Consider the following 227,459-nt stretch of genomic DNA (forward strand, 5'->3'; position numbering starts at 1 on the left):
TCCTGAAGGAGTAACCCCCTTTGGGGTTAGGAGTCAATAAATAGGTGTCTACAAAACACCCTGCCATTTTGACTAAGTATATGCCTTGTTCTCAAGGAGGAGAAAGAAAGGTGCATTAGGAGCCAGAAAGACCACAAATGAGAAAGTGATTATGGCTATGGGAAAGGTCTGTGATTAGGGGAAAGGACATAGGACAGTTGGGAGAGGAGTGGGGAAAGGCCCCTCTCTCCAAGGGATTGTACTGCCTCTTGCAGGCGTTTATCCAGTACTTGATATTCACTATGAGGAATATGGAAGCCCTGCGTTTGAGAAGCTTACATTCAGACTGGGGAGATAGCTTTGTACACCAAGGCCAGTCAGTATAAGGCATAATTGGATAAATGCACTCCCAAGAGAAATAGAAGATTTTCTCATTAGTGGTGCTTATTTGGGGGGGGGGGGGGAATGCTGGGAATGCTGGGAATAATGCCAGGGGAAACTAAAGGTGCACTGATTATCTTTTTAAAAACGTATCTGAATTCCAGGGCACTAGGTTCCAACCATTATCTGTGGAACCACACTGAGGATGGCCCTATTGAAGGGAGGCCTCAGTGTTTGAAATCCTTCATAGGTTCCATGGGATGCATTAAATACAAATTTCAAAAGATTTTAATGACAATCCAAAAAAAAAGTATGGTACAATGTTGCCTATTGACAACAAGCTTGGGGCCCAGGGAAGCCTCTCTACCCAAGGGAAACGTCTGTTGTTTATTAAAGGTGACTCTAGCCCAGGGCTCAAGAGGTACAAATCCATTTGAGCAAATCTGGTGGAAAGCCTAAGACCCCATTCTCCTGGAAAGTCATGATATAAACAATGACTTTTGGCCAGTGCCTTTATTTAGTTACTTTTAATTTTGGCCATTGCTTTTAAACCATGTGCATGTAAGGGCTCCACTCCAAGAAAAGAGGCCACAGAGCTGCCCAGTGCACAAGATCTCTTCACATCTGCAACTTGAAAACATCATTTTGATATCTCCTGTGCCTGCTTTTTTGATATGTATATATTTAAATAATAAACAGGAGAAACCCATTCCTTTGTCCCAAATAAGGCAAAATAAGTTAAGATTGGCTATGGCTATGGAGCACCATTTCTGGCACTAGACTGATCAAAGAGGTCAGAGCACAACCCCACCATCACCCCCATTCCACTTTGCTGAAACCATTTATTTACCTGACTGCTTCTGTAGAGGCTGTGGACTGCTGGCAAATCCTCAGGAGTGTTTGCTCTGCTAAGTAATCTACCTTTAGAAAGCAGTAGAGTATTATTTGAATGTTTACTGACTGCTTTTGGTGAGGATAAAGGGGTAAAGGGAACACTAACCAGTTTCCATCTCTTGGTGTCTTGCAGTTTTCATCTTATTAAAGAACCAAACTATGGTGTAACTCAGAAAAACTATCTCTGATTTTGGCTGATCTGCTGTACTACTTCTGCTCATTCACAGTGAAAAACACCATATTTTTAACAAAATATGAAATGAAGTGAAAACTTTTAATGCAAATAATTTTAAATAAGGTGGAATACTCATTGTAAATGATTTTAATTTTATGAATATTATGTTCCAACTCAAAGAATATTGCACAATGCATTTATACCACAATTGTTATTTTTCTCACTCTCTGGTGAGATTTTGATAAACAAAGATGACTTTGGAAATAACACAGAGAATGTCTTAATTGGTTAAATAATTTCAGTAACCTGTGATGAACTGAAAGCAGGATATCACATTCATGTAAAAATCAAGTACATATTCATAAGTTCACCTGGCTGTAGTGAAACATAAACTTCTCATGTACTTATTAAAACTTAAAGAAGAGAAAGTTGAGAATGCTGTGAAAAAATAATGTAACTCCAGAATTTTTCAATGCGTTCTTTTGCTTTTGAAAATCCATTAAACCTGCAAGACTTCTAAGAATATCTGATCACATTGTAAGCATCTTTTATTGGAGAAGCTAACATCTGATATTTTTTAAACAAAATCTAGATTAAATAAATACAAGTCTGCACTGTTAACAAAATCTGTGAATGGTAAAGTAAAATTAATCCAATAACAAACCAAAAAGAAAAAAACCACCACCAGAAAATGAATGTATCGTGGCATGGCACCTATAAACATTTCTGTTTAAATGTGTGAATCTACAGTATTTCCCTAGGTAGCAAACACAGTTGTCAACATATAGTACGGAGGAAATGCTGAAAGTTTAAGAACATGAAATACTGTCCCAGCTGGGTGGTTCAGTTGGTTGAAGCATTGTCTCATGCACTGAAAATGTCTCCGGTTGGGTTCCCGGTCAGGGCACATACCTAGGTTTCAGGTTTGATCCCCAGTCAGGGCTCGTACGGGAGACAACTAATTGATGTTCCTCTCTCATATCGATGTTTCTCTCTCTCCCCCTTCCTCTCTCTCTAAAGTCAATAAACATATCCTTGGTGAAGATTAAAATAATAATAAAATAAATAAAATATTAGTGGCCACTAAGCAATGTTAATTGCATGAAACTCCCAATTTCATGAATTTATTATAACAATTTTTATTGTTTTTCCTCTTTGCCTTCTAATTAGCATTTTTAGCAGAGGCATAGCACTGGAGGTCTAGAGAGGGATATATGCCTCAGGTGCCATTATACGTTCTTGTTACTTTTAGAATTGTTGCTCATCAAATTCATGAACACACTCTACCTTTGCTCTATTTTTTATTTTTTTCCAGGAAAATTCAACCACAGCATAAAGAGAAAAGACAAAAACATATTACACTGTCTGACACACCATTCACTCTTGCTCTGCCTCTGATTTTTAGAAGCTTCAAATTATTTCAGCTAATACTTAAGCTACATATTCCACACCATGATTTTTTTTTTTTTATAGTTGTCCTAAGATACAATTAATTCTTCACATTTTGTGAAGAATTTCAGGCATCTAACATCTGGAATATTTCCTCTATCCAGTATTTTCATTAAACCCTAACATTTTATTAGATACTTGAAAAAAATATTTGTAGAAGATGCCCTCAAAAAACACTCTTATCACAAAAGAAAAGGAGCCCGGCAGGGCGGGGCTCAATGGTTGAGCATCGACCTAGGATCCAGGAGATCGAGGTTCGATTCCCGGTCAGGGCACATGCCCGGGTTGCGGGCTCGATCCCCAATGACTCTCTCATCATTGATGTTTCTGTCTGTCTGTCTGTCTCTCTCCTTTCCTCTCCCTGAATCAATAAAGATATATTTTTTAAAATAACAGGATAAGATAATGGATTAGTTTGTTGTGCCTTAAACTGAAAACACTGACTATGATCATACTTCAGAAAACATAATTATTCCATTGAAAACTGATTTTCATTCATATTGATGATTGGAGGTTTACTTACAATACAAGATATAGAAATTATGTGAGCCTAGGATGGCGCCAGGCTTGCACGTGGGGAAAATTTTTTCAACTGGATGTGGATATTGGGATATGACTATTTATGATCTTGTTTGCTTATTCATTAGATAAGCATATGACTATTTGTTATTTTCTTTTTGCTGTTAATTTTTAATATTTTGTTCTGCTTTAAAACAGTTTTTAAATTTTTAAATTAATTTTAGCCATCTGTCACTCTGATTCCATTTGGGTTTAAACAGAGGACTTATTCATAGCATTGGCAGAGAAAAGCTCAGCTTCCATCCAAATGACTGCACCATCATCCTCACTCTGCATTGCAAGTGCCAAACTTCATTATAAACTCAGGAGAAATAAAAGCTTGAGACCCAAATATACATAAATTACTTGTAAGATTTTAAATTAAAGTCAGGAAGTATTTAAAGTCTTATCTTCTAGCCTTTTCACAATTAATGTAATAAAATTCCCACAAATTAAGAAAAAGTTATTTGCTTCAAACACTAATCTGTGATATATCAGAATATTTTTGCCATCAGAAGTATAAACATTGGCAAAATGGGAACTTAATCATGAGTGAAAAAAAATGTAACAATACAAAATAAAACCCTTTCTTAATTGAAAACACCATTAAGTTCAGAAACATTTGCAGAACACAAAATCTATAACAATTTTTTAAATCTTCACACAAACACACTTTAGTTTTCTTAATCACTAATCAAAGCCCTGTAGGTTACATGACGCATACACAATCATTCAAGATAGGACAAGCCTGTAGCATTTCTTTTACTTACAAAGATTAAAACTAATTTTACATAAAATAGAGTTATCTCATTTATAATACCTACTAACTATGATTTGCTAATTCCACAAGGTATACCTTAATACCTTACAAAGTTACATAGGGGAGGACATCCAACATTAATTTTTCTATTCCAGAGACTCAGTGTGGACTCCCCTCCATGGGCATATAAACCTGGGTACAACCTGTGGACTGGAGAAATGGGCCAACAGTATTATTTGTGTGGTTTTTAGTTATCCTTGTGACACCCAGAAGCATAGTTCCTTTACTCTCAGTAAAGTTACATGATAGATGATTTCTGCCTTCAGAAACTGATGTTCCAAATCTATATTTATCTTTACAGTTACCTTTTAAAGACCTTATTGACAACATGTCCACATTAACAAGGTCTTTTTAAAAAACAAAAACCTATATTAAGGCTTTTAAGTAGACTTTAGATGCACATTCTCACATAAACCTCAATTCAACGGCAGCTCTGACATTGAAATTTGAGTAATTCATGTGCTTTTTATCTTTAAAGACTATATTCTCCAACCTATATTTGATTCCGAAAACCTGTCCAACTCCTATCTACAAGAAAAAAGTTACCTTGGGATTTCTGTTACCATTTTTTTTTTTTTAAATATGCTGATACTATCTAGGTCAGTTTTTATTTTCAGGCTTTCATTTAAGTAGATTGTGAGAAATGCCTTGATATCCTTATTGTAAGTCCTGTACATATAAATAAATAAGACAAACAGAAATATAATCGAACTGTCTGTTGAAGGTGTTCCTATAATCCTTACGTGTTAAACTCATACATCTCCTTTTATTAATTTGTTCCATATGAAAATCAATTCATGCAAGGGTTTTGGCATTGAATACTAAAAACAGCAACTTTAAAAGCTGTCTTTAAGTATTTAAAATTAAACTTTAAATCAGAGTGTTATCTGTTAGTGTTGAACCATGATGAGAACCACAGCATTGTACAAGCAATAACAAAAACTCTTCCAGAAGCTCCTGCTTCTGTTTTACCACTGAATTTACCCCAGGAAATATAGAGTGTTGTCTTTTCTCCAGAAATAACAAATTGATCAAAGAAAATAATTATAGGTTATGGTTGTTAATGCACCAATACCCATGCTTTGAAGAATGACAGTGTATTGTACAGATATATGTGCCATAGACTGTGAAAAAAGGAAAAACACTTTAGGAAAAACAATCACATTACAAAGTGTATTATAAAAATAAATTACATAGCATGTGCCCATAGACCTGAAAGCTTTGCAAAAAGAGGAGAAATTGCTTTTGACACAAAGATTGAACTGCTTTTGCAACCTATTTTTATATTATCAGCAATGCCATTTTCAGCTTTTACATTATATCCTCAAAAAATTCACTGGAAGTAGAAAATTATTTTCAGTAGCGATCAGTAGCATGGAGGACCTTAGTGATGAAGGAGAGCTGCAGGAATACTATCCATTCAACAAGGATTCAGAGGAAGTACACACACCCAGGATGTGTTTGATTTACCATTTCATCGGGAGTTCATACGTAACTGGTGAATGATGATGCTTTCTATAAAGAGAAGAAAGATATGGCATTTTCAATTACACTGAAACTCAAATCAACAGTTTATGTGAGAATCAATATGACATCATTTCATTAAAAGACCATAGATGTTAAACAACAAAACAAACAAAAACAGGTACATGAGCCCAATAGCTTCTCCTGCAGTTTTTACTACTCTTGGGTAACATCTTTGCATTGGCATAGGTGCTTTACCTCCAAAATCCATAAAGCTTTTCAGAAACTGTATCTAATACTCTAGCAATATTAGATCAATTTTACTCAAGCAAAGAACTATACACGAAGACTGTGATTACTATATACAAGCCCCATATATACAAGTCCCAGACTATTTCCTAGAAGTAACTCTCCCAGCTGTACTCTCTGTTCTGAACAATATTCATTTACTTTTAATTTCTTTTTTAATGTGTGTATTTGAGTTTTAATAAGGAAATATTCATTATCTACTCTTAAGTTAATAAACACAGATCTTACTTTTGTCTCTGACTGCTTCTTTTTGCATAATTCCATATATACTTTTAAATCTAAATTCATTCTTATAAAAGTAAATACAAAATAGATTGAGATATCAATTGGAACAGTACCAGTCATGTTATGGGTGTGTAATATTTATATTTGATTTTATTTGTTTATTTGTTTACTTGTTTATTTATTTATTTTTAAATATGTTTTTATTGATTTCAGAGAGAGGGAGAGAGAGATAGAAACATCACTGATGAGAGAGGGCCATTGATCTGCTGCCTCCTGCATGCCCCCTACTGGGGATCGAGCCTCCAACCCAGCAAGTGCCCTGACCAGAAATCAAACTCAATCTCCTGGGTCATAGGTCAATGCTCAACCACTGAGCCACACAGGCTGGGCGATTGATTTTATTTTATCTTAATATATATGCTTTCATGAACATGTATCTTTTTTTGTTGTTGTTCTGTCATTCAAGGATTGTTTATTGAGGTTCAACAAGGTGCCCATCACTGTGTTAGGCATGGAACTACATTGGTGAACAACGTAGAGCAATTAGAGGGCTTTGTCATTGCTGAGATTATAAAGAGCATAAGAAAGAAATAACTAAGCTTCAAATGGTTTCTCTGCCTGAAAAATGTATTACTTCCTGTCATATGAAATGTTGTAAGTGTAGAAAATAACATCAGGATTTATCAATAGGGTGAGGTAATTTCCACCTATTATTTTCACTTTAATTCTAAATACTAGTTTCATTTTATTTTTACTTAGGTAATTAATATCTGAGTAAGCATTAAAGAAACTACATTATGTCATAGACCTATAGGTTCATGCTAATTATGTTCTGTGGGTCAAAACCAAAATGTTTCTTAATTTGTTTTCATTAATTGACCACTAGGGGGAGATATTTCCATTCCTTCCCTGAAACTTTCAAATTAAATTTGGGATAAAACAGGTAAGAAAGCAAAATAAAATTAAATGTATAAATGTTTTTTATATTTAACAATATTAAATATGAAGTGTTTGTAAGCTTTTAAGACATACTTATTATTTTTTCACTATACCAGAAACCTTTAAAAAATCATTCTTATGTGTGCTTTTTCCATTGGAAAATTGTTCTAGCTTTATAATTTTTCAATGCCTAAAAAGACATCAGAACCTTCAGGCAAAAACTAAAAACACTAATTAAAATGTTATGTAGTTAAAAATCGCTATCTAAAATTCAAATGCTATTTTCCGCTCAACACTCTTTTCAAAAATTTCTCTAGTAATTTTCAGAGTGAAAATACATAGTTCTCAGATCTCCCTAATAGAATTAATAAATCTTCTCCATTTTCCTCTTTTAAAAAAAGCATAGAAAACATACATTTAAAACAGTGAAATCCAGAATTGTTCTTATTGTAGATGTAATTCAAAATGCTTGTGCTTTTGTTTCCTCACTATAAAATGAGGGTATTGTAGATAATCTCAATATTTTGTGCTACCATATATGCCATCTTCTCTCACCTTGAGTGTACAAACCTCTAAATTCCTAGAAGTTGCCTTCTCTTAATCCTAGCATTTTGTAATCTGCATAATAATAATAGCTTTTCAGAATTATCACTTGGTAAAAATACATATGGCAAAAGGGTCCGTCCATACACAGAAGAATGTCTTTGTGAGACCATTACATTTTATTATTATATTTAAATTAGCAAATTGGTCATATGCACGGAATATATACTGATGCTATTAATCAAATTGTGTTATTAAAAAGACTATCTCAGAAATCCTTCACAATGATGTTTAACATTTATGTTTATAAACTTTATTTAAAGGAATACAGTTAAGCTCCAGTTATTTTGTTTTGTATACCTGGAGATACCTTGTTTCTAGATAGTGAGACAATACCTATATGATAGTGGCCCTATTCATTGAAAATCATTAAACATATTTATTAAATCTATGTTTGCTTATCATATATGCTTTCCCCAAATCTATAAACTAAAATAAGAATAGTCCAGCCTCTATACAAAATTGTGAGAAATTTTTTTAAATGTTGTTTTAAACCATTAAATTTTGAGGTAACTCATTACACAGCAAAACTATCTGGTGGAGCCCTGGCTGGTGTGGCTCAGTGCGTTGGGCATGGTCCAGGGCACCAAAACATTGCTGGCTTAATTCCCAGTCAGGGCACATGCCCAGGTTTCGGGCTTGACCACCAGTAGGGGGCGTGCAGGAGGCAGGCAGTAGATGTTTCACTCTCACATAGATGTTCCTCTCTCTCCCCCTCCCTTCCTCTCTCTCTCAAAATCTATAAAAATGTTTTTTTAAATGCTTTGGGGATTAATACCATTATTTGTGTGTGTTTTTAAAAAAACAGAATTCCCAAGTCCTTTCCGTTTTTTATGATTCAGTATAATAAAATAATGTCATAAATGTTACTGAAGTTACAAAATCAATAAGCAAATCTTATTCCGTCTCCTACTCCGTCTTCACTTAATCTCAGACTAAGACCCAATTATAGGTCATTTGGCTCCTCTAAAGTGACCTAAGTAATAAGCATAATTCTGTAATAATTTTTTTTTACAGATACAATTTTTCTAACACTCATAATTTGTAGAGGCAGATTGAGACCAAAGACCATAGTTAATTACCACCTCTATCAACAAACTCAAAATAGCAAAGCGCTTAAATGTGGGGCCTTCTGATGTGCACCACATCATTTCCTTTTTTCTAATTGGAAGAAGGAAAAAACTTTAAACCTTAGTTAACATATACGCATGGAGAGATTGCATTTTTATATATTTTTGACATTAGCAGTTGACCGAAAGCATTTAACGACATTTTCTTCTATGTGTTTTTCTCAAGTATTATCTTGATTTTTTTTTCCCTTAAGGAACTTTGGGTAACACATTAAATACATTCTCTGTTACCACAATATATTGTGAAATTATGTAATGGATGAATTCCTTATCTTATTATACTAGCTAAGATAAACTTCCATGGAAAGGAAGTCTAACATATTATCGATTCCTAATTACAGTTGACTTCTGAGCTCACTATTCATTCTCCTTGGGTGGTATCTCAACACTACCGGTCAGCTGGATGACGAGACCCAAGGTGGGATTTGGAGAGAAATTTGGGGGAGGCTGTCTCTTGAGCATTAGAGTGGGGCAACCTGGCAACAGATTAGAATTCTGATTCCTCCCAGGAGAGCTCCTTGGCTGTGCAGTAGGAAGGAGGTACTCCTTGACTGTCTTCCTCCCAGGCAGTGCATATGTTTATGCTCGGCCAGACTCTCTGCAACGGAACACATGAGCTCTGAATTTCAAAAATCTACTGTAGTAAGTGAGGCCAGATCACTTTAATAGATAGCCTCTAAATTCAGACACCAAAGACAGAACGTAGCAGAAGTTCCATTTACTGCAGGACCTTGTACCAGAACGGGAGGGCTGCTTCATCCACAAGAAACTGCAAACCAAGTTACAGAAGACATTTGCTCTTGAATTTTGCATCAGTTTGTCTGGCTCATGGCCTGCTCCCCATGTCCCGTAGCTCCCTATTCCCCAAGGGCTCTGCCTGGAGAGAGCTGTGCTGTTCTTCCTGTCCACCGGCTACCAAATCCCAGCTTTAAACTTGCTGCCCGCTAGGTATTTCATCCACCTGCAAAAACGCCCCACATCCTGTTCCTTTTAGAAATAGGAATGCCTAGATATTGTTCACTTTTAGGGTGCTCATTTTAATAAACTGCTTCACATTCAGTCCTGTTATGATCACATTCGGAAATTAATCAGAGTTCTGATAAAACATCTGTTTTAAATAGGAAGTCCAATAAACTTCCTCTGTTGACTTGGACTTGTTCCTTCTTTTGGATTCGGCTCAGCTAATTAAAAATACTTCCGTTAATCAGTTCTGTCATTTTCTTCAGGAAACTTTTCAGCCAGATGATACAAATTCTCTTGGGGTTTCTCAGCCACCTAATAGTTTATTTGCTTCATTCCAAAACATCTCCCACTCTATCATCAGCCCAAATCATCCCCTTACCTCCCCAGGTCATACAAGTTAGCAATAGCAGTTATGACCGGTAACTTCCTTTTAAGGCAAGCTAATCCTTATTTCTCACATAGATTACTGTTTCCTATATACAATCCAATTGCAACTAGTTCTACTACATACAACATTAATTATAAAAAACTAAACTAAATGGTAGAAAAATAGGTAAATATTTGAGCCAAGCATGCTCAGGTTCTACCTTTTTGGAAACAGATGCTAAGTACCTAGTTGGAGCTAAGCCTGTGGCTGGTCACAGAATATCATGGAAAATAACATTATGTGTGAAATTTGAAAAGAACATTGTACTTTTTACATAAGAACAACAATATCCATCAAAGTAAGTGCTGTTATGAACTTTGACACAGTTTCTATGTAGATATCTCCATATCTCAAAATCCTTTGACAATAGTATTTTGGCCCAAAAGTGTGGGTTTTAGTCTGTGTATGAATATATACTTTACTCACTTGAAGAAGTTCCATATAAAATAATGAATATTGTATTGGGAGAAACTAAAGACCTGGCTTCATCATTAATAAGACAGTTAGGCATCTTTAATCGTTGGATTTTTTCTTGTTTTGCTTTTGTTTTCATCTTTAATAATAGAGATAATGATCTTCTCGACCTCTAAAGTCTGGGTCAGCTCTAACCAGCCCTCGACTTTGGAATTCTGCCCATCACACCTTAGTAGGAGTAGAGAAGCCAAAACTACTTTTACTAGATAAGCAATTAACCATTAGTTCTTAGGGGAAAAGCGTTGTGGCAGAGTCCTTTAAGTTGCTTGCTAAACAATAGTGAAGCATATCATGTTATAAGGAGGAATGCCAGAATCATAAAAGATTATAGCTAAATGCTAAGCCAAACCAAGGTGAGGTGATTTGCCAAAGGTTAGACAGCCTTACTTCAGTCTCTGGTTTTCAGTCCTATCTCAGGTATCTAGTCCATTGTTCAGCAATCACTTCTTCTGGAGGTTCACCTTGATAGCTGTTCTAAAGCTACACCTTGCTTATTGGTGGTGGTCTTTGGTCCTCTAAAATGAGAGCCTCTCTGATGTAATTTAGAGGGTCCTTTAGGAATCTAAAGAGCATGACAAATCACCCGAAACTTTCTTTCCTGAAGTGTCCTCTGTGCTCCTCATTCAAGTATGTTTATACTTCACAGTAAGCTCTCAGGCCCCCTTAGTTCTCACACTTGTGATGGCTTCAGAGGCAAGAACTCCCCCATTCCAGACCCTTGGCTGTCTTGTTTTCATTACTTGCCATGGTGCTCTGGAGGGAATAGAAGTAACTTACACTATTCAGAGTGGCAGTACCTGCATTTGCTCTAATTCCACTCTCTCTGTTACCTTCGTGTTCTCACACACGGGTTGTCAGCGCCATTCTCCATCATCCTCGCGGGCTGGCATGGCAAAGGGAAGAGGCGGGAACACCTCTTTCTTCCTCAACTTTCAGCCATCCTTCAACGGCTGCTTTTCTTTTTCTACAGGAAGTGCCAAGTTTTTACAGCAATGGACAGGCTTTAAACCCCAGGATAGATTCTGAAATTATGGTTTGTTTTCCTACCAGAGGCAATGTTTTTAAAAGAGATTTTGAACATAGAAGGACACAGCCACCAGAAGGAAAGGTAGGAAAAAGGGCAATCCAGGGAGAAGGAGTGAGTTGATCAAATCAAGGAAAGGTGCCTGGCCTGCTATGCAAGCCAGTCTGTGGGTCTGGGTGGCAGGAGTCCAGACAAGGGGAAAAGAAGGATGCTCAGAAGACTGGGGAAGTAGAGAGCCAGATCACAGAGAGCCTCGAGTGCCATACCAAGGAGTTGGCATTGTATTCTACAGGTAATGATGGACCTTTGCAGGGTTTTCAAATAGAACCATGATATGATCAACTTTAATGGAAAATGAATCAGAGAGTTTTCAGTCTAGAGACTATGAAACCAGTTAGGAGAATATCAGAAAAATTCAGATGAGAAGTAATTAAAACCACAACTCAGTCAGTGGTGAGAGAAATGGAAATGTGGGTTCAGCTGCTTGAGGCGTTAGGGGGTTGGAATATGAGAGACCTGCGGAATGAGTCTACTTGATGAGTGAGGAAGAAGAGGGAGCCTAAAATAGCTACCAGGTTGCTAGCCTGGGTGATTGGGTGGCTCAGGACACCCCTGCTGAGGTGGAGAATAGTAAGAGGAGAAGGCTTGGAAGAGGGATGGAGAAAGGGGTGAGCATGCTTTGAGACAAGCAGTTTGGTAGTTTTTAGCATATAGGTGATAAATGAAGCCATGGGAGTGCAAAAAATAACAAGAACTAGCATATAGTGTAGGAAAATGGCTCTTGATAGAGACGAGGGGAACAACAGTCCTTAAGACGTATGCATGAAATGAGGAGCCATCAAGGGGGACTGAGGCAGAGCAGTCAGAGGGGTCAAAGGAAAACCAGAGGTGATTAGATGTCTTGGTCACAGTGGGAAAACGCATAACCTCACTCTGTTTTCATCCTTATCGGAGACTAAAAGTTTATTTTCTGAAAAACCAACCTAAGAATTTCTGGACCTAGGTAAAGAATCAGTAGCACAGACTAAATACAGAAGAATGGAAAAGTCGATACTCTGAACTATGAGATTCCCCATCTCCCCTCCCCTGATTTATTCCCAGAATGCAGGTAGTCTGCCCCAGGGAGGTCACTGAAGGATTTTTCTCTGTAGAAACTACTGGAACATATACTTAAATAATAGGTAGACAGATAGATAGATGATAGATGATAGATTGATGATAGATCGATGATAGATATAGATAGATAGATGATAGATAGATGATGATAGATAGATGATAGATAGATGATAGATAGATAGATAGATAGATAGATAGATAGATAGATAGATAGATAGATAGATAGATAGATAGATAGATGATAGATAGATAGATGATAGATAGATAGATAGATAGATAGATAGATAGATAGATAGATAGATAGATAGATAGAAGATAGATAGATAGATGATAGATAGATAGATAGATGATAGATAGATAGATAGATAGATAGATAGATAGATAGATAGATAGATGATAGATAGATAGATAGATAGATAGATAGATAGATAGATAGATGATAGATTATAGATAGATAGATAGATAGATAGATAGATAGATAGATAGATAGATAGATAGATAGATGATAGATAGATAGATGGTAGATAGATAGATAGATAGATAGATAGATAGATAGATAGATAGATGATAGATTAGATAGATGATAGATAGATAGATAGATAGATAGATAGATAGATAGATAGATGATAGATAGATAGATGATAGATAGATAGATAGATAGATAGATAGATAGATAGATAGATAGATAGATAGATGATAATAGATAGATAGACAGATAGAGACAGTTAAGCTAAGGAAGTAGAGATGCGGAATCCAGGAAACAGAGGATTTAACAGGCAAAAGGAGAGCAGGACAGCTGTGCAGCAGGAGGCCTAGAGGACAAGCAGTCCAGACTAAGTGGAGGACTGAACTAGGAAGGCCTCCAGGGAAAAATATGAAACTGATGGGTTTGGGTTTGGGAGGGGGTTGGCAGATCTACTGGAGCATTTGGAAAAAGTAAAGATAGGTACATAGAAAACCAAGCAGATGAAAAATTAAAGCAATTATTTGTATGAAAGGGAAAAGTGGTAAGAAGGAAACAGTCACAGTATACGTCTTGACTCAGCAGAAAAAAATATTTAAATTTATACCAGAAACATATTAATATATACGCATACAAATGCTGACTGCTGATTTATTTTTTAAAAGTGTGTAGCCCTGGCCAGGTGCCTCAGTCAGTTGTAGCGTTGTTCCCGTACACCAAAACAGGTTGCGGGTTTGATCCCCGGTCAGGGCACATACCTAGGTTGTGGGTTTGATCCTCAGGTCGGGGCATGTACAGGAAGCAATCAATTGATGTTTCTGTCACATTGATGTTTCTCTCTCTCCCTCTCCCTTCCTCTCTCTCTAAAAGTCAATGAAAACATATCCTTGGGTGAGGATTTTCTTTTAAAAAGTGTGTGATATAATCACATTGGGAGGATGGGAAAAGGGGAGAGATGGGACATGTGAGGGGACTAAACACTCAACCATCAAACAATAATGGGAAGACCAAAAATAATATATAAAATTGATTAATAAAAAGTCAGAGGACAAGTATATTATTTAGAAATATTGGAGATACATAGCAGAAGAAACAGCTAAGGGTTAGAAATGACTTTCTCCACGGAGCAAAACTTAGGCGAAAGGAGAGTGAGGTAAGGGACCGGTTTTCACTGTCTTTTAACCCTGGCTGATATTTTAACTATGTACACAAATTACTTTAACAAGAATAAAAAGTAATTAAAGAATAAATGGAAAGTATGGAAGTGGAGGCGTAGAAGTTTGAGTGCCTGTCAGTGGATTAACTCGGGAGGAGGGAGACGGGCCAGTAGCTACAGAGGACTGCATAGCTGAAGAAAGAGTTGCTATAAAAGGGGAGAGGCCAGGGCATAGCTGTATCCTGCGTGGAGGTAACAGGCGGAAAGGAGGTAGAAGAGCAGAGGCTGAGGAGGTGACCAGGGCGGAGATGCTGGAAGAGGGGCAGGTGGTAAACACTAGCCTCTGTTTAGGTCGAGGAAATTTTGGACTCGTACGTTCTTGTTTAGTGGGAAACCCTCTCTGGCAGTCTTGTCATCTCTCCCGTTCTCTTTCTTCCCTCTGGCCTCCCACATAAATGTTGCTCTTCCTATCTGACAGCCCTGGGGGTTTCCAATCAGGAAAGTCTCACTCTTCCCCCAGTATTCTGAAGCTACGAGGGAATGAGAAATTCAAATCTCTATGCGTTTTACGTTATTGGACATGTTTTTATTTCCCTGAAATTGTACTCTTCCTACACAACACATCAAAGCTACCTCTTCACACTTTTCCTGAAGATACTCAAGTAGTGGATCTGGTAGCACTGTGCCCTTAATGAAGACACTAAAGTCTCTAGAGAGCTAATTGTCGCACATTAAGTTGCCCTCACTGAAAATCTGATGAAAATGCCAGTGGCAGCTGAATGACTCTGTGTAAGCAGGTGACTTAGACAGGAAGGTTGTTTTTCAAGCAATGATACCCTTAGGGCCATGCCCCATACAGAAACGTTTCTGGTATCATGTATGCTAAATCGTCAGCACATAAAAATTAGTCTCAGGAAGGGAATACCATGGCCTCTCTGTAGCTGTGCAGACGGTGCCCTGCACGTCCTCTGGGGACGCCATCACATTGAAATCTGTGGAAATGGCACCCCCCCTCCCCTCTGCTCCCCAGGATGGGACCTGAACAGCAGCTATACATGAAGCCTTGGTGAGACCCTTTTTATTTTCTACACAATGCTACATCCCAGGACAGGGAAAAGACTCTAATCTTTTCATCCCATTCACTCTTATAAAAGCACATTAAACTGCATCTTAAAAACATTATACTCACAAATGGGAGCTGGAGTTGGAGTGCTTTTAACCCTCCACCTCCTATCCCCTGTGGATTTCATTTCTAATATGTGGTTTAGAACAAGGCTATCCAATAAATGTAGAGCTGGTTCTAAAATTACAAAGAAAAACTGCCATGGCAGTTGCTCTTTATCATTTCTGAAAAGTGAATATGTGTTGTTCTGCCAAGTTTTCTTAGTAGCTGTACTTTGCAGGTGGCTCTGTTCCAAGGTCCAGATGTATAAAATAAACATCCTGTACATGCACCGTTAAGCCTTTCGGAGCACTCGCCCTGCAGATGGTGTGGACTTCCAGGCAGAAATGACGTAAGCATGGTGTGAGCAGGTAAAAGCAAAAACAGCAACAGTGACAATAAGATTATGATAAAAGTCACTGAAAAATGGCAGGTGAAGTCAAAAGGAATGCAGTGTTTCATACTTTTGACACCTCCAGTGGCCTAAATACCGTCTGTTACGGTACAGTAACACTGAATACCCTAAATGCCAGCGAACACCCTTGCTTTTGAAAAGGACTGTGTCCACTTTACAAAAGGAGGAAAATTCCCTTTTAAAGAAAATATAAGGCAGTACTCGAAATGGAAGGATCTCTTATTTAAACTTGTTTAAAGTCCTGTTTCATAAAGTCTTCATTCTTAGTCTCTTTGTTTTTCTACCTTGAAATCCCATTATTGTGGCACATCTGTCCTGGTTGCTCAACATTTTTAAATGCATATGCTGAGAACTGATGAGCCGTAGGCAACAGAGATCTGATTAAAGTGACTGGGAATACTGTGAGGCATCTACTACTGTTACATGTAATTCAAGTCCAGGTTCTGCAAGGGATAGGAAATCTGGTGTGAAAAGAACTTAGAGAAGAGTCTATTTATCTGAAGCATGATGAATCATGGGCTAAAAACTAATCATATATTTTTAAAAATCTTTTTCTCTCCAAATAATCAAGAGCAGGACCTATCCAGATACAGTCCTCAGAATTCAAAAGTGGAAAAATAACCTGTAACTTTGTAGTTATTGTATCTTTGTAAAATTCACCCATTGACTCAGAAATCTTGACGAAGGTGCTGCCTACATAAGACCTCATGTGCTATACTACAGGTTATTAGCCTTGAGCTCATTGGTGGTTATTTGACTATGAAGCAGTGTCCACTTTCACATGGTTAGTCTCCTCACAAAGACACCTGGCATTTTGCACTCACACACCGTTTCATGCTGATTAAAACATGCTTAGGATTAATGAAAATGATACAAATGCAAGTAAAAATGAAAGGAATAATAATCCAGTTCTCTACAAAACACACACACACACAATCATGAACTGGTTTTATATTTGCAAGTAAAGTTCACAGATAACTGAAGAAAATATTTCCATTCAATTAAGCTATGTATGATGTCATTTTTTTTTCTTGGCATTAACGTATCAGAATTTGCTTTCTGCTATTTCCTATCCATTACAACCTCTGTTGAGCTATAAGGGGCCATTTGGCAGCTCTATTCAAACCATTCCACGATTTAAGTCAATTGCGCACTTGAATAGAGCATGAGTCTGACATTAATGGTTCTCAAATTCTCAAATTATTGTCTATGAAACTCTGGGAATGTTCTGAGATGGCCAAATCTCTACAATACACACAGACACACACAAATAAGTAAAACTCTGTTTTAGGATTCCATATTCATTTCCATTTTATTTCACATTCAAATTATTTCCTTAAATCATCTCAGAGGCTTTGATTTTGCAAAACTTCAGAGGTCCAGGCCCTGTGATAACTAGATGTTTCTTCCAGCACATGAAGCAAATTTGGGATTTGATAGAGGTGAATGACAATTATTAAACTACTTCCTATTTCATAATAGAATTTTTGAAAAATCAATTATTGTGGGACAAGGCCTATTAAATTTGATTTACAATTAAGAACCATGGGAGCAGGCTTTGGAGAGGATGTTAGTCAGCTCCCGTATCTGACTAATAAAAAAAACTGAGTTTCCGATGGGTTAATTTTGATGGATCCATTTTCTAGAAGCAAAACTGGGAGTAGATGTCAGGCCCTGCCTCAGGCCCAACTTCCTCCACCGAGCAAACGGCAAACAGTAGTTTTGTTGGTTAGTTTTGTCCCCTAGCATGAAAACAAATTTACAAAATAGGAAAAACACATGGCTATTAGTAAATTATTTTATAAACAAGATATTTAAAACTTAAATTAGTACATGTGAAGAGTTGGCACGAACAGACGAAGGTTTGTTCACCGTAGCAGCGGCGTCTGCACAACATACCCCCTCAGCCAGTGCCCTCAGCCCTTCCCCCCTCCGAGAGAGGTAGCGCTGCCGGATGCAGATTTCTTCAGCTCTATTTTCATAGACTGAGTCTCAGCTCGAGGCTCGAATTTGGTCAGATTTCCTGCTCCTGGGGCTGCCACTACTGGCTTTCCTGCTTTCATACCTTTTGACATAGGAATGCGGGTGGGCGTAGGCCGCTGGGATGACCCGTCCTGTCCTGACTGTAAGAGAGAAAATACAGAAACACAGAGGAGATGGTGGTGAGTTTTGCCCTGGATATGCCGTCGCTCTGAACCTTAGCAGGACTCTAGCCACAGACAACCCCTCCCCAAGTTAAATTATCGTTAGAAACTTGGAGTCGTCATCTAATCCACTCTGATTGCCTCCTTTTCTCCTCTCCTGAAACATCTATGCCAAACTTCCTTCTCTTCCCAAGCCCCTATCCTACCTCCTCTGCCCTTGCTGAAGATGACCTTGCCTCCTATTCACAGAGAAAACACAGGCCACCTGGGATAAACTTAGGCAATTTTGTTCCTCATGTCCCCCCAAATTATCTCCATTTTCTTTAGATAGCCAGCTCTCCTTTCACCTCCTAAGGACTCAGAGTCTTCTCCCTTTTTCACTGTCACTGATGACCACGCCCTCTTTCTTGAAGCGCTTCTAAAACTCTCTCGCAGTCATTTCTTACTTGAGTCTTGCCCACCACATCCTGGCGGTGATGAATGCTTTTTCATCTTTTGCTGGCTTGGCTCCGTGTCCCAGCTTGCCTGCCTGCGAAATGTGGGCATCACCATATTCCATTCTCAGCCCTCTTTGAATTTTTTCACGCTGAGGATCACGCAGTTATCAGCCTATGTGTTGATGAGTTCCAGACCTCAAGCCCTCAATGCTCTCCTTAAATACAGATCCAGGTTTCCAACTACTTGTTAAACATTTCCAGTGTCCCTCAGACATCTCAAATATAACACGCCCCAAACGTTACTTATCTTCTCCTCCAGACAGTAGTCTTCCCATGTGTCTCATCCTACCCCCCCAGGCATCCAAGCCAGAAACCTCAGAGCCATCCTTTACACTCAATTTCTCATGAAATCTTCAATTCTGTCTTCAATATAGTTCTGTCCTCATTTTCACTGCCATTGTTCAGGCCTACACCATCTCTAGCCTAGAGAACTGCAGCAGTATCTCTGTCCTCAGCCTCTGTTCCCTCCAATTTATCCCTTAAACTGTTTTATACACATAATCTAAAACAAGTAATGTAATGTTTTTGTAATCAGCTTTACCCTTTCAATACCCTTTGTCTACTCTATGAGATTAAATGCCAGTTTCATAATAAGACATGTGCCTCTCTTCACTATCTGCCCCCAATTTGCATCTCCATTTTCTGCTCTTGCATTTTGTCTGCATGCCCCACAGCTGCTGCACAGGGGGACTGCTCACCTGTCCCCAGACATGCCAGGCTCCTCCACATTGCCATACCTTTGCACACCCTGTTCTCTCTACATACTCCTTCCCTTCCTGAAAATCACTGAGAAAACCTCCCCCTCTGTGAAGCCTTCTCTGGTGGTTCCTATGTATGTCCACTCACGAGGTAGGTTCCAATCCTGGCTCTCCCACTAAATTGAGAACTTCTATTCAAGGTCCTCTTTGCACTCAGCACCTAATCCAGTGGCTGAAATGTAGCTAATACTCAATAAATTCAATACTTCAGTGAATTAATGCACAAATAAACTAGCCTCACTATTTGATTTCTAAGAGGGGTGTCCCAAACTTTTTGTTGCCCTTAGTTTAATGGGATAGGATATACCTGAAGTAGGTGGGCTGTTATTTAGAACTTAGATATCTTACAGCTAAAATTTCCTATTTGTGTATGGGGTTTAATCGGTCGTCACAAATGTTGCTACAGGAGGCAAGGCCATCTTGATTTGACCCTTAAAATGGGAATAAGATGTTCCAGCAGAGAAACCTGCTCTCAATTACAACAACTGACACCTCCACTGTCTTTTGATGAAAATTCAAGCTATGTGTTGCCTAAAAAGCCATATTGAACCATTTGAGAAGGGTGAGCAATTCTGAATGCTATTCAGCTCCTGTAGAGCCAATAATGAAAAGCTTTCCTGGCAAAGCAATTACTAATTCACATTTCGAAGCCTGTCTTGAGTCTATGCACACAGAGAATTAAAAGTAAATTATATTGAAGATGCGGGAAACTAAGCCACAGTTTCTATACTTAAATAAATACGCTTTCTTAAGAGTTTCTAATATATTCTACAGAATTTGAGACTGTACAGAGTCTCAGAATCGTAATTTCTAGTCCATTTGTTTAAATTAACATCTAATTAGTAAATGATCTATAATTTCATTTACCAATTTGTCCTCAATAAATGAAGACAGTCACTGGAAGCATTTTGAGAAATAGAATTTATTTTTAAGTTCTGGATCTTATACTTTGGACACACTTTTTTATTATCATTCACTTAGCCCTCCAGCTGGTTATTAAATAATATTTATCAAGCACTTGTAAGATAGTATTAATAAGATATAGTGTTTGGACATATCAACAATTCTTTTTTATTTTGAAAAAAGTTTTTAATATTAAAATCTTTTAATCTCATTTTTTGTAATAAAGTATGACTACAGTCATACATAATCACATATTGAGTATTATAGCTTATAGAAATATAACCCAGGAACAGTTTTATTTTTCTTGCATAGTGATCATTTCCCCCTAGTCTCCATTTTAAAAAGGATTTTAAACATAAAAAATCAAATTTTTAACATTATCACTATATCCTGACATTACAAAGAGGCCGTCTTTGAAAGTATTTTGGGGGCGGGAAGGGTCTCCAAAATTTACATGAAAAAAAATTTTCCCTCAAACTTAGCTCATGCTGCCTGGCCAGCATGGCTCAGTGGCTGAGCATCGACCTATGGTCCAGGAGATCGTGGTCTGATTCCCGGTCAGGGCACATGCCCGGGTTTCAGGCTCGATCCCCAGTCGGGGGCGTGCAGGAGGCAGCCGATCAATGACTCTCTCTCATCATTGATGTTTCTGTCCCTCTCTCTCCCTCTCCCTTCCTCTCTCTGAAATCAATAAAGACATATTTTTTAAAAAATTAGTTCATGCCCCAACCCGGTAGCTCAGTTGGTTGGAGCATCGGCCCATACACCAGAAGGTCACGGGTTCCATTCCCTGTCAAGGCACATACCTAGGTTGCGGGTTTGATCCCTGGTCAGGGGGCATACAGGAGGCAACTGTTCGATGTTTCTCTCTCTGTCTCTCCCTCTGTCTCTCAAATCAATAAACATATCCTCGAGTGAAGATTTTCAAAAATTAACTCAATTTATTAAAATACTAGGCCACTTTTAATTTTCGTTTCCTGGTGTAGTTAGTCCTCTAGGAAACATCTGCTAGTGAGCTCAGGTGGGGCCAGAGGCACTTGCTTTCGCTTTGTTTCGGGCACTGGGGTATTCTCACTGCTCACTGCTTCCCTCCCTGGGCCTGCACTCTGGAACCTCTTCTACTCACCACTGACTGGGTTCCTCGAGTGGAGGACGTTGTGACTGGTGTTATGGTGATAGTGCTTGTCACTTTGTTAGCCCCAGGTCGTGAGGCGAGATGGTTCCTGGGAGAGCGAAGGACAGTGCCAGTGGAGACCTCCTTTTCGGCTGTCACGTTCATAGGCCGGACAGTAATAACTGGACTCGCGCCTTCTGCTGAAGTCCCAGGGGACCGCTTAAACTGAGAACCTAAGTGGATGTGAATTTTATTGTCTTCTGTGGTTATGATATTGGCATTGGAGTTGTATTTCCGTACTGGAGTTGGAACAGTCTGTTTTTCTGGGGTGACTTTGAGGACCGTCCTTCCCATGGGCATTTCCTGGGAGTCGGGAGAGACTGCAATCTCAGCTGGGGCAGCTGACGTAGACACTGTCATTATCTGAATGGGGGATGTGGGCCTGTCCGCAAAGGCACCTCTTCCACTGTCTGGGGTTTTCTCTCTGGAATATGTGGTAATTGTGACTGGGGACATGGCTCGCTCTGTGCCGAGAGTACTATCTCCACTTTTTGATTTTTGAGACATAACATTTGGTGATGGAATAATGGTAATCCTTGGTTTCTGATTCCCTAATGTAGGAATGACGGTGGTACTAGAAAAAAATTCTTCGGACGTCGGGCTTGTTATCTCCAAAGTCGCAGTACTGTTCTCATGGTCTGGTGTCACTCGAATATGCAGGGGCTGGCCCTGCTTTGGTGAGAGAACCAGCTCTCCCGGGTGCCCTGGACTGGAATTTGTCCGAGGCCCTTTCTCTGGGGTGACCGAGGGCCCGTTTTCCCTTTTTTTCATCCATGGAATCCAAGACTTTCTCATGGTGAGCTCATTTGCTGCTGGAGGGTACCTGTCTAGAACAGAGGATCGCTCCATGGGTTTTTTCAGTCCCACCTGTCGAAGATTGCTCATGATATGATTTTCCTCTTGAAAGGATTTCCGTATAAATACTGCTGGCGTTTCTTCCTCTGCTCCCTCACTGCTGACAGCATCAGTCTGTACTCCAGTTGAGGTCACAGGAATATCCACCATTCTTCGCCCATTCATACTGGGCCTCAGGGCTCGGCTGTAGCGCTTAGAAAGCTCCAGCTCTTTGGTCAGACTGAGGACCTCCTGTCCCATGTTTTTGTTCTTATTTTCTTCTTCCATAAATCTTTGTTGAAGGACCGAATAATCCACTTGGAGCTGAGAAAGCTGATCTTCTTTGTTCATTAATTCATGAATCTTCTCCTTAAGAGCTTGCACTTCGGCTTTCAAGTCTCGACTTCTGGCCTCTTCTAACCGAAACCTGTGTCTCAGCTCCGCTTCCTGACTCACAGCCTCCCCTTTCTCTATTGCTTTATTCTTGGCAATTTGGTGCTTTATCTCCTCCAGTTGCTGAGAGAGGAAATTAGCCTTATCTTGCTCAGTCCTAAATTTCTGCTCCAGCTGGTCATATTCATCCTCCGTCTTCATCAAATCCCCTTCCACCACCTCCAGTTGCTGGAGACGTTTCTTCAGTCTCTCGATTTCAAGTGTTAGTTCCTTAATCTTGTTATCTTCTGGGCAGGTGAGCTCGGGTCCTTTTCGAGTCCTTCCTCTTGTTATTTCTCTTTCCACTTCCTCTATCCCATCGAGTCTCTTCTTTAATAAGTCGACACTGCAGCTTAATTCAGAGGATTTTTCTTCTTCACTTCTCAGTTTGCCTATTAACTCATCCCTCTCTTTTGTCAAACTGTATACTTTTTCCTCCATTTCCGATTTCAGTTTTAAAAGCTTCTTACTCTCTTCGATTAGTTTTTCAGTGACATCCATAACCTTTCCTTGTTCCACCTTAAAATTTTTATTGAGTCCGTCTACTTTTCTCTCCTCTTGCTTTATTTTTTCCATCATATTTTTCCTTTCATCAACCAGCATCACAGTAAATGACTTCAGCTTTGTAAGATCATCTTTTAGGCTCAATTCAGCCTTTTCCAGTCTACTTTCGGAGCATTCCAGTTCTTTAACTCGACTCTTGACCACTTCCAATTCATTTAGCAGGTCTTTGGTTAGGTTCTTTTCTTTCTCCAGATTTAAATGGAGCTGGGTGCATTCGGATTTACTCTTGCTAAACGCTTCTTCCAATTTCTCCAGCTCAGACATTCTCTTCTGCAACTTCTCAACTTCGAGTTTGAGCTCCCTGCTATGATGCTCTTCCTCCTGCAGCTTCTTCCTCAACTCCCTGCACTGGGATTCCGTTTTCGTGATCTCTTCATCTTTACCCTCCATTTCGAGCACACGCTTCCGGAGATTTTCCACTTCTGCCATGAGGCTGGAGTTGCCACATTCCCCCTTGGCAATTTTATCTCTTAATTCCTGAAGTTCTTCCTCTGCCTTTTGAAGATTTTTGTTGGTCTCTTCTAGCTCCTCGATTCTCTGAGTTAAGCCGACCAGCTTGAGTCTCAGTTGCCTGTTATGAGACTCTTGATTAGCCAACTTAGCATTCATCTCTTCATGCTCTTGGGAAAACCTCGAAGCCTTGTGCTCAAAATCCACTTCTAACTTGAGCAATTTCTGCCTGTCTTCTTTGGATTTGGAAGTAATGGCTCTGAGCTTTTCTTCTTCCTCCCTCAGTTTCTGAGTAAGATCCTGTACTTTCTGGCTTTGCAGGCCAAGTTGCTCAATATGCATTTGTCTTTCATCCACCAGCATGAGTGCAAAGGACTTTAGTTTCACAAGCTCATCTCTTAGTTTATTGAGCCTCTTAGCATTTTCCTTTTCTTTACGGGCTTGGTAAGCCTTTTCTTGTTCAAGGAGCTTTTTCAACCTATAAAACAAAATACATTAAAATATTATATTTTATTATATATACTATATATATTCTATCTGTATGTATTATATTTATTATATAAATATTAAAAGATTAACCAGCAAATAGGTTTGTCTTAGATATTAAATAAAAAATAAAATGCTATTACAATAAGTCCCTTATTAATTGCTGCAATATCAAGGTTTAACATTAACAAAACAAATCAGAAATCAGGATATTAGTTACCCTTAGAGAGGGGCAGTAACTAGAAGTGGGTATGAAGAGGTACCAGTTTCTGTTTCATGATTCATGTGTTGGTTACATAAGATTGTTCAGCTTATAAAATTTCCATAGGCTTACCACTTATATTATACTTCAATAACATGACCATTGAATAACACTTAGGTTGTGCAATAATAATGGCTACTTATATAGTGCTTTCTGTATTCTAGGTACTAGAAATTATTTTATCCTACGAACCATGTACTGCTAGTATCATCCCCATGAGGAAAATGAGACACAGCACCTGCCACAGGTCACACAGTCAGTAAGTGGCAGAGTTTGGATTCAAACTCAGGCAGAAGGGTTCCAGAATCCTGGCTCCTCACCTCTGCATCATATGACTACAAAAAAGAAACTTACTTTATTTTTTTAACTTTATTTTTATCGTTGACACTATTAAGAAATTTACTTCAAATGAAACAGAAGGCCCAAAAAAGAACCTTCAGGTTTTCTTATTTCATATGCAACTATCACCTGACAAGGACAAAGCAAGATGAGCTTTCTAATAGAAGACTGATCTACATAAACCAATCTTAGTTAACACCAGAACTCGCACAGGATTTTGTCTCAGTTTGCTGATTTAAACAATTTTTTTAAATAGAGAACTAGGAAATCTGAATTACTATTAATACAAAAGTATGGCAGCCACAGGAGTTATTCTGTTTCACATGCATGCAGTGCATTTTCTCCATTGTGTTTATGTATAGCTTTAAAAACTAGAAATATAAATACACCAGAGTACCTATTTACCATCCTTGTGTTGGTCAGTTAACTTGTACCAATTTTTAATAGTTATTTTCAACTACTCATACAAAAAGTTCAAATAAATACCAGATTCATCGTGAGTATGAGAATGCATTGTAGTAATTTTTGTTTACAAGAGAGGCAAGTTATAAGCAACCACTAGCATGTACTTGTTTAAGCATATTTTTTTGGTTGTTTTTGTGAATTCTCACCCGGGGATATTTTTTCCATTGATTTAAAAAGAGTGGAAGGGATGGAGGGACGGGAGGAGAGAGAGAGAAAGAAAGAAAACATCTATATGAGAGAGACACATTGATTGGTTGTCTCCCACACGTGCCCTGACCAGGGCCAGGGATTGAACCTGCAACCCAGGTACATGCCCTTGACAGGGAATTGAACCCACAACCCTTCGGTGCCCAGGCTGATGCTCTAACCATTGAGCAACACCGGTCAAGGCTAAGTACATTTTAAAAATATATTTTGCACTTTATTCTGAATGATTTATTTGATATTTATGACTAATTTATTTCATATCAGCTGTTAGCCGAGTAAATAGAAGTTAATAGTCTCACATTGCATTGTGTAAGAAATGACTGGACATACACATAGAAGTTCTTTATAATCAAATCCTCTGTCAGATTATTACTATAGAAATAGTTCTGATGATGTCATTAAGATTTTTAAATGGAATTTATTTTTAGAAACCATATCCTGTGTCTAAGCATCTATTAACTAAATACATAACTTCCAAAACCCATTATGACTTTATTCCTAAAATTGAAGAAAAACACTGTTTTCAGATCCTATGGACTCGCATGAGCAATACAGTAATGGCTTCACTAACTGTAGTTCTTACATGTGTAAAAGGGCATTTTGTTGTCATCTTCTCTTCATTTGGAGCCAAAACAACTGAAATAATGTCACCGAACTATAGAGTAAGAGAGACTAAGGGGGACGTTTTCAAATTCCTTGACCTTAACCAGATTGTCAGAGAGGAATTCACTGAGAACATCAATGCTTTCAATTCTAAAATTAAATATTAAAAGTTGTCAAGATATTTGCTTAAGCACCCTATGCCTCTCTGCTGTTAGGAGCAGTAGGTTGGAGTGGAGTGGCTAACCACTGCTGAATCTCAGTTCTGGCCCTGCCATTTTCTAAGCGTGTAACGTCTGGCCAGTCACTGAAACTCTCTGACCCTGTTTTCTCAGATGTAAAGGAAGGAGCGAGGGATATTGATACCTCCCTCATGGGATTGTTCTGAAGACTGAGATAGTAGAAGTGCCTGACACATAGGCTCAGTGCAGAGATATAATAAAATGTCATTAAAACAAATATAAGAACTAGAGTATGCTCTTCCCTCCATCTGAAAAGTCTGTTGAATGCTTTCTGTGTTTAATCCAGAAGAATTTTTATGTCATTGTCCTGTCTTTGATAGTAAAACCTGGGGCCCCGGTGTTCCAGCCATAGAAAAGTAGACTTTCTGATCAGTAGGAAATCCTTTGAGCTAGACCATGACAGTGGAAGGAATTTGGCTTCCAGAAAACCACATTTTTCAGGTCCTCGCTGTGGTTATTTCTTTTTCTAACCCCATTAAGCTGTCTCACCTCCCCTCTTCTATCACATCTTAAACTGTTCCCATCTCTTAATTAGAGTGGGCCTAACTAACAACAATACATCGCCCATTCTCTGCATTCTCCACAAATCCATTTCCCTGTTGGTGTAACTGAGGGTTAGATCCAGGACCAAGGTAAATTGGGATGGCTCAGCTGGGACAGCCTGCCAGTAGTGTTCTATGTAAATAGATCTGCATTCAAATTTCTACACCCAGGACATTAAGGTTGGGAAGGATGGGATGAATTGTGAAAACTTTGCAAAAGGTAACTTGGCACGGGCTTTGTGATGCTTACTCACTAGGAGGAAGGGAGAGAGAGAGAAAAAAACTACTTCAATGCTTTGGGTCTGAATTATTGCAAATAATAATACCTCTAAAAGGAATATGAAAAACAGGTGAGAAAGAGTATTAGCATTAGTAGAAACCTGAGGTAAAAGCAAAACAGTCGAGTTGAAAAGTTTGCCAAGCAACAGTTAACAATACTGTATTGTACACTGAAATTTTTATTAAGAAGGTAGATCTCATGTTGTGTTATTACCATAATAAAATAAAAAATTAAAAAGTACACCAAGCAATTAGAAATGTAGTGCTTTGAAGATAAATCCTATGAATTTTACAGCCCACATATATCCTAACCTATTATCCTAATGCTTCCCCACTGCATTACTCCAGTTCAAACCCTGAGCATCTTTTACTGGTAATTGTACAACAGCCTCCTGAGTGCTCTGCTCACAGTGTCAGCATTGCCACTTATTGGCTGTATGATCTTGGACAAGTTATATAATCTCTCTATATACCTCAGTTTTCTCACTGCTAAATTGGGCACCCAAATAGTATCTGATTCATAGGGTTTGTGTGGGGTGCATATCAGTTAACATGTAAAAAACACTATCATGCCAACCTATAGTAAGTGTAGTTTTAGCTTTACTGTTATTATATCTCACCCAAATACAAATATGATCATGTCACTCCCTGGCTTTCCATGGCTTCCTACTGCTGTAACAATAGAGGCATGAAATTCATAACATGGCCCAGCATGATTTGATTCCTGACTACCTTGGCAGGTTCATTTCAAGTCAGTCTCTCCCATTATCTAATCTGCTAAGATTCCTTGCATATGCCATGCTCCCTGCTTAGTATTTCCTCCCTGTTCCTCCTTTCACTTTGACACACACACTAAACACACCTGGCTGAGTTTTTTATCCTTCAAGTCTCATTTAAATGTCCCTTCCCCCAGGAAGCCTTCCTTGACCAACTTGATTAAGTTACATCTTTTTATAGATTCCCATCCTGTCATTATTTTGCTTTGTGCTTTAAACAATTAATGTGCATTACTGAGAACCATTTCCATGTAATTATGCTATTTAAGGAACAAAACAAGAGCGTTTTGGTGTTGCTTGTATCTTACCATCTCCTGTCCACTCCCCTCTCTGCCCATCTTGCCATAATTCAACCACGAGCTAATTCTAAACATATTAGCACAAAAAGGAAACAAACCAGGAGACCAAGACTAAGAAGGTGAATTAGTACCCTGACTTTCATCAGCAATTACAAGCAGAGCCCTAAGTATCTTGAAATCAAATTTATTCTTTGCAAGTTCTTCATTTTCTGCAAGCATTTTATCTTATTTAGAGGACAAAAGGAAGAAAGTAAAGGATCTAACAGATTTTTCAGCATTCTCTTGTCTTCCTTAATAACTATTAAATGTATTCCTCATATCTCTTTCAATCTAAATAAAACTTTATTTTTTAACTTGTAAGTTTGTCATTTATAAGCATGTTAATAAATTCAATTGTTTTCAACTAGAAGACTTTAAAAGTGTAGGCACAAATGCTCTAATTATTTATGGTGTATACATTTACCAAGACTCATCAAATTGTATATTCAAAATTGGTGAATGTTATTAAATGTAAATTATATTTCAATAAAAAACATGGTAAGAAAAGTAATATAAAAAGCCCTAGAAAGTATTCCAAGATGTCAGATGAAGAGAGAAAAAGTTATAAAATAAGAGAGTGACTTAAAATATGATAAAAATATAAAATAGGTTATTAACCTTATGACGGAAAGAAGTGAAAGCAGAAGTCAGAAAGGTAAAGAGAAGAGGGCTAACACTTTCAGGTGGGATTGGAGAGATTCACAAGAAACTTTATTCTGGGGAAATAATGTGTCAGGTACTAGAAAACCTCTAGTCCTAATATTATTCAAGAGGCTCTTAAAAGCCCACCCCAAACTCCAATATTTGCTAATACCTAATTTTGTTTTTAAAAAGGCTAGAAAGAAAGGTCTTTGATAATAAAACATCTTATTTACCAAATACTTATTACTTACTAGGCAGTATGTTAAGTACTTTATTACTCATTTCATTTTCATAACAACTTTTTGAGCAAGGTATTTTACTGTGCCATTTTATAAATAAGGAAGTTATTTGACTTAATCAAGGGAACAGGACTGAAGAAGGGGAAGGCTGGGATTTCCGTTCAGATCTGTTTGACCACAAACAATACACCTTTAACAACAATGCTGTTCCTCGAATAGATATTGCTGGAACAGTTAAAATTTGTGAGACTGTGTTTATTTAGGTTAACTTTACCTTGCTTGACTCATTCTATCCTTATGGAATTGTCAAAGTCCTCCTTGGACTCTGTCTCGTCACCCAATATATCAGCTTATATCAAGCATTCAAGCATTGTGTCAATGGCAAAATGACCCCAGTCACTAATAAAAAGGCAGGTCAGTGCACAGAGCCCTTCAAACACTCAAGATCTCCGTCCCGCTGGCGTCAGCCCATTCAGGAGCATGGACATTGTCATTCAATTAGCTATGAACCCATCGGGCTGTTATTCCTTATGCTTCCCAGCTCCCAGTCCTGCCCAAGAACCCATTCCAGCTACATCTTCCTCATGTCAATCAGCCACAGCCAAATTCTTCCAGATACTGGGGCCTAAAATCTAGTCATACTTGAGTCCTCCTCTCACATCCCCACATTCAATCCTTCAGCAAATCTTGTGAACTCTACCTTCAGGTCAGAGAAAGACAAGTACCATATGATTTCACTCATGTGTGGAATCTAATGAACAAGTGAACTAACAAGTGAAAGAGAGACGGACTCATAGACAGAGAGCTGTCAGGGCTAGGGGCTGGGTGAGGCGGTGGGGAGGAGGGATTGAGCAAAAAAGAAAGAAAAGGGAAAGAACTCATGGACACAGACAACAGTGTGGTGAGGGGGGGGGCATGGAAGTGGAAGAGGGTATGGGGGGGATAAATGGTGATGAAAATAAAAGAAAAAAATTTTTTTAAATAAACTAAAATATACATATATCTCAAATCCAATTCCTCTCACCTCCTCTATTGCCGACACCCTGGGACAAACTACCGTCATCTCTTATCTGGATTATTTAAATAGCAATCTAATCTGATTCTTAGCTTCCACTCTTGCTCACACTCAATCTGTTCTCTGTTCAGAAGCCAGAATAATCCTTAAAAAAAAAAGGTAAATCAGATTATGTCAGCCTTCTGTCCAAGCCCTCCAACAACTTCCCATTTGAATCTGAGTGAAGCCAAATCACCACAAAGGCCTAAAAAGCCCTACATTCTCACTCCTTTCCCCTAACCTCCCTGATGTCATCTCTTACTATTATCTTTTAGCTATTCTAATAGGTCACTCCCTCAGTTCCTTCAGATCTTTGTACAAATACCACCTTCTCAGGGTAGGCTTCTTTGCTCACCCTATTATCTTGTGCATTTCATGGTAAAACATCCTATTTTCTTCTCTTGCTTACCTTTTTTTCGTAGCACTTATTATCATCTAATACACTCTATATTTTACTTATTATTTTTTTTTAATTGCCTCTCTTCTCTAAAATGAAGCACTTTGGAAGGATTTTTTTTTTTGTATTTTCTTCATTGCTGTGGCCCTAGCACCCAGCACATAGTCCATGGTGAGCTTTTTACATATTTGTCCAAGACTCTCTCAAAAGGCCTTCTCTAAAGCCTCGCTGAGCCCATCCGGTGTGGCTCAGTTGGGTGAGCATTGTCCCATGCACCAAGAGGTCACCGGTTCGATTCCTGGTCATGGCAGTAGGTCTGTGTTTCTCTCTCATCCGTGTTTCTGTCTCTCTCTCCCTTACCCTTCCTCTCTCTCTAAAATCAATTAAAAAAAAAAACCATATTTTTAAAAAAGGTCTTGCTGAAATTTCAGATGCACTTGGATAAATTCCTTAACTTCTTTGTGCCTCAGCTTTCTCATCTACAAAATGGAGGAAATAAAAGTGCTTCCTTGGAGGGCTGTTGTGAAGACCAAAGGAAATGATGCCTGTAAAGTGCTTAGCCAGTGACTAGCCCACAGAATGCATTCGGGAAATCCCAGCTGTCAATATTGTTGGTAATACCAAGGAGCACACCTCTTCCTGTTTAGTTATTTAACAGTCATTTACTGGACATGTGCTACGTGCTGGGCACACTGCAAGGCATATAAAGAAAAAGAAAAAAAAGACTCCATTCTTGTCCCTAAGGCATCTGCTCACTGAAGAAGACAATTATAGAGATAAAGCTATGCAGAGGGAGCAAATAAGAAGGGGAGCTAAATCCACCAGGGGAAGGCTTCCAGGAGGAGGTGACTCTTAACCTGAGTTACAAAAGCTAAGTAGGAGCTAAGTGAGTGGAGAAGGCAAAGAAAGGGCCGTGTAGACCAAGGGCTGTGGGCCAAATCTAGAGCAAGGCCAGTGTTTGTACAGCCCTCAAACTAAGACTGGTTCTTACGTTTTTAAAGGGTTATAAAACATGACAAAGAAGACTATTCAACAGATACTGTATGTGACCTGCAAAGCCTAAAATAGTAGTCTAAAAAACAGCAGGTAAAAGCACAGAATTGGGAAGTGAGACATTGCATTTTCAAGGCACGGTAGGCAGTTCAACTGAAATGAAGGGTACCTGTGGGGACAGCAGGGGGAAACAAGGCCTAGAAAGGAAGGACAAGCCCAGCAAAGGAACCCATGGGCTAATAAGATGAATCTGAACTTCGGATTCAGAATACAAGGAAATTTAACAGAAGTGTGGAGATGGAGGAATATATCCAGGGACCAGATACCAGTTAGGAAGCTACCAAAGCAGGAGTTGCATAACGTAATGAAGTCTGAACTAAAATCATGTCATTGAGCCCAGCTGGGCGTGGCTCAGCGGTTGAGCATCGACCTAGGATCCAGGCAATACGGGTTCGATTCCAGGGCACATGCTCCGGTTGCGGGCTCCTTCCCCAGTCAGGGGCGTGCAAGAGGCAGCTGATTAATGACTCTCTCATCATTGATGTCCTCTCTCTCTCTCCTTTCCTCTCTCTGTAACCAATAAAGATATAATTTTTTAAATAAATAAATAAATAAATAAATAAATAAAATTATGTCCTTGAAAAGGAGAGAAGGGGATGCACATGGTGATTTTTAGGAGACAGAAGTCATAGGGTTTGGTGATAGATTGAGGATGGAGAGGTTGAAATTTGGACAGACTTTTCAGCTTCTGGCCAGGGTAATTAATTTGATGTCAGTGCTTATCACATTTAGGGTAATATAAGAGAAACAAACTTGGGGGGGGGAAGATCATGTTCCAGAAAGGTACAGTGACCTGAGGTTCCTGAGATGCTACATGTGAAATTCTTATCGGTAGGTCTGGAGGTCAGGAAACACCCAGGGAAAGTCTCCAGGGACTGGTGCAATCTAAAGCCACAGGAAGTGAGGAGGTAAGTACCTTTGGAAACATAAGTGAGAAAAGGGAGTAAGAACAGAAGAAAAAGATACGAGATGAGAAAACAGAAAGAGCCGAGAGAGCATGCGCAGGGAGAGCCAGAGAGGCAGGCAAGAGTGCCTCGTTCCCGGACACCAAGGAGGCAGCGGGAAGCGTGGGGAGCACGGCCAGGGTGCAGACACTCTGGGGAGCTCAAGCGAGAGAACAGGAAGACGAACATTGTTTTCATTTAAATTCAGATTTTAAAAACTTTTTTTCTATTGGACTTGTCAGTATGGATATCATCAGTACTTCATATGAACAGTTTTAGTGGAGTTGAGGAACAACTATAGATGAGAGCTTTAGCTGACAAAAAAAAAAAAGAGACAAATATCTGAGACTAATTATTTGAGATCTTAATTGTAAAAGGGAGGAGAAACAGGAAAGTAGACACAGTAAAGCGGGAAGTCAGGATCAACATTTTAACCTTTTATATATGCTTGAAATAATATAGATTTATATGAGAATAGTATGTTCCCACTTAACTTTAAAGCTCTTTGTTTTTCTTGATAGAAATAGTCCAGTTTATAAATAATAAGAATGCCACTATTAATTAATAAAAATGTAAATATTGAATACTAGCATTGTATAGTCCCCAATGAAATAATGGGTATAGGCAATGCCTCCTCAAAGAGAAATAGCCAGACATTTATACATATTACATACCTCTACCCAAGAAATATTCTTATCAAAAAAGTTAAATCCAAATCTGATCAAGCATCCATAACTAATTACTATTTTATAAGAAAGACGGGGCCAAGAAACATACTAAATGACATTGTGATGATGCAATCAGAAAAAAAACAGACACAAAATGTAGGGAGCTATACAGGATAAAAAAGAAAACTAGTGGCAGTTTTTTGGTCAATAAAGAAACTGAAAGAAAAAAGAGTAGGGGAGGGAAAACTATAGATTAAAAGAAATTTAGAAGACATAGCAACCAACTATAGTCTATTTGGATTCTTAGTCAAATATTTTTTTAAATGAGACAGTTGGAAAAATTATGTTGCTAAAAATTATTTTTTTAAAATTATTATTAAATTGTAGGTGTGATAAAGGATTTTGATACTATATTTTTAAACCCTTATCTTTTAGAAATACATATTGAAATATTTATGAATAAAATGATAGGTATGGAATTTATACCACAATAATCCAGGGGAGTGGGGATAGGTGAAACCAGACTGGTCACGAATGGATTAATTATAAAAGCTAAGCGATGAGTTCATTATATGAGGGTTCATTATACTATTCTCTTTATTTTTGTAATGTTTGAAGATTTCCATCATGAAGTGTTTTAACCCTCTTTTGTAATCTTTAGCTTCTTCCCCCCCACCCTGCACCATACCCCCCAAGTCTCAGCAACTGGTGTCTGCTCATATTTTTACCTTCCTTACAGAGCCATGTGACTCTCATATTTGTCTGTGATTGTGGGTAATTCTTTCATTCCTCTCCATGTTTATAAAATTAAGTTTGTTAGACTTTTTCTTCCCCATTGGGATTCATTTGGTGTTTTGTCAAATTTATCCTAAAAAAGCATCCTCATGTTCTTCTGTTCCACAGATATTTGTTAATTTATCTTTCCTTTTAGAGTATGAGGACAATTTTTTTGTTGGGGAACAGGGGAAGTGAGGTTTTCTTTAACCTTACCCGGTTACCATCATTGAGATAAACACATTTTCTGGAACAGCTGTCAATCACTGCTCCTAAAGACCACACCAATATCCATTCTCATTTCACTTCCTTGAAAAGTAAACCATGTAAGATCCAGAGGTTCTTTACCCCAACTTTCTTGACACTCCCACTTCTTCAATCATTTCTCCAAACTTATCAGCATTAGCCCTACAGCAGCAATTTTCTCTTTGCTTCCTTTAGATGTTGTCACTTGTCACCATCTTCATCCATCTGATCTCATTTTAAAACACTCACTGATGTCATCTTAAAAGACTCATAGGTTTGTTTCTTAGCCAGGTCATGCTGATTTCCTTTCTCATTATTTCCCTTCCCTTTCACTATTTTTATTCTTTTTCAACTCTCCCTGTGTGTATGCCTCTCTGTCTTTCACGAGAAAAGGCAGGCAAAAACTAGCAAGGGCATGATAGTAATTAAAGATGAATGAACCTGAAAAGAGTCAAGCTTGCATGCAGTTAGAAGTCTTTAATCACAATGCATTTTTTCCCAACTAGAGCATAGGGCAGAGCTAAGCAGCTTGGTAACATGACAGGGCATGGTTATACCAAAGGATTCAGGAAGAAGTGTTACTTTTTCATAAATCACCTCAATTCCTCAAGATGGATACTATTATAATGTCCCCAATAAACTGCACAGGGCTGGGATTAGAATGCAGTAGGTAAGTCTGGGTCTTGCAGCTGCAAAGTCAGAATCTGTCCTCATTTGAAATTTTGATATTTTGTCCATTATGCGGGTTTTGCACTAATTTTTATTTTTAAAAATAATGCATTAAAATATTGTATATCTTGATTACTGAGTTTTTGGCATCCCCTTAAATTTTGTGCCCAAGGTGAGGGCCTCATTTGCCTCACCCTAGTCCCAGCCTGAGCACTGAAAGCTAGATAATCATTTTTTATATATATAAAGAAAGGGTGGATCCTTCATAATAGGACACAAACTTTTGAGCAGTATTACAGAGCATCTGATCTCAAACATTTTGACCCTGTCCCAGTGTAGTGGGACAGAGGCCTATCTCACCTATTCTCATAATAAAAAGAGTTTGGTGATTTAAAAAAATGAAAGAATAAAATAAAACCAGGAAACTTTTTGTCAATAGCTTTTTTGATCTGCTTTTACTTCATAAGAGAAGACCCCGAAGTTAAACGATTTTATGTTATAAAACTATAAATGATTTTATGTTATAAAACTATATCTTATAAGTTTTAAAATAATCTAGCAATCTTATTACATTTACTTTGATACTATAATCCAGGTAATTCAAATAGCACAAGCACACACACATCCCAGGCAAATTATCACAAATGAGATTTTACTCTTCATCAGATTTTGAGGGGATTATGTATAATTCTGTTCTAAAATAGGCACACTGATGATGTAACTTGAAGTCCAGTTGTTGAAAATTATAAACCAAGGACATTAATTATGAACCCTCTGTGGCTTAACCCAACAATCCACAACAAACAACTGATTATGATGTTTAAACAATACTAATTTATCTTTAAAAGTCACAGATGGCAGCAGCTGAAAACCATGAAAAGCTCATGGTGGATAACAAACTATTCTTAAAGATTATGGGATTTCCTACTGCCAGGTGAGCACATGCTCAGTAAGTGTTTGCCAACATTTCGTAGAAGCCAGATGCCACTGTAAAATATTGACTTAGTCTTTAAGAAAATCTAGTAACATGCTAATATAAAATTACAAATGCTATATTTAAAAAGAAATCACTTGGTATATCACTAATAAATAGCTCTTATTCATAGTAGAAATTGAAGTCTAGGGAGTTGTTTGTCATTTGCTCCTAAACCATAGAAACAACTTTTTTTTTTCTTTTTTCTGATAGCTTGTTGCCCATCAGGAGGCCCATATTTGAGAATCATTGTTTGAGAAGGAGTTCCGTGATCACACGCTCTAGTATGAAGCTCCCTGGCTCATACAGAAATAAAACCATGATACATTAAGTCACTCAATAATTCAACAAAAATAGGTCGAATGCCCCCCACCCACCATCGTTAGTGTATTAGGCTCTCAGAATAAAAAAATAAATTGCACAGTTATATAAAAAGTGTCATTTATGCCTTAAATATAGTCTTCCGAGGGACACCCACGCACGGGGATGTGATTGGAAGAAATAATTGTTCAAGGTTATTGCAATTTTTGTTCCCAATACTGTTTCCCTACTATAAGGAATGCAGCCCATATGGCCTCTTCGGGAAAAGCAGATGAGGGCCCCCCTTCTCTCTAGGGAACTAATCCCATGCTGGAATGCCTGGCTTGACGCGCTGAATGAGAAATGGATTTTAGGTCCTATTCTTTCATTGGACAAGTGCTCCTGCAAACTACAACCTGCACAACCGTACACAGTCCAATGGGCTCTCCTTTCTCATCCTTCAGGTTTCAGTTCACATGTCTCCTCCCCAGAGAGGCATTCTCTGGCCAGCTTATTGAAAATCGTTTCCCCAGCCACTCTCCATCATATCACTCTATTTCCTTCTTTCACTGCACTTTCATTACTTAAAATCATCAGGTTCATTTTTTTGTTTGTTTACTTAGATATTATCTGTCTCCCTATCTCTCCACAGTGCAAAAGTTCCAAAAGAGCAGGGCCCATGACTGAACACCAGCCCCCTAAACAAAGTGCCTAACAAATAGTAGGTGCTCAATATTTGTTCATGGATCAATAAGCAAAGGTTATACAAATAAAGATGAGTGGATAAAAAAGATGTGGTACATTTACATTATGGAATACTATGCAGCTGTAAAAAAAAAAAAAGGATCTCTTACCCTTTGACACAGCATGGAGGGACCTGGAGATTATTGTGCTAAGTGAAATAAGCCAGGCAGAGAAAGACAAGTACCACATGATCATACTCATTTGTGGAATCTAATGGACAAAATAAACTGATGAACAAAATGGATCCAGAGACATAGAAGCATGGAACAGACTGAGGGATCTCAGAGGGAAGGTGGGGGTGGGGGGTGAGGGTGGGGAGAGATTAACCAAAGAACTTATATGCATATATACATAATCCACAGACACAGACAATAGTGTGAAGAAGGCCTGGGGGGACATCTGTAATACTTTTAACAATAATTTTTTTTTTTTTAATTTAAAAAAAAAAAGAATGAGGAAATCCTGCACCATAGAAAGGAAAAAGAGCATGCAAACATAAGGAAGCAGGACCTGATTCAGAACAGCACAGTCAATGTCAGAACACAAAGTAGGAGGGAAAATGTCAAGTAATAAGATGCCAGTGGGATGTGGAGGTCAGATCGTCAAGAAGTTTGATGTCATCCTAAGGAGTTCAGCTCCATTGTGAGGGTTACGCAGTTCTTGACGGACTTTAAGAACAGTGGCAATATCAGATTCGGATATTAGAACTGTCTAATGACAATGTAATTGTATGATTTACAGAAGGGGAAGACCAGAGGCAGAGCGACCAGTGATGGAAGTATTGAAATTATCCAAGCAAAGCAAAGCAAACACTCAATGAAGATGGCAGTTGTAATACGAGAAAAGGAGATTACAGGTATAATTAAGATGTAGAATTGCCCAGTTTTGGTGACTGATTGAATGTGATGGTTAAAGTAGAAAGAATGACATAGGACTTTTCCCTGCATTTTGGCAAGGGTGACTATGTGAATGATAGTGCTTTGGCCATACTGGCCCCATTAGCATCACCATACACCCAACAGATGTAAGTGGTACCACGTGGAACCTCAGGGAGGTGGTTATCATGGGTGCAATATCATGCCAATGTTTCCTCAAGATTCCACTGACTTGATCAGAAGGCACAGCTACCTTTCTGAAAAACAACTCAGCTGAGTCAGCACAGGCAAGATAAATTTCTAGTTCTCAGATTTATGACTTTCTGAAATGTTCTCTTTTAATTTTCAATTTTATTCATCTTTGAAAAATAAGTATATTTTTCTACTATAACCTTGTGAGGGAAGCAAATCAGGACTCTGAACCTTTTGGTAGGAAGTGTCTTTGAATAGGGACATCAACCGCTTGATGAGATCAATGTTATATCCAGCCATAGGGACACAATTGTTATTGAAGTTGCTAAATTACCAGTATTAATTTGTAAACTGTATTATTTAATGACACAAAATTCTATACTTCTAACCAACATCCCTTGTGCTACTTAATTTCTATGTACCTCCAGTTCCTCTCTCCACCAATCTCAATTCTGCTCTCCACTCCAGGAGGCTGACCTCTAGGCATCATATTATACTCCTTTTAGCTTCCAGTTTGTTTTAGTCAATAGCAAGCACTGATAGGAGATTCGAGAATGAGGTATTAATCCCCTCCTGAGTCCTGGATATTTGGTTTCTTACTCTAAGGGGCGTAATCCCTGTTAGGCAACCCTCTCCAATAGGGGGCCACAGTTAGTCTTGAGAGTTCTGGTAACTACTCCCTCTCTCCAAGTTAATGGGTAGTAAGAAGCACACACACACCCACACTCCAGCCCTCTACCCCCTGCCCCCAACACCAACACCAATTCCTAGGGCTCTATGGAACTTTAGTGTCCCTTATTAGCTTCCTGACACTCCAACCACACATGTATAATGCTATCAAATTACCCCACTGGAGTCATCTGAGTTTTTGCTGTAACCCTGAACAGGTCATGCAGTATGTAAATTTCAAGGGTCAGGATCACTTCCCTTCTTTACGTCCAACACACAACTTTATAGGCATCATGATTTCTCCTAAGACAGAGTTGGAGCTTGGGATAATAGGACAGATCCAAGAAGAGAGGAAACACGACAGTAGTAGCAAGTCACTCAATGAAGAGTCGAGGAAAAGGAAGAATTGCTCTGGTAGGGAGCAGGCACGAGAACACATGTGACACTGAAGACAGAAGGAGGGGAGGCAGGGTGGTGTTCCTACTCTCCTTCAGATTAGACACGAAGGGGTCTCTCCTGTCCCCACTTTAAGGCTGGGCAGCAGGGAAGGGCCTTGCCTTGGATCCCACGACGACAATCCTGAAGCCTAGCTCTCTACCTTTTTCATTTTGCACTGTAGGTTCTTTAGAGCTAGAAAATTTCTGGCTGATAAAGGAAAAAGGTCACACATACTGAAAGCTGAATGGGAATGTTCAGGAGGAAAATAAATGGATGACTCCCAGTAGAGGACCAAATATTAAATCCCATCTAATAATTTTTGTAAAAAACTAACCTCCAGTAACTCAATCATGCCAATTATTTTCATGGGCAGAAAAAATATGTATATTTTTTGACACCTGTTATTTCAAAGCTATCCCTCAATGCTCAGCGTAGGAGTTCAGAGTAGGTGCTCTAGAGCCAGACTATCTGATTTGAGTCCAGTTCTGCCTCCTACTCACTTGGGAAAGTTTTTTAATTTCTTTCTTCCTCAGTTTTCTCCCCTGCAAAAGTGGGATAATAATAATAAAGCATCTATCCCCAGGGTCATTGTCAGAATCACATGAATTATCATATGTACGGGGTTAAGAACTCAATAAATGTTGGATGCTAGTATTAGTAATAATGCTAAATTGGAATTTACTGCCAATTTGTATCTTTTCCTAACAATGAGAATAAACTCTTCAGAAAATAGGGAAGGAAGTGCACCTGCTGGTGTAAAGGTAAATATCATTTATTCTTGAAACTTGAAAATGTTGTTTATCTTGTGGGCCTGGATGAGTAGTTTCTACACACAATAATAGGCCTTTCATTGTGTTTTCATATTTTCTAAGTTGTCCAAAGTACTTTGCAAACACTCTCAGATTGATCAGATGAAATATTTTTAAACGAGTAGAAAGAAAATATTCTGTCTTTTGTATGTTGTTTATAATCAGCCAGGGGAATAAATTTACTTAACAGTTTTCATGACGAACAGAAAAAGCCAGGAACCTGGAGAAATTTGTCCTTTAAGTGGGTAGCCTTGGGCATTTTCTTCCTTCACTCTAACCCAGAGACCTTTCCTATCCCACTCCCAAAGAATGTGTCACCCAGGTTCATCACACCTAATTATCGGATGCTCCATCTGGTTAACACCTGTGCATTATCACTGGCGACTCTCCCCCTCAGAAAATAAGCTGAATGGAGGGATTTCACTAGGGAAGCCAAAGAGTGGGGAAGATTTGAGGCAGGTGGGTTTTTAGGTCCCTGCAACCACAGTGTGAGGGTGTCCTCCTGTTGCCAGAGATTTAATGAGTGGGCCAAATGGATCACTCCCACATACTTATACAGAGAGGCCTCTCTTCTGTGGGCTGCACTTGTCACACAGAACATGAGGGGAGGAGCTGGGAGCAGGGAGCAGATTTCCTGAGACTATTCAAGCAAGTTGAAAACAATCCACAAAGGTATAAACACACCTAGCTTTACTCAGTAAACATGTATTTATAGAGTGCTAGGCAAAAGTCATATTTTAAACTACATTATGGGAGCTCTCAATATAAAAACATATCCTTTTATAATATCTTTTGTTAAGATACTATTAAGCTCATTTGTCTCTTGGGCAAATCTGTTTTCATAAATAATATTTGTTTAGAATAATATAGACATGAAATAAGTAGCAAATTAGTTTCAGTACATAGATCTCTGATATTAGTGCATTTACTTACTCAGAAAAATAACCCTCTCCCTCTTTAAAATGGCAATAGAATTTAGTGCCATTGTATCTAAAGGTCTTTAAAAAGCTTTTAAATATAAGCATACATATAAGCAAATTGTCGCTATATACTTTCAAAATTATGCTAACATTTATCTAATGATAATTTTATCCAGTTTTGGAATAACTTTAAAGCTAAGAAATAAAAAGTCAAGACAATAAACAAAACTCCAAAACTCGAGACTTAATTTTATATTGATCCTGACTATTGTTAATCTAGAGGGGGGGGGGAATGTGAGTGCGTTTCTGTTGTAGCGAGGATATTTAGTTTTACAAATAAACAGAAGTTCATCCAGTCACATGGAATTAAGAATCCAGTTAGATCAATGTAGTCATCCCAAGATTTTCATCACAGTTGAACTCCAGATTTTCATCACTTTAAACACAGAGACAAAACATTATTAACAATCAATGTTACAACAAAATTAAATCTACACAAATGAGAATCGCACCATCTGCCCTTTTGTTCAAATTTCTATAAAACGGGTCATGTGAATCTAAAATCACTCTATAAAAATTTGGTTTTGGCCAAGTGAAGTTCTTTTGTGAAAGACACTACCCTCCGGCCCTACTGAGCGCTAAACACAAGCTACTTATTTTGATACACCCTGCTGAATTCAGACAATGTTTTTATGGCATTTTGAAAAATTACTGAAGTTGAACTTTTTACACAGTTGTCTAACAGAATCCAAACTTGAAGCCCATTTTCACTTTGAAATCAGAGCTATTTGCTTTATCATTCGCGTCGTCACTGCCACACTGGCTGTCTCAGAACAAACAGGGCTTTCTTTGGATCTCTATGCATTCTAATTCTTTGCCAACTTTTACAAGCCTTCTCCACACATGCAGAGAGAGATCTGCAGAAAATCCAAGTAACAACAACAAAGAAAAACCTTAAAAATAGTATCTTTACTTCCAATTAGTCGTTGATCATCAAGTAATCATAAAGTAGAAGATATATTTACAGTCCATGGAAAGGCTGCTCTGTTAAAAGCCTTCAAAACACATTAGAACTGATAGCAGCAAGATAAGTCATTTTTCTGTTCTTATTTATACAAACTCCCCGAGTCTCTGTAGAATTAGATTACTTTTCACCTCCATAGAAGAACAGGAGCATGCCTCCTACCGCAAGATGCATCTTGGCCGGTTCCAATCAAGGATTCTGTGGTATCAAGGAAAGTCACAATAAGCTGATCACTTTCAAGGGCTGTCACCATCCACACTCAGTAAAACCTATAGCCGAAAGCTGAAAGATTGTCGAGTTCTCACAGCCCTTGTCAGATTAGTCAAGGCTCTACAAATGTCCAAACCCGGCTTGCAAGATGCTCTTTGCAGTAACACTTAGAAATGAGTTTACTGCCAAGTAAGCCTATTAACAAATAAAATGCGCATGGACTAGATAGAGTAACTAACAGTTGCTTAAATCAAAACAGATCTTGACTTCCTTACCTTCATACTAGGAAGCATGGTAGCTTTTGGTTTTGTTTTTGTTTTTTATAAGGGGGTACTGAAGTTTGTTCAACAGCAGCAGGCCCTGCTCAGCCCCCTACTCCACAGGGAATTAACCGTCACATTCCAGCCCTGTCATCAGAACAATGAAAGGTGAATGTTGTGCAAAACAGCTTGGGACCACTAACTGATGATGTCATTCCTCCCTTATATGGTTCATTATTGTGCAGATTTACTTTGGCCTGTGAAAAGGGGTGGAGCTGCCCAGGACTGGAAGGGGAGGCAGCCCTTGCGGAGCGGAGCAAGCGGACGGGAATTGTGCTCTACACTGAGGCACGAGCGCTGGGGAGAGGGAGGAAGTTGAGGAGGAAGAATAAGGTTAAAAAAAAAAAAAAAGATAGGCAGAAAATGTCAAGTGGGCCTCACTCCCGATTTTTCAAACCAGCTACACTCTACACAGTTGTATTCAGTACAGGCTGGAATTTCAATAAGGAGCCCACCAGAGCCTCATCTATGATTCAGCCAACAGGAAGGGATTCACGGTTCAACCAAAGTGCTGGTTAATTTATGTGTTATCTAAATGAAAACACTACTGTGGGCCACAGAATGCCAATTACCCTTTAGTTGGAGGATCAGTGTGTCTTTAAAAAACAAATTTTAACTTGAATTTCTTTCCTAAAAGTGTTTTTTTTAATTTCTAATAAAGTAAATATCAATCTTTAATATCCTTCATAAACAAAAAAGCTCTTTGGGGTCTTTATTTTTTAGATTTAAGGGGTCTTGAGACCAAAAAGTAAGGAAACCACTGTGGTTCATCCCCAGCGTGATGGGTACATTTCTTGCTCTGGCCTCATAAGGTACCAGTACAAATAGCTCCTGTGTAAGGCCCCGGCTGGGCAGAGGTTTTTGTCCTTTATAGCCTAGGAAGCTGATTTGTGACCTGTTGGATTTGGACTAGTTAACTTGTTTTCTCTTTTTTTCCATTTTATTTCTTTTTTCTTTACTCTTTTTTTTCTTGTTTATTGTTTTTGTTTTTTACTATTTTCCTTTTTCTTATTGTTCTCTTTTCTCATTTTTCTCACATTTAAAATTTTCTTTCTCAATTTTTCTTTTATTTGTTATCTTCTCCTTTTTAAATATTTTCTTTATTTTCCTTGTTCTTTTTCTCATTTTTTAAGACTTTGTTTTTTAGTATTGTTAGCATTGGCATAGTTAGCATTGTTTATCAGTATTATTAGTTACCATTGTTAATACAGTTAGTATAGTTGGTATTGGCATGGTTAGTATAGTTAGCATTGTTTATTAGTATTGTTTATTAGCATAGTTAGTATTAGTTACCATAGTATAATTAATATTGCTTGCTAGCATCGTTAGTAGGCATACTTAGCATTGATAGTTAGTATTGTGAGTTAGTGTAGTTAGCAAGTCACCATGTCTAATGACCTTGCGGCCATCCCTGACAAGGAGGAGCCCCATATTGGCCATGATGAATTCCTGAACACCAGTGGCCAGGGAACCTTTGCCAAGGTGAGGTTGACCCAGCTCATTCTGACCAGGACAGAGGTGGCTGTCAAAGTCATTAATTGGCGGGGCTCCTCTAGACTTTTTCAAGCAGTCCACTGTAAGAAGGGCTTGAATCACCCAAATATCATAATGTTATTCGAGGTGATTGCCACTGAGGAGACATTATTCCTCATTATGGAGACTGTGAGTGGGGGGAATATGTTTGATTATCTGTAGGACCATGGCAGCCTGACTGAGAAGGAGGCCCGAGCCATGTTCCAGCAGCCGGTATCAGTGTCACCTGAAGGGCATTGTCCACAGTTACATACTTTCAGATGATGAGCTGAATGTAAAACTTGCAGACTTTGGCCTCAGTGGTTAATTTATATCGGCCATAAGCTGAACACCTCTTATGCCATCCCAGAGCTCTTCCTGCATCAAGTCTATGATGACCCCAGGGTCAATGTATGGAGCCTGGGGGTAGTTCTGTATGGGATAGTGATGGGGACTCTGCTGTTTTTGTGGGAGAGGACTTTCAGGAACTGATGCAGTGGGTACTGAGTAGGTACTTTCACACCCCATATTTTATGTCTACAGAATGTCAAAAACTTAAAAAAGGAAATGATCCTTGACCCCAGCAAAAAAAGACTTCTGGAAGGTATAATGAAGGACCCATGGCTCAACATGGACCAGGAGGAGGAACTCAAGTGTTACCCCAGGTCACGGAGATAATGCCTGAAAAAAATAAAATAAAACTAAAAGGTGGTGTATACATACAAGGAATATTATTTGGCAAAGACGAATGTAGTACTAATACATTCTACACTGTTACTAGACCTTGAAAATATTATGCTAAGTCAAAGAAGGCAGTCAACTCCTCCACCCCCCACACACATATTACATAATTCCATTTATATGAAATACCCAGAATAAGCAAACTATATACAGAGATAGAAAGTAGATTAGCAATTAACTGAGGCTGGAGATTGTTGAGTAATGACCAGTAACTGCTAATGGGTACAGGGTTTCCTTTTGGAATTAGTGGTGAGGGTCGTACAATTGTGTCAGTATGGTAAAAGCCATTAAATTGTATACTTTAAATGAGTGAATTGTGTGGTATATGAATTGTATGTCAACAAAGCTGCCATATTAAAAAAAACAAACAGCAGAAAGTACAGCAGTGATTTTCCTGGGGCCCTTCTCCCCTCCCCTGCTCTTCTCTTCTCCCATGTTTGTGGGCATTCTTATTAAAATATTTTATTCTTCCAGATTTTGTAATAAACTTGATGCTCCAGAAAAGTAAAACAATAAAAAATCAGGAGAAATTACTTAATCCCCTGGATTCAGTTTTCTTATCTATAAAATTGGGATAACAATAGCAGTAATCTCATGGTTTACCATGAAGGTTAAATGAAGTAACTGAGTGTTTAGGCAAGTGCCTGAAACTTAGTATGTAAACAATAAACCACTATTTTTGAGAATCATTAAATGGTAAACTATTGTATAGGGCCATAAAAATTACCTAATTCAACTCTCTCTTTACATCATAGGAGAGAAGCCTACAGAATTAAGTCCCTTGACGCCTACCTATGTCACTGCTCTTTCCACTACACTATATAAATTCTCATAAATTATACTGCCTTGTTTAATGTTTGAAAAATTGCAGAATCTCTCAACAGTGCTAACCAGGGTCAGGAGGTAAACAAAAAGTCAACTCTTTTCATACCAGGAAACTTTAAAAAAGGAAATAGGTGGGTGACTGTGTAAATGAAAATTGAGATCCCTTGTATAAAGGCTATTTCTTTTGTATAGATCACCCCTCTCTCCCTGCCAAAGTTTTCTAATTCATCACTTTCCACTCTTCAAAGAGCCTGCTAATCAAGTATTCTCTTCACCTTAGAATTCTTGGTTCCAGAGGTGGCTAGAGAGGCCATCCTTCTTAAACAGGCTAAAAGTTTATATTTTATTATTTTCTATTTCTCCCCCAACTCCTGGCAACAACCACTTTTCTAATTTCTGTTTCTATGAGTTTGACTTTTTTTTTTTTTTAGATTCTACATATAAGTGATACCATGCAGTATTTTTCTTTCTCCATCTGGTTTATCTCACTTACCATAATGCCCTCAAGGTCCATCCATGTTGTTGCAAATGGCAACTTTCCTTCTTCCTCATGGCTGAACAATATTCCATTATATACATTTACAACGTCTTTATCTATTTATCCATTGATGGATGCTTAGACTATTTCCATATCTTGACTATTATGAATAATGCTGCAACAAATATCTCTTTGATATCTTCATTTTCTTTGGACATATTCCCAAAAATGGGATTGCTGATCATTTGGTGGTTCTCTTTTTAATTTCTGAGGAACCTCGATACTGTTTTCCATAGAGGCTGAGCCAATTTACATTTCCACTGTCAGTGCACAAGTGTTCCCTTTCTCCACATTCCCGCCAACAGTTGTTATTTCTCCTTTTTTATTATAGCCAATCTGGTAGGTAGGAGGTGATATCTCACTGTGGTATTGGTTTGCATTTCCCTGAAGATTATTGTATCTGCTCATTTTTAATTGGCTGTCCACCAAGGGCCAGGCATTTGTGTTAGGCACTGGGGCTATGGCGTGAACACGACCGGCAAGGTCTATGTCCTGGTGGAGTTCACAATCTAGTGATAGGTGCCCCAAGAAAAGGGAGCAAGAATGTTTTCAAAGGAGGTGTCCTTAGAGACTTTTCCTAAGGCAGGGACACTTGGATACAAAAGATCAAAGAAACCAACAGTGCAAAGAACAGAAGGGGCAGCAAGTACAAAGGTCCTGAAGTGGGAATGCTGCTTTGAAGGCCAGGCACAGAAAGAAGTCCAGTGTGACCAGAGCATGAAGAGCAAAGGAAGGAGGTACAAGGACCATTGGAATGACTGGTAGGGGTAGTTCATTAACATTTGAAGTATCCTTATCAGTAGCATATGCTCCAGAAGTAGCAAAATACAAGGACTAGAAGTTCTTCTAATTAGCTTGGGGATATTAGAAATCATATTTTTATTGGTAAAACGAGTGATTTAAAACATATAGCACCTCCATTCTTATATAAATGAGACATAGGAACCTGGCAGGCTCAGCAGCTTAATGTCCTTGGAGTATTGCTCTAGATGTAGGCCTTCATTTGGTTCTGTGTCCCCCAAACTTAGCAGCAAATTCTATCACCTGATTTAACCAGAAAATCAGCTGATCCTGCAGCTAGAATGTTGCTGCACCTGCCTAACTGAACCTTTCACACTGGGAACTTGTCAGCATGTCTAAAGGACAGGGGGTTGAAACTTCACCAAGCCTATAAGTACTGCTTACTCATAACTGTACATGTAGCGAAATTCAGAGAGACTTGTTTTCATCATGACATATCATTTTTCATGAGTTATCAATATCTTCCAATAAGACATGACAGGTGGAAAATAGCAAGTTGACTTGGCCGAATTTGCCACATTGTGGTAAGGAGCTGGATTTTATTCTGAAGGATCTGATTACATGACTTAATATGTAGAGAATGTACTTGGGGGCAGGGAGGACAAGGGTGGAAACAAGATGTCTAAAGAAAGCTATTGTAGCAGCCCAGACAAGCAGTGTGATGGTAACTTGGATTAGACTTTATCTTGGACTAAGGCAGTGGCAATGGTTCTAGAGAATAATGAACACGTTCGAAATCATTTAAAAGCAGAATCAATACACCTTACTGGTGGTTACATTTGGAAGGTTGAGAGAAAGAGGGTCAAGGATGATTGCTAGTCTTTTGTTTGAGTAATTAGATAGAAATACTGTTCTTTGAGATAGGCAAAACTGAGAGGAATAGATTTGCAGGAAGTAATCAAGAGTTCTGTTTTGGACACATTAGTTTGAGAAATCGATTAAACATCCCAATGGGCTGCTCAAATATGGAGACTCACTCAATTACTATTTACTCAATGAACTAAATATTTTTATTTAAAAAGTATCAGTAATATTCTTTTCTGTGAATGACATACAACCAAATGGATGCTCTTCTCTCAAACTTTTTAGCTTATATTAACTGAAATATGTACTCCAATGTAATATAATGCCCATGGGAAGTATTAGTGTGGTAACGAGCCACCAAGGCCTAAACCCACTGTTGGTGGGGTTCTTCTAAGACAATCATAACTTCTTAGAGTGCTGGACCCAGAGTGTCCAGATCCCATCATGTCTTCTCACAATTGCTCCTTATTCAAATGGATCAAGAAAAGAAGAGATAAAGAAGACATGTTTCCTGAACATTTCTGAGAAAGATCTAGTTCAGCATATGGCAAGTGGGATGTTTCTCAATGTGTGGGTGATTGCTGGTGTTGCCAATTCAATGTGCTTTCATTTCAGAAGACTTTTTTTTTTTTTTTTGCAGCGAAAGAGGTTATATTCCAGGACTGTGAGAAGTAGATGCATTGGGGTGGCCTGGAGTAGACAGGCAAGGAGAAGAAAGTCATAAGATATGCTGGAAGTGCTGTACTTGCATTCCTTCCTTGGGGCAAGAGAACATTCTTCCAGGATCTCTCTGTAGGTTTGGTAATGGTGCATTACGTCTGGGCAGTAGTTCTTCACATAGTTATGCCTCCTTCCTTGGGAGAAATATAATCCAGAACTTCTCAAATGTTACAAATTCCAGAAGTCAGACAAATCTGTGAGCATTGGAAAGCCGAGCAAATCAGAAAGTATTGGAAAGAGGATGGTGGGTGTAGTTTAGTGGGCAAAGTTAAAACACTCTGATGATTAGAATACAAGATTTGGTGACATTGTAATAAATGACAAAGCCTAGGTAGACTAAAGCATTCCCCCTTCTAACAGCACAAAGGATATAGAGCAGTCATAGCAGTCATTTCCAGCTTCCTTTACATTTCAGATCAGACATGTACGTCCTTAAGCATTTAAGAATAAAATAAATAAAAGTAATTTTCAGTAAACTCATAGGATATTAGGAGCTGTGCAAGAAAATCATTAAGGCACAACATTTCTGAACTTAAGAGGAATAAGTTAAGTAAAGTTGACCTCTAGTTTGTTTGCAGTTGAAGCTCACATTTCAACCCCTGAATATTATTTGAGTAGTTTCTTGGCTAAGAATTCGCATTCAAGAGCTGAATATGTTATGCATTGAGCATGAAAGACCCAAACTTTGATTAATCTTTTCTGTTCAAACTTTTCACCACCATGAAGTACTTTCCAAACACAAGCATTCTTGGAAAAGAGTGTACACTCTGTCAAGGAGCCAGAAAGGAGCAACCTCCAAACACTGAAAACACTACCTTCCCAAGTTCCAACTCCCTCCCTGGAGTCCAGGATTTGTAATGCTAATCTGAGTACCTTCTTCCATCCTGGAAAAAGGGAAAAATATCAGAGTAATGGAGTTATTCTCTGTGGTGCTAAGAGACAACACATTTTTCCAGCAGTTTCCTTTCTTAACTCGTGGTGTATGAATTTGTGCTAAGACAACATTTGCCTGGTATTTATTGTGATAACAAATGCTGCCAATTTAGGGCAGCATCCCCAAGCTTTTTCATTTCAGAAGAAGAATCTCACTTATTACTTTTCAATATCTGACTTTGTCCATGATGCTGAAATAAACCATTAGCTCAATTAAAAACTTGATTCAACTAGTTTGGAATTTAGGAACCAAAAACTCCCAATCAATTGCTGGAAATTTTCACTCTTAATCCAGTTGCTTTTGCAACCTGAATTTAGTTGTTTTCTCTGGAACTTATACATCTCACTAATGCTTTAATGAATTTTTAAAATTTTTACTGATATTAGAGAGAGAGGAAGGGAGAGGGAGAGAGAGAGAAGCGTCGACGAAAGAGAGAATCATAAATTGAGTATTATCAGTCGGCTGCCTCCTGGCCTCGTGCATGCTCCCTACTGGGGATCAAGCCTGCAATCCAGGCATGTGCCCTGATGAGGAATCGAACTGGTAACCACCTGGTGCATGGGACGACACTCAACCAACTGAGCCACACCAGCCAGAATAATTAATTTTTTAAAAAGCTATAGGAGACTTTGGTTTTGTATTTCTGACATACAGAATGCCTGTCAGAATTGATCAATTGTCTGGCATAACAGTTTCCTGGATCATGATTGACAGTGTATTGATAGACCAGAAAGAATGAAAAAAGTAATTTGTCACTACAAGGCACTAGTTATTCACTGTATTTCACTTGGGTAGACACTGAGGCTGTAACTACTGACTTAAAGTTTGCCTGTTAAAGTACCATGATAGCCCTGGCCAGCTTGTTATTTCCTAATGGTTTTTACTATGTGTTTCTTAAAACTTCTCATCTGCTCTAGTTCCTGGGGGCTCTCTGATTAACAATGAAAATAAGCATGAATTTTTATTGGCATACATATGCTGCATCAATAACAGTCAACATTTTATCTAAAAAATATACAGTAAATCTGCACTACACTTTTAAAATGAGTGAATTTGTACCTCTTCTCCATTTAATGGCCCACAATAACTTCTGTGAAAAATACATGCATTAAAATAACTCCTCAGTTTGGTACACTATCAGATACAATTCTTCAGACTAGCTTTTTCTTTCTTTCTTCCTTTTTTTTTTTTTTTTCATGTTTGAGCAGTTTGTTTTATGCAGCTTCTGGGAAAAGAGAATAATTATTCCTTAGGTTATTCTAATAAGTCAATCTAAGTTCAGTTTAAATTTATATTCTCTTTAAGATATAAAATGTGTTGTGTCACTTCTTTTTAATTAATTAATTTTTTTTGAATATATGAAGTTATAGAAATACAGCAGTATTTATGATCGCCACAAAGTTACCATAGTAGTTTTTCTTCCAAAGGATGCCTATAGTTATCATGTATTTTAATTCCCATAAAATTTTATGTGGCTAAAAATCATAATATTGCTTTTTTAATAGAAAGTCATCATTTTCCAGCTATATATTTTATAGTTATACTTTATTCTTCAAATATAATTTTTATTACATAGGACTTATCAGTCATTTGGAAACTTAAAAAGTCAATGTGAAATCTTCCCTTAACGTAAACCACAACTGTTATATTGGTGGTTCTCCTGAAATAGTAGAAACCAGATAAGGCCAGAGGGAAATGATGCTAACTAAAATATGGTCAGTTGTCCCCCATGTTTACAAATAAATTATCTGCACTCTACATAAAAATAACTATAATAATAACCATTATTGAGAGTCTCAACTTTTAAAATGAATATGGGGTGCAGCATCTACTTTAAATTTATGTATCTACCATAATCTATTTCCAGAATTGCTATCAGCTCTATTGATCTGTCAATCCATGTACCAACACCACAATATTTTACTTATTGTAACTTTAAAATGAGTTTTGTTTCTGGTAGAAAACATTTCTCCTACTTTTTGTTTTCAAAATTTGACTATTCTTGTATTTTCATATTTGACTATGAAAAATAGTCATATTTTTATAGTACCTTTAGAATCATTTCATTTAGTTCCCATACTTAAAAAAATATCCTGATGGTATTTTTATTAAGATCAAGCTCATAGATTAATAGCATGAGAGTTTATGTTTAATGTAGTTTATATTATTTTGTCATTTAAGAATATGAAAACTATTGATTTTTGAATATTGATTCTATATAGTTTGTACCTTGACAACTTACTTTATTGAATTCTCACTTTATTGAATCGTTTATAGTATGTTTATCAGTTTTCTTTTTTTTTCCTTAATTCTCACATGAGGGTATTTTTTCCATTGCTTTTCAGAGGGTGAAAGGGAGGGAGCAGGGGGGAAAAAGAGAGACACACCGACAGGTTGCCTCCTGCACATGCCCCAGGAGTGGGCGGGGAACAAACTTGCAACCTAGGTACATGCCCCTGACCAGGAATCAAACCCGAGACCCTTTGGTATGGAATCTAACCACTGAGAACACCAGCCAGGGCCATTTATCCGTTTTTTCTGAGTCTACCTACAATCTAAATACAATATCAACTATGCCCAAATAATAGAATTCATTTTTTCAATACTTTGCATTGTTTTCAAAATGTCATAGTTTGTTAAAATGTAAATTTTAATTTAGTGAAACTTGCATAGTTTTCTTGTTAGTGTTTAATAAATATACAGGTAAGCAGAGGAAATTATTACTTTTAGGTATTCTATGCTATGCCTGTAAAAGGGGATTTATATTAATTAACTCATGAACATAAACAACTCTACAAGATAGGTACTCAGTTATCCTCATACTATCGACAAAGAAACCAAGAATCAGAGGGATTCGATAACCTGTCCCAGGTTACAGACCCGAAAGTGGCAGAGACAATTTGAATTCAGAGCTATCTTGCTCCAAATGAAATGCAGGACACTGAGAAAACAACTGTCTCCAGGTTACAGATTTTGAGGGGGTTCAGCACCAAGTAGCTAGAGTAACCAAAGGAAGTAGTTAACTGCAGTTGAAGAGGTTAGACTTAGCTCTGAAGGTCACAAAATATTTTTAAGCACACCACCAGTACTCTGGAACAAACCACAAAACCACATTATTTGTCCTTAGCACATACATATGTAGATTGTTTTTACCAATGTGTGCAGGAAATACAATGATATTCGTTTTTCTGTATCTCTTATCATTTCTCTTATGGGCTCCCATTCCACTTTATCTTAGTTAATTCTGGGTAAGCTCAATCCAGTCAGGTTCCATTTAGTAAATTTAAAGAAACTTGAGTTAAGACAGAGTCTCTTGAGTTAACTCTAGGGCTTCAGAACCCCAGTTCTGGAGTTGGGGCTAAGTTCTGGGACCACCAGGAAGGTGGGTGGGAGGTCATCCAGTCGTCATCCTCCCACATTGGCATCCTCTGAGAGGCACACAGTGGTCTCTAGTCTCAGCTGTTAGTTTGCTCCGGTTGCTGATCTGAGTGGGTCACAGCTCTGTCCTCTTGTCCAGCCCTGTCTCATCTATTCCCATGGCTTTTTAGAGATATGGGGAAAGCCTAAATACTCTTTTAGTGTTGCAGGATACTGAAGCCATGTCAAACTCTTTCCATATCAGACACTAATTTTTACTCTATTTTTCCTGAATTATTAGAGGGAGAACCACAAGTTTTGCCATGGCCTTTGCTATGGACTAAACTGTGTCCTCTCAAATTCATATGTCAAAGCCCTAACCCCCTTCCCCCAAAATGTGACTGTATTTGGAGGTACAGCTTTTAGAAGGTAGTAAAGGTTAAATGAAGTCATAAGGGGAGGGCCCTAAGCTGATAGGAGTTGAGGTCTTATAAGAAGACGCCTTATAAAATCTCTCTCTCTCTCTCTCTCCATGTACATGTATGGAGGAAAAGGTACATGAGGACACAGCAAGAAGATGGCCATCTGCAAGTGAGGAAGAGAGGCAATTCCACTTCTGGGTTTATATCCAAAGAAACCCAAAACACTAATTCAAAAGAATATATGCCCCCCTATGTTCATGGCAGCATTATTTACAATAGCCAAGATATAGTAGCAACCCAAGTGCCCATCAACAGACAAGTGGATAAAAAAGCAGTGGCACATATATACAATAGAATATTACTTGGCCATAAAAAAGAATGAAATTTTACCATTTGCAAAGGCATAAATGAACCTAGAGGGTATTATGCTAAATGAAATAAGTCAGAGAGAGAAAAACAAATACCATATGATTTCACTTATATGTAGAATCTAAAGAACAAAGTAAATGAACAAACTAGATAAAGACTCATAGATACAGAGAACAGACTGATAGTTGCCAGAGGTGAGGAGTGTGGGGGGCTGGGTGAAAAAAGTGAAGGAATTAAGAGGTATAAATTGGGAGTTACAAAAGAGTCACAGGGATGTAAAGTACAGCATGGGGAATACTGTCAATAATATTGTAATAAATATGTATAGTGCCAGGTGGGTACTTGAACTATCAGGGGATCATTTAGACAGTGTATGACTGTCTAACCGCTATGCTGTAGACATGAAACTAATACAAAATGATATTGACTGTAAACTGTAATTGAAAAATAATTTTTTTTTTTAAATCAGAAAAAAATAAATAAAATGAGTTCAATCGGCCTGAGCTGAACTGTGACTTTTCTCCGTAGTCAGAGCTTGCTCTCTCCAGCCCAGCGGTCCCTGCCACTCGTGCGACGTGTGCTAAAAAGTTGCATCTGCTTCATTCAGTTAGGGCCTCGCCCTGGAAGCATTAGGATTGAGATCTTTGTAAGCTTTGTCTAGGACAGGTGTCAACTTCTGGTCTAACTGGTTGTGACCAGCATTTACAGAGTCATATGACTAAAAGAATGACAGTTATGTGAGTGAAGCTTCCTCTGTTTTTCTCAGAAGATGCCCCTTCAGTGAATCAGGTACTTTTTCTAAGGAACTGTCTGACAATTTCCTGAAATCTTTCTGAAAGAGAACAAACAACTCGATGATTGGTTCCGATAATAGAGAGACTGACAAACCTGACCACCTCTCTCTACTGGGTTCTCACTCTTACATGTTCAAATTCCAAATATCATCCTCCATGCTCACTTCTCCTAGGACTTTTCCAGAATTAGGGGGATCAAATAACAGGACCGAGGCTTTCTTATGTATTAAAATCTTAAACAGTAAAGTGTGTTTCTTGCCCAATCTCTCTTCAGCCCTCCTTTTCCATGTTTTTCCTTTTTGTGGCCAGTTTTCTTTGATTAGTATCCCACCCCTCTGTATAATATTAGAGCTCTTCCTGGGCCAGGTTATATTGTTCTCCTTCGGGTTCAAATACATTTCATCTAGTTAACCAAGACTCTCAACTAGGTTAAGCCTAAGATCTAGAAAACATCTTCGCCATCCTTTTGTACAATAAAAATGCAACCATCACTGACATTTAGATTTAAATATAATCTAATAGCCTCTGAGGTTGTTTAGGTAGCACGTAGCAGCACTACAAGATCCTGAATCATCAAATATGACTTAATTGGATTTTGTGGTATATTAAGAATTTTTAAGGAAAGTAAAACACATCTGAGAAATATTTTCCATAACAATAAAAGTAAATAAATTCATATAACCTTTGATTAATCAGAACATTTTGTTGATCAGATTACTTGTTTTCTTAGGCATACTTGTTAAAGTTATATTACTAAGACTCTGAAGAGCCTTAGATTAAAGGTTGCTAACTCAATGACCTTAAGAATGAGGCACTATGAAGTTTGGGGAAAAGGTCACATCTGCCTAAGGCCTAGCATTTTTGTACAGGTGGGATCTGGTGAAATGAACTCAAGCCATTTTTTAATGGGCTCACTCATATTTAATCCACAGAGTGCCTAGTTAAGGATGAGTGACATGCTCCTAGAGCTGCAGTGCTGATAGTAGATGTGTTAATATCCTAGATCTTTTAGAAGGATCAACTCCCCTTTAACTCCAAACTTCCAACCCTAGGAAGCTGTCTTTGAGTCACTGATTTCCTGGTCCCTTTAAGTAAGATGTAACATCACTTTTTTCACATTTTCCCTACCTATCCCATCCCCCAACACAAACAACCAAGCTGTGTGGTAATGCTAATGCCACCCACTCAGCCTCCTTCATTTCAGTCACATTATCCAGTAGGAAATGGAATTTGCATATTGCAAGGGTAAGAGATATTGAAAGGTGTAGTTTGAGCCTAGCATTCTTTCAGAAAATCAACTATAAAACAAGTTCCTTCTGTGACTGAGTCTCTGAATTCTAATCCCACTCGTTCCTTAAAAACTTGATTCCCAGCAATGTTCTTGATCAGTAGGATACTGATAGTAGGTAGCATATCTCATGACTAAGCCTGTGAATTTGAATCCAGAACAGAGTGGTTGTGCAGTCCGCGAAGTCATTGTTCAACTTTCCAAGTCGTTTCTTCCTCCATGCATTATGGAAATGAGGCATTTATGTTAATCAGAAAGTAAGAATTTAGAAGTAGAAAAAGTTATTATTATTTTTTTTTTACTGTGAGAAGCTCAGTTCAAACATTGATTCTTTCAATTATCTGTTGGCAGTGACCTTGGTGGAAGGAAGGTAATGTGTCTGCTTTCCCACCTACTAAATAGGGTTGGTAACTATACATGATACAGTTGTGTAAGGATTAAGCAAATATGTGTGCAGCACATTGGGGAAGTCAATAAAAGAGCTAACTCTGCTATTAAACAGCATCTAGCAGAGCCCTAACAGAGTGAGGGCTCAGTTGTTTTCTGCTGATAGGCTTCACCTATCGGTTAATTTCTGCCTGATAAGACTTGATCATTTACACATCAGCAGCAGTCTTTTTCTACAGAGAGCTTTATTATGATCCTCCAAGCTACCAGTGAGAAAAATCAATTTCATTGCCATATTTTAGAGATAAAGCATCTAAATCCAAGAAACTTCAGGAAATTATGCCCAGGAACCAGATGTGAATCTTTTTCTATAAAGTGAGCCAAGAATGTTTCCCAAAATCCCAGGCCACTAGAGCCAGTTTTCAAACTCATGCTCTGCTCACCAATCATTCCCCTATACAAGCAAGTGTAGCAGTGCAGCCTGTCCCATGGGCCACCGGGCCACCAAGCAGATGCCCAATGCCCTGCACGTGGATCTAAACAATACCAAAATGGGGCTTGAAAGCTTCCCCTCCATTCAAGCTCCTGCTCCTGCATTCTCTGCTTTACAAGTTCAGAAATTTCTCTTGAGATGATGATTTGTACTTAAAAACACACACACACAAAAACTTATACTTGGAAGGCTTGCTGCAAGTTTTATGATGATGTAATTATTTATGCAGTCCCAGCTGAGCTTATAGAATCCAAAATCTTTAAAAGTGTATCTACAGTTATAAATTTAGACAGCACTCCCCAATATCATTTACACATGCACACATACACTCCCTTCAAATAATTAAGTTCAAGATCATTTTTTAAATGTATCTGTGCTCTCTCTACACATTCTTGAAGCAGTCCTAGTGAGGTTTAAGATTAAAATCACAAGTCTTGCCCAGCCGGCGTGGCTCAGCAGTTGAGCATCAACCTATGATCCAGGAGATCCCGGTTCAATTCCCAGTCAGGGCACATGCCTGGGTTTCGGGCTCCATTCCCAACAGGGGGCATGCAGGAGGCAGCCGATCAATGACTCTCATCATTGATGTTTCTATCTCTCCCTCTCCCTTCCTTTCTCTCTGAAATCAATAAAAATATATTTTTAAAAAATTTTAAAAATAAATAAATAAATAAAATCACAAGTCTTGCAGTTCAGACAAGGAATAAAGTATAAACTCTAAAGGTAATCTCATGTGCCCAGAATTATGCCTTTAAAGATCAAGTTGGCTTAAAATATGGATTAAACAGAATATAGCATTTAGAAAAAGAACTTTCCTTTACCCAGTCTTAATTAATGCAATAAAGGGTATTTTCATCTTTATTAAAAATAATGCCAGTTAAGCCATTGCATTTTTTCATGCAGTTTCCTCTTTTTAATTTGAAAATATGACTATTTGTAAAAATAAATATGCAGCAAATGATGGTAATAAATTATGATCACAGTCTGTTGACTTAGAATAAAGGAAGCCCAGAAAAATATGTTATCCATTTTAGGCACTTAATTTGTGGGATTTTTATACAAAATGAATTAAACAACTCCTGAAAAGTGAAAAATAATTTCTGCTTCAATAGTGTTTATACTTGCGTGGTCCAGGCCAATGGCCATAATAAGGAGGTAGCTTGGAGGGGGGCTTTATGTATCCTTCCCATAACCACCACTAGCCTTGTATCAAAACTACCCCAAAAAGAATGCAACTGAAGTAGAACATTATGTATCCTAGTTAAACTTGGCTCCAAAACAAGTCCCCAGGCTGCTTCTCCAAGAGATGCTATCTCAAAGCTTCTCCTAACTGGACAGTCTAGAGACACCACTGGTCCTAATGCCGCTGTGTTTATATCCTCACAATATCCACCATTCTGCCTTTTAAAGGTGTTATGTCATAGTTTGGACATAAGAGCATGGAGGTGGGGAGCCCCCCCACACAAAGAAAACATAAAACAAGCCATGTTGCACAAAGGATTCATTTGCATAAAAGTGCTAGACCAGTGCCCTACTTTACACTCTTAATTGAGCTACATAATTTTTCTGGGCCTCAATTTCTCCCCTTGTAGAATGAGGGACTTGAAAGGGCTGATCTCTGAATTCCTTTGCAAAGCTCAGAGCCTCAGATTCCTGGTTTCATCAAATATCTGGATTGCTTATCAACACCTGCTACTGCTCCTGTATGCCTGGTCCCTTTTTGTCACCTTTAACCATTTTTCTGGAAGTGAGAGCCCCTTACAGAGCAGGATAGTTACAGAGAATGGTGCCTAGATGCTACCTTCTGCAGGGCCCTCTGGCTCTGCACCCCTCCCCGCACCATCCCACCAGCAGCAGATGAAAAGCTGCCTGGGGTGGAGACAGCCTGCAGAGCCACAGTCTCACCCAGCGGGGAAGCGGGCTGGGTTTAAGAAGGGAACCACTTGGGCTTATCTCCAGTCTCACTTCCTTCCTTCACTCATGCTCACAGAAGAAACAAAGGTAAATGTTTCCAAAGGAAAGTTCTTGGCTCTGGCACTGGCTGTCCCTCTCCTCTCTCTCCTCTCTCCCCTCCACCCCCCTTCTCTCTCTCTCTCTCTCTCTCTCTCTCTCACACACACACACACACACACACACACACACACTGGCCTGTCTGAGCCCCAGGAACGAGGGGCCAGGCCGCGGGTCCAAGGTCCTGGTGGGGAGAGCTCCCCTGCGGCGTGGCTCACGGGAAAGCAAGCCTTGGGGTCAGCAAACTGCCAGCCCCCATAAGTAGATCTAATTATGGCCGCTTACTTCAAAAGGAGGGTTTAACTCAAAGCAGATTTAGCAGGGCAGCTTCCAAAGGGCAGCAAGAGCCCCAAGCCTGACCTCTGCAAGAATCCCGCAGGCCCCCGTGCCCTGGAACGCAGCAGGCCAGTCACGGTGGACGCCTCAGCTCTCAGAGAAATTCAGAGATACCAACTTAAGTTACCAGAGTCCTAGTGGGTGTTTAATTTAACAAAACAAGTGTGTCAGGGTGTGCCCATAGTGACATACACAGTGGTGCAGTCAACTGATCCGGAAAAAAACATTGACAGTAAAAAATATACAACACTAAAGTATAACCTGTTGAGTCAAAAAATACTATTTCAAAACCTTAAAGTGGTTTGACATTTAAGTGAGAGGCAAAGGTCTTTAGTGGATTCTTATCTAAAACATGAAAATTTGGTGACATATCTTAGTTGTGCTGATCAAAGTATGAAAGGCATCTTAAGATAATTTTTTAAATTTTTACTTTGATTTAAAAAAACCTTCCGCATAGCACTTTGCTCAGACTATACGGTTGTTGTAGTTGTCTTAGTAGAATTAACTCCAAAAAAGGGATTGGAATTGTTCCTCTAGAGTTAGTTGATCAACATGAAGTTAGGAAATAAACACATCTGGGACAGACTCACTGTATAACTGATGTAAAAGTACTGTTTGAACTACAGCACTCTCCATCCTGTGTTATCATTTCAGTTACTCGCACAGAACACAAAAGTTAGGAAAACAAAAAAGGAAGAAAAAGAAACAGCCTGGATAAGTACCGTCTTGCCATCGACACACTTCATTGAAACCAACTCTGTAAGTGAACTGGTGCTACTTCAGGCATTGAACTTGGGGGTGACATCGTAGGAAAGACAGATATATCTGGTTCTGAATGAAATAATTTACAAAGTGGTCAGAAAATATTTAATTCACACAGGTGTTCTTTAAAATTATTTGATTTCAGAGCTTTTAAAAAAAAAGTCACTATCAGACAAGTTGCTACTCTTTTACCTGACTGCTTTCTTGCACGGGACATGTAACTGGGGGTCTGTTGTAGGTATACATAATTTATGCTGCCCTTAGAACTTTGTTTGCAATATCTGTGCTTTACATTGGAAAGTTCACAGAATTTGAGGAGCTGGAGTTTATTCTCACTGTTTTGTTACTGAAAATGTCAAAGTAGACCATCTATTTATTCAAACATGAAACTAATACACCTGAGTGTACGGAGACAGGCTCAAAGAAACTATCACCTGAGGCTATTGTACAGCCATTGTTCTCTTTTCCATTTTTGCCTCCCTAAGGGGTGTGCCAAGTCCAATAATAAGTAAACGTCACCAATAATTTTTTAAATATTTAATCTCTGCTGCTTCATGTTTTCATTTTCTCTCTTATGATGATAGCTTTTCCTGGTAAGTAAACCAATCTGGGAAAACCAGGTCCCTTTTTGGTAGATAGTAAGTAGATAATAAAGCTGGGGCTGGTGAAGCTGTTCCTGAGTGGTTCTGAATTTGTAAGTCCTATACACAGAGCAGACACGCTTGATCACTCAGAAGCATCAGGATTCACGTCACTGGTTTCAAGGGCTCTCAAATTCATATACTTAAGTATGGGAAAGAAAAGAGAATAAGCTAAAAAGAAGATGCTAAAAAAACCCAGGGTAGCATAGAGCTTGGCAATTTGGAGTCGGCTTCAAATGTGTCAATCCTGGCTGAGGAAAACCACCTACGAGGATAGATAAGCAAGGCTCATCACACTGAGGGGTTTGTTTTGTTTTGTTTCACATTGTTTTAAGAGTTTTCAACCCTTAGAAGGTTAAGCAGGTAGTTCTACTCATGAAGTAATCTATACATAACCAAATATTAAGATTTTCTATACTGGTATTAAGATAGGATTCATTTGTTAAGTTTAAAATGTTCCCTTCCTGATTAAGTGGATTTCAATCCCAAAGAGATCAAGTAGGTTATTTCAAATAGAACGCAATTAGTAGAGAGGATTTTCAAATGGAAGTGGTTCATTGATCAAGTTCAAATACAATCTTCCTGGGTTGGCTTCCAGCTTTACAGTGTATGGATTTCAACAACCTAGTGGGGACGTGGAATCCTGCTCACATGCACCCTCCCGCAGATTCACATGCGAGTTCCAGGTAACAGTCTGTCTCACTGTCTACGGTGAGAAACCATTCAGAAATGGAATTAGGCCGGGCACCTGTCTCGGTGTCTCTGGAACAGCCTGGTCCCTGGCAGGAGGGACGGAGCTGAGGGCTGCCGGCCCCCTGCTGTGCCTGGCGGCCTGCACATTACCTCTCCCGCTCCTGCTCCAGCAGGTTGGTGAAGTCGTCGCTCTTGTTCATGTAGTCGGTGTGTTTGTGCTTCTCGCTCTCCAGCTCGTACACCGTGCGCCTGTGGCACTTCTCGGCCAGCAGCAGTTGCTCTAGCATGCGCCGGTAGGTCTCCTTCTGTTTTTCCTCAAGTCTGTCCAGCTGCGTCAGCAAACATGGGAAAGAACTTACTATGTTACTTTATTTGTATTTGACTCTAAATAATTTGTTTACATTGGCCTAGTACCTTATTACCTGACGGGCGGAACATAGAGTCTGGTATTCCCTGCCGTTTCCCCCATTCCATCATTTTCTCTAGGCCACTCGGCTTTATAAACTAGTCAATAATAAGGCTGCAGGAACTTCTGGCCTTCTGGCCCTTTTACTGTGAACATATGTATGGCTCCTAAACTTTCAGGAGGACAAACACTTTCACTGTTTTCGTGAGATGGCACAAACCCTCTAATCAGAAAGAAAGAGGGTGACATCTCTGCTGATCGCAGAGAAAATAAGAGCTCAGCAGGTACATGTGCCAAACTTCTCCCCTGGGAGGTGATGATCGTCATCACAATCTTTTTTAAGGTTTGCATTTCTAGAAGGATACAAAGGACCTGCCATTGTCTTTTTTCAAGAGATGATAAATATAGGGAGGATTTTAGAACTTGTAGAAAGCACATATCTCAGACTAAAAGAGGCCTTACCAAATATTATTACAGGGCTTTGTGCCTATTTCTCTGGCCAGGCTATAAGATCTTAAGGGGTCATGCCTTAACCATCTTTTTAGTTCCTAGATCCCAGCACAGTGCCTGGAACAAAGTAAGTGTTCAGGAAATGTTTGTGAAATTGGATCAAATCTTACAATATTGATAGTTCCCTATCCTACTCTCCTCTTCAAACTCTATTACAGGGTTTCTCAACCTCAGCAATACTGACACTTTAGGCCAAATAATTCTTTATTTTGAGAGGTTATCCTGTGCATTGGAGAATATTTAGCAGCATTCCTGGCCTCTGCCCCCAAGAGGTCAGTGGTGTCACCACCAGTTGTGACAAAGCTATTCCCAGACATTGGCAAATGTACCTTACTGGGGAAAATTGCTGACCCTCCCCCAGTGGAGAACCACTGCTCTAAATATGTTGAAGCACACATATTTAAAATTCATTCTCAATCCCACAACCAACTCCTTAAAACCCAAGGGTGTAGCTCCACAGGGCATCAGCATCAGAGCTGTTTCTGCTGGGTTTTCCATGTTTGCCTTTCAGTCATAAGAAGGATCCAAGGTTCCCTCTTCAAATGCGTATTTTTTATTGTGAATGGACCATTTCTGGGGCCCAAAGTAAAAGAGATACTGCCCCCATAATACTCAGTGCCTTCTGCCTAGATCTCCTAAAGGCAAGTGGCCAGACAGGCTGGTGAAGAAGCCCAGGTTAAATGGTGACTGACAATATCTGAGATCAACAGGGATTGGCAAATTGTACCTTTGTGGGTTCTGGTAAATTTCTGTCATCTTAAAGGGACAGTCTATAGAAGAGATTTTCTCATAGCTTCATATTACAACCTGTTCTCCCCCTAGAACTCTCCCATTCTTCTACAAATGTGATTTTCACCATATTTTCTAGAATTTGTCAAGCATTGCTGAAACATCTTCCTCCTCCTCATCAGAAATGTGGAAGGAGCGACTCTGTCCCCTTTGTACCCTTATGATCATGTAGGACTCTCCATGCTTTTGAAAGAGCAGCTTCTGCCTAGTTCTTCACACCCTCCCCCACTCCTCACTAAGGAAAGAGAGTTTGAAGGTTGTATTGGGAATAGGGAACTGAAAATGAGCAGCTCAACCTTTTCATTTCTTGTTTTTTACTCTGGCTGCCACAAGATGCTGCATGATGTTCTATAGACCCAAACTCTCTCTCAAGTAGTTTCTCCAAAGTCTAGGAGGGAAAGTATAGAAAGCCTGGTGAGGTCATTTATTTACTTATACCAATCACAAAGCTAAATACTTGAAGTCATCTGCCAGACTTTTGTAGGAACTCTGGAGGAGGAGGTGGGAGCTTTATTAATTTGATAGTTGAATGAAATATCCAGATAGACAGACATATTAAGGGCATCTGGAGAAAAAACAGCACATATTGATATTAAGTGTTCTGGGGCAGCCTGGACAGGAGGTGGGCCTTAGCTTTAATATGTTCTATCCATGCAGGTCTCTGAAGCAGCTACAGTCCTGGGGCTAGGGCACTGGAGTAGTTGCTGGGGTTTCTGTGGGCAATCTTCTCCCCACCTACACTAGCTCAGCCTGTCCCCCAGCACTGGTGACATAACCAGTAAGATCTATTGAGTAGCCGAGCTGGGCCTAATTTAGTATGGATATTTGAGTGAGCAGCAATTTTTTGGCTTGAGGTGTAGTATGGCTTCTAGGAACACTTAAGAGCTAGACTACCTGCTCATGGTCCCAGGAGGCTAATGGAACAGGGATTTTTGCCTCATGAAGTTGCCCCTGGGTAATATGGACTTGATTGTTAAACCCAAAAGTTTTGGAGACCAAAAATCTGTAGATGGTGAGAGATAAATCTTTTCCCCTTCTAGCATTCTATTTCTCTCACAAAACAAGACTTCACCATTTTGTCAGTATTGGGAAAAGAAGCTCCTGTCCTTTTCTCTAGGACACTCCTCCCCAAGGGAAGAACAACTCTTCAGCTTGTTGAGTTGAGGAGACAAAGGAACCAAGAGTTATGCCCAGCTTAGCTAGTCCCAAAAAGACAACCCACAAGGTGGGTGTTTTCTGTTCTGCTCTTCTGTCCACAAGGCAGGAGCATTTGTGTGAGGTCTACCTTCTGATGATAGGTTAGAAACTCCTCTCTTTGTGTACTGTCTGTAAAACTCAGCGCACTGGAGGGAGTGGTTCTGGGTAAATGTGTGTACTCTGCAGACCTACCTCTCCTTTGAGGGTCATTCATTCCAAGCTCTAATTTGGGAGAAAAGAATTAGGAAGTTCAAATGATACCATTTATCTGAGCTGAGTTCTCCAATTCAGGTGATTATAATAATAACATAAAACTGATGTTTTGACCTCTATATGTCTTTTACTCCTCAAATCCCTCCAAGGGTGTGAGCAATTACCACCTTCAAATCCAAGTAAATACCAATGCTTATATTTGTTGAGTACCTGGCATGTATCAGACATGATGTGAAGAGCTTTACAGGCATTGCTTCATTTAATCCCCACAATTCTATTATAGGTACACTGTTGTTTCTCCCACCTGACAGATCAGGAAATTGAGGCTTAAAGAGTTGAAATGACATGACCAAGGCCACACACAGCCAGCAACCATGGATCTCAAAAATGAAAGTGGAGCCAGCCTGTTGACTGCATCATATCATGTAATCATCTCTTAGCATTTTAGGAAAAGATGAGAACAGAGCTTCAGTTTATCCTTGTTGCAGAAAATAGAAAATTATAAGACCATCAATCTGTTGTGAATACTGTCTAAAGCAGATCTTGTCTGAGATCTGTCAAACTGAGCTATGCAAAGACTTGACTAAGTTAAAAGTTAGATTATAATAAACTGCTTCAGACTTTAAATTTCTGTATTCTTTTTCACTTATGATACTAATTTCACATATATGGATTTTTTACATGAATCCTGAAGAGTCAATATGGCTAGATCCATCAGCTGGTTCCCTAATTCAGCACCAAACTTTTACTACAATGTGAGAGTATTTTTAACATGTAGCATCATGGGTAATTAATAAATTGTTATTAATTACCCAAAAAGTTGTTATTACTCAATAAATTATAATTACTCAACAAATTGTGATTACTGAGTCAATAGTCCCTATTAGATCTCATTTCATCTTAAAGAATTGCCTTGGGCATTTCATTGGGATTTTGCCTTCACCACTGTATTTTAGCTACTCACATGAGATCATTTTAATTATCACAGAATTACTAAGATGCAAGATAACAAAGTACAGTGGCTTTGTCACCATAAGTATCAATAATAAGATCAATTTGATTTTAGGTTACCAATTTGATAATAATCCTGACAGCTCAGTGCTGAAACCGATAAGCCCTTCAAATTTTACACACATAAACTCTTAGAGAAATGCAAGATAACAGACTGCAAGAGCATGTAACTATCATAATCACATGAGAAATATATCCCAGGCTTTAAGTATACGCAAGGAAATGCTTCTAAAATTCTTATCATTGAAATGTATCCACAATAATTCATGAGCTATTTAATTACAGCTTAATTCTATGTTAGTGTATCATAAAAATGTTGCCTTTGAAAAAAAATGTTAAAGCATGTAAAATGCAAGGATGTGAAGCAGTCACTCTGAGGTTCCCTTCGGAGGGGAGCGCTGGTGTCATGTCTTTACCTCTGAAATTGGTTTCTCATAGACATCCTCTCCTATGGATTTCTCCTGGGCTAGGATGGCGTCCCGGTGCAGGACCCGCAGCACTTTCTCCGGCTCCGCAGACCCGTAGTGAGCCTCTAGGACCTCGGGCTTGGTTTTCTCCGTCTTCAGCATGTGGATCACATCTTCCCTGGCCTGTGATAGAAAGTGCAGCAGAGTCAGATGGTTGGCAACATAAATCACAGGCTAGGCTCGCGAAATCAGCACGGAGCTTGCTGAATACATCCCCCACCTCTTCAGGGTGATTGGCAAATTCGCTGGGTCTTCTGTTCTTAATTTTTACCGAAAGCAGATTGGCAAGCAGATACTCTGCTTCAGGTTGCTAGGAAGCAGGCAGGCAGCAAAGGATTTGTGCTAATATTAACTACATAAAAATTGCTTTTTCTAAGTAGCAATGATTCTAAGAGGGGGTAGGACTGATCCTGGGACACTTACTCCCTTTCAGTGCAGATAAGGTCAGTGACAATTTAAAGTTTTCTAGTTTTCCATATATGCGCAGTGTAGCGTTCAAATCTGGTTTAAAATAAAACCCTGCTCTTCCCATTCTAGTTATAAATCCATGTGTAATTAACAGAAACAGCCTGTACTAGTGTTTCCCATCAAGTGATTTATTTCTCACAGAAACACATGGTTGGGAATTCACATGTTGCTAGACTGGGCTTTTCATGCTAATGTATTCACACTGAAGGTGAAATTTAACCCCTTTAACATGCAGACTGCAAATCAGATGAGTCAGGTTGGTGGCATCAGAGTTGTTCTTTTGCTTTCTTAGCAAAACTTTAGCATCTTGTTGAAGTTCTTGAGAAAACCACATAATTATAGGTTTTATATCATATTGACTATGGTCCCCATCACATAATGCAAATACATCTGGATGTACTTTCTACTGGTTAGTAGTGATTATCTCTCTAGTTATAATAAAGCTGACATTTGCTAAATGTACACCCATCTGGTCATACACTTGTTTTTCTAGTAATGGTGATAAGTATAAAGTATACTGACTTTGTTTTAACTTATACTAAAGAATAAACTGGTTGGCAACAGTGTTCAGTCTGTGACAAAGGAATAGAGTTTCTCCCTGTGCTGTTAACTATGGGTTTGAAATGATAAACCTGGCTTATTATTATGGTGTTCTAAACGTGGGAGCTAACTAGTTAGCCCTGAGATAGCACCATTATAAAGTTGGTCTTTCTTAAGGTTTCTCACTTTTATTGCTAATTCATAGTCTCCAAAATAATCTAATTCCAGATGGCTAAAGACTAATTTATTACAGAAACGTCAATGGACTGGAATTTGCAGATTTTCCCATGTTGTTTCTGCCACATATAATGCGCTCGTTTCAAGACAAAAATGGAAAATGTTAATTTTGAAGAACCTAGTGGTTTGGAATTAGTGAGAAAGTTAAAGTCAGAAATAGTTCAATGGAAAGGCAATGTGTCTCCACGTAGTGTGAAAGGACATAAACACAGATGCGGTGTCAGACGAGGCTGTGCAGTGTCTTTGTACAAGTAAGAAAAGGTGCCAGGAGATATAGCCCAGAGTCAGAGTGCAGCTGGCTCATGAGCAAAGGGTGGGCTGTATTCCATCCCCTATTTATCGCCTCTGCCAGGCTCCTTTGTGCAAGGCATAACCCCATATCTACATATGGTGGCCCTGTACTGAGGGAGCCTCAGGTATGTTTATTGTTATTGGTCTTCAGACAGGAAGTGCTCCTATGTTTATCGCACAGGTGAATCTATATAGCATCTTCTAAAATAATAGTTCTCAAACCTGACTGCAGTGGAATCACCTGGGGAACTTTAAAAAATTCCAATGCCTAGGCCATCCAATTACATTCAAATCTTTAAAAGAAGGAGCTAAGCATTGGTGCTTTTTAAAGCTCTTCAAGTGATTCCAGAGTTAAGAGTATTGTCCCACACTAATCAGTTTAGAGACCTACCAACCATACTGAGTACAAATTCTTGGTATTATCTAATCTAAACTTCCCATTTCAGTTCATTTCCCATCTTTGAGCATATTTCCTTTTACTTTCTTAGAAAGGTGTCACCACCTTACTCCTCACACCCAAGGCCAACCTTTGCTTTGGCCAAAGTCGAAGGAAAACAAGTTGTCTTAAAATAAAAAAAGAGGGAAGAAGGGAAGGGAAGGGAAGGGAAGGGAAGGGAAGGGAAGGGAAGGGAAGGGAAGGGAAGGGAAGGGAAGGGAAGGGAAGGGAAGGGAAGGGAAGGGAAGGGAAGGGAAGGGAAGGGAAGGGAACATAGGAACTGTGAATTTATGGAATGACAGAAAGGAAAATTTGGAATCTCATTTGGAAGTGTAAAAAATGGTGACATTGGAAGATGGGTGACCTAGAAGTCTCAATAACAAACGACTGTCTCTTTTCCATCTTCAAATCAGATGAAGTGGGTTACAGGGCTGAGTGAAAAAGGTGAAGGGATTAAGAAGTGCAAGTTGGCAGTTACAAAATAGTCAAGGGGATGTAAAGTACAGCACAGGAAATTTAGTCAATAATATTGTAGTAACTATGTATAGTGTCAGATGAGTACTAGACCTATTGGGGGATCATTTCATAAGTTATATAAATGTTTAACCAGTATGCTGTACACCCGAAACTAATATAAAATTGAATGTCAACTGTAATTGAAAATATTTTAAAAATATATTAATTAGATGAAGTAAAAGCTGTATTCTAAAGCTCACATTTTAATGTGTGAAATACAAAGACTTGTAGGGCAGACACAGAATGTACTGTCTTTTGCATAATAAAATGAGATTTGGATTCATCATGAAATGTAAATATTTCAAGTTTTCTGCTCTCCTGCTCTCTAAAACAGATTACAGTAGATGTCTAAGAAAGAAACAAAATAAAAACAGAATTCAAAATATTCAGGAAAAAAATTATTACTGAAGCTTAGAAAATAGACTCAATCATATATATACTTGGGTAATTTAGGGGGGGAGAAACAGAAAGACCAAAAGGCAATTGCTTAAAAGATGGACACTAAAATATTATATTGAGACTAGGGCTGCTCGCTCTCTCTCTCTTGCTTATATGTATTTTCTAAATTTTCTACAGTGAACATGAAATCAATTTTATAGAGAGAAACAAAGTTTTACTTTATAAAGAAAGGAGAAATGCTTCATCATTCCTATTTCATATAAATGAAACAGAGGTAAATAATGCAATAGAAAGTTCTCTCTTTTTGAGGTACCAAATGCTGAGAAAGCTGCCTTCACTCTAGTTATAACAAGCCTATGAGAGTGTCTCTGGGGTTTAGCACAAAGAAGAATGTAAAGCCAAACTTACCCAAATGATTATTCTATACTCTGTCTTTGACATTGTCTTGATTCCTTTTATAATTATTTCAAACACAGCAGTAATGCCTCAGATAAAACAGTCACTGACCTGGGTAAGTGTCCTGAAAACATTGCTGTGTAAAGATGATGGGTTTTCCCACCTAATATTGATTCTGATTAGTCATATCCTGACTAGACAGCTGGAGAAATCACAGCAGAACTATTTCCATATGGCATTTCCACAAATGACATCTCTGAAAAAATGTTTATCTCTAATTGTGCATTGAAGTAATTAGAGAATGACTCTCAAATGTAAATCAAATAATCTTGAGTGCATAAAGTATACTGCTAGTTAGCATAAACATACATGATCTGAGCATAGAGGAAATTAAATAAAGCTATCAGACAAATAAAAATTTGAATTAACATGGAAATAATATTTACAGCATGGAATAATAAAGTGAGCCCAGCTTTGAGGAAACTCAGAATTTGTTTCCAATCCCAGCTGTGCATGTGATTTGAACAAGTTGCTAACATTGCTTTGACCTAATTTTATTGTCTGTGAAATAGGATTATAATAACTTTCTTATTCAATTGTTGTTAGGATAAAATAAAATATCAATATATAAAATACCTAGTATAGAACTTGGCCCACAATAGGTGCCAAGTCAACAGTAACAATTTAGTTTCTATTAGGTCCCCATCATTAGAAGCCTTTTTGCTGCCTGGGGCAAAAAGAAATTTTATAAGATATATTTTTCCCTAACAAAATATAATGTTTAAGACTGATATAGTTTTAATAATGTAGACATTTCACAATTTGCCCTTAACATTTTTTCAAAAAGGAATTTTTAAGTCAGAACACCCTCTTTCCAAAAGCTATTTACTCTCCCTGACTCAGTTTCTTTGTCTATAATGTATGGACACCAACCCCTCTATATCACAGGGACAAAGCAAAGCTCTAACAAGATAATGTAAATAATGAGCTTTTAAAACTGTAAATAGGTAGTTATTTCAGTTTAAAAGTTTAAGCCATTTAGTTTAAAAATATGTAAATGTTGTTGGTATTTATCTTCTTGACCAAATCTTCCTATTCTATTTGAAGAAAACAGCTTCTTTCTTTTCAACTGATGTGAAACACCTATTTCTTCTCTCCCTAAAAATGTGCTTATGCTTGGTTTATGCTTGGACTGTATTGTGATATGCTACTGCTACATATACTTCATATTTCATTCTTAGTTTAACAACCGTAGACACTAATTACCAAAGAAAAAGATGCTATGGTGGTGTAACACTGTGCGTTATATTTAGAACCACATTATTCACCATGAACTTACTAAAGCTTTTTAATTGTGATAATAATAATAACAATGGAAGGAAAATAAGTGTTGCTATAAATTACTGCTAATTAAAATAGTTTAATATAGTAAATCAATCATTAATATTGTGGTACCTATTTAATCAATAGGCTAATAAAGATGACTGGACCTCCAGTCAAGATGGCAGCAAAGGTAAAAACAGTACTGGAGTCCTCCCACAACCACATCAAAATTACAACTAAACTACAGAACAACCATCATTCAGAACCGCCTGAAATCTGACTGAATGAAAGTCCTACAACTAGGGAATTAAAGAAGCAGCTACATCAAGACTGGTAGGAGGGGTGGAGACACAGAACAGGCTGGTCCCACACCCAGTGTGGCAGATAAAAATTGGGAGGGATATCTCTGCTGTGGAGATCCTCCAAGAAGTGAGGGATCCCAGCTCCCACACCAGGCCTCCCAGCACAAGATTCCAGTCCTTTCTGGCTATAAAAACCAGCAAGCAGCCCTGGCCATATAGCTCAGTTGGTTCGAGCATTGTCCCAATATGCAAAGGTTGTGAGGTTCAATCCCTGGTCAGGGCACATAAAAGAATCAATAAATTAATGCATCAATAAGTGGAACAACAAATCAATGTTTCTCTCTCTCTCTCTCTCAAAAATCAATAAAGTAAAATAAAATTTTTAAAAACCAGCAGGGATTATGGCTGAGGGAGATGGAGGGCTGCTGAAGTCCCAGGCAGTTCCTCCTAAAGGGCCCACACATGGACTTACTCTAACTCACTCTGCCTGAGATCCAATTTGGGGGCAGCAGCTTGACAGGAACCAAGGACATATGGGGAGGAACTGAATTGTCTGGCATCAGGGTGAGAGGTGGGGGGAGCAGCTTTCTGTCAGACAAAAGTGTTAGAAGAGGCCACTGCTTCTTTTCTGAGGCCCACCCTCATACATACAGAGTCAGCATGAAGCACCAAATCTGAGTCTCCATCAGCCTGGCTCTTATTGTTTGCCCCACCCTGGTGATACCATGAGACCGAATACCACCCAAGATGTGGGCCCACCCAAGCCATTTCCAGTAGCTTTTCCACACAAATGTCCTCTCTCACCTCATATTTCAGACTTTCCTAAAATATCGCAAACAAGCAGCAGCCGGCCCCTGTGCATCTCTTGCTAAGTGACCCCAGGCTTGGCACTAGTGGCATCTGGCCTTGGTTCACAGTATGACCTCTCCTGGGCACCTCCAAGCCCAGCACAAGTAGCAGCCATCTACAGAACTCTCTGTAGCTTGTGTCGGGTGGCCCTAGGCAGGGCACAGGTGGTGGGTGACCTTGCACCTCTTGCGAGGCCCCAGAGCTAGGGCACCTGGTGGACAGCTTCAGACCATGCCAGATTATAATCCTACCACCTCCACAAGTTATACGCTCAAGGAGTGGACTCTCTGAACACCAAAGTCTCACTGAAGCAAGTCCTGCTCTGTAGGGTTGGCTCTTGCACAGCAGCTCCTCCACTATTCCTTCCCAGTGATGCCAACAGCAATAAAGTCTCAACTACAACAGGACAGTGCACAGAACCCACACAAGGGTGAGGGCATGCACCTGGAGAACCCAGCTCCAGCGACTAGGGAGGCTGGGTCACTGGGCCCTACAGGACACCTATTGTGCAAGGCCACTCTACCAAGTCCAGGAGATATAGCAATACATTGAAACAAACATAGGGGAACAGCAAAAATGCAGAGACAAAAAAACAGGTACCAAATGAAAGAACAGGAGAAATTTCCAGGAAAAAAACTAAATGAAATGGAGGCAAGCAAACTAACAGATACAGAGTTCAAGACAATGGTTATAAGGATGCTCAAGAAACTCAGTGAGAAGTGCAACAGCATGAAAAATGACATGGAAGCCATAAAGAAGAACTAGTCAGAAATGAAGGTTACACTAAAATGAAGAATAATTCACAGGGAATCAACAGTACAGTGGATGAAGCCTAGAATCAAAACATCTGGAATACAAAGAAGCAAAACACCCAATCAAGACAGCAAAAAGAAAAAGAATCCAAAAAAATGAAGATAGTCTAAGGAGCCCCTGTTTACAACATTCTCATCATGGGGATACAGAAGGAGAAGAGAGGGAGCAAGAAATTGAAAACCTATTTGAAAAAATAGTGCCAGAAAACTTCCATTACCTGGTGAAGTAAATAGACACACAAGTCCAGGAAGGCCAGAGCCTCAAACAAGACAAACCCAAAGAGGCCCACACCAAGCCACATAGTAAATAAAATGCCAAAGGTTAAAGACAAAGAGAGAATCTTAAAAGTAGCAAGAGAAAAGCAGTTAGTTACTTATAAGGAAGCTTCCATAAGACTGTCGGCTGATTTCTCAGTAGAAACTTTGCAGACCAGAGGGATTGGCAAGAAATATTTAAAGTGATGAAAAATAAGGACCTACAACCAAGATTACTCTACCCAGCAAAGCTTCCACTTAGAATCAAAGGACATATAAAGAGCTTCCCAGACAAGGAAAAGCTAAAGGAGTTCATCACTATCAAACCAATATTACATGAAATGTTAAAGGGTCTTCTTTAAGAAGAGGAAAATATATATATAAAAAATATGAACAATAAAATGGCAATAAATACATATCTATCAACAAATGAATCTTAAAAAACAAACAACAGAAAACACACAAAAATAAACAAAGAAACAGTACAGAAACAGACTCATAGATACAGAGAGTATTTTGATGGTTGCTGGATGGAAGGGGTGTTGGGGGATGAGTGAAAAAGGTGAAGGGATTAAGAAGTACAAATTGGTTGTTACAGAATAGTCATGGAGATGTAAAGTACAGCATAGGGAATGTTGTCAGTGATGTTCTGGTAACTATGTGTGGTGTCAGATGGGTGCAGGGAGAGTTGTATGGTGTCTGGTCACTGGGATGTACACTTGGAACTAATATAATATTGTATGTCAACTGTAACTGAAAAATAAAAAATTATTTTAAAAAATGATGACTATCACGATCACAGCAAATTTTTACACCACTTTAAAGATGCATGATTCATTCTATGTAAATAAGAGCCTACATTTTGGGGACAAAACCACTTGACATCTCTATTTTGAAAACCTTGTTAATTTTTGTATAAAAGAATTAAAAATGTAAGAAAGTTCCTGTCTTTAAACATTACTATTTTTCACACAGAAGCTTTATCAGAAGCAAATGGTTAAAGTTCTAGGATCCTGGGGAGCTGCTAAGTAGACCACTATATTTAAATATTTGCGAAGAGACCCAAAGGGAAGAATACTTTAAGAGGACTCTAGAAAAGGGAGAGGAAAGGGGGTCAAAGGAGAAGAGACATAATAATAATGTTCAATTTATTTAGTCCTGATGATGGAGGGGAGTAAGTATGAGATAAGGGTAAGGGTATAGAAACAGACATAGAGGCATCACATCCTTCTCTTCTCTTCTCTTCTACATGGTTCCTCTTTGTGCCAAGGAAGGCATATGGAGGCCAAGAGCAAAGGTGTCCTGTAGAACTGAAACTGGACCAGGTGGAGCAAGGTGGTGTCTCAACTAACTGCATAAGGAGCTGATTCAAAACATGTGAGGGCAGCAAAGAGCTACTCTGCAAAGCCAGGGCCAAAGGTGAGTGTGCTTCATCTTATAAAGTCAGGGAAGGGTGACTGAGGTTTGCTGAGAGTTAGGGATGGAGGGACAGGATAAGACACAGAACAGGTGGAGCCCACACAGGTGGCATAGTTCAAAAGAGGGCTAAATCCAATCATTCATTCAATAAATATTTGTGGACCTTGACAATGTGCAATGCATTGTATTCAGTATTGGACATATAATTTCATCCTCAGAGATTCAAGTCTACAGGGATATCGGCAAACATTTGAAAGACATTTACAATATAACATGATAAACCTTAGGATGGAGGAGTTACAGGGAGCTAAGAACTTCATTAGAATAATACTTGACTTGAAATTGAGCTAACAAAGGAGGCTTTGTGGAGGAAGTGACCCAGAATCTCACAAGTACTTGAGCCAGAGAAATAGAGAAGTAGTTAGGATGAGAGTGTTCTTGGCCAAGAGAAGACTAGGCAAAGGCCAACATGAAGCTAAAGTGATACCAATGGGCAACACATGAAAAGCCATGCAAACCGGGCCGTGAGTCTGCATTTTATCATGGAACAGCAAGCAGCCTTAGCATTTTTAAGAAGCAGGGCACTGACATAATCAGATTTGGGTGGTATTAAAAATGTAGAAATTCTGAATCAGCAGGTCTGTTGGTGCAGCCCAGGAACTGAGATTTAAAATATCTCTGCAGGTGGTTGCAAAGCACAGTCACGCTTAGAAACCATTGCTATAGGACAGATAAACCAATTCACCACCATAAGCGCTTAGAACATTTGCTGCGCTAGCTCAAGGTTCCCGTCAGGGTTATGTGACTCCAGGAGACTTCCTTGCCCCAGAGCTGCTCGTGTTTTCACTGTTTTATCAGTTCCACTGATCCTTCTTCACCAAGGAATCACAGTCACTTTAGACCAGTCATTTAAACCAGAAGGGTCCCTGGAAACTGTTGGAAGTGTTTGCCAGTTCTGGGCAAACAATGGTGACCAACTGTCCCAGTTTGCCTGGGACTAAGAGCGGGGACCCATAAAATGGGGCTTTTGAAAATCAGAACAGTCCCAGGCAAACTGGGATGAATTGGTCATCTTAAGACAAACACCAAGTGGACAGAAGAGCAGGTATTCCAGAATGTCCTGGCATCTAGCAGGGCAGCCATAGTGGGCTTAGTGTGCTCAGGAACTGAGTTTCATTGACAGTGTTTCCAAAACAGCTTTCTTCAAAGGCAAAATGCCATTAATCATGATTATGCCTGGTGACAATTTTAACTGTTTTCCAAACTTGTGGGATTTTTTTTTTATTTGGGGGAAAAACCCAAAGTGAGTAGGAAAGAATGCTGAGTTCTTATACCCATGTGACATAGCTTTCCCCACATTTCTAAAATGAGTATGTGCATAATTCTGGGAGGACAGGGTGGAATCAAAATGAGCCTTGGAGCCTTGAGTTAAACATGGTGCATCCTCCTGAAGCATGAATATTACTTAAAGACTTGGGGTGGGTAGTAGTTTAAAACTCTTTCTAGCCCTGGCCAGTGTCGCTCAGTGGTTAGAGCATCAGTCACCACACTGAGGGGTCACGGGTTCAATTCCCGGTCAAGAGCACATACCTAGGCTGCAGGTTTGATCCCTGGCCCTAGTCGGGGTACATGCTGGAGGCAAACAATAGATGTGTCTCTCTCACATCAATGTTTCTCTCTTTCTCTCCTCTCTCTCTCTCTCCTTCTCCCTCTCTCTTTTCCACTCTCTCTAAAAAGCAATGGACAAAAATATCCTCAGGTGAGAGTTAACAACAACAACAAAAAAACCCTCTTTCTAAACATTAATACACTTTTAGTATTCACTTGAATGTTTAGGGGAAAACGCAAGATTTAAAAAACATTTGCTTGAGGCAGATAGCTTGGGACAAATTCTTAGATGATGCCACCGTGACCCGCAGTATGGTGGTCCAGTCACCTAGGCTGAGAGGGAGCACGTCTAGGTGGGAAGTTTGATAAGCCTGCCCCTACCTTCTGACACTGCACACCTCGAGCAAGATAATTCCCTGCAAACAGCTGCTGCCCTTAAATGGTAGAAGCATTTTTGAGGAAAGAATAAATCTCTTTCTATGCTTATGGAAGAACCAGAACGTCACAGCTCCTAAACACTATCACTCCTTTGTATCATTTAGTTAACTACCTAAATATGGTCTTATTGCTGCAGTGAGCCAAGGAATCCTAGAAAAGATAATCCTGGGAGACAAATGCATGCCCATTTTGCGAATGCTTTCCCATTCTGGGAACTCTACTCAATGTTCTGTATCTGTTTAAATAAAGTGATTTATTAGTTTACTTGTCTATTTCTTTATTAGGCTGTGAGCTGCTTTGAGGACAGGGAGGGCTGTGTCTACAGCGTTTACTAAGAGCGTCTGCCCACATGATAGGCACTCAGCAAATATTTGTTGAAATAAAGAGAAGTGAAATAAGTGATGTGAAGTCAAAGAGGCATAAACCAGCACTGAAAATTTAACAATCTTAACTGCTTAGCCTTGTTTAAAAGAGCTAAACAATTACATTTTGTTAACTTCTACTCTTTCATCTGACATTCTTGTCTACAATTTAGGAGTCACTTTGTTCTTCTTAAGTTTATTCCAAAAGTAAATATGTAAACTGAATAAGGAAAAGACAGCTCATTCCAGAATGCTGGAACAGAAAATAGAGTATCTTTAAATCTCAGACAAATTGAGTTATACTATTTATCCAAGTTAGGTAAATATGAAATTATAAATGTATCACAAGAAATAAAAGCTATGTAATTTATGATGGTAATAGCTATTACTATAGAAATGAAACCCATTTTTCCTCCAGAATTTTAGAAAACAGATTTAACATGATTAATAACACAACAACATACAAGGAGAAGATTTAGGCATAGTTAGTTTAAAGGACCATTGAAGCTAAAAATGTGTCTTTTGGTTTCTCTGGAGAAATTTCTCTCCACAACTATGTAGTCAATAGTAGCTTAATAGTCCCTATACAGCTTGTTCATTTCTAGCACTTCAGATTGAAAATCATCTAAAAGAAATCTTTTATTAAAATATCACGAACAAATGCTATTTCTCATGTTAAAACTTGCTTTTATTATCACTATGATGTTTGAATTTTTAAAAGTAAAATTCCTCAAAATCCCAATGGTGTGTTTTTTTTATAGAAATAGAAAAATCCATCCTAAAATGCACATGAAATTTCAAGGGACTCTAAAGAGCCAAAACAATCTCATAAAAGAACAAAGTTGGAGGCCTCACACTTCTCATTTCAAAACTTACCACAAAACTACAATAATTTAAACAGTGTGGTACTGGCATAGATACAGACATAGAGGCCAGTAGAATAGATTATTGAGCCCATAATTAAACTCTAGCATAGGTAGTCAAATGATTTTCGATAAGGATGCCAAGACTATTCAATGGGAAGAGGACAGTCTTTTCAACAAATGATATTGGGAAAATGGGATATCCACATGCAAAAAAATGAAACTGAATTCTTACCATATACCATATACAAATACTCAAAATGAATCAAAGGCCTAAATGTAAAAGCTAAAATGCTTAGAAGAAAACATAAGGGAAAAACTTCATGACACTGGATTTAGCAATGATTTCTTACATATGACACCAAAAGTACAGACAACAAAAGAAAAAATAGATAAACTGAACTACATTCAAATTTAAAACTTCTCTTTATCAAAGAACACAAACAATGGAGTGAAAAGCCAACCACAGAATGGGAGAAAATGTTTACAAATCATATATATATATATATATATATATATATATATATATATATATATATATATATATATATAGACTATATAAAGAATGCATACTACTCAGCAACAAAAACAACCTAATTAAAAAGTGGGCAAAGGCCTTAAATAGACATTTCTCCTAAGAAGATATATAAATGGCCAACAAGCACATGAAAAGATACTCCAGATCACTAATCATTAGGGAAATGCAAATATAAAGCACAGTAAGTTTTCACTTCACACTCACTAGCATGGCTATCATTCAAAAAACAGAAAATAAGTATTGGCAAGGTTGTAGAGAAACTGGAATGCTTGTGTACTGCTGGTGAAAATGTAAAATAGTTTAGCCAGTATGGAAAACAGTATGGTGGTTCCGCAAAGAGTTAAAAATAGGTTACCATATGGCTGAGCAATTCCACTTCTGGGTACCTACCCAAAAGAATTGAAAGCAGATACACTCATGTTCATAGCAGCATTCTTCAAACAGCCAAAAGGGGGAAACAACTCAAGTATCCATTGACAGATGAATGGATAAACAAAATATGGTACACACACAATGCAATGTTATTTTGCATTTAAAAAGGAAGGAAATGCTGACACGCTACCACATGGGTGAACCTGGAAAATAACGATGCTAAGGGAAATATGGTAGTCACAAAAGGACAGCTGCTACATGATTCCACTAATACAACATACTTAGAAGAGTTAAATTCATAGAGATAGGAAGTCAAATGGTGGTTTTCAGGGGTAGGGGAGAAAGACAGGTAGAATTGTTGTTTAATGGGTACAGAATTTCAGGTTTGCAGAATGAAAGATTCTGGAGCTGGATGGTGGTGATGTTGCACAACAAGGTGGATGCATTTAATGTAAGTGAACTGTACACTTAAAAATGGTTAAAATGTTAAATCTTAGGTATATTTTACCATATATATTTTTTAAGTTAAAAGTACTTTGTTCACACCCAAAAAAATTCCAATAAAGAAAGAAAATAAAAATCATCCTCAATCTTTTGCCTAGAGATTATCACTTAAAAAAACAAAAAGAATTCCATGTAATAAATTATAAAAGTGCAATCAGCCCTAGCTGGGTTTGCTCGGTGGTTAGAGCATCGGCCCGCATACTGAAGGGGCCTGGGTTCGATTTCAGCCAAGGGCATGTGCCTCAGTTGCAGACTCGATCCCTGCCCCAGTCAGGGCACGTGCAGGAGGCAACCAATCGATGTGTCTCTCTCACATCTCTCTCTTTCCCTTTTACTCTCTCTGGAAAGCAATGGAAAAAATATCCCTGGTGAGGATTAGAAAAAAAAAAGTGAAGTCATATTTTTCTTGTGGTTAGTTAGCTGAAAGACACAGTCAGTCATGGATTTAAACACATTTTCATTACTTATGTGCTTTTCTTCATTTTTCTTTTTTACACATATTGGGATATTAATAGTACGACAGCTGCTGTGTCCTGGATTAGAAATTAGATAAGGTCATAGGTTCCCCCATGCAGTGCTATGATTTTACATTGTATAATTTCTTAAATTCCAAAAGACTACAACCTTTTTGTTCTAGGCTAATAAAGACCTTGGGCAGAGCCCTTAAATTTCCCACCCCTATATGTAACCAGGTCCAGCAGTTAGAGTCTAGCTTTCTGTGAACCAGCTGAGAAGCTGAATTCCTTAAAACATGAGAGGAGCCCTTGCTAAGGCACAACTAGGTGATTACTTTCTCACTGCGGTTGTTTATCCAGGTCCATGAATTTAATCCCATCCACATAAACCAGCCAGACGAGATCCAGGACAGATAAAGCATCTGTAGCAGATCTGGTACCAGACATCTCTCCGGGCACAGACGTCTCTGGTATACACAACTCTGCTTATTAAGCTAAATGTTCTTCACATCCTTGCTTTTGCCTATGATTGTCTCCCTTTCAGATGGTTTCTAAAAGTTCCTTTTCAAGCTTGAGTGAAACCCTCCCGATGTAATCCTGTCCGGAGGAGTGACTGGCAGCCTGGCCCTGCCACAGGGCCATTTGCGCGAGGAATCAAGGCTCTTCCTGAGAAAGAGCTCATCGCAGAGGAGGAAGGGCACGGTGCTGGTGGGAGGACAACGGAGCAGGGCCAGAGGGGAAGGGCGAGGCTGAGTGCAGCACAGTGCCTGTCACTCAGACTCCCCTCCAGCCCAACCCCGAGGCCCGTGCCTGAGTCCCAGCGCAAGGGGCTGCCTGAAAGGACTCACCGAGTAACTAGAGGAATTGGTGAATCAGAATTCACGCCGTCGAGCCTCAGGAACGGGGGAAGGCAGGAAGGGGCAGCTGTCCCTGTGTCCTGTATCACACTCTCAGGGTAGACCCCAGTCCGAGCAGCCCTCGAGCAGACGTAACTGGCATAAACCGAAGAGCAAGCACAGTGCTGGCCGAGCTTCCAGCAGGCCCTTCCAGGGGCCGCCGCATGACCACCCTGGGCCGCAGTGGGAAAAAGGGCAAAATGCCAAATGCCAAGTGGTCGCCCAGTGAACATATGTGGGTCATCCTGTGAGGGCTTCTAGCCTATTCCCTCAGAGCAGGTGGGGCAGAGGCAGGAGAGAAAAAAGATAGCTTAGTTTCTTTGATTTTATTTTTAGCCTCTGACTGGTAAGGGCTGAAAAATATGAGTAATACTTTTTCAAAAGAGAAAATATTTCAATCAAACAAGATAAGACTACATTGTCTAGATAAAATTGTACATGAGGTTTATTTGACTCACATGACACTGAGTTCCTTTATTTGACTCACATGACATTGAGTTCCTTTGGATTTGTTGTGGGTTTTGGAGTGTTCAATTCAGCCCCTGACCTAAGTGAGTTCTATATTTATAACATGCATTTGGCCAACTTAGAACAAGTAGAGTTTAATGTTTTGAACAAAAATCCAAGAAAAGCTCAGCCATTATTAACTTACAGGGAATGTAATACTGGATATTTACTTCTGTAAGTAATCAAGGGTTAGCACTGTACACACTAAAGCTTTTTCATTGTAAAGGTTTGATAATAAGAACACCCTGAAATGAATTATAAAGTCCCTCCCCTCATACAAAATATAATGTACATAAGTTCATGTTTTTTTGAGAACTCATGGTGGTCATCTAAGTATCAATTATTCTGGTGTAGTGAAGATGCATATTGTTATGTGGTTCCTTAACCCACTGCTTTTTATCTTTCTCTTTAAACACGTTTCTGATGTAAACTTAGAGCTAGTTTTTTTGCTTATTTTCACTCCTACTCAAGAGAATGCAATGTGGTAGAAAGAGCACATGCTTGGGAATCTTGAGTTAGAAACATGCATCAGCGCTACTGCTAGTATGGCTTTGAACAAGTTAGCTTCTCTGAACTCAGTTTCTTTATCCGTGAAATGGGCACAGCAGTAGCTACCTTACAGGTTTTACATGAGCTAATGTCTAAAGTTACCTGGCAAATGTTAGTTACCCTGCCCTTTGAGAATCAAACAGACAAATTATGACTCTGCCCTTTTACTATAGCTATGTGATCTTCGGCCAGTTAGCTCTGAACTTCAGTTTCCCCACCCGCATGAGAATGAAATATATGTGACGCGACTAAAATAGCTCTTGGAATGCTGTAGATGCCCGATAAAGTCAATTTCCTCTTTTCTCATAAGAGTGAATTGGCTGATGTGGAATTGCTGGATCTACTGGACAACATAACCAAAAGCCTTCCCACAAACTGAACCAGCAAGCCAAAGGCTAAGGCTTTTCTCGTCACTCTCGCTCTCAGTATTCTGTGACTGCTCAAACCACTCCTAACGACATCTGAGATTCTTATGCCATAAACCTGACAGACAACTGGCAACCCGCGTTGGCTCGCCCTGTGCTTCTGAGCCTCCTGCACAATTTGTTGATGTGATTTGAAGGAGCAGCTCCCTCTCTAATTCGAGAATTTGTTTCCTCTAGAGTCTCTTGTTTCTTCATCACCACTGTCAAAAGATTATATTGCAACAGAAATGACTTACCTTTTTTTTTTCCTCTAAATTTTTCTGAGTATTCTATTTAAAACCTAGCATCAATAAGAACAACGTTAGATAGCACAGCTTGTGCTGGCACTCATGCGGAAAGCAGGCATTGCCTATCAATGAAGGTGCAATCAAAGTCAAGCCCTTTGATTTAGGAAAATAAAATAAAAATAAGTACAAAAAATAGATTTGATAATTTTTTAAAATTATGTCTTTGATGTTTAATAAAATCTCTATCAGTGCTTCAGTGTTTCTACTTGGAATATTTATTTATTTATTTATTTATTTATTTATTTATTTATTTATTTATTTATTTATTTAAAGAAAGGAGATCCCTGAAAAGCCATAAAACTTCTACACTATTTGTTATTTGCCAACTGCTTTTTATGAGCTGTATTTGGCCTTCTAGTGCCCCATCACAATTTGAAACGCCTAATCTACACTTTCAAAGAGAAAATGTAGTTGATTACATTCACTTCTACAGTTATTTTTCTTTTTCATTGCATTGGATCAGAGATTCGGCACATTCAAAAAATTTTTAGACAAGAAAATCTCATGGGCATTGGTACCTACATCCAGTGGTTAGGAGCTATTTGATGCTCTGCAATTTGAGAATGGGCATAACATTTATTCAACTGCCATTTCTGATGCTCGATGCTTCCCTAATTACTGTACTCACCGCTTTGTCATTACAATTGCCCATTTCCTCCCTGAGAGCTCAGTGAAGGCAGAGGCCTCTTGTTCTCTTCTGTGTCCCTAGACCCTACCATAGTGACCGACACAAGTAGGTACTTGATGAACATCTGTTAAATGTATGAATAAAGTGCATCTGTGCTGTGTGTATGTATTCTACTTAACCAATGTCAGTTTCCTGTGTTTCCCTTTCTCTAAGCACTTACAATTTCTCCTCTGAGGAGAACAGCTTTTTAAATATCTACTTCCTACCTTCCACTAGAGAAAGCTTAGATTCCAAAAGATATTGGCTTATTACTTTCATCAATGTTCATGAAATTCTTATCAAATCTCCCCATGATTCAGTTTCCTTATTGTATATTAGGAACAAATAGAAATGAAGTACAGTTGATTCTCATTATTTACAGTAGTTATTTCCTGTAAAGTTACCAAAAACACTGAATTAGAAAACACTGAATCATTGTTCATGAAATTATTGTCAAATCTCCCCATGATTCAGATTCTTCATTGTATATGAGGAACAAATAGAAATGAAATGCAGTTGATTCTCATTATCTGCAGTAGTTATTTTCTGTAAAGTTACCAAAAACACTGAATTCAAGGACAGTGAATCATTGCTCCTGGGAGAAATAAAGTTCCCTCAAGCCTCTCGTCATGACATTTTCACCAACAAATCAATACATAACCTCATTTTATGTGTTTTTCTGTTTAGAGACGAATGAATGAATGAATGAATGAATGAATGAATGAATGAATGAATGAATGAATACACATGGATGGATATCTGAATTCTGGATAAAGTAAACACTTTCTCTGGAATGACGAAAAAGATTAGAGCTTCTACAAGTAAAAATGCTATCATAGCCAATTAAATAGCAAAAAAAGTGGAAATATTTTTAACAACTATGACAGATATAGGGCAACTATCCTCAATTATGAAAGTTTATGTATATCAATAAGAAAAACTCTACCTGGCCGCATGGCTCAGTGGTTGAGCATCGACCTAGGATCCAGGAGATCATGGTTCGATTCCCGGTCAGGGCACATCCTCAAGTTTCGAGCTCGATCCCCAGTGGGGGCGTGCAGGAGGCAGCTGATCCATGACTCTCTCATCATTGATATTTCTATCTCTCTCTCTCCCTCTCCCTTCCTCTCTCTGAGATCAGTAAAGACATATTTAAAAACAAATAATAATAAGAAAAACACTAAGGCTCAATAAAAAAATGTATACAAAAGGTATAAATAAGACAATTCACTGATATATGACATGTTCATCAGGAAATAGTTCAACTTAATTAACAACTAAAGAAATGTAAATTAAAGCAATGATGAGGTACCACTGCTCATCCCTAAGTCAAGACATATTTTAGAACTATAACAATTACTACAAGTGAGAATTTGACTAATGAGAATTCTCATAATTTTGTTGGGAAGTCATATGAACTCTGGAAAACAATTTGGCAACAGATGCACATAAGAGACCTTTAAAATATTCATACCTTTTAGTTGAGAAGTTTAACAGGAAGAACAAAGATTGGTACACAAATATGTTCATTGCAATGTTGTTTATAACAGTAAAAAATTAGAAACAAACAAAATATTCAGCAGTAAGGAAATATTTTAGTAAAATATAATATTTCCATAGGATAAAATATTTTATAGGCTTTAAAAATTATATTTCAAAGGATGTTCAATGATGTGGGAAATGCTTATAATAAATACATATTGAAATCTGTATGTACACTGTGCTTGCAATTATGTTTCTTCAACTTTTTCAGTTTTATTTTCCTAAGGAGACTTTTTAGATATGTTTTTCCTAATGGCTCCCCTAGTGCAATTTTAATACCTCAGATATACTGTATATCTGTTTATGTGCTGTGGTCTTTTTGAGGGCCACAAACCATTGTAACATCTAAAATTTCTTTAACCCCATCTAAGAACTAGTTTTTACCCAGTTGAGAACAATAGCACTCTCATTGAGAATACATGTTCTAAATAATCTTTGCTGAACTGGTTTTGCTTTGAAAATCAGATAAAATAGTTTTAAAAAGAAAGTTCTAGGATGGGTAGTTTCAACTTAGAGTGATACATCTCTCATAGTAGAATTTCTGGTCCTCTGATAACCTGAAATTTTGAAGCACTGATCTTTCTTTCATGCCTAAAATTGCTTATATAGGTAAATATCTATTCCAACTACTACGTCTGATTCTATATATGTAATACATGAAGCTAACATATTTTCCGGGAAGGACAGGGTTGGATTTAGTAACAACCAATACTTACATTGCAACCTAGTGTGAACAAAATTCTTTTCTGAGGTATTATCTTTTATTTCTCTTAATTCCATTTTACAAATTAAAAAAAAAAAAAATGAAGGCTCAAAGAAATTAAATAGCTTGCCCAAGGTCACATGACTCATAAGAAACATAGTTATGTGACTTCAAAATATTTATTCTTTCCATTAGCAATTGCTGTGGGGGTCAGTAACAGTTTTCTGTGAAAATATGACATAAGCACAAAGCAAGGGAAGGTCCTGGAATGAAATTCGCTGGGTTATATTTCCTGTACTGACATTCATCCACAAATGGTACCGCCACCATCTGATCCAATTTCCCCGCACTAAATAGCTTGATCGGCTTGCCGGGATCTTGCCAACATTTTTTGAGCAGTGTCATCTCTTTAGTAACTTCCCTAAAAATGCTGCGCTTCTACCTTCAGGCCAGAGCATGTGAGGCGGTGAACCCAGTCCTGTAAACTTACTTCTCCGACTCTCCAAGACCCCTTGCCAAGCCACCGCTGCTGGAAGACAGCCCTAGAGCATGACTCCTTGCAATACACTTTGAAGTAGATAAAATATTCACTCATGGACATCTGTCTGTTATTTCCTGCACTCACAGCTTTGTTCTTCTTTATTGCCAGAGAATTCTATGGATGATGTCACTTTTCTCTGAAGAGAACAGGCCGTCGGAGCTTTTCACTGACATAATTAATTATCTGTAGCTTGATTCGGAGCCAGAAAATTCTCAAGGCACAGCCCCCAAAAGAATTAACTCTACTGTGCTTGCTATTCTTAAACTTTTAAAGAGACAGGGCACCATATCTTTTTTTCTCTCAGACACTGATAATGGTAGTGTTGTTCAGTGATATCAAGTAACAGAAAGTGAACTGGGGCACTATTCTATGATTTCACAAGGAAGACCTTCGCTTCAATGGGTAGCGAACTCTAAAGGTCGCTACAGATCAAGTACACAAAGCAGAGCTTTTAGGGCTTAGTCTTAAATGCTACAGGAATGCATCACAATTACTGAATAGACTCTTTGGGGGATCTTGTGAATCTGCAGCCAGAGAAATGAGATCTCAACCCAGGCTAACCATGTTAAACTATCTACAAGGTGAAAAGCTTCAGTCTACCAGTAACAAAAGTCTAAAACATGAATATATTTAAACTTCACAAAGATATAAGGAATTGCCGGAATAGAGGCTCTAGATTTTGAGAATTTTCACCTATGGCTCTATATAGGTCTAAAGCAAATTAGCCAATTCATCAGAAAGTGTCACTCTCCACTCTGCTGGATTTCAAGGTTATGTTAATGAGTTATTACTTGTCTCTTTAAAACTGGGGCTGGATGGGGAATGATCAACACTGCGGATGCCATAAAGTAGTGGAGGGGCTGTGATGGAATCAGCGCACTTGAGTTCTAGCCCTGCTCTTCACTAGGTGAGTGGTAAGGTATAATCCTGGAAATCTTCCAACCTTCTCAAGTCTGATGGAAATTGCAATATCTTATCTAACATAAAGGAGCAACTAGATTTGAATATGCATAAAAATATTGCCCACCTCCTCCAAAAGGAATTGCTATTTATGGCCTCTTCTGCTGCCTTGATTCTCCACAAACTTGTTTAAACTGCACTCTCTAGGATTAATTTTGTTGGGTAAATTATCTCTTTATATCTACTCTAGAAATTTAAAAAATTTTAAATTATAAATGTAATAAATGTTGAGTATTTAAAAAATCAATCTTATAAAATCAACATTAAAAAAAGGTGAAGGTGCAGTCACATCTCCCCCAAATTCCACTCCCCAGGGCTAATTCTATTAAAAATTTAAAGTGGATTTTTTCCTAATTGCTTTATGTATTTATTTTATACAGATGTCAACAAACACACACACATTCTTTGTGTGTGTGTGTGTCTTGTCTTAATATTTTGATCAGTTAATAGTAACTGGAAACGTGCAAAGTGCTTTGCAAACAGTTTTAAACGTCATAATAACCTTATCAGATAGATACCATTATTATCACCATTTTATAGATGAGAGATCTGAGGAAGGCACAAAGAAATTCAGTGAGTTGCCCAAAGTAGCGCAATTAATAAGTGATGGTGTCAGGATGCTAATCTAGGCAACCGACCCCCAGAACTGGGGTTATACTTTATAAAGTCTCCATATATATATGTATTATTATAGGATGTCTCAAATACATACCACTTTATTTTTTATTGAAATATAATGTAAAGCTCAAGAAGAATGAAATGCTATTGATGCTAATACTAATTTTACTAAAACTAAGAGTTATGTCTTGCTTATTTGTTTTTCAATAAATTGATCAGGTTGCCTCTATTTTTATATGTCCATCTCTCAACTTAGTCTTTTTCAGTTTTCTCAACGCTTCTTACTTGAATCTTCAACCCAAGTTTAGATCAAACTAAAGAGAAAAATCAAATAATTGTGTTGGACAAGACTTCCACAAGGCTGAATTTGTTTGAAATAAAGATCTCTACTATGATTGTGCCTGTAGTAATTAAATAAAATCTTTACCAAACATCTCTCTGATTTGTCCTGTTCCCTCCTTTAGATAAAAGTGGAAGGGAGTAGCTACTGCTTTGCTTTTCACTGGTACCAGCACATAACATACAGGGAACAGGTGTTTTCTCCTTCCTTTTTCCCTCCCTTTTTCCTTCCTTCCTCCTATTTATTAACTACTCATTTAGCAGCTCTATGTAAAATTGCTATTCTGCTGGTTATTGCGATGGATCCCAAACAACTAGGACACAATCCTGTGCTTGTATGACTTTATAATCCAATAGAAATGAGATTTGGGAAGATAATTCCTATAGCTATTTGTTCATCAAGCCACCTTTTGGAAGAAAAGATGAGAGAAAAGTCTCAGAGCATGGTGTAGGGAAGTCATGAGGAATGATTAACTTTAGTTAACAGTTTTTTGACCAACCTAAATCGCTCCAAGCCTTAGCAGAACATTTGATTCATAGAATCAGAGATATTTAGAGTAGGACAGAACTTTAACCACTTAATTTACTGCTAAGGAAACACAGTTTCAGGGAAGTCAGTGATTTTCCCAAGGAGTACAACTAACTGGTTGTTGATTACATGTTAGAACTCAGATCTCCTGATTCTCAGATGAGAGATCTCTCCATTATACTAAATCATTAGTAAATACATTGCAACAATCTCAAGCAGGAATCAATCCATATGCTAATTAATTCATTTTAAAAATGTGAAATGAGCAATATTTTAGGCCAGGTCAATTTTTTTAAATAAATATTTGATTGCCATTGGGCATAGTTGAAGGAATCCTGACATGCTCTAAAATCAATATCCTAAAAAAGTAATTGACATTTCACTGAAATTTGTGTATTCAAATACATTATTTGTCTATTCGCAATTGGAATGTGGTTGCTGAGCTCAAAATATGTGAGTCAATATTTTTACCTGAATTTTCAGATCGGTGCATATGTAAAGTATTATTTACAAGCAAGCTTTTTCCTCATATGCAGTTCCTACAGCCAACCAAATTTTTTTTTTACAAAGTCTTCTTGAGGAAAGATGTTGAACAAACTAGATTTTGTTATAAGCCTATCAGCAAACACTGCCAATAACCAGTCATCATTTAAAGTGGGATCACTCTGGTTAAGCAGATTATATATCATGGTCTCATTACTTTAGACGCTTAGGAATTTTTTTTATGACAGTCTAAGCTTGAGCTTTATCAGACAGCGTGATATTGGTTCTGATATTTAAAAATGTCTGTTTTACCAGCTTGTATAATGTTCCCAGCGCATCAGCTATTTCACAATAAATGACTAAGAACCACTGGCCAACATTCATATTAATAGCTGGGAACTTTCAGGAAAAGTGCTTTCTTGATTACGGTAGGGTCAATAAAATGGCTCATGATCCCCTTAGTTATTTCAAACTCCTGCTGCTTATTTGTAGTTATCAAGGTGCCAAATACTATTGTTTCAGACAATTGATATGCACTGACCTCTACTGAGTTTCTGTGTTAGGAACCTTAACTGAGCTGCCGTGATCTTGCTCCACCATCCACAAGCTAATGGTCAGATGAAAGCGTGGTGAAGATGACTCAATAGACGAGGCAGGTGGGTGAGATCAGACAATCAGTGCTGCCAGATTTCTCGATGCTGAACTCATCATTTTATGTTCAACGCTGGCCGATCTTAAATAATATTATAGGAATATCCCTAGATTTCCTTCCAATTTCTCCAGGACCTTCAAGGGAAATAAACACGAAACCTGAATGCCCTCTTTCTGCAGCCACTCTTCACACATGCTTAATTCCAAGAGCTAATTTTGCAAGGCACCGTGGAGCCACAGCAATACAGGCTCAGTCTTTCCAGCTGAAGTTCTGGGGGCCCTCTCACAGATGGTGTCATATTCGTGGGGATCATTTCTGAAGGCTTGCATCCCTAGATGACTTAACCACAGAAAAGCCATTTGAAGCATCTCTTGCTGACATGTCTGGCATTGCTTTTTCTAGCCACAGCGCCTAAGGACTCACCAAAGCCATAAATAAAGTAAACAATTATGTATTTCTGATATTGTAGCGGCTAGAACAAAGGCACTTGGTACATTAGGTACAAGTAAAAAACCCAGAGAAAACTCACCTCCCAAACTCAAACTGCATTGGGCTCTGCCATCATCTTTCCTAATCCTATATCTCACCCATCCCTTCCCTTGAAATTCTTTCACTGTGTTCTTTGAAACTCAAGTTCAACTACAAGCCACTTCTTCTACATTCACAAACTCTTCTGAGAATGTTCCCTTCACCTCCTTGCTCTAAGGCAGTGATTTTCAAATTTGACTGCACATTGGAATCATGTAAACATTTTTTTAAATACTGACTCCCACCTCCTACTTCCAGGGGTTGTTATTTGGTCTGGAATGTGGCCCCAGCATCTGCAGACAACTTTGAGAACCACTTCCCTAAGGAAACTCTGCCACGCCCCTGAGAACACTGCTCCCCCAAAAGCCCTCAGAGAAAGGAAATAGTTTCTTTCCCATTCTCTTTGTACCAATGGACCTGGAGGAGGAGCACATTTCCGCCTTGCTTTGCATCACTGTTTCCAGATCATTCTCTCTCCCTCTTCCCTAAAATGTCCTAGCCTTGAATCTCCTGACAATATCAGTTTGTATCCTTTCTTTTTGTAGTCAGGTGCCATTCACATCCCCACGGTCATTCACTCTTTCTTTCTCAAAGTTGTTAACTCCTGGATTGCTGATACTCTAACACCGCTTCTGTCCAATTTCTTGGTGATTTCAACATTACCTCCGATGATTATTCTGATATCATGACCTCCCAATTCATTGAACTTCTCTCTTCTAATAATTCTGCCCTTCACACTACTTCAGTCTCTCAACTTCTATGGTCATATTATACACTAGTGCTTGCCATTATTACCAAAAATTCAACCAACTATAATTTCAAGTCTCAGCTACCATCTCCTATATTAGCACCTCACTCCCTCTAGAACCCCAACTCTAACAGCCTCTGATGGCAGCATAATCTACAATCCATTGACTTTAGTATACTTTCACTGGCTCCACTCTCCCTCCTCCCATGTGCTCACTTTCCTTCTCATCCAGCTTCAGTTTTAATTGCATACGCCTTAGTTTCATGCCCCTTCTCTCTCTTGCTTGTACTCTCTTGGGTTAGTGTGCAAAATTTATAAAGAACTCATACAACTCAACACCAAAGTACATACAAGAAACCAACCAATAAAAGGGTAAATTGGTGGAACAACAGATAGATATCTCTCTCCCCTCTCTTCTTCCCCCTTCCTCACTCTCTCTAAAATCAATAAATAAAAATTAACAAAATTTTTTTAAAAGGTAGAGGACCTGAAGAGACAGTTTTCCAAAGAGGGCATACAGATGGCCAATAGGCGTATGAAAAGTTGCTCCGTGTCACTAATCATCAGAGAGATGCAAATTAAAACCACAATGACATATTACCTCACACCTGTCAGAGTGGCTGCCATCAATAAATCAACAAACAACAAGTGTTGGTGAAAATGTGGACAAAAGGGAATCCTCGTGCACTGCTGGTAGAAATGCAGACTGGTGCAGCCACTATGGAAAACAGTGTGGAGTTACATCAAAAAATTAAAAATGGAGCCGCCTTATGACCCAGCAATTCCACTTCTGGGGATTTATCAGAAGAAATTCAAAACACTAATTTGAAAGAATAAATGCACCCCTATGTTCACTGCAGTGTTATTTATAATCGCTAAGATCTGGAAACAGCCCAATTTGTCATTCTTTTTATTTGACAGTCTAAGAAAAAAGAGGTCAGTGCCCCTGACTAAATAGCCAGGCACTGCGTGTTTTAAAAATTCTTGGGGCACATGGGTTGAAAATCGCTGTATTATAGGCTTAAAGTGACATTTCAAAAAATAGAGAAAATGTGATTGTTTAAGAGTTATCTACTTAGTATCTCTTAGTTGTAAAACCATTTATCTGTATTCTGCCCTCTGATGCCGAGTCTGGAACTCTGCAAATTGCCTCTCCCGGACTCCTGTGCCTGCTGCTGCCTGGCGGGTTCTGCCAAGAGGGGTCTTCAGAGGGATGCTGAAAGGTGGGGTGGGGAGAAAGGGGCGCTCCTTTGTTTTGTCCTGTTTCTGCAGTGTTGCTCCAGCAGCAGCAGTTAGCTCCAGCTTCAGCTCCAGCTTCTTCAGCTCTTCTAGCAGCAGCCTGGTCCAGCTCCCTCGGAGGCACCAGCAGGAGCAGGGCAGGGAGCCCTCCTCGGGAGGATCCTCTTCTGAACGCCTGTGTTTAGGTAATTTTACTTCTTCCCTTTGTTCCCCCAGCTCTAGAGGTAGTAGCTGCTTCTTGCAGTTATTATCTCATTGCCTCAGCATTTTTAAAATTCTTTCAGCTTCCTAACATCTGTGTAACCAAATCCCTTTATTAACTTCTTTCTCTTTGAAACATCTAAAGCGGTTTCTGTCTTCCTGACTAGACCCTGACTGATACAACAGCCACCCACAGAAAAGTAAAGTGGCTCGCCTCAATCAAAGATGAATTCCAGATGGATAAAATGTTTAAATGGGGAAATGAGGGGGATACTACAAAAAAATCTGAAAGGAAATTTTCATGCTATAAGAGTAGAAAGGCCTTTCTAAGTCTGATTCAAATCAGAAGCCATATAAGAAAAGATGGATTTCTAGCTAATGATAATAATAATAGATTCTGCATAGCAAGAAATGCTAAAAGCAAAGGCAAAATAAAAATAATGACATGGGAACCCGGCCGGGCATGGCTCAGCGGTTGAGCGTCGACTTAGGATCCAGGAGATCGGGGTTCGATTCCTGGTCAGGGCACATGCCTGGGTTGCAGGCTAGACAGCTGATCAATGACTCTCATCATTGATGTTTCTATCTCTCCCTCTCCCTCTCCTTTCCTCTCTCTGAAATCAATAAAGATATATTTAGAAAATAATAATAATGACATGGGAAAAATATTTTATTTATAGCTCATGTCACAAACAAAGAGCTAATTTCTTTACTATATAAAGAACTTGGCCTGGCCGGGCATGGCTCAGCAGTTGAGTGTGGACCTAAGATCCAGATGATCGGGGTTCGATTCCTGTCAGGGCACATGCCCGGTTGCGGGCTCGATCCCCAGTCAGGGCATGCAAGAGGCATCCGATCAATGACTCTCTCATCATTGATGTTTCTATCTCTATCTCTCCCTCTCCTTTCCTCTCTCTGAAATCAATAAAGATATATTTAAAAAAAAAAAAAAGAACTTGTATTAATCAATAAAAGAACAACAATCCAATGGAAAAACAGATAAAGGATAGGAACAGACTAGTCACTAGAAGGAAACACAAATACCTCTAAAAACATTTGAAAAGATGCTCGATCTCACTCATAGGAAAATGTAAATTAAACTACAAGGAAATACCCATTTCACCTATCAGATTGACAAAGGAATCAAAACATCAGATTGGCAAAACAAGTGATACTTTACTGTGTTGGCAAGAGTGTGAGAAAACAAGTTTATGAAGGAAACTTCACAAAATCTACCACAGATTTGTATACCCTTTGACTCAGGAATTTTAATGCTGGGATTATGGCCAAGACAAACACTCTCACATGTGTGAGAAGATGTATGCATAATGTACTCATGCCACATTAACTGTGATCAACAAAGGCTGCATACAGCTTAGATGTCCATCAACAGGGGACTGCACTAAGGTACACCCAACTACCATATATTCTGCAGCGATCAAAAAGAATGTAAAATCTCCATATATTCTAATAGGGAAAGATTTCCAAGGCATATCTGAGATCTGAAAAAGGCCCATTGCAGAACAATGTATCTAATATGCTCCATTTATGTAAAATATATATATACATACTTGTATACATTATATCTTTTTCTAGCTTTTCAACCATATGTGTGAATTAACCAATAAAATGTTTAAGTAAAATATTTTTAAGGTAACTGGACATTGTGATAATCATTTCACAATACATACAATTATTGAATCATTACGTTGTACACCTGAAATTGATGTTATGTGTCAATTATATCTCAATAATAAAAACCATAAAAGATAATAAAACTGTTGTTTTAAATCACACAAAAAATATTTTTAACATTAAATTTTAAAATACATATATATAAATGTTACCCCTATAATTACATTTTCACATTTAGACTCAGGTTTACTACAGAATCAGAGCATGGCTCCATCCATACACTTCCCTTGTCTTATAATTTCATGATTTCTGAGCATATAATTACAATAAGACTCCACCTTGGAAGAAATACAGGAATGATACTCTATCAAAATATAAAAACACTTGGACAGGACGGAAGTCCTCTAACATGAGCTCCTTGAGCAAACACATGAACAAGTTATAGCAAGTAATGGAAAAAGCTTTTAAGCACTAGCCAAACAGTAGGTGTTTGTATGAAGAATTGCTTCCCTGCCTAATGACCTTCACTTGATGCAGAAACAACATTAGAAATAAAGTAGGACCGAAGTCAATGAATAGAATCAATCACTGCTCCCATCAGCCAACCTTGAACATGTGGAATATTAGGGCCTTTTCTTTCAAATCATTTGCATAATGCGCAGTGAAAGAGAATATTCCCCAGCAGGAAGAGGCTCTCAGCCATTTAAGACGGGAAGTGTTCAGGAGACTGCAGACAAGTCCGTAGGACAGGACACAGGCTGGGGAGTGAGATGAAAGGTGAGGCTGCAATGGTGACAGGTGCCAGTCCCTAATAGCCTCTCAGAGCAGCAGGGAGCCTCTGAGTGTTTTAAGCAGAGGGAAGATTGATCAATTTGTATTTTAAAAAACAAACTCTTGCTGTGATATGGAGAATTACTGGTAACAAGACTGCAGGAAGTCCAGCTGGTGTGGCTTAGCAGTTGAGCATCAACCTATGTATGACCCAGGAGATGGAGGTTCAATTCCTGGTCAGGGCATATGCCCAGGCTGAGGGCTCCATCCCCAGCAGGAAATTGCTGATCAATGACTCTGTCGTCATTGATGTTTCTCTCTCTGAAGTCCATAAAAATATGTTTTTAATAATAATAATAAAAGACTGTGGGAAGAGCATATCATTTGGGAGGCTGTTGCAATGAACCATGTGAAAGGTGGTAAGGATGCCCGAGGGAAGCAGTGACAGTGAAGATCAGGTCTCCTTAGTTATTTGAGGTCAGAGACTCTGGGGCTCGTTCCTCCCCTTCACATTCCCTCCACTAACTAGCTGGCATTGCATAATTGTCAGTTATTCCCTTGTCAATTAAATCCACTGTCATATGGTAGAAAATCAATAGGAACGACCAGGTTGTTGCTTCCCACTCTGCTGTGGTTAAACAAGAGTGTGATATCTGTGAAGTTCATTACAATGAGGCAGTGAGACTCCAGGGGAGGTGGGAACTTACAACCACCTGCATCTTGCCTCATAAGTAAAAAGGGGAAGCCTACATCCCCTCCGGCTTAAGCAATTACAGCTCAGGAGAGAAAGAAAGGAAGTGAAATGTTCAGAGCTTCCTGTGCTTAACTCTTCAGAGACCGTGGAGGTGTCTCCTGCTCAGAACATGTAAGTTTCTTTTCAGGGGAGGTCTTCGTCCAGGTATTTTGCAGTAAGCATACCTGGCTCTTCAGGCTGACATGTTCTGCCACAACCACCTATAAACAAGTCACGTCAAATATTGCAAAGATAACAAATACACAGGGCTCACGCTCTGTATGCAACTGTGATCTTATCTGCACTCAAACGATTGTCCTTTGTAAACTCAAAGCGAGGAACTTACATTCCATTAAAGAAAAAAACAAGGTGTGCACATTTTGATTGTTTCAGAACACAGTTCATCTTACGCACTATTTGTTTTTAGGTTTAAAAAAAAGTTTGCTAATTTAAAAAAGTATATGTATATAGTTATGTGTGTGTGTATATTTATGTAACATACATACATTCACACACACATACACACACACATATAGCATATATTAAAAAAATTTCACTACTGCAAGATGGCAAGGACTGTAATAGGTCAACTTAGGGCAGACCCATTTAGGGTTCAAAAACAGTAACACCACTATTCAAGGGACACTAATTTTCGTCGGTGCAAGTGTTGCTTTTCAGCCCTTGAGTCTGTTTCCTACATCTGCTTAGGAACATACAAACCCTTGGTTTATCGCTGATTTCCCTCATAAATTAGCTATTCCCCATAGAACCATGGACTTGCAAATGTGTTTTCATTATTACTACTTTTAAAAGGCAGAGGGAGAGCAGGGCCTGCTAAAATTTGTGCACATTGTTTCTGGTTTCCTTTCAGGCCCTTGATCAGGAAATGTTTAACGTGGGACTAAGTATCACTAGAGATTAATGGCTGCTGTTCAGAAAGGTCCATAGAAGTTCTTTCCTGCCAATACAAACATATACATTGTTGAAGAGCAAGACTGTGTGCCCAAATAGATTCGCATGTTAGCTAAACAGACCCAAGTGCCAATGATATTCTTGAATCAAAGTTTATATCCTTTCGATTATGTACTAATATCAAAGGAAAATGATTTCAACAATTTTCATCAGTGCCTTGCTTTCTCTTTTAAATATGGATGGTTTGGATAAAATATTTCTCTGTTGACAACCATGTAACATGAGTCTCTTTGAGCTCTTTTTTTAAATGTTTTAAAATTGATTTAGGGGGGAGGAGAGAAGGAAAGGAAGGGAGGGAGAGAGAGAGAGAGAGATTTTGTTGTTCTACTTATTTGTGCATTCATTGGCTGATTTTTGTATGTGCTCTGACCAAGAATCGAACCTACAACCTTGGCATATCGGTATGACATTCTAACCAACTGAGCCACCCAGCCAGCGCCTCTTTCAGCCCTTTATGTGTTTTGAGACTGGTCTATGACTGGTTGACAGGATGCTCATGAAGTCAGATTTCAAATACCACCTGGACCAGTTAGCTTTGCAAAGAAAAATATTCCACACCTTGTGTGTACTCGTAACCCCGTCTGCAAGCCTGAGGATGCCACAGGTCACACAAGGTTCAGAACAAACCCTCCATCATCACTGTACCAGGAAAGGCCTCCTGAGGGTCACTGGGGCCGAAGCAAGGGAAGATCATGAGGAAGGAAGCACTTAAAAAAAGGGCAATTCTTTATCTACTAAGCCTTTGGCCAGTGACTTTCAGGAGTGTCTCTGAACTCTTCAGAAGAGAGGAGGGAATAAAGAAGGGGTTAAAGGCTGGACCAGGAATCTGTAAACACTGTCAGGTGGCTAGCAGTTGCAAGTAGTGCTGCCACAGTGACAGCTCGCTAATTTAGACACAATCTATTTAAATTCACCATGGTCTAAATATGCAGTTCTGCACTTTACTCTAAAAAAACCCACCGTTTAATAATTACCAAAATGTTTCATATGAATAGTGTAAACCAGAACAATGCACCTAAGTTAGGTGAAGCCGAACCTCCCTCCTCTCTTCCTGCTCTTCCGTGACCTTTGTCACCAGCTTATCGGGGCCTGGAAACTTCCTACATACAAGGCTCAAGATTGAGCAAAACTCCTAGTGCTCTTTAGACATGGAGTGACTGTCTTCAAGGCCTCCGTTTACCAGGAAATCAGGACATTAAATATTTAGGATCTTTTTTCCTAATCTTCTCCTGACTACATGCCTACTCCCCCTCTCTCCCTCCATCCTAGTCAGGTACCTGTATCCTCGCATAGGTAAGTTTGTGTCCACCATTTTCTACATTGTTTAACTATTTTACACAAAATTTCTACCTGTCCATATCTTTCTTTTCAGAACTATTTTATTTTTAAATATATCTTTATTGATTTCAGAGAGAGGAAAGGAGAGAGAGAGAGCTGGAAACATCAATGATGAGAGAGTCATTGATCGGCCGCAGCCGGCAACCCGGGCATGTGCCCTGACCGGGAATCGAACCCTGATCGCCTGGATCCTAGGTCGATGCTTAACCACTGAGCCACGCCCGGCCAGGCTTCAGAACTATTTTAAATTGCAGACTCCTAGAGGATGGTGCAGATAGATGCTTTTTGAAAATTACTTTGGAATTCCATTTGGTTAATATAAAGTTTGTGTGTTTTGTTTTGTTTTTTTTAAAAAGCAAACAAACAAAAAGTGGATTACTGCTTAAATTTTTTCTAGAAGTATTGCATGTTGGATCCAGAAATTGGCATTGGCAGAACCTTCAGCCTAGTGACCAAGAGTGAGGATGTCCCAAGGAAACACCGGGTGAGGGTGAACATTCTGGCTTTGTTTCCTACCTGTTGCCTTACCCTTTGCACCGCTTCATGTATTTCCTCACTGGACGTGCTAGGCCAACGTTAGTGGCAGAGCTGTCTCAGCCAGGGCCTAGATGGTGCCTGCCCCAAAAACTGTCTTCATAATTTCCTTATTGCTGGGTGAAGTGGCAGGACGCCTGGAATTTCCTTTAAAGTGTCCTGGTGTCTCCTCTCCTACTATTCCTTCAGATCCCGCCCTGCCACCTTTCTCTACCTACAAACTTCTCAAAAGTGAAGTTTGGCCAAGCTTCCGGATGCCGGCCATCTGATATAAAGGTGAGTCCTTTGAAACGTCACCTTTTATGTCCGCTCAATAACTGACGGGTGCCCACTTCTGGAAGTGTCTCCTTCCTGAGATTGTCTCCTCCCTGCACCCGCAACACACCGCAGTTCTGATCCGTTTCCTTGCTCTTTGACCGCCTACTCTCTCCCTCTCTGGCCATTTCTTTTCTCTCTTCCCACCCTCGGTCATGGGCGTTCTCTAAGGTCTATGTTTGGACTTCACTTTTTCCTTTTATTCTCTATCTGGATCTTCCCTCTCCAAGTCCTTCTGGAATCACGAATTCATTATGCCTCAGTTCTACTCCATATAACAAACATTTCTCATAACAGTTATCTGCACAAACCCTAATTTTACGTAAAAATGGCTCCATGTAACAAGAGCAGATGCCCAAATAATTGGGAAATATTTATACACGTAAGTTGGATATTTAGATATAGTTTTGTTTACTAATAATAGAGATCAGTTTCACTAGAAAAATACAGGTTACATACATTTAGGGGGGGAAATCTCCATCTTTCACATAGTGCCTATATATAGTATTTTCCCATGTTCAGAGAGTCATAAAATAATAAATATATTTATTTTATGGAACATTTCTTTATTAATATATGTTTTTACATTTCTCAGTAAAATCAAGATCCTCCCCTATGGTGCCACCGAGAGCATTATTCTCACTGCCAGAAGCCAACTTTCTGGTTCTATTAGGAGCACTAAAAATATTCTGACTGAAGAATGACACCGAAGCTCTTTGCCAAAACACTGACAATACTACCAGACACTTGAGATTCTGAAGCATTGGATTCAACAACAAATCAGATCTGGTCCTGATTTTAATCAGAAAGCAACCTGTCTCTTTGCTGCCTCCTAAACTTAGCAAAGACATACCATTCTCGGCACGCCGACCATGTCGGTGGTGTGAGGTTTCACTGGGCAGCCTCGCGCAGGGTGACCTCAGCCCGAGACGCCAAGGATGGAGCCTATTAAGTGCAGGTGAGTCATCAGCTTTAAAAGCCACGCGGAGTAGCTAAAAGCCCCCTTCTTCAGAAGCAGAGATTCACGGAAAGCCTTACCATGTGACAAGTAGAACTCCCTTAGGGGAAAAAGAAAACAGCCATCTCCAAAGAAAAAAACAATAAATGGCACCCTTGCAGTATAAGCTCACTGTGCTTGGTTGCACCAGGTAATCCCATCTGAACTGTCACCATCCCCAAGGGAGTTACTTGGTTTTTTTCATTTTTTTACATTTACTTTATTGGGGTGACATTGGTTAATAAAATTATATGGGTTTCAGGCATGCAATTCTAGAATACATCACCTATTCATCTGTATTGTGTCTGCAACACCCGACACAAGTCAGGTTTCCTTCCCATCACCATTTATCCCCCCTTTCCTCTTTCCGGCCACCCCCCAACCCCCTTCCCTCCAGTCATTACCATATTGTTGTCTGTCTATGAGGTTTTGTTTTCTGTCTTGTGTCTGTTTGTTTTTTGTTGTTTCTTTGCTTAACCCTTTCACCTTTTCACCCAGCCCTCCCCTCTCCCCTCCCCTTAGACAGCAGTCAGCCTGTTCTCTGTATCTATGAGTCTGTTTCTATTTTGTTAGTTTATTTTGTTCATTAGATTCCACATGTCAGTGAAATCATTCGGTACATGTCTTTTTCTGACTGGCTTATTTCACTTAGCATAATACTCTCCAGGTCTATCCATGCTGTCCCAAAAGGTAAGAGTTCCTTCGTTTTTATGGCCGAGCAGTGTTCCACTGTGAAAATGTCCCACAGCTCTCTTTTCCACTCATCATGACATCTCTTGTTAAAAAGGGCAGAAAAGCAGAATCACAGTGTACTAGGACTACTGTAAATATTCGAGACCATTATTATTAATTTAATGCATTACGTATACTATACTATGACACTTTTACTTTATATAGTTCAAAGTCTTTTGCAGACGTTAAGAATGACATGGTAAAGAATTCTAAAGATGAGCTTTTATAGCTAAGGGGGTGCCAGTTAATAAATAGCTTTTTCAGACCAGTCTGAGCAATTTAAATTTCAGTCAGAGAGGGTCTAGAGACCTCTTTTAAATTCCTAAAAACAGAATGACATGATCAGAGAAACACTTCAGAAAAAGCCTGGGAGCAGTTATCTGCTGACCTTCTAGTCCCCAACCCTCATATTTATTTAATGAAACAGACTTGCTCTCCGCTCCAAATCCTACCATCATCCTATGAAGTTTCAACATTCATGTGGGCGATTTAGCCAATATCTTAACTTTACCATTCCTTGATCTCATTAATTCTAGTTGCCTCACTTCTACACCCAGAACCACACCCAAGACCTTGCTTTAATTAAAACTGCAGCACACAGAAAATGTAAGTACCAACAGCCCAAATTCAGGCCTCTCCAGCCCTCACATTCCCTTCCCCCCATGGCCCTGCTCTTTCCTCCCCACACCTCTTTCTTCCTGAGCATTGTCTCACCAACACACCCTACTTTCTTTCACTTCTGCCGCTTGGACAACTGCAACCTTAGATTCGGTACTATGTAATGTATCTCCCCTTTTACATTCAGGCTTCGAAACAGTCTGCTCCACTGCAAACACATGGTGTCTCTGCTGGTTGAATCACATGGTGTTTCCACACATCAATGCTCCTATTTGTCCATAATCACCTTCCTCTAACACCACCACCCCCAGCAGCAATACATCACATACATAATTATCCTTAAGATCACTACTTGGCCCAGGTCTCCTCATTTTTGCAGAATATAATTTCTTTTTTCGTTTTTTTAATATATTTTATTGATTTTAGAGAGAGGAAGGGAGAGAGAGAGAGACAGACAGAAACATCAATGATGAGAAAGTCTTTGATCGGCTGCCTGCTGCACACCCCCTGCTGAGGACCGAGCCTGAAACTCGGGCATTTGTCCTGACTGGAATAGAACCACAATCTCCTGGATCATAGGTCAGTGCTCAACTGCTGAGCCACACTGGCCTGGCAGAACATAATTTCTTTTCCTTGCTGAGAAAGCTGAAGCTTTAGGGAGATTTCCTTCAACAGCCCACTGCTCTGCTACAAACATTATCTTCATCCCCAAAAGATGTAGGGTCTCCCTTCTTTTCAAGGGCAAACCCAAGGTCATCCCCAAAACCATACCTTTGATTCCCTCCTGCCTTTTCCAAGATTCTGCTTGATCAAAAACTTTGTTCTTCCTTATATCCTTGACTCTGCTCCTTTCTGGTCCTATAACCCCTTAACCCATAAACACAGCAAAGTCTCTTTCATTTTTAAAAACTTTCCCTTAACCTGAGTTTCCTTCTAGCTGCTACTTATCTTTTTCCTCCTTTCTTATCCATGGCTCTCCAGACAACATCTTTATTGGCTAAAAATAATTATCACAACAACCTGTTAACATACAGACAGAACTAAATCAAGACTCAAAGTCAACACAATAAGGTCAACTACCAAACCGTTTGCGTTCTACACTTCCCCACAGGCCTTCGCAGTCAGGACACACTGTATTAGCCTTTTACTTTTTAGTAATCATATGTTTCACTTAAAATTCAAAAGTAGAGGAAAGCAACATGGTAATTTCAAGGAAGGAGGTCAACAAATGTACATTAAGGGCATACTCTGGGCCAAACAAATAATTTACTGCTATGCTAAAGAAAAGGGATATTTGGCTTCTTTGGCTATATTTAAAACCAAAAAACAAAGCAAACACACACACACAAATCTGAATAACTCTCACAAAAATTTTTTTCTAAATTCCTGGATTTTCAACAGAACATGTTATTCTATTTCTCTAACTTCCCTTCACTTCTCAAACAAATGAAAATAGGCTTAAACTCTCTGAAACCTCTCCAGCAAGTGTTCCCGGTGATCTTCAGATTCACAAACCCAATGAACACTCTTCAGTCAAATCCAACTGAAACTTTCTGCCGATATGCTCGATACACCCCTCTCTTCTTCTTGATAATCTTGACACCCTTGACTTCTGCATTACTCCACTCCCCTGGGATCCTTACCCTTCCTAACTATTGTTTTTCACATGTCTTATTTGTAGTCTCCAAATGGAGGTATAGTTTTACTTCCACCAAATACTACTCCACTGATTCAATACTGTTCACTGATGAACATACCTTCCCCCTCTGCTCAACTGGCCCTACACTAATCTCTACCAGTCCAAATCTATCAAGTTTTCAAGGATCAATTCTTCAATGAAGCTTTTACTCATCTCTTGAGATTTTCATAATCTTTCCTTCCTTTGTACTCCCATAATTTGCATTTCAATTACTCTACAGAATATTCATTGCTATATATTCTCATCTGTCCTATCAGGTCATAAACTCTTTTTTCATGACTGCTGTAATAACCAGTGCCTAAACCCATGCTTGACACATAATAAGAATTCATCAAATTTTAGCTACAAGTATTATTATTATTCATCTTTGCATTCCTCAGATCTCTAGCATAGCAATATTTCTTAAATATTGTGTGACTAATCAATCTAGAATTAATTAATTAATTAATTAATGCCCTAATAATGAATGAACTCTTGTTGAGAAAGAAGTACAGAGAGAGGGCTCACCGACAGTAGGTGGTGGAGTGGTAGAGAGTAACTAGTGAACAATAGTAAAGAAAATGGCTAGGGACCTCAGAAGGAGAGAAGAGAGGAAACTTTTAACTCTCCGCAGGCATACTATCTATTCCATAAATTATCTTTGAAATACAACACATTCTTCTGCCAGTCGCCCAGGATGAAGGTAGATTTCTCAATGTATGGATGACTCTGTCTCTGACTCAGGCTGGAAAATACAAAGCCAGGTGGAATGGTGGTGTGTTATCTAGCTATGGTATCCAGTTTTCTCTGAGCCTCCTTACACACAGGTAGGAGAGAACTAACTGTAAGGACAAAGGGAAAAATGATGAAACCCGTTTGAGGTTGGTTTTTCTAAAATGTTTTCAAGTGGAATACATCAAGGAAATTTACCACATAAAATAGCTAAATATTTTTTCACATCAAGAGAAAGACTGAATTAGGATCCTGTTGTTATTTTAATCCTCACCTGAGGGCATGCTTATTGATTTTAGAGAGAGGGAGGGAGAAGAGGGAGAGAGAAACATCGATCTGTTGCCTCTGACAGGGGATCAAATCTGCCAACCCAGGTATGTGCCCTGACGGGAAATCGAACCCACAACCTTTCAATGTACAGGACAACATTCCAACCATCTTAGCCACACTGGCCAAGGAACTTATTTTTTAATCATTTTATAAGAATATCCTTCTGCCAAGTTTTCTGTGTTATGGCTTTTTGATGTGAGTACCATTTCCTTTGAACCTTAGTCATTTTTAGTCCAGCCAAAATGAATGACTTCTTTAAAGTGCTATTTTTGGACAATTACACAGGGAAATTAATCATGGTGCCCAAATAATGGTCTAGGTGTTCTATTTCATTATTTTCAGTTTAGTCTGGGAAATATGTTACCAGTTCTTCACCCAGAGAGTAAAAAGGTTTCAATTTATTAAAAAGTACTTGTTATTAGAAGCAATCAATGGCACAAATGTAATAATGAAAACCATTCCTGCTACTTCTACGCCGGCGAAGCCAGCCAGTCACTGTGCTAAAACAAGCTCTCGTCTGCTAAGGTGTGACTTGAAAAGCCTGGAAGATGTTCCTCTCCAAGACAAGGGTCATGACATCACTAGTTCTAGCCCAATGTTCCTTAAAATGCTAAGATCCCTGGGAAGGACAACTCCATTTCTAATACATGTCCATTAAAGGTGCACTTCAAGAATTCACTGGCTGCCTGGACTAGCAAACAAAACAGCAAATTTGCAAATTTTTGCAAAGTGCCAGTGCTAACAATAAAGGCCATGCTGTTTACAGTGTTGGTTCAACAAGTCCCCATAGATCACACAACAGACTCCAAAGGAGTCAGACCACTCGAACCAGGAAATATACAGAACTATCTCTAATGTCCAAAACCCTGGATACAGAGCTGGAGAGAATGAAGAGACCAACAAGGAGTCTGTGAAAGAGAAATCAGCATAAAAAGCCTGTGTGAGCCTCCGGCTCCTTTTCCCCAAGTCACTTCCCAGCGTACAGGCAGACCTGATATTCTTATTTCCTCAATATTTTAAGCCCTCTTCTCTGTGTGTCACCCTACTTCTTTTCGTTAGCAGTTCCAGTCCCCACAAAGCCAAGCTGTTGCACAGCTTCAGGGCACAACCCACATAGAATAGTGAACATGAAGCCCCCCAGAGTGGTACAGTGCCCAGCCCAGGGCCACATGGCACTGCTGTCTTCCCAGTTTTTCTCACTACCCAGATCATGACCAAACTTCATGGCTCATATTCCACCTCCTTGATCTGAAAGATTTCTTGATTTTTCTTACCTAAAAACAGTTTTATCTTCACAAAATGGCTTTGGACTCAAAGTTCACAATGTAAATTTCCTTGAAAGAAATTCTGAAGGCAAAGGATTAGTATAAAGGAACCCACCCTTGAACATCCCTAGAGTATAAATGATATAGTGAGAGGGACATGGGACTGAGACACAGGGAATTTAGGTCTAGAGCAAATGGAACTAAATCGCTGAGCAAGCTTGGCAAGTCATATCAGTTGTCTGAGTATCAGTTTCACATATATAGTATAAAAGAGGTAAATAAGATACCTCAAACATGCCTGTCAGTCCCAATATTTTATAGGGCCTTGGAATAACACCTCCAGAGTAAGGGTATATGAGTCCCTTACCGCCACCCCATAAGGGAGAGTATTAGGTGGACTTTGAAAGTCTGGGAGACCACGCAGTAAATGCTCCTACACATGGGACCAAATGGCACATGGGCTTGAGCTGGGGTAACTTGCCTCACCAGGCTTATCCCTGCCTCTCCTCTCAATACCAAATCTTTAGATAGATTTTTTCTTATCTTTACTCTGGCAAACCTGGCACATTGCTGCCACATTTTTACCAGCCCACTCATGTTTGCTAATGCCAAGTGCCTCCCACTCTTAGCTACAGCACACACACTCCCATGTGACGATGCTACTAAAGTGCAGGTGTCTGCTGCAAGCACATATATCTGCAGCTCTAAATATAAGAACCTCCTCATTTTTAACAAGTCTAATATTGCAAAATCTGCATTTACAAGTACACATACTTACATATGTATGTGAAAGTATGTGGAGAATGAATTATTTGCTTTGCAAATTAATGTACCAAGGAATTCCTCAAAATACCAGGTCTTTCATGTTTCTTTTCCTTCACTACCTCCCCACAGATATCTTACATGTTTTATTTATCTATTGCTGCTCAGAAATGCATCTATTGTGTAAAATAAAGTGTGCTGTATTCCTAAAAATTAATGGAGAGCAAAATGTATTTCTTTGGAGTCTTCTGGAAAATTTCTTTGATGTCCTGGGTGTATGGGTTTATACAGGGGTGGGGCAAAAGTAGGTTTACACTTGTGAGTACATGAAACCCGAAGCTCATTCTCGTATTATTATTTATTAATTATTGTATTATTTTCCTTGTGAACAACTGTGAACCTATGCCTGCTTCACCCTGTATTTTGAAAGACTAGGCTATGGATTCATATCTGGCAACACCATGAACATAAAAGCTGCGTGAATCTTAACTGCCATTCAGAATCCACCATGATATATAGAACTTAGAAGAGCCACAGGCGTCACACAGGCCACCATGCCTGGAGAGAAATGAACTGATGACATTGCTTTGTGACAATATCCAAGGCCACCATTGTACCCTCACTCAGGTTAATAATGTCTACTGGGGGCAGCTTAAAAAGTTGAACTATTATATTCTGCTTCCTTACACAATAAATGTTAGTAGACAAAACATTAACCACATTTCTGAGAGCAGTGAAGCTATTTTTAGTAATGGTGGTGCTCTGGAAAATGTCATCATTCGTTGTGAAATGCAAATGTGATTTTTATCCAAAGGTAAATGGTAAGCTCAATCAGGTTTGTTTTTTTAAATTTGAGTTTTGTAATGTTTTCTATTTCTCTTTACCCCAGGGGTTTCCTTATCTAAGTGCACACACAGATGAGAACAGGAACAGATGAGGCTAGCTCACATACTTTAGTTTGAAAATAATACCTCTGATGCTAACAGCTCCAAACAAAGGTTTTATCTCACACAATCATTAATAATTCCCTAGAGCAGAGATGTTCAGCCTTTTCATCTCATGGCACACTATTCACTTAAATTCTGCTGCAAGCCAAAAAATATATTTTTGCCAATCTGACAAAAAAAAAAAAAGGTATAATTTTGATTCATTCACACTGGACAGCTATTGTGTTGGCCGTTGTAATTTATTAATTTGACAATCTAAGGGAAAAGAGGTGAGATACTAAATTGCCTGGTATTTGCATGTCTTAAAAATTCTTGCGGCACAGCAGCGAAAATAGCTGCCCTAGAGGCTCAAACAAGCTGAGAACCTAACTAAAGCAAAAAGGAAAGCAGTGGGGTCCGCTAATAAGTCATCTCCTCCTCCGCCCACCCCAGCCCCCAAGACACACCAAAAAAAAAGTTATGGTTTCCCTGCTTCCAGAAATATAATTGTCTAAAGCTCAGGAACTCAGAAGAATCCCAACTCCCTCTTGGATCCTTAAGAACATATACTGAATTGGGGACATGGCTCAGGTAGCTACAGAAGTTTAGTGAAAACACTCTGTGGAAAGAGCACTGGACCAATAAGCAGGAGGCTGAAGGTGACATCCGGACAAACCCTTAACCCTTCTGGGCCTCAGTGTTCTCATTATAAAATATAGCTAATGATGCCACATTGTTATTGAGATTGAATGAGATAATAAACTTGAAAATGCTTTGTGAAAGTATTGGGTCTTCACAGTACAGTGTTCTGTGAATTTGTGTGCATTTCAATGCCTATGACATTCTAGAACATTAAAGCTGAAAGTTACAAAAAATAAGAAAAGTGTAAAGCTATTTAAACAAAAAAGTGTTAAAACAAAGCCTTCTTTCTCTTCCCCTCCCTTTGTTTCTCCCTCTTTCTTTCCCTCTATCTCTTTTCCTCTACCTTCTGGAAAAAAATCAGAAGGGGCACTGGATCTTAACTCTGCCTTCTAATAATCATGACTTTTCTAGTTTTCAACCATAGTCAAAGGCTAAATTAGCTGAGCTCATTGATTTTCTACTACTAAGTAGAGGGACCTGTGTTAAATTATTACCAAAATAATAGCATGAAGAAATTTTCTGCTTCTAGAAAAGCTTGAAGTTGGAATCAGCTATTCATTTATTCATTCATTCAATAAATATATATTCGGTGCAAAGCACTAGGGATTTAGAAATAAGAAAAACATAGACCTTGTCCCCATGAAGTTCATAATCCAGTGAGAGGTTCATAGTCTCTTATAGTTTAGGAACTAGAAACATAATAGTTTAGAAAGTTTGACTCTACCTGCAACTCTCCTTCCATTATACTGAGTAGCTGGATGAGGTCTTCTTTGGATAACTCCAAGGATTTCTTATTCTTTTTTTCACTTTCTCCAGATGGTTTTAGGTGTCGTTTGACAGTTCCCGAGGCCACGACATCCTCCTCCTTTCTATTGGATTTGTTCTTCTTTTTTGCATCTTCTGAGAGACTTTTATCATCAACATTGCTTATGATGGAGGATTTGGGGCAGGAGATATGCCCGTTGGATGAACTTTCACCACCCTGGTTTCGGGATCTCATTCCCACCTAACACAAAAAAAGATTAGATGTTTTTAGCATCATTGAAATTATTATTTTCTAACTACTTAGAAACATATTGCAACTTTACAATACCACCAGTAAAGAAAAACCAAAAGGTCAGTCCCACTTAGCTTCCTTATAGCTTTAATATATCATTAAAATCTTCAGGAAAATGCTTTGATGGCCTTCAAGAAAGAGTGAAAATGCGATTCTAACCTGAAAAACATCTCAAGCCAAAAGATCAAGGTCAACATCAACAGGGCTAAGTCATGTGATGGTATGTATCTTGGGCAGGAAGTGATAAGAATGGCATTTTACCTTTGTGGTCTTCCTCCCTCAAACATTACCCAAGTCTAATAATGAGAAAAACAACAGAGATCCTAGCTGAGAGACACTCTACAAAATTCATGACCAATAATCTTTGAAACTAGCAAGGTCATCAAAAACAAGGAAAATCTGAAAAACTGTCACAGTCAAGAGGAGCTTAAAGATACATGACAACTAAACATGGCATCCTGGATGGGATCCTGGAACAGAAAGATGACATTAAGGGAAAATCAAGGAACGATTAATAAAGTATGGACTTTAGTCAATTATAATGTATCAATACTGGTTTATTAATTATGATGAATATATCATACTAAGGTAAGATGTTAAATGTAGAGGAAACTGGGTGTGGGGTATTTGGGAACCTCCAGTATTATCTTTGCAACAATTCTGTGGACCTAAAGTTGTTGTAAAATAAAAAGTTTATTTTTTCTGAAGTGATTCTAAGTCCATCAAAAAATTCAAGCCTCAAACCCTGCCAGGAACACAAATGGAAGTTACAATGTGCAGAGAAATCTACAAAGGGTGGAGGGGCTGAAATGGAGAGAGGAAAAGGGAAAAGCGAAGAAGGCAGTGTAGTTTTCAGTGATATGGAATTTTATTTTTCCATAGCCTTTTTTTTCAAAATCAAGTGGTTGTTTTCTTTAATGTCAGTCACTTACAGAAATAAGAGCACAGAAAATTGGAAGAAAACAGGTCAACTATAAAAACAAATTTTAAAAAAATGTATTTGAGTCCTAGCCAGTTTGGTTCAGTGGTTAGAGTGTCGGCCCGAGGGCTGAATGGTGCCAGGTTTGATTCCAGCCAAAGGCACGTACCTCGGTTTCAGGCTCCAGCCCCAGCCCCGGTAGGGGATAGAGCGGGAGGCAACCAGTAGATGTGTCTCTCACACATTGACGTTTCTCTCTCTCTCTCTTCCTTCCACTCTCTCTGAATGGCAATGGAAAAAATATGCTCAGCTGAGGATAAAGTAAATATATATATATGTGTGTATGTATGTATGTATGTAGGGGGGGAGTAAAATTAAGAAGAAAGACAAAGCAGCAGCTAACTTGTCCCGTGGGGAGCACCTTTAAGTCATTCCATGATGAATGTTTTACAGATTATCTGTCAGTCGCTAAGCAAAAGGACTTGACCAGCAGGTAAGTCACAAACACACTGAACTCAAAAGCTAGGATTCAACGTGCTGTGAAGAGGCTCTAATATCCCGGGGGCTGCACTACAAAATTTGCCTGCACCCTTAAATATATTAGGTCAGTGTATGGGTTTATTTAAAACTCATAGTATAAATAGTTTTTTCTTTGAACAGCTAAGCAGAAAGATTTTCATTGCTCATTCCAGATAAAATACGGAGATGTTGTTTTCTGAAAGTAAATATCCTTTATGAACCCAAGCATACATAAGAAGCTAAGGAAAGCTTTTCAAAACACTAGGTTTATAATAGAAAAATAAATACAGTGCGGTGTTTCCTTTCAGATAGCGACTGTTCAATTCTTTCAACAAATCTTGAAATCTACATTCACATTCCTTTTTTGAAGTGAATTCTTATATTGTGTGTGTGAACGTTCTGCAGCTCCCTAACTATGAACAGCACAGACGGAAGAGGCAGGCCCTGACACTCCCACGCTGCTTTCTGGTTAGCTCAGTGACCTGTTCTTGGAATTTTAGAGCATCTTTCGTGCTTCTCTGATGAAGAAAGAAGAGATGCTTCTTTGTGATGGAAACCAGAGCACTTCAGAGCGGATCTACTGTATTTCATCACAGCTTGTTTGTGGGCAGAGTGGGCTGCCTTCAACCCCAAGACAAAAAAAAGAAAAAAGAGGTGATGAATAGAAAGTTTCCAGTTTAACTCTTGACCTGTTACACATCACAACTAAGACACATGGGCTTCCCAAATTGAATTGTGACTCCCTACGACACCACATATGAATTCCTTTTATCTGAAATAAGTTTCTCCATAAGATCTTAAGGCTCTTAGAAACGGCACATCAAATATTGATCTGACAACTTCAACTTAGATCATGGGTTAATAGAAATTCCAGACAATAGTTCTCAAAGCACAGGAAGTGAGGGTGGATGTATTAAACTTAATTATACTTAGCCTTGATCATACACAGCACTTGTATTTTACTGTAGCATGGGTTTATGTCTTATTTCCCTGGATTTTCTGTATCTTTTATAGTCTCTACAGCACTAGAATATTCCTAAAATAGGAAAAGTGCATAATTATCTGTATGTTACATGCATTTATTTAATCAATTGTATTTGCAAACATGCAGAAAATCGTATTTTCTTATACCAATTCCATATTTAGTTCTTTCTAAAAATTTTAGTGTGATATTAATATTTAAAAATAATTTTTTGTAGCATTAATAGCTTTTACAGGATTATATTAATTAACAAATGAACATTACTTATTGAATTCATTAATTACAGAATTAATCCATTACAGAAAAAACACATTTTATAATTATCTAATTATATCAGGTCAAAAGCTTGAGTTCCCTATTCTCTCCCACCTTAATTTGCTTTAGCTGATGGAAAATCTCATGTGCTAGACCCATGATGTTAATGTCTTAGCAAATATTTTTCCTCTGTGACACTGAAATTTCACATTCATTGCGTTCCTCTGACATGTGCACACAGATGTTGGTCCTTTCTTGATAAGCCAAATGGAGTCTACTATCTTCATCTCCACAACAAAGTCAGCAATCAGCACCTGTTCTATCTCAGGAATGCAAAAGTATTCAGATAACTAGTCAAGTAATGTTTAGGAAGGAATTAGGCAACATGTAACAGGGAGAAAATCATAGTTTCTCAATAGTGTGACCAAGTCTATCATCAGTAATGTCCACCTTAAGTCACTTTATTCTATTTTGTAAGGAGAAAATGTCCAGACAATAATGAACTTCCATGCATCACATCTAGTGATATTATCATAGTCTTCCTTATTACAATAGCTCTCACTTATTGTTTCTTAAGTGTTACACAGTGTGCTAAGCATTTTACATACAGTGTCTCATTTAATATTCACATCGACCCTATGAAGTAGGTGCTATAAGTCTCAGTTTTAAACATGAAGTCACTACAGTTTGCAGAGATTCAATATATTTTTCTGGATTACACAGCTACTCCTAGTGAATAAAAGAACTAGGGTTTGAAACCCTGCCTGATTCCAAATATCTACGCACTACAGGGCTTTCCTCTAAGTTCTTAATCACATGCAACTTGGAAGGAGGAAAACACCCTGTAAATCAGATGATCCAGAAACATTTACAAATTCTTACTAAGACAATGTTTTTTCACTTCACACTAGAGTTGGAGAAATCCATATGACTTCTTCCATAAACACTCTGCAAAATTCATGCCACAATTGAAATTAGTTTGCTAAGTAAAAATACTTTTTCTAAAATTATTAAACTACTGCAGAACTTGTAAAATGATGAATCATTTAAAAATCTTCTTGAGAAGGAACCTGGTCAATTATTAAGGATGCAGGTTATAAAAACAGGATGCAAAGTCTGAACAGAGACCATCACAGACTAATTGTGTGAAAAGCCCCGGAGCCGAACAATAGTAAACATTTAATCAGAGTTGGCCAGATCCCGTCCATTGTGCTTAGAGGAGTAGCAGACAGGTAACAGGAAAGGCACCTGGCGCTCCGCAGGCTTCTCAATAGTTGATCGCATGGCTGCAAGTTTGGGACATGTAGATAATAAACTGAAAGAAGCCAAGAATGCCTTTGCTTCGTCTTAGTGCATATCCTTCAAAGAAAGTTCTCAAGAGAAAGGTTTCAATACACTGAAGATTCACATCAGATTTGTAATGTGTTTTTTGTTTGTTCGTTTTTTGCCTTTCGAATGCTTTATTAACTTTAACTAGTAGATGAATATAATTAAGCTAACAGTTTGCTCTCGTCGCTGGGCAAATGAGCCATTTGAGACCTCACAAAAGAGTGCAGTGTGGAAACTAGAATAGTTGAATCCTTTCTTCACAGACTAGTCACCTCAAGCAGCAGAGGGCAATCTAAGAGCTTTCGCTGCTGCTCCACGAACCATAAATGTGTTTGTTTGTTTTCAATCAATGTCATTTGGGACACAGATTCTTCTCTTTAATAAGCAAATTATCCTACCATAGTTCATGAAATACACTTACTTTTCCTTTCGTAGTAATTAGTCAGCAATACTTTGCCTGGAATTTGCTGACTAGAGTGTGAAGAAAAGAAAGACCAAACTGGGCCGTAACCAGACCATACTGTCAGATGAATGATATCCTAGGAATCAGAAAATGTTTATGAAGACTTTGGGTCATTTGTGATGAACTAATAAGTATTCCTAGAGCATGCAAACAAGTAAAAAGAAAAGGAAAAGAAAGAAGTCTACAGCAATGGCATGCATACCCACTCCAGTACCCATCCTTATTAGTTCCAGCAACCGTGACCTTGAATTTTCCCTAGAACTTTCCCTCCTGCTCTCAGCTCCTTTCAGATTTGTCTTTTCATGTTATGAGTCAACATAGGTCACAATACTCCCATTCCTACCTACCACCAACAGAAATTTCTTTTCTGCTTAAATTAGCTTTTGGCAGCTTTCCCATGCTTCCCAAGTATCCAACCCCTGTCTGTTCCTGGTTTTATTTTATCTATGTACTTTTGCAAGAACCTACCCAGAGCACAGGGTGAAATGTCACAATAATTTTATTTATATAAATTATATTTTTAAATTACTTTACAGAATTATAAGGAAAAATTATAGCACATAGTGTAAAGGAAAGCACACAACTACGGAAAGGCCTACTTTTGACAGTGTGGCCTGGCAAAAGACCCCTGCCGGTGAGCTTCCAGAACATTAGCATGGAACAGTCCTAATTCTTTCTTTTAAACAAGAATGATGATACCTAAAGCACCCAAAATGAAGGCAAAAGGAAACATCTGTTCTAGGTTTATGCGAGTTTTAAGGTGCTAAAGGCCAGTCAAATCAACTAGTTCATTCTCTATCAATGTCAGATTATTCCTTCATATCTTTTTTACTTGGGTCACTCTGGTTATAAATATCCCAGCTCATGAAATATTCGAACATTTTCTCATGAGATTTTACTCATTCTAATAGCAAAGACTGTCCATGAGTGTTACAAGGTTTGCCCTTAAATTTCCTTTATAATTTTTAAAATTTTCTTCATCCTACTTATGAAACAAGCCACGTTAAGAGATTTTTTTCGATTCTCATGAGCTATACTCATAAAATCCTCAAAAATAACCAAGGTTGTTGTTTATTTAAGGCATTTTCATTCTACCAGGACAGATCTATTCAGACCAACTGAAAGTTCTAAATAATTTTATGAATGTTAGAATTCAAGAGAGGATTGTCCTGAAGTTACTGCAGTGATGTTGTAATCAAAAAGTCAAGGTACTCCCTTTTCACTTTGCCAATTGGACTTATGTCTTTACTGGTCATTCCAGTGGGGCAAAGGAAATATCCTTTTAAAACACAAATAAAATGGATGTTTGACTTGTATCCTGTCAGACGTAATAAGTTTAAAAAAAAAGTTCAAGGAAAATATTGTAACTGTGGCAAGATAGAAAAGTATTATTGTGCCCTAGCTTAAAACCATGGTGAAATATTTTATGAAATTCTCTTCAATATTCTTCAGAAAGATAACAGCAGACCTGGAAAAGATTTCTAGAAAAAGAGAGACAGACAGACAGAGACAGACAGAGAGAGAGACAGAAAGAGAATAGATCAGGGATCTACCATCAAATAAAAAATCTTTTTAAATTAGAGATCTAAGTCTAAATGAATGTATCATTTGAGGGTTTGCCTCAGCAGTATATATTTGCTCAGTTATTCTTAAATATTACCTTGAGTCACAATTACAGTAGCTGACATTTACTAAAGAGCTTATGATGCTCCAAGTGCTGGGTTAAGTACACATATCTATAGTACCATCTCATGAAATCCTGGTAACAATCCATAAAGTAGATACTATAATTATTCTTCTTATAAAAGATAAGGCATCTTGGCCGGGCGTGGCTCAGCAGTTGAGCATCAACCTAGGATCCAGGAGATCGAGGTTCAATTCCTGGTCAGGGCACATGCCCAGGTTTCAGGCTCGATCCCCAGTCAGGGGCGTGCAGGGGGCAGCCGATCAATGATGGATGTCTCTCTCATCACTGATATTTCTAGCTCTCTCTCCCTCTCCCTTCCTCTCTCTGAAATTAATAAAGATATTAAAAAAAGAAAGAAGATAAGGCAAGTAAGGCTTAGAGAGATTTAGATATCTGTCCAAAACAATATGGCCAGTACCTGGAAAGCCTGAATAGAATGTTTGGATTTTCCATGTACATGAAGAAATCTGAATGGAAGCTTTTACCACCATATCAGAACTACTGCTACACAAATGAGTTCACAGCCACCATTTCATGGGGCTGAAATAAGTTGAGGCACAGAGTATAGTATCCACCAAATAGTTGCAAATAACAATAATTAATATAGAATCCTACTATTCCAGTAGATCCTTTCCTCTAATTTCTACTCATATAATACCTTATTCTTCTAAGACCGCATCCTCACTGCTGCCCTCACACTGTCTTCCTACTTCTCAGAGCTTGAAGTTTTCTTTGTTTTTGTTTTTAAATTTATCTTTATTGTTAAAAAATATTACAGATGCCTCCTTTTTTCCCCATTGACCTCCGTCACCCCACTCTTACCCCCTCTCCAGGCTTTCACCACACTATTGTCTGTGTCCATGGGTTATACATATATGCATATAAGTTCTTTAGTTAATCTCTTCCTGACCCCACCCCTTCCCTCTGAGATCCCTCAGTCTGTTCCATGCTTCAATGTCTCTGGGTCTCTTTTGTTCATCAGTTTATTTTGTTCATTAGATTCCACATGAGTGAGATCATGTGGTACTTGTCTTTCTCTGACTGGCTTATTTCACTTAGCATGATACTCTCCAGGTCCCTCCACCCTGTCTCACAGGATAAGAGATCCTTCTTTTTCACAGCTGCATAGTATTCCATGGTGTAAATGTACCACTTTTATTTTTATATCCACTCATCTACTGATGGGCACTTGGGCTGTTTCCAGATCTTAGCTATTGTAAATAACACTGCTATAAACATAGGGGCGCATATATTCTTTCTGATTGGTGTTTCAGGATTCTTAGGGTATATTCCTAGAAGTGGGATCACTGGATCAAATGGAAGTGCTTGAGGTTTTCAAAGGAACTGAAGAGTAACTTTGCCATTGCAGTTCTGACTTTTGACTTTTTTGGAAGTGGAAAAGTCACTAAGGCTCCAGAAACATAACAACTGCTATTAGACTGGGTACAAATTGAACTGATTTTTTAAGTTAGGAAAATTGAGGGAAAATCTAGTTTGCGCAGAAGCTGATCATTCCATTATGCCAACTGCATAAAATTTCCTGTTAAAAAATATGTTTGTCTTATGTAACAAATATTCTCAAATAATTTTATTGTGTTTTCAAGAAATGTGAGGCGAATCACAATTGCTGGTCACTGTTAACAAGATGGATTAATCTCCACGAGGAGAAAGACGAGCAGGCTGATATCACTGCTTCATGCTGACAGGAGAGAAAATGAAATACTGCACATATCTGTGTGCTGACGATGACTTCATGCATTCTAATTGCCTGCACATATGCCAACTGTAGTCAGGTGTCCTTTCAATGCCTTTTCTTTCAAACCTCTAGACCATTTCTTAACATAAAAGAACAACTTAAAATCAGCTGTAATGTATGGGGTCATGCGTTGTGTCTGTTTTGAACTCCTCCTGACTTCTGTCTTTTCTAACCGTCCCTGAGCATCCCTTGGATCAGATCAGTGTATGGGTAGCCTAAATTAAAAACAGACCCTAGCTACTTTATAATCGAGCAAGAAGAAAAGGAAAAATTATTCCTATTGAAACACATTCTATAAAAGCAACTGAAGCCACATGGTCATCAAAAAGGTTTACCTGATATTAAGATGCTGTGTGAAGAGGCTGTGAATTCTATGTCAATCAACCAATTTTCATGAACTTAGTTGCTATGCATGCAAAAGCTGGCGAGAACAGTAAAGAGAAGAACCTTGAGATTAGCTAATTAAGGTGCATTAGGAATTTAATTTATCTAAAATGTCATGCTACCACAATGCACAAGTTTCAGGCTCAGTGTGTGGGCAGGAAGTATGTAAGAGAATGAGGCACCAGCCTTTGGAATAATTTTTTTCTAACCTAATGATCCGTAGCCACCTTTCTTCTCCACCCTTTAGTCATTCTACCTCAGCGTGCCACCCAGCCCCACAATGGACCTTAAGGTGGCCCATGACCTCATACATCAAAATCCTTAGCATTTTTTTCCCTAATATGCTTAATCCTCCTGGGACTGTTGGCCATTAACTCCAAGGAATCAAGAGAGTTGCATCCCCACCCCTAACCCCATACCCTCTGCTTCTGTAATCCAGGACAAGTTACTGAACGTCTCCAGCCCATAGTTTTTCCATCTGTAAAATGAAATGAGAATAATAATGCCTGTTCTACCCACTGCATGTATGTGAAATCATAATGCCTGTTCTACTCTCTGTATGTGTGTAAAAGTATTTACTAGCAATAGTAATGCAGGAGGCATTAACCTGTGGCAGATTAACTATGGGGTCATCAAACCCCACTCAACACCCCAATATAGGTACCACCAGAGACAAAGACACTTTATTTTCAACTGTGATTATCTAACACAGGGATCCGCAAACAACTTCTGTGAGGGGGTAAATATTTAATTTTTGGACTTTGCAAGTCATGTGGCCTCTGTTCCATACACTCAACTCTGTTGTTGTGGCATGAATGCAGCTCTAGACAATACATAAACAGGTGGGTGTGCAGGATTTGAGCAACCCTGATTTAGACTGTAACAATATAGGATCCAGGGGTGCATTTAAAGTGAGAGAAATGGAAATGGGGCTTCTGCCACTGCCACTCCCTCGCCCATGCTGAAAATAAGAAAAAATAAGAAAAGAAATAATGTTGTAGTTATGTTATTTGCCCACCTATCCTATTCTCTTCCAGATAAGTTGAGGGAGGGCATATATATAAAGGGTTCCTTCACAAAGTGTGAGGGATCTAAGGTGGAAGAACCTGACATGCTAAAATTTCAGAGTAGGATTTCCACTGGCATTAGTCACGCCCTAGGAAATGCAGGCACACAACAGGTTTAGCAGCATGTGTCTCTGCAAAGGGGGTGATGGAGACTGATGTCCACTGAGTATTTGGAGGAGATACAGAAGTGGCCAAGGGCCCAGCGAGATGGAAGGTAGCTAGGAAAGGTGGCCGGCACGCTAGTAGAAGAGTCACTGAGGCAGAGGGCTTCCACGCAGACCATCCAAACTGGGGAGAAATGGAAGGCACAGCTACACTTCAGAAAACATGCAGCACCTGTGAGAGTAATGGCAGGGCCCCAAGACAGCAGGAGAGACAGGGCGCTTCCCCAGCAAGAGCCATGGCCATAACTTTCACCAGGAGCCGGGCTGGAAGATGACCACGGAGAACACAGGTAGGAGCGGTTTCATAGGCATGCGGCTTGTGCAGTTGCACTGGGCCCTTCGGTCGGTTTAATGCTCTGCTGTTGCTGTCTTGAAATTCTTAATTAGTTTGTAACTAGAGGCCCCACATTTCTCTTATGCATGGGCCCCCTAAATTACGTGGCCTGTCCTGGCAGCGGCACAGCAGTCAACCTGAAGGCGCTCCCACCTGGTTACTTCCACCAGGCTGGTCATGTCAGCAAACCCATGTCCCCAGAGATGAAGCACAGTTTGTGTGTGACACCCCTGAGATGAAGTGAATAGATTGGGAGGAGAGAAAGGAAACACTGAAATGGAATTCTGATTTGTTCTAAGACTGATCTATATATATTGAATTTATCTGGAAAAAAAAATTACCAGATAAAATTGAACTTACCAGAAAATATCCAAGTTAAGTTCTTTACCTCAGCTGGGGACTGGAGGGAAGGAGTATAGAAGAGGTAACTAAAGGGCAAAGTTGAATTCAGTCATAAAAAAATAAAGTATTAGAATTATGTCCTGGAGTTTTATGGGATGTCTTAACTGTGAAATATAATACTGGTTACAGTTTTATAAACCATAAAGCACTACAGGGCTTTCAAGCAATAGATGTAAAGCAGTTTTTCTTTAAATTGCACTGCTCTGGTTCCTGTTCTAGCTCTGAAAGAGAAAAGCAAGAAATAAGACTCCTACCTGGGGCCTGGTGGCAACCAGAGCTCAGGGACTTTCCAAGAATGAAATTATTACATGGGACCTGTGAGAGGAGGTTGATGAGGAGCTTTTAAAAGAAGAGAAAGAGCCTGGCCGGGTGTGGCTCAGCGGTTGAGCATCGACTTAGGATCCTGGCGACCGGGGTTCCATTCCCGGTCAGGGCACATGCCCGGGTTGCGGGCTCAATCCTTAGTCGGGGGCGTGCAGGAGGCAGCTGATCAATGACTCTCTCATCATTGATGTTTCTATCTCTCTCTCCCTCTCCTTTCCTCCCTCTGAAATCAGTAAAGATATATTTTTTAAAAAATAGAAAAAAGAAAAAAAGGGAAAGATACAAGTCTATCCATTGTCTTTCTCTGGCCCTCTTTACCTCTCTCTTTTAGGTACTTTTCTTGTTTTCCCACTCTTGTTCCTCACCTAGGCCATTCACTGAAATTATAAAAATGAGATCTCACGAGGGGCCTTCCCAGCCCAGGCTTGTCTGAAGTGTGCCCTGAGCCCACACATGACCCCTCACCGACCTACTAAACTCTCGCTCTCCCAGAATCTCAGAATGGTGTTGAGAAATCAACCTGGCTAAAGGTAAACTACATAGCAGCGTGACTACCCTAGCTCCGTGTTCCTTCATCTTTTTTAACTCTAGTGAGTGAAATTAAAACAGAAGTAGCCATTTGTAAGAGCTTGGGTTGAAGGTAGGGCGAAGACAAGATTTCTTTAATTCATACCACTAGGCTGTTCTTTTAATGTAAAATAAGCCATGGCAGTGGGAGCGCAAGAAATCTGGGAGCAGAGAGGGTGTCCCCAAAAATGAATACACACTTTGAATGATGATAAAAGTTAGTGTTTGTTATACCTAAAAAAGAGTGAAGTTTAAGTGAGTTACCAGCTGTTAAAGTGTGTATACATTTTGGGGGTCACCCTATATTTTTTTCTCCTCTCCCTCTCAATATGCTGAATTCCCAAGTCCCCTCTCCTCCGCTACTAAGGGCCAACATCCTATTTTGTGTCTTAGCCCAAAATTCCTTTTTTGGAGAGCCCAGTTGAACCCAGGGCTTACAGAGCAGACATATCTTGGCTCCTACAACCTGGTGTTGAGGGTAGGAGAGCAGGACGACCAGGGTTCCACCTGCCTGCCAGGGCTCTAGAAGGATATTGCAGACAGAGAAGCTCCTCTGAAGGCCTAGGGCAGTGGTTCTCAAACCTCAGAGTGCGTCAGAATCACCTGGAGGGCTTATAAACACACAGATTGTTGGACCCCACCCCCAGAATTTCAGATTCCGTGAGTCTGGGATGGGGCCGAAAAGTTTTCATTTCTAACAAGTTCCCGGGTGATGCTGATACTGTCAGTCCCAGGCCCCCATACTGAGAACCAACACTCTAGGGCAAGGTCGGACTAAGACAGATCCAGAAGAGCCTCAGCATGTCTACAGATTTCCACTAGAAACTCTCTACTCTTTCCATAAACTAGAAATGCTAGACTCAGCTGGAAAATAAAACAGACATTAACTGTAACTGTTTACATGACTGACCACATGCCTAATTATCACTCATCTTCCAGCAGGGGCCCTGTTTTGAGGGTATAGACTTGTAGGTTCCAGAATAATGCCCGACAGGCCAAAACCTCTTTGCAGATATGGGCTTTGTGTGTGTGTGTTTAGCAGACACTTTTTATCAGAAGATTTTATAGAATAATGTAGATTTTTCAGATTTTACTGAAAAAAAATCAGATCTGTCACTATTGAGTCTATCTTCCTATGTAACTACATATAGCTGGAGTTGAGTCATGGCTGACCCATTTAAATGGAGCATTTACTCGTTAGTTCACCACTCATCCTTACCACTCTCCATTACCTATGAACACTAAGATCCAAGAGTCAACTGACATTTATTTATTACTACATTTGCACTGTGTTTTTCTTCTAGTAGAGAAATTCCTCTCCGTATCTAAGGAGAGAAATAAAAGCTACATGAAAAGTTTTGTGTTTCAAGTAAAAAAGAAGAGAATATTTAGTAATGACTACCCCTATGGATTTAAATGCAAACACTCCACCAGCTTCACCTGTTTATTACCCACCTGTTTCCTGAAACCATGTGAGTTTAGGTCCAGTCTGGAGAAGCCTGGATGGCAGGCAGAAATGCTTTTTGGGGAGGGGGGGAGTAGAGGCAAGAGGCAGACTCTAAGTGCTGGGTGATCAAAGAAACCTCCTAGAAAGGAATTGTCCAAAAGAAAAAAGCTGCAGTCTATCACAAACTTGATCCACGGGCAATATCACACTGCAAGAGGAGAGGGAATATGCTGTTGAAGATGCCTCCATGGACGGACATGCAGCCAAAGCTGAAGCTACAATAAAGGCACAAGTGGAAACAAAGAGGCACCAGGAAAGGCTCTCTAAGGAGCTGGGACTTTTCTTTGAGAATTGGCCATGCAGGAGGCAGGGAGAGGGTTTGCAGAACTATGCCCGGTCACTGTTGGAATCAGCAGAGGTGACAGAGGCATCAAGAGATCTTCAAGCCAGGTCAAGGGCAAGGCAGTGTTTGGAGGGCCTAATAGACACCGCTGGGACCACCTCTTAAATTAACCTGAGGAAGGCGGAGAGAAGGTTCTGCAGTAGTTTAGGCAGAAACCACACTGACCTATTACTATTAACCCCCTGGCTTTCTGAGCTTGAGAACTATGGGTTTTATTCCATTCTACAAGCTGTTTTTGCATACCATTTTACCAAATAACAAGCACACAAGAACCATGCTGGTGCAAGCAATCAAAAATAAATAAATTAGAAAAACATGTTCTTCCCTCAAATATGTCACAGTCCAAGAGGAGGCAGGATCAAGATGATGGAGTTGATAAGACACTGAATATACCTCCTCTCACAAGCACATCAAATTTACAACTAAATATACAGAACAACCATCTTTGAGAACCACCTGAAGAGTAGCTGAGCAGAACTCCTATAACTAAGGATGTAAAGAAGCAGCCACATAGAGACAGGTGTTGGGGCAGGTACAAACTCTGGTTGGGACTCACACCCAGTGTGGTGACTCACAAATAGGAGCCATATCTGAACCACAGTGGCCTCTCCTGAGGAGCAAGGGGGTCTAAGCCTCACACCAGACTTCCCAGCCCAAGGCACCAATGCCCAGAAGAAGAGTCCCTATAATATCTGATTTTGTAAACCAGCTGGGATCACATCCAAGAGAGATAAAGGGCTATGGGAGATGATGTTCTTAAAGGGCTTATGCACAAATTCACTTGTTTCTGGTTCCATAGTGGAAGCAGCAGTTTGAGAAGCACCTGGGTCATATGGGGAAGAATTAAATTGACTTTAGGACAAGGGCCTAAACTCTTTCTGGAGATGGAAGCACCAGTGGGCATCACTGTTCCTTTGTTTCTTCTTTTGTGTTTCATCCTAGCTGGCCAGGCACAGCAGGAACCAATTAGTCACTCTCCATTAACCTAGCTAACACTGTACACCCCACCCCAATGTTCTCCTGAGATTCTGCCCCACCCACTCTGCTAGCTCCTGCTAGAGCCCCTTCTAAGCCACTCCAAGAGCCTGCATACAAGTGGGGGCCAGCCTTGGCTTGCATCATAGACTTTCCCAAACACCCTAGAGCCCAGCACAAGCAGCGGCTGGCCTCAGCTTGTAGCACAGCCTTTTCCAAGTGCTCCCAAGCTCAGCATAGGAGGCAGCTGGCCTCAGCTTGCATTACAGTCTTTTCAAAATGCTCCCAAGCTCAGCACAGGTGGCAGTCAGCCTTGGCTTGTATTGCAGACTTTCCCAAGAGTCCCCAAGCTCAGCACAAGTGGCAGCTGACCTTGGCTCACTTCATAATCTCTTCCAAGCACTCACAAACCTGACATAAGCGGTGACTACACCAGAGCTCCACCCAAGCTGCTCCCCAATCAACACACCCAATGAGCAGCCTCAGTTGGCACCAGAGCCCTGCCAAAGAGATTCCTCTCCAAGTGACAGGCCTCACACACCAGGTCATCCACAGTTGTTGTGATTGGTCCTCACAGCCAGTTAGCCTGAGGATCAAACTCACCTACCACTGCACCTGTAGCAATTACAACCCAACTACTACAGGAGGGCACACACAACCCACATAGGGGGCACCTGTGGAGCACCTGGCTCTGGTGATCAGGGAGGATTGGGCCACTAGATCCCACAGGACACCTTCTGTATAAGACCACTCTTTCAAGACCAGGAGATGGAGCAGAGCTGTCTAATACATACAAACAAACATAAATAAGAAGATGGAGAAGTATGTTCCAAACTAAAGAAAAGAACAAAACGACAGAAAAACAACTAAACAAAACAGGCAAGCAACATACCAAATAAAGAGTTTGAAACAATGGTTTTAAAGATGCACAATGAAATTGGGAGAGGAATAGATTAACTCAGCGAGAACTTCATCAGAGACACAGAAAATAAAAAGGAGCCTATCAGAACTGAAGAACACAATAACTGAAATGAAAAAAAAAAAACAAAAAAACACACTAGAGAGATTCAATAGCAGATTAGATGACGCAGAAGAATAAATCATCAATGAGGAAGAGAAGGTAGTGAAATCACCCAACTGGTACAGCAAAAAGAAAAAATTTTAAACATAAGGATAGCTTAAGGCACTTTTGGGAAAACTTTAAGCATACCAAAATTTGCATCATAGGGATCCCAGGAGAAAAGAGAGAGAAAGGGGCAGAAACCCTATTTGAAGAAATAAAGGCTGAAAACTTTCCTAACCTGGGGAAGTTAGAAAACACTAAGTCCAGGAAACACAGAAAGTCCAGGAAGCACAGAAAGTCTCAAGATGAATCCAAAAAGGCCTACACTAAGACAAATCATAATAAAAAGACACAAATTAAAAATAAAGACAGAATCTTCAAAGCAGTAAGAGAAAAGCAGCTAGTTACATACAAGGGTGCTTCCATAAGACTATCAGGCAATTTTCAGCAGAAACTTTTCAGGCCAGAAGGGAATGGCACAATATAGTCAAAGTGATGAAAGGAAAAAAAAAAGAAAAAAAAAGAATACTCCACGAAGCAAAATTATGGTACAGAATTAAAGGAGAAATAGTTTCCCAGACCAGCAAAAGCTAAAGGAGTTCATTACCACTAAGCAAGCACTACCAGACATTTTAAAGGAGCATTTTTAAATTGGGAAAAAAGGGCCAAAACTAAAAATAATAAAATATCAGAAAGAAAAAATGTCACTGATAAAGGTAAACATTTAGTAAAAGTAGTGGATCAGCCAATTATAAAGCTAGTAGGAAGGTTAAAAGGCAAAAGTAGTAAGATCATATGTAACCACAATGATAAATTAAGGGATACACAAATCTAAAATATGATATTGCTAACATAAATGTAGGGTTGTGAGTAAAGAATGAAGTGTTTTTAGACTGCATTTGAACTTAAACAACCATCAACTTAAATAGACTGCTATAAACAAAGCTTGTTATAGATGAATCTCATGGCAACCACAAACCAAAAACCTATAATAGATAACACAGGAAACAAAGAGAAAGGAATTCAAGCAAATCAGAAAAAATATGTCATTGATGTGCAAGAGAACAGGGCAGGAGAAGAAGAAAGAACAGAGAAGAACTACAAAAGCAAACAGAAACAATTAATAAAATGGAAATAACTGCATACCTATCAATAATTACTTCAATGTAAGTGGACCAAATGGCTCCAATCAAAAGACACAGGGTGGCTGAATGGATTGAAAATAACCAAGGCTTGTGCGTATGCTGTCTACAAGATACTCACTTCAGATAGAAAGACGCACAGAGATTGAAAATGAAGAGACGGAAGGAGATATTTCATACAAATGGAAACAAAAAGAAAACTGGGGTAAGTGATACTTATATCAAACAAAATAGACTATAAAACAAAGACTTTAACAAGAGACAACTAAGGGCATTACGTAATGATAAAACAATCAATCCAACAAAAGAATGTAACACTTGTAAACATCTACGCACCTAAATACATAAAGTAAATATTAATGGAAAGAGAGGGAGAGACTGACAACAATACAATAATAGTAGGAGACTTTAACATCCAATTTACATCAATGGATAGATCATCCAGACAGACAATCCACAAGAAAACAGTGGCCTTAAATAAAACATTAGGCGAAACAGACAATAGATATTTATGGAATATTCCACCCCAAAACAGCAGAATGCACATTCTTTCCAAGTGCACATAAAACATTTTCCAAGATAGACCACATGTTAGGTTACAAAAGAAGTCTCAATTAACTTAAGAACATTGAAAAAAATGTAATCACTTATCCCAACATTTGTATATGTATTTATAAATGTTATGCTAATTTCTTAATGTATTAGACATATTATAAATTATATCTCAAATAGAAAAAACTAAATATATAAATAATAATAAACATAATATATATAATGGGAGCTTATGCCCCAATGATTTCTCATGTGACAACTGTTCTATAAAACAGGCATTTAAACAGGTTTAGAAATTAGAAGGAAGCTTAGGAAATGCCTTAAAAGCAGTCTTGGATCTGAAGATTAACTAGGCCTGATCCTGAATAACTCCTGAGCTCATAAAAATTGGAAACATGCAAGGACAAATGGCTATAGATTAAACAGAGGAGCATGCTTTGAGGACTGAGTATTTCTCAGATCATGGCACTCTAACTAGGCCCTGGGGAATAAATAAGCTCTTTCCAGGATGAAGGAAGAATATAAACAAAAGTGCATAGCTGTTCAGTGGCCTGATGTAGACTTAGGAGAAGTTCAAAGTGGAGGACAAGTGCAGGAAAATACTAATTATGTGTATAACAAAACATAATGGATTAACTCAGGCGAGCTGCAACTTATAAGACTACACTCTGTGTTTGCATGTTCAGCTTTCAGTTTGTCCCTCACTGTTATCCTTTCACATCAGAAAGAAAATAAAAAGTGAACCTTGGTGGCCATTATGGTAGCTAAATAGTGGGAGCAAGGGGAGAGGAAGGTCAAGGAATGTTCTATAGTTACACATCAAGAAAGTACAAAATACAGGTTATTTTTAATTTTGGCTTTGTTCCCATAATTTTAATGTCTAAAATTTAAGATGTACATAAATAGTAAAGTCTGTTTCTCATGTATCCATGAGAAAAAATACTTTCCCAGTAATTCAATACTACCTTCTTATTTTGTTGACATTTCATTTTCATCAGTCGCCATTCAAGCCAACAAAAATGCCCAAAGTGAGTGTTTTCTAAATTTGTATCCAGGGAGGGTGTCCTTTACCCTCTCTCCCTGGTTTTCTGTCCCCCTCTGTTCTTAGGATACTAGCATGACTCACCATGCACAGAACACAAATTGAAGATGGCTTTTCTAGGAGTAGTGATGTGTTTGCTTTCAGTCATCCATATTCTCTCATCTAATGACATTTGTGGCCAAAGACAAAAATCTGCCAGACAGCTGACAAATCAGAGTAGGGAGGTGGCACAGCCTGTGAACTAAAGGTTGCCCCCACCACCATGTGAGCACAGCCAACTGTCCTAGGCAGAGAATGAGTCTGCATTATTGGACTCCTGGACCAAGTGAGGTAAAAGGCCTAAACTTCCCTCTGTCCTCTCTATAACTCTGCTCTAAGGAAATGTTCCCAATGACTAGTGGGAGTATACGAAAAAATATAAAACAGAAAACCTCCCAAAAAATCAAAACCTCAGGCAATCAGAGAACTACTTTTAAAAAATCTTTCACAATAAGCTATACAAAAGATGATGACATAGGAATTGTGTGAAAATAAAAGTTCTCCTCTAAGGATTATAAATAGCTAGATTTTGCTCAAACAAAAGCCCCGGTCAGAACCACAGAATTAGAGGTTTTCTATTTCTCTACAGATTTTACTTAGATTATAAATCAATCATATCCTACATTTGGTAGGCTGATAAGATTTTACCAAAACAGTTCCACTGTTTTCATCAAAGAGTTTTGTCACTTATATATTTATAATTAACATAACCTACATACATATTTATCACTGAAAAGGAAATTTTAGAATGAATTTTGTCACTTTAAAATTTCTTGCTCAAACTAAATTTAGAGATAGAATTCATGTTACTATTATCAGTAAAATTATTTCCAAGATCCACTTTATTATTTTTATTTAGTATATAGTATATACTTATTAAGTGATTTCAAAGTGCCAGGCACTGGGTAAAGAAAATAATTCTAGGTGCTTTGTGACATCATGGACCTCACAGTCTAGTACAATTTTTCCAATTGAATAGATAAGTCATGAAAGGAGCTAGAAAAGCTAGTGATATCATTTGCCTATGTCAGCTGATTAACTGAATGAGTTATTTCCAGGTAAAAATTTTAAAGTTTATTATAAAAAAATGAGCTGATATTAATATCTCAAAGCCAGTTCCACAAAAACACTACTAAGCACCTTCCCTATGCAAAGTGGTATAGGTTTTATCCACAGAGGCTCAGAGAGTGAATATTTAATGTGCTCTTTTAAAAAGTTGAAAAGTATTCTGTATTCTAGAAGGTTTTTTTCCCTGTCCTAAATTATATCATATGTACAATGGCAACTCAGAAGACCCTATAACTTTGTTCACTGTTCTTCAGTGAAGGATGTTAAGTCATTGGAATTTCTTTGCTTTTGTGTGTATGTGTCTTGAAATATGAATGAATGAATAATGATTGTTAGTGGTTTAACCAACAGTTAAGTTATATAGCTAAATTATATTGAATTCAGATTCCACATTTTTGTGCCTCGGCTGTTTCACGGATTGAGAACTTGAAATCAGGTCTCCTGGGATAACAGTAACCTGGAAGTAAGCGTATGGCCTCTCAAACTCTGCTCCCACCTGTTTCTGGGACCTGTAGGTTCTCCTCTACGACCCTTACTCAGCAATTTCTAGAAGCCCCCAAAGGGGAGGGGTAAATAACTATGTTCCTCAATGCTGTCCTGACAGCTACCTGGAGACTTGCTCACGCTTTCTGGCTCTTGCTGCCAGTGGCCTCTCCTGGCATCATTGAAACTGCTGAGATGTTATCAAAGGCAACAAAGAAACCTCAGGAAGAGCAGAAGCCTCCAGGGTTTAAACCCCAACACTCAGATACCACCCAAACTTCACACACACTAAAGGCAATGGTGGAGCCAGAATCCCCGATACTCATGAAGTCCTTAGGATCATAGAAGCCACAAGAGTTACAGAAATTGCTATTACAAAAACCCTCCACTATATCTGTGGACGTATCAAAGTTGGGAGCAGAAGTGGCTCCTGAGTTTGTACTGGGACAGGAGATCTAGAGGGAGTAGTCTGATTGAAAAAGGGAACAAGGGATCATAGATTATCTTGAAGCTGCATTTGCTTAGAAAGCACACTTCTGTCATATATTGACACTGACTTGATGGAGCTTTAAATGGTTGCTCATGGAGATTGTAGGACAGATAAAGCCTTGCCCCCAAGCTATCTTTTGATGATGGCACAAGTAAAGAATTCATCTTTCTTACTCATTTTGGGTTGTCATCTTGTGCTCACAATATGTCAGAGGTTTAGTGAAGTTTTCCTGGACACTGGCCAAAATCCTTTGGGTATACATTAAGAAGGCCTCTCCAGAAGAAAAAAAAAAAATCCCTGATTGGTAGCATTTGCAGATTTCCATGGGATAAATACCCCCGTCGTGGCCAATTTCAAGCTACCAGCATGACGTCACGGAATGCGGAGCTGAGAAGAGATGGGCAGTCGACTCCTGCAGGCCGGTGCCAGCTGGCTCCAGCACACCGAGCAAGGGCCAAATAGCTGCTGCAGCCTCAGCCCCTGCTCTTCCTTTTCCAGGCAGACAGAGTCATATTGCAGAAATTTCCCTGCATTCCTGAGCAAGATAATATGAAGGCAGAAAAGTGGGAAAGACAGATAGATCAAGTCAACCTAGCATCACTTGCTGCTTCCTGCATTTCTCCCTCTGCCTGACAAAGATAAAGCACATTCTGCCCAGCCACGCGTCGGTCCGTAGGATTGTGGTGTTCCTAAGCACAGAAAGAAAAAAGTCAGAAGGAAGGAATTCCTCTTCTTAAAAAGTCTATGACAATAAGCTAGGGAGAAAATATATGAGTTTGTATGGACCAACAAAGCGAATGGCCTCTGTAAAGAAAACAAGCTGGAGTTTGAACTGAACTCAATGTTTTGTTCTTGTTTTCTTTTCTTTTATTAGAAATAAAGCTTAGTTCATAAGGATGTTGGCTTTCTCATCTTCCTCTCACTCCTCGTTACAGCCGTCCTCTTGGCCAGAGATGCCTCCTGGGAGAGCCTGGGGCTGGGATATTTTGGTAACAGTCACTGATATGTTGATACAGTCAGGGATCTCTCTGTGCTCACTGTGAGGTAACTGCCTTGAGTACAGTCCAAAAAGATGATGTCAAAGATATATACAAACAAACAGTGACCTTGAACATTTCGAATACATCTCTAATGGAACAAGGAGGGCGATGCTAATTGTCATGAGCGTCATGATGTGCTGAGAACATATTTGAGCTGGGGAAGAACTGTTGTCAAGAACCAAGAATTAAACCAATGTCACCCCAATAAACTCAATTAAAAAGTAAAAAATAAAATTAAAATAAAAGAGAAGAAATGAATCTAAAAAATAAAATAAAATAAGGGGGGACTGGATAAAAGAAGATGAAGAGATGAGCCAAAGAATATATGTACATGGCCCATGGACACAGACAACAGGGTGGTGAAGGCCAAGAAGGGGGCAGATTGGGTGGAAATGGGCAAAGGTGGGGGAGAAGTGGGGGACATCTGTAATAGTGTCAACAATAAAAAATTAAAATAATTAAAATAAAAAAGAGCCAAGAATTCGTCATCAGTAATGTTGGTTAATTAATTTTATAAATTAATTTATTGAAAAGAAAGATTTGTGTCTCAGCCACGTTGCACTGTAACAATTCTTGCTTACCTCTGTTACATTCTATTATTGTGGCTCAGTGGTACAAAGACAACCAGTTTTAATGCCATGAACTCAAGAATATGTTACTTCCAGCTGTGCTTAGCTGTATGCCTGCTTCATCTTAAGTTATGTATAAATAGTGAAGCTATAAACGATATACTATTATGATTTTGTCATTCGCTGAACTATGGGATAAATCCAACATCTGGACTTCATCCTCTGGAGCAAGACTACTCAGAGCACATGATGAGGATATTCAGTTCCAGGGACTTTGCTTTTCTCTTCTTACTCTCCTTTATTCCACAGAGCTTTGATTAGAAAGCTTTAGATAAACTTAACCCAAGGAAGGAATAAAAATGGAAACAGAAATTATATTTATTTCTGTCTGCATATTACAGCTTTGGTGTACTTACCATTTCCTTCATCCCACGAGATCATAAACTGCTTGAGGGCAAAAACTGTCTAATTCACTTTTATAACCCCTGCAGCAATTAGCACAGGGCTTACACAAAATGTATGAGCAATACATCTTTGTGTAATTGGTTAAACTACAGGAACGTAAGTCAGGATGTGAGAAAATACAATGAACACCAGCATATTATACTTGATCTCCTGGAAAGGGTGGCCTGTTCTGGCTCAAATAAGTCAAAGGATGGAAAACAACATAGACTGATCTCTCCTCTCAGAAATCATAAAGGCCCTCTAGAATGTTGCTTCTTCTCATGGACTCTTTATTAAGAAGATGGAGAAGTTACATGATTTCCCAAATATTACAGAGGAATCAGGAAAGCCAAAAAGTGACTAAAAGAAACTAGATAAATTTTGAATGACTCCAATAGGAAAGCTCTGCCAAAGATGAGGGTTATAAACAGGCTGCTGACTAACTTGATAGGCAAGTATTACATTCTCCCCAAATAACCTCTTATGAAATGTCTCCAGATCTCTGAATTCTCACCCTCAGCATGTTAACATAAAAGTCCTACATCATAGCAATTCCCCCAGTTTGTTGAGAGAAGGAAATCTAAGCTACTAAATGCTCTGAGAAAAGTTTGAAGGGAGAGTAAGGAACTATAGTCATGACTGGAGTATGCAAACCATGCTTTCTGTCTCTTAAAATACAGAAAATAGCTGCTGTGCAAACACAGTAGAAGTCCTTAACATACGCAGGAGGGCAAGCACAGAGCAATGAAAAATATGTTATTCTTTTTTAAATTTTAAAAAATTTTTCTATTACAGTTGACATTCGAAGGTAAGCTATCCTTCATACTGCAGAACAAGTGGAATATATTCGCCCCTTGGGATTAGTCAAGCAGCTCAGATTTGAAAGGGATTTAAATAAGTAAGTGGATAATCAATTTATAGTAAGATACTGAAAAGAATTTAGAAATTTTTATGCACAACTCTACCTTTGAGTGTGAGCAACTGCCCTAGTCTTCCAAAAAGGTCGCTGGGGATCTGCTATGATCTGATTGTTTGTGATTCTCCCAAATTCTTATGCTGGCCCAAGAAATCAGCTCCCTTGTAGGTAACTGTCTTTCTCTCGCAGCTTTTAAGTCATTTTTATTTTTTTTATTTTTTTTACTTTTTAAATATATATCTTTATTGATTTCAGAGAGAGGAAGGGAGAGGGAGACAGAGATAGAAACATCAATGATGAGAGAGTCATTGGTCAGCCCGCAACCCGGGCATGTGCCCTGACCGGGAATCAAACCGCGATCACCTGGATCCCAGGTCCACGCTCAACCGCTGAGCCACGCCCGGCCGGGCTAAGAGTCATTTTTAAATTAAATGCGACTTGTACATAATGTTACTGTATGTGTACATTTGTAGAGAATCAAAATTTGTAAGTTCTAATCCAATAATATTTTAGGTTAAAAAAACTTAAGAAAAATAATATAATTTGTATGCTCCTCAGAGTTTGTTTTACTGGAATTTTGGTCTGCAATTGTGTTACAACTGGTGACTAACGAAAGAGAACCAGGCTAGCACAGAGGGCACTCCGCTGACTTGCGGTCCAGCATGAGGTCGAAGCTCAGAGACTGCAATGGGACCGCCGGGGAGAAACTGTAGTAGTCGTCGTGGCCTGACTTCGGCCCATACCTGAATCCTCGCGCCCGCCTCCCACCTCCGCAGCAACCACTGTCTCCCAAGTGTCGGCCCTTCCGACTCATTTCTGCAGAGCTCTCACAGAAATATATTCAACTCAAAAGTCTCTTTGTGTCAATCCTCTGCTCAAGATTCTTAAGTCATTTGTTATTACCCAAAAGTAAACTCTATAGTCCTACATGACCTAGACCCTGTCCAGCTCTCTATACGCTCTTGCCTCCCTTCCCCTCAAAGAACCGAGTCCAACTAATCTCTGTGCTCTGAACACGCCATCTTTTGTCCAGGCCTCTGGACCGCTCTTCTTTTCCTCCCTACCATTAGTCCCACTCTTCCTTCGAGTGTCAATCCAAGCATTACTTTCTCTTCCCCGGTTCCCTTAAGAAACTCAGCTGCTACTTTTTTTACTCTCCCTGAATGTTGTTCACATATAACTACGGCAACTACCATGTTTATTTGTCTATGCGTGAGCTTCTTGAAAGCAGGGACCAAGATTTTAAATATTTTTACTCCTAGCACCTAATACAGTGCCTGGTATATTTTAGGCAACTATGTATTTGCTAAATATTGAATAAATGGACCTGCTGAGTTCCCATAACCTCTGCATTTGCAGATTCTGTTCTACAATGTCATTACTCTTTTTGTTACCACTACAACTAATTAAGAGCATTTTTTGCACACCTTTCTTTTCAACACATTTTTCTTTCTTCATTTCCTCCTTTGGGCAGTCCATCTTCTATGTTTAATACCTATTAACAAAAACAAACTATCTGATCCCATCAATATAAGATCATTCTTTTGCTGAATCTCAAAAATATAAAACTTTCTAAGTATCCACAGTATATTTCTTATGAAATTTAGAGGCCGATCATGCCACAAGTACTTTGAGAACTAATTTCAAAATACACTATCAAACTGGATAGGTTACAAAGATAAAACTCAAATTAAGAGCTTTTTACTTATAATCACTCAGCTTTCAAAAATCACAAATTTTTCATTTTCTGAAGCTATTGGCAGTTAGATTTTTATGAGAATAAGGTCCCACCATGCCCCATTCATCATTTAAATCTTGCTCTTCACAGCTAATGGCATGTACTCTGCTAACCACTATGGAAAAGTAGTGTTCACAGCTGCAATCATTATAAAATATAACAAACTCCTATACTTAATGAGCCAAAGCCCAAAATCTCTACAGTGACTTAACTGTGCTTCTTATTAAGTGAATGCTATGGATGTAACCACTACCTATCTTGGTAAAAATCTCCCTCTTGCATATTTGGCCCAACACTTCAATGAACTAACTGATGTTACACAGTCATTCACAGAGAACATTGTGGCTGTATAGAATGGTGTGCTCTGTGAATGGGACTATGCACCTCAGTGGTTTCAGATCGATGGTGGCTTCTTTAGTGGTAAACATTTAGTTTACCTGCGTTCACACCCCTTGACTTTCACTTGGACAAACCTGAAAGCTCCAGCCAGCTAGAACTGCCAACTTTCGCATAGTTTTCTACCCACAACCATCAATCTCTCCTTGGCAATAAAAGGAGACTAAACCTTGGTTTGCCCCAGTGTCACCTGGGTAGATGATGAATCTTTCATTGAATTCAAGCCAAGGATGACGTACACCAGCAAAGTAAACTCCAGTGTACAATGTCCCACCAGTTCTATAATTTGAGGAGTCGGATGCTCTACACACAATGTGGCACATTTTCTGGACTGGCTACTTAAGCCAGTTGCTTCTAAAAGCTGGTGCCAACTATCTGCCCAATGGTTTAAAACACCTTCTCTTTAGGTTTTTTAATATTCAGTGTTCATTTCCTTGGTTAACATTGGTGTCATATCAAATGACGTCACCAAACCTCAGCAAAGAGACAGCTTTCTTCCAAAAAAGTAGCATATTATTCTCAGGAGGTGTTTAGCCAAAAAAAGAAAAAGAAATGATTGAGAAACCAAGTTGCTATGAGCATATCTGGCCTACAGAATTGTGTAGTATTAAGAACCTATACATGTTTTTAGGTAAAGTGAGGTTTCAGTGTAGGTAGGGAGATAAAAGAGAAAATGGCTATAAACATAAAAAATAGATTTTTAGATTTCTTTAAAGAATTCTTTTTTTTTCTGCAAGAAACATTGGTAATAGACTTAATTTCCTAAAAATCATTTGCAATTTATTGTCTTCCTTTGTTTTTTAATAGGTTTAATCTTTATGGCTGAAAGTATTACAGATGTCCCCTTTCCCCCCACCACTGGCCCCCACCATCCCTCTCCTCCTCCCTCCCCAAGCCTTCCCCACACTATCATTTGTCCATGGGCTATGCATATATGCATAAGTTCTTTGATTAATCTCTTCCTGCCTTCCCCCTTCCCTTTAAAATACGTCAGTCTGTTCGATGCTTCTGTGTCTCTGGATCTATTTTGTTCATTAGTTTATCTTGTTCATTAGATTCCACATGTGATACTTGCCTTTCCCTAACTGGTTTATTTCACTTGACATAATAGTCTCCAGGTCCATCCACGCTGTCCCAAAAAGCAAGAGATCCCTCTTTCTTACAGCTGCATAGTACTCCATGGTGCAAATGTCCCACAGCTTTTTTATCCACTCATCTACTGATGGGCACTTGGGCTGTTTCCAGACCTTAGCTACTGTAAATTGCACTACTATGAACATAGGGGTGCATAAATTCTGATTGGTGTTTCAGGTTTCTTAGTATATATTCCTAGAAGTGTAATCACTGGGTCAAATGGCAGAGTTTCTTCCTTTGTTTTTAACTGGCAGGAAGCATTTCAATGAAAACTTCAGATCACCATGCATGTTACTTTAAGCCAAGAACTGTTTTTTCAGATCTCAGAAGAACTTGAGATAAGGTCAATGTCATCTAAGGGAAACTGTGCTGGGAGCCCTGGGGTTCCACCCACCATTGGACGAGGAAAAGAAGGCAGTGTTTTCCATCACTGGGTTTGTAGACAAGATTTGCTTTACAAAGCTGAGATTATTTTAAATATTTGTACAGCAGAATAAAAGATGGGGGTTAGTTGTCCAGGGAATATAGAATAGTAAATTTTGAAAACTAATCATGAGGACCAAAAGGAGCTAAAGTTATTTTTGCTTTGCAGGTGTATGGGTTTTTGATCAAGGAAGCTTTGGAAAGGTCTTTATCTTTAACCATGGCTCAAGATCTTTTTTAAAAATATATGTTTTTATTGATTTTAGACAGAGAAAAGGAGAGGGAGAGAGAGAGAGAAACATCAATCAGTTGCCTCCCACATTCCGGGGACTGAACCCGCAACCTGGGCATGTGCCCCACCTGGGAATCAAACCAGCAACCCTCTGGTGCTCAGGACAAAGTTCAACCAGCTGAGCCACACATGTGAGGTCACATGTACTACATCTTCACCTTAAAAGCAAACTGTGCATGAAAACCTATACAGACCCAGACACTGTCACAAACGCAAATCAGGTCTCTTTTCCTAGTCTTTGAAGATTGAGCCCTTGAAGAAAACCAAGCCAGATGTTGATATGGAAGAAAGGAAATTTCCTCAGGATTTTTCATCAGCATTTTTCAAATAGAGAAAAACTGTAATATCAAACTATTTCCACAGAGAGCTATTTTTCCCAAATAAAGTAATATCTTCCAAAACAAATGAGGAAAAATGTCTTTGTAATTTTATTTCAAAGGTGTTATGTAAATTAACTAAATGGACTTTAAGCCGGGCTGGTAAATGCACAGCCTGGATTTTGTCACACCTTCTTCCCAGTTGACTAACGGTCAAAGCACCCTATTTCCATTTGCTGAGCCTGAGAACGTTCCCAGAATCCTCACCTCATCACCAGAACCATCCCTAAAAGATCCTGCTCACAGGATACGCATTTGGCATCTTCACTCTCAATTTTTTAAAAATGAAACATGATTAATTCTTATATGTAACTACTATATAAGTGATAGTAAATCAATCCTTTAAAAAACAAATGCCTACGTAGCCTGGTTAAACACAAAGATGATCAAACCTTATCAAGAGTAGAACAGTGGAGAGAAAAAATTCCAAAAATAATGAGACATTCCCAAAGCCAGTCTTCTGAGTGAGTGAAATTCATACTCAAGTTATGAGTGTTTATGACCCATTCACAATAATCAGTGGAGTTCTGGGGTGTCACTCAGAGCAACATGATAGCCTGTTAGAATCCAGGTTAAAATACACATAATTCTGAGGCACAAAGTTGATATATCTGATTATTCTAAAAGAAAATCCAATGTGGGCTTATTAAACAATCACAAAATATTAATAAAACTCCTCTTGAATTTAAGAACTAGTTGATGTAACTAATGCAGTCAATTTTCACCACTTTGGAAGTAATAGAAGTCCAAATGCTAGGAGACTTTTTGTTTCATGTTGGGGCAGCAGGAAAAGAGTTGAGTGGGAGGGAGTGCCTATTGTTTTTGTTTGTTTTTTTAAGAAGTAGTTGATTTGCCGTAATGTTTAGGTTGAGGTATTACTTTGAAATATTGTTGCTATATAAACATTACAAACAAAATTCAAAAGCAAACTACAAAATGAGAACATTATTTGCAAGTACTGTGTACAAATATATCATTAATATATGGATTAATCATTAATATAATAAAATATCAATAATAATGATAATATATAAAGAGCTCTCGTGAATCAATAAACACTAATATATTAAAAATAAGCAAAGTGCATCAATAGGTGATTCACAAAGAAGATAAATTAATTTCCACTCTAACATGAAAATATACGTAACTTCTTTTTTTCTTCAATTAGAGTTGACATTCAATATTAAATTAGTTTCAGCATAGTGGTTAAACAGTTACATAATTTACAAAGTGATCCCCCAGATAAACCTAATACCCACCTAACACTATACCTAATCATTACAATTATTACAATATTATTATAATAATAACTTCAGCTGTCCTTTACATCCCCTTGACTATTTTGTAACTGTGATTTTGTAGTTCTTAATCTTTTCACCTTTTCCACCCAGTCACCCTGTCCTTGTAGGTAACTTCATACACATACAAAAGTACATTTAGTGAAATTTACAACAAAACAAATAATGTCACGAACAGAGATTGAGTTAGAAAACTAAATGTTAGTGAGGTTATCATGATATAAGCACCATTATACACTATTCATGAAAATGTAAATTGATATGAGGTAGTTCATAAAACAAACTCTCCCTTTTCCGTCTGCAAAGTAATTCAAAAAATTGTATAAACAGCCTTAAAAATAGTTATTCATTTGGATTCAATAATCTCAACTTCTGGTGCTTTATTCTTAAGATATAGTTAGATAAGCAACCAAGGATTTTTATCAAAGTTTCAATAACAGTTATTAGATTCCAAATTCCAAAATATTGGAAACAGCTTAGATGACCAATAATGTGGAAATTATTAAATAAATTATGGTTTATTTATTTGATGGGAAATTACATATAAGAATTAGATATAAAACTGTATCTTCAGTATAATGCTAATTTTGTGAATACTGTATATAAATTATTTAAAAAGACAAAACTTAGAAAATACATCAAACTAGCAGTTATTTATGGGTGGTTAAATTGTGTGTGATTATTTTTCTTTATTCTTATTTTATCCCAAGTAATCTAGAGTGAACATATATTACTTCTGCATTATGACATTCAATATGAAAATGTCATATTATTATGAGAGAAAGGGACAGATAGAAGAATGAAAGCACTAACAAAGGATGTTCATAACTGAAGCTCTGGTCTCCGGTGGCAGGTGTGCTGTACTACAAAAAGTGCACAGTAATTCCCAGCAGGGCATGTGCAGGTGACACAGCAGTTTCCCACCATGCTCAAACCAAGCCTAGTACACACACCAGCTGGTCATCTTGGATTACTCAGTGTGGAGTTTTGGGACTATCTCTTTTTCTCCTGTCCTTCCCCACCTGAATAATCTAGGATGATCTCTCCATCTTAAGGTCCATCACCTTAATTACATCTGCAGTTTCTTTTGCCATGTAACATAATATATTCATGGGAGCCAGGGATTAAGTTATAGACATCTTTGGGGGGCCATTCTGCCTGCCATAAATAGTAATAACAAAGAACAACTCTATGAAATATTCCAGACTGAAATTATGGCTTAAACTCAAGAAATTTAATTGGATTCTATGAACCCTAATGTTTTTTCTTCTTATGACAAACATTTCTACCATAAGCCTGATTTCCTGATGACCAGATCTAGAACACATTGACAATGTTTTGCTTGTCAATGCTTTTAATTAACAGAAATCATTTTTAGCCATAGTGGAGTTGTCCCCTAATTACCCAAGTTCCATTTTTGTTGGTTCATCTTCGTCCTAACATCAGTTAGACATTCAGAAACCCAAGGAACAAGAGGAGTTTGTTTTGGGGGTTGGGGGGAGAGAAAACTGAGCTATGTATTAGCTCATAATATCCTAAATTATGCAGCTTCTCCACAGGACAAGATCAGATCCTTCAGTGAATAGGAAGAGTACCTGGGAGGTAGGAGCAATAGAAAAAAAGCTGTCTGGCTTCTTTTGGAATGGAAAGAACAGAGTAGTCAAGAACTAATCCTGTGGTACCACCAAGACACCTTCAAGAGATTGTGGGGGGGGGGACAATGCCAAATTCATATGACAGTCAGCTCTTTTAATGCTTGTACAGTGCCACTTATTCATCTGAAGAGGCAAAGGAAATGCTTTCAACACTGATCCCAGACACAGAAAGGAGCCCAGGTTTTATGCCCCTCCCTGCCAAGGACAGGATGCCACTCAACTTCATCTTTGCCCATGAGGTGAACCAGTTGCCCAAACCCGCTAAGGACATCACACCTTGAGGGATGAAGAAAAACAATGTTGTTAGCATGAAATGTATTCAAAGCCCATTTCCACTGCAATGACCAAGCACTAGTGTTAGTTGGGGGGGGAAATGACTAAAGAAAAAAAATTATGTAGTTAATATTGAATTTTGTGAGGCACCCAAGTTAGAAAATGTAGGCAAAGATGCTTTGCAAATGTGAAGCAAAAAGATCTTTTTAAAAGGCTGGTCACTATTACAACTCTCAATTCCAACTCCTTTATCTCACCAGTGAGAAAATTGACTCCAGAACAGCTTGATTTTCTCAAGATCATGTCATTCGCTTGCTCAGAGCACTTTCAAGTGAGTGTCCACTGCCCACCAGAAAAAGTTGAAATCTCTTAAACTTCTATTCAAGGCCTTTCTTATGTTGATACAGATTACCTTTCAAATGAAATTACCAATTACTTATTAAACAGCTACCAAGGTCAAGATAGTTTTAGGCCCTATAGGCATAAGCAGAGTCACAGAATATGTTCTATTTCTTAAAAGATGTTCTACTTCCCACAGAACTAATAACCACAATTAAACTTATCTCCCTACAATACTCCCAGCTTAGCCTTGATTTTTCTACTTTGGCATCTTTATTCATACCATCTCCCTCACCTAAATGCTCTCCACCATCACCACTTCTTTCTTTCAAAATCTTACCCACCCTCCCAGGCCCAGCTCAAATGCTACCTCTTTTAGGAAATCTCCCACATTCTACTAGACCAGTGGTTCTCAACTAGGTCAATTTTCCTCCCCAGTGATGTGTGGCAATGTCTGAAGACATTTTTTATTATCACAACAGGTAGGGGATGCTGTTGGCTTCTATGAGTAAGACCAAAGATCCTGCTAAACATCCTACAATGCAGTTGTGGACAACCTCCCACAACAAAGACTTCTCCAGTCCAAAATGTCAGTGACGCTGAAGGTGAGCCACTGTACTAGAAGAAAGTGGAATCCCTTCCTCTAAACTCCTGTAACACCGAACGTGTGAACAATCTTTCAGCGTTTGGCATATATTTTCTTTTCTTTTTGCTACCTTTTCTCTGTCTGCGTGTCTTTTTTTCCTCAGTGATTAGGAGTTTTGTAAGAAAGAGGAACAATTTTGTGCTCTTCAGCATGTCCTTCAATGTTTGATTATATGCCTATAGTAAGCATTGGAATCTCTATTGATAACAGTGGTGAAATATTTTTCTATTTTTCAGTACCAATGAGCACTCCCGGTTATTACCGTCACATTTTATCAGTTCTACATCCTCAAGAGATCCTCATTTTATTCTACTTCTTCAAACCCCCTCCTTTCATAAAGATAGGAAGTCCCAACTAAAAAAAAAAAAAAAAAAAAAGCCAGAATTTTAAATTGGTGAGATATGTCTGGCTCAAGTTGAAAAAACAATGTGTCCAGTTCAGCACAACACAATTTGTACCTAAACCTCGGTTTCATTTGGTCATCCATTTCCCCGCATGCACACTTCATTACAGTACTCTGCTCTCTATATACAAGGTTGGGCAAACGTAGGTTTACAGTTGTGAGTATACAAAACACAGTTTATTCCTGTAATAGTATTTACTAATTATTGTATTTTCCATATGAATAACTGTAAACCCACGTTTGCCCCACCCTGTATAACTTCTCAAAAGCTTAGAGTAGAAAGGAGGAGTCAGGTACCTGCAGCAATCCCTCCACTTTCACTTATGGCTGACATGGGGCAAAATATCATTAAAAAAAAAAAAGGGTAAGACAGGGTTAAAAACTAAACGCCTTCAGAAAGATTATCCTTCACCCTACTCCTATGTAGAATTCAAAGTAAGTTCCACAAAGTTACAACTTCCCACATAGTATCTACTTCTACACTGATGCTTTTAAAAAATATCTTATTTTTTCTAACAAAACCTTTCTCTCTCTCTCCTTCTCCTGTTTTGTCAATGTGCTCAGCATACGCTTAGTCTTCCCAGAGGAAAATCAGCAGTGGCTTAAAAAAATACACAAACAAACGTCTAACATCCTTATCCTAACAATGTTAAAAAATATTCTTTTAGGACAGATATTTCTATGAATGCAATATTAACCAAATAGAAACTTTTCCCCAAAAAATCCAATAATGGAACTCTGGCCTATACCTATAATTAATCCAGAAAACTCCAGGAAGAATAGCACAACATCTTCATTAAAAATTTTACCAAAATAGCCCGGCTGGCGTGGCCTAGTGGTTCAGTGTCAACCCATGGACCAAGAGTTCACCAGTTCAATTCCTGATCAGGGCACATGTCCAGGTTGCAGGCTCAATTCTCAGTCGGGGGCGTGCAAAAGGCAGCTGATCAATGTTACTAATTGATGTTTCTATCTCTCTATCCCTCTCCTTTCATCTCTCTCTAAAAAAATCAATAAAATAAAATAATTTTACCTAAAACAGTGGTTTTCAGAGAAAATGATTTTGCTTTTCCATATAGGGTTGCCAGATTTAGCAAATAAAAATATAAGATGCTCAGTTAAATCTGAATTTCAGATAAAGAACAAAAATGTTTCTCTTTAAGCACTTCATATCACATTTTTTATTTAATTCCCACAACTTTAAAAGGTTGGTATGGAAACTGAGGCTTAGAGAGGTTATACAGATTGTCTCGTGACACAAAGCTGGGAAGAGATGAATCCAGGCTTGATTTCAGAGCCCAATGAATGGAGGCATTCTGATATTTACCAAGTCAAAACATACTTTTCAATATGCTCAAAATAATATAATTTTTAATATAAATATTTCCCATATAATATTTGGGGCATGCTTATATTTTAAAATTATTCATTCTTTATCTGATATTTAAATTTAACTGAACAGTCCATATTTTATCCGGCAACCTATCCCCAGAGGGACATTTGGCAATATCTAGAGACATTTGGGGGTGTCAAAACCAGGGATGATGCTAGTGACACGGGTACAGGCCAGGAATGCTAATAAACATCCTCATTGCATAGGACAGCCCATCACAACAAAGAATTATCCAGGCCAAAATGTCAGTAATGTTGAAGTTGAGAAATCCTATCACCTTTGAGAACATGAAAACTGCCCTCTTCTTTTAACCAGAGAGGCAGAGAAGGCCTAGAAGAGTTAAAATAATATGCTATAAGCCTAACAGCTCATTAGTTTCAAAGTTGGTAAACCTGGAGGCAAACCCAGAAAACAGTTGCATTTCTGTGTGGCCCGGAAATGTTACTTACTAAAGCAGATGCATTTCAACTATCCAAGAGTGTATTCCTTCAGACTTCTCCAATAGGGAACATCAATCAAGCCCTGGGTGGCCTCTGGCTAGGAGGAAACGGAGGTATGGGGCTTGGGACAAAATTTTTGTTCAAATATTTTTTCAAATCTTTTTCCTCAACCTTATTTTATTCATAGGAAAGAAGGGAAGAGTGAAAAGGCTGGCTTGGAATGAGTTCCAATTATGTCTACTCTCCCCTACTCCCACTTTCTCTTTGACCTACAAAGATACATTGTTTGAGTCTTTGGGAGAGCTTAACTTTCCTTATTCACGGATGTTCCTGCTCCTGGATGTGGGAAATTGCCTAAATAGAAATCAACCCAAAGACCTTTTTAAGTATTACAAAAGAAAATGAAGGCATTGATGAAACCTACTAGAGATTATTTGGGGGATGGCCAAGTGTCAGAGGCCTGTGAAATAACACCAAGTGGTGTACTGAAAATGTATTCATACGTCAATTCTTGCCACATACGGTTTGCTTGGAGGCCCCAAAGCAAGCAACATGGCTCATCTAAGTAAAGAGCTAGCCAAGATAATCTAATGACCTAAGAATCTAATGACACTATACACTGTCTCTGATCCTGCCTGGTTTTATTTTAACAGACCAATTTTTATTGCTTCTCTTCTGTGAGTGTCGGCAATGATTCCCTGCTACTGCTTACTGAAATTTTTCTTAAATTATGAGTTGAGGTTTTTTAAATGCAGTTTTTAAAATATTCATTCAGCATGTTATTAATTATTAATATGAACTTTTGGAAGGACTAGATCAAAGAGGAATAATCACTTTATATAACCTGACTAAGGAAATACTCATCCTACTAAAAGAATTTTTAGATAAAACAGAAAAATGAATTTAGGAGGGGCGTATCCTATTTGGAGATTTGGGGACAGTTTCTCACTTCCTTCTCAGTCCCCTAACCTCATCATTCAACCACTGAAAAACTTTCAAAAGAAATACAACTTTGCCATTAATGTTGCCCTTTCCAGGCCTGGTAACACTAACCTTTGAGCTTTTTAAAATCCTCTTGTACATCCACTCTGTCATTTTTATTTATATTAATGTCTACATTCTCATGTGTACACATAATTTCCAGTTGTTGTTTTTTTGTGTGGTTTTTTTTTTTGATCCACTGATTTAACGGGGATGCATTTCAATTGTAGCCTCCCAACTGTCAAACAGTTTCTGTTTCTTAATACTTAGGTTACCTGTACACAATGCATTTCCAAGAGAATAAGAAGAAAATTTTCAGAATCTTCAAGGTGCTTATGTATTTCCTGGAAGTCAACTTTCCTAAATATTTACATTAATCACTTCAAGTAAGTAAGTAATTATCAGTAATTCCAAGCAAATGTTATTTTCAGAAAGAAAATGCTACTGACTTCTGGCTCTCATTTTCATCTTATTTGGGAAAGTAATCAGACCCTAAAACAGCCAGTAGAGAGATAGGGACAAGCAGTCTCCAGAATGCCTTCTGCTATTGGCTCTTGACCTAAAAGTAATAATCTCAGGCCAGTAAGTTAAAGTATGTCTAAGGAGTCTTTGGTTGGAACCATAAGTATCTGCTGCAGTCTCCACAACTACAACCTTCTTCAGGAAGTGTAAGGCAACATTAAACTAACTAGAACCAGAGAGATGTCTTTGCTAAGTCTCAGCAAATATATGAAGATTTAAAATGTATGGAGATACTCTCCCCAGAATTTAACACCCTTTGGAGAAAGTCACCTTTCTGCCATTTTAAAGGCACTCAGCAATTATATACCTTTTTGATGACTAAGACTATTTATATACATTTATATATTTTAAAAAATAAATTAGCCTTAGCCAGTTTACTCAGTGGTTAGAGCATCGGCCTATGGACTGAAAGGTCGAGGGTTCAATTCTGGTCAAGGGCACATACCTCAGTTGAAAACTCAATCCCCAGCCACAGTTGGGGCAGAAACTTGTGGGAGGCAACCAATTGATGTGTCTCTATCACATCAATGTTTCTCTCTCTCTGTCTCTCCCCCTCCCTTCCACTCTCTTTAAAAAAAAAAAATCAATGGGAAAAAAATCCTTGGGTGAGGATTTAAAAAAAAAGAAACTATATATAGTGTATATCTATGTATATATAAATACATATATATATTTACATATATATATTTTAAAGCAAACAACTGAATTTTGTCTAGGAGTAATGTTAAATATTAAATCATTTCTATAGTTGAGCATTTATCATCAATAATTATAATCAATAATTTATTTTAAATTATTTTACAAGGCTAACATCTTGGAATTTCAGCTACCTTAGAGGAAAAAAATTACCAAAATTATTAATAATGATTTTCATTGCCCACCAAAGCTTGGTATAATACCCACGTGGAAAGTTTACTTTTTGGAAATGGGAATTCATCCCCTGTTTCTGAGATTTCAGTGTTAACCCATAAAATAATTGTTCTTACACATCATCTCAGAAGATAACCAAAGCGATATGGCCCAAGACACTATAAAAGACTGAGCTCTTCTGAATGTTACAAAAGAATCTGTTGAATTAAAATGTTTGTTAGTTTTTTCCCCCCTAGTTTTGATGAACATGATTTGTTCATAAGAGAGATAAGACGTGCTGATAAAAACAAAACTAGTCCAAACAAGCTGCTTTATGAAGAAATATTAGTACTTTCAATTTTTTCTGTGGCCAAGATGTTGAGTAGGTAAGTCATGCAGGGTGAATTGTAGCAGCTCCCTCCCATGGCCTCCCCTTTCTATCTGATCTTTCACTTTGTTACAGTCATCTCATCAAACCTAATTCCAAGAAATCAGGTCTCTCCTACTCTTTAAATCTGGGGAGTAGAGAACCTCAGACCACCAAAAATTATAATAATTACAACAGCTAACACCTACAATCCTACTATGTGCTAGGCATTGTTCTAATCTAAATTATTTTGTGTAATCACCAGAACTACCTTATGAAGTGGTACCATTATCATTCCCATTGTACAGAGGAAGGATCTGAGGCACAGAGAACTTAAGTAACGTGTGTAATATTGCTCTGCTGGAATTTGAGCCCATGTGTCTGAGCTTCAGAATCCACTTTTTTACTGCCTCCCGGACACTATAGAGTATCTATTGACTTGGGTGTAGAATTTTTCATTTGCTTAAAATTATGTTTTCATATATATTTTTAAATGAGATCATTTGGGGTTTTTTTATTCAACATAATATTTTGAATATTGTTCCAAGCCTTCGTAGAGCAAAGAGAAAAGCTAAGTCTATTGTGCTCAAAGCACAGAACCAGTTGAGAAATTTGTCCTGATTGTGATATAATTTTCCTCAGGAAACTTGCAGCTTGAAACATACTGTTTAGTAGGAGAGTCATCCCTGGACATCACTAAAATGTGATCATAATTTGAGGGACATAGGCAATTATTTAATCTCTCTGGATGCCTTTTAATTCTCTGATTTTCAAAATAAGGGTGGTGAATTAGGCAATCACTAGATTCTATGCACTAAGATGGTGCCTGGCCACACCCACTGGAAAGCAAACATTTAAGAATTCTTACTGAGTGCCTCTTTACCAAGTGTAAAGTGCGTGCAGGTGACACGCGTGCTCAGTGGGAGAGAAGGCAGGATGTGAGGGATCGGGGGGGTGACGGAAGGCACCTACAAGAACTTTCAAGTGGGATTGGGGCTTGTGCCAAGTTATGGCCAGCTCCAGAGTCGATCAGGGCACAGGCGAGCTTGTTGGCAGTGCCCTTTCCCAGCAGCGTGTTTTACCTCCCTGCTTAGACCCTTCAGGCTCCTTGTTTATGCTCCTTATTTGGTACAACCCTTCCTGTTGCTTCTCTTTCTCCCCCTACCAACTGTGAAGCCTTCATGGACCTGCCCTTTCTGACTATTTCATATCTTTAGGGCCTGGTTCCAGATATGTTACGATCAGAGGTGATATTTTAAATATTTAACAACCAATACGCATGATGCCAGCTGCACTGCTTAAGTGAAGTTCTGAAGCCCTCCGAGGCGATAAGTTTGAACCCTTTAGTTTCTGGATTGTGGGGATGCCCAGAGAACCTGAAGGGAGTCGCCACACAGCTGCAACGGCAGGGTCGCCAGCCAAATGGAAGCACACTGGCTCAGTCAGAACAGATACCAGCTGTAAACGATCGGTTTGGCCATCCTGGCATGTACCAACTTAATATAAATCCTACTGATAACAAAAAGCATTGAAAATAAGAGTAAATCTTGATTAAACCATATATATATGTGTGTGTATATATATTGATATTGATACTTAGATATATAGCTATGCACAGCAGCTGCTTCAAAAAAATCTCTTTCCTCCCTCACTCTAAAAAAATTATCTCTAAAACTCAAGCCAAGCCTCCTTCCACGGCTCTGTTTCTACTCTCCTGTCACCCCATGGCTCTCTGGGCTGCAGAAGCGGGTCAGTTCCACACAAACTGCCACACTCCCTTTATTCGTTTAACCTTTCTGGGCAACTTTCTAGCATCTCCTCTTCTCCACCACCTCCATCAGGACCACAGTGCCCAAGAGCCATCTAAATAGAAATGGGAGGGTTCTGAAGGTTAGACAATGGGAGTTATAGAAAGTGGCTACGCAGACATTTAATTACTTTTCATTGTCACATGACTTCATCTGTAGTGAGATCGTAACAGCAGCAACAGAATAAAAAATGAGTGCATCGTATGTGAGAAATGTCAAGTCGAAATACTTGGCACTTGGTAGGACGTAAACAAATTAGACTGATGAGAAAAAAACTGTGAGCAAAGGGCCTTAAGGCCAAAGTGTCTGCACTTATACCAGGTCCTGGGGCATGTGCATAGCTTAGAATTGCTGCTCTCAGTGCACAACTCAAGCTCATTTTTTCTGCACCCTGTATGTCTCATACTTCTTTCTCCTAAATTATAATCTTATGGAAAGAGGAATTTAATTTATTCAACATAACCACTTCTTGGCACTTAGTATCCAATATGCAGAATAAGCAATTAATCATTGGATTATCTTGCTCAATTATGACCTAGTTGGTTACAGTGTGTGGGGTGACTGGGGTGGAAGTGGGTCCTAAGGGTGAGCTTAAAGAGAAAGAAAAATACCTAGTTAATTATGCTCAAGTGTAAAGGTAGCAAAACATAAATACCCAGTTTTGAATACTCAAGAAAGCAAACCAGCTGAAAATACAGACTGAATGAAAGTCCCCTATGTTAACTCAAGTGATTCTTCGGAAACATCCACAACTTCAGTGTTCTGAGTATCATAAAACAAGTGTCCTTGTGCATCGCATGGGTCACTATAATATACGTGACTTGAAAAATAGCCAAACAGTCTTAACAAAAGAAAAATATTATTAAAAGCATTATGGAAGCAACATAGTTAAACCCAGAATAAGCTATCTAATGTTTCTTATCTTAGTTTATTCATATAAATTCCTTTGGATTTCATGACCCTAACTCAGAGTTGGTGAACTTTTTCTTTATCACTTTACTTCCCTGCCCAGAGATGTTTGTAAGTGGTCATATTTCTGAAAGAAGGTGCTGATTTAGTGTTCACATTAGGACTGGGGAGTCTTCATTTAACAGGGGTTAAAAACAAGATAGAGAAAGGAGGGAATGGCTGAAAAAATTGCTGTGCTTCTGTGGCTTTTTTAAAGTCCATGTTTTATGAATTAAAACCATGGAAAACTATCATGATGTCTAAATATTTAAAAGGAAATATTATGCTTCACAGAGGTCATTTTGGCACAGATGTTGGACTGTTTCATGTCTGCCCTTAAGAATCTAAGACATCAGACCCTTGATGTCATCCTTTTAAGATTATAAAGCTCCATGACTTTGATTAACTTGTTTTTATAGGACTCAGGCCTGATGCTCAAATACTTATGTTTAACTATTTCATTCTATTAAATTAACAGCAAGATTTTCTTTCATATGACTTACAAAGAAATTTTTATGCTGCACTGATAAATAAAATATATTTAAAACACAGTAATTTGGTTTTAACTGCTAAAAATATTATGCAGCTGGGGGGGGGGGGCGGGAATACCAGCATATGTCCTAACATGGCATTGATATTAACAAAAAATGCTAAGTGTTTTCTACAAAAATCACAGAAAACTCCTGTACCCTAAACATCCATGCCTGTGAAGAAACATTTCCTTTTTTAAAGCCAAAATTAATGCCTGAACATTTTGTGAATGTTTGCAAAGCCAAATTTTGGGCAGGCCTTCTCCTAGCTCATGCTAAGAACAAAATGATGGCATTTTTATCCCACTTCACAGCCAGCTACTTCACACCTTCTGATGCACAAAATCTTTTACAGTTCATTAACCGAGAATGTATTTGCCTACCTATCAATGACACTATTCTCTCCCAGACTGTTCTCCCAAATATGTACTTGCATATCCAGCAGCCTACTCAACTTCTTTAACAGACATCCTAAATTCAACATGTCCAAAACTCAGTTCCTGGTCTTTCCCTTAAACCGCTCTTCCTCAGCCTTCCCTACCCCTGCTAATGGCAACTCGATCCTTCTAGTTGCTAGGCTGAGAACTCTGGAGTTATCCCTGAATGCGCCCTTTCTCCAAAGCCCACATCAAATCCACCGAGAAATCTTATAGTTGCACTTACAAAATAGACCAGGGCCTGACCACTTCTTACCACGGCCACTGCTACGGCCCTAGCTCTCGACCATCACCCTCTCCCTGGATATTGCAACAGCCTCCAACTGGTCTTCTTGCTTCTGTTCTTGCTGCCCTACAAAGTCTTCTAAAAACAGAAGCTAGACTGAGCCTTTTAAAACTTCAGTCAGATTGCGTTCCTTCTCTGCTCCAAATGCTCTTACAGTAAAAGTAAAAATTCTTACAGTGACCTATAGGGTCCTGCTGGATATGTCACTCTGGTACCTCTCAGACGTCTCCAGCTGCCCTCCTTGCTCACTCTGCTCCAGGTACACATCTTGCTGTTCCTCGAACACGACTCTCAGGCCTCCGACTTCGGCCTGTGCCCTGGCTGTTTCCCCTGCTTGGAGCGCTCTTGGCCCAGATATTCATATGGCTTACTGCCCACTTTCTTCAAGTCTTTTCTCAATTCTCACCTCACTGAGGTATATTTAAAATTCTAACCTTCATTTCTCTATTTAAAATTATAATCCTCATTTTCTCTACCCACACCCAGAACTCCTGATTCCTCTTACTCTGATATATATATGTTTTTTTAATTTTTTTTATTTGAGAGAAAATAAGGGAGATGGAGAGAGAAACACTGACGAGACAGAAACATTGATTGGCTGCCTCCTGCACACCCCATACTGGAGATCAAGCCCACAACCCAGGCATGTGCCCAGACCAGGAATGAAACTGGTGACCTCTTGGTGCATGGGATGACGCTCAGCCAACTGAGCCACTTCAGTCAGGGCTCTGCTTTATATTTTATTTTAAGCTTAAATAAAACTTGCGATATGATTAACTTATTTATTATGCTTATTACTTATAATACCCCCCCACCTCTGGCATCTAAGCTTCACAAGGGAAATGATCTTCGTGTAGTTTACTCCTATATCCCAAGCACCTGAAGCAGTGCCTAGCACATGGTAGGCACTTGATAAACACCTGTTGAATTAATGAATGAAAGAAAGAATGCAGTACATTATGAGACAGTAGGAATCCACTGCTCATCTTCACACATGTATCCATTCATACTTCCACTCACCAACAATGTTATCAATTCCTGAGCATGTCCCCACACCCCATTTCTCCATCAGACAACCTGACAACCAAAACCTAGGATCACATTTGATGAGATAAAACTATTGGGATGGAAAGCACCTAAATTAAGAGATTATCTAGCTCAGCACCGTTCAGTAGAACGTGCTGCGATGACAGAAATCATCTATATCTGTGCTGTTTGGTACAGTAACCACCAGTCACATGGAGTATAGAGCACTTGAAATGCAACTAGTATAACTGAAGTCCTGAATTTTTATTTTATTTTATGTTAATTAATTTAATGTGGCTGAAGGGTACTAAAGTGGACAGCACAGCTGTACTTCATCTCTCTGCTTCTATCTAGGACTTTTCCTAAGATATGCAAGGCAGGTGGTTAACTACACTACTTTTTTTCTCTCATAAAATATGATTAATAACCAATTACCATCTCTTGTTAACTATCTTTTCTATGTTTCATCAATGTGTCTTCTTTCACAATTATTATTGTTTTTGTCAGCCAAGATTAAGTTTTTATGTTATATCAACCAATTTATAAAATATGAAACCTTCAGAATTGATCTTCTAAATCCAATAGCACATTTTACCTACTTCACTATTGCATAATATAATTTCTTTTACTTTTAAATTTTTATTTTGCAGTTTTACTGAGGTATAAGTGATAAACAGTAAACTGTTCATATTTCAAGTGAATAATTTGACGTGTTGACATAAGTATACACCCATGGAACCATCACCATACACAACGTAATTTAAAGTTCAAATAACCAGAACCACTGCTGACCCATAGGATATCATTATGTAAAATGGGCAAAATACATCCCCTGCCCAGCAGAAGTTTTCCTTTGCCAAGATACATAGCGCCTTGAAAAGCAGTGAGCTCAGAATCCAGCTCTCACCTACCTCCTCACTGGTGCCTTCAAGCAGTGAACACATACACCACCATAAACGGCAGTCCTGAAGCCTGGCCTGGGAAACTCATTTTTAAAACATCTCTTAAGGTTCTGAAGAGTAGACTCTGGTTTCTATTTCAAGGTGGTAGATTGGGAATAGATTTTAGTCTCCTCTTCCCGCTGCAAAACCTTAAAATTTTAGAAAGATTTTTTTAAATCCATATAACTGGAAAATAATATAAACCTTTTGAGAACTATAAACTTTGAGAAAACCCTGGAAGACAGAAAGCAGATGGAGTTAGAATGAAGATTTAAAACCACAGCTCAAAAGAAGTATAGGAGAGTGCTGCCAAAAATGTTAGGAATGGATACCAAAGAAAAGAGGGAGGCTGGGACCACAGACAGTGTGACTGTTAGAGGACAATAGCAGGAACATCAAGAAGGTTGAACTCGGCACCTCCCCTCTCCCAACCTAGGCCACATGTTGTGCAAAAGAACAGCACCAGGAGTTGCCGCTTCCAGCTGGGAGCAATGGATATGCGCGCTTAGCTCAAAAAAACAAAGCAGAATGCTGGATGCCCTGGGTGGCTGGAGCTATCCAGGAGGAATGAGACATCCCCTCAGCCACCAGAAGCCAGCCTCTGAGGCACCCTGCCCGGTGGCAGCCGTACCCCTCTCACATGCTCTGGAAAACGGACTGAACAGCAAGTGTTGGTGAGGGCGTGGAGAAAGGGAACACTTCTGCACTGTTGGTGGGCATGCAGATTGGTGCAGCCACTGTGCAAAGCAGGATGGGGTTACCTCAAACAATTAAAAATGGAGCTGCCTTATGACTCAGCAATTCAACTTCTGGGAATTCATCTAATTCTAATTATCTATATTCACTGCAGCATTATTTACAATAGCCAAGATTTGGAAGCAGCCCAAGTGTCCATCAGCAGATGAGTGAATAAAACAGCTATGTTGCATTTAACAATGGAATACTACTCAGCTGTAAAAAGGAAGAAATGTTTACCCTTTATGAAGCATGGACAGGCCTGCAGAACATTATGCTAAGTGAAATAAGATAGTCAGAGAAAAACAAGTACCATATGATTTCATTCATATGTGGAATTTAATGAACAAAATAAACTAACAAGCAAAATAGAGGCAGACTCATAGATAGCAGGCAGACAGCTCTGGTGTGTATAGTGGGGGTGAATGGAGGGATTGAGCAAAAAAGAAAAAAAAGAGAAAGAACTCATGAACACCGACAACAGTGCGGTGACTGGGGGTGGGGGTGGAAGAGGTTATGGAAGGGATAAATGGTGATGGAAAAAATTAAATAAAATAAAACAGACTGAAATGCAAGTTCCAGCAGCCAATTCCGCTTCTATCTCTAATCAGCTACAGGAAAACATAGAACAAACAGTTTAACAAGCAGTCTCAGCTACCAAACACTAAAGAATCACTGAGCACTGGAGGAAGGCCAATACCATTAAAAAGAGATAAGGCCTTGTTTTTAAAAATATAAAGATCTGATACCTAGGAACTAAAATTAATAAAAAAGTCAGAATCAGACTTTAGAATAATATAATTCATATCCCTAGAGATATTTGAGAGAATATTAAAGCCATAGAAAATGAGTTTAAAAGTACAAATATTAAAATTTTGATCATTTAAATAGAACACTCAGTATGTGGATCAAATAACAGAATAGACATAATCAAAGAACAAATTGCTGAACTGAAATATTAAGCCAAAATATTCTTCCAGAATGCAATAAAAAGTGAAGAAGAGATATAAAGTATAAAATAAAAGTTAAGGATCATATAAAATATACCTGAACATTCAATCACCCATCTAATTAGAGTTACTAAAAGAGTTACTAAGAATAATGAGCCCTAGCTGGTTTGGCTCAGTGGTTAGAGTCTCGGCCTGCGGACTGAAGGGTCCCGAGTTCGATTTCTACCAAGGGCACATACCTTGGTTGTAGGCTCAATCCCCTGTCCTGGCCGGGATGTGTGCAGGAGGCGACCAATCAATGTCTCTCTCTCACTCTCTCTCTTTCTCCTTCTCTCTCTCTCTCCCCCTTCCACTCTCTCTGAAAAGCAATAAAAAAAATACACTCCAGTCAGGTGAGAATTTAAAAAAAAGAAGAAGAATGAAGTAAGGTAATATATACATTAGTCACAATTTAAGGACTAACCAAATGCTAAGATAAATTTTTTAAATTCATACCCAGACATTATGTAATATTTCAGAAGACAAAGAATAAAGGAAACAAATCCTAAAATTTTTAGAAGGAAAAAACAATGGTCTATGGTGGTAATCATTTACAATATATCTATATCAAATCATCATGCTCTATGCGTTAAACTTATACAGTGATGTATATCAATGATTTCTCAATAAAACTGGAAAAAGTGCCCAACCGGGCGTGGCTCAGTGGTTAAGCGTCAACCTAGGATCCAGGCGATCAGGGTTCGATTCCCGGTCAGGGCACATGCCCGGGTTGGGGGCTGCAACCGATCAATGACTCTCTCAGCATTGATGTTTCTATCTCCCTCTCCCTTCCTCTCTCTGAAATCAATAAAGATATATTTTTAAAAAAAACAACTGGAAAAAGTATCTTAAAAAAAGAAAGAAAGGAGCAAGGGAAAAATATTAAATCTATAAGTATATACCAAACTAAACTATCATTCAAGTATGAAAATAAAACATGAAGGACCAGTAACTTTGCCATCTACAATAACTCTTTGAAATAATTATACCATTAAAAATAAAAATAAATATAGTAATAAGGAAGCTCTGAACAGCAATGGTGAACAGAGAAATCCATTAAATTACATTACTAATCCTAGTTAACTGTTAATTCTTTAAAAACAACAATCATAGTAATTTTTTAAAAAAACAATGTAATACTGAAAGTCCAAATAATGTCAACATGGGAGGGAATGATAACAGCAATGTTTCAAGTAAAATTGAAGGATACAGAGATTTTGTTTTGTTCAATGAATGTAGAGAGACTCTGATTATCTCTGGATATTAATGAAAATATATTTAGTTGCATGTGTTAATTAGTCAAAAATCACAAATAAAATTTATAATTTTTACACCATCAGAGAAAAAAGAAGAAGAAAATTAAGCCAACCCAACAAAGGCATAAAATACTCCAAACAGTATTCAAATATGTAACCCCCACCTCCCCAAATTACCAGGCAAATATATATAAACTTGGAATCAGGAAAGCCATCTGAGATAATGCACCAAAAAAGCCAGTCATAAAAGAAAATATTATAAATTTCACTACATCAAAATTTATAACGCCTGAAATGACCAGACCACTTTATAAGCTAGACAGGCAACAAAAACAATAACCAGGAACCATATGATTTCACTCATATGTGGAACCTAATGAACAAAATGAGCAAGCAAAATAGAGACAGACTCATAGAGAGCAGGCTGCCAGCTGTTGGGGTGGGGAGAGGATGGGGGGCAGGGCTGGGTAAAGGGGTGGAGGGATTGGGCAAAAAAGAAAAAAAGAGAAAAAACTCATGAACACGAACAACGGTGTGGTGGTTGCCTGGGGGAACAGGGGTGGGGGTGAAAAGAAGTGGAGGAGGGGTTAGGTGGGATGGAGACTTGACTGGGGTGGTAAACACACAATACAGTGTACGGATGATGCGTTGTGGAATCGTGTACCTGAAACCGGTATAATTTTGTTAACCAGTGTCATCCCAATAAATTCAATAAAAAGAAAAAAAAAACAATAACAAGGATAAGAGTTAACAAATTATTTAAATAAAAGAAAAAGCCATCTAACTGAAAAAAACAGGGCAAAGATATAAACTGGTAATTCACAGAAGAAATAATAAAAACAGTCAAGATTTATATAAACAGCTGGAGGAAAGATAGGCACAAGTACAGCCACTTAAGAGGTCATTTCGCATAAGTTCTACTGTTCATACCTACCCCAGAGAGACACTTAAACCATGTGCCCAAATAACAAGTACAAGGATCTTCATTGCAATGTTATTTGTAACAGTGAAAAATTCAAAGCAACCCAAATATTTATAAAAACAGGAATGGCTAAATAAATAATTGTGCACTTTTTCTATTGAAGACCACATTGCAATTTCCTAAAATAAAGTAGACTTATATGTACTGACATGAAAAATTGTCTAAGCCATATTGTTAAGTAAAATAACAGATAAATCATTTATGGTAAAATATATACACACTTAGATATCTTTTCTATCCCCGTGGAGAAAAGTCTGGAAACAGACATTACATTGTTGGTAGTGACTATTTCTAAAGAGAATACTACCATGGGAGGCATTGGAGAGGGGGAAAATCAAAGGCTACTTCAGTTTGATCTATTGTTTTAATTTTTTAATAAAAAGAATGAATTTTAAAGTAATTTTAATTATTTTTAATGTACAAATTATTTTTAAAATATGTCATAATTGTAGAAGATAAATTATGAAGTTATAATGAAGTACTGCAAACAAAGTTGCTTCACAGTGGTGAAATCAATGAAACAACAGACTTTATAAATCAAGGCTATTTCTTTTTTATTTAAGTTATTTCTTCCTTCCATTCATACTACTAGAGAAAATCCAAAGAAGCTGCATGTCACACCATATCCTTTACTCTCTGGTAAAAAAAAAAAAAAAGAAAAAGAAAGAAAGAAAGAAAGAAAGAGAGAGAGGGATAGAGAGAGAGAGAGAGAGAGAGAGAAAGAGAGAAAGAGAGAAAGAGAGAAAGAGAGAGAGAGAAAGAGAGAAAGAAAGAAAGAAAAAGAAAGAAAGAAAGAAAGAAAGAAAGAAAGAAAGAAAGAAAGAAAGAAAGAAAGAAAGAAAGAAAGAAAGAAAGAAAGAAAGAAAGAAAGAAAGAAAGAAAGAAAGAAAGAAAGAAAGAAAGAAAAGTAGAGCTTTGGGTGGAGCTTTATCTTTGTGGCTGTTTTTGGATGAAGTTTGAATTACCCACCCAGGATGCTGTAACATAAGTGTTCTTTAATTTCTAATATGATTAATCTGAAGACAAGAGTCACCCTCCTAATGCCATCATAACATGTGAATGTTAATTTAATAAAATAGTCTTCTCAAGTCTCCATTCACTATTAGTTGAGGAAAAATTTTTATAATTTAAGAATTGTCCATTTTTTAGAATTCTGATTCCCACATTGACTGTTTCTTGTTAAAGGGCAAAATGAATTTCACTTTTAGTGTGAAATACAAAACCGTGAAGAACCAAGCTTATAAACATTTCTTTCTTGATAACCACAAATGGCCTATGGTTAAGACAGAACCCGATAATTTAAGGAAAATTAACTTGTCTAAGTGAGAACAGAGAATAATTCACGAATGTACTAATATTTCTGTCTCCTTCCCCATTAGTCTACATTGATCTTTAGCTATGACATGTACAAACCAGTGGGAAAACATTAACTGTGGTTAATGAACTGAGTGGATTTATTTAAGAAGAAATATTTAAAGAAGTAAAAGCATCAAATTATCTCCACAACACATATATTGGTCACAGAGACATAATACAAAGTATGTCATAAATCTTAACTGCTCTATAGAGAGTGAAAGAAACATCACATTTCCAAATCTCAAAGTCTCTGAGCAGTATTTTTATCTTTCTTTTCTCATTACCTACTTGAAATTTTCCTGCTTTTTCAATGAAGGTCTATACCCTAGGGGGAAGAGTGAGCGCCGTAGAGCATAGGCCTTTTCAATCAGTAGTTTGGAGGCGAGATCAGGTCTAGCTACTTTCAAACTGACTAAATTGAGAAGATCATGTGTTGTTTTTCAACTTTATAGAAGAACCCTGCAAAAGGATTATTTCTGAATTCACTTTGCTGCTCCCAAGCGCCTATTTATGATATAATAACATTGTAGTTCCTTAAAAATATGTGTCAAATGAATAATGAAAGCAAATCCAAATGAAAATTACTAAATATGCAATGGAATTTTAAGAAAAAGAAACCTCTTTATCGGTAATGGCAAAGTAATAAGTGGAAAGTTGATTTTTAAAATTAAAATGGAAGCACTGAGCTCATTATATTATACTTACAGTAACATAGTGGAGCCTCTCTTGAAAGCCATTTCTATTTATAATAAACAAAATCCAAATACAATATAGGTAGAAATGGCATGTTAGGTGCTTTCCCTGCCTTAATACAACAGTTTCTCAGAGAAATTTCAATCACCATAAGGACCTCAAATATGAAGGTGATTTCATTTCAGAAATATCTCAATAAGGACAAGCAAAGGTTTTCTAGTCCTTCTTCTATTTGTATGTTAAGAACACAGGAACTGAAGAGCTTGAAGACTACGGTGCATAGCAGGGCAACCAGAAGCTCTCCGAGCCTACATCAATCCCCCTGTGTTTGCAGCCCCTGTAAAGGTAGCCAGCTCTATTGGAGTCATTTAAGATGCTTATATTTGCTATTTCTAAAGATGTTTTGTACCCCCTTGCCTTCTCTCCCTCCTGTTAGGAGTATAAACTTTAATTAGAAAAGTAAAAAAATATTGAAATAGTTACAGAGAAAAGTAAAGTAAAAATACAGCCTAAAGACTGAATTTGCCAATGTGCTATTTCTTTCAATCTCTGTGTTTTGGAGCCTTAGATTAGTACCTACCTGTGCACAGAGGTGACTGGTGACAACCCCAGCATTTTTTTGAGTTTACTGTAAGATGAGGTGAATGAAAGGTCAGTTTCCCAGGTATAGCACTGGCAACAGGCCCAAGCCTGCCTGAGATATATGTCTACAATTACTGTATTTATAATAATACTGGTATTTAAGATCATACAACACTACATGGCAAGTAAAAAAAACAGCATCTTGGTGAAGATAATTGTTCTTTTAAGTTCATTAAAATACTAAGAGCTATTCTGATCTTTTTAAAAATAACAGTATGCTCTTAGACATTTTCAAACCAATTTCATTACTTATTAAAGAAGAATTTCATCTGATTTATTTACTGAACATTTAGAATAATTAAGCATATTTGTATTTACATCTAGGTTTTAATCTCAAAAAATATTTTTATTCTTGAAATACTATAGGCACTGCAAGGAAGCTTACCAATTTGGCACTGGAAGAATTGTGTGGTTTGTAGGTAGTTTTAATAAAGTGTCTTTTTTTCACTAAACCCAAAATAAAATTTTTTTTCTTGGCAATATATACTCGTGCCCCTCTTAGTACTTGGCCATGATAACAATTAAATCTTATAAGAACTCTGTATTTGTAAAAATTTGTAGAAATGTTGTATCATTTCTACAGTCAACAAAAAATAAAATATGAGTATCTTGGACTTGGTAAAAGGTAAAAACTGCTTTTGAAAAAGCCATAACATGTTATAACTAACCAAACTTACCAACTAAAAGGAAAATACAACTGATTACTATGGTAACTTATAAGTGCTGACATTCTGAAATTGTTGAAGGGAAATTGGCCACATTTTTGTTCACAAAGTAAAAATAGTGTAGAGGAAGAAAATCTCCTCCAGGTAGGACAGCCCGTCAGAACATTAGCCACATAACACCAGTGTACATGCAATAAGCCCACCTTTCCATTGACAGAATGGGCATGGCTACCATTTGCTTCATGAGAATTTTAAGGCAAATGACTAGCAAATATAAAATACTAGAAAAGTTGTTACAGGCTCGTGAATTTCTTTTCTGTATTTTCTAGAGGAAAGTTTGGTGGGAATCTGTCATATTCTACAATACTCAGTTCTTACCCACTTCCAACACAAGCAGTTGAATTGAATCTCATGTTTGAGTATCCACTCCACATAGTTTAGCCATGTGTCAAGTTTGTAAGGAACACAAAAGAGCTATATCTCTGCCTTCAAGAACTTCCTATTAGATAGGCACACCAAAACAAAAAGGTGGAAATGAGCAAACAAAAAGGCATAAAATCAGGTGCTAATGGAATATAATTATTTGTCAAAATGTATAGACCAAACAGTAAGTGCCTTTAAGGACCAAAGAGAACAAATGGAATCAGAAAGTCCCATTTATAATGAAGGGAAGTGTAAAGTATCTTTTTAATAGACTTTGAAAGATGAGCAATATTTCAAGAGATACAAACACCAAAGAAGCTTTTCTGTCTGTTTTTCAAGTACAGTGCTTATACTAGTAAATGGCACCTTAAGCAAGTCTCATGTCCTGCCAAGGGCCCACTGGAAACTTAAGTTAGAACTAGACATATTGGGTATTAAAGAAAATACCATGGTTAAAACTTGGTATTTGTTAGAACTGTTAGAATATCCTGGTTATATTTAAAGGAAGATAGAAGTTAACTGGAAGAAAAGAAATTGCCTAAACTATTCTATTTCATTTTCATGAGAATTTGAATACCAATAGAGTTCAGACCAGCAAAAGAAATGAGCTACACCAGGAGTTCTCAACCAGGAGCAATATCATCCCTCGGGATATTTGGCAATGTCTGAAGACATATTTGGTTGCCACACCTGGAGTGGGAGATGCTACAGGTAGAAGTCAAGGATAAATAAGGACCAATATCTTGCAATGTACAGGGCAGGCCCCTGGAACAAAGAATTATCCAGCACTTAAAATGTCAGTTGTGTTGAGGTTGAGAATCCCTGAGCTAGACCACAAGCACAATCAATGGTAAGACCTCCTACCACAATTCATGCAGAAAAACAAGGTTAAAAATTATGTCAAAGTTACAAAGGACAAAGTCACATGGAAATCCAAGTTCAGAATACAGCTTTTTTGTGTCAATCAAGTCATAATTCTTGTATAAAAAAAGACATTTTGTAGCATTAAAAACAAGTGTTTTGCAATAGTGCATAACCAAAATATAATCTTATCATGAGGAAACATCAGACAGACCCAAAATGAGATCACGTTCTACAAAATAAATGGCCTATAATCTTCACAAATGTCAAGGAAAGTAGAAGAAATGTTCCAGAATTAAATAAACTAAAAAAATACAACTAAATGCAATGTTTGATTCTGAAATAAATCCTTTTGCTATAGAAGATATTGCTGGGACAAGGCAAATTTGAATGGATTCTGAGAATTAGATAGGAGTCAGGTCTCAATGTTAATTTCCTAATTGTGATGCCTGTCATTGTCATGCATAAGATTATCCTTGTTTGTAGACAATGCACACTAAAGAACCGGGGATGATAAGGCATCAGGTTTGAAACTTACTCTTATCATGGGGGGGGGGGACCTTTGTACTGTACATTCTACTATTCTGTAGGTTTATGATTGCTTCAAATGTAAAAAAATAAAATAAAACAAATGTATTTTGGTGAAAGCAAAATTCCATGCATATGCTAGCCAAGAAATGTTTTATTTAAAAATATTGATATTATAGTTGTATTTGGGACAATATATACACAGTCCCTACTAAATCTACATGATAACCTTTTAAATATTTTATGGAAGAAGGTCAGCTATAAATATATACATACATACATATAATTTTGGCATTTTGACCTCTAGAGAATCTTATTAAATTTTTAGTTTAAATGGAATATTTTTATCTATTTGGCCATGTGAACTAATCCATCAAGTCATTTTAAAATAGCTTCAACTGAAAAAATAATTAAATAAATAAATAAATAACTTTAACTATCTTTCTTATTAAATATGATGCATACTTATTACAGAAATTTAAAATCACATATTTCTCTTTCCAAAAAGAGATAACCATTGTTAATGTTTGGAATATAGTCTTCTAATTTTTCCAGTAGAATCTTAAAGTGTGTAATATTTTTCATAATGTATGTTTGTTTCTAGTTTTTCATTACAACAAAAATGCTGCACTCACATAGCTGTGATTTGTTAAATGTCTTCAGTTAAACACCCATGCTGTATTTAATGCCACTTCTCACTACCCCAGGTGGTTATCACATGGTAACTAGCCATATGTCAGACCCAACAATCTCATGCCTTCAAAAACAGTCAGTGTGTACAAACAGAGAGAAAGAAAGTAGGGTCTCTCCTCTGTAACCTGTGAGTCCCACTGAGATGCTAGACTTTTTTTCCTCCCAGGTAGTGTTTTCCTCAGCAGATCTGCAGTTGACAGAGGGGCAGTGGGTAAGCTGTTCATTAGGGTCCCCAGAGGAGGTACAACGCTTCCTCTTTCCAGGAGACTGTTACACTCATTAATTATACAAAGAAGATACAGTACAATCAGACAAAGTTTAATTGATCTCTATTTTTGAAGTAAATATAATTTAAAATTTCCCATTAAATGTATCTTAAGTATAGATGGATGTTATGTGAATTGTAAATCACACAGTCTGGGCTGGTCAATACAAGTAGTTCTCGAGAAGCATGTGAAGATTTGACATTATAGTTGTATTTGGGTGGTTAACTAAGAGTGGTTAGCTTTCCGCAAGAAGTTTATTTTATAACTTGAACTAATCACAAGGGGAATCTAGCAATAAAGCAACAATAGTGGGTAGCTCAGAGCTAGCACAACTGCTCTCCTGAAATCAGCTTACTGTCCTTGCTGTATTTATGGTAGAAGGGCATCCTCCATCGTCCCACTATTCCTTACGATGGACAACTCAGGGTATGTTAATAATATAAAACATTATTATATATTGTGTCACATAATACATATAACATATAATATTAATATATTATTAAAATAATATAAATATTTTCTGAGGTTTACCAAGTTTAAATGGCTTTGTATATGGCTTACTTTTTTTGACTCTGATAATATCTTTGTGGATAACTTTTTAATTTTGTAGTGAATTCTGTATACAAATCAAAACTATCCAGTATTTAAAAATTCATGAAGTAAAAAATTATTTCATGAACTTTTTCCCTGTTTTCTAAAACCTAGATATCTGAGTTTCAAATAAACCCAAATTTTCGGTGGCAAGAAGCCAGACCATGTCTTCAGGAGAATTCAAAACCAGCATGATTGTATTTATAACGTGGGAATAACAGCAGTTGTTATACCCCATGCACGTAAAGCATTTAGCATAGTTCCTGCTATGTTGGAAGCACTCAATAAAAGTAACTATTATTATTATTATTCTGCCATTCATTTTTTTCCTATAGCCAGTTACTATAATAGTTATATTAAAATTAACATTAATACATTAATGATTATCATATTCATATGACATGTAGAAAAATACACAGAACATTGCTTCTGTAATTAGGTCCAGGTCATATACAGCATAGAAGATTATATGTAACCTTCCATTTGGTGTGAACCAAATTAAATGAACAAATCAACCACTATTAGTGAGGACACTAATGAGTAAAGGAAAGTAATTATATATTGTCATATATAGATGCTTTTCAAGAATATTTTACAAAATAGTGTCCAATACATTCCACATACATATTTTAAAGCTCTCCTTTTAAATAAAACATTTTACGAAAATTTTCCAGAATTTCGCTGAAGATTTTATGTATCCAAGATTCTGACCTTTTCTTGGTATATTAAACGCCCTTTACAATCATTGTACTCACACCAAATTCTTCCAGTTTCTTAGTATAGTAGACACTGTTCTCCCTCAAGGCACCAAATTCCAGTGTAGAAAAAAAATACTAAAAACTGAGAAGACAGTCAAGTCAGACCATCTTCCTGTTCCCAATCATCTGGTTTGACCTCACACATTGAGTGGTAATTTGTACTTTAAATTCTGCTCTGTTGTACAACAATCTAGAAGAAATAGCAGGACCTTCCTTCAAGGTGGATATTTTTCAGAGAATGATTGGGGTTAACAGTTTTGATTGGAAGTTGATAATAAATATTGAAGCTGAAAGTAAATTATTGGTAACAAATTATCCTTTGTGAATAATAACTTTCTGTGTAACATTAATAAAAGTGTCTTGATTTGTGTAGTTTTCACACATATTAATGTTGAAGGATGCTCTAAGACTGCCTGAAGCAGAAGAAATAACAGAAAGAGGGTTCTGAAAAGAAGAAATTAAGAAAGAATGCGAATAACCCCATAGAAACACGGGAAGTTGATTAGAAAGCCTGATGGAGAAGCCCTCGTGCGATGAGGGGACGAAACTGAAACATATTAAGGCCGAAACTCAGGTAGAAAGGGAAGAAGGGAAAACAGAATTTCCATGAACAGAGTGTGAACGTGTAAGGGAGACTAGAAGGGATAATATGAAACAAGGACATGAGACTATCGTTGGCTTGGTTGCTTCAGAACAGAGAGCGACAAATGGGCAATGTGACGATCTCGTTGACTAACGCATTGCTGGTTAAGTGACTCGGTCTAGCAATCACCAAACAGAAGTTGGAAATCAAGCCCAGCTGTGCTGTTATTCACACTTACATTCTAAGAAACAGAATTCTACATAATGTCTAGGCTCATTCCTCTTTATCTGTGGGTATGAGAGAAATAAAGGGAACTCATGTCCTTATGCCCAGTGTATGGAAAAAACTTGGAAGAACACATGATGAAGCACCTTGACTCATCTCAGCACATTCTTTGCAGAACCAAACAGCAAAAGATGATCTAGATGTCCAGCTTGGTTTAAAAGGCTTAGTGCCTACCTTCATTCTGGGTAAATTTTCAGGAGTAGCTTCTTCCATAAAAGGGCTTCCCCAGAGGAAAGCGTAAGAATACTAGCACATAAGGTCTTGGGTGAGATTGCACTCACGTCCCTGCTTTCTATACAGTCACAAAAAGTCCCTGCTCTCAGACAAATGAGAAGCAGCTGGGCATCCTACACAGCACATACCAGCCTGCAAGGGCCCTCACAGGACACAGGCACAGCACACACTACTCTACAAGTAGCCTCCCTCCAGCCCTGGAATAGCAGACAGGATTGATGAGTAGTGAGGGGCCTGTGTGCTGAAAAGCCCGACATCTCTAGAGGTGCCAGAGACATGAGGAGGCAGAGAAGCCATGAGCTCTTACACAATAGGTACCTTGGGAAATAACCCAAGACACGCAGTGTTCTGGATTCTAGGGAGTGATGCAGCGCAATGCTGTGGCTTGTCTGTGAATTCATATACCTGAATTAATAAACTATATGACCTTGAGAAAGTCAAACGTCCAGGGTTCCAGCTTCCTCATCTCTCATTAAAATAGGTTGGAGTCCATCATCTCAGCATCCACCAGTATCTAAAAGTGCTACGGTAAAACAATTTTTCACAGCAACTCATGAACTTAGCCGATTGCCCAAAACTTGAACCTTAGTCCCCCTTTTTAGAATTAGTTTAACCTTATAAGCCAGCGATTTTCAACCAGTGTGCCGCCAGAATTTTTAAAGCATGCAATACCTGACCTCTTTTTCCCTTAGATTGAAAACAGTCAACACAACAATAGCCATCCAGTTGTAAATGGATCAAAAGTATATACCTTTTTTTTTTTTTTTTTATCAGATTGGCAAACAGTATTTTTTGGTATGCAGCAGAATTTTAGTAATTTTAGTTTTTTAGTAATTTTAAAATTTTGGTTTATGTGTGTCATGGGATGAAAATGGTTGAAAATTGCAGCTATAAGCCTACTGATCCTGAATAGTTCAATAAGTACTGATCAAATGCAAGGAATTCCTTGCTCCAGTGACCAATTTAACCCACCTGCTCCATGGTCCCTCATCCTCATGATCCAGTCCTAAATATATGCATTTTGGTTGTCAGATTATGTTTCAATAATAACATTACTCAGGCCCGGCCAGGCGTGGCTCAGCGGTTGAGCGTCGACCTAGGATCCAGGCGAGGGGGGTTCGATTCCCGGTCAGGGCACATGCCTGGGTTGTGGGCTCGATCCCCAGTCGGGGGCGTGCAGGAGGCAGCCGATCAGTGACTCTCTCACCATTGATGTTTCCCTCTCTCTCTTTCCCTCTCTTTTCCTCTCTCTGAAATCAATAAAGATATATTTAAATAAATAAATAAATAAAATAACATTACTCAGGAAATACATTGCCATCAAAATTACTTGGCACTTCAGTGATAAGGCAAAGTGGACTACGCAGCCTTGTTTCAACAGTTCTAATCAAGCAAAGCCCCTCCTAGGAAATCCTATCAAGCTACTGAGGAAGAATATGTGGTTTAAAAAAAAAAGAACCCCTAGGTCTGCCAAACTTTCAGAAGTCAATAGACAATATTTGAGAACAATGCGGGGAAGAGGAAAGAGTGCATTCTCAAAAGCATCCCGTGTGTTTTCACTCCTATTTTTCAAAATGGAAGTGGCCTTATTTTTCCTCTGATTATAAAGATTTATAATGCATATTGTGAAATTGCTTTTCAGGAAGCTTGTCCAAGTGGATTTTCCCATCAGCAGTATGCAGGCTGGGGCAAACACTGGTATACAGCTGTGAGTACATGAAACAGTTTATTCTTGTTTATTATTTGTTAATTATTGAATTATTTTCCATATGAACAACTGTAAACTTACTTTTGCCCCACCCTGTATAGAGTCCAGTTCTTCACACCCTCACCATACTGGGTATTGAATTCTTTTGAGTCTTTGTCAATGTGTTGGTGGAAATAATACTACCTTCTTTTAATTTGAATTTTTAATTATCAGTGAGGTTAAATAGTTTTTCCACTTACTTATTACAAATTATTTATGTCACTTGTTCATTTTTCTATTGCCATTTCTTTTTTCCTTTATTGAATTAAAAGAGCTCTTTCTATTAAGGACATTTGTCCTTAATTATTTTTGTCACAAATATCTTTGTCCAGATTGCTGTTTGCATTTTAACTTTGCTCATGAGATTTTTTTTTTTCTGTGTAAAACATTCATTCAGTTTTTACAAAGTCAATCTTTCATGGTGCCAAATATTTGTTTTTTGTTTTACTGCTTTTTTTGTCTTGCTTAGGAAGATTTCCCCCCTATATATATATACATATGTGTGTGTGTGTGTGTGTATATATATATATATATATATATATATATATATATATAATGTTTCATTTTCATTTTTTTATCACTTGACTTTCTGGTTCATCTAGTATGTATTTTGGTGTAAGGCATGATATAGAGATTTTATTTCATTTTTTCCAGTTATTTCAACCTCATTGATCAAAAAACCCATGTTTTCTCCTCTGATATGAAATGTCTCTCCTTCCTGACAATAAATTCTAACATGTAGGTGTCTATTTTTCTGGACTTTCTACTATTTTTGAAATGGTAGATCTCCTTGATCTCATCATCTAATGTAAACTGATTCTGACACCACTATCAAAGTGTTGCAATGAGTATGGTTTCAAAATTTCTTTTACTATGTGGTAAGGCAATGCTTCCAACTTTTGCTTCAAAATTTTCCTGGCTAGTCACACAGGTTTCTTGCTCCAGCAGCAGCTAGGCGCTTGAAGTGTTGAATATATATAAGTATTTTTTTTAAGTGCACAAACTCATAAAAGTCCTAAAGCAAATAATTTTACAAGAAGTATTTATCACCCCCTTTTAGACATATTAAGAGTGGTCACTGTTTTGAAAGAATACTTAGAGTATGGGTGGTGTTAAGAATCAGAAATTTTCTAGCCCACAAGATACATATTTGGCTGGCTCGTTATGGGCACTACAGATTTAAATATGATGAAAATACATGTATATAGCACATTGTCTTCATCACATTATTCTTAAAAGCATTAAAATTTTCATGTCAGTGGAAAGAATGCAACCCACAAGTTCCTCACCTCACCATTTTTAAAGCTATGTGGACTTATTGCAACAAATCAGTTATCCGAGCCTTTCAGTCAGTCATTTCTGCTGCGTTCCCTGAGACCTTGTTTGTCAGTCTCTGTCTCAGGTTTAGCTTTTACAGTCCTCCTTTCCCACAGCAAGAGTCACTGCATCCCAACTAGTCTGTGAACCAATCACTGACCACCCAAAACCAGGTGAGTGCTCCCACAATACCATGTATTCACTAGTCACATGGCCATTGTTTTCACTTGCAACCCCTGTTACAGAATAGAGATAGTATAATATTAACCATTGTATCCCAATCCCTAGCTCAGTGCCTGACACATATGGATCTTAATAAATATTTAGTGAATGGGTGAATGCTGCATACTAAATGTGAAGCAGGAGGGACACCCAGAGCTCTAGCCCACTACTCTCAGATTTAGCATCATCTTAGTTGTTTTGACATTGCATTACAATTTTGGTATCTCACTCAGAGTCTCTAGAACTGCTCTTTTTCCAGAACTATCTTGTCTCTGAATCCCATCTCCGTGTTCTCCTCGCTGGTCCTGCTGAGAGTTTTGCCCAAACCCTGACTCTCTACCTGTGTCAAAACACAGCCATGCTCCGTCTGCCTGGTAAGATACCCCAGAACCGCATGTTAGACTTTCAGATGTCAGCTGCTAACTTGGACCACTCTTTGACATTTAATGCCATATCATTTGGATCCTGTGTTCTGCCTGCTCCCAATTCAGCACCAGTCCAGCTCCTCTTCCAGCTACATGAATGGGAATTGACTGATTAAGCCCAGCATGTTCTTCAAGGCAAGCAGACTAAGCAGATCTCACTCTGTAATCCATTGCTTCTACACAGCTCAAATTCTTTCAAATTCTCACACAATCGTAGCTAAAGTCCAACTCCTATGAAAGTGTCTGGGAACAGATTGATATAATAATCCAAATATAAATCAAATTGTAGGATTTTTAACCATGTATTCATACTACGTGGAAAAAACTAGAGCTCTGTTTTTTCTCTAATCTCTTTCTCCAGTGGACAAAATTCTTCACTTTCCAAGAAACCACAAGTCACTGTCATCTGGTTCTCCCCCTTGTCCTCTCCTCTGTTTGAGCTCAGCATTTCACGTGTTCGTTTTGGTGAGATTCCATAGCAATACATCACCAGGAACACATGTGTTCCACTGGGACTTGACTCCCTGGAAGATGTGAATAGTGATGTAAATAACAGCATCATTGGAATTTGGAGGAATTGATGCGGGAAAGAAAGTGAAATAAGGCAAAATCAAGCAACTATAATCAATATTTCCTTTGGGGGTAATGTGGGTAGTATTGATGCCGATAGGGAACTTCTATGGGATTCATCAGCTGGAGCTGTCAACAGAAACATTAATTAAATGGCAGCTGTTGCTTTACCACTTGTAGGGGAGTGGAGCAATCCTAACTCCAAAATAGATTTCCGAGGATGAGAACATTTCCAGCTAATAAACCACAATAAGAGCCTGGATGTGTTCTTGTCATGAGTTTTGTGGCGTATGAGTGAAAAGATGTGGAGTAAATATTTGCAATTAGACTTGTGTCAGTAGTTATGTTTTACACCACTGTCTTTAACCTAAGAGTTCTAGTCTGCTATTGGAAATGCATGTGCGTCATTCCAATCAAAGCTACAGAGTCCAGCTTCCACCCACTTAGTTATGCAGTGGTTAGTCTCTGATTCTCTAATGAACTTTTAAAATGTTTGTTGATTTTTAATTTGTATTGTTATAAAAGCAATATGTGACCATTAAATGTTCCAAAATACTGAGAAGCAGAAAAGTAATCACTCATGGTCACTGCTTGTTATTCCCATACTTATTTTAAATATATGTCCAGTCAAATCAATGAAAACCAGTTAATAGTGTTTATTTTCTCAATTCCAGGACACTTAATGGATTTGATTTAACAAATGTTTATTGAGCATTTGTTTTGTGCGATGTGATTTTAAAAATAGTCCCAAGGCATACCTGAATCTATTTATCATGTTAAATTCTTAATTTACATGTAAATATTTATTATAGAATAATTATAATAATCTCTCACTTTTTGTTTAGTTTCTTTTGCTTAGAAAAAAATCTGTGCTACAGTATTTGTCATTGGTAATTTTCATCTTAGTAAGTTCATTTAACCATACAATGCATATAGATTTCCCCCTAGGTGTGAAAAAGACAGCTCTGTGGAGTTTCAAACTTATAGAATCAATCAGAAAATTAATGCTATACATGCTACCTAAAAATGTAGATTTTAACAGGTTTCAGAGTACATTGACCCACTGGCCAGTCAGTTCCGTGGGACAGACCAGCTTGTTTCCAACACACCTGCTGCGAGAAGAGAAGCAAAGTGATTAATCTCTTCCTGTTGTTGCTAATATCATGAAAGTTAGGGGCTGGTATGAAAGTCCAGACAGGGGAATCCCAGGGAAAATATGAACCCAGCCAAACTCGCAGGACTAGGGGAAAAGCCAAGGGTCTAAACAAGAGAGTAGAGTTTGCAGTTAGAATTTCCATGGAAAGGTAAAAAGAATATGTGCCCCAAAGTAAGGCAGAACATTTTATATCGATCCACAAGGGAAAAGAAAGGCAGGACATAAGAAACAAAGTTACTGGGGAAAATGAAGCACCTTCGAACACTCTCTAAGAAAATGGGTTGCTTCTACTTGGCCCACTTATTTGGAAAATAGAAAAGAAGGCAAGGATCCAATCTCTAGTCAAGCAAATAGCCCAGTTAGTGGGAATTCAGGGCACCAAGGCCAGGTGCCACAAGACCCCTGATGCTGAAACAGGGAAGCAGCTGCCATTCAATACCTTACATACTCAGAGTTGCCTCCAGAACAGCAAAGTGATTAAAAGATTAAGAGCACAAATTGAACGTCCAATTGACTGGACTCAAATCTGCCACCTGCTTGTTGTGGGGAGGGGAGACTGCCTAGGACAAGACCCTCGACTTCCTTACCTGTAAAATGTAGAGTATATGAATATCTGTCTCATGGGGTTGTCAGTACCTAATACACAGAAAGCATTCATTAAATATTGGCTACTTTGTTGTTTATGATCATGTGATAGAAAGGTTAATAACCTAAGACTTTGTAACTTCTGCCAAATGATTTCTGTTCCCTTCTCCTAGTACTGTCTTCTTTAAAATGATGAGATTGTACTAGATAACTAATTCTCAACCCTGGATGCATATTAAAATCATATAAAAGCTTCTAAAATAGATCAATACTTGGCCACCTACTCAGGTCATCTTGCATTTTCAGAGCATCCCAGGTAAATGTGATGCACAAGAGGTGTTGAGAACCCCAAAGCTAGATGATCTGATAGCTCCCAGTGGGCTCAAAGCCTAGAATTTTCTACCCTCTTAGTTCCCTGATGGGTATGGGTAGGTCTAGGACGAACACTCTATGATCATCAACAGCGTGAGACTCAGAACCTCCATTCCTCATTGAAATTAGAACAGGTGCAGAGGTGCTAAGGGAACTAGGAACTCTTAGGAATGTCTTAGACAGTCCTTGAATGGATATGATAAACTATTAATATCTTCCATTTAAGAGGCATTAGCTAAAGATTACTGTGGAAAGTTTTACTAAGTTTTGTTGCCAAAAGAAAGTTAGAATAATTGAGGAGAAAAAAAATACTTCCAGAAGATAACCAGTCAAGCCCTTTGTCTCCAAAGGATATAACACTAATTCTTTCCCTCCTTTGACAGTTACACCTTTTTACATAAAGACAGGAGAGGACAAAAGGGAAATTCTGAGTTTATTTGTTGTAGGAAAATCAGGAGAGATCATGTGAAAGAAACAGGAGGCCTTAATGAAATGTAACACATCGCTATCTTTTTTTCAGATGAAATAGGTCTATTCCACAGAGCAAAGAGTATTTTTGCTTCAGGAAGATGTTTAGCCTGTCAGGTAAGTAATGGTATAAGTCCTGTGCGTGGACTAGTGACAATTGTGTATAAGTGTTTTGGGCGGATTGGGGTATGCTAGTACAGTTGTGACAAGATATTGTTTTCAATTCATAGAACAGAATTTCTCAGAGGGTAGAGATTCATTTTGTTATGTGTTCACTTCACAAGAAAAATTCATCTTCCTGGGATATTCAGTCCCACCACCTGAGATATCTGATACACTGGAAGAGTAGAGTGTTTATGGCCACTGGCATAAGAAAAAGCAAAGCATTATCTGCTCCATTACAATTTTATTAGAACTGCTCTTTTACTCCAGACACTTGCAAAAGTAAAATGCTATACATGCAAATAGAAATTCAAAAATTTCAATTATATCCAAATGTCAGACATTTAGCTTCATTAAAGGTAACTCTTGGTTGATAAAGATTAAATAATTAAATAAAATGTCAAATAAAATATCTCATGCCATTGCTCTACAGTAGCAAACCATTGGCTAAAAAGTATCAGGTAATTTTCTTTAAATTATAGCAAGCTCTGTGTTTTGTTGTTGTTGTTATTGTTTTAAGGAACAACATGCTGCCAGATTGACAACTCCCTGCCTAAACAAAGTCATTGGGAGCTAGTAAGAGCTCTTATCTGGAATGAGACCTTCTGTCCCTTTCCTTGCTGCCTCCTCCAACCAATATACACATACCACCAAAGGCTACTTCAAGGAATACTGCTACCAACAGCTGGAAGAAGTATTTTGTAGGACTCCTTCTTGAACCTGTTTAACAAACTGAACGCTTATGACCAAGGTAGAAATCTGCAGAGCATTTCAAATGTTACAATAGAAGGTGGGGTTCTGAGTTGTCAACAGGAGCAACAACAGGCCAAAGCTCTAATGGTATCAAAGTATGTCGTTACAATGGTAGCCATAATAGCTCATAAATTCAAATGTTCCATGGCATCCTCTCCCAGGCAATCAACTCAGCAATGTGGAAAGCAAGAACCACATTGCTCCATCAATAACTGTGGAAGAACAGCTTCTGCAATCCAGTGCCCCGGGCATAGCTCTTTCTGAGTTGCCTAACTCTACTGCCCACTGAAGCTTCTGGTGCCACTTCGGAACCCTGGAGAAGAGCCCCAATTGGCCTTTTGACCTCAAATCTTGGGGTTTGCCCTTAGTGAACCTCTTCAGACTATAGGGGCATCTGAACCCCTGCAGTGCCACAATCTACACCTTTCATTAAAACATCTCACAGTCATCGGGGTAGAGATCTTCCTTGAACAACTGCCTACATTGCAAGGAACTGGTTGAAAATATGCACTAAATAAGATCAAGCTGCCTGAGTCTGAATTCCAAACCTAGCACTGGACAGTAACCATCTATAAGACTCATTTTTCTAATCCATAAAACAGAGATAAAAATAGTGCCTCATAGGGTTGTTATGCAAAGTAAATAAAATCATCCATATAAAGTGCTTGGCACAATGCCTGGTGCAATATAATCTCCAGCATATGCTAGCTATTATTATCATTTATATATACACTAAATAATGCTACATTACTATATAATACATTTATTATGTAGATACTACATATGTAGCTATTATTCACATTATATTATCTATTATATTATTATATGAGAATTGGGATTCAGATGTTCCAGTCATTAGTAAGAACATCTGGTGTGCTGGGCAATGATCTATGAAATAAGCAGGATATAGAAGGTGAGGATATGTTACTCAAAAGTTGAGGGGCCCCTGAGGGGTGAATCCTACCAAAGCAGCTGGCTTCCTTAAGGACCAGGGAAACAACAGGCTGTGACCAAAGCAGTTGGTTCGGTGGTGTCCAAACCAGAAGATGACACCTATCAAGACAGCATGGGAAAGTTAAGCTCCTGTGTAAGCCCCTCCCTGATCCAAATACCAGGCTGCTCTTCAAGCATGTGTCACTCTTACTAAACAATTAACGAAACACAAAGAGCCTTGAATACCTCCAGTGTCACATTTCAAGACTTACAGAATGACTAAGAAAAATCTGAGCTGGCAAAACTCATCCTTGCTCTCCTGGCAAGCAGACCATCTTTGTTTTCCATTAGTGTGTGTTGTCGTCACAGTAACTGCAATTCCAAATACAGGCCCATGGTGTCATTTCCTCATGCACTCAGGCTGCCACACTGAAATAGCATTATGAACTCAGCAATGCCTCTTCCTTTCCTGTTGTGCTGTGGTGCCTCAAAGGAGCAGGCCCTAAAATGAGTTACTTAAGACATAAGCATATTAAAGAGATAAAAGGAAAAATAAAGTCTATCTATCCCTGTTACTGCATCGCCTATGACTCGTGTGTGCGTGTGCGTGTGTGTGTGTGTGTGTGTGTGTGTGTGTGTGTGTGTGTGTGTGGAGAGAGAGAGAGAGAGAGAGAGAGAGAGAGAGTATATGTGTGAAGACTTTATTTTTGCAAAGCTCTTTTAGATAAACAAGGCAAGTTGGCAATAACTTGATTATCTTGGTGATGTCAGTAGTCTACTGTTTTCAATCAAATTGTCTTTTGGCTTTAAATCTTTAGCAAATCATTTTTAAAGAATGTACTTGGCCAACTGTAATATGTCCATTTTAAGACTTTCTTACACCTTTTCTTTACAAAGATAAGTAGCAGATAATGCATTACTTTATAGTAACTTAGGGAGATTGCAGTTATAATTATTGCAAGACAAAAAAAACCCCACTGTTTTCAAGTGTAGACATACAAGGTCCTTGGCTAGTGAAGCAACAATAATCATTTTCATATATGTTTTGGTAAAGGAGGTAGTAGCATTTAAGCAAGAAAGAAACAAAAAATCCCTGAACCTTAAGTACTCAAAGTCAGATCACTTGAGATAAATTCTGCATTAACTTTAAAAATTCTTTTTAGTCTGCCTTTCACAGACCTCAGAAACACATAAATCACCCAATATTATGAACATTGACACCATTTCCCAAAAAGGAAAAGCAGCGCCAACCTTCTTTCGACTTTTCAGTGCTGCTGTGACTTGCACAAAGCTCTCAGGGACTGGGGTGCTGGTTAATGTCCTGTTTCTTCATCTCTCTGCTGGGACTTTCTGAAGTTCTGCAATCAGCTGGTTAACAGCCAACTATAGCTGCTCAACTCATGCTTCACTTGACTTAGTCTAAGTTCTTCCACAACTCACTGCATGGCCTTTGAAATTAAACTGCCTCAGCTCCTGCCACAGGGAAAGTGGTATTTTGCCTGTAGCCCTTTCCCTGCTGAGAGCTAAAGAGTAGGTTGACCATTTAAGGAGAAGAACATAATCCAATATATTTTCTTCAAGTTCCTATATCTTTGCCTGGCCGGACGTGGCTCAGAGGTTGAGCGTCGACCCAGGATCCAGGTGATCGGGGTTCGATTCCCGGTCAGGGCACATGCCCGGGTGGCGGGCTCCATCCCCAGTCGGGGGCTTGCAGGCAGCAGCCGATCAATGACTCTCTCATCATTGATGTTTCTATCTCTCTCTCTCCTTCTCCTTTCCTCTCCATGAAATCAATAAATATATATATATATTTTTAAAAAGTTCCTATATTTTTGCCCTAGAACCTTTAATAAGCATTTCATAAAGCCAGGAAAAAATTGCTTCCTTGTTCTCCCTCCCTTCCTTCCTTCCTTCCTTCCTTCCTTCCTTCCTTCCTTCCTTCCTTCCTTCCTTCCTTCCTTCCTTCCTTCCTTCCTTCTTTCTTTCTTTCTACAAAAGGTTTTCATGAGAGAATGACAATTAAAAAACTCTATTTGACTTATCTTTTAAAATTCATTCTTCCAATTGAGAAAAATAAAGCAAAATGGACATGTCTAAACCGTAACTACCCTACGTAAGATTTGTTGGCCCTAAAGCTGCTAAGATACTTCCCTGCTTATAAGAGTGTTTCATATACATTTGTTAAATTAAATATACAGAGCAGTCATCACCCCATAATACATACACACATATTTATGACATACCACTTTTTGTTCATCTTGGATTATACTTTCTTGTCATGTTTACGAAGAATGAGTAGGATTAAGGGCATTGAATAGCAAGAATTCATCTCCATTTGGTAAGGTTGAAGCTAGCAGGAGATGCCCTTTTTTGGTCTTTTTATTTTTATCTGTTACTAGGTTAGTAAAACAAAACAAAACATCTAAGGGAAGAAATAAAGAATGATAAATTTAACAGTATATTCCTCCATGGAGGAAGAAGTCGCTGTCGTCATACATTACCCAGTGAAGTCGGCTACAATGGAGACACCCGAGCACCGGGGATAAACACACTCTATCTCCAAGTACAAATACAGAAACCATAGTATAGTTTTTGCTGTTGGTGATTTCTTAGCCTTTTTAGAAATGATTCTATGAGACAGCAGACTGCTGAGTGATAAGGGAGGGTTTGAAATATAAATTCCATACTAAATTATTGGCTGGCGTTCAAACTATGTCTGCTTAGAGTACCCAGGAGCAAAGTATGTCCCAAGCAGGATTCCAAATTTAAACAATACATTCTTCTGTTTTTTCTATGATCTATGAACTTGAGTTCACAGACTATCTGTATCCAAGAATTTTGTGTGCAACAAAGACTAAAATAAACAGATACCTACATTTACAGAGTGATAATAACATAATAGCTTAAATTTATTGAAAAGTCTACCAGGCAACTATAAGTTTTATTAACTCACTTAATCTTCAGAACAACTTTATGAGGAAGATAGTATTATTATCCTTGTTGTGTAGATGAGGAAACTGAGGCACAGAGAGTAATTTTTGCCCAGAGTTACAGGGAGCTGAAATCTGAATCCAGCCTAAATACTAGCCTTTCCTGCCTCTCCTCCATACTAATAAACACGACCTTGTTGTTATAGCATCAACTCAGATTTGGGGAAACAAAATGTACTTTACTAGCTTATCTTTTATTCTACTGCTATATGTATTAAAAATAATTAATATGTAAACAAACTTAGGCTGCAGGCTTTTTTTTATTCCTCACCAGAGGATATTTTTTCCATTGCTTTTCAAAGATAGTAGAAGGTGGGGGGAGAGAGGGAGAGAGAGAGAGAGTGAAAGAGAGAGAGAAAGAGAGAGAGAGAGAGAAACATCGATGTGAGAGAGACACCAATTGGTTGCCTCCCACACAAGCCCCAACCGGGGCCAGGGATCGAGCCTGCAACCAAGGTACGCGCCCTCGGCTGGAGTCGAACCCTACCTGAGACCATTCGGTCTGAGGGCTGACACTCCAAACACTGAGCCAAACCCCAGCTAGGGCTATGCTGCAGGCTTTTAATGTCATTTTTCTAACAAGCTGTTACCAATCTTTTTTCCCTTAAACCTTTCTGCTGAAATAGATCTCAATTGAGGCTTACCCTCTCACTTCCCATAATGCTGCTTTTCTAAAACCCACGTGTTTAGAAACATAAAATGAGACAAAGTAGTGAAAATGTGGATTAAACAAACTCTGTAAAATCCCATTTCTTAGGGCACCTGTTTTATGAAGAAATACTAATCTTCAAAAAAAACCAAAAAACTAGCATTAGTTTAGAATGTGTATTTTACCACAAAGTTTTACTTCTAAGGAATAAGTAAAAATTATAACCATAGGAAAACCACCACTAAATGAGTATATTCAATATTTCACACATTTCATTAGGGAAAATCCCATAGTGATTCTTGCTGAACCCACCCATTTAGAAGAATAATTTTAACCTTCTTAGGCCATCTTAAAATATAAAGACAATGCTTTTCTTTTGAAGGACACAAAAAATTGCTTCAAAATCATGATTCTTGCTTTATCTCACATAGTAAGGCAATAGGTTTCATGAATGATTAAAAATAAAACTCAGAAATGTCTCTTTTTTAAATATCTAGGGAAAAGAAAAATATATTACAACATGACATTTAAATATTTTCATGCTCAAGGCCAGATTCTAATTCATGATGACCAGCAAATAGAAGAACCCATAATTTAAATGAATAGTACCAAAGGTAACTATAAGTGGGCTCTGGTGCCAAAAGATGATAAAAGTATATGCATTAAAGTATTAAAAGGTTTAGGTGCATACACAGGACACGCATATATATACAGTCTTTATATATCCCCCTTTCTATTTAATTAACCATAATTACAGTTTCTTTTCTTAATTTTATACTTATCTATACTTTCTTACATACTCATCATCAGAAATCTAGAGCTAAAAATGTTAATAAAACATCTGCAATGTTCATGGGGTTGAAAAGCTTCAAGGTCAAGTGATGCTTAGGGCAACGCTTTGTACCTCAGCATCTTCATAGAGTTATTCAGAATTTAAAGACACAAACCCTGCTCCAAAGTACCCTAATTCTAACAGAGCACCAAACTGTCTAAACTAAGAAGGAATCACTTCTAAAAAGCATGGTCCTGGAAATCACTGTAAAAGTGGAAGACACTGACCCGGGTTTTAAAAAGTGAACAAGGTGTCTACAGGAAAAGGGATGAAAGGTGTTCCAGGCATGGGGAATGAACTGGGCAGGGGCAGAACATTGAAATGCACACTGGGTTTGTGTTTAGAGAACGGCCCCAAATCTGAAATATCTGAAGCAAAGAGATGAACACTTGCTGTTGAGTAGTAGGAGCTGAGACTAGAAAAGTTAAGTATGTGCCAGATGATGGAAGGTTTTCAAAATACCCAGCCTAGGTGTTTGGTGGCAACAATGAGTCCCAGAAGATAACTAAACAGTAAAGAGACAAGCACAGCAATGCTTTAGAAAAATTAACCCCCTGGTCATGGGCAAGATGGTTTGGATGGCAATGAGGGGTGGGAGGGGAGCGTCAGTGTTACAATGCAGACCGAGGGTGAAGGGAGTAGGCCTTAGTGTGGAGGGAGGCATGGTAATGGGATCTAACAGCTCTTACGGTAAAGGGGGAAAAGAGGATTCCAAAATAACCCAAATGTGAACTTGAAGGAACAGAACAGAATCTACATGGTTCGTGGAGTTTGATTGTTGTGGAGGCACAGTATATACTGGAGGAAAGTGCATGGTCTAACCTGAGTTACTTTTTAATTCTCAAGGGTAAACTTACAGCCATACAGATAATACTCAAAATTTCAATTCATCAGGAAGCATGGCTTTCACGCAGGGCCAAATGCTGCACGCAGTTATCCACACACTGTTCCACTGACTCCAAAAGAAATTACATGCTTGGAACTAATGGTAGATTAGTTGATACATCTGATAGGGGTTAATATCCAAAATTTATAAAGAACTTATAAAACTCAACACCAAAAAACCAAACAACACAATTTAAAAATGGGCAAAGGATCCTAATCGACACTTCTCCAAAAAGGGCATACAGGTGGCCAATACACACAAGAAAAGTTGCTCAATGTCACTAAACATCAGAGAGATGCAAATTAAAACGGCAATGAGATACCACCTCACACCTGTCAGAATGACTACCATCAGCAAATCCACAAACAAGTGTTAGCAATGATGTGGAGAAAAGGGAGCCCTCGTTCAGGGTAGGTAGGAATGCAGATTGGTGCAGCCACTGTGGAAAACAGTATGGAGTTTCCTCAAAAAATTAAAAACTGAACTGCCTTATGACCCAGTGATTCCACTTCTGGAAATATATCTGAAGAAACCCAAACACTAATTCAAAACTATACATTCACCCCTAAGTTCATTGCAGCATTATTTACAGTAGCCAAGATTTGGAAGCAGCCCAAGTGCCCATCAGTAGATGAGTGGATAAAAAAGCTGTGGACATTTACACAATGGAATATTACTCAGCCGTAAAAAAGAAAAATCTTACCCTTTGCGACAGCATGGATGGACCTGGAAAGCATTATCTGAGTGAAATAAGCCAGTCAGAGAAAGACATGTACCATATGATTTCACTCATATGTGGACTCTAATGAACAAAAGAAACTAACAAACAAAATAGAAACAGACTCATAGAGAACAGACTGAGGGCTTATGGGGGGGTTGGCTGGGTGAAAAAGGTGAAGGGATTCTGCAGAAAACAAACAAACAAAAAACTCTCATGTTTTTTGAGAGTTTGGTGATTACCATGGGAAAGGAGGGTGGAGGTAGGTAGAAGAAAGTAAAGGGGGATAAATGGCGATGGAAGGAGATTTGACTTTGGGTGGTGAACACACAATACAATATACAGATGATGTATCATAGAAGTGTACACCTGAAACCTATATAATTTTATTAACTTATGTCACCACAATAAATTCAATAAAAAAACTTTAAATAAAATACAATGACATCGCAGGGACTGACTTGCAACTTCTCCAATCATAACCTGCCTTGCCTCAGAGAATTTGTTAAAAAAATAAATTTTGGCTTTACATGTACATTTGTAAGCCAACAATGTGACCCTTCCTAAGATAAAAACTAGAAAAATGTAGAGCATTTTGTTCTGATTTTTCAAAACTCAGAAAGAACTGCATCTCCACTGAGGCACCAGGAGTTTCATTCTCTCATACCCAAGATTACCTGAGCGCATGTTCCACTATTACTTACATACATTCATTATATGTAATCAGCTCATTCACCTTTTAAACTAATCATATAATCAGAATTAAGAAACATAATACATACTATGTACTAAATATATATACTATTTCATTTTTCAGAACATATGATATATAAGCTTTAATTAATTTTTCTTAAAATAGAAACATCTACTGAAAAGTCTGATACCTTCTTACTTGTCAACAATGTGTTCAAAACTAATAGGGTAAATTCTTTCTTTAAATTGACAAGATAGACAAATAATTCCTTTTAAAATATGCATCTTTATCTACTTTGATAGTATCCTTAGATTTGGATATTCATTCAAATCATCATGTTCATTTAAAGGAACAAACTTCTTATCCAAAGCCAACCCAGCTACAGATACCAGGTGTCAACAGTTACCACATCACCAACGTACAGACATAATTTTTGTTAGATTCAATGTGAAACTGACAACTCTAATCAATTCTAAGAAAAAAGTATGGCAATTCATGGAAGGGGAGAGAATATACTACCAGATGAAAGGAGGATTTCCTTCGCTCTATAGTAAACACACTATATGCACATACATCCAACTTTAGAAAGGATTTTTTTCTAATAAATTCAATTTTAGTTTTAAAAATCAGCATCTGTTTTATCTAGGTACAAGCAATTACTCAATTTGTTTTGTTTCTTAGAAAAACGCAAAATAATCTTCTCCTGAGTCGTTTGTATTCAGCAACTGCAAAAGCAGTGATTTAATACCAGGCATATTTTGAGCCCAGCCAGAAGCCTTTGGGGTGGCTGTAACGTAATGAGGTCAGAAGCAGCACAAGGTGTACCGGTGTAATGAGAGAATCAGGCAGAGGGAAAAGCAGATAGCAGCGAGTCAAAGCGCAGCGATACAAACACCGTGCAGGGCTTCCCTCCAGTTACCACACAAGCTGCTCAGCCAGTTTCAGTGAGTTACTTGGCTCCCAGGGAAAACGTCCCTGCCACTGGTGAGCCATCCTAACTGCGAAAGGAGCTGCGGTATCGTCCTTTGTCACATTTCTGTTTCCTGCCAAAGAATGTAAACTTGGCAGAAATATTTTGATGGCTATTAAAACATCATAATCTTTGTGTTTAAAAAGGACTCGGCATGATTCTGAGAAAGACATGCTGTTCCTGGTTCTTTAAAAATAATTCACGATGATTACCATAATTCCTAAATGAGCTATCACAGAGTGGAACAGTGAGAATCAGAGGAAACAGACAACACAGACTCGCAGAGAACTCTCTTCTTAGGGAAGCAGAAATTTCTTAAAACAGTAAGCAACTGTTTATTTTGCTCTTACCTGATGGCAGCTCGTTTAACCAAGGGTATGTCCTTTATGGAGGTAGCTTATCCTTTGAAGAACCCAGTGGCTTGTCCCACAGCCCCAGAGAGACTGGAGTTCTGGAAAACTATCCAGCCCAAAAGAATACAGACTAAAAGGCTTTTCCCACTTTCTTTCCCAGGACCAGCCAATAGCTGAAGTCATGCAGGAAACAGAGAGAAGGGGAAAGCACCGTCTTCTCCCTGAAATCCCGATCAGCAGCAATGGGAGGCTGTTGTCTATCTCCCACCCAGACTTTTGTTTAAAAGTTTTTTCAACTGTTGCTAGGTGTTGTTGGGTCCTGAGATTAGGTTTCTCGTCTTCTGCTCCCTCCTGCTCACCGTCAGAGCAGTGACTTTGTTGAGGAGCTGGCTCGCGTGCTATATTTAACCAGTGTTCTCAGCAAGTCAAGCCTGTCAACAGCTGAGAAGTTTGGAGCCGGCTTTACTCGGTTCCTCGGCAGCTGGGTTATCAGTGGCTGGAGCTCTGCTCACCCTGTAAAAGATTGCGGGGAAACCGGCAGTCCCTTTTAAGGACTTCTGCTCATTGCACAGAGGTAATTATTATTTGAAGCTCTTAAACACAGAGTGTGATTTGGGACTTGGGTTTTAAAATCTGAAAAGAATTAAACAGCAGCCGTTGCCTTGAGCAGAGCATTTTACCAATACAATATTCTTCTCAATTAGCCTTGCTTAGATAAATGTTCTTAAATTTAAAAAAGAAAAAAAAGCTTTCATGTAGTAAAAGTGTATCACAACTGTTGGGGAAATTCACAGTAAGAGATTATTTCCGGACCTGTTTTGTATTGATGTGTGACATTCCTAGCTAGGTGACTGACTTCGTCACATCAGACTTGACCAGCTTATACACCTGAATGTTATACAAGTAAGGTTACCGTAAAGGAATGTCTGGAGCATTGTTTTTGAAAGGAGTAAAGTTAAGAAAGAAAATCGTAACGTTCTCACTCAGATCATTCATTCAGAGTAAGAAATGAAGAACACTCCAGGAAAACCAGGGCTCGAAACACCTCTGGGTGTTGACAGCTTTGCTTCATTATTAACCCTCCAGTCTCCAACATGAAGAATGTCTCGAGATATTTTATTTACTTTACTTTATATAATAAAATAGTGTGAATCTGCCAAGATTAAGACACATGAAAAAAAAGTTTTAACTAACTAGTTCTTGGAACTTTCTAACTAATTACTTATATTAAATTAACAGCAAGAGGAACTGAGAGATCCTTTTAGCCACAGGTAAAGTGGGAGGTAACAAACACCCCCCCCCCAATATTGGTTAACACACTAGAATATTACCCTGACAAAAATCTCATTAACACCAGTACAAAGGTGCCCCCCTTCCTAAGATCAATTTATCAGTTCAAAGAAAACCTTTGTTTGACATGCAAACTGAAGTTGTACCAAGGAGACATTTAAAGGCATGGATTTAATAGTATCTTAAGTGTTTCATACTTGCAATAAGTGGCTTATGTGCTGGGTAATCCTAATGTCTCTCTGGGAAGGTTAAAGAGGGTGGGGGGGTGTCCTTTTTAAAGAAACGACCCTTACCTCCAAGGTTAGCTCACCCCCAACACCTCAATCCATTAGAAAACATCTCAGTTCTTCCCATCCCAGCCATCACGCTAACAGCATTCATTTTTTCCCTCTTAATTTATTTGCTACTATTCACATATAAAATTGCATTTGTTCAGATTCTTATGGGCCTGGGCCAACCTTCATTTAAAAAAAAAAAAAAAAGACTCTATTAAGATGGAAGTGTTCTTACGTGAAATTAACTGACTCTTCTAGAACACTAATGGACCTTTTAGAAACAATCTCTTCACAGTTCCTAAAAAGTGGGTTTTGACAGGAGGTGGAAGTGTGTGGCTGGGCCATGAGATAGTTCAGAATCTCAAGGAGTTTTCAAAAATTACAAAAGGTTAGCATCTGGGGAGATTATTGTTTGAAAAATGCTCCCACCCCCACATATATCCCCTATGCAACAGCCCCAGGTTGAAATCCACTTCACTAAAAAAGGACTCCAGGAATGCATCATTTCACCCCCACTCAGAGTTCACTTTATCCATGTCTCCCATCCAAAACGAAGTAGAGCCCTTTGTAGTCAAAGTTGAGGTAACAGAGGGGAAATAACCCACTTTGCCTCAATGGGCCTAAACAGTTTCATGGAGATGGAGATAGTTATTTCTTCCCTGACTCTCCAGACAATTAGGGTTTTCAGTGTTTTTTTCTTTTTTCTCTGTAATAAAAACCTACTCTCCCACCGTTGTTTTCTTCAACCCTTAGATTAGCTTTTCGTTGTTGTTATTAGTTTATTTTAAACACTGTGGTGACAAGCAGCATACAGAGTACTTCATATAATTAGGTACGGTTGCTACCTTTAGATTATGTTCTTTAATTGCACTAGGCACGTGTGCTTGTCTGCCTCGATATTCCACAATAACCCGTCTCTTCTCATTCTCTCCCTTCTCCCCTTCCCCCTCCAATCACACATGCATTCTCTCTCTATAGAAAGTGGGCTTATTTTGAAGGCTTTCCCCACGGGAATGATTATTCAGACAAAAGCATTTCCTACATAATCCACAGAGGAAGCAGTGCCATTAAGAACTTCTAGAAACTTGTGTTTTGTATACAGTCCACAAGGAACTGATTTTCAACACATATTGTTAATGTGTTGCTGTTCAGCTACATTCTTTTCCCACAGTCTTAAGGGTGGTCTGATAAACGTATAACTAAAGCTGAATTTCCCAACTTCAAGGATTAGTCATGACTCCTCCTCATAAGAAGACAGATTAATATTATCAGTGAGAAAAAATCGAATTAAATAAGAGAGCTGGCATATTATCTCTACATCCATTTCTAAAACCAAATTTTACCACACTTGTTCATTTAAAGAGGCATAGTGATTTTTTTAAGTGAAAAATTAATAAATTATTGAATATACCAGTGAAGAGAAAGATAGACATTTGCTTCAAAATGATGTTGGGGGGAGGAGAGATCAGAGAGGAGTTTCCAAACAAACATGCCCTGTTATTGTTTATTGCCTGGCTCTAAGACTTAAATATAAGTTCCCAAGTAGCAGGAATGTTTACTATTTGTTCCTTCCTGAGTACTCAAGCACCATAGTAAGTGTTCAATAAATGGGAATGACTGAATGAGCAAATGAACATATAACAGATTAAAGAAAAGATGAAGAAAACTTCAGAGCATGTTATTGGTAAACTTATGGAAAATGCTTCCAGGCTCTCCGGACAGAGTTGGGTCATTACTGGCTGCATATTACAAATTATAGAAAGAAATTATCAGATTGTGAATTATTTTGAATTTTATTAAAATTTCAAAGGAAAGTAATAGATTTTAGGATAATAATAAAAACACCTGTGCAAGACTAACTATATGCCCAGCAGAGTTCTAAGGGCTTGACATATACTAACCCACTTAATTTTCATAATAATCCAATGAGGTAAATATTATTATCATGCCCCATTTTACAGGCAAAAAAAACTGAGGCATAATGTTATTAAATAACTTGACCAAGGTCACATGCTACTAAGTAGCAGAATCAGAATTTGGATTAAGAAATCTGATTCCCAAAATTTGTGTTCTGAACCACTTACCTGCTTCCTACATTTAACGGTCACATTAGCCCATTCTTTGCAATCACTGAGAGCAAAAACATAGAGACTTTGCTATACCTGAAGATATATGCTTCTGACCAAAAAAATACATTTAAAATTCCACAGCTTTGAGGCAATAGAAAAAAAAGTGGCAAAATTTCATGGTCGGTATATAGTAAAATAAAAGCTCATTGGAACTGAAGTCTTATTGAATACCAGAGAACAGAACATTGGACTAAAGAAAAGATAATTGCTTCTAGAAAAAATGGTCTATTTTTAAGCAAAGGATATGAGCTGTTCAGTATTCTCTCTAAAACAAACAACACATGATGTTTTATGATGAATGAGTTCACTGCTTAATGAGATTCTAAAATTACGTTCTAAAAATATAATTTTGGTCTGTGATTTGATAAGCAATTTAAAAATGTTTATGGGCTATGCATTCACAACCAAAACTTCTCAAGGATGTAACCAACAGCAAGAAAAACAAAACAACATTTGGCGGGGGTCGGGGGGGGGAATCATTCTACATTAGCTAGTTCTTTGATATCAAAATGATACTGTGTTACCCTTGCTACAGTCAGGCTTTACAATTTGAACATACTTGCATTTTCTATTAATCTAGCTATACATCTATTTAAATATTACAAACTTTAAAAAGAAATAAAACTAATACTTTTTAATATCTACAAATTTTCATAGTAAAATAACTACTTGGCCTTGTTTACAGATAAAATAAATACTGTGTCACACCTACATTTATTAATAAAAACTTCAATTAAATTATTTCTTTTCCCAACAGCTTTAAAAAAAAAAGAGCCAGGCCCAGCCGGGCGTGGCTCAGAGGTTGAGCGTCGACCTAGGATCCACGCGATCGGGGTTCGATTCCCGGTCAGGGCACATGCCCGGGTTGGGGGCTAGGCAGCCGATCAATGACTCTCTCATCATTGATGTTTCTATCTCTCTCTCCCTCTCCTTTCCTCTCTCTGAAATCAATAAAGATATATTTAAAAAAAAAAAAAAAAGAGCCAGGATTAGGTTTTTAAAATGTTACAAGATAATACTATTTTCGCATTTGCTTAAGTAAAATAAGCACTTACATGCATATATTAGACCTTAAAATTCCCACTTCTCTGTTTCTGTGCTTGAAAGTGGGTTAATAGAACTTAATCCTGAACGTTTTTACAGGGCCATAATCATAGCCAATGAAAATTCATTATACTTGGAGCTTTCCGTTTTCTTCAATGGACTCTTCATTTGCAGCAGCCCCTCCCAAATCCATAAAAGAGCAGTCCTCTCCTTTTTTCTCTGGACTTGGGGTGGTTCCGTATTAGACTGCATGTCCAAAATTGCAATTCTTTGCTGTTCCTAAATAAACCTCTTTTGCTGGAGAAATATCTGGCTGTGTACTCATTAAAGGTCAACAATATATAATGCCTAAGAGTCCTTACCCTCTGGAATATTTACAGGTAATATCGTACAATGTCTGGGATTTGATCTAAATAATTCAGTGCAAGGAAAAAAAAAGCAGTGTGCATAAGCTGACAATTACTGAAGCTGGGTCATGGGTAATCATTCTATTACTCTCTCTACTTTTATACAGGTTTAAGTTTTCTATAATAAAATGTCTTCAAAATAAGGCTTACTATCTGGCACATGAGTACTCAATAATATTAGTTATTATTTTAATTATTAATAATAATTTGACTGTCATCTTAAAATATCTATACAAACTGAACTCTTTGGATCCAACTGAGTCATTACATGGAAGGCACATGGAATTTCATTGATGTTATGAGGTAATTAATAAGTCAACTAAATTTATAATATTAATACACACTAATAGCAACTGAGATTAAAAGTTGAACAAGAAAAAAAAGTGAGTTAGAAAAGCCTGCCTGAGGCAAATTAGTCCTAAAACTACTAGGGAAAAGGTTTTATTCTTGCTCTAATCAAAACTTATTAACATATTGTTCTGCCTATCTGATAATGAAAGGAAAAAATATCAAGAAAGTAAAAGCTGTGGACCAACGGAAGTGGTTAGTAACAGGAAATGTCATCAGATGGTTTAAATACTCAGGATAAAATATTCAAGGTGAGAAATGCTCAGAAATATTTGAATTTGTATCAATTTTATAGCTGAGCAGACCCTCATATGCTTAATATTTGCATTCTTTTCTTCTTTCATCTGAAAATGGGGTAATCATTTACCTCCTAGAATAACTGAAACAAATAATCAAGGACAGGAAAGTATTTTGCAATGATGAAATATCTGAAAATTTTGTACCTTGAAGCTTGGGTTTCGGTCACTTAACTTGAGGACTATGAGGTAAGTCGACTACAAGATAAAATGATGCAGGAATTTTTAACCTCATGTTAAATAAATATCATAGAAACAAATGCAGAAATTGGAATCATTAGGTAGAGTGAAATAATAAAAAATAAGTGAAAGTTAAAAAGCCATAATTTTTTAAAAACAAATTGACCTCAAAATTGTAAGTTTCCTGTTAATTCTTTAGCTATTAAAAATAACATTACAGAAGAATATTAAATTATTTAATGAATTGAAAAGAAATTCACTGAAAGTTAAGTGAAAACAGCAGGTAATAAAATAACGTTAATGGGTCCTGGCCGGTGTGGCTCAGTGGTTGAGCGTTGTCCCATGCACCAAAAGGTCACCAGTTCGATTCCCGGTCAGGGCACATGGCTAGGTTTCAGGCTCAATCCCCAGTAGGGGGCGTGCAGGAGGCACCCAATCAGTGTTTCTCTCTCACATTGATGTTCCTCTCTCCCTCTCCCTTCCTCTCTCTCTAAAAGAAAAAAAAAAAGCAATAAAAACTTTTTTTTAATTGAGTCAAGGGTGATTTATAATGCGGCATTGCCCCTGCCCGAGTGGGCTGCCCCCTCCTGCTGCAGCCCTGGCCAGGGCCTTTGGCCACCCCCACATCCTCCTGAAGCACACAGTTCCCTGAAAGGGGAAGGGAGCCTTTCCTTCCTTGCCACCAGCTTCTTTATTTTTGCTTTTCTTCCACGCCAGACACTGGACTCTGAGAGGTTTTACCTCAACCCACCCACACCACCACCAAACCCAGCATTACACAGCCCAGACACTGCGAGACCGATCACGGCCTTCCCGTTTAGCCAGGGAGAGCCAGGGCCTTGACTGCAGGTCCCATGTGCTTCCTGAGCTGCAGCAGGAGAAACTGGATTTTTCCCCCCAATTTATCTTTATTATTGAAAGTATTACAGATGTCTCCTTTTTCCCCATTGATCTCCTCTACCCCGCATCCACCCCACAAAATTAACATTAATGAATAATTGCATTATGTCACTAATAGATATACAGTGAAATAGTTATGATATAGATGTTCCTTTATGTATTTCTACAGAAATAAATAAGCCCTGGCAGGTTAGAGCGTCAGCCCAGTCACCAAAGGGTCTCGGGTTCGATTTCCAGTCAAGGGCACATACCTGGGTTGCAGGTTCAATCCCGGGCCCAGTCGGGGTGCATTCAGGAGACAACCAATCGATGTGTCTCTCTCACATCAATGTTTCTCTCTCTCTCTTTTCCTCTCTCTTTCCCCTTCTACCCTCCCTCCCTTCCACTCTCCTTAAAAATCAATGGAGAAAATGTCCTCGAGTGAGGATTAAAAAAACAAAAAATATACAAAAATATGTATATATGTGTGTGTGCATATTTATATTTGAAATACATAAACCATAATAATTACAATAGTTATCTTTTCCTGTTTTCTAAATTTTTTTAATTGATGTATTGTCTTCCTAGTAGAAAAAATAAGATTATTTAAAATCATATTTCACTGGGGTGATTTTCCAATATTTTGCTGAGATGAGACTTGAAGACCTGTGCTTTGTATGACTTGCCCTTCTTGTTACTGTTCGGGAATGAATTTGCCTCAAGATAATGTAATAATTAAACAAACACAGCTGATTTTTGTCTGGCATGGGTCTGGCACTCAGATTCATTAATTGAGTTCCTCTTAATATTTGCTCACAGGAAAAACATGAAGGTCATCTTTGCATGATTCTTCAAAATGAACTACAGTGGCTTTACTTTCCATTCTTTTTCTACTGTTTTACCCTTAATTTTTCATAACAACTGTCGGCATTCTTCACATTACATCATCGCATTTGCTTCTCCGGTGACATTTTCCCTTTGAGCCAGAGGTTGTACTTGGGTTCTGCCTGGAAATTCTGCGAGGTGCCAGGAGGACATATTTTCACCTTTAGGGCTCACCTGAGGAAAAGTGCCAGCCATTGTGCTGCTGTTGAAGTTCAACGACCGGGGCCAGAGAAACACTTTTTGTACTTCCCCAGCTATATCTGGAATATGACATCACTATCTGAATATGCCTTATGGTAGAAGGAGCTCTGGGAAAAAGGAGACTTTGCTCTGACCTCAGCTAGTGAAACAGTTTTTAAAAATGATTTAATCCCTCTGAGCCTATTTCCTCAGTTGTCAAGTGGAGATAATGGAATTTCATCTACACCCCCCACCCGCCCAGCACGACCATTACCACCACCACAGTCACCAGCCGCAGAGTGGGAATGGAGAGTGAAAGGGGAGAGAACAGCGCTGTTGGAGCTCACCACCATCAGTTTTCATTATTGGATATCATTGCCATTGCCCTAGCCAATGTGGCTCAGTGGTTAGAGCATCGGCCCATGGACTGAAGGGTCTCAGGTTCAATTCTGCTCTGGGGCACATTCCTCAGTTGTAGGTTGGGGCGGTGTGCAGGAGGCAACTAGTTGATGTGTCTCTCTCACATCAATGTCTCTCTCTCTCTCTTTCTCCCCCTTCCATTCTGAAAAAAAAGCAATGGAGCCCGGCCGGGCGTGGCTCAGCAGTTGAGCGTCGACCTAGGATCCAGGCGATCGGGGTTCGATTCCTGGTCAGGGCACATGCCCGGGTTGAGGGCTCGATCAATGATTCTCTCATCATTGATGTTTCTATCTCTCTCCCTCTCCTTTCCTCTCTCTGAAATCAATAAAGATATATTTTTTAAAAAAAAAAAAAGCAATGGAAAAAATATCTTCAGGTGAGGATTTTTTTAAATAATTAAAAAATAAAATAATATAATTGCCTAAAATTATTTTTGTTACCTAATATGTGTTACTTGTTCTAAGCTTTGTTTCTAACATAAACATCTTCTTTATAAAATATAATTTATTGTTTACATTTTTATACATAATTCTAAACTGCTAAAAACACTGTATAATATGTAAAAATGGAAAAGCAGCAATGTTTCTTTTCCAAAGTGATTAAATTAGGTGTGTCCTTGCTAATGGAAAAACAAATATTACAGTTCCAAGGCCAAATCTTGCTCATTTATTCCGACAAATAATATACTAATCTTCTGTGGCTGCATGTGCTTAGAAATTCTGTCATCTGTAAAGCAAGTGCATTAGAATGTAAATTAGACCGACAGTATTTGTCAGAAAATGAATACATGAATTATGGAAGCAGTGGACTTAAGCTACACACTGAAACTATAAAGCTCCAGATATTTTCAGATTATAAATAAGAATGAGAATGAGAGAATAGTCTTTGAGGAAGGAGTTGACAATGAGCGGTGACAGGAGTGGAGCTCACCCTAATGCTGATTCAGACCTGCAAACAAGAGACCAGTTTCCTCAAGAAAACATAAATTCCTTATTTATCATTGTGGGATTCAATAAAAATTTGCTATAGAATTTATGCAATGAACAAATGGTGAGCACTCGCTCTGTGTAAGACACTCTATGGTGATGGTTCTCAAAGGAGGACATTTCTGTCCCCCAGGGGACATTTGACATTATCTGGAGAGATTTTTGATTGTCACAACTGAGGAATGTTACTGCATCCAGTGAGTAAAAGCCTGGGATGCTGTTATATAGCCTACAGGGCACAGAACAACTGCCCAAAACAAAGAATTATCCAGCCAAAATGTCAATAGTGCCGTCATTGAAAACCTTGCATGGACTAGAAGATTAAAGACCCATAATACAGACAAGAAGCACCCTCAAGAGCTTAGAGTCCGGTAATAAAGATGAGGCAGGTATTCCACAAAATGGGCAGAGCAAGAAGAGCTATGAGAAATATATAGAGGAAAAATTACTTTTAGTTCCAGGGATCAGGGAAAACTTGGAAAAATAATACTATAAATATCCATCTTAGCATAACAAAAATAACTAAATTTAGAGGCCCTGCTTATTTTTATAATTTTTATATAAAGAGAAATTAACAGCCAAATAATTTTTTTTAATCCTCTCTATTCCTGAAACTCTATGAAATTCTGTGGGTAGACAAAGCTGAGTAAAACAGGGTAAGTATTCTCTGGAACTCAAAGCATAGTTACATATCCAATTCCACATCAACATTATCAAGACACATTCCTTCAAACAGGTCATGAGTGCCAACTATGGAGCAAACACTTTGTGCAGCACAGGACTCAAACGGGCAGGTTTCCTGCCCTTGTAGAAAACATTGTCTCTTGGGGGAAAGAGAAAAGTCAAACCAAGAAATGTGTGATTTTAATGTGATTTCTGTTTTCAAAATATTGGACCATAGTCCAAAAATCCTGAAAATCTCCTCACAACAAAATACCTAAAAATGCTAGCTAAAATATTGCAAACATTCTTTTTTGAAACCTTGCTGAGTACAAAAGAAAGTATGTAAAATCTCTAAGGGCCAAAAACAAAGGGGGAACTGAAACCCAGAGCAGTGAGTGTGAGCTGACAATGAGATCCCTAGGGTTGGAGTGTGTGTGTGTGTGTCTCAAAAACCAGTAGATTCTTTTCTTTATTTTTTTTCCCATCACCATTTATCCCACCTAGACCCTCTTCCACCTCCACCCACCACCCTCCCCACTGCAATCAGAAACCGATAGATTTTTAATAGCCAGGTAGGAATGGAACAGATGTGATACCTCAGTTCCCAAAGATTAGGATCTGGAACTGAGACCCCTGAATAAAGCTAGGACCCTTGGACTTAAAAAAAAGTTACAGGCACAGAAAAATAAGAAGAAAACTTATCCATCCTGGCCTGGCTCCGGATGAGGGGGAAAAATAGTCTATGCTGAAAATTTGTTACCACAAACCAATTTTCAGTAGGTTTGACGAGCAAATCTATACCACTTACGTTGTCTGAGAACCCCAATCCAAGACATTAATATAAAAAGACCCATATGAGTCATCCTCACTCAGTACCTAACATAAGCAAATGTTTATCCATACAGTCCATCCCTTGTGACCCAGTTATGTCTCTTCGTGGCTTGTCACGAAGCTGTGGCCAACCTCACTTTGTGACGCTTCACTTTGTATGGCTTCCCATCCTTCCACCTTTCTCTTTTCTCATAGCCTCACTGCCCTGGGAGTGTACCTAGAAAAATAGAGCTTAGTACATAACCCTTGTCTCGGGTTCTTCTTTCTAAGTAACCTAAGCTAAGTTAGGGAGTCTTGCCAAAGAAGGCCTCTTTGAGGAGCTGTCATTCTAAACTGAGACCTGCAGGGTAAAAAGGCTATGCAAATTACAGAGGAGAGAGTAACCCAGGCTGAGGGAGCAGCACGTCCAAGGGCTCTGATGGGAAACAGCACAGCACCTTCAGGACACATAAAGAAGGCAATGGCAGAGCATGGGAGAAAGAAGTGTGGGAAGCTACGTGAGGGCCCAGTCATGTAGAACAGAGCTCTCACGCCTGGACTGGGTCCACAGCTCTGTGTGTGTGTGTTTTAATTAGTTACCAAAAGTTGAAAATAAGGCAATATCACATAACTTCTGCATTTTCAAAAAATTCAAAAGATCTGTCAACAGGGGGCTTGCTTTCAGCCATCGGTAGGATCCTCCCCTTTGAGACGAGCCTATGACCTCACGTTCACCACTGTCCCAACCCAGCCTTTTTTGTTCGTTTATGTTGCCAATTCGGCCTCTATCTATGGGAGTTTGCATTTATAGCTCCTAATTTAGGACTTTATAGGTTATGGTTTTAAAAAAAGTTGGGTTTTATTCTAAGACAAGGATAGCCCTTAAAGTATTTTAAGCAAGGGAGTGATGTGGTCTGATTTATATATACTGCATTTGCTGTAAAAAACAAACAAACAAAAAGAGTGTAGAGTACCAAGAATGGGAAAGAGGTCACAAGTGAGGCGACAATTGCAGGAATCTGGGTGAAAGATTACGATGGTTTGAAATAGAGTGGTAGCAATGGTAACAGAAAGAAGTAAATGGATTTAAAGTGTGTTTTGGAAGTAGAAAATACACTATTTACTGATACACTGTATATTGAAGACGAAAGAGAAAATAAAAAATGACTTGTACTATATTGTGAAGAATGTGAGCCTTCTGTGGTCAACAGCTAAAACTATTTCTTGATAGTCTTTAGTATGTGGAGAGCTTAACATGTGCTGTACAAATGAAAGAAACTCTAATGCCATTAAGGAGCCTGAATCCTGTGGGTAGAGGTAGGGTTGATGCAAATGTATGTACTTATAAGTTATGTAACTTATAAGATAGAGAACTGTAACTATCGGAATGATAATGACAGTCGCTAACATTCATTGAGGGTTTATAATGTGCCCAGTACGTACATCTCATTGATCTCTCACAGTATCACCCAGAGTGAGGCATTACTATCATCTCCATTTAAAACGTGAGAAAATAAAATCTTAAGAAGTTAGGTAACTGGTACAAATTCATATAGTTTGTAATGGCCAGAACTGGGATTTGGGCCCAAGCTGACTGACTCCTTTGGCCATTTGTTTAATCAATATACTACATTGCTTTTATAAATATTTAGTGGGGTCACAAACACCTGCATGCAGCAACTCAGATATCCATAGAATAATGTAACTCTTTCATTTGACTGAAACTGCTCTGAGCTTCCTTAGAAGCCTCTATCAGCTGGTTAGACAGAAGAGAAATAAACTTTCCTCAAGACTGTTCAAAACTTAGCTCCATTCAATAATTGACAAGGTCCCTTTCAATAATGTTCTGACCTGTCTAGAAAAGAAATGCAGATTTCTCAGCCTCCCGCCACAGTCATGTGTACCAATGCATATGCACGAACATACTCACCTCTGATCTCCATAGCAGTGTCTGGATGGTGTCTGGAACGCTGCGGTTTACAGAGAACCATCGAAGTTTTCCAGTCTTAGGCTTGACATTCAGGCCCACCTGGTTGCTGCTTCCCTGCTGGCATTTGCCACTAAACACCTTTGCTGGAATCATCCCTGATCTGGTCTCTTAGCTCACTAAAAACTTGGTAGCATTCTCTGGCTAATGGAGCCCCGCCTCAGCTCTTGGCAGTGCTGTAGAGCGCACATCTGTGACTTTTCCTACATCCAACCGTCTGGCCCAGCAGCCCACCTCCTGCCTCTGCTGCAGAACCACTTCCATCTCAGTAGGCTCCATGGCAACATTGACAATAAAAGTTATCATCCAAATTGAGACACTTGTGAGTGACAGAAAGGTATATTATAGTTACACTGGAACAACCGTACCAAACTAGGATAGTTTCAAACTGGGACATAGGGCAGGCCCTCTGGCTCTAACCTTAGATGCTTTTCAAGTTCCTCTTTGGAAGTTTCAAGAACTCCTGTGTTCTATTTATGTTACATGGGGTGGGGGAGAGGTCCAAGGAAGCTAAACTTTGAGGGCTCCCCCTAGCCACATTGAACAGCCAAAGTCAATCTTTTGGGATTGAGTCCCGTGTTAGTCTAGGTTAGCCCAAAAGGCAATCTCTTTCAGATCTCAAATGGAAAGAGCCTCCCACACAACTATTTAATACACCTCCTCCTCTTCCAGGAAAGTCCAGAGAAGGAAATGGCTCAGATGCCATAGGGGAAGAGGTATCTTCTCTTTGCTATGGGAAAAATGTGACCCGAGTTTTCCAGACTTTCCCTTTGTTAAGTTAAATCAAAGCTAAAAGACATGGGGGTAGGGGTGGGGAGGGACTCTTAACTCCAGACAGCCTTGCTTTCGATTCTGTTGTCTTGTTAAAGAAATCCAGTGCCTGCCCTCTTACCCTGGGCGTCTAATCCTCAAGATTCAGCTTTAGAAGTAGAAGACTATAAATGAAAAATGATTTAAGTAAGAAAGTAGAAATAAAATGCATTGGTTTAGTACTTGCAAAATAAAATAACATATAGAAGGCTGTTCATTCTCAGTCATGTTCTGCCTATTGTGAGAGAAGTATTTAATGTCATTCAAAATTAAGATTCTTAACACAGACTTTATAAGCCAACTAAACAGATGGCTCTTTATAAGATATTCTGTCAGAATCATTAGATCTTCAAAGATTCAGGTTCAGCTAATTTTAGATCTAAGATCCTGTTCTGAATATTCTATGGTTCTGTGATTTTTCTCTTTGAAAGGCCCAGAAGTATTATATACCAGGTTTCCACTTTGGACTTTGCTTACTCAATTAAGTATCTCAAACCTAAATTGCAAGTCATAATGTTTTAGAGTGGCATTAAATGCTTTTCCAATATTGAACAGGGACTAGTGAGAGGTCCCCAAAGCCTGTGATATTTCACAAGGGCATTCTAATGGGTTCATTTTTTGACTTAGCCTATTTAGTGCCAGACAGAAGCAACAATTGCATCTCATATATATTATTACTTTAGTTGACTTTGGATAACACCAACTAAAAAAAGTTCTCTCCTCCAATGTGCTAGTTTACAAACATAAGCAGAAAAGTACACAAATGCTGAGTAATCAGGGTTGTGGGAGGGCCAAACAAGAAGCAGCCAGGTGGAGTTTGTCTGGAAAAGTTTCCTGATGCCTTTATGATTAACAAACCTAAGGAAAACATCTGAAGCGCCTCGGAAATGTTAAGAATGAACCATTGGAGAACAACTGTGCTTCAAATAGTAGCAAAGAATGTGAGGCAGCATCTCACTTGGGGGAAAAAGAATCCTACACCCCCCAATAAATTATTTAAAAAGAAGTAGAAGGTTGAGTTCAACAAGTTGAGTAGTTTCTATACACATTTCTATGAACCCACCAACTCAAGCTCTTCCCTCCTAAATCTCTGAATTTCCAAGGTAACTTCTTAGGAATTTGTGTTGCACAACTGAATATTTCCAGAATTGTATCTCCATGTGGCATATGCAGATTAGATGGGACTTAACAAAAGAAAACTGTATGGAAATCTAGATAGTTCTGTAAAATATCTTTAGACACGTAATATAAATGAAAGGACCTTAAGAAGCCAAGTAAAAGAGGAGACATTCTGCTTTATAAATTATAATAGTATCAACACACACTCATTGAGTATCAACAGAGACTTGCTCCTAGGAATAAAAAGTTATGTTTTTCCTTCCTTCCAAGATATTTCATGTTGTGGATGATATATATCAAGATATATAATTAGATATACATAATTATAACTAAAACAACACAAAATAGGATTAGGACAAAGAATCATAAATATTCGTCTCTAATGCAATAGCTTGTGAGGAAGAGAAATTTGTTTGACAAAGAATATATACTGCATATGTAAAGTGGGGATTAGTCAGTTCTCAAATATTCATGATTATAAAGAAATTGTACAGGTGATTGAATATATCTATGAGATACTTAAGTTTTATACAAAATTCCAAAATCCCACACTTTCAAATATCATGCAGCAGTTCCCCTAAACCACAGGGCTTAAATTAGAATTTTATCAGTCACTTGACTAGAAATTATTTTAAGTTGTCACTATGTGCAGGCTGTCGCTGCTGGGGAAAAGGCCCTGCTACCATTAGATTGGCAGGAGGGGCTCTCTCTCTGGCCCATGTTTATGGGAGCTGACTTAGGACTTTATAAGCACCCTCCAGCAGTCCCCTACTGCTCATGCTTGATGGAAAGTCTAAGATGTTCTCTCTCGCAAGCGCAAGTTCCCACTTTACTTCCCCTCGTCTCTTGAGTTCCCAATAGCCCCACCCGGGGACCAAATGTCAAGAATCTGCTTTTTCCCATGGTGCCCCTAAGGCAACCTCCCCTCCCACCACCACTCTCCACCCTCTTCTTCCTTCTGTATTTCCAAAGGCGCACCAAACGATAGTAAATGGAGAGTCTTGCCAGGGTCACATGTGCACCACATAGTGGCACGGTGACTGAATGGCTGAAGACCTCTTACCCCATCCCTGCTGTAGGAGCTTACTGAGACCGGACTCTGGGATTTAAAGTCACACTGACGGCACAACCATCTGCTCAGGTCACTACCTGAGAAAAGCAGCAGACCCCTGGGAAAGTGGACCATCCCTAATGCAAGGAACAGCAGCAGAGGCATCTGGTCCTGGGCCCCAGCGCCTTTGAAGATCATCACCTACAGTCTGGGTTGTGTAGATTCAAGAAAAGCAGCATTTTCTTAAAATATAGTTAGAGATTATATACTATTTTTATAACTCCGAGAACAGAATCCCTCATGTAACATATAAACACACTGTGAGCTTTCAGACATTTTACTTTCTAAAATTCTTTGCATGAAGTTATGATGTATAGAACTGTGGAACTCCCAGTGGTGACTTTCATTCATTCCCATTTCACTTTTTTTTTTTTTTTTTTTTTGCAATTAGTGAAGCACTAGAAGTTATTCAGTAAGAGGTAGAGGAGAGAGAAAAAAAAAGAGATTAAGCAAGCGTCAATTCAAATATATATTACTGATAAATCAAGACACTGACCTATACAAATGTGCAAAAATATGAGGGAGAGCAGGAACAGACCTAGGTAAGCGTATGTTGGATAAATAAGAGAGCTGTGGTGAAAGCCAAGCCTTAGTCATTAGTATGTAAATAGCTCTGTGACTCACTGGCAGTGAAAGATTCCAGATAGGTGGACAGGTGTATGTCCTGTCCTCTCTCTGTAATTAGTGAGATTTACAGGAAGCTCAATCAAGCTTCAGATAGAAACTATACTACCAAGAAGTGGCTGCCCCTTTCCCCATAATAATTGATTACTGATTACCCAGCTCCCAGTATTTCCCAAACTCCCTCGCAGTGAGACAGGAGCAGGAATGCTGTGTGCCGCCAGCTCTCCCCCTGGGCCTAAGACAATGGGCGTACATTCCTCCACGCTCATTTCCACTTCCCACTGGCTGGAACCTAAACGTGGAGCATTCATTCTAGTTTGACCATGTAAACAAAAACATTAGGTTCATAGATCGTGGAGCAACCAGTTAAAAGAAACATGAATCCTGAATCTGAGTGGTACCGATCTGTCCTCCTGAACTCTGAAGTATTTATTAGGTGAGAAAGAAACTTCTCTCTCTCTTTTTTTAAACTACTGTACTTTGGGGTCTCTTTTACGGAAGTTTAGCCTAAGTCAGGAGACAAAGTATGTTATGAAGGGAAGGGTATAGTACTCAATAACAATATCTTCTAATGAGAGGTAAATTTAATTTTTATCTTCATAGCTATCTCTTATTGAACCCTGGGGAAACTGTACTAGTGTAAAATCTACATTGGTGCCCATCCCATATTCTGTGGACTTCTCAGTGAGCGTTGTTGAATTCCAGTTGCCAGTGTCTGCCTCTCTGAGCTTCAGTGTTCTTCATCCAGCTCTGTGCAGGTTCAGATTAAAGTGCTAAGGAATTGGTATCCCTGGGAGCAGCCCTCAACCAATGACCTACCAGGAGTTGGTGTATTAATATCCCAGCTCTCTAGCCCCTTGGGTGAAATAATTCTAAGGTGGATGCTTTACACCATTTTTTCCAGTTTCCCTACAGAATTAAGCTCCAGGTGCCCTGTGTGGTAGCTGGCTCACCCACGTACCCTTTATAGATTGCCTCCCTGTCCCTCAATCTACTTCCCTACCAACTAATTTCATTATAACCTTTGCCTTGGGGTCTGCTTCTGAGAGAACCCAAATTAAGACCATCGGCTACTTCATATTTACATCTGGGCCAAAACAATTCTCCAGCATTATTATTAAATAATATTGTGCTATTTTTATGGCTGAAAAAATCCAATTTCTGAGAAGTAAGTAACTTGACCAAGGTCAGTGTCAGAACTAGAATTAGAACCCAAGACTCTGACTTGGAAGTTTTTGCACTTTCCAATATACTAGACTCCACCAGAAGTGAAATGTTTCCCATTATCTATCTGTTGATGCAACTTTCAGTAGATTATGAGGTTGGTTGTGATTAGAGGATATATCTCAGGGAAATTAGACAAATAGATTCTATATTAGCCTATATAATATTTTGTGTTAAATAAAACACTTTCAATAACACTTTTTGTTAAATAGATATTTTTTTAGCTTGAACAGAAAAATGGGCAGTTTTAAACTACTTGCTAACATAAATTTATTTAGCACTTTTTAAGCTAGTTAAATCTTGACTAGAGCCAATTCTGTTGAACAGATCTGCTTCTTCATATGGTGCACACAGATTCTTTGTGATAGCACCCTAGCTCTACTCCCTTCCTTCTCAAGACTGGCATAGAGAAAAAGATGGTAGGTATTATAAGCATCAAGGTGGAAACAATTTCCTAGGCTTAGGGCTCAGGAATTTTTTTATTTGAACAAAGAATTCAACCTATCTACCTATGGAATTAACAGAATTTTGTTTTTAGAATTTCAGTTGTCAGTCAACAAATAAAATGCAGAGATATTTGATGAGACAGTTACCTTTCCTATGCTTTTCCTAATGCAAGGACTCATAAGACTAATTCCATATAAAGGGAACATGCAGAAAGGATAGTCAAAATCAGAGGAAATAAATTTCTTTATCCATTCTCTTATTGTATTAGCGATTTGGTCTGTGCTTTCTTTTAGGTTTTAAATTACTCATCTGAAGCTGTCGCACACAGGCAACACATTGGGTTAATATGATGTTGTAAATAGTGCAGAAGGACTACAAGATCTTAGAGAAAAAAAGCTATCTGCTTACCCTTCACTGTCACTAGATAAAAACCTAAACATTTCATTCCTGAAAGGATGTGCAATATCACTGACATTCAGCCTAGGCAATTGCATTCCTCTCCCTCCTGGTCTTAGCTGAACCCTGCGGCAGGATCTGAAGCTCTGGTTATTTGAGGTAAACAAACCCTGTGGCCGTGCCTGCCTCAACTGAAGCTAATGTCAATATGGACGGGCACGGAGACTACTGAAAGCCTGAAAACACCGATTATCTTCAGAAAATGTAATGAGTCAGTTCCTACCCTTACTGATGTCAGATTTTTATAGGGAACATTACATCACATAAAGTCTGAAAAAGAATGGAAGCCAGAATCAACAAAACTGCGCGTCGAGAAGGCTTAGTCTCACAGTAGACTCAGTTTAGCTGATGGAGTCGTATCTGTGTAATTTTTATCCAGGCTAACTACGGTAATAAAACAAATATGCACATTGGAACACACTTATCTAACTTATAAAAGTGTAAAACATTTTATGTACACATAAAAATAAAAGAACTCTGCCTGTCTCCAGAAATGAACACGCTTTTTCACTTGTCCAGTGACTCACATATGATATTATATAAAGTTGAATTAAATAATGAAAGGGGTAATATATACTAAATGTATTTCATCTTAAAGATGTTTCTGCCTATTTTAAAAATTCTCAATATTTATTCAACATTCTATAGCATATGTCATTTTAAGCCCTCAAGACTTAGGTATTATTTCATTAAGAATGTCATACTGCCTGATTGAGGTTTAAAATAAAGTTACACATCGAGAACTCTAATAATGGAATAGTGATATTGTGATCATGTGGTGGGTTTTTTTTTTTAAGTTCTTATTTCTTTTTGTTTTTTTGTTTTTTAAAGTCATACATATTTTTTTATGTTTTATTTTTTATTTTTTGTTGTTCAAAGTATTACAGATGTCCCCCTTTTCTCCACTGACCCCTTCCACCCTTCACCAGGTGGCTGGGGAGAGATTAATCAAAGAATTTATATGCATATATGCATAACCCATGGACACAGACAATAGTGTGGTGGAGGCCTGGGGCAGGGAATGGTACTTGAGTGCCACCTGGTGGCTCTCCCCTTCCATACAGCATGATCTTCCTCTGACCCTGCCTGGCAGGAGGAAACCCTTACGCCAACCTAGCACTCCAAATGCCAAAAATGACATTATTTGCCAGAAATATTATCTACTCAAACACTTTAGAATTCTGAACCTCATAACACAATGAGATTCATATTTCAAAATATACTAATGGGGGCATTATCAACACCCCCACCAGTGGTACAGTTATTATAATTTATGAAACTACCTTAACATGTTATCACCCTAAAGTCCATAGTTTACATTATAGTCAAATACTCTCTAATACAAAAATTGAAAGGCAGGAAAAATTAATAGTGTTTATTATTTCAAAATAATCTGTCATGTTTTAACATCTTAATTTAGTAGCATGAGTCATTAAGGGATCATGAGATTTGGGACCCAAAAACCAGGTATCACATGTTTAGTGTGATCTTTGGGTGAATGAATAAACTTTTCCCTGTTTGGAACAGGGGATAATTTTGAAATATTTGCTGCCTTTTTTTCTGTATATTTTCTTGTACACTCCTTTAGTCAGCAAGAAAGTTCTTAAGTCAAAAGAGCAAGAACGGAAAAGTCAATATTCAGTGAAATTTTGGTTTGTTCAGTAACTTACAAAATAGATTTTCAGGGCAGCAGTGCATAAAGTTTACACCATATTAATCTATTGGAAAAATAGAAGGAGCCAAGCTCCTTTCTGTGCCCAGGAAAGAGAATATGAGGGTCACCAGGACGATTAGGGGGCTGGTCATGGGCTTGGGGGGGAGGAAGGCCTGGAGAAATATAGATTGAGCTCAGTAGACCACACGGAGAGGAGCACAGTCAGGATCCAGAGGTAGCCAGCGCTCAAAATTGTGTGGTTTGCAGAATTCCTTCTATTGAATATTAGTCTTCTTTCTCACTTGGAGATGAGAAATTTTTTAAAGATAAATAACATTTTTAATTGTGGTGAAACACACATAACATAAAATTTCCCTTTTAACCATTTTTAAGTGGATAGTTCAGTGCCGTTAGGTACATTCACATTGCTGTGCAACCATCACCACCATCCATCTCCAGAACTCTTTTCATCTTGCAAAACTGTAACCACACCTATTAAACAGTAACTTCTCAGATAAATAACATTTAATGTAATATTCTATTAGACTTTACTTATTTAATAAAAATGCTTTATTATATTTATTAGACCCTAAAAAGAGCAGTTTTAGGTTCACAGAAAAACTGAGAGGAAGGCACAGAGATTTCTCATATGCACCCTGCTCCACACATGCACAGCCTCCACCACTATCAGCACCCCCACCAGTGGGACAGTTATTATCATTTATGAACCTACCTTAATACATCATCACCCAAAAGTCCATAGTTTACATTATGGTCCACTCTTGGTGCTGTACATTCTGAGTTTAGACAAATGTATAATGACATATATCCACCATTAGAATATCAGTCCAAGTTATTTTCACTGCCCTAAAAATCCTCTGTGCTCTGCCTGTTCATCTCACCTTCCCCCCTGACCTCTGGTGACCACCCATCTTTTCACTGCCTCCATAGTTCTGCCTTTTCTAGGATGTCATACAGTGTGTAGTCTTTTCAGACTGGCTTTTTTCACTTATTAATATGCATTAGTTTCCTAATGCAACATTTTTTAAAGACCAAAATTAATGCAAAAAATCCAAGATAAATAAAATGTCAGAATTTTAAAACCAGATCAGTATTAGCGGCCACACCAACCATCTCCACACTTTAACTCGCTCTGCAATCCAATCATGTAACAGAATCTGTCCTCTCATATAGATCAGAAATTTTAATGCAGGTATTAGGACTTCTCATCTTGTCAGATCATTGCTTTCTACTTGTGAAACTCCAGACAAGTTTTCTGATGCCCATTTCCTTCCCTGAGCCATCATCTCGCCAGAATTTTCTGTTATTCTAAGTACACCACGACAGGCCGCAAGCACCTTCTCTCTTCATTGTTTAGCGCATACTGTCCTATGTGCATCAGCCACAGTTTGATGCTCTTGCCCACTTCTGCATCTCCCTCTTCTCAAAGTTATAAATGTTTATCTATAGAGGATGGGTGGGAATGGGTTAGAAGAAATAAGGAATGGAATGACACTTCCTCAAGGATATTTACACAGTTTCAACCTTTGAATCATGTAGATGTTTTTACGTAGTCAAAAATTAAATGAAATAATACTGTAAAAATAAATCACTAAATTGAATACAAATAAATGAACCTGAGTATCAAATTATAACATAACCAAACAGAAAAAAATTAATTCAAGTAACTTTTGAACCCATCACTATACATCCTTACTGAGATATACCCTGAAGAAAAAAAGAAATCATAAGCTTTACTTAGTATATGTATTATTAATAGTAATATTGTATTGAAACTCTGAAACTATTTTAGGTATATTGTAGGACACTGTAAAGAAGTAACCATTGTTACTATGAGCCAAGATTTTCATTCTAAAAGGAAATTGTATATGTGCATAAAATTATATACATATGCATATATATATATAAAATAATGATACAGATTAAACAAAAGCAGGAACAAACCCTGAAATGTTAAATTTGAATTGTACTTTTTAAATTGAGGTACAATTGACATAATATTACATTAGTTTCAAGTATACAATACAGTGGTTTGATATTTGTATATTTTGCAAAATGATTACCCAGATAAGTCCAGTTAACACCCATCACCATGAATTGTGCCACATAACAACGCTTCAGTAAACAATGGGTTGTGTATACAATGGTGGGCCACATACAGCCTCAGTGTGTAGCAGGGTAGACCACGTAGGTTTGTGTAAGCACACTCTACCCTGCTCGCACAACAATGGAATAGCCTGGAAACACATTTCTCAGAATGTATCCCCATTGTTAAGTGGCCATGACTGTATTTTAAAAACTGAATTAGAATAAAGCAATCTCTAACACAGGGGGAAAAAGCATATTCAATTGGTGCTACACAAAAAAAACTTTTCCAAGCAACTTTAAAATATAAACTGTGATTGTACATCTCTCGAGAGATATACCCTAAGGATGAAAAGAGCTACAAAAAAAATTTTGTAACTATTTCAGTAATCACATTGTGGACAATTATGTTATTATAAGATTGTTATGCATGCAATGCAAACTAAAGCAAATGAGTAATTATGTGATACACTGCGTCTTTCATCCCCAGTGTCACAGAACCAGAATTCTTGGCATGGAAGAAAAGAAATAAAAATACAAGACAGAAGAGGTTAGTAAAAACCCCTGTAGGCCTAAATTTAAATTGAATGTATTAGTATAACTCAGGATGTAATTCTTCTTACAAAGCAATTCCTCACTGTCTTCGCTGAAAAAGACTAGAAATAATGATTATCCCATTGGCAATGAGCATCCCTAGAGCCTACACTGTATTAATTGAAATATCACTTCACACTAGAAGAAACTAAGACTCTTTTGGAGAAGTGGTTGGTTCCAGGTCTGGAGCAGAGAAAATATAAGGTGAGCCTGGAACATCTTACACCACAGGGTAAGGAAGCATTCACAGACTAGTGAAGTTATGTCTTAATTTGAAATGGCTTCCACCAGCTAAATTCAGGATAATTTGAGCATCAAAAAAGACTAAAAGTAGTAAAGGATTACAACATGTCAAATTAAAAATAGGGTCCTTAATGGTACTCAAAATAAATAGAAAGAAGGTAAAATGGAGTGGGAGAGAAAACACTCTTCTCAATAGAGTGACAGCTAATAATTTTAAAGGAATGAAAGAATTTTTTAAACTAACCATTTTCCTTCCCTATGTAATAATGGTGTAGGCAAGAATCACTAACATAATATAACCATTGGTTAAAGATTGATGGGGAACAGTATATTCACATGGTTTCTATCACCCCATGAAATGCTTACTAATTTCAAAGATGAAAATACACATTGCAAATAGAACCATCTGGCAGTCTACCCTTAACTAAGCAATCATACTTTGTACCAGCAATAATAAGACAAACTGACTTACTGAGATTCCTGATGCAATGTAATAAGTACACATAAACTATGACGTGTCCTTGCCAGGAATATTTAAATCTAATCAAAAAAATTATGAGATAAATTCAGAATGTGGACATTCTAAATGACAATTAGTCTATATTCTTCAAAAATAAGTCATGAAAAACCAAACAAGGTGAAAGGAATGTTCTATATTAAAGAAACAAAGAAATATAACAACAAAATACAATGTATGGACTTTGGTCAAATCCTGAATGAAAAAACAAAAAGTTATAAAAGTTACTTTGTGTACAGTTAGGAAATTTTTAATATGAGTTGTTCAACATTATTATGAAAGTGTTGTTTTCTTGGTTGTAATTATGGTAGGAAAATATCCTTATTCCTAGGAAATGAGTTCAAAGAGTTCAGCAAAAAGTGTGTGTATATATGTATATATGCATGTATGTATATATACATGCATATATATACATGCATGTATATATACATGCATATTTAAATTATACATAGAAAATATATATACTATTTAATATGCTATATATACGATTTATATGCTATATATAAATACATAATATGCTATATATGCTATATATATCCTATATATATAATTTAGAGATTGATGGGAGTTCATTGTACTTGTCTTATAAATTCCTGTAGGTTTTCAATTTTTCCAAAATAAAAATTTGGAGAACACAATAGCTATATTATTTGCTAAGAATGTTATAAAACTGAAAGATTATATATATAAGACAAAAAGGAAAGCCCACAAATACCATGACTTTTAAAAGATGGAGGCACTGCCCGTTAGGAGTGGCCCAGCGGTTGAGCATCAACCTAGAATCCAGGAGATGGAGGTTCGATTCCCCGTCAGGGCACACGCCCGGATTTCAGGCTCGATCCCCAGTAGGGGGTGTGCAGGAGGCAGCCGATCAATGACTCTCATCATTGATGTTTCTCTCTCCCTCCCTCTCCCTTCCTCTCTCTGAAATCAATAAAGACATATTTTTTATTTTTTATTTTAAATATATACACACACACATAATACATATATAGAGAGACATATATATATAATTACAAGTTTCAAAATAAAATTTTAAATCAACTGGGCAAAGGAGAAGGCAGTGTACTTCTAAGGGCTATTGGGATGATTAAATTAAATTAAAATGATCCTCCCCTAGAGTCTCCAGAAAAGAATGCAAGCCCAGTTGACACCTTGATTTCAGCCCGATAAGACCTATACTGGATTTCTGACTTATGGAGCTGTAAGGTAATACATTTGTGTTGTTCTAAAAAAGAAACCGATTGGGCAAAAACAGGAACTAAGCATCTAACCTGGAAAAACAGAGGTGGAGCCGGGAGACAGGTCTCGGGCACCACTGAAACAGGACTCCAGTTATGATTATTACTTCTCTTCATATTTTGGCTCTACCTCTCTTTGTATGAAGGCCTCAATGTTTCTGTGTAGAGACAGATTTCCTTCATGTCACATAGGATAGGTACAGTCACAGAAAACTCCAGACCTATATCTTCTCAGTTTAGCAACCTCAGAGGAAACAGAGGACTTCCCTCGCAGTTCATATACAATATCTCATGAAGATTACTGATTGTTCCAGATTGGATCATGTAAAAAAAAATCCCTGACCTGAGGAATAGTGCACTATATCTGGCAGGTCTGGGTCACATGCAGCTCCACTATTAGGCTGACGCGTAACTGGCAGTCCCGCCACCACTCCTTCCCACCCCACCCCAACCACATGGAGGGAGAGTGGGGCAGAATGCTGGGAGAACAAAAACAAGGGGCAGGCCTCCAGTGAGTGAACAACAGAAACAAACTAGAAAGATCAAAATACACATGCACTGTTCAGGAAATGGCAGGAGGTCAGTGCCAGTAGTGTTTTAGGGAACAGTGACAGAAAAGGTACTTGGGGCTATATTGTGGAAGTTAGTGAATTAATGAAATGACAGGCTGATGAAAGTGGTACTTAATTAGGTGGAAACTGAAAGTCACTTGCTTAAAAAACAACACCACCAAACACAAAGGCACGATTTAATCTGGGGTGTGGGAATCTTTATACATGTATAAACAATTTTTCTCAAAGTGCAGTCCTGGACTCAATACCAGAAACCACCTGGGTACTTTGTTAAAAATGCAATATCCCAGGTCCCACCCAAACTTACCAAATGAGAATTTCTGAAAGTGAGTCACCAGTTTCTGCATTTTAAATAATCACTGCAGGGGTTATTTCTACATTCCAAACACTGAGAGCAAATAGAGTGAGATTATCATAGGAAAAAACCGTTTAACAGTGAAACTACACAATTCATTTCCAAAATGTTTTAGTTAGTTGGAAACCTCTGCTTAATCCTCATGTATTTTGCCTATCATTGACTAACCAGTCAATAATTTAGCTGCTCTGAGCCACAATTTTACCCATGTTGTGAAAACTAAAATGTAGACTAGCTAATTCCCCAAACCTTTTAAAATTATATCATGATTTTTAAATCCTACTTTTTGGAATATTCTACACCAGTGTGCAATAAAGGGTTAATTCAGCAGGTTTTCAAAACAAAGGGCTGTCTCTGGATGGCTCCTGGGAGATAACTGCTGAGTCCTGCCTGATAAGAGTGTTTGTGTATATCTCAGGCTGTGGGTCGTTCTGCATCATTTTGGCCTGTAGGGCACTGGAGACTGAGTAGCTAAGGTCTGTCATGTGGGTGCCACATACTCATGTGACTGATCTGCAATAAATATCTTGGATACCAAAGCTCAAGAGACCATCCCTGATTCACTGCTTCACACATGTCACAAGTCATTACTGGGAGAATTAAGGGCTCCTCGTACACCTCCACTGGGAGGCGACACCTGGAAGCTTACGCCTGGCTTCTCCTAGACCTCAGCCACGTGCATGTCCCCAGTGCGGGTCTGCATTCTTTCACTGTGATAAACCACAGCCACGAGCATAATAGCTTTTCTGAGGACTGTGAATCTTAGCAAATCATGAAGCCTGAGGTTGGGACCCTGATACAACCAGCATTTCAACATAATACTTTCAATGTGATTTTCTTTTTTTGTTGTTTGGAGAGAGCGAGAGAGAGAGAGAGAGAGAGAGAGAACTGTTGTTTCACCTATTTATGCATTCACTGATTGATTCCTGACCAGGGATCGAATCTGCAACCTTGGTATCGGGATGACACTCCAACCAACTGGGCTATCCTGCCAAGGCTCAATGTGATTTTCAATTCAATTAAGCTTAAATATCATCTAAATGGGACATTTTGTATTAATTTTTCATTTTGCTGCCCTTTGACCCAATAACTGTTAAAAATTTATCCTAAAGAAATCATACAAATTAAGGAAAGCACTGTATGAACATTTTAATGTGTATTACAGTGAGACAGAAAATTGAAAACAACCTAAATTTTAAATAATGTAAGCATAATTTAATGAATGGTAATATGTCCACTTATTGGAATAGTTAATAAAATTGTTTTTACAATAGGTAAATATTTTTAAGTGCCAAATTTTAAATTTAATTCCTTGGTTTATGGCATTCAGCATTTTTGCTCTAAACTCCTGGAAATCATGATCACTGACATATAGACCGTCCATTAACTAAAATATATATTCCAGAGTCTATTCGGAATCTAGGTCCCATTAACACAGGATAAGGAAATGAGAAGATGGAGCAATGTGGAGACATTATATAATAGAAGGAGATTGGACTTTAGGGTCAATCCACGTAGCTGAGCTTCAGCTTTACTTGCTGCTAGCTGTGAGGTCTTAAGCAGTTTCCTTCACCTTTCAGAGCCTGTTTCCTCATTGTGAAATAGGGGTAATTATAACAACTGCTTTAGAGTTACTGCCACTATAAGTGGATAAAACTTCAGTGCAGTGCCTGGCTTGAGGAAAAGCTAAATAAATGTTCAGTCTTTTCTCTCTCCCTCAGTGCCACTCTCAAAGACTGCAGATGTTAACCTATCTATATTTTAAAGTGCTGTGGGACCTAGTTTCAATATCATATTAATTATAAAATAATGTAGTCTCATGGCATAAATAATGATGGCCCAACAGATCAGAAAGAAATTCTTAGCTTTTAGGTGATTGGTTTAAGTGTTGATAAATACATGCATTTGGGCTTTTTTCCCCACTTAGCTAAGTCATAAATCTAATTTTGAAAATCAAATCATCTCATTCAAACCTCTTTACTAATTTTTAAATCCAAAAGAGAGCAACATTAGCATAACCAGTATTTACCACAGATCATTAGGAAACCAGAAACAACAACAACAAATAGAAAAATAATGGAATAAAATAATAGGTGGAAACTCTTACCACAGCCACTGTCACTGCTTTCCAAAAGCTTCTGGGCATTGTATTTTGCTAAGAAATTCAAAGATGGAAAATTTTAGAAATCATTTCTCTTTTAAGTGCACAACAGAAAAATGTTCAAATTGTCTTTCCTTGGTTAGCTCAAAAACAAAATAAAATGATAGTGCACAAATATTTTCATCCAGTTTACCATGTTTCATCATACATCTAGCCTATCTGATATGTTACTTTAATTATGTTTTTTTGTGTGGGAAGTATTGTCTCCTACCAAAGCATGTTCTTTATTTGGTCAGAGAGGAGACTTAGAGAAAAACAAGTACGACAATTTTCATTTTCTTACTAGTGGGAGTCCAGTCTGCATTGAGGAAATATTTGTCATGCCCACCACATTTTTGTCATTTACTTGTCTCACAGGGCCACTGTACAACTACAAAGAAAGAAGAATGACTGTTGTGTATAACGCTGGAGAAATACTCTCTGCCTCCCGTCTCCCCTCCTACAAGATAGCCAGGCCAGTCTTTCTAAAGCATAACTTTGTAATTCTGATACTTGCTCAAAATTTCCTAAGGTCTCCCCTTATCTCCTACCTGAAATCCACACTCTCCAACCTGCCTCCGGTGATACCCTTCAAAGAGCACGCCAATAATGCGGCCAAACTAGTGCGCTTCGGTAACTTTTCTCATCCTGCTACACCTGCTTACAATGACTTTGATCCAAATTCTAATCATCTCTCAAGGCTCAGTTCAATCCCTCTCTCATTTACGAGACCTTTACCAGTCCTTGTGACTCACACATTAGCTCTCTCTGAATGCCCACAGCAGCTCTTGTCTGAACTTCTTTTTCTTTTGGCATTTAATAAAATACTCCCTTGCACCCTTGCCCTTTTTTACGATCCACCTTCTACTCCAGTTGTTGGAAAATAGTAACTGTATGCCATGGAAGCAAAAATGTACTGTACTGTGGTAGTTTATATTATTGTATATAATTATTCACTCCCTCCTTCTTTGTGAATAAAATGTTTCCCTATGCCCATTGACTTTGGGCTTGGACATCTGACTTGCCTTGCCCAACAGAATATTCGCTATATGTCACTTCCAAACAGAAGCTTTTAATGGAATTGCAAGATTGCAAAAGCCTCCTAGCTCTGTGCTCTCTGCCATCAGAAAAGCATGTTGTGCAGAAGACTTTCTTTTTAGTTTAGGTTCCAGAATAAAGACATACGTGGAGGAGACTCAGCCTGCAGTCTGGAGTAGAACAACAGCATCCAACCAGTAGCTGATAATATGAACCTAAGCAAGAAATAAATATTTTCCATTGTATATCACTGAGAATTTGAGATCATTTGTCATATAGTGAAAGCTGACCGATATAATACCTAATATTTTGTAGGCACTGAGTCCTGTATCCATAATGTTTCATTTAACTGACACAATAATCTTGTTATATACATCATTATCCTCATTGTAAACATGAGAAAGGAAGGATAAGGGAAGTAACTAATCTAAAACACACAATGCTGTAAGATTTTAGACAGACACATCTAGCTTTGAAGTTAGATTCTGCCACTTATCAAATATAGTATCATAGGCATGATGTAATCTCACTAAAACTCAGAACTATGTCAGAGATAATACTTCAGTTCTCCTCACAATGCACTTCTAAGGGTTATTGGGATGATTAAACTAAATAATGTGTGTGAATGACCAAATGATTTAATAAATGAATGAATCTTAATTTATACCACCCTTTAATTAGGCCCTAAGATAAAGACTTGGTGGGGTAGGTTAGAAAGTATGTATGGAAAGAAGGAAAAGTGAGATTAAAAAAAAGAAAAGTCAATAAAATGATCAGGTTATGATTTGGGAAAACAGGCTCAATCCCACTAAGATGCCATGTGAAATATGTCTCAAATGGCCAAGTAAGATTCCATCAGGTCCAACCATCACAAATAACAACTACAAAATCCAGACCAAAAAAATAAGCAAAAGCTGAACAATTAAGTCACTGAAAAATGAACAAAAGAAAGTGAAAAGATTCAGGAAGAATCAAAACTGGAAGAAGGATCAGAAGAGGAGTTTCCCATCATTAAGATTTTACCCTGAGGGCAGGCTGAAGTTGGTTCTCCAGAGTACACCTAGAAATCTAATAGAAAACAGTTTTTCTGGGCTGAAGAATCAGCGAATGGAATTTAGAGCAACCACAGATCCTGGAAAGTTGGGAGGGTGGGATCTGAGAAAAAAGTGGGCCGGAAAGGGAGAGCCTTAAATTCTGTTTATAAACTCTGCCCACGTCTCTGAACCATACATGAGTGGGGCAGACTCCAGCACCTCAGCTAAGGACAAAAGGAACGAACAGATTTGAGCTGCAGCTCATGAAAAAGTGCTTACAGCTCAAGTATAGCACAATTAACTTCCCACCTAAAAAACAAACAAGTAACAAACACTCTTTGGAGGAACATAATCTAGAGTCTTCACTATGTAACGTTCTACAAATGTCCAAGATTCAGTCCAAAATTGCTTGACTTAAAGAACCAGGGGAAAGTGAGCAGGTTTTAAGACAAGATAGTAAGTGTGTCTGAATAGCACAGAAGAAAGAGTCTATTAGAAACCTCCAGTCCCCCGACCTTCTACCTACAGGCCAAGCTTTCCCATCTACTCTGGAGAGAGTCCCGAGAGGCTTGTACACTCTCTGGCTAGGGTGCTAAAAGGTGACATCTCTTAGATACAGATTCAGCTCCTCTTTTTATCTTTTAATCCATTTTCTTTCCAAAATTAATACAAATACAAATTCATCAACTCCTTACTCTTCTAAGGATCATTTCCACAAACAGTATCAATCTCTTTTCAGATTCTACCACCTTTTGGGTACTTGTACACCATGTGCTGGTTGCCAAAATTCCTGTGTCTCTTCTGTCTGGCAGAATCAGCTTTGAGAACAAAGGCTCTGCTTGGTTTACCTTGATTTTATTACTATTTAATTAATATCCCCAACCAAAAGTCTCAAAAGAGTACAACATTATCTTTCCTTCCTTTTCAAACCTTAGACATGATGTTGTATAGGATCCAGATGACCATGAGCACAAACAGTACAAGAATATAAAATGTTTTCTTAACTGGTAGCCAACTTTAATTCCTTCAAGAATCTCCACCCCCCACCAACAGTTCTACAAGCCTTTTGTTTAGTTAAAATTCCTCAGTAAGGAAACATTCCTGCTTGGTAGGTGCTAATCTCCCTCTTTAATCAGAAGAATGTAAACAATCTCTTACCGCACATTTTCTTGCAGCTTACATTTTCTGGATCATATCCTAATCCATCAAATGTAAGTGAGTATGCAAGTTTATCTAGAATGACATTTCTGTGCTGGCAGACACTAGATCAACTCAAGGTCTCAAAGGAGCCCCCAGTGAGAATAATCCATCTGCTAATTTAAACAAGTAAAGTGTACCCAATTGCACCTGACTCCAAGTTAATCCCAGCATGCTTATATCTTATGTCTCAAAAGTTGCCTTGTCCCCAGGTCTCTGGCACAGATGACGCTTCCCTCCTCCAGCATTGCCAGGTAATTCCCACTGAAGTCGTTCCTTGGAGTGGGCTTCTACCAGCACAGAGCACACAACTCCCAAAGGAGTTTTTCTAAAAAAAACTGTCAATGTACGAGAAACATTTTCTAATGCATTGTCCCAGCAAATTCTGACAAAGGTAAAATCATGACACTTGTACAAATATACAATAAATATGTCAAATATTTTATTTAATGTATTAATTAATAAGAGAATAATTAAGGTGTTACAACCAGTTCAAAAAAAGAAGCCAAAACACAGACACATATATAAGTAATCTAGAATGCTGAAATGAATTTTCTAATAGATGCAAAACTGGCCTCTACCACACAAAACTCATTTGAAGTACAGTAGTCCCTCCCTTATTAGCAGTTTCAATTTCTGCAGTGTCTGTTATCCGCTGTCAACCAAAGCCTGAAGATGATTATGGCCCTCTCCTCACTTTATCTCATCAGGTAGACATCACGTCATCTCACATCATCACAAGATGGGTGAGTACACTACAATAAGATATTTTGAGAGAGAGACGTTTATATAACATTTATTACAATATTTTGTTATAATTTTTCTATTTTATTATTAATTATTGTTAATCTCTTATGCTGCTTAATTTACAAATTAAATTTTACTGTAGCTATGCATGTTTAGGACAAAACATAGTATATGGCCCTAGCCAGTTTGGCTCAGTGATTAGAGCATTGACCAGGGGACTGACGGGTACCGGGGTAGATTTTGGCCAAGCGCACGTACCTCAGTTGCAGGCTTGATCCCCAGCCCCGGTCAGGGCTCGTGCGGGAAGCAACCAACTGATGTGTGTCTACCACATCGATGTTTCTTTCTCTCTCTCTCTTCCTTCCACGCTCTCTGAAAAGCAATGGAAAAAATGTGCTTAGGTGAGAATTAAAAAACACACACGCAAAAAAAACCAGTATATGTAGGGTTTGGTTTCAGGCATCCACTGGGAGTCTTTGAATGTATCCCCATGGATAAGAAGGGACTGCTATACTGTTTTCTACAACTGCAGAATGTAAAATAGCTCAGTTAAAGAAAATAAAAGGTGAAAACCCTGTAGAAAAACATAACTTGGGTAAGTACACTAGATAACACCTAGTGTTCATTGAAAATAAACCCAGTAATCTTTTTTAGCTCATTTCAAAGATTTTCTGTAACAATCTCTTTCCTCCCACTTGTGATCATAATAATCTCAAAAATGATTTCTGCTTACATAAAAAAGGGCTAGTCTCATTATGTTTGGCCTAATTATTTACATGTGTGTAGCAGGCATTAATTAACCACACAGGCCTCCTTGAGATTGCTTTGCAAATCTACAGTAATACGATTTTGCACAAATATGAAGGCCACCATATTAACTTCAGTCTGGAAGTTTTTGTAAGGAATCTTGGGCTAAATGTCTAAAAGTCTCTCTTTTGCTATCCTGAGGTTATGAAATGAAGCCCAGAAAATTCCCTTCACCATATTACACCTGCAATATCTACAAATTTGGGTGGATTTCTTTCTTGAGATCCCTAAAATTCTCTTAGGTTCTGGCCTAAGTAAACTTCCTTACCAGCTGTGAGACTGGGATCCTCTAAACGAGGCACCAAGCTAAGGAGGTTTCCTTAGGAGGTTTTGTAGGCATTTCTTCCATAAGTAAAGTCAATTTCTTTTCTTAAAGTGGTTTATCCCACTTGATTAAATAAGCATCATTCTCAAATATGACACTCCAACTAGGGCCTTGGTTTCACAATCAATTTGTCTAATATTCTGGTAGGGAAGAGGACAGGTTCTTTTATTTCTTTTTTTAAATCGATTTGAGAGAGAGAGGAATGGGGGGAGAGAGAAACATCGATTTGTTGTTCCACTTATTTAGCATTTATTGTTTGATTTTTGTAACTACCCTATCCAGGGATTGAACCTGCAACCTTGGTCTTTTGGGGGAGACGCTCTAACAGATTGAGCTACCCAGTCAGGGTTAGAAGACAACAGATTCTTACTGAATATTTGCAATTACTTTACCATGAAAAGTAAGGAGACTCAGAAAAGTTTGTATTGCATTTTTTAATCTTTTTTTTCTTTTTTTTTTTGAGATACAGTTCATCTTTTTTAAAGTATATGATTCAGCAGCTTTGGGCATTCACAAAATTATGCAAACATCACCACTGTATAATTCCAGAACACTTTCATCACTCAAAAAGGAAACTCCACATCTATTTGCAGTCACTCTCCATTTCTCCTTCCCCCAGCCCTCGGCAAAAACTAATCTATTTCTGTTTGAGGGAATTTGCCTGTTCTGAAAATCTTATATAAATTGAACCACACAATATGAGGCTTGTTGTGTCTGACTTTTTCCACTTACCATAATATTTTCAAGGTTTATCCATGTTGTAGAATGAATCTGTACTTCATTTTTGTGTGTATGTCTAAATAAGATACCATTGTTTCTTAATCTTTTTAATACAGTATGTTTATCCACTCATCAACTGATGGCCATTTGGGTTGTTTTTACTTCTTTGGCTATTATGAATAACTCTTCTATAAACATTTGTGCCCAAGTTTTTGTGTGTACAGGTATCTTCATTTCTTTTGTGCATATACCTAAGCGTCATATGATAACTCTATGTTTAGTTTTCTGAGGAACTTCCAAATTGTTTTCCAGTGATGCACCGTTTCACATTCTCTCCAGCAATGTATGGTTCCAAGGCCTCTACATCTTCACCCACACTTGTCACTGTCTGTCTTTTTTATTATATCCAATGAGTGAAGGGGTATCCATTGTGAGTTTGATTTGCATTTCCCCTAATGACTAATGATGTTAAGCATCTTTTCATGTGCTTATTTGCCACTTGTACATCACCCTTGGAAATTAGAAAGGCTGTGCTCCCAAAGACCCAAGAAAATGAAAAGACCACCAACAGAATGGGAGAAAAAATAATATAAAATATGATATTTGCAAATCATGTATCTGATGAAGATCTAATATATTAAAAAAGTCTTATTATTCAACAACAAAAATCAAGTAACCCAATTTTAAAATGTTCAAAGTATCCTAATAAGTAAAATTCTTAAGACTATCTTGATGGTTAAAATGGTAAATTTTATGTTATATATATTTTATCCCATTTTTTAAAAAGAATAATACTTTGAGTTTTCTGGGAACCAAGAAGATTCTTTTCCTTGCAATATGTCTGAACTGAGTCTCTCCATAGCAGGTATTTTCTCCATGTGTTCGTCAAACCCAGGATGTGAGAGGAATGCTGGCACCGAGAGAGTCCCAGGGAGGGCTGGAAAGAGAAGTGAGAGGATATCAAGAAATCTTCCCAAACCAAGTCCTAGCAAAATATAGCAGATCAATAAATATTTGTAGAATGAATTACTGAACTACTTCTGATCATCACGTATCACTGTTTTCATAGTTGAAACACTGATCCTTTCAAACCCAGTATTTATCCTGCTTCTCTGATCCACCAGTCAGGGATCAACCCATCATAAGCCTTGAGAGAGAAATTTTCTTGGATTCCATTTGGAAGGGAAAGTATTCAACTAGTTCCTGTACGAAGGATTAATGTGAGAGACTGACTTACTCCCATCTCCTGCAAAGATTAGAAAAATGTATCTGAGCCTCCAGGAATTCTCTTATAAATTCTGTGTGCACGTATCATGGCAGTAACCTTCCCTTCCAATCTGGCAACAAGTACAGTTTAACATAAAAATATCAGAGGAAAACAAAGGAGATATTTTCTGTTCTCAGTGACTCCACAAAGAACACAGTTATGTTCTAAGAAATTCTTAAAACAGAGAGCAAAAACCTTAAAACTCACAAAGAAACCCCCAAAGATTTCCCAAATGCACTAACATATTCAAATAATGCAAATCTGACACCAAGTGGTAAAAAAAGGTATAAGTTCTTTGGCTAAAAAATTCTATAGCCCCAAAATTTTATATAGTCAGTGTTATGTTGCTAAGACTCACTGTCAATACCATCTTCCCTGTAATTATTTTTTTTAAAAGAACATTAGCATTGCTCCCTACATTGGATTGCTATGAGAATTTAAAAAGTTAATAAAAGAAAAAGAACATTTTAATACTCGGCATACAATAAGTCCTAAGTAAATGCTAATTCTTGTTATTGCTTAATTTCATGGCTAGGTGACAAGAACACTGAGCAAGTTGTGTTTATCCTAAAGATGCAGCAGTGAAGAAAGGAAACAAAGCAAAAAACACAAATGAAGTGTTACCAGGTGCTATGACAGACATGTTTAGGAAAGGCACACAAAACAGAGAAATCAATTCCTTCTCTAAAAATTGCTCCTTCCTCAGATACAGACCTTGAGCAACTATATGAGCAATCTCTGACCCTCTCATTGGCCATGCGTGATTGACCTGGGTGACACCTGTCTCAGGACAGGCCCGTCAAAATCTCTTCTAGGAATTTGGATTTGAAATTTCAATACATCTGTTAGTGTGAGGTGTCCACTTGAGCCAAGGATGTAAAGTATTGTGTGATAAGGTTGTCGTGTACATAGAGAACTAGGAAAAGCCTGCCCACAGAGAAAAACAAGACAGAAGGACAGAGAGAGGCAGAGATTAGAGAGTCCATGTGTCTCTAGGGAAACTGAAGGATCTTCTTTTGAAGAGGAAGCTGTCTAAAGTCCTAATGGTTTTCCAACACTTGGTTCAAGATCTAAAAGTACCTGTAATGCACCCTGCCCTGACTTTTTTAATTTTTTAAATATATCTTTATTGATTTCAGAGAGAGGAAGGGAGGGGGAGAGAGAGAGAGTTGAAACATCAATGATGAAAGAGTCATTGATCAGCTGCCTCCTGCCCCCCTACTGGGGATCGAGCCCACAACCAGGACATGGGCCTGACCGGGAATCGAACTGCTTGATCTCCTGGATCCTAGGTCGATTCTCAACCTCTGAGCCACGCCCGGCCGGGCCTACTCTGACTTTTTAGAGATATCCCCATATCAGTAAATTTGCCCTCCTTGCTAAATCTTACCTTAAGGAATTTGTTGTTTTTCACTAAAATAATCTTAGCTTAGACACTAAAGAAGCTGAAACATTAACTTCCCACCCAATATGTCCTCAAATAATTCAAATTTTATTCTTTTAAATATTTGGCTACCACTGCTACATAATGTTATTTTATGCTATGAATTAGATCTTGCTTTTCACCACAGAAGTGACTGTATTTAGTAGGATGCAAAGGTTATCAATCTTGATTCTTTGAGAGGAAAACAAATTTATGTAAACCTACAAAGAAAATAGCTCATTTGCTTTTAATATTTTACAAATATTGTATAATCATTTTGCAACATATATGTGTATCAAATCCTCACATTTTACACCTTAAACTTACACAATGCTATGTCAGTTTTGTCTTTTCTGTTTCTTTAAAAAATTTTTTTCAAGTACAGTTCACATTCAATATTATATTAGTTTCAGGTGTATATAGCACAAGTGGTTGGACATTTATATAACTTACAAGGTAACTTCCCCCCAATAAGTTTAGTACCCACATTATGTCAGTTTTATCTTAATAAAGCTGGAGGGAATACTTTATGATAAAAAATACTAAAAAATAAATGACAATAAATAAAAACTTACAACTATTTAACCTGAACATTTTAAATTGATTAAATTAACATATGGGCAAAATATGCAAGTATGCCCTACAAGCACAAATATATTAAGGTGTAATTGACAGAAGAAAAAAAAAACACCTCATCTGTGTATAGATCAAGCAAGAAAGGTTAAATTCCTGGCAACCAGCTCTCCACAGCTTATGCATGTGTACTATGGTCATTATATTTAAGAAAAAATATATATCAAATTTTGTAAGTAATCTTTAAATTTAGAACACACAGAAAGTTTTAAGAAAGAAATCATCTAAAGCAACACCACCAAAAGATATTCCCTTTGTCTATTTTCCTCCTCGAATATAATTTTTACACAGATCATTAAAAATTTACAAGTCTTTGCCTTGCTCTTTTCCTAACAATTTCTGAACATTTTCCTCATTATTAAGCAATCCCCCAAAATATCACTTTTGATAATTGAAAGATGAGGGGTGATAGGAAAAAAAGAGAAGCTGACCGTACAATCTGAGCCATGTTCAGCTATCCCAAGTACCCTATTTTTAAGATGCTCTCATGCTATATAAAAACTTTTAGAGACACAAATCTCTAGGCCAGGTGTGGTAACTTTCCACACACACACACACACACACACACACACACACACACACACACATTCCTCTATGACATGCCTCAACAGGAATAACATGCAGGGCCCCAGGGGTGGGAGAGAAAGACAAATGAAAAGAATCAGGAAGCCAGGTAGCTGGTAACTATTCAACTGCAACGATACCTTCAAAATTCTAAGGAAGATTCATTTCTACCCTAAAATTACATACCCAGCCAAGCTTCCAAGCAAGTTGAAGATAAACAAATGTATCTTTAGACATTTACTATCTAAAGGAACTGATCTCCCTTTCACTATTTGTATTAGTTACCTATTGCTGCATACTAAATTCCCCTAAAACTCAGGAGTTTAAAGCCACACAAACATTTACTATCTCCCAATTTCTGTGGGTCAGAAACCCAGGGGTGGTTGGGGGTTCTAGCTAAGAGTCTCTCCTGTGTTGGTAAGTCAAGTTGTCAGCTGGGGGTGCAGTGATCTCAAGACTCCACTCAGGCCAAAGAATGTGCTTCCAGGGAATGTGCTTCCAGGATTGCTCACGTGGTTGCTGGCAAGTCTCAGTTCCCTGCTGGCTGCTGGTAGGAGATCTCAGTTTCTCAGTATGTGGGCCTCTGCATAAGGCTGCTCACATCAAGGCACCTTACTTCCCACAGAGCAAATAATTTGAGACATAGAAGCCAGTTTCCCAAAACAGAAGCTATAATCTTTTAAAACCTAATCTTAGATGTGAGATACCATCCCTTCTCCGGTTACTATTGTATTTAGAGAGGACTGCACAAGGATGCGGATTCCAGAAGTGTGGATGGTTGAGGGACATTTTGGAGGCTGGCTACTTAATACCCTTTCCCTAGGAGGTCCTGGAGGATTGTTTATTCCACCAAACAAGGAAGTAAACCAAGAATTAGGAAGATGTGAGATCCAGGAAAAAGAGAGAAAGGGAAAAGGAATGCCTAAGAAATCAGTGAAGTGAAAGACCCAGGTTGACAGTTGAGGCCAAGACCAGAAGCAACCGATAGAGATTGGAATGGGATGATGGAGGTTTCCAGGAGGGCTGCCACTAAGAAGAACATGAACAAATAAGTTGGGAAGCGAGGGTGAAGTGGTCTGAACATATTGTGCTAAGAATTCTACTTCTAGCAAAATTTGAGGGGTAGATTTGCAAAAAACATATTAAAAGCTAAGCAAACAAAATCAGTGTTTAACTTTGAGTAATCACATAAATTATAAAAGAAAGGAAGTAAATCCTACTATACCACATGAATAAAGTTATAATAGTTAAAAACTAGACATTGAGCCTGGCTGGGTGTGGCTCAGAGACTGAGCACTGACCTAGGACCCAGGAGATGGTGGTTCAATTCCCGGTCAGGGCACATGCCGAGGTTGCAGGTTCGATCCCCAGTCGGGGGCATGCAGGAGGCAGCCGATTGATGACTCTCTCATCATTGATGTTTTTTTTTCTCTCTCCCTCTCCTTTCCTCTCTCTGAAATCAATAAAGATATATTTTTTAAAAACCTGATAATTTTTGAAATGCCATTACAAAACAAGCAAAAATGGGTGTTATTAAAATTGTTCATACAGAAATTTAAGTAATGTGATTTTAGTTGACCAAAAAGAGGACTTGCTCATTATACTATTAAAGTACAATTCAAGCATTTTAAAACTCATTCCCAAATGATAATTCATTGGGGGGAAAAAACCTCAAATTATGTTGATTTTTAATACTTTGGAATAGTCACATTTTTTGCTTATCTTCTTGGATGTAACAGAATTTTTTATTCATTTTGATACATTAAAAATGGTTTGTTTTGAAGGAAGGAAGGAAGGAAGGAAGGAAGGAAGGAAGGAAGGAAGGAAGGAAGGAAGGAAGGAAGGGAAATGAGGGATAGAGGAAAGGAGGAAGAGAAGATGAAAGGAGGGAGGGAAGGAAAACGTTTCAGGGAATACAAATTCTTGAGTGTAGATAAATTCATTTCCAAAGAAAACCTCTCTGCCTTCCAGCTAATTATTCCCCTGCCTATCTAAACAATCAAACCTCAGTAAATTAGAACTCAAGCAAAATCCACTAGCCAAAAACTAACACTGTGTTCCTTGCCCAAATGCTGACCTCAAACAATACAATACAGTTGTGTAAGATACAAAATGTTATACACGGTAAGCCACAGGCACTGGAGTTTCACTTATTGCCAGAGCCTTTGGAGTCACTGGGAGTCTTGTTTATTCATAGATCTAATTACTGTTTTCTTAAAAATCAAATGCAGATCTTAAACTCTTTCCTTTCTCTTCCCCTTCCCCCTTACTATCTTTCCCCCTCCTGGTCACTTCCTATCCTGTTCCTTTCCCTTCCAGTCCCCTGACTGTGCAGGGCAATGAGGAGGTGAGGGGATGTTGTGCACAGGTGCATTAGTGTCGGTGTCCCAGGACACAGGATGCAAAGCAGGGAGCGGGAAGCCATGAGGAGTCTCATCAGTGGTGTGGACACTGGCACCAAAAGACGCAGGAGGGGGGTGCGGGGGTTGCATGGAGATGGTGGGTGAAGGAGACAATGAGACTGGGAGGTTGATACAATGATAAAATAATAAATCCATCGAGACAATCAGCAATAATACTGAAAATAATGACAGCCTGATCTCTCACTGTTGGAGAAGTTAATTACATACATGGAAAGAGAGAAGACCAGAAAAGACCTTGACATGTTGAACTGGAATTGGAGGAATCAGTCTAAAGGTAAGGTTTTAAGATTTTCTTCACTGTAGCTATATTGAGACTGTTCCTTCCTCAGTGGGCACCTGAGCCAGCTGGCACTTATGACAGTGCGTAGAAAAATCTTAGTAACAGTAGAAAGGGGTAAAAAATATTTTTCTCTTATAAAAGAAAAAAAAACAAGTGAAAATTTAATTTAAAAGAAAATAAACAAAATAATAAAACATTGTGCTTATTTAAAATTATCCAGAGAGTATAAAAATCAATGCAAATATAACTTACATTAGTGTATGTATATGCAATGAACATGTAATAATTCAGGATATATGCAATGTGTTATAAAATATACTTCAGTCTACATGTTAAGCTGGTAAAAATAATAGGAAAAAGAGTGTACAGATAGAGCACAAGAAAAATCCTCCGGTGGAAATTGAAAGCAACATTTTGTCTAGCAGTTAAACTGCACAGCTGGTGCCTTTGGATGAATAAAAAGGAAAAATACTTTTAAAGCCTAGTGATTTTTTTAGAAGGCTCTTTAAAAACTCCAGTTTTTAAAAAACATTTTTTTGTATGAACTTGAAACCACATGTTTTCCATTTCCCCCATAGATTTAATAATGCCAGCCAATATTACAATAAGACTTTTACTTCAAAATTTGAAAAGACATGACACTGAAAATCATATATTATGATTAGGGAAAAATAAAAAGCATGTGGGGGGAAAAGAACTTTACCAATAATTCAAATATATTATAGAATAACAATAATCTTATCTGAGTAATATCCTTGGAACAAAAGACCGTTAATGGGATAAAACAGAAAGCACAAAAATAGACCTTGTTATAGAATTTAATATAAGATAAAGGAGGAATTTCAAATCAGCTAGAGAAAATGTTAAAGAAATATGGCAATTTGTGATTTACCTCACCTTATATTTCCAATTGAAATTCAAATAGATTGAACACTAGGACTTTAAAAAATCAAAACCAAAGGGGAAAAAAATCCAGAAAATAAAAGTAAACATCTCAAACATCTGATGAAACTCGTTAAAAACATAAGCAACATAATTTGACAATATAAAAACATTACACATATGCACCTAGAAAAATTAACTGAAATGTAAAAGAAGGTAACAGACTGGAAAAATAATTTTGACATCAAGATGACAGAAAAGGGGTATTTCTTTACAAAAAATTCATACAAATCAATAATAAAACCACAAAGCACATCAGCCAGTAATTCTCAAATGGAGAAATAAAAATACCCAATAAAAAGTCAGAAAAATATTCTCACAATTAGTCAAAGAAATTCAGTAATTTAAAAAGCAACAGTTCTGCCCGGCCCAAGTGACTCAGCAGTTGAGCACTGACCTAGGATCCAGGAGATCACAGTTGATTCCGTCAGGGCGCATGCCCTGGTTGTGGGCTCGATCCCCAGCATGGGGCGTGCAGGAGGCAACCAATCAATGATTCTCAGCATTGATGTTTTTCTCTCCCTCTCCCTCTCCCTTCTTCTCTCTGAAATCAATAAAGACATATTAAAAAAGAAAAAAACACACACAACAGTTCTGTATCAAAAAACAGGACAATATTTATGGCAGACTCTATTTTTTTTTCTTTTGATTGAACCACCAGCTTTTGGTGCATGGAATGACACTCCAGCTGAGCCACCCCAGCAGGGCTGACCTGGCATTCTTACACAGAGGTGCCAGCTACAGAGTGGAGCTGGAGAGGGAGGCCCCTGATTGTTGCCGATGCCTCGATTGCTGGTGGCCTTCACCATCCCTCCTGGCAGCAAACATGTGCAAGAGGGTTAATTGGCATCCCCCCAATTAACTGCCTTGCTATACTCATGCCCTGACGGAGTCCTCTCTTACATTGACTCTAACCTCAGCCATGTGACTTCTTTTGAACAATGAGACATTAGCAAGAGTGATGCAAGCAAAAGCTTGATAACAACTTGCATATTGGAACTTGTCTTCTTGAAACACTCCCTCTTGAAAATAATCTGCCATCATAGAAAGAAAATTAAACTGGACCATTGAATGATAAGAGGCTATATTGAGACCCTAGAGGAAGAGAGGTCATCTCGGACATTTCATCTCTTGCTAAGCTCCCAGCTCAATGAAGCCACATGAGGGATCTCAGCTATACCATGTAGAATAGAACCTCCTAGTCAACTCATGGAATTACGAGAAATAAGAAATCAGCCCTGGCTATGTAGCTATTTAGAGCATTGTCCCAAAATGCCAAGATTATGGGTTCAATCCCCAGTTAGGGCACATACAAAAATCTGCCAATGAATGCGTAAATAAGTAAAACAACAAATTGAGGTCTCTTTTTCATTCTCCTCTCACTCTCTCTCTCAAATAAATAAATAAAAATTTTAAAATAAGTAATCATCATTGTTTTAAGCCACTATGTTTGGGGGTAGTTTGTCACAGAGCAGGGGATAAATGATATAATTTTTTTTGCATGTCACCAAAACAAAATTAAAATAAAACACCATACATTAAACTAAAAAGCTTCTGCAGAGCAAAGGAAATGATCCAAAAAAATGAAAAGGCAACCAGCCAAATGGTAGAAAATATTTGCAAAGCATATATCTGGTAAGGGTTAATATCCAAAATATATTTTTAAAAACTCATACAATAGCAAAAAGACAAACAATTTTAAAATGAGCAGAAGATCTAGGTATTTTTCCAAAAAGGCATATACAGCGTGTTCCAAAAAAATGTATACGCATATTTTAGCTGATAGCTCAATTGACGTTTCTTTCTTTTCAGATTTAACCCATTGGAATGAATAATTATTCAAAGTGTGTATACACTTTTAAAATGAGATAGTATATGTGGAAGTTCTCTACTTTTAATTTATTTATTTAGTCTTTACCCCAGGATATTTTTTCCATTGCTTTTCAGAGAGCATGGGAGGGAGAGAGAGAGGGAGAAAATGACAGTATGAGAGAGACACACCAGTTGGTTGCCTTCTGCACAAGCCCCAACCAAGGTGGGGACCCAGCTTGCATCTGAGGTACACCCTTGACTGGACTCAAACCCTCAACCCTTCAGTCCAAGGGCTGATGCTCTAACCACTAACCCAACCCAGCCAGCGCTGGTGTGTATACATTCCTGGGGACACCTGTAGATGGCCAACAGGTACATGAAAAGGGGCTCGGCATCACTAATTATTAGGGAAATGCAAATTAAAACCATAATGAGGTATCAATACAGACCTGTTAGAATGGCTGTTATCAAAAAGACAAGAAATAATTAGTGTTGGTGAGGATGGGAGAAAAGGGGAACACTTGTGCACTATTGCTGGGAATGTGAATTAGAACAGCCACCATGAAAAACAGTATAAAGTTCCCTCAAAAAACTAAAAATAGAACTAGCATATGGTCCAGTATTCCCACTCCTGGGTATGTATCTGAAGGAAATGAATACACTAACTGAAAAAGGAATCCTCACCCCCATGCTCGCTGCAGCATCATTTACAACAGCCAAGATGCAGAAATAAACGAAGTGTCCAACACCGGACGCGAAGATAAAGGAAACTGTGACACTCGTTAAAATTCTCTAAGTGTGGATGTTTCTTGTGTCAACAGTACCAGCAAACGGGTGCTAGATAACACACACAAGTAATCCAGCTAATGGAAATATTGATCTTTTAAAAATTATAATATTTGGGTCATTGGGGAGAAAAAGGGACGTCTGTAATATTTTAAACAAAAATAAAATAAATAAATAAATAATAAATAAATAAATAAAATAAAAAATAAATTATAATAAAGTGATCTTCCAGCAAATACGAGTGTGCACACACACATGCGAGCACACACACACACACACACACACACACACACACACACATGAGCCTATTGTGTGCTTGGCTGGAGGATTTTGAGAGCTGCGATTACTGAAGTTCCAGAACTCTAGAGAGGAGAGACCACATCCTGGCCTGTGGTAACTTACCAGAATTTGTGCTGATCAGTGCAGGGGAAACATTGCTGCAGGTATATTAAAACAAAATGTAACAAAAGAGAAAACCTCCGATGCTTTTGTGATCATTAAGAAACTACTCAGTATTAATTTAAAATTCACAGAAGTATACTGTAGAATGTTAGTCAATAAAATTTTAAAATCCCATTAACATGTTAGCAACCAGTAAGATTATTTCGCTGAAGAAATTTTATATGTTGTGTGAGGTAATGCTGGTGTCTGCCAACCAAAGCACATTCTTCGTCTAGTGAAGGCTGATCCTCTATTCATTTAATTGGCCGTGAATACTCAAGAGAATAATCACATTAATATTGATCACATTAATCACATCAGTAATAAAAAAAAAATACATCAGTATTAGTAATAGTCCCAACAGCTGTGAGCCTGAAGAATATTTGGTGTTTGTTTATACATGTATATATGTTTTATGACTCATCCTATCACATGACACATTACAGCATGAACTCAACCATATAAGGCTGTCACTTTAAACCACCTAAATGGGTTTGTTTTTCAAAATACCAAAAGCCATGTTATACTACTATGTCATCTCTAATACCCAGGCATGGATATAGGAAAGTTTCCTAAGAGAATCCAACATTTTTGTGTATTTAAAGCACTTGGGTAGCACATATTAAGTAAGAAGTATGGCTGATTTTTAAAAAAACAAAGACCAAATTTCGATAAAAATAATATAAACATATAAATACAAATATACACACAAGAAGGTAGGTAGGCAGAATTCTTCTGAGTTTGTTCCATGGACATGCCACATAGTATTTAAAATAAGTTTTTGGCTAGGAATTTAATTTTGGTGACTAAAGGTTAAAGTACTATAACAAAAAATGTTAGAAATATCTTAAAAATATAAGACTATGTATTAAGTTGTTTTGGTCATGCTGAGTAGCAGAGAAAACTTGATCTCAGTAGCGGTATATTAATCATTATAACATCATCTTTTTTAATAGCAAGATTACTGAAAAATTAAGTGTGTATTTAGATTCCTCTGGTGTTTTTATGCTAGAATTTTTGGTTCATCCAATCAGATGAAAAACTATTAAATAACTTCTATGTTCAAGATACTGTACTGTGGAAAGATTCCAAGACTGTGGCAGATTGAGTGGAAGCTACACTGACAATCTCCCAGGACCAAACTGGAATTACAACTAAAATAGAGAAAAACCATCCTGAATAATCAACTGCAACTTAAGACGAGGTGGAGAGCACCCTTATAACCAAGGACCTAAAGTGGAGACCACATAGAGACTGGCAGGAAGTGCAGAGGTGTGAGAGGGCTGGGTGGGCTCCCACAGGCTGCAGCTGAAGGTCCCGAGGGACATCTTAGTTGTGAGGGGTTCCCACTGAGAACTCTGGGATCTAACCCCCAAGCTGTGCTTCCCAGCCCAGAGCACCAGAACTGAGAAAGGTGCCCACATAACATCTGGCTGTGAAAAGCAGCTGGGTTTCTGTCAGCCAGGGAGAGACAGCTGGAAATGCAGGCACCCTTTTAAAGGGCCAACGCACAAAGTTTCATGTGCAGCCACTCACACTGGGTTCCAGCAGAGGGAGGGCAGAGTTGACTAGAGCGTTGTGAGAAGAATCTGGGGTTTTAGGCTCTGGAGATGGAGCTTAGAGATGGCCATCTGGATTCTTGTGCTGAGTCATTCCCCCATACTGTGGAGGACATCTTTCTGAGACAGACCTGGGCCAGCCAGGCAGCTTTTGCCTGGGAGGGAAGTAACTGCTCCACTTACTGGAAAACCTCTCACCCCACACTGTGGAGTTTACTTCTTGCTGTGGTCTAGAGCCTGATGCTCATTAAGAGACTAAGATCAATCAGCCTGCAGGCAGAGGTGAACCTCTGGGAACTTTGAGTCTTTGCCTGATCTGCTTTTGGACCTGGGCCTTGGAAAAGCAGACTTTGGTGTGCATCTTGGTCCTATCCAAATGCACCCAGCCCCTGCAGAGGGAACAAGACGTGGATTGTTGATAGCTCCAAACAGGGTACTCAAGGCCAGTGACAAAGAGTGTCTGACATTGGCCTGCACCAGAGACCCTTTAAAAAGGCTAAGGGCCATAACAGATCTCTCTAATACATAGAAACCCAAATAGGGAGCCAAAATGGGAAGATAAAAAACCAAGCCCCAAATGAAAGAACAGGAGAAGTCTCCAGAAAAAGAGTTAAATGAAATGGAGATAAGCAATCTCTCAGATATAGAGTTCAGAATACTGATTGTAAGGATGCTTAACAGCATGAGAAAAGATATAGAAACTATGAAAAATGACCAGTCAGAAATGAAGAATGACATAACAGAAATAAAGAATACACTGGAAGAAATAAACAGCAGATTAGAGGAAGCTGAGGATTGGACCAACTAATTAAAAGACTGGGTAGAAAAAAATCACTCAATCAGAGATCCAAAACAAAAAACAATTAAAAAAACAGAGGACAGTTTAAGGGAGCTGTGGGATAATATAAAACATAATATTTGCATTATAGGAGTGCCAGAAGGGTAAGAGAATAAGCAAGGGATAGCCAACTTATTTGAAGAAATAATGGCAGAAAACTGCCCTACCCTGGCCAAGAAAAGCCACACAAGTTCAGGAGGCACAGAGAGTCCCAATAAAGAAGAACCTAAAGAGGCTCACATCCAGGCACATCATCATTAAAGTGCCAAAAATTCAAGACAAAGAGAGAATCTTGAAGACAGCAAGAGAAAAGCAATCTGTTACCTACAAAGGAGCTCCCATAAGGCTGTCAGCTGACTCCTCATCAGAAACTCTACTGGCCAGAAGGGAATGGCATGAAGTATTCGAGGTAATGCAAAACAAGGATCTGAAACCAAGACTACTTCATCCAGCAAGGCTATCATTCAAAATAGATGGTGAAATAAAGGGCTTCCCAGACCAAAAAAAAAAAAAAAAGGCTAAAGGAGTTTATTACCACCAAACCAGCATTGCAGAAAATGTTAAAGGGACTGCTGTAATAAGAAGAAATAGAGAGAGAAACATAGGTATAAAGGATTAAAATGGCAATAAATAAGGACCTATCAATAATAACCTTAAGGACTTTGAGGGAGAGATTAGCAGCTATACAGTCATAGTTGTGGACTTTAACACCCCACTGACTTCACTGGATAGATCTTCCAGACAAAAAGTCAACACAGAAACAGTGACTCTAAATGGCACACTAGATCAGATGGATTTAGTTGACATTTACAGAACATTTCACCCCAAAGCTGCAGAATATACATTCCTCTCAAGTGCACATGGGTCATTCTTAAAGATAGACCACATGTTAGGACACAAAACAAGTCTCTACAATTCAAGGAGATTGAAATCATATCAAGCATCTCCGAACACAATGGCATGAAATTAGAAATCAACTATAGTAAAAACACTCAAAAACATTCAAACACATGTAGGTTAAACAGCATGTTATTAAACAATGAATGGGTTACCAATAAGATCAAGAAAGAAATAAAAAATTTCCTGGAAACAAATGAAAATGAACACACAACAATCCAAAATCTATGGGACACAGCGAAAGCAGTCATGAGAGGGAAGTTCATAGCACTACAGGCCTACCTCAAAAAGCAAGAAAAATTTTTAGTAATCTAACCCTACAACTTAAAGAATTAGGAAGCTCCCCTGTGAAGTTGCCCTGACCAGGGCTTTTGTTTGCTGGGAGTTTTTAAATTACTGCTTCAATTTCATCTGTTTTTATTAGCCTATTCAGGTTTTCTGATTCTTCCTGATTTAGTTTTACATGATCTCACTCAATGTGGAACCTAATAAACAAAATAGACTGAGGAACGAAATAGATCCAGACACATAGAAGCATGGAACAGACTAATGAACCTCAGTGGGAAGGCAGGGGTGAGGCAGTGGGTGGGAAGGGGGTAATAAAAGAACTTATATGCATATAGGCATAACCCA

At 38.3% G+C, this 227,459-nt stretch overlaps 1 protein-coding gene and 1 non-coding gene across 2 annotated transcripts; one reads left to right on the forward strand and one right to left on the reverse strand.

Moving 5' to 3' along the window:
* Positions 1-17,419: 17,419 nt before the first annotated feature.
* Positions 17,420-179,438, reverse strand: FILIP1 (filamin A interacting protein 1). Its single transcript, XM_016207372.2, has 6 exons — positions 179,099-179,438; positions 107,100-107,381; positions 65,548-65,721; positions 61,156-61,334; positions 21,555-24,360; positions 17,420-18,249 (listed from the first exon to the last, which is right to left on the reverse strand). Exons 2-6 carry the CDS (start codon positions 107,373-107,375, stop codon positions 18,043-18,045), a joined length of 3,642 nt encoding a protein of 1,213 aa, XP_016062858.2. The 5' UTR covers positions 107,376-107,381; positions 179,099-179,438; the 3' UTR covers positions 17,420-18,042.
* On the forward strand, positions 113,109-113,235 carry LOC148093075 (small nucleolar RNA SNORA27). The gene has a single exon (XR_015714600.1). It is a non-coding gene; the product is annotated as a small nucleolar RNA SNORA27 (small nucleolar RNA).
* Positions 179,439-227,459: the final 48,021 nt, after the last annotated feature.

Source organism: Miniopterus natalensis, chromosome 5 (assembly GCF_054644295.1).
Source record: "Miniopterus natalensis isolate mMinNat1 chromosome 5, mMinNat1.hap1, whole genome shotgun sequence".
Lineage (NCBI taxonomy): Eukaryota > Metazoa > Chordata > Mammalia > Chiroptera > Miniopteridae > Miniopterus > Miniopterus natalensis.

Bases quoted from the DNA above. Each gene is read 5' to 3' on its own strand.
- FILIP1 (XM_016207372.2), bottom strand. From the start codon at position 107,375: ATGAGATCCCGAAACCAGGGTGGTGAAAGTTCATCCAACGGGCATATC. The intron at 61,335-65,547 runs GTAAAGACATGA...TTGCTGACGCAG, and splicing joins ATGAGAAACCAATTTCAGAG to CTGGACAGACTTGAGGAAAA. The intron at 24,361-61,155 runs GTAATGTGCAGG...TTTGTTTTATAG, and splicing joins CTGGAGCAGGAGCGGGAGAG to GTTGAAAAAGCTCCTTGAAC.